The sequence below is a fragment of the Rhinolophus hipposideros genome (genome assembly GCF_964194185.1).
Source record: "Rhinolophus hipposideros genome assembly, chromosome: 4".
Taxonomy (NCBI): Eukaryota; Metazoa; Chordata; class Mammalia; order Chiroptera; family Rhinolophidae; genus Rhinolophus; species Rhinolophus hipposideros.
Window position 1 is genome coordinate 65,107,701 of NC_138050.1, and position 228,969 is coordinate 65,336,669.

The 228,969-nt window shown below is 35.5% G+C and overlaps 2 protein-coding genes and 1 long non-coding RNA gene across 4 annotated transcripts; 2 read left to right on the top strand and 1 right to left on the bottom strand.

Annotated features, from left to right (window-relative positions):
* The first annotated feature begins 1,237 nt into the window (after nt 1–1,237).
* Nucleotides 1,238–149,025, top strand: UGGT2 (UDP-glucose glycoprotein glucosyltransferase 2). The gene is made up of 39 exons (XM_081047050.1): nt 1,238–1,479; nt 10,628–10,710; nt 18,417–18,547; nt 19,028–19,140; nt 27,263–27,437; nt 32,307–32,403; nt 34,983–35,055; nt 38,805–38,905; nt 43,046–43,145; nt 45,085–45,145; nt 48,560–48,651; nt 53,074–53,224; nt 61,472–61,591; nt 62,454–62,539; nt 63,630–63,765; nt 68,976–69,107; nt 77,573–77,737; nt 78,078–78,201; nt 78,298–78,396; nt 80,362–80,456; nt 86,962–87,168; nt 90,958–91,089; nt 97,033–97,157; nt 101,258–101,353; nt 104,438–104,540; nt 107,196–107,275; nt 110,736–110,919; nt 114,334–114,492; nt 114,849–114,934; nt 121,475–121,559; nt 126,622–126,704; nt 129,064–129,159; nt 130,538–130,622; nt 133,877–134,059; nt 135,449–135,609; nt 136,266–136,380; nt 139,844–139,960; nt 144,020–144,146; nt 148,421–149,025. The coding sequence occupies exons 1-39, from the start codon at nt 1,328–1,330 to the stop codon at nt 148,441–148,443; spliced, it is 4,533 nt and encodes a 1,510-aa protein (XP_080903176.1). The 5' UTR covers nt 1,238–1,327; the 3' UTR covers nt 148,444–149,025.
* Nucleotides 149,026–151,032: 2,007 nt separating this feature from the next.
* DNAJC3 (DnaJ heat shock protein family (Hsp40) member C3) lies at nt 151,033–212,833 on the bottom strand. Of its 2 annotated transcripts, XM_081047051.1 has the most exons (12): nt 212,575–212,833; nt 194,127–194,237; nt 186,063–186,187; nt 180,649–180,723; nt 172,331–172,483; nt 170,485–170,666; nt 169,930–170,049; nt 168,185–168,290; nt 167,983–168,103; nt 157,487–157,619; nt 156,496–156,644; nt 151,033–154,859 (listed from the first exon to the last, which is right to left on the bottom strand). In XM_081047051.1, exons 1-12 carry the CDS (start codon nt 212,654–212,656, stop codon nt 154,702–154,704), a joined length of 1,515 nt encoding a protein of 504 aa, XP_080903177.1. In that variant the 5' UTR covers nt 212,657–212,833; the 3' UTR covers nt 151,033–154,701. The 2 variants fall into 2 exon arrangements, with proteins under 2 accessions (XP_080903177.1, XP_080903178.1); XM_081047052.1 differs by lacking the exon at nt 186,063–186,187 and having other exon boundaries at nt 212,575–212,800.
* LOC308497030 lies at nt 152,377–175,256 on the top strand. The gene is made up of 7 exons (XR_013993254.1): nt 152,377–152,506; nt 152,618–152,808; nt 154,731–154,888; nt 155,997–157,638; nt 158,204–158,328; nt 169,428–169,496; nt 174,835–175,256. It is a non-coding gene; the product is annotated as an uncharacterized lncRNA (long non-coding RNA).
* Nucleotides 212,834–228,969: the final 16,136 nt, after the last annotated feature.

The following is a 228,969-nucleotide window of genomic DNA, read 5'->3' on the forward strand; positions in this document are numbered from 1 at the left end:
TATTTATAATAAATTTACTTTTTTCTGAAGAGGAAAAGAATCATTCCTGAATAGGAGCCAGAATCTTGAGGCTCCACTGCTGCCCAGTTAAATAAAACTAAATATTTTGCTTGACGAGTCATATGTAGTGGAAAACCAGTTAACGCTGTGGCAAGGTTTTGTCTTTGAGCCTGATGTAGTAAACGCATGAGCTTTGAGGTCAGCCCGTCCTTGGTTGAAATCGAGACTCGAGGACACTCTGTGTGATTTTGGCTAATGATGACAGAAGCTACGATCAGTTTCCTACGCATTTCCCCTGTAATCCTCTACACCAGCTCTTCTCTAAACCAGCGCATAAAACTTGAATGCGCACAAATATCACCTACGTTTCCTGCTAAACTGGGGATTCAGATTCTGTCGGTCCGGGGTGAGACTCTGCATTTCTAAAGCTCACAGCTGATGCTGACGCTGCTGGCCTGGGGACCACTTTTGAGTACAAAGGCTGGAAGGGCGGACCCCAGCCGCCGTCAGTATCAGAAGCACTTACCTAGGCACTTGTTAGCCGTGAAATGTAAATTCTCGGACCCCACACCAAACCTACTGAATCAGAAACAAACTTTGGGATGAGGCCCAGCATCCCGTTTTAACAAGCCCTCCAGGTGACGTCACTGGTGTCCCAACTTAACTGCCACACTCGAATCACCGGAGAGGGGCGGGAACTATTAAATACTGTTGATACCCAAATCTCATCCCCAGATATTCCCCCTGCGAGGTGTGTGGTGCGGTCTGGGCATCCGGCTTTCTAAAAGCTCTACCAGGTGGCTCGAATTTGCAATAAAATTTGAGAACCCCGTGAGGTAGGTGCTTGAACTTGAACAGGCCTCATTTTCCGCCGTGTAAGTGTGTGTCATACCCACACAGGTTGCTGCCTTCGCTTCCAGACTTGGGCATCTGCCGCCGGCCTTAGTGGGCCGCAAGCCCAGTTGGGTCTCAGGGAGCCCGTCTCCCCGCTCCGAGTCCCACAGCCTCTGCCCGAGAACCGGCCGCGATCCGCCTGAGCATCAGCCACGTCTCTCTCCTTTCCGGCACCCGCCGCCCCTCGGGGGCCCGCACCCCGCGGGCGATCCCCGCACCCCGCGGGCGATCCCCGCATCCCGAGGGCGATCCCCGCACCGCGTCGCGGCTGGATGCGCATGCGCCCGGCACAAGCCCGGCCAGGCCCGAGTAACGGACTCTAGCTCCCCCCACCGGAAGTGGGCGACGGCGCGTCGGGAGGAGCCGGCTGCAGCGTGGCGGCTCCGGGCTTTGGTCTCCAGGTCCGATCAGCTCGCGTTTCCCTTCCTGCGCCATGGCAAAGGCCGCCGGAGGGATGCGGCGGCTCCTCGGCGCCGTGGTGCTGTGGCTCTGGCTGCTCTGCTCTGGCGCGGCCTCGGCGTCCAAGGCAGTGACAGCCCACTTGGCTGCGAAGTGGCCCGAGACCCCGCTGCTGCTGGAGGCCAGGTGGGTGCGAGCTGGGACCTCTGCCGATCCCGGCGCGGAGGGAGGGCCCGGAGGGGGCTGGGGGCGCTGGGACCTGAGCGGCTGCTCGGATGCCGTCCTTGCATCGCTGCTGCGAGTGCTCTCGTGCGCGGCCCGCGGAGCATCACCCACTTCCCTGCCACCCCGTGCGCAGCACTCCTGTGCAATTCCTTTTCCTCCCGCAGGTCGTGCTTTGCCTTGCCCGCGGTTTTTTAAAACTGCGGGGCCGTTGTTTAATTCGTTTGGATGTTATGTGCATTTACTATATAAAAAAGGAAGACGAATGGGTGGTGGAGTGTGGCGTGTAATGCAAGCATTTCAACTAACGTGAGCAGATCTTTTTAGGAAACCATACTTGAAGCACCTACGCTTCCTGTGGACAAGACAGCTTCCACGTTATTCTCTCCGAATCCTCCACTGGAGGTAGTTCATAAGATTCCATTTACTTTGCAGAAACCAAACTTGTAGATATTAACATTGCTCTTAGTATGCCAGTAAACAGAATTTGTAGGTTCTTTTCTTTAGCCAGCATGAAGTTTTAATGCCAGTTGATTGATTTGATCATTTCACCAAAGCAGCCCTGAAAAGAGACTTCAGCATGACACATTATGTTGCCTATATAAGACTCTAAATAAATACTTCTATTTATTTGCGATGTAATTGACATACTAGTTTCCGGCGTACATCATATTTATATATGTATATTGTGATCACCACAATAAGTCTAGTTAACAACTGTCACCACACATAGTTAAAAGTTTTTTTGTTGTGATGAGAGCTTTTTAAGATTTACTCCTAGCAACTTTCAAATATGCAGTGCAGTATTAACTATAGTCACCAGACTGTACATTACATCCCCATGAATTAATTTATAACCGAAAGTTTGTACCTTGGACCACTTTCACCCATTTCATTCCCTCCCCCATTTCTTCGCTATTTTTTTCGTTTTAGATTTCATACAGAGGTACGATCGTATGGTATTTTCTCTGTCTGATTTATTTCACTTAGCATAATACGCTAAAGGTCCAGCATAATGCCCTAAAGGATCGTCCACGTTGTCCCAAGTAGCAGAATTTCCTTCTTTATTGCTGAATAATTTTCCATTGTATTTATATATATATATATATATATATATATATATATATATATATATATATATATTATATGTATATGCCATGATTTCTTTATCCATTCAACCATCTATGGACACTAGTCTATTGTAAATAATGCTACACTGAACATAGGGGTGCATATGTCTTTTTGAGTTAGTGTTTTTCGTTTCCTTTGGATAAATATCCAGAAGTAGACATGCTGGATCTCTGGTAGTTCTGTTTTTAATTTTTTTGAGGAACCTCCATAACTCTTTTCCATAGTGGCTGCACCAGTTTACATTCGTACCTACCTTACACAAGGGTTCCCTTTTTCTCCACATCCTTGCCAACATTTGCCTTTTTGATGATAGCCTGTGTAACAGGTGTGAGGTGGTATCTCTGTGGTTTTGATTTGCATTTCCCTGATGATTAGTTATATTGAGCACCTTTTCATGAACCTTAAGGGCATCTGTATGTCTTCTTTGGAAAAACGTCTATCAGATCCTCTGCCCATTTTTCAATTGGATTTTGTTTTCACTTTTGAATTGTATGAATTATTTATATTTTTTAGATAGTAACCTCTTTTCAAATATATGATTTGCAAATATTTTCTGCCATTCGGTAAGTTGCCTTTTCATTTTGTTGATGATTTCCTTTGTTGTGTAGAAGCTTTTTAGTTTTATGTACTCCAGCTTGCTTATTTTTGCTTTTGTTGCCCTTGCTTTTTGGTATGAAATCCAAAATATCTCCAAAACCAATTTTAAGGAGCTTGCCATTCATGTTTTTATCCAGGAGATTTATGGTTTCAGGTCTTACTTTCAAGTCTTGAATGCATTTTGAGTTAATTTTTGTGTGTGGTGTAAGATAATGATTCATTTTCATTGTTTTGTATGTGTTTGTCTAGTTGTCCCAACACCATTATTGAAGAGACTGCCCTTTCCCCATTAAATATTCTTGGCTCCTTTGTCGTAAGTTAATTGACCATATATGCATGAGTTTATTTCTGGTCTGTCTATTACATTCCATTGATCTCCGTATTTGGTTTTATGCCAATATCATACTGTTTTGGTTACTATAGCTTTGTAATATAGTTTGAAATCAGGAAACATGATATCTCTAGCTTTGTTCTTCTTTCTCAAGATTGCTTTGGCTATTTGGAGTCTTTTGTGGTTCCATACAAATTTTAGAATTGTTTGTTCTATTTCTGTGAAAAGAGCCACTGGAATTTTGATAGAGATTGCATTGAATCTGTAGGTTGCATTGTGTTATGTGGACACTTTAACTATTAATTCTTCCAATCCATGCGTATGCATATGTTTCCATTTATTTGTGCTGTCTTCAGCTTTTTTCATCAATATCTTAGGTTTTAGTGCACAGGTCTTTCAGTTCCTTGGTTAAATTTATTCCTTAGGTACTTTATTCTTTTTGATGCAATTGTAAATGAGTTATTTTTTCTCTCAATTTCTCTTTCTGGTGATTTGGTATTAGTGTATAGAAACATCACAGATTTTTGTATATTGATTTTCTATCCTGCAACTTTACTCAGTTGGTTTATTAGTTTTAACGGTTTTTTGGTGGAGTCTAGGATTTTCTGTATGTAATATGTCACCTGCGAATACTGACAGTTTCACTTCTATCCAATTCAGATGCCATTTATGTATGTATGTATGTATGTATGTATGTATGTATGTATGTCTAATTGCTCTGGCTAGGACTTCCAATATTATGTTGAGTAAAAGTGGCAAGAGTGGATAGCTTTGTCTGGTTCCTGATCTTAGAGGAAAAACTTTCAGCTTTTCATCACTGAGTATGATCTTAGCTATAAGCTTGTCATGTATGGCCTTTGTTATTTTGAGGTATGTTCCCTCTGTACCCATTTTGTTGAGAGTTTTTATGACAAATAGATGTTGAATTTTGTCAGCTGATTTTTATGTATCTATTGAGATGATCATATAACTTTTATCCTTCATTTTGTTAATGTGGTGTATTGTATTGATTGATTTGTGTATGTTGAACCACAAATCCTTGCATCCCTGGAATAAATTTCATTTGATCTTGGTGTATGATCCTTTTAATGTGTTGTTGAATTCAATTTACTAATATTTTGCTAAGGATTTTTGTGGCTATTTTATCTGGGACATTGGCCTTAACTGTCCTTGTCTGGCTTTGGTAATGAGTGTTCCTTCCTCTTCTGTTTTTGGGAAGGGTTTGAGAAGGACTAATATTCTTCTTTAAATATGTGATAGAATTCAACAGTGAAGCTGTCTGGTTTGTTGGGAAGTTTTTGATGATTCAATCTCCTAACTAGACATCAGTCGGTTCAGATTTTCTATTTCTTCCTAACTCAGTCTTGGTAGGTTGTATGTTTTTAGGAATTTATCCATTTCTTCTCAGTTGCTCAATTTGTTTGCATATAATTGTTCATAGTGGTATCTTATGATCCTTTGCATTTTTGTGGTATCAGCTATAATAAAAGTTGGTATTGAATAAATTATTCCAGCTTAAAATATGTCCCCTTTTCCTGTCTTTTCCCCAGTTTCTCCCAGAGCTTGCACAGATCTGATCCCATACTCAATTTAGTTTTTTTCCCATCTTGGACTGGTAGTTTCAGTTTCCCGATTTCTACTTGCCCCAAGGGTCCTAGAGCAGGGACTCCTATAGCTCCTCAAGGTTCTTCACAGTGTAGCCTGATCTGATGTACCAACCTTACCACTTGTAGCGGGTTAAATGTCAGTTCCTAAAAATGTGTGTCCTCATCCTAATCTCTGTCTGGAACCTGTGAATTTTTCCTTAATTGGAAAAAGAATCTTTGCAAATGTGATTAAGTTAAGGATATTGAGACATGATTGTCATGGGTTATCTAGATGGGTGCTAAATCTGAGGTCCTTACAAAAGACGGAAGAGGAAAAGTTACAGACAAAGCGAAGGCCATGTGAACAGAGGCTGAGATTGGGTTGGTGCAGCCACAAGCCAAGGAACACTGGAACCCTCAAGAAGCAGACACAGGCAAGGAAAGATTCTCCCTGAGAGCCTTTGGACAGTGCGTAGCCCTGTCAATACCTTGATTTTGGACTTCTGGCCTCCAGAACTGTGAGACAAAAAGTTTCTGTTGTCACCAAGTTGGTGATAACTTTTTGCAGCAGCTGTAGGAAACAAATACAGATTTGGTACCTTGAAATGGGGTGCTGCTGTACCAGATACCTAAAAATGTAGATGTTGCTGATGAATCAGGCAGAAGCTGGAAGAGTTTTGAGAAAAGTGGTAGAAGTCTAGATTGCCTTAAAGAGACTGCAGAAACATAAACATTAAAGGTAGTTCTAGTAAGGACTTCGAAGAAAGCGAGGAACTTAGTATGAAAAGCTTCTGTCATCTTAGAACATTAAAGGAACTCTGACAAGTACTCAGAAGGAAATGAGAGACATGTTCTTGGAAATGAAGATGATCTTTGATACATAGTGGAAGAAAACTGGCTGATATGGACTCTCCTGTTGTGTGGAAAACAGAGCTTGTAAGTGATAAACTTGGGTAGTTAGCTGAGGAGATTTCCAAGCCAAGTATTAAAGCTGTCATCTGGTTTCTCTTTGCTGCTTACAGTTATAGTAAAATGCAAAAGGAAAGATAAATTGAAGGAGAAACTTAAGGAAAGGAAGCAGCACGTGATAATTTGGGAGGTTGCAAAGCATACTAAAATTAAGCTCAGTGTTGGGAATGCATGCTCCGGAAAGAAGGCCAAATGTGTGGCTGGACAGCCTTTTGCAGTATAGGTTAAGTATGTGACTCAAGGACTCACTTGACCACATCAGCAGAAGCCAGGAATAGAGATGGGTTTACCCAGGAATGTTCTGGGGGGGATCTTTATGTAATGGCATGAATCTGATGAGATACATAGGAGACCCACAAGGATTTTGACTATGTTGTATCAGCAGAAACACTGTCAGGTTGGATCAAAAGGGACACAGGATGAAATTAGAGAAGGCTGTCAGACTTTCAAAATTCTATAGGCAGGAAATTTGGCTAATAGACCTACTTAGCTGCAAATGTGCTATCCTTCAGAAAAAAGGAAGAATGAGACTGAGGGCAGAGCCGTGCAGGCAGCACAGAGGGTGGAGCAACAAGCCACGGGGAGTTATGCTCAGGGGTTGAAACCTAATGGAATTTGTTGTGCTGGATTTCTGATTTCTTTTTGACTGGTAACTGCTTTATTCTCTCTAATTTCCCCCTTTTGGAATCTGGATTGCCTGTCTCACCATTGCATTTTGGAAGCAGATAAATTGTTTCTAGTTTCACAGGTCCATATATGGAGAAGAATTTTGCTCTAGGAAGGACGGTAACCAAGGCCTCACTCCTCCCTAGTTTAGAGTTGAGACTTCTGATGATATTTACATTAGCTTTGGTCTTAGAGATGATGTTACAATAGGTTAAGATTACCTTAGGGGATATTGGGAAGGAGTGAATGTATTTCATATGTGGGACAAATGTGGATTTTGGGGACCCAGAAGGTAGACTGTATTGGCTTGAAGGGTGGCCCCCCAAAAAGATAAATCCACATGCTTACCTGCATTAACCCTGATGACACCTGGAATCCAGACTTTTGGCCTCCCAAACTGAGAGAGAATACATTTGTTTTAAACCACTAAATTTGTGATAATTTATTATGGTAGTCCTAGGGAAGTAATATTATTAACACTCTACTACATCCTTACTTGTTGATACCTTATTTATGGACATACCATATTACTGTCTTTTTGCCTGGTCCTTTGTCCTGACAAAAACTAATGTCTTTCTATTATGTTCTTATAACATTTATTCAATACTTCTGTAATAATCCTTACTGCAACATATCATATATGCTAATCTCTACTGCTAAAATGTGAGCTTAAGGGGACAAAAGTATTTCTTACTCATGTTTATTTTGCCAAAGCACAGGGATTGAAAGTAGGTGCTCAATAAATATAGCAAGTACTCAAATTAACATAGTTTCGTTATAACGTTGATGAGAGAAAAAAATGATTCCTGATTGGAGCCACTGTCTGTGTGGAGTTTGCACATTTCCCCATGTCTGCATGAGTTTTCTGTGGGAACTCCAGTTTCTTCCCACATTCCAAAGATGTGCATAGGTTAATTGGCATGTCTAAATTGTCCCAGTCTGAGTGACTGTGTGTGTGTATGTGTGTGTGTGTGTGTGTCCAGGCTGCGCACACACACATGTGAGCCCCACAATGAAAGGGTGTCCTGTCCAGGGTGGGTTCCCCTTACACCCTGGGAGAAGCTCTGGTCACCTGGAACCCTGAACTGGAATAAGCTGGATGGAAAATAATTATCTTGTTTTATTAATCTTTCTTAAATGTTGTATAGTTCTCATTTATTTCAGTGTTTAATATTAGCAGTGTTTTGGGTCTTTAGAAGTTTGGTGATTTTTTTGTGATCAGAAATATGCTGTAGAAACTTAATTCTTGTTTATATCAATTGGTTTCGTTATATGTCACCTCACTTAAAGTCGCAGTTTCCAAGAACCTATCGACATTAAGTGAGGACTCACTGTATTAGTTCATTAGATGCAACAAAAATATTTCTTATTCATACCTGTTTTCCCCAAGGCTCAGTACACTGAAGTAGGTGCTCAATGATGTTGATTCAATGGAAGGGACCATAGGTAAAATAGTGTATACTTCAAACCACCATCAGAATTACCTCTGCAGTATACCTGACCTGTGGCACCTGATCTCTGCTTAGGTAATCTAGACAGGAAGCTCAGTGTTATTTCACGTGCCTGCTTGTTCTGTTGTGAACATATATAAATTGTTAGCTGATCCTTCATTATATAAACTATGCTCTTTCCCACCATACCTTTTATCTACTAGTCCAGGCTTTATCCTTCTGAACTAAAACTCTTCTTTGTGACAGTGTAGCAGCCTAGAAGCCTGTAGTTTCTTTAATCATTGCACTTTTTAATTCTGTTTTCTAGACTTCATCATTCTGTTCATCTTCAGGTTTTTAATGTTTCTCTTAAATAAAAATTTTAGGAAAGCCAAAGAAGTGTGGCAGAGGAAGAATTGAAGAGTTTTGGATAAATCGAAGGAATTTGAGAGGTAGAAACTTAAGAAAAGCAATAGCTCAGGTTTTTTTTATTTAAACCATTATTCTTGGGAATTTCTCTTACTGCCTATACATAGATATGTATATTACATATTTTTAATTCAGTATAAATACTTCACTGCTTGTTTTGAGCATGGCCCTATGATGGGTACTGTGTCAGAAATAAAGATAAAGGAGGTATGTCCCCTGCCTAAATTAATTTATAATTCAGTACTATTTACTAGCGATGATTATAGGCTGATGAGGCTAAATTTAAAACACATATACCATAATGTATACATCTAAACTGCATTTATTCCACTGGTGTTGCTCTTGGTGAGCATATTTTTTGGAATTCCACTTATTGTCATGCTCCTTAGTACATATAAAAACACCCTCTATGGAAATAACTTTTTTTTCTGTTGTAGAATGTTTTGGAAACCATTGTTATTTGTATCTAAATATTATATAGGACAAGTGAACAAATTGGAAATGCCAGTTTTTTGGGCTTTTTCCCTTTTTAAAACTTTGGGTAAAGGTAATATCTTTTAGAAGGCGAGGAGCTTATTTAGATGGTTTCACAAGGGTATTTCCTCCTCTAAGATTAATAACGAGTTACTGGCATATTGCCCCTGAAAGTAATTTAGGAAGAGTTCCAAAATGCTTAGAGCAGTGGTACATATTGAGGGAATAAGTGTAAGTGAATATTTTCTTAAGGTGATCACTTTGAAGGATTATACTTAAATGTATAAATTCCAACATATGGAAGATGGCTTTTATTTATGGTTGTACAGCATCTGAACATGTCTGTAGTTGCTTGGTCAAGTCAGTTAGTTAGGTATGAGTATTGCTCCCTAATTTACTTGAGGTTTTGCACCACCTCTGTCCTTTACAGGTCACATCCTATTTTAGTGTTCCCATTGTTTCCTCTGCTTTTAGCTTATTCTTTTCTTTTTTTTTTAATGCCATTGAGTTGTACACCATTAATAATAAGAGTTGTTTTGAAGTTACTTGTTGCTTTAAATTCCTATGCTTCTCATGGTTATGTTGGTGAATTAATTAGTTTTTCCTCCTTTTTCCCCTTTATTGACCCTCTCAGAATCACAGGAAATAGTTACTCTGCATGATGTCCTCAATATTTTCCATTTACATTAAGCATTAGTTTAAGTTGACCAAGGCTAGAGAGAAAGATCAGCTGGGTGATAACAAAGAGTCTGTACCATCTGTTCGGTGGCCGTTTCCTTTCTAGTTTAAATACTTAAATCTGTTTGTTTCAGGTGCCTTGTGCTTTTGTTCTATACAGCACTGAATAACCGTTCACTTATTTAATTATTTCAAAAGGTTTTATATGGCGTTGGCCATTTTTTCTTGCCTATGCTCTGTAGAAAAATGGAAATTTCTTTGGGCTTCAAGGCCTGACACCCAATGAAATACACCAACTTCCTATTATTAAAATATTGTCTGTTTTAAATAATAAAAAGATTGTTTCAAATAATAAAAATAAATAAGTACTAAATAAAAATAATAGCTATTATGACTTAAAAGTGTTCATAGATCCAATTTTTGTGAAAAACAAAGTCCTTTTATTTATTTACCTTTTTTACTTTTCACCGTTAAAAAACACTCTCTTCATTACCTTTAAATTCTGCTTCTCAGTGCTATTTCACTTGAAGAAACAAAATAAATTATCAAATTTTTTTTAGTATAGCTAATAATGAGGAAAAAACAAAAATTATTTCTCATACAGTGTGTTCTGGTCATGATTATATGTTTGAAGCTGAGAATGATACCTCAGGTAAGAATCATCAATTTGTTCTCTTTCTGCATTACAGTAAATAAAAATCAGTAATTTAACATTAATTTTTAGAGATTTTTGTTTTTACCATGTTATAATTTGGTTCTAAAGTATATAGTATCTAAATATTTTTCCTTTTCATCTATTAATTACTTTTCTTTTTTAATAGTGAATTTATGGCAGAAGAAAGTAATGAAAAATTTTGGCAGTTTTTGGACACTGTAAAAGAATTAGCAATTTATAAGCAAACAGGTATGTGATGTGCATGTTTTAACTGGTAAGATTTGTATTTATATGTACACATTGGATATGTTTATTGTTTTTAATGGCAAAGGTTTAATATTTTAACCTTTTTAATTTTAAAAGTGATTAATAAATTTGAACATAAATTTGAAAAAGTGCTTTAATGGAAACTATTTTAAGTATCCATTTCCAAAAATATAACGGTTTAATACTTTATTCTAAGGAAACTCATGTAATTAGCAATGTTTGGATATTGCATTATAATCAAGAAGAATTAGAGATTGTTGAAAAATGGTTTTCTTTTTACCTAGATTTCTTTGAAATTGTATTAAATGGTGCATCTAGTAATACTGAGTTTTTTTTGCCAAAATACTCTTAAAGAGATTTTTAATACTTTCCTTCAAACGTGAGGTAACTTATGTGCTTTTATTTCACTATCTAAAAAATGGAGTTATTCATTCCAACTTTTTAAATATATATGAAAATGTATATCTATATATACATACCTATGTCTTTAGAATGAACATTTGTTTCTTAGTGAAGGTCAGTAGACTAAAGATACTGAAATAGGTTTTAGCAGCATAGGCTAAAAGGTTACTTATTACTTATTAGTTATTATAAAGAATGGTTATTTTCCTGTCTCTACAGAGAATGGAATAAATGGTATCAACATGGAATTCCTCAAGAAGGAATTGTACACAGAGCCTTGTACAGAGAAAACATATGACTACTACAGTGATTATGTAGTTTATTTCTGAGTGTAAATGTAAGATAAACAACAGTTTTAAATGTTTTAAGTGTTCATTTACCGGAGGCTGTTTGGCTCATCTGGCCTTGAAGTTCAGCAACTTTATGATTTCATGAAATAGGTTTAAAAAATAGGGCAGACGTGCCTTTAATGATATATTTAAACTGAAGTAGTTCCAAAAAACAAGTAACTTGCTCTTTCAAAAAACTTTCACTGAAAAGTTCATTATTTAGTAATCATTTGAGTCATGAGACAAGTTTCAGATACCGGGCTTATACAGATGAATAAACGTGACTGATGTTATTTGGACCTCCATAATGCAATGCAGGAGATAACAAAACAGCTAAGTGTGCTATTAGGTGATAAGAGCTTTAATAGGAAAATACGTACCATGGTAGCGTATAAACAAAGGTACCTAGTCTTTCAGAGCGAGCAGGACAGCCTTTCCAGTGGTGAAGGCTGAAGCTGAATTTGGATGATAGGATTTAGACAGGTGGTAGAGAAGGGGGAAGAGAAGAAGAGACAGGAGTGGGATGCAGAGAGGAACTTCCACCACTTAGAAGTCTATTTTCACATCATTGGGAAATTACTTGCTTTGTGTTTGTCCTGGAAATTTTCATTTTGGTAATTGAGGTAAAACGAGGCTGAATTAATATGTCAAGTTTTCATGATAGTTAAAAAAAACTCTAACCAATTTTTCTGGCTCTCTCCTAAAATCCTCAGTATATCGATCCCAAATCACTTCTCACTGCTACCTGTTTATTCAGTGCCATTTTTCATTCAAGAAACCATCTTGAAAATTACTTCTGTAAATTTTGAACTCTTATTTTAAGTTGCTTCGATACATCAGCATATTTTATAGCTAAATGAAACATCAGGCCTCGACAATCTGGTGGAAGATCATTAAAAAGTTGGAATATAAGCTCAGGAATACCTGAGTTCTGCTTCAAGTTTATATTGTAGGAGGTGTGTGTATTTCGGGGTTGAACCTAAAATAAACTGTATTAAATAAGAATTACTAACACTGATAATATAATTCTGTTGAATTTATTTATAATGGTGAGAGTCAAATGCAAATGTTACATCATTGCTGACCATGTTAGGTGTGAGAAAGAACGGTATATATGAGGAAATAAATATGTTAACAACTATCAGATTTTCCCTGATTTGTTTTCAAGATGTTATCCTAGAGGAAACATTACAAATCCTCGGTTATTTGTAATTTTTAGGTTGTTGAATCTCCATGAGACCTTCTAAACACTGGAGAATAAATCTGATGATCTACTTAAACAAATTGTAAATATTGAACATTTTAACACTTTGAATTTAGGTGCCAATTTCATGCCATTTAGTGAGAACAATTTATATTAGGTGCCAACAAATTAAGATTTTTTAATTGAGTTACCTGTTTTTAAAGCATTTTACATAGTTCTGCCACAGAGTTATGTATTTATTTATGCTCAAGCTTCAAGTGGCATGATTTACCGAAGCTATGTAGTTCTGTGTGGTGAGTAGGAAATGTTAACTGAGGTTTATCTGCCTCCAAAGTCCCTATTTATTTTTACTTCTCCATGGGCTCAGTGTGTAAGAATCTCGTTCTTAAAGTCCTTGAAGATTTTAATAGTTTCTACACAAGTAAAGTTGCTTTTATATTTTAAAGGAAAAGATTTTCAGAAAATGTTATGACATTTCTAACTCAGTTACTTGTAACTGAGAACTGGGTTTGGAAAAGGAAGATGTTTGCAGTTTGGATGTATCACATTTGAAATGGCTTGTGGAATATCCAAATGAAGACATTCAGTAAGCTGCTGTATGAGTAAGAGATTTATACTAAGCTAGCTAAAGAAATCTAGGCTAAAGGGTCGGATTTGGGAGCTAACAACAGGAAGAGGGTAATTGAAAAGGTATAAAATGAGGAAAAAAAGAGGTCCCCAGGGAAGAACCCTGAATACCACCAATGTTTAAGAAATAACTACAGGGAAGAACACAATAATATAAGAAGGAGTACCCATGGAGGTAGGTAAAAACATAGAAAGTGTGATGTATGAAAGCCAGGAGAATATTAAGTGGTAAATGATGGATGTTATCAAATAGTGTAGGCAGATCAAGTAATATGAATGTTCATCTTTTAAAAACAGAAAATTATTGGTGACTTTGGTAAGAACAGTTTCATTGGTATGATAATGAAAACTACAGCAGGTTGAGGTGTGAGTAGAGATTGAGGATGTAGAGATAAGTAATGTTAAGTCTTTCAAGATTGACTATGAAGCAGCTAAGATGACTCAGTAGCTGACTGTGGAGGCTGCTGCTGCTTTTTTATTTTTTAAGATACAAGTGATTTATGTATATTGCCAATTGGCAAAAATCAAGTGAAAGGTGAAGTTGCAGATAAAGAAAGGATATTGAAAGGGCAAAATCATTATCAACAGGTTAGTTGGTGAGCATGGATGTAGTTATTTTAAAACATCAGCTGAAATAGCCCAATGCATCCATCTCATGATTGAGATGATCTTGCAAATTAAGCCTAAATTACACATGTTTACTTTCTATAAACCCCTGAATCCTACATCCATTCCTATACTGAAGACAACAATTAACAGTGACCTTGTGGGGACAAAGCCCCAAAAAGCAGTTTCCAGGCTCTCGGCCTCACATAGAAAGGTGCTGGCTCGGGTAGTAAATGGCCATCAACTGTGATCAGATGGCCAGCAGCTGTGGCTAGTTGGCCATCAGCTGTAGCCATTAAGCCATTGGCCACTGATATAACTGCCGCGGCTAAGGAGGGGAGCCGAGGAGACTGAAGGAGGAGACTGAAGGAGAGTAAGGAGAGTGGAGGAGAGTTGGTCGGTTGGCAGCAAAGCGGACAGCAGGTCGCACGTCGTGTAAACCCAGCCTCCAGTGAGACCATAGTGGTATGACTTCTCTACCTATGGCTCCGTGGGTGTTCCTTTTTGGCCTCACCATGTCCTGCGTTCTTATGTGGGGAGCGGGAGCAGAGACCCCTCCGGACGCCCCGCGTGACAAATGGCACAGCGAGCAGGGTCCCCTGCACGACAGACCTTGACAAAATTTAATGTTTGTTGTCAGGCACTACTCACATTTGTTTCTGTTGACTTTCTTCTCTGTTTTCATGGATGACCAATCCCCTTTTGGCTGATGTAGTCTTATTTTAATTGTGTTAATTCATTAATTTTGGCTATTTGCTTGTTAGCCCTATAGCTATCGTCTTTTTAAAGATCAGCTTTTGAGATAACATCTCTTCTCTGGTCTATGTTGTGTTGTTTCTACTGTAGAAGGTGAGTGTTGCATTAGTTTTTGATTCCGAGGGGGGAAATGCACCATAACTTCAGAGAAATCATCTATGGTTTATTAAAGAAGTAAGAGTGAAGGAACCTATCTATTTTCATGAGATAACTCTTTAAAATTACTGGATTAGGAAAGTATTATTGCCTAGAATGAAGAGACTAATTCGTAAATATTAATTCCAGAAATGTATTGAATGCCTATTTTGTATGCCAGGAGTCGAAAGTTACAATTGAAAGGCTAGAAAAGTTTCCTGCCTTCATAGTTTATAGCTTAATGGGAAGGGCAGCATTAAACAAACACTTATACAAATAATTTTCAGTTACAGTTTTGAGAATTAATCTAGACATGGTTTACAGTCCTATCAAAGTCTGTAACAACATCTAGACGTGAGAGGTCAGTGAAATCTCTTTACAAAACAAATAACATTTTAGCTGAGGTTTGCTGAATAGGAGTTAACTGAACATGCACCCCCCACCCTCCTGCATTTCAGGCCAAAGAAATAACATGTGTGAAGGGCCTGAGTTGTTAGCCTCCTCTTTCTTTAAATATTGTCTGTTAGTCCCCTACAATCAGTAATGATTGCGCTAGTGATCCTTTCTTCCCCTTACCACCATCTGCTTTTGTTCACAAATATTCTTAGTATACGTAAGCGTCTATTACTTGCTTTATTGGCTTCAGTGATATTCTTTTATTCCCAGCTATTATTTATGAGGAATCACTGAGCTTACTTTACTTTCCATTTAATTTCCCCTTTGTTACACTTTTGTTAGTGGTATATTTTTCTACATTACCAGAGCATACATTTTACAGTCTCCTGTAAATCTTACCTCCTTAATTAGGCTTATTTCTGCAGTTAAGTATATTCAGAGCTCACCATCAAACTGTAGTTTCTCCAGTTGTTTCTTGGCTATATATAGTTTGCTCTCCAGTTGATTCCCTATGAATAACTCCTGGGAATAATGGCCTTGAGTTTTTCACACACATAACTGTTTATGTGTGAATTTTATACTTTAGATTTTTAACTTTGGAGTCCCATAGTTTTACTAAAAAATGTTAAATGCTAACCATTGTGAATCTCTATTTTTAGATATGTAGATTCATTACTCCTTTTAATTCTAAAGAGTTTTCTTTGATTATAGTTTTCTTCATTCTGTTCTACTCCCTTAATTTTCTACTTTGGGGTTACAATTATACATATTGCAGATCTCCTATGCCCGACTTCTGTATCTGTCATTTACTCTCAATTTTGTTTTTCATTTTCTCCTCTTTTTAAAATTTCTATTTCATTTTCTTCACATTTCCCTTGCTTGTTATCTGTTTATTTTTTTCTGTTTTTCATGACATCATTTTACTGTTACTTCTAATTTATCCTATATTTTCTAGTATTTTATTCTTCTTTCTTCAGTTCTTTCAGAACTATTTTTATAGCCCCTTGTGCTTTAGTCATCTCATTTTTGAGCTTTTTATCAAGAATTGTAAAGGGCCCAAGATTTTCACGCTACTTGCAAGCTAAAAATTTAGCTTTCCACCGTTTCAAGCATCAGTCATAAGACATGAAATGTGAGACTCCAGGATCAGAGCTGAAAGATTATAACTAACCAAAGGGAAGTCTCCGGAATGGGCCATAGATCTCTTTTTTCAGCCAGGACCCATTGCAATAGTTCTGAGACTTTATACTGTCATCTTTGAAAGGATCTAAGGTTGGCATGACAGACTGTAGAGTTGTTGAAACATAGGTGGTTGTAATTCTGCATTATGTATTTCATCGTCTCATCTTCCAGGCAAACCAAGGTTCTAATGATTTTGAATCCTTCTGGACTTAGTGGTCACAAATTTCCTTCCTTTCTCACTCAGTGTAGGTATGCATCTCTGTACCTATTGTTTGAAGAAGGTGGAACCTTCCTCTAACTGAAGACAGTCTTTGTACTTGTCACAATGGTATGGACTTGAAGTTGACAGAACAATTGGTGAAGAAGTCTACTTGCATGGAGAAGAGTTAACAACTAAGACATTTGGGCAAATGCCTTTGAATATACTGCCCAGTTCTTGGCCTGTGACTTTCTCCTTATTTTCCTTTCATTGACAGGCAACAAAATGGAGGACCATTTACTGCCTGATGACCATACAATTTTGTCAGTATGTCCACTTTTAGTTGACAAGAATTGCCCTCAAATCCTGTTAATTGTCCACGGGGTTGGGTCTTTTCTCCTCCCAAAATCTATGTATCTGTCAGCGTTCCATTTTTTTTGCAAATCTGTCAGGTAAAGGATCTGAGATTGTACCCTCCTTGCAAGCTAACAGATTAGTTTCTTGGATGCTGACTGAAGACATGAGATCCCTGGATCAAAGACAAAAGACTTTACTACTCAAAGCAAAATTAACAACCACAATATCCACAGATTTGTGCTGATTCCCCAAGCCCCAGTTCTCATATGGCCAGGTGACACCTGCACCACGAATGGATTGTAGTAAGGAAAGGAACCAAGGGTCGTGAGCCCAGCACCTTTTGAACAAGTAGTGAACATTGTAACCATCAACAAACAATCCAGTCTTTGTTGCCTCCCCCAAAGCGTCTCCTTCCAGTCAGCATCCTCTTCCTTCTCCAGAGTGTCTGGTGTTATACACCATTTTTGTCCTCCCTTTCACATCAGGGAACTCTGACCTTTGGGTAACTGTTCTGGATCTACCCCAACTCTGCTCTTTTCTATGAGAAGTTCCCATGAGTTGGTAACCCAGTGCCAAGGAATAAAGGAGAAAAATGACCAGGGAATGTCTGGGGCACATCTATGGATACCTGTAACAGCCGGCTGTAGAGCCGCTCTGTTGTTACCTTAACCACCTCTGGCTGGCAGAATAGTACTGCAGTTTTCTGACACAATGGAAATAATGCAGATTATGATTACAACCAAGGCAGTGTAGAGAAAAGGGCAAAAATAGTTTTCTCCCTGCTTATTCCCATTAGTGCCACCAGGCCCTCTTCAGCGTGAGGCTGCCGTTCTCTTCTGCCCTCTCCTATCCATATGGTCTCTGTCTCCCCAGGGGCGTCCAGTAGTTTTCAAATTAAATTCCAGGGTTTATCCTTTTGGTTCTTTGTGGTCTTTGGAGATAGGTTTCAAGGAGGGAAGCAGCATTTCAAGTTAATGTGTTCCAGACAAGAAGACTTTCTCTTATTTTTAAGATCTGGTTCAAATTCTGTCCCCTAAAGTATTCTGGACACACTAATTACACTGGCTATATGTGCTAAACCTCAGTAGAATGTAGTCATGCATGTAATATAAAATTTATTAACAGTCATATTAGTCTTTAATTTTTTGTGCTGTTCTTAGCCTCCTCTTAAATTTTAAGTAGGGCCTGTATCTTATTCTTGTATTATAACCCCGCAACCTTGGAGTTGATCTGATATGCTGGCATTTTCCAAATAGATTTTAATGGCAAAATTATTTTCACCTGGACTTGTATTGATTTCTTGTACTTCACTGGAAGAGCCATATGAAGTTAATAATAAAATAGAGATCTTGATTTTCCATTTTTCTCTAACACCATCCATAACCAAACTTAAGATATGATTATATGACATTAAGTTCACATTATAGTGAGAAAAATGTGTCAATGTGTTGTATACGAAATACTAATGTCCTTTTCTTTTGAATTCTTCTTATAGAGTCAGATTATTCTTATTACAACTTAATCTTGAAGAAAGCTGGACAGTTCTTAGACAATTTACATATCAATCTCTTAAAGTTTGCTCTCTCTATAAGGGCATACTCTCCAACTATTCAGATGTTTCAACAGGTATGTAAAAATATCCAAATTAAATATGACAAAGAAGGATGCTAGCCATGTATGTAAATGCATCTTAAGTGAATATCTTTAGTTCAAAAGGATTTATAAACTTATAATACCTGGTTCCATAGCTTCTCACTGATTATATTATCATTGTTATTGATTATAATATAATTGCATATATTATGTAATTTCGTAGTTATTTGGGATAAGGAAATTATCAGGACAGATCATTAAAATGAATTTTCATGTAATGAAAATTTTAATTTAATGAAACTTTTTCAACAACTGTGAAGCATGTATTTTCTACTATAAAGTTGATTTTGTTAAAATATTTGATTCTGTCTGCGTATAGATATTTTTTACTTTAATTAGAGCAATAACGTAATAGTAGTTGATGAGTTATTTTAATCAAAGTAACGTGTGAGTTTTTTTAATCATATTGTAATTATCAACTGCTGTAGCTAAATATAATCTTTGAAATCTTAGATTGCAGCTGATGAGTCACCACCAGATGGTTGTGATGCATTTGTGGTGATCCATAAGAAACACACCTGTAAAGTTAATGAGATTAAAAAGCTGCTGAAGAAGGCCACTTCCAGGTAAATGAAGGATAGCCTCTAGTGAAAGAAGTGGTTTATAAAGAGTTGAGGGTCAAAATAGCAGACATTTTTTATAATGCAAACTTTTAATATTTCAAGATATTGTGTATTAAAGAATGTGCTCTATTGAAAAGCTGAATATATATAAGCTGGTAGTCTGAGTCGTTTTCTAAAATATGTAAGTACTTTAAGTATTTTGTCTTGATTAGCTGTTTATTTTAGAATACAAATTATACCAAAATACCATAAAATAGATATGTTTTATGTAAATAATAAGTACTATATAGAACTATGGATTTATTTAGACTGTCGCTTTAAATATAAATTGAAATGTGTACCTTGGACATAAAAAATTAATCATAAAACAACAATATAGAATTGCATTTTTAGAATGTGTTGTTCAACTTTTTTTTTTTTTTTTTACTTCCAAGTATTTCATACAAATGAATACGGGAAGTAGCATGTGTAGCATTCTGTGGGTCCATTTCACCCCCATGGAATGTGAGGATCATAGGAAACTGATACAATCATGCTAATGCTCATGCTGCTTGTGTGCCATTACTAGTAAAGCTTTTTGTTTCTGACCTAGAAGTCTCATGTCCTCTGTCAGCATCCAAGAAAAAGTAAAAGGAAAACTTGTTAGCTTGTAAAGTAGGGTAAAATCAATTCTCTTGCCTGACAGAAGCTATCAATAGCATTAGATTAATATGTTTTTTCTCTTTGTGAACCTTAGACACATAATCCTTGTTTTATGACACTCTATCAATATTGATCCATGGTGGTTGTTTTTTCTTATTTGAGCATATAGCTTATGTATTTACATATGTTTATGGAAATATAAATATTTTAATTTTTTTTTCTCTCTGTAGCTATTTCTCATTGCTAAACTTTCTTCATTTTCTTTCAATGTTTCCAGATTAGATTTTTGTGTGTTTTTTTAAAGAAATGACTGATATAATTTATTCAAAAAAATTTTTTGGCCATTGTTCTAATCTATTACCTTTTGCATTCATATTATTTGAGTCTGTTGCCTTTGGTTGAACTAAACACGTGGTTTATTTTCCTTTTTTCCCCTCAATCATAACACATTTAAGGCATCAAAATTGCCCTTTTTTACTATGTGATATTCTCATGTCCTCCTTTTCGAAGAGAAGAGAAGAGACGAAGAATCGTTCTAGCTTTCCTTTTGACTAATATGTTGTTTTTCAGGTCCTAAGGTATTATGCTTTATGTCGTAAGGCTGACCATCAGTTATGATTCTAAGTTAAACTGTGTATAGTATTTTATAGTTAGTGGGTTTTGCTCCCCAATTATGGTTTAAGGGTTATATTAGTTTCAACTTCATTTAAGAGTTTTTGTCTTTTTCTGTGTCTTTGAAAATGTTATTTGGAGATGCTGGGAAATGTAGTGATAAGGACTAATTTCCAAATCCACTTCAAATCAGCATGCCCCTCATCTTTTGTAACTTTAAACTTTTTGTCCAAAATGGTAGGCTATATTTTTAAAATAAAAACATAAATAAATAAAATTACATGTGATCATTATAAAAGTATTTAGATACTTCAGAAAAATACAAAGTAGATAGGGAAGGTGACCCATAATTCTTTTAACAGTTTGGTATATTCTTTCTTTAATGCATACATATATTAAAATGTAAATATGTATGTCTATTTTAACCAACATGGAATTGTACTTTAAAGTATATCTTAAAACCTTCCCTCACTAAATTATACATCCTTACATGCCATACACATAAATAAATATAAATATAGGTATGCTTTGTCATTGTGCAGCAGGACCAATATATATTGTTTGTTGTATTTCCACCTGACACATAGTAGATGCTGAAAAATATTTATCAAATGAATTGTATATTAATCAACAAGAACTTTTAAGTATATGACCCTTTCTAAGATATTTTATATTTTCTTCTATTATAAATACTACGTAATTGAATGTCCTTATGCCTGTATCTTTATGTATTGTCTTAGATAATTTTGTCTTAGATAAATTTCTAAAACTAGAATCACTAGATAAACAAGTGTATGATTTAAAATTGGTACATATTTCAAAATTGTTCTTCAGACAGCTGGTTATGTTTTACACTCCATTTCTAACGTTTTCACCAGTGCTAATTTGTATTATTTTCCTTTATAATAATTCAAATGAAAATTTCTATTTTCAAATGTAACCTATTCAATTTTTAAAGACCATTTCCCACTTACCCAGTAATTCTTTATAGGTATGGGGTAATTGTTTTTTAAATCTATGATATGTCAGTTCCTGAAGTAATCATAGTAACAAATTTTGAAAGGTATGTGTATATGGGTGTAGGAAGATGCTCTCTATTACAGACTCATGAACAACTCATAGATGAGCCCTTACTTTTGCCCCTGGAAAATCTATTCCATTTCTTCTAATTTTTTTCTTTTATTCAACCTCAGGATTGATCTAGCATTGTTTCATTAGCAGCTTTTCCAATTACCAACAATAGTAAATTATTTGAAAACATTATCTTTCATACTAATATTAAAATATAAGATACCCTGTATAAGATACTGCTGTACTAAATGTACTTCTACAGCACTGATTTGATAAAAATCAATTTTTGATGGTAATCCATTTGACTTTGTGCTATTTGAGTTCCAAGGTATCAGTGAACATGAGAATGATTTCAATAATTTCACCTAGTTTAAGATTCTTTCACTTCTCTTTTTAAATGTGAAGTAGGATTTTACTATTATATTCATTTTGTATTTGTTTTAATAGGTTTTTATGAAGAATGGCAGCTAATTCCGTTTCTCTTGTTTTGCACATTTATATCTCTTCATCTGTTGTAGAAGAGATTAATAATGAAGTCAAATCTTATTTGAGGCTGATAAAATTCTATTTCAGGTTTCAAATATCTAAACATTGACAGTAATATTTTAGAAATCATACCTGTGTTAAATGTTAGTAATTGAATCAGATGAAAGTGGATGAATGTGTTAAAGGGGAAGCAGACTTTGCTGTCCCAAAATATACCTCTTGGGATATTATTTTAAGTTTGTTATTTTTAAGAAACAAAAGGCTCAGAAAGAACCTTTGCCTCCTTGGGACTGCCTAAAAGAACTTAGATTGAGGACCCACTCCAGGAAGGGAGCCATCATCATGGATAACTATAGTTTAATATGAACTAAGTGTGATAGACAGGGAGGAAGGAAACAAGGCCCATTGGATCAAAGTCCTGTCTGTGTCCCATTATTAAAGATGACTCTGCAAACATTTATTTACCAAATGTTTGCTTTTCTATCTCCATATGAATGGCCTTCCTGCTCTTTGAAATATCAACCTCCACCCCTCGTTTGCTCAAGATGGCATGTATACCTTAACTGCCCAGTCTGTTTTCGGGTGCCATATTCATATGGACTTCTGTATCTACATGTGTAATAAATTTGGACATTTTCTTCTGTTAGTTTGTCACATATTAATTTAATTATTAGTCCAGTCTGAAGAATTTAGAAAGGTAGGAAGAAAATTATTCTTCTCTCCCCCACATGTAAAATTTTATACTTCAAAAAAAAGTTTATTAAAATAAAAAAAGTGGTTGAGTGTGCATACATACTATGAGAGCCAAACTGTAAACCACTGCAAAGACACTTGATATAATTTTACAAACCTGAAATAGACATAGTGATGTTTATATCCATACTGATGTCAAGTAATATCACAAACTTTAAGCCAAATTATTAATGAGAAGTTTTCATTATTCTGTTAGTCAAGATTTAGTGAGTACTTGAGTGATTTTGATTTATAATAACTTAAGTCGATTATTAGGAACAATAGTCATTTAGCCATTTTTAAAATGTGAAAGTTATTTCAACTGGCAATCTTTATTCTATAATAATTGAACAAAATAGAAATTTGAGTTTCTCTCTAATAGAAGATATAATCTGTACATGTACAACTTTGCAGCCCTGTCAGAAAACTGAATAATTAGTTATTTTACTTACCATAGTTCATTGAAGAAAATATGTCTCTGAGTTTATCATGAATATTATAGGAATGTTTCTCTATAGAATATCAGACAGTGCTTATCATCAAAATATTTTCTCAATTTCTGTTTAGCTCAAATAAGTAATGTAATTTTTTTGATTTTTTTTCATATTTAAAATTACTTCTTGATAAAAAAAATTAGTTTCATTTAAAATTTTGATTTTGGGAATTTTCATTCTTACTGTGTACAGTAACATTATAACTACTGTGGGAGGGTTAAAAATGTAAAGAAAATATTATCTACTTTTGACTACAAAATAATTTTCTTTACATACAGAATAATATAAGCATATAAGATATGATGTGATATAAACATGCTTTAGAATTTTAGTTATATATCAATAAATGAAAAAGAATCCTATATATATCTAGCTCATGAAACCCAAGTGAGTAGATAAAAAGCAACTTAAAAGTTGCAATGTTCATCTCTTACTCTCTTTTTTTTTTTTTTTTTTTGCTAGCTCCCTCAGGAGCTAAATACATATTTCTCTTGTCTAACTCTTTGTACAATTATTGTATATATGAATTAACCTTATTTAATATTTTATTTTCTAGTTGAACTATATGATTTTGTGTTTTATTACATCATCCAATAATAGTGATAGTATAAATTGTATTGTACAAAACTTGTCTCAGGTACCATAGTATAATGGGTAAGAGCATAAGTTTTGTTTAGTTTTTATTCCCATATCCCCACCCTCCCACCTCTTTGGCAACCATCACCTTGTTCTTTATGTGAGTCTATTTCTACTTTATTTATTCATTTGTTCTGTTTTTTTTTTTTTTAGATTCTACATGTAAGTGAAATCATATGGTATTTGTCTTTCTCTATATGACTTATTTCACTTAGCCAAGTACCCTCTAGGTCCATCCGTGTTTTCACAAATGGCAAGATTTCATTCTTTTTTATTGCTGAATAATATTCCATTGTGTATATATACATACCACATCTTCCTTATCCATTTATCTGTCGATGGACATCTAGTTTGCTTCAGTGTCTTAGCTATTATTAGTACTAGGCTGCAGTGAACATAGTGGTGAATACGAGTGTACGTTTTCGAGTAAGTTTTTTGTTTTCTTCAGATAAATACCCAGAAGTGGAATTTCTGGATTGTATGGCAGCTCAATTTTCGATTTTTTGAGGATTTGCCATACTGTTTTCCATAGTGGCTGCACAAATTTACAACCCCAGAAACAGTGTACAGGCATTCCATTTTCTCTCATTCTCTCCAGCACTTATTTGTTGGTTTATTGATGATAGTAATTCTGACAGGTGTGAGGTGACATCTCATTGTGGTTTTAATTTGTATTTCCCTGATGATGGTTAGTGATGTTGAGCATCTTTTTTATGTGTCTGTTGGCCATCTGTATGTCCTTTTTGGAGAAATATCTGTTCAAGTCCTCTGAACATTTTTAGTTGGACTGTTTTGTTGGTATTACTAATTTATATCAGTTTATATATTTATGTATTTTACATATTAACCCCTTATAGGATGTATTATATATCATTAGTGCAGATGCATTTTGTTAGTTTACACTAAAAGAATATATTCCCAGTATATTAAGTTTAACCGTTAAAAATTAGAATAATGCAATACATACATGCAGCAGTTATAAAATTCTCTTTTAGTCCACACTTCTAGATCTTCTCCCAAAAGACAATCAGTGCTGTCAAGTTCTTGTATGTTCTTGTACAAATAGTCAAGATATTGTTAAAGAACAAAAATAAACCGTGTAAATTTAACGATCTAATATTTATTCAATGATTCACGAATCTGGCAGCATCCTTCTAGTAAACAGAAAGGTGCTCCAAGGAGTTGTGCAAAATGGAAGATTTTTATAGACAGAAAGAGGGTGGGACAAGGAATTTAAAAGATTAGTTTATTTCCGGCAAGGTTACCTTCCCTTCTGAGAAGGCCTGGGGTCTTATTAAACGGATTGCCTCCCTGACTACTTAGTGTTGACCAGGAAATTCCAAACTGGTTGATTTTACAGTTCCATTCCTGGGAGAGATTGAAACTCCAAATAGGTTAGGTGATAAGTCTTGGTGAGGCTTAGCAAAAGTGACTCCATTTTGGGTCCGTTGTTTCTTTGTAACACTATATATAAATCATAATTACATAGCTATATACCCCCTACTTTTATTATTAATGGTGGTATACCATCCAACACTTGGTTGCTTCCTTTTTTCCCTTGATACTATTCTTGGTTTATATTTTAGATAAGTGGGTGTTAGCAAGAGTGAGAGAAAAATTATCATTTCTTGAGCACCAAGCATGTTCTTTATGCTTTGCTAATGATTTGCAAGGCATTTTGGTAAATTCATAGGATATTCCTAGGAAGTAGCTAGAATTCCTCCTCTTGAACAGGTAAAGAAATAGGCCCCCAAGAGAAATCAAATCACTTGTGCAAGGTTAGAAAGCTAGTAGATAGTTAAGCTAGTTTGATTTATAGTTAATAGAGGTTAGAGTTATAGTTAACCTCAGCTTGATTTCAAAATCCACAGTCTTTTTCACTAGCATGCCCTCTTCCTCCTTTGCTTTGCATTGTTAATTAAAAGTAGTAAATGATTGAAAGATTGGAGAGATCTGAATTCATTAAATAAAAGGTTATTTCCTAACACCTTTGTTATATTAAATTCATTTCCTTTTGTTTTTCCTTCTATCAATATAAATTGTTAAAAGATATGGGCTTAGGAATTCCATAGACATATGAGTTGAAATTCTGGCTTTCTATTTGAACTTGTCCTGGATGTTTAATTTGTCTGAGCCTCAGAAAATTAGAAGTTTAAGTATATGATAGTAACTGTCTAAAGAAATTGTTATGAAGAGAGAATTTATTAATATGTATAAGGAATCTAGCACAGTGTCTGGCAAATAAGAAGGTATCAAAGTCTATTTATGATAGGGCCAGATTATAGGACTTCTCTGTTTCTTTGATTATAGTTGAGGATTTAATGAATTGTTATCATATTAAGTACTGATGATCATTCTATGATATAGCACCTTTGTTTTTTAAATAGTTGAAACTCCTTTTTAATTGTGCTATACTAGTGAAAAATTATATTCTTCTGATTTCTGGTTAAGATGGCGGAGTAGATATTTGCTTTGCTCGCCTCCTCCCATGACCACATGAAAATTACAACTAAATTATAGAAAACAACCTTTGAGAACAGCCTGAAAACTAGCTGAACAGAATTCCTAACTAAAGGTCTAAAGAAGAAACCACATCGAGACTGAATAGTGACTGTCAACTGTAATTGCAAAAAAATTAGAAAACAAATGGCTTTGTTTATACCTTTTATTACACTTGTATTGTCATACAACTGATCACAAATGTCACTCAACAGCAGGCTCAAGTAACCCAGAACTTGCTTCACTTTGTTAAATAAAGCCATTGCTAGGTAGTTTTTAGTTGACAAGAAAGTTAAAAATCACTCATAGGGTTTTCTATTGTAACTATTTTACATAATAATCAACAATTGGTCAAGGTTATCATATCTGAAATAAAATCTCTAATAATGGACTATTAAAAAATTCTGACTGAATAAAATACAAATTTTATTTCATTGAAAAATGTCGCCATTATATGTTGTTTAAAGATAACAAATCTTGTATTTTTAATATTCAATTTTGGGTTAACAAAATTTCTTTTCCTGTCGTTTAGTAGAAGTTACGTGCACAAAGTCACCACAGGATATCAAATTCTTTCTGTGATAATATGTGTTCGGGAGTGTGTGTGTGTGTATGCCAAAAAAAGTATACAAGTAGACGCTTTGGTCGACATTACTCAAGCAGTAGTTTTTTAATCAGAAGTATCTGCACGCTGGTGGTAACCACTTTGAGCACCTCTTATAATTGCAGAAGTCAAATGTGACTTGTATTCATCTTTTGTTATCGGTATATATCGAGTATTAAAATTTTAATAGTTTTTTCTTTCTTATAATGTGTATACATTTTTTGGCTATAAATATATACGTACATATTCCTGTAAGTTCTTTGATAAGCATAAATTATAGAGTGTCATGATATATTTCTCATATGCTCTTTACTTTGAATTCTTTTAAAAGTTTGTGTTTTCGTTTTAGGCCCAGACCTTATCTTTTTAAAGGAGATCATAAATTTCCTACAAACAAAGAGAACTTACCAGTGGTTATTCTCTATGCAGAAATGGGTACGAGAGTATTTGGTAAATTTCACACAGTATTGTCTGAAAAAGCTCACAATGGAGAAATTCTGTATGTTCTTCGTCATTATATTCAGGTACATGTTTCTTTTATTCAAGATTATTTTGGCTATGAAAAATACATTTTATGAGAATTTCCTTACTAGATTTCGCACAATTTCATCAGGACTGTTATTTAAAGATTTTTAAAAAATTAACACAACTAGCAAATGTGAATTTTATATGGAAAAACATATTGAGATTCTGTGTCTTTTCTGGGGGTATCGTGTTTACAAATTTTCCCCTTATAGCTGGAACAGATTTAAAACTTGGATAAAAAAACAAAGTCATGATTCAATAACATGTGTACAGTATGTGCTAGGATTCATAAATACTTTTTTTAATGAAAATGCATTATGATGCTGAAATCTGATTTACTTGATACAATGATACAAATGTGGTATAGGAATGGTCTTAACCCTGTTTCTTTGGACAGCTGACTACTTATTCAAGTTTCTGGTCAAATGTATTATATCCCACTCTCAACCTCTCATTGCTGTTGCACTCTATCACATTATTCTGTTTGAATGACTTTATGGCACTTTTTAACTGTATCCCAAATTTTATTTAATACCTCTAATTCTCCCCTCCACCCCCCGCACACACACACATGCGTTTAAACTCTCATAGGCACATGCTAGAATATAATGGCCATTAGAGGAAGGACTTTACTATTTTTTTTTACTGCAAAATTCCCAACATAGAAAAAGTGTTGTCATTTGCATTTCCCAGAGTATTACTAATTTACATATGATTCTGGGTGGTGAACACACAATGTGATATATAGATGATGTATTACTCAATTGTACACTTGAAATCTATGTAATTTTACTAACCATTGTCACCCCAATAAATTTTAATAAAAAATAAATAAAGTCATTACAAATATACTTGTTAATTTCCTATCTGTATCCTTTGCCTGCTTTTATGTTGGATTCTTTAGGGATTTTTTTTCCCCTCATTTACAGATTTTTAAAAATATATTCTGAATACTAATCTTTTCTTCTATACTTTTCAAACATCTTCGAGTGTATTTCTGGTTTTCTTGTATTGAAAAAATTATTTATGACATCTTTTGTTCAGCACAAGTATTAATTTGATGTAGTCAAATTTATCCAACTTTTCTTTAATGGTTTTTCTTCACGATGTCATAAAGACATTTTCCTGTATTTTCTTGTGAGAATTAAAACGCTATTCTTTATGTTTTGGTCCTTAATCCATCTGAATGTATTTGAATATGCTGTGAGTTAGAGAGATAATTCTAGTTATTTCATATGAAAATCATTGGTCCCCACATAACTAATTGAACAGTTAAGTCTTTATTCTAACCCATCTTATAGCAAGTTTTCATGTATGTGTGTTTTTAAACTTTCTGTTCAGTTCCAATAATGTGTGTATCTATTCGGCACAAATACAGCATCATTTTAATTGCAGCAGCTTTAAAATCTAAAGCAATCTTAAGAAAGAAAGACAAAGCTGGAGGCATCACACTTTCTGACTTCAAACTATATTATAAAGATGTAGTCATCAAAACAGTATGATACTGGCGTAAATACAGACACATACTGTGTTTCCCCGAAAAGAAGACCTAGCTGGAAAATCAGCTCTAATGCGTCTTTTGGAGCAAAAATTAATATAAGACTTGGTCTTATTTTACTATAACACTTGGTCTTATTTTACTATAAGACCTGGTCTTATATAACATAATACAACACTTTTTTTTATGTTACTTAAAATAGCAAAGTTGTTTGTCCATCAATGGATGAAAGGATAAAGAAAGTGTGTGTGTGCATGTGTATATAAAATGGGATATTACTTAGCCTTAAATAAGAAGGAAATCTTGCCATTTGCGACAACATAGATGGACCTTGAGAGCGTTACGCTAAGTGAAATATGTCAGACAGAAAAATACAAATACTGTATGATCTCGCTTATATGTGGAATCTAAAAAACTGAACTCACAGAAGATAATAGATTGGAGGTTGCGAGGGACCTGGGGCAGTGATGGGTGTGACGAGAGTAGTGGGGAGCGAGGAGGGCGGCGCAGGGTTAAGAAAAGACAGCAGCCATGAATAGAGTTTAAATTCCGAGGCCAAGGGACCGGCAGCCTCAAGGTCTGTGTTGTGGCACCTGGTCGGGCCTGCGCAGTAACTTTTATTAGTTAGGTGGGGAAGCAAAGAAGATAAAGCCTGTCAATCTCAAGATCTGTGAATTCTATACATTATAATAGAAAACTGAATCGAGTCAATCACCCTTGCCTGCAAACAGCTGGACCATGAGTTTCAACTTCCCCAAGGGGCAAAACCTATATGTAGATGAATAGATGGAGAGCACCTCATTGAATCACTTCCCTTGCAGGTTTTGGGAAGGAATGCAGCCACAGAGGCTGAGGCTTTCCTTAGCCTGAGGAAGGTGGGGGGCTGTGCCCACCTGTGAACCCTGTGGGTTCTCCTGTTGGTCCCCACGACTGTGTCTGACTTGAGTTGTTCCTTCCGTGAGGAATCTTACTCGTCATTGACTGTCCAGCCATCTTTCTGGGACCAAACAGGGAGGCATAAGGTGCAAACACAAAGGTTTGGCAAAGTCCCTGAAAGGATCCATCTTGCAGACTCTCCTTTCTTTGGGGGCAGGTAGAAGGAAACAAAACGGTTCAACAGCTGCATGGCGACAGATGGGTGAAGGTGGTCAAAAGGAACAAACTTCCAGTTATAAGATAAACAAGTACGGGGGATGTAATGTACAGCGTGGCAACTATAGTTAACAATACTGTATTGTATATTTGAAAGTTGCTAAGAGAGTAGATCTTAAAAGGTCTCATCACAAGAAAAAAAACTAAGGTATGGATGTTAGCTAAAGTTATTGTAGTAATCATTTCATAATGTATACATACATCAAATCATTATGTTTATATCTTACTACAACTATATTATATGTCAGTTATATCAGAGTGGGAATGGATGTTGGAGATCTAAGTATATGTTTATCTTTATCGAAAATGTCTCCCAAGTGATTCTAACATACCCTTCAGCGGGTATGCTCATCTGTTGAGAATCCTGTCCCTAATTATTCTTTGGAGAATGTGACTATTAAATATACTTCTGTGAAATGATACTAGCCAACTCTCTGGGCACTTGGTAGCGTCAAATTATAGCCTTCTATTTAATGAGTGACATATTGTACAATCAAAATAGTCATAAATCTAGCCAACATGTATTTGTAATAAAAATAGACTTATTTATGCTACTTTTTGAACAGATGCCTTTTCATGGGGAAAGAAGAAATAGGAAAATGAATAAAGATTTTTCTCACCAGTTGATTTAGACTATGAGCACTTTTGGTTTGCAAATCTAAACTTATTAAGCTACCATTCAAATTTTATATTAATACATTTCCAAATGGAGAAATTAAATATGAATTTAATCAGTATTTATCTTTATTACTGAGCAGCTAATAATATTCCAGAACTGATAATGGAAATTGGTTATGTGAAATTGCATTTCTTTTATAATTTTAACTATACGTGGGCTTGGAACTTTGGTTGACTTAGCCACTAACTGATTGCCTTTTGAGTGGATAGTCAAAATCTATTTTTAAATTGAGCTGTATGAAATTGAAAACTGTTTAAAAGAGTTTCAACTTTGTCATATTACTATAATTATAAAAAAAAAGTAGTTTTCTCACGCTATCTTTCATTATAGCATATGCCTGAAAAATTAGCAAATTAAATTTTAGTGTGGGCAGCAATGTTGAATTCCTGTCTGCATATCTGAAACTAATTCTTATATCATCTTATTTGGAAATGGAACAATCCAGGAATAGTCACTCTGGTCATATACTTATTTTTAAGGCTGAGGGAGAAGTTTAGGGAGGAAAGAAGAGAATAAAAGGAATAATACACTATTAAGGTTCTCCCCTCCTATTTCTACCTCTTCCTCTATCATGTTTAGCATGCAAAACTGCCCCTGTGCAAACCTGAATTAAGCAAAGCCATATAACATCCTCAAGGGAATTTGCTGAGCAGTACGTTAAACTGGTTTCCTAACCTGTGAAAGAAAATGCCAAATTATTATGACTGTAGCAAAACTGATTAAGAATTTCAGTCTGGAAGCTGGAAAGAACCTTCGACATCTTCAGAAGTATTATGTATAGTCATTCAGCTTGCTTACCTTTTGAAAAAGTATGGTGACTTTTCTTCCTTGATAGGGTAATCTCTAGAAGTACATTTCATGTTTGTCCTTTATAGAAAGGGTAAATGAGGTGCCAAAATTCTTATAATAAATACTTCAAACAGCCAGTTTTAGGCAATTGTTGCCCCTCATTGCAAGAATAGATGTTAATTTATGGCGTTTGGCATGTTTTAATCATTGAGAAACATGGGGAAAAAATTTAATTAATTTCATCAAGACACGGAGTTGTGTGTTTTTTTTTACCTTTACTTTCCAATATATGCTTTTGGCAATACTTTAGTTGTCCTACGTCTAGACAGCTAGCAAATGAATAGCATTTGCAGATTTAGCAAATCTTGTGTAATTCCCGAAAGTAGTACAGTTCTGCTGAAACTTGATTGTGTTGTATTCTTGGTTAATTAACTCATGGGAGAGATGTGAAAATTACCATGGTATAACAAAAAACGATCGGATATTTTTTCATTATGAAAGAGTAATTAAAACAGTAGAGTCATGGCAGAGTTTTTAGAAAGTAGAGAAGGGGTCATCAATCAAATTCTGGTTCCTTGTAGACTATCTAGAAAAAGTATAAGTATCCCCTAACTAATTTTCACAGTGATTGTAAAAATTCATTATTAGTAATTTACTCTAATATCCTAATACCCAGCTATACTGAATTGAAAAGCAGATGTTTGACTAAATAGTTTCCCTTTTTTTTTTTAAATCAATGTGTTTGAACAGAAACCAGCCTCACAGAAAATGTACTTATCTGGCTATGGTGTGGAGCTAGCAATTAAGAGTACAGAATACAAAGCACTGGATGATACCCAAGTTAAAAGTAAGTTTTCTCTCTGTAACTGAGTAGAACTAAAAATTGGAGGTTTACGTACTTTTGTTTGTCAAAACATTTCATGACTGTAATTCTACTCATGTTAATTTGAGGCAGGAGACGGGGTGGACATATTTCTCCTTAGTCTGGAAATTAATTTTAAACTGGAAATAATATATTTAATATTGTGTTCTCAAAAACTTCTTTAAAAATTGGAAATAGTGTATTATTTGACTTATACCCAATGGTTTACCAACCATTCCTAGCAACATATTTAAAAATGATAATATAAGGTCCACGGAGGCAATAGATGAAGCTCCTTATGGATCTTGGTGACTGGCCCAGGAGCTCAGCCACCCCTGACCCCTGGGGTGGGGGTGAGGAAGAGATGTCTAAGGGATCAGGGGGGATTAGGATCTCAGTAAACCGGAAACTCATTGGTAGCACTACCTTAGGAACCTTTGTTTTGAATTATTTACAGTGAAGCTAGGATGATAGGGTTTTTTCCTTTTTTGAAGTAGGATAGGAGAGGCCTATGAATTGTTTAGATGAAGTAGATTGATTATTTTTGATCAACAAACAGGTCTGCCTGTAGTTCTGTTTACTAAATGCGTGCTCTAGATAAAGGACTGTAGAGAGCAAAAAACTAAAGTTTCAGATACTTATGGAAATCGTTTACTACCTGGTTCATCAGAAATGTATTTATACCTGATTCTTGATTAAGAGTTTAACTTCATTCTTTTATGTGCTCTGAGATGTGGCTTCTGCTTCCACTTTGTTTTTCTATTCAGGAAATAGTGCTTGTCCTGGGGGCCCTGCCCTGACCACAGACTTAGCTCTGGCCACTCCTACTGAATGCGCTTCAAGTAAAGATCCATATTACTATGATTTAAATCTTGTCAGTTAAAGAGTTACTGGAAAAGTATAGTGGAAATAACAATGTCCAGATTTCATTAATTTCTACGTAGCTTATATAGGTTTACTATGCTTTATAACTTAGTATCTTATTTAATAGTCACAATAGTAACATAAGGCATTTTCTAGCTATCCTTGGGCTTGTAGAATTTTCTTTAGAAAGTCAGGTAATCACATGTACTATCTATATTATGAATCACACACTAAATGCTGTCGTCACCCTTTTACATGTTTGGCACATATCTTCTCTCCATTCTTGTTGCCACTCCTTTAGTTCTCTTTTTCCTCTGTGTACGTGGACCAGCCTTCTGACTGGCCTTCTTTCTCATCTTTGGTCTTCAGTGCGCTTGATCTGACCCCCAAAAATGCATTAACCAGTCTATTCTCCACCATGCTTTTAGATTGAATTTCTTCTGCAGAAAATCTGACTTTGTGACCCCACTGGTTAAAATCACTTCGTAGCTCCCTGGAACCTCCCTCCTCAATGTAAGCAACATAGCATAGCAAAGAAAGCTGCTCACACTCTGGCTTCTTTCTGTCTTACCACTCCCGCTCAGGCCTTTCTCATTTGTACCCTCCGGTCCTGTCACACGAAGCTGTTGGACAGAAGTACGTTCTGTTCGCAGGATACCTCCATGTTTGGCTCCATGGCAAGCCTCTGTGACCTCTGTAGGGTGCTTTGTCCCTTGGCATATGCTATTCTTTCTGCCCGAAACCCTGCTCCTTTCTCCCATCTCTTCCATTTTCATCTAAGGCCTACTCAACTTTTAAGATACATACATCAGTCAGTATCTCTCAGATGGCTGCCCATCTTCCTGCTTTGTCAAGAGGATGGTTGTCCCTTTTCTATATCCAATATATTCTGTGCTTTCTTTCAGAAGAGTTTTACACACTTTATTAAAATTGTCTTTTGTCTCCTTTTCCAGCAAGTGGAGTTTGTGTCTTTTGTGTCTCTTTCTGGTGTTTATCCCGGCTGGCATCAGGCATCATAGTAGGCTGTCAACAAATGTTTGCCTGATGAATGAATGAGAAAAAAAGAAAGGCTAGATCAAAGCGTGGAGGGTTTCTAGTTGTATTCCGAGAGATCCAGACCTTCAGAAGAGTAAGAAGGGAGAAATGTACTTGATGCGCTCTGGACACTGTGCTAGAGAGCAACCCCCGTGCTGTAAGAGGTCACAAAGTTGTATAATCCCAAGTACTCTTCACACCTACCACTTACTACACTGTGTATTCTAATTATTTGGTAAGTAAAGGAGAATGGAAGGGGAAGAGAAAATGAATATAAAATATTACATCTTTATTCTTTGAGACCATGAGTTTTGGTGTCTTTCTAAAGATTTCTTGATTATCTTTAAAGGCGTCAGAAATATACAAGAATTCCTGTATTTGTTAGCATTTGGGTCTCTTGCCTGGTTTAGGATCTACACCCAAGATTTCTTGCAGGCCCTTTGAAATAATCTGTAGAACAGTTCTTATGATTAGATATTTAATAATCAAGCCCACTAAAAAAAACTCAAAAATACAGCCATGTGTACATGCATGTATCATTAAGCTAATTTATGAAGGCAAAACAAGTGGAATTTCATTTTCAGTCCATCTAATATTTGATTACATATTTCTTTCCCAGGCTGAAAATGTTTTTGTTTTATTTTGTTTTTGTTTCCAAAATATAGCCATGACTAATAGTACTGTAGAAGATGAGACTGAAACAAATGAAGTTCAAGGATTTCTCTTCGGGAAACTAAAGTAAGTCTGAAATGAAATGTATTACTATACTCTTAAACTTGTTTTTAAAAGTATCACCATATTTTGCCATGTATAATGTACTCCTGTGTATAATGCGCAGCCACGTTTTTGGCCCAAACTTTCAGGGAAACGGAATTAGTACTACCTGCATGCACTAACTCACAAATGCACATCCTTATGTTTCCCTCACAAATTTTGGCAAAAAAGTGCATATTATGCACTGCAAAATACGATAATACAATATACTGTGTTTGCATATGTTTCACATTTTTAAAAAATGCATGTAATTGTTTTTATTTATGATAAAAGTAACACACAGGTAATGCAAAACACAAAATTGAAAAATAATCACTAATTTGACATTATGAGTATGTATAGAAAAAATAGGAATTGAAAATGATCAGTTATCTCTGGCAAAAAAAAAACAAAAAAAAAACGTTATAGAATCTTTTATAGATGTAATGGGTTACAAAAATCATGGTTAATATTGGATTTTTTGTTTTAATTAAAGTTTATTGGGGTGACAATGGTTAGTCAAGTTACATAGGTTTCAAGTGTACAATTCTGTAATACATTATCTATATATCACATTGTGTGTTCATCACCCAGAGTCAGTTCTCCTTCCATCACCATATATTTGATCCTGTTTACCCTCATCTATCACCCCCCTCCCTCCTCCTTAGCATAAAAGAAATCAAAATTTTTATTCCTCAAAAGAAGAGAAAATACTTATTTATCTAAATTTCTGTGCCACAGATTACCATCTTAAAAACCTTTTAACGTTTGGTTTTCATTTCATAGCCACATGTAAGTAATTTTCCAAAAATTAAAGTTGTGCCCCCCCCCCTTTTTTTCTTGCATCACCGATTGAAGACAAGGAATAGGATGGTGAGTGCTCTCTGAATATTCATGAATGGGGATTGTTGTAGTTTTATGTGTGCTTTCTCTTATTCACAAGAAGGGAAAGTTTGTGATTCCAATATAAAGGCAAAATTAATTAAAAGAAAAAGACTATTTTATAATGTCTTTAGTACTTGTTTAGTATTACAAGTATTTATAAAGGAAACTTAGGACACTGCTGGTGAACAGATAACTATAGAGTGAGAGGAACATTTTTGGAGACTGCTAATTCATAGAGACGACTGAGTTATATTTCTAAAGTATATTGGCCTAGAGTTTACCAGTGGCCTTAAAAGTTAATACATCTGGCAAAACAGATTTATTCTAAGTGAACTATTTATTTAGTAGATAACAGTACATTTTTATTCTCCATTTTCAGCTTTGTCTCAACATTTTGGAATCCATAGTTCTTTTTTAAACATAATGGTTTATGGGAATAAATTGTGCATCCTCCAAAAAGCCTTTGGAACCCTGGGATATTAGTTTTTTAAAAGAAGAAATACTCAAAGTTAGTTCTTACACAGCTACTCAATTGAATTGGGCAAAAGAAAACAAACAAAAAAGCCTTTGCTTTAACTTATATCATTAAGATTGTGATTAAGTATGAAAAACAATATGTTAGCTCTTATAAACTTAATATTACTCTGTATCTTAAAATTTTGAGAAATGAAGGGTTAATATAATTTGTAGTGAACTTCTCAGAAGTTTTATTGCTTTTTTCACTATAAGAACAGTCATAGTCAGTCTTGATTCATTTTCAAACTGTGGTCCCACGTTATAATCAAATTGTGAGATATTGACACTGTAGTGTATTTATTATCTATAAGATTAATGTGTTTCTGTATATGTCCTGTATATTTATTTTTCATTTCATGTTTAAAAATTTTCATTTCTTTTTACTGCTGAAAATGTGTTTTATAAGTTGTGATGATAGCTAAAGTTATTTTAAAAAGAATATTTAAATCTGAAATGTCACCATGCCTTGATTTCATGAAACACAGAAGAAAGATTACACTTTAGATCATATGTATAGTAAAATGTCATACTATATTTTTATTTGGCACTTTCTAAGGATACCTAGATGTGTTTAACGTTTGGCAAAATTATCTTAAATTTCTATGTTTCAAACATGGAACTTTTCAGAAATAGAGTAAACTCTAAGACTGCATAGGAAGCATTAATGTCTTTCCTTATAAAATTGTTTTCATTTTAAATTATAAAGGCAGTACTTGTAATTTATATAATAATAAAACAAAAAGTATATAACATAAAAACTAATAATTCTGTCCCCACCCTTGGGTCCCTTATAGGTAAGGTTAACAATTGAGAAAACATCCTTCCAGGTTTTGTTTTGCTTTATTTTATATATTGAAAAAAGTAGACATACAGGGTCTGACAATTAAGTTTGCGAACTCATCCTAGAAAAAATGCTACATACCTCATTGCTGAATATCTATGGTCACCTTCAAAGTACTCCCCTTGGGAAGCTATGCACTGATGCCAGTGCCTAGGTCACCCTTCAAAGCAATTTTGGAACTCTTTTTCTGGAATGGCCATCAGAGTCTTATTATCCCTTGATGTCCTGAATGTCATCAAAATGTCTTCCTTTCAATATTTCCTTTATCTTCAGGTAAAGAAAGAAGTCATTAAGGGGCATCAGTTGAGTAGGGAGGATATTCCAATACAGTTACTTGTTTACTGGCTAAAAACTCCCTCACAGACAGTGTCATGTGAGTTGGTGCATTGTCGTGATGCAAGAGCCATGAATTGGCGACAAGTTCAGGTCGTTTTTAACTTTTTCACACAGCCTTTTCAGCACTTCCCAATAGTAAACTTGGTTAACTGTCCAGTTGGTACAAATTCATAATGAATAATCCCTCTGATATCAAAAAAGGTTAGCAACATCGCTTTTATTCTTGATTTGGACTGACAGAACATTTTTGGTTGTGGAGAATTGGCTGACTTCCATTGCGCACTTTGACGCTTTGTTTCAGGGTCATATCAGTACACCCATGTTTCATCACCAGTGATAACATGGCCCAAAACAACATCTTGCCTTTCCAAAAGGTATTGGCAAACTTCAACTCTCCGTTGCTTTTGTTCATCATTGAGCTTCTTCGGGAGACCATTTTTGCACACACCTTTCTCATGCCAAGATTTTCAGTTAAGATTTTCCTGTTTATCTGTGTTTACTTGGTCTGCTATGCTTCTCAGAGTCAGCCAATGGTTTTGACACACAATTAAAGAATTTTTGCAATGTTTTCATCAGTTCTGCTCATTACTGGCCACCCTGACCTCTCTTCATCAGTGATGCGTTCTTTACCCTCAGTAAAACATTTAACCCTTTCGTACACTGCCGTTTTCTTCATGGCACTATCCCCATAAACTTGGACCAACATGTCCCTGATTTCACTTCCACTCTTGTCAAGTTTAACAAGAAATGTAATGTTTGTTCGTTGCTTTAATTCAAGCTCAAACATTCTCGCAACGGCACACAAAAACACGCAGCAATAATGAATGCCACTCAGCAAGACACCGCCACATGTCGATATGAACACAGCTGTGAGACACTGATATACCAAGGTTATGAAACGTTACCGAGATGTTTGTACAGTGCTGCCAATGTAAGCGCTTGGTAGCAAGTTCACAAACTTAATTGTCAGACCTCGTATATACCTCCATTATTTATTTTTAAGTTGTGCACATATAGTTGCATCATGATTTATTATCTTAATGATGAACAATTAATTTGCGTCTAATTATTTGGAGGAGATAATTTCAAAAATATTACTACTTGTATCATTTGTAGTAGGTGATGATAATTAACATTACTTAATATTCTAATGCAGAGAAAGATATTCAGACCTTAGAGATAATCTGACAGCATTCCAAAAATACCTGATTGAGAGTAACAAAGAAATGATGCCTTTAAAAGTCTGGGAACTACAAGGTATAGTATTTTGGTCTACATTAACACAGCATTTTGATAACTGAACTCTGTTTTGTTAAAGTTTATATAACATGATATAAATTATTTTTATAAACAAAAATAATTACTATGATGTGAATAATATAAATTATTGTATTACTTCTTGTGGAAATAAATATTTAATTAAAAGATTATCCATCAAGCAAAACATATTTTTATGTTTATAAACCTTAAAATTATATAAAGTGTAGTTATTTAATACTAATCACTTTTAAAGTATACACTGATTTAATAGATTCATCTGAAGTATTAAATCACATTTTAGGGAAACTATAACATTGATTAAAAATCCTAGTTAGAAGGTCAGGAGAAATCAGAACTAAATCTTAGTTTTCCTCTATGTAAAAATTTGATTTTAATAGACCATTGCGTGGTTTACCATTAGCTTAGAATAGTTTCTGTGGTGACAAATATCTGTGGAGTAGGCAGATATTTTGTGACCATAATTTAATTTAGAATTTTAAGTTCTTTTCAGTTTATAATTTTCTTTTTTATTACCTATAATTTTTAGTAGGTCATTGGTAGGACATATTTTCCTGTGTAATCCATAATAACATCACATCTCTGATCAACTTTTTCAAATATAACAGCTTATTGAGATATAAATGGCATACTATATAATTTACCCATTTAAAGTGTACCATTCAGTAGGTTTTAGTATATTTTCAGAGTTCTTTAACTGTCACCACAGTCAATTTTAGAGTATTTTCATCACCCCAGAAAGAAAGTAACATATCCATTAGTCACTCCCCATTTTCCCCCAACTCCTCCAGCTGTAGACAAGCACCAATCTACCATCTTCTCCTTCGAAATGTTCTCCAAGGGACCTATACTTTAGAAAATTGTAAGTGATAGGGTGCTTTTGAAGGCTTGTAAGCAGAGAACATGCGGAGGCAGCTCAGTTTTAATGAACCCTCCTAGTGTCTGTGTAAGATAGATTTGAGTGGACTAGAAACAGAAACTGTAATTAAGACATCATTGGAATAGTGTAATGAGAGGTTGAGCTGTGACTAGGCATAGGAAAGGAAGGCTGGATTGGGCAAATAGGAGTCAAAGATGATGGCTTTCAGATTTTCAGCTTTGAGCCTGAATAGAGAGATATAAAACACGTAAGTAGGTATTGGGGTTGAATATGGGGCCCAGAAATAATGAGACTGGTGTTAAAAAGATGAATTGAAGTGACTGTGACATATTCATATGACAAGGGCCAGTAATGGGGTCAGTATAAAGTCCTTAAGCTAAAAAGAGAGGACTTAAAGTTGAAAATCATAGCATAGAGATTTGAAAAAGGAGGGAGTGCTAACTGAAAGTGAAGAATTGCCAAATTGGTGCATGATGGGGGTGCTGTGGTGCTCATTCTCGTGGGACAGCGCAGGCCATGAAGAAGACCTGGTGGAATGATGAAAAATGGAAGAGTGCATTATAGATGCTAAAGGAAAAAGGTTTACAAGCAAGAGGAAGTGGTCAATACCTTTTCATTCTTTTTAATTGGTCTAACAAATATATATTGAATGTCTACTGGTTTTTGAATGACTACATGTAGTCATGTCCCTACATCCATGGTTTTATACTTTTATAATTTTTATAATTTTTGGCTGAGACCTACAGTAGAAAATATACTTTATATCAAGGCCCATACACAAATGTATAATGTATGAATACATAGATATGCTCAAAACTAAAAAGAGCTTCAGCGCACAGTATGTATGTCTACTACATTTTAGTAACTTTCTTTAATTCTACCCTATTTCATTAGGAGAAAAAAAAACTACTCATTAGTCTTTCACTAATGGGTTGCAACTAATATTTTGAAAAACATTTGATTCTGAAAATAAAATGACAAGTTAAAACGCACCACATTTCTTCAAAGGATCTTAGATAAATATAAATAAAGAACCAATGTAAAAACTACCATTTTAAGTGCTGCAAAGTAAAGTTACATAGATTAAATAAAGGTATATGCCAGGAAGATCTGAACTGGTGGGGTGGGGCGAGGTGGGAGAAGGGGGAACAGAAAAGGGAGGCTTCCTTTAGAAGTGGTGATTGAATTGAGATTTGAGGAGGGTTTGGAATAAATTCGAGGGTAGGTTATTTAGAGAGAACATCAAAGATCTTTGTGAGAGGCTGGATAACAGTGTGAGAGAGTCCTGGTTTGCCCAACTGGATGGACAGTAGTGGGTGGCATTTGCTGCAAAGAGAAAACAAAAGAGGACCAGACTGGGGCAAAGATGGGGCAAGAATGTCACAAATTTCTTATTAAACATGCTGCTTTTGAAATATCCAAGTGGTAGAATCAAGAAGGTAGTTAAATAGGGGGATCTAGATTTCAGGGGCAAAGGGTAGGACTTAAATAGCAATCTAGGTATGGAACAGTTTAGAAATAAAGCAAAAAATGTTAGTAGAGCCTGATAATATTTTATTCCTTTATTTATTATTTGCACTGATTTCATAAGTGAATTCTCAGAGACTTTCAAATAAATTACATGCAGAAAATGGGTCATGTAAAGTAGAGTTATATTCATGTTATAAAAAAGTTTTAAAAGACTAGTTGTGGTATCAAACCTGGGTAAAAAGATAGTTGTCCATGATTACGATAATGATGGTGACTGACGATGATAAAAATATTAGCTAGTACTGTATGTTTGGCACAGTAATACCGTGTTTCCACGAAAATAAGACCTAGCTGGACCATCAACTCTAATGCATCTCTTGGAGCAAAAATTACTATAAGACCTCGTCTTATATTACATTATTATATAATACCCAGTCTTATATAAGATCTGGTATTATAATATATAATATTATATCATATTTATTATATTATATTATATCATATCATATTATATCCGGTCTTATAGTAAAATAAGACCAGATCTTATATTAATTTTTACTCCAAAAGATGCATTAGAGCTGATTGTCCTGCCAGGTCTTATTTTCGAGGAAACAGGGTATGCTCTTTATATGCATTATTCCGTTAATTAAAAAAAAATCCACCTTATATTAAGGTAGATATCCCACTCTTCCAGATGAGAAAACTAAGGAATGGACACATACAATAATTAGTCCAAGGTCACAAAACTGAGAAAGCACAACTCAGGGATACCTAAAATGAGCAGGTTTGTCTCATTTTAGAGCCTAAATTCTTTGTTTACTGCTATGTTGTACTGTTTTTGAGTATAACATTGTACAGCCAAATGCTGTACAGACAACATGCTGTCAGACAACGTTTGATCACATACTTTCCTCAAAAGAAGTACTGTTTTGTAAGTTGATATATATACACACATATGTATCAATCAAGATAATGACGTTCTAAATATATAACACCAGTTAAAAATTACGTTGCTTATAAATGCCTTTAATAGCAATAAAATAATAAGAAACATAAAAGGATCTTATTTGTTATTTTACTGTTCGTTTACTCTTTCTTTCATCACTGGTTTGTTGAGCACCTATGTATGTATCAGGTACTATTTTTGGTGAGAATATTTAAGTTTTACTCGGCTTCTAAAATATTGGAGACTGACTAAGTCATTAAGTAAGCACACATATTTTTATTTCTGTAGAACTGTCATTTCGGGTAAAATAATGCTAAGTTTAAGATTCTTTTTTTATTGTAGTATAAAGGTAGAATAATACTGAAAGAGAAATTGAATGTTTCATATTTACTGAGTTAAACATTTTGGGTCTTTCTTAAAATTCTTTTCAGAATTGGCTCTTCAAACGTTTTTTTCCCCTTCCTCTCATTCTTTTTATCAAAGCTTTTTCTTGCCTGTTTCATTTCATATAAATATAGGAAAAATAACTTTGCATCAGCATTTCTTTTCATATCTCTTTCTGAAATTGTTCTGTAATTTGTGGAAAACAAGTACTTTCGTTTTAAATGGTAATTGTAAAAGTGTAAAGCTTACCTTAATTGGAAATAAGTAATAGCTTTCCATTTAAAACTTTGGGAAAATGCTAAATATAAGAATGTTAACATGTCTATATATGAATATACTGGTATGTCAAAAAGGTTTGAGTAAATTATTTAAATTACTTGGAAACGTCTATAAAGGTCTGGCATGCTAGATTCCTTAATGATGTTTTTTTCCCTTCCAGATCTTAGTTTTCAAGCAGCTTCTCAAATAATGTCCACTCCAATTTATGATGCCATAAAGTTAATGAAAGATATTTCACAGAACTTCCCCATAAAAGCCAGGTATAGTAAAGTTTATTTGTTTGATTATAGCCAGAACTCTTTCCATTAAATAAATTTTATGAAAATAGCTTTCATTTAACATAATGATGTCAGTTAATTCTAGTGTATATAGTGTTTATGAAATAAGGGCCTTTTTTCATTATGTATATTGGTTTTTTTACTAGAGCCGAATATTGGCTTTTGCACATATTTGTGTACACACTACAAAACAGAACTCTTGGATTAGAGGCAAATGGAAAGGAAAAAAATAGTTCATTTAAAATATATATATTTGAATATAAACAGTGGGACATAATAATCCAAGAAAAAAACTTGTTTATGCAATAAATTAAAAGGGAGTATTTTTTTGTCCCCTGTGGAGGATGATGAAAAGTATTATTCTAAATAGATCTGTGCCCAAAGGATGGCCAAATCACCTTCTTGCCCTTTCAGATTCCAAATAATTAGTAATGTCTTAATTGTATGGAATATTTTATGCAAGACTTTTTTGCCAATAGGATATCTAATTGAACTGCTTCCAGAAATACACATGTTATGTTGAACAAATCTCCCAGTTCAACAGGTATTACATTTGCATATATAAAAGTTACCAATACATACAGTACAGGTCACCATGTATTGTAAGGATTGACAAAATAAGACTTGGATGCATTTGTATTTGGGTCAGGAATGACAGAATAGAAAATTATAAGCAACCAGTAAAATGTAAAATAAGTTGGTTTATATTAAAGGCATTAACAGTAGTTTTTTTTGAGAGGAATTGGAGAGCGTCCTTGTGCTCTCAGCATTCCTTCTGAAGCAGTGGATTATTGCTAGGCCTCTGTTTGTCTCACACCCTGTTTTGTATATTTTTCCAACTTATTGAATCTTAAATCTAGATATTATTTACCTTTGTAAGATAAATAAATAGTACCTAGTTGACCACAGGATACCAAGAATCTTTCCATGGTGCCCTGAAAGTAGAGAGGTTTGTCACCTTGTTTACAGATTAAGAATGAATATATTGATAAGACTCTTTTAGCCAATTTTAAACAGTCAAGAATTTGAGAAGTCAGTATTTATATTCTAGAATACAAATATGAAATATGTGCCTATGTATGTAAATATGTTTAGCCACACTGCTGTTTATTAACAGTAGCTTTTGAAATTACTCATCAAATAAAGTAAAATAATTTTAAGTTTTAAGAAGACAGTGAGTGGGTTTGCTCTTTGACAGTAAGTCAGTACTATTCAGGGGTTCTGTTGTTAAACTCTAATTTTAACAACATTAGATTTAAAATATGGTTGATCATTAAAGAAAATTTGCAAACTATGCTAACACTGATTGATAGCTAAATTGTAGAGCTGAGCATATCTCTAAAGCCACTTGGTAGACAATCAGTAAATGTTTTTTGAAATAAAGTGTTTCCTAAATGAATGGAAAATTTGCATTATCAAATTTTCAGTTGTAATTTCTCTCAAACACTGCCAAATTTTAGGAAATAATACACACTAATTATGGGTTGTTTTAAGATACACCTTTTTCTTTGAGTTTTAGTTAAAGTAGAATTTTGCATTAGCAATCTTAATTTTTAAATCATTTTCTTCTATGCATAATTGACAGATGTAATTAAGCATTGTTAGGAATGATCAAGTCAAATAATAGACTTATTTTTAAAATTTCTGCTGTCTTTAAATTAGAAGGGCATTATAAGCTCTTCAAGAGTGAATATGTGAAGTCAGTATTATCAGTATTGCAGAACGTATGTACTCTGGTAAAGATCCCAGGTTAACCAAAATTCTTCATGTATGAATACTCTGAAAATTGTCTGTTTGCACTGACACACATGACAACATTGGTAATTTCATACAAAATTTCTCTGTATTATATTACATTGAATTATAGATTAGCCCTCAACATTTAAGGAACAGTGAGTTATGTCAGTATTTATTTTTCCAGATCTCTGACCAGAATCGCTGTAAATCAATATCTGAGGAAGGAAATACAGGAAAATCAGAAGGTTTGTTTGAATTCCTTTTTTAAAAAATGTACTACACTAGTATCACTGTTTCTGACTTTGGATCTTCAATTTTCATACAAAACATTATTAATTTGTATTATTTTGATTACTAAAACAGTTCAGGTTTTTCCAGTTTTGTATTACCTACTTTATATAGCATGCAGTCTGTGATTCTAGCCAATCTTTCCTGACATACATTCGGTTTACTTCCTCATTCACCCTATGTGCCAAACCTATTGTCCACATAGTATGATTTTTTTCACAGGATAAAGAACAAAGACTATGAGTTAATTATTCTGTTTCTCATAATTAGTTTTGCTTAAAAGTTTATGAAGACCAAATGAAGTTTAGACTGGAACATTACTAGAATCCTATAACATGTAGAACACAATTGTTTGATAATTTGCTAAGATTCTGCCAAATGGTTTCTTAAATTACCTTAAGATCCCAAATGATGCTAATTGTCTTAGTACTTGTAAAGTGCTTAGAACATGGCGTGGCTTTATTACATAGGACTAGTTTGCCTTTAAGTAATACAGTACCAGATGCACAGGGCCCCAAGCAGTAGGAGTTAATTTTTTTCACATAAAACCCACATACATGGTTTTTCTCCTTTGATGGTTGCAAAATGGCTGCCACAGCTCCATTATCTGAATGCAAAGCAGAAGGAGGTTGAAGATGGTATCAACCACATTTATCCTCACTAAAACCTTCCCGGAAAACTTCAACCAACTTTGACTTCCATCTCTTTGGCCAAAATTTTGTACTCTGGGTATTCCTAGCTGCAAGAGAGGGGAGAAAAGTTACTTTTCTAGTAATTGAGGCAAGCAGAGGAGACATGGGTTAGAGATGGTGCCAGCAGTGCCTATCACACTGAGACAGTAAGCTATTTTTAGACTCTTCTTTTTCACATCCTGAATAAAAAACCTTCTTATATTAAGATTTATATCTGATTTGACTTCAAATTTTAAATTCAGAATGTGTATAGTTTCAGCTTAGGGATCTCCAGACATGTTTATAAACCAATTTACCATTGTAAAGCTCAATCAGTCTCCTGAGATCCAGTGAATTGGAAATGTTTAGCTTCAGGTAATGGGCCAGCTCCATTGGTTGTTAAAGGGATACATTGCAATACATTGTTTTTTGAATGAAGTCATATCTCTCTATTGGGGATTTGTATTTATTTCTGCTCCAAGGCTAAGAGTATTCCCACCTTATTTCACATTAAATAAAAAGTTTGTGTATGTTTTTTGGACCTTAAAAATAGTGTGAAATCTAGCTTCAAACCCATATGAATAAAACAGAGGCAAGGAATTCTTATGGAAGATTTATTCTTCCTCCACTAAAAACCAAAAAACAAAAAAACAAAAAAAAAACCAAGGTGGAATCAATGAGTTTCTGTGCTGTTTCTGCAGGGCATTGTTTTTTCCCTAGGTCACCTTTCACTGTGAGTGTAGCACTTCTTTGTGTGCACAAGGCTCTTTCTGATCCTACTCCCTGCCCTGGGTGAGCCCAAGGCTTTGCTTCCAGGACTTTTGAGACTGACGCTTGAAAACCCAAGCTTCAGGCCACCTAAAATCGTTTACATCCTTGGACTCCTATTCCTACTACTTCTCTGCCCTTAGGTGAAGTCTTTACTTTGAAAAGCTAAACCATTCGTTTCGAGGGCATTATTAATATTTTAATCTAGCATTTTTGATATTTGCTTTTAGTGGGAAGATTTTGGGCTGTCTGGTTCATCATGTTGCTGGAAACTGAATTCTTCCCCCTTGATTTGAGAAAGGCTGCCGGAAATCATACAGTCAGGGCAATTTGCCAGGATTTGAGGCTACCTCTCGGAGAAAAAATGTGTGGTACCGTCTCCAATAGAATGGCAGTATTTCAGCTGTCAGCTTCACTGCGTTCAGTGTATTAGCCTTTTTGAGCATCTTCTCTGTTCAAGGCATTGTGCCTAGCATGAATATTCTTGAGAGAATTAGCCATTTAGTATAGCTATGTGTGCTTAATATGTGTTCTACTTAGCATCGAGATGCCTAAAACAAATGAAGCGCTGGGAGCTTGAGACAACAACCCGTGTGATGGTGCAGTGTAAGTTTTGGGAAAACAGACAATGAATTCCCGGTAGACTTTGAAGTTAGACTATAGATTTCTTAGAATAAGTTAACTATTTGATAGAAAGGTGCGTAGTGGCTAAAGACAAATCAGTATTTTACCTATGAATCTTCTCAAGTCAGGGTTTACTTTCTTGCTAGTATTTTGCATAAATCCAATGGAAATATTGTCCCTCCTGTTACAAACTTAGTTCCTCCTTCTCCCTTCTCTGTATGTAATTTGCCTGTCATGGTGAGTGATAAGCATAAGAAAAATTTACCTCCGTGAAGCCTTCTCCGAATCTCGTCAAGTTAGTTGCTTCATCTGCCTTTCCAGATTAGGTCACTTATCATGTGATGCCATTGAAGTGCACTGTTTTAAAATGGTTTTTACTCCTAAACAAATTTGCCCGTCCTGATAATAGTAGTTATAAAAGCTTCATTTATGAGTACTGTATATGTGACTAGACACAGGTATATGTTACGTTTAAACTTTATAACAAATCAGTGAGATATAAGTACTCTATTTTACAAATGAGGAAACTGAGACTAATGGAAGCTAAATAAATTTGCCCAAATCTTATCACTAGTAAGTAGCAAGACTATGACTTACAGTAGATCTGTCTCCCTCACCATGATCTTAACTACATATGCCGAACTGGCAAGAACATTGCTTTTTTCACTTTTGTTACTGCTCTAGTGTCTAGAGTTATTTCTAGCGTACAGCAGGCACTCGAGAAATAGTTAATGAATGAAAAGAAAAGACATAGAGCATTGAAACACTACTTTAATGGAAACCTTCATGAATTTAGAGTGATCTCCAAATATTTATACATACACCAAAGTTTCGAGTCCTGGGATATCAAAGAATAGGAATGTGCCAGCTATCAAATTCTAAGTGTGCGCGTGCACATAAACATAGTCATACACAATATAAAATGTAGATTAGTAATCGTTGTAGATTAGAACTTTAATATCACATATTGCAGAATAAAAATATTCAAGTATTTGTGTCTTGGACCTATCATCAGATTCCCATCACTAGATTGGGGTGGGCAAACTACTGTACTGCCCACCTGTAGGCCAAATCTGACCTGCTACCTGTTTTAATAAATAAAAGTTTTATAGGAACGTAGTCATGCCCATTTGTTTGTTATCTGTGGCTGCTTCCATGCTCCAAGGGTGGAGTTGAGTGATTGCAACAGAGATGACATTGCTAGCAAAGCCTCAAATATTTACTATCTGACTGTAGAAAGTTTGCAGATTCCTGACATAGATGGCTCCTGTTATATGACTTAGTTAACTGTTATTCTGCTGTTTCAAGGATCTTCGCAATAGGTTTGAAATTCAGCCAGGTGATGCTTGTCTATATATAAACGGACTTCGTGTTGATATGGACAATTATGATCCTTTTAGGTAAGTATTGAATTATTGATACAAACTGTGGCTTATATAAAGGTAAATACTGTCTTGAATTTAGTATTTGTCAAAATGCAAATAATCACTTTAAAGGTAAAGCAAATACATGTTTTTGATTGTATAAAACTCATATTAACATTATGGTAGAATACACTCTTAAGTGTATTAGAATGTCCGAACTGGGAGAGACCTTGGAGACATTTGTTCAGATGAGAAACCTATACCTATCCCATCATTTGAAACTCTTTCATTGAAGAGTAGGTTTATCTTTTATCAGGGAGGTTCCTTGGCACTAACTAGGCTAGGCAGCCAAAGAGCTCTACCCTCTACATGAGATGTTTCTTCAGAAGAAAGAAATTAACAGGTATTTATGTCTGTCAGAAAGGAAATTTGAAGTTATAGAATGCAGGGTGCTATCTATTTCCTTAGGTCAAACATATTCTTTAAAAAAATGCTCTAGGACAGAATTAGATTGCCTTTTTATTTATCATGGCCTCTGGCCCATAAATTAAAGTCATGGGCCAAAATCAGAGAAATCAGTTTATTTTAAAGAGAAGGATAAAGTCCTTTAAAATTTAATATTTCGAGTATAAAATGAATTTAGTAGCCATAATACTTTAGTTCAGATACTCCGTTTTAAATCAGTGGAACACATTGTATTGTTAAATGTTTATTTTCCTACCATTTTGGAAATATATAGGAAACTACAGGAAAGACTCAGAGTAGATAGTTCAAATGGGGTTCTTCTCTTTATTTAGTTGAATCCTTGGACCTAATATTGGAAAAATGATAACCTAAGATACGTAGGGTAAGTACTACACATAGAGTAGAGCAGTTGTTAGCTTTTGACTTGTAAACGTCAGAGGGACAAGAGTTACATCTGTGCTCAGGAACAGTGAAAACAGATTTAAAAGAAGCAGTGAAATGGTAGGTAGATTGTGGGAAGTTTTCTGTGGCAAGTATGGGGAAATTTTCACAGCAGGAACATTTTGATGTGTAATTTAGAAAGGCTGTAAGTTATTCAAGAAATACAGCCCCCTTGCCTGCTCCACCTGGTATGAGTGATATGCAGGATGTGGGATAGATACATTTTTCTTCCTCATTGAAGTGATCACTGGTTGTAGCTGCTATAATTCCTATAAAGGAGGAAAAGGAAATAGGTGAGGATATTTATATCTTCTGACGTTTTTAGTACCAAATAAACAGTTAAAGAGGTTCTCAGAAAAAGATCAGAACATGTCGGTAAAATCAATGTGATGAGGTTATGAATGGAAGAATCTGATACAGGAAAGAGGAGAGGAAGGAAACTGTCACGTTACTGAAGTTATATCCTAGATGTAGAGAGAGATCCTATGCAACTAGTACTTCAGAATTGTCCATTTGGGGGGAAAAAGGGGAGGAGTGAGTAATAATTTTTCGCTTCCTTCCTACCTCCTGTCTCTCATTGCATTTTTGGGTTGAGAAATGGCACCACTTCCCATGGCCTAACCCTTCTTCCTCTGATCCTGGAGATACTGGGAGAAGCCAAAGCCTCCATTGGTTAGGTCGGCGTCCCATCAATCAAGGCTGTGCCCAAGCCTAGCCTCACTCCCAGGGAGGTAAGACAGTAGGAGGCTGTGGCAGTGACCAGGGAGAAAGGCAGCTAGGACTGAGTAAAGCTGAGGAGTTCCGTAAGTGGTGTCTCGTGTATCTACTTCAGAGCCTCTCACACGTCTTCGTCTCTAAGCAGTCACCTCAGCCACATACTTAGCCAAACAAAAACTGGTACAAAGTGGATATTATTCATTTTGATAGCCAACCTGTTCATGCTTGAGCAGTGTCATACAAATAATTACCAGAAAGAAAGAAGTAACAACGCTGTCTTGATAATCCCCACTTGTGTAGATTTTTCTGTATCCTAATCAAGTTACCTGGATCAGAATTTTTGGGGGCTCTTGATAAATAAGTATTTCTAATGCAAGCAACACTAAAATTCAATATTATAAAATCAGTATTGAAATTCAATTTAGTAAGTATCTGAGTGCCTACTATGCTATAAAAAATGCTCAAAATTTGGGATATAGTGGTGAATAATGTAGAAGTAAATCTTGCCTAAGTGAAATTTACAGTCTAGTGCAATAGCTGATATTAAATAAATAATTACAATGGGATATGTTTTATAAAAGACAATGTGTAGTGCTTTGGGAGTTTATTACTCTAGGGATTTAAATCCATTCTTAATGGAACATGGGGAATGTGGATATCAGATTTCTCCAAGGAAGTGATATTTAAGCTAAGACTTAGAGGATGAATCAGGCAAATGGAGGAGTGGAGGTTCTGCAAGGATGTCATATTTGAGAAAATGAAAAGTCTAGGATGGCCATACTGTGGAGTGAGGAGGAACTGGAGGAAACTGCGGTTGCCAGGTGGGCAAGGATCAAATTGTAGAACCAAGTTTTGGATTTTGGCCTTTTATCTCAAGGGCAGGAGAAGCCAGTACAGGGTTCTAAGCAAATCTAAAGACAGTATTTAAAAGAGAAGCATGAAACATTATTTTAATTATTTACAATTCCAGAGATTTAAGGAGTTTTATTGATAAATAAAACTACTATATCTAAACAACTAGTTTGTTCTTTTTTTTTAAATTGACATACAAAATTCCTGATTTGGAAAGAGGAAGGAGGAAACTAATTCTTACGGGGAAACTGTGTGCCCAGTAGTAAAGTAATTTAATACTAATATCCTGTAAAGTGTTTATGACTGTTCTCTTTTTATAAATAGGGAAATGAAGACTCAGATCTCACACAAAGATAGCCAATAGTAGCAGGATTCAAAATCTCATGCCCTTTCCAATGTACCATGTTAATCTATTTTTTGTGTTAATGGTTTCCTTAGAACCTAGGTTACAAAATATAAAATGATAGTTACAGAAACTCTGAGGAATATTTAAATTCTACTGCATGATAAGTATTTGATCAGTAAGAATTATAAAATTTTTAAAATAGAACATTGACACTGCAGTCCAAAATTTTTATTTTGTAAGTGAGAAAATTTAGACTAAAGGGATTAAGAACTTCAAGAATCTACACATGAAACAGTGTTACAGCCCACTGTTTTTATTTTTTATTATTTATAATAATTTATTATATGTAAATGTATTATTTATAATAATAAATCTTATTAAATTGATGACTTGTGATGTACAAGCTAGTACTCGCTTTATCACAACTCAATTCCTAATAGATTTTATTTTTTGGTAAGACATTTTGTAAAGCAGTGGGCAGAGCTTTCTAGGATACAGCCATGTAGAGCTGAACTTATACAGGTCAGCTTCAACCCTTATAAAACAGCTTTCTTAAGAGTTTAGATATTAGATCTCTACTTTTTAAATGTGAATTTCTCTAGTTTTTCTCTGAAAACTGTACTCTAAAATCCATGTATTGCTTTATTCTGATTTTATTCATTTCTGAAAGGGGAAGTCATTTCCATGACTGGATTTTTTAATGTAGCACTTAAATTAATATTACAGATCTGAATTTTAACACTTCGTTTTAAAAGTAATGAAGTTCTTTTTTTTCTTACCTGGTAAATTTTTATCTTTTTAAACAGGAACACGTTTTACCACAGTCTATAAAGCCTTATCTTTACAGATGCAGGGAAACACTGCATTTCTATAGTGTTCATACCCCAGTTCTACCACTCCACTAGCTCAGACCTGGGAGGGGACTTCACCTGTCTGAGCCTCAGTGGCATCATTTGAGACTTCCTGAGGCAGTTGTGAGATGCAGAGGAGCTCCGTTTGAAAAGTACTTGGCACCTGTCAGGCACACAGTACGAGCTTGATAAATAATGAGTAAAGAATCAAATTGCCCAAACTTTTTGTCGGTAGGGTTTTTTATTGATGTGTTTTCTAGCAGTAATACTTTCTATCATGTTTAAGAGCCATCCAATTATATATGTAATTAGAAATTTTATATGTAGTCTAAACAAATGTGAACTTTCATGCTTTAATGGGGCTTTTTGTACTAAAGTTTTATATTTTAGATCATGTTTGATCTTGTTTTGTAGCAGATTTATCAAAAAAGTGACCTATATCTTTCCCTTAATTTTTAGCTTGCTCAAGCGTGAGCCAATTCTCGCTTCTTTGATAGGAATATAATAATTAATATATCTTGTTGCTTGTCATCTTATTTTTTAAATAATAGATTTTGTTAGCCACTAAAAACAAAGAACCCTCAACATAACTTTAACCTGGAAAACTAATTAGAAGAATTCTGTCTTATTTGTTAATGAGTTCAATTTAATTATATTTTTTCCTGCTATTAGTGAAAATACCAGTGGAACTTGTTTCTAACGCTTTGAGAAAGCTATAGACCTTAAAGGATTTTTTAAAATGTTGGAAGATCAAAACTAAACATTTTCTTTTCTTTAAATGTAAAGTGTTTTGGATATGCTGAAACTAGAAGGAAAAATGATGAATGGCCTTCGTAATCTTGGGATCAACAAAGAAGATATGAGCGAATTTTTAAAGTTAAATTCACGTGTTTGGGACAATACTTACGTTTTAGATATTAGGCATTCTTCAATAATGGTAAGTGCTCATGTAATTCCTTGTTTTAAAACCTTTGGTAGATTTAAGACTTAACATAAAACCAAATATTGTCAGTCTTTAGAATAAATTTAAGCATTTTGAAAGAAGTGGTCGCAGAGCTCAGTGAGAAGAAAAAGTACAGATTCATCTCCTCTCACTTTTATACCTTCTTTTCCCTTCCTCGTATCCTTGGCATTTTCTCACAAGATCACCTACTCATTCTTCCATCATCCTTTCCAGCTTTAAAGATAAAAGCAAAACAAACAAGAAGAACAAAATAACCACATGAACAACAGCAAAACGCCACATAGTTCATACTGAGGGATATAAGATAGCCACTTTCATCTAATGAAAACCTTGCATAGACCGTTTTCAGTGCCTTGTGCATATTCTGGCCTGTGTATTATGTAGCCTGAGTGAAGTTTTTCATATCTGATCACATCACTCTCCCTGGCTTAAAGCATGAAAACAGTGATTAGACTATGAAATAGTCTTTTCACACTATCCCTTATCTCATGCTTGGAAAGCAAATTTTCTCTCTCTGTCCAGTGAATTCCTTTTTTTTTTTCAGACTTCAGCTTCAAACAATACTTCCTGAGAGAAGCTTTCCTTGTTAGACAATTTTTTCCACATATACATTGTGTCAAGGAGCCCCGAAGAGCACCATCAAGTTTGGTGATTTACTAAAAGCATTCCAAAGGCCTAGAAATTGTTATAGTCATGGTTATGGTTTATTAGAGCCAAAGAATACAAAGTAATGTCAGCAGAGGGAGAAAGGGCATGAGGTGCAGTCCAGAGAAAGCAGGTGCAAGCTTCTGAGAATCGCTGCTAGTGAAGTCATGGAGGCCATGGTTAATTCAGTGTGTAACAACACATGCAAAGTGCTGCCTACTGGCTTGGGCCTGGGAGTTCGGGGCTTTGGAAAGGGGGATATTATATAGGCATATCATGGCTATGAGACTGATCTCAGTCTCTCAAGCTCCAGACCCTCAAAGGAAAAGCAGGTGTTCATCATAAGTAATGTTGTTTGTGTAAACTGTATACTGTCTGCTGCAGCAGGCGGCAGCGCCCTAAGAATGCAGAAACTGTCAGTCATAATATTCCTAGAGCTCACTTACCAAGAGTCAACATAGAGAACCTTTATCACAAAAACAGGCTCTTCTCTGGAACGTGCCAGATGTGAGCAACCCAGGCCTGCTGAATTAACTCTCTCTCTGAGCCTCTCTCTGTCCTTCTCTGTCTTTTGCGTTCTCTCTCTCTCCTCCATTCCTCCCTCTCATATATATGTATATATATATATATATATATACATATATATATCATAATTATATATTACATATATATAATATATATAATATGTTATAGAACTACGGTCTGTCAATCTCTCTATATACTTAGCACAATTACAATTTTTCATTTATCCTATGATTCTTTGATGTCTTTGTTTATTCTAGACTATATAAACTTCTTGAAGGTTGGAATTTTATCCGTTTTTTTCTCTCACCAATGGTTTTAGTACATACTCAATAAATATTTAGTACATACTCAATAAATATAAATATTCCTTGAATGAATAAGTAAATATTTATCTCCAACATAACACATAACTTTTAACAGTGCATCTGGGAGCATTCTGATTACAACATAATATAAAAATGTTATATCACCCTTGTGATTTAAAATTATAAAAAATATAACTATTAGAAATGAGAAAATTATTGTATGACATAAAAGTATGTAACAAAAACTCCCCAAGGAAAGCGATTACAATTAATGAGACTTTAGTAAAATGCGTTTGAAGTGACGTTAAGCTGATCAAAAGCTTTTTTCCAAAAACAATTTGGATGACAAAATGATTTATTCATAATAACATAAAAATTTTAATCCTTGATAGTATCTTAATAATAACTATATAAAAGAATGTCTTTTATATAGAATCTTAATAACTAATAATAAAAACTGCAAGTTAACTGAGGAGACATAAAGAAGGATAAAAGGACACATGGAAAGGGACTGTTAATTGGCATACCCTTTTAAAAAAATCACAGCTGTGGTGCCCTTATAACGTTCATATACTTTGATCTAATAATTTCATTGGAAACTATCCTAAAGAAATAGTAGGAAATGGAGAAAATCTTTATACCCAAAGATATGAATCATTACTGCATATTTCTAAAACAAAGTAGAAATACGTTATGTATATATGAAATAGAAGAAAGTAGAAATATGTTACGTATATAACAGAGAAATGTAGATTGTGTGTCTACATTGTTGAGTATTATCTAGACATTAGAATTGTGTTAATAAATATGTTTTAATAAGCAAGTACAATGGCTGTGTTCTCATGTTAAAAAGTAGTCATATGATATCATCACATGTGAAAAGATGGACACAGGATCAGACGCAAATTAATGAGTTATTAATGAGTGATGTGGTAAAATGAGTAGTTTTGTTTCTCACACTTTTCTGTAAATTCCAAGCTTTTAACAGAGGGTATGTATTACATGATCAGGGAAAAGAAAAAAAAAAAGGTTTTAAGAGAAAAAAAACTGTCAACATGTTGCTAATTCATTTAAAAGTCTAAGGAATTCGCTCTGAAATATCTGTTATTACAGTTACTTTTGTCCTACCTGGACGGCCTTTCCCCTTGCAAATTAAGTCCACCATCTAAGAATCGTGGATCGGTAGCAGCACCCTGAACATCAAAGCCCTCAAACTCATTAGTTACCATTTGTGTTTTCTAGAACAGTGTGTGACTTGTTATCAATGTTTACTGTAATTGTTTTTACTGCTTTTTGGACAATATTCTCTCAATTGAGTAGATGTTACTTTTACTTGGGTATCTGTAAGCTCAATAATAGATGTCTTTCCTAAAAATGTTTTATTAGAAAAAGGAATGACCATGTCAGTAAAATTCAGGCTTTGCCTTTTCTTTTAAGCATTTATGTTTTTTGTTGTTTGTAAAAAAGAAAGCAGTGAGTCTCACTGAGAAAATGAGGGAAGTAATTTTCAAGGCTCTTCTGGACATAAGAAATAGATCGATAAAGAAACTTTGCAGTTCCATTTATAAAATAACATCTTGGTCCCTTCAGGTTGGCAATAAAGGACAGTTAGTTCTTGTGGGGAGGCCCTGTGGGGAGGTCCCATTGCCCCTCCCTCTGCAGAGTCACATTGCCCTGGCTAAAGTTTTCTGTACTGCTAGAAAGTCTCCTACTCCCTTGCCCAATTCTTGAACACCTCTGGAGACATTCTTTTCCAGGGAAGTTCTCTGTTCTCGCTGAAAGTGTCTCAAAGTAATTTTTTTGAGGTAAAATATACAAAACATAAGATAGGCTCTTTTAACCATTTTAAGTGTGAAATTTAGTGGCATGGGGGACATTCACAGTTTTGTACAAACATCACCATTATCCATCTCCAGAACTTTTTCATCATTCCAAACAGAAACTCTACTCATTAAATAGTTACTCCCCATTCTCTTCTCCCGTAGGAACCTCTGTTGTACTTTCTGTCTCTGAATTTGCCTATCCTAAGTACTTCAGATAAGTGGAATCATACATTATTTATCCATTTATGCCTGGTTCATTTCACTGTACATAATGTTTTCAAGGATAATAGTATAATTTTTAAAATATCTTTTTATGCATACTATTAAAGGTAGTTTCATGTCTCAACTAAATTCTTTTATTTTTCCACTTGGAAAGTGCCTGCTTTGAGGAGAAAATTATTTCTGAGACTTTACCTTTAAAAAATTAACTGGCAGAAAATGCAGAGATCTGAGGTCTCAGCACTGTTTTCAGCTTGGTCTGGTATACAGGAAAATTAACTCACACATAAGCTTCATTTTTGCTTCATAACTTTTGCTACCACCCAATATGATATGTATTTATTGTTTGTTTATCATCTTCTTTCAGTGGAATGTAAGCCCCACGAAAACCAGGACTTTGTTAAAAATCCTGAATAAACATCAGGTCCTGTCACACAGGAAGAAGCACTTAGAAAACTTGTTGAATATTTCATGTCATGAACGAAAGCAGTACTTTACTTTTCATTCTTGTTTCCTTCTAGATCTATCTCCCCACGACTTTTTGTCTTCACAGAGAAAGTTGAGTCACTGAGTTACATCACTTTGTACCTCTTTGTACTTCCCCCAGAACAAACATTGCCAGTTTATTTCTTAAAAGTTGCTGATGGATAGTTGAGTAGGAACTCTAGAAGATCATCGGGTATTCTTCCATTCCTGGTTTACCATTCCAGGTTTCTCTGTCCAAAACATCAGGAGTCACAATTTAAATTTTATCTATGAGTAGTTTAGTTGTTTGTTTCCACTTATGCTACAATACTTCAGGTATCACTAGCATTTTGTTAAGAGTCAACGAAAACAACCAGAGGATTGAATGGTGGGCTCTGTTGGATTATAATTCCTTTTCAGTTCACTGTACCAGAATACCCACAGGGAAGGGGGCTTTGGGAATATTCCAACAAAACCACCCCTGCCCCAGGCTGCAGCTGTTTTCTGTTGTTATGTTAGTAATGTAGCCATATTCCTAGGGTGCTCATGATCATTTTCTTTGATTTCTTCTTCTTTAATATTCCCAAGTCATCCTAGTCATTTGTCATTATATCAAAACAATTATAATGTTTTGCTTTGTCGCCAAGATGACAGTGATATAAGTAAAAAGGAAAAAGAAAAGCACCAGTAGACACAGGCAGAGGATATGAGTTCTTTATCCAAGTTCAGGATGTAACTTACAGTGAGCCCCAGAGTCATAAAGGCAAGATTCCTTGTCTGAGTCCCATAATGATGTTGTAAATACGTTGACCGTAGACATGCGGGTTTCTGGACTGTCAGTTTGATTCTGTTAAGCTATATCATATCTTTATGTCAGCACCCGCTGTTTGATTACTGCAGCTGTGTAGTAAGTTTCAAAATTGGGACTGTGAGTCCTCCAACTTTGTTCTTCTTTTTCAAGATTGTCTTGGCAATCCTGGGATCCTTGCCTTTCATTATGGATTATAAGATCAGTTTGTCCATTTCTGCGAAAAAGGCAATTGGAGTTTTTAGTGTGGTTTTGTTGAGTCTGTAGATCAATTTAAGGAGTATTGCTATTTAAAAATATTAAGTCTTCTGACGCATGAACATGGGATACCCTTTATTTAGGTCTTTTTTCATTTTTTTCAACTAAGTTTTGTAGCTTTCAGTGTATGAGTCTTATACTTGATAAATTTCTTCCAGGTATTTTACCCTTCTTGATGCTATTGTAAATGGAGTTGTTTTCTTATGTTTATTTTAGGATTTTTTTTTCTTTTTGCCTCTTAATTTTTTGTTGAAAACTGGATATTTTGAAAATTATAATGTGTCACTTCTAGAAGTCAGATTCTCACCCCTCTGCAGGGTTTGTTGTTGCTGCTTGCTGTTGTTACACTTGGTGACTTCCCTGAACTCATTTTGAAAACTTCTGTGCTCTTATTCATGTATGGCCACGGAAGTCTTTGTTATGTTCGCCTACTCATCTATAAAATATGGCACAATGATTTACTTCAATGCCTGGAACCAAAATATTTCCCAGTCTTTCCAGAGGGGCTCTGCGAGCACTTGGAGGGAGAGGAGTAGCACATGATGATCACTCAGCCAGGCGGTTTGCATCTCTGCCTTAGCCAGAGATTCTTGCACAGAGATTGAAACTCAACCAGAGGTGTGACCTTAGGAATTTCTCAGGTCTTCCCTGAGCATGTGCATATCCCTGGGCACTTCCATGGCTTTTTATATTTCCAGGAATATGTCGGAAATTCTGAAAGCCCTATTCCCCAAAAGATCTCATTCCATAGCCTTTCCTCATTAGGTTTTTGGTGACTCTATTGTTTGTCGCAGCTGTTTTCTGTTACCTCAGGCAGGAGTAACTAAAATATTTGCATGTAAATTCCACAAATTGGGGTAGCAGTTTTAACAGTAGGCAAGTTTTGAGTTATGCAGGATAATGACAAACCTTTTCAGCAGGTTATCAGACAGTTCAAACAAAAAATTCTTTCAGTATGAGGTGTGTTCTACTCCCTCCAATATCGGTATTGGAATGTGAATTGTCATTTTCAAAGCTTGGGAGGAGGAGATGGTAAGTTAAAACACCACAAATCTCTCTTCTTACTGGGATTCAGCCATTTTTCTTAAATAAGCACTCTCAGGGTTACTGCAAGCTTTTGGTTAGTTTTCATAGTTCTTAAAATGTTGATTCTCACAGATTTTCTAGTTTTTATTGCTTTTATGTAAGTGGAGTTTTGGAATTTCTTAGCCATTTTAGCTGTGGCACTCCCTAAAGAAACCCCAAAAGATGTGAATTTTAAATCTTTTAAGTTATTTGCTTTTCTCGAAGAGTCATCCTATAACACCATAACCCATCTTGTGTTCATCTGTTGACCTATATAATTCCTTGAACATTGAGGAGATTGTCTCATAGGTTCTAATCTATAAATGACAATATCTTTTATTCAGTATCTCGGTAGCCCAATATATATAAAGGCAAGAATTAGGACCAACAGAACCAATAGAGGGAGATCATTAGAATATCAGTGCCAGTTCTACATGCAGCTTGGTGAGACCACTCTTCCAGTTATTGTTGCTGCTTCTGTATATTTGCTTGAGACTAAAGAAGTGGGCATTTCAATCTCTCTGGGCATGTTCAAAGTGATTTCCAGTGTTATTTCAGTAGTTCTCCAAAATGGATCAGGATATTATATCCATTAGTTTACCCAACAGCCCTACTATAAATTTGGCCATTGCTATAGTTTGCTAACTTTAGTTAACTATAAGGTCACCTAGGACACTTGTTTTAAGTGGAGATTTCCAGTGCCTATTCTAAGATTCTGATTTAGCAGTGTTGAAGGGCCAAGGAATGTATATTTTAAATAAACACCTCCAGCTGTGTTGATCTACATTAAAAGTGACTCTCCCTCCAGTCCTTATTCAGCTTCAGTGGGACTGATACATAAAGCATGAAGCCAATTTCTCACTTAAAATAAGAAATACAACTGACTACCACAGGGATCAGATATTCACAACTTCTGTATGGTGCTTCTCCTCCTCTGGAAGGGGATTCTCGTAAAAGAACAATTAACTAGTCTAGACGCTGCTGAGTCTAAGAGATTTCCAATTCACAGGGGATTTCTAGCATATTGTGACATCTTTAGAACTGTTTCCATTACCTTTACATCTTGGCAAGAAGAATTATCTCAGAAACATCACAAGATACACAACTACTGACTTTTCCAGGGGACCAAAGCTCCCTTCTGTCTCAGTACTACCAGGACACGTTATAGTGGAAATAAACTGATTAGTTTATAGTGGAAATAAACTAAGATCCCCATCATACTTGTTAACCACATAGAATTTGTTGCAACTGTCCACTGCTATTCCTTCTCAGATGTCTTACAGACATCTTAAGTATGTCTAAAACTGAGTTAACTTCCTCTTCAATTTCCTGTCTCCTTTCCTCGAAAAGCCTACCTATCTTAGAGCCTAATATCTCAGTGTTGATATGGTGTTCCTTCTGAAATCCATGAATTACCCTAGATTCCTCCCTTTTACTCATCCCTCTTTGTGTGTGTCTCTTAATTCTGTCTTCTCTCTAAAACCACTGCCTCTGACTTAGCCCTCCAAAACCTCATGGCTAGATTACTGCAAAAGCCTTCTGATTTCTTCAGGTATTGCTTTCTCCCATTCTTTCTCTCCTCTCAAACTTTCAGCTACATGTATGTTATATCTTTTGCCTGTGTTGCTCATCTCTCTCATATTTTGTTTTGATTTTGCATTATATTTTTCTCTGTGTACTTTACTTAGTGTATGTTCTGTAACTTTTATAAGTGTTCTATTTTTCTTATGTCTAAGCCTTTAAATTTGAGAGGGTGGGTAAAGGACCTCATTGCTTCCTATACTACTGATAATTAAGATAAATACTTACCTCATTTAAATGGTTTAAAATTGTTATACAATTTTAGTTTTTAATATGAAGAACATACAAGTAAATAGAGTCAGTGTTTGGGAGGGAAAGCTTCATGTAAAAGGCCATGGTAACGTAAAATTGTTGCATGTAATGTGTTCCTTTATTTAAAGACTATTCAACTGGCTTCCTATATTTAATCAGAAATATAGAAAATCCTGTGATGTTGTCACTTGTTTGATAGAGTAAAATTTGTGTTTAAAAATTACTTAAGTATTATGTTAATATAGCTTTAACAGATTTCTGGATTCTTTTCTAGTGGATTAATGACTTAGAAAATGATGATTTGTATGTTACGTGGCCTACAAGTTGCCAGGAACTTCTAAAGCCCGTATTACCTGGAAGTGTACCTTCCATAAGGCGTAATTTTCATAATTTGGTGAGTTGTATATTTTGAAATTTTGTATACCTCTTTTATAAAGATATCAGCGTTCTTTTTGGATTACCCTACCCTTGGTAAATGGGCATCTGAATAATATGGAAGGAGATTCAACAAGCTTGAGTGGCAGGGCTGACGAGGTGTCCATGGCAATGTCATATTATCTGCCTCTTACTATGTAGCTTTCCTGTACTTCAATAGTAACAATATTAAGTTGATGAGTTTCTTTTACATTTTCTGAAAGGAATTTATAATAGAAACTTTTCTTCTACTTTGTAAAGAACTAATGATTAAAGTTTGGTATTTCAGGGGAAAATACATAAATCCTGTTTTATCATCTTAGCATATAAATTCATTATTACAATATAAACAACCCTATAAAACTTTAAAATGTGGAGAAAACACTGAGGGCTTTATTTTTTTCAGGAAGTGAATATCTTATTTCCTACATCAACCTGGAGTGAGCAGTTATGTTAATGTTTATTTTTTTTGGTTAAAATTCAGTTACCATTTCCTTTTTTTAAAAAAAAAATTATCACAGAAAATCCAATGAACATTTAGAATAAGATATTTCATGTTGTGTAAAAAATATTTACTTTATGCTGTGCTTCAAAAAGAGGATGAGTAATCTGATATTAAATTCCATGTATTATATTTGGATGTACAGCTTTTAGAAATATTTCATAAACACATTATTATATCCATTTCTCAGAATTCTTTAGAATTACTAGAAATTTCATTTTAAAAAATTGCATGTTGAATTTCATACTTGTAGTACAGAAATCAGACTAAACTTGAATTTCATGAAAATTCTTAACTGTTAAATCTAAATAGTGATTATAGACTGTCTACTTTCTTTTAGGTTCTGTTTATTGATCCTGCTCAAGAATATACCGTGGATTTTATAGAACTTGCTGAACTTTTATATTACCATAAAATTCCTCTTAGGTAATTGTCAATTTATAACAGTGTCAACTGAAGGAAAGGCAATGATGTTCATGTAGTATTACACAGAGTATTAATGTGGAGTTCAGAACTTGGTTTATCTCTAGTTCCTGATATAATGTAGCTATGGGTTGTGAAGTGTCATACACCTTTATGATAGACTCTGTTAATCAAAGCTGCTTGGTAATCTTGTTTATCCTGTTACCTTCCTGAGAGAATGACCTGATCATTTTGGGTATTTAAGATGGATCCATTTCCCTGTGATTATGTTAAGAGTATGCTTCCCCCACACACACCACACACACACCCTTTTTTTTCCTGTGAAAACATGGTCATTTGAAAATGCCATCCCAAGAGAGTGTTTCCATTTTGGGATCCATCAGGTATGAAAATTTCATTGAATAGACATTACAAATCAAACCTTTTCAAATAATAATATTCCCTTTTTCCTCATCTACTAACAACGAGGTGTGATCACAAAATACAGTGAATGTTTAAATAAAAAAATTATCACAGTAAAAGACACATTGCCATTAATCTCCATTAAAATACTCCCCCTTGCTTCAAATACATTGATTCCATCATTATTGGCACTTTTTGAAGCAGCTCTGGAAGTCCTTTTTCATGAGTGTCTTTACTTCATCTTCCCTCATGACAAGGCTCCATTTCACACATCGCTTCTGGTACAGAAATTTCTGTCAAATAAAAATATGGTGTGTTCTCACCCACGTTATTCACTGAATCTGGCACTGTGCAAGTTCTGGCTCATCCCCAAAGTCAAAATGATTCAGGAGATCGAGGCAGCCACAACAGCGCAACTAAAGACATTCACGAAAGAGGACTTCCAGGACTATTTCAGAGAGTGGCAAGAATAATGGGATAAGTGTGTTCGAAACAAGGGGAGTATTTTGAGTAGTCTTAATAGCAATGTGTCTTTTACTGTAATAATTTTTTTTAATTTGAACATTCATATTTTTTTATCACACCTAGTATTCTCTCCAGCTACATGTTGTAGTCTAATAATGTTTACCACTTGTGCTTTTTGTGGTTCAACGCGTATTTGTGACATTACCTATTCATCTTTTTTCCCCAGAATTGGTTTTGTGTTCATTGTTAATACAGATGATGAAGTTGATGGAGCAAGTGATGCTGGAGTTGCTCTTTGGCGAGCTTTCAACTATATTTCAAAAGAACATGATGTTTCACAAGCATTTATTTCCATGGCATATGTGAGTTTATACTCTAGGCATAATTTTTTTAGAATGTATAGTGGGTTGCTTTGCATTACTATAATTATTATTATTATTTTAACATTTCAAAATTTATGAAAACTATTGTGGCGATTAATACAGATAATGAATTTAATTCTTATAACGCCCAAGCGAAATACATGATATTGTCCCTGATTTATAAATTATGCAACTGAGGCTCTCCAAAATATGTGAACTTCCTTAGGTGTACTGTCCAATAAAGGAATTTAAATTGTATAAGTTTAGAGGAAAACATATTAATAGAAAATTATTAATCAAGGAAGAATTGTTGTACTAGGTCTTGTATAAAATCATGAATAGAAAAGATTATGCAAAGTTAAATATTCTAAATGACAAAGTAAATAGACATGTCCTAGAGAATTTCAAAGGAGAAAGAGATCATCGCATGACAGTAAATTGTGAAAATGGTAAGCTTGACACTGAGTCTGACAAAGAGATCGTATAAGAAAAGTCAGACATTGTAAAGAACCTGATTAAGAAAGAATTAGAGACAGGGAGATTATTTTATTATTTTATAATCGAGGTTTTGACACTATTATAGCCCATTATGAAAAAATATAAATGTATTAAAGAATTATATTGTTATTAAGAAAATCAGGTTATAGCTTAAAAAAATAACTACTATTCATTTTTAAATTCATTGGTCTTTTGCTTGTCAATCATTATAAACTAGGAATGTTTTTTTTAAACTGAGAATGAAATTACTAAAGAATGTAAATTTTCTACCCTATTTCCGTAGCTCCCTGGAAAACCACTAAATTCCTTATTAGTCCACTATCCTGGGGTAAACTACCCACACTTCAGTGACTTAGGATATATTCTGTTCTGTAAAATAGTGCCATGGAATGCATGTCCATATTACATATCAACCTGTTAGTTTTACTTTTGGTATTAAGAGTTTATAAGGGGCTTAGTCAAATTGACGTACCTTTTACTATAGTCCAACTACCTTATTGCAAAAGGATCAATATGATATTCAAAACCAAGAAACTTGAAGACCTTCCAAAATGATAAAATTATCTTAATTATTTCTATTGAATCTCTATTCTGTGAGCATTTTGTGTCAGACATTAATTTGCATGTGATGACATTTTTCAATCACTTGGCTTTTGATTTATCGACTGTGATGTTCAGCATGATATTATAGTTTCTTAGAAAACTGAACTACACTTGAAACCATAGGATTTAACCAAAGCCACATAGAAATAAGTATTAAATATGTTCTGTAGCTTATAAAATATGCTAAACAAATAGAGGAAGAAGGAAAGGGAAAAGCAAATAAGGAAGGAATATCTAGGGAAAGCATATTAGAATCCACTGGGGTCTGAAGTGTGACAATGTTTGTGGTTATTCAAACTATGTATACAGGCGACCTCAAAGTTTGTGCATGCCATAAAAAAGTAAAATACTGTGCTAACATTTTGTTAGGAATGTATTGTGTCCTTTAGATGACTTAAATTTGCTAACTTAGAATATATTTAACAAAATCTAGTCTTTTAGGAAAACACAAGAATTATAAAGTTTCTTTAAAACTGTTTCATTACTTTCAATGAGCAATTGTTTTATCTAAATTAAATAATTTGAAAAATGCAGTATCAGGAGAGAGGGGAAATAAAATAGGAGGCCAAAATCATAATAAAATTATACAAAAATTGTTGAAATGTGATAGAGAATTTTGGTAGAGTAAGTACAGTATTTATAGTAAAATGATCTGACTTTATAGCTCAGCTCACCTGCACAGTGCTATACAAACTTACAAGTAATTTAATTTTCCTCCCTACCTTACAAATTTAACATTTTTAAAAATGTATGTTACATGCTTCATGAATATTTGATTAATGCATGTTTGAGAATGTAAAAGTACTTTAAGACTTGGCCGTGATGGAGTAACTGACAACAGATTAGCCATCTAAAAGTAAGTAATTACAAAACTGGACAAAAGGACATGAAATAAGTCTGTTTTCAGTCATTCAATGAGAGCAGTAGGAACTATGATCTTTGCAAAAAAGGTGAAATAAAGGTATTTATGGATAAAGACTGAGTAAATCCCTTGCTGCTTCAGAAGAATTGCTAAAGGAAATCATTTAGGATGAAAGGAAATGACACCAGATGGTAACTCAAATCCACAGGAAGAAATGAAATGGTAATAGTAAATAAAATGTAAATGTATAGTTAAATATAGAAGGCTTTATAAATATATTTTTCTCTTCTCTTTAAATTACAAAAGATTGAGTAAAGCATAAATTCTAACTTATGTAGATGTAATACACATCATAATAACTGTACAAAGGAATAGAGGATGAAATGAATGTATTTTGGAACTTTAACTATATATGGGGTGCCAAATAAAATGTATACACATGACTTGTATTCATCTTTTGTTATCGGTATATATTATTACAATTTTAATACAGTTTTTCCTTTCTTAAAATGTGTATACAATTTTTTGGCACCCTCTATATTTACAACATTAAGTTAGGATTAATCAAAAGAAGAAATGAAATGATGCACTAGGAAATATCAGTTAAGCACAAATGAAAGCCGCAAAGGAAGAAGCAGTGAATAAAAGACATGAGACATACAGAAAACAAATAACAAAATGGCAGAAGTTAATCCAGCCATATCAATAATATTAAGAATGAATAAATTAACCTTAAGCATACTAGAAGAATGGATATAAAAAGATGGAAAATTATACACACACTAAATATTTAATGATCTATAAGAAATGGATAAATGCTTAGAAACATACAACCTGCCAAGACTGAATCAGAAAGAAAGAAATAGAAAATTTGAACAGCTCAATTACTAGTAAGGAGATTGAATCAGTTATCAAAACCCTCATAATAAAGAAAAGTTCAGAACCAGATGGCTTCCCTGGTGAATTCTACCAAACATTTAAATAAGAATTAATAGAGTCCTTCTGAAACTTTTTCTGAAAAATAGGAGAAAACACTTCTAAACTCATTTTACGAGGCCAGCATTACCCTGATGCCAAAGCCAGACAAGGACACTACAAGAAAGGAAAATTATAGGCCAATATCCCTGATGAACATAGATGGAAAAATGCTCAGAAAAAGTATTTGCAAACTGAATTCAGTGGTACATTAAAAGGATCATACACCATAATCAAGTAGGATTTATTCCCAGGATGCAAGGAAGATTTAACATATAGGAAGTGTGGTAAAACAATAAGGTGAATGTTTGAAAAAAATTTATCAACATAAAAGACATACTGCCTTTTGTATAAGAACTCCCTTAGGTCTATGTGTGAGAAAGCTGACCAGGATTGAGCTAAGAAAGGAAAGGGAACATTTATGGGGCTCTTAGCTTATGTCAGATGTTTTACTAATCATAGGATTACATTTTATTTAATTATCAAAAGAATTCTTCCTATGTTATTACAGTTTCACAGATAACGAAAATGCAAACTGAAAACTTTACAAAGTTAGTCTCATCAGTAAGCAGCAGAGCCACCATTTGAACTCAAGTCTGTCTGATTACCCTTTTCCAAGTTATCACTCATTACTAAATGCATCACAACTGATAAAGGCGAGACATATTTCATTTTCCTACATAAATAATGGCATGGTGAGAGGAGGTAGAAGTACTGAATGCATCGCTTTTTAAAATGTCTTTCGTCTATGTAAAATACATGTGATGTGCATGTGATATTACTTTTCTTTATCACCTATCAATAAACATTAGACAGTAAAAAAAAAAAAAAAAAGACATACTGCCATTAATCCCCCTCAAAATACTGCTCCTCACTTCGAACACACTTATCCCATCATCGTTCCTGCCACTTTCTGAAGCAGCTCTGGAAGTCCTCTTTCCTGAGTGTCTTTAGTTGTGCTGTCGTGGCTGCCTCCATGTCCTGAATCGACTCAAAAAGTTTACCTTTTATGGTCATTTTGATTTGGGGGAAGAGTCAGAAGTTGCACGGTGCCAGATGTGGTGAATAAGGTGGATGAGGACACACCATAATGGTTTTATTTGACAGAAATTGCCATGTACCAGAAGCGATGTGTGACATGGAGCGTTGTCATGATGGAGGATGATTTACGGCACACTCTAAAACATACCTTCTCTCAAACATACCTCACACCCGACTGACTGCACTGAACAAGTTGAAGCTTGTCACACACTGTTACTAAGGTTTGACGTGCTGCTTCCCATATTGAAGATCCCTGCCTTTCCGTTGGATGGCACTCGGCAGCATCATTCACCATATTTTTTTGATCAGATGAGATAGCACCCAGATACTGAAAAGCTCGTAAAACTGTGTGATCTAATGACAGACCTGTGCTTCTTAAAGGACTAGATTACAAAGTTTACAGTGATAAAAGGAAAGCAAAGAAGAATGTTAATTCCTTATTATGAAGGATAACATGGGGATTCTGTCAGACATAATGTGAGGACTTTCTCTGGCAATAATGATTTAAGTGCATTGGAACTAAAAAGAATATTCTTAATTGATATATCAGATTGCTGCCTAATGGTGTTTGTGCATACTAGTTGTTCCTTCTGGTTGGAAGGTTCTTTCCCCAGAGTGTCTTAATGTTAGCTCACTGTTCATACTTAGGTCTTGGCTAACTCATCTGCTCAAAGATGCCTTCTCTCTTGACGCAAAGCTGTCCTTTCCCCCATGTCTAGAACAGTGTCTGGGTCTTAGCAGAGGATCTATAATGAAGGGAGAAATTAACCAAACAAAAAAATAATAAAGGTGTAGCAGTTTACATTATGTTGAGAACAGTTGAGACTGGGGGGATAAACAGAGGTACAGAGAAAATCTAGTCAAGGTGTTTACTAAAGAGCAATCAAATGAAAAGAAGGCATTCTGAAATAAGTTATTTGAAATATTTTATACGAAGCTTTTTAAATTATGTAAGTATTATTAAGCATCAGTGATCAAAATAGAATATGACAAAAATTTATTATGATCTTTTTGAAAGGTATAGAATTTCACAAAACCATTTTTATCAGATGATATATTATTGTATGGTTATAAATGTATGTGTGGGATGTGTGTATGTATTTGTATGTATATGGTATGCTTAGAACTTATGTTCTAAAATATACTTAATTTGTAAATCTATCTGCTTGCTCATAGAAATAAAATAATTGCTGTAAGATGAAAATTAATTATAATATCTTTATTTCTACAGATGTACCAAAAAGTGAAGAATCAAAATATACTCACTGTGGACAATGTAAAGAGTGTTCTCCAAAATGAATTTCCTCATGTTAATATTTGGGATGTTTTGGGAATTCATTCTAGATATGATAATGAAAGAAAGGTAAGTTGGAATGCAAATTTTCAAAAATAGGATCCAAGAACCTTTTATTGTAATCTCATGAATAAATTATCTCAGTATAATTAACTCATGATTTAGATTTTAATCCCTCAAAAGGAAGGGAAATAGACCTTTGAATGACACAAGTTTATACAATATTTACGTTGCCACTGTACACTTTTTGAAAAGTACAAAAAATGGTTCTCAGGATTTACAGGGTAGGAAACTTGAGTGTAGAATTTTAGAGGATGTAATTTTTGCTTTCTTAGGAAGAAAGGGAAAGCTGGTAATTTTCAGGTAATTACTAGGACAAGAATCAAACTTAGGAAAATGTAGCATCGTTGGGGTTGAATTTCTAATGCTCATACGGCTCTCAAGATTTCTAAATGGGTTTTTGCATTTTATAAGAGTTTTTTTAAAGCATATCTGAGCCTGATAATCTTATATGTAATATCCCTCAATAATAATGGTAAAGTTCAGAAACATTAGCGTTGTTAAGGTCCTGCCGAATTTGGCCATTAGGTAATTCTTTAGTCTCATTTCCTACTACTCTTTTTCCTTACTCTTTCTGTTCCAGCCACACTGACATTATTATTTCAAGCTCCTGAATGGGTCACCTCCTCTTCATGAGAGGGACTTCACATTCTTGTTTTTCTCCAAGTTTGTTGACATTTCCTCCCTCCTCGTCTAGCTTGCATTAGCTCTTTGCTTTCATATTACATTGAGGTAAAGATAAGACTTGTGGGGTAAGCTTGTGAGAAACTTTTAAACCCTCGGAATGAGATTATGTTGCTCCATTACATGCTAAAATAATACCTTATACTCCTGAGTAATGCTAATTATAATCAATTGTTCAATACCTGACTTCTGACTAGACTGTGCACTTCGTGAGAGCAGGAACCATATGTATCTTGTTGGATGTTGTAGGCCCAATGCCTACTGAGTGGAACATAATATGTAATCAATAAATATCTATCGAATGAATTAATGAGGAGGCGAGGCCATCTGAGAGTGAGGGTGTCTGTAGTCGGAATGGAACTTCAAGAGAACCATGATGTTTTAGAAATTGTGTTCTAGAAACTAGGAAAGGTAGTAGAATAAAACTATAAAAAAATTGCTATGATTCTGAAATTGCTTACCATAAATTTTCAGGGGCATCAGTCTCTGTTTTAAAGAAAATCTAAAATATTAAAGAGTATGAGTGAAAGAAGGTAACTGGATAAAATGCTCTAAGGTTAAAATTTCATAAGTTGGGTATGACATTAGCATAAGAATCCCAAAGAATAGTCCTCAGGTAAGATCTGTGGAGTGCATGCTTCATAGAAAAAGAAGCAAAGCCAGGAAGCCAAAGGACTGGTGGTCTCAATGTGAAACTAATATAAAATAATACTGAATATCAACTATAATTGAAAAATAATAACGAAATCGCAGCCCTAAATGACACATTAGAGGAATTGGACATAATTGACATATATAGAGCACGTCATCCTAAAACATCAGACTATACATTCTTTTCTAGTGTACATGGAACATTCTCAAGGATAGACCATATATTGGGACACAAAATCAGCCTCAGCAAATTTAAGAAGATTGAAATCATACCAAGCATATTCTCTGATCACAAAGCTTTGAAATTGGATATCAACTGCAAAAAGAAAGCAGGAAAAAACACAAATACATGGAGATTAAACAACATACTTTTAAAGAACGACTGGGTCAAAGAAGAAATTAGAGGAGAGCTCAAAAGATACATAGAAACAAATGACAATGAAAATACATCCTACCAAAATTTTTGGGATGCCGCGAAAGCAGTTTTAAGAGGGAAATTTATATCATTACAGGCCCATCTCAAGAAACAAGAAAAATCCCAAATAAATAACCTCATGTTACACCTTAAAAAACTAGAAAAAGAAGAACAAGCGAAACCCAAGGTCAGCAGAAGAAAGGAAATAACAAAAATCAGAGCAGAACTAAATGAAATAGAGAACAAAAAGACAATAGAAAAAATTAATGTGACAAAAAGCTGGTTCTTTGAAAAGATTAACAAAATCGACAAACCCTTGGCTAGACTCACTAAGATAAAAAGAGAGAAGACACTAATTAACAAAATCAGAAATGAAAAAGGGGAAGTTATCACGGACACCACAGAAATACAAAGGATTATCCAAGAATACTATGAAGGACTATATGCCACCAAATTTAATAACTTAGAAGAAATGGACAAGTTCTTAGAAACATATAGCCTTCCAAGGCTGAATCATGAAGAACTGGAAAATCTTAACAGGCCGATCACCAGTAACGAAATTGAATCAGTCATCAAAAACCTTCCCAAAATCAAAAGTCCTGGACCAGATGGCTTCACCAGTGAATTCTACCAAACCTTCAAAGAGGATCTAATACCAATCCTGCTCAAACTCTTCCAAAAAATTGAAGAAGAGTCAGTACTCCCTAACTCATTTTATGAGGCCAACATTACCCTGATACCAAAACCTGGTAAGGACAACACAAAAAAAGAAAACTACAGACCTATATCTCTGATGAATACAGATGCTAAAATCCTAAACAAAATTCTAGCAAATCGAATACAACAATGCATTAAAAAGATTATTCATCACGACCAAGTGGGGTTCATCCCCGGGGCACAAGGATGGTTCAACATTCGCAAATCCATCAATGTGATACATCACATAAACAAAATAAAGGACAAAAATCATATGATTCTATCAATTGATGCAGAAAAAGCATTTGATAAGATACAACATCCATTTATGATTAAAACACTTACTAAAATTGGTATAGAAGGAAAATACCTCAACATAATAAAGGCCATATACGACAAGCCCTCAGCTAACCTCATAATTAATGGTGAAAAGCTGAAGCCCTTTGCTCTACGTTCAGGAACACGACAAGGTTGTCCCCTATCACCTCTGCTTTTCAACATAGTGTTGGAAGTCCTCGCCAGAGCTATCAGGCAAGAGAAAGAAATAAAAGGCATCCAAATTGGGAATGAAGAAGTTAAATTGTCACTCTTTGCAGATGACATGATGCTATACATAGAAAACCCTAAAGACTCCACCAAAAAGCTATTAGAAACAATCAATGAATATAGTAAAGTTGCTGGCTACAAAATCAACGTACAAAAGTCCATTGCTTTCCTATATACCAACAATGAAATCTCAGAAAAAGAGATAGAAAAAACAATTCCTTTTGCAATTGCAGCAAAAAGAATAAAATACCTAGGAATAAACTTAACCAAGGATGTGAAGGACCTATATGCTGAAAACTATAAGACATTTTTGAAAGAAATTGAAGAAGACACAAAGAAATGGAAAGACATTCCGTTCTCATGGATTGGAAGAATCAACATAGTTAAAATGGCCATATTACCCAAAGCCATATACAGGTTTAATGCAATCCCCATTAAAATCCCAATGGCATTTTTTAAAGAAATAGAACAAAAAATCATCAGATTTGTTTGGAACCACAAAAGACCCCGAATAGCCAAAGCAATATTAAAAAAAAAGAACAATACTGGAGGTATCACACTCCCTGATTTTTCCTTGTACTACAGGGCTACAATAATCAAAACAGCTTGGTATTGGCGGAAAAACAGACACATAGACCAATGGAATAGAATTGAGAACCCAGAAATAAAACCACATAAATATGGACAGATAATTTTTGACAAAGAAGCTAAAAGCATACAATGGACGAAAGACAGCCTCTTCAATAAATGGTGCTGGCAGAATTGGATAGCTACGTGCAAAAGAATGAAACTGGACTGCTATCTGTCACCATGTACCAAAATTAATTCAAAATGGATCAAAGACTTAAGCATAAGACCTGACACAATAAACTGCATTGAAGAAAACATAGGTACTAAACTTATGGACCTTGGGTTCAAAGAGCATTTTATGAATTTGACTCCAAAGGCAATGGAAGTAAAAACTAAAATAAACAAATGGGATTATATGAAACTGAAAAGCTTCTGCACAGCAAAAGAAACTATTGACAAAATAATGAGGCAACCAACTGAATGGGAGAAGATTTTCGCAAACAGTTCCTCTGATAAGGGGCTAATATCCAAAATATACAAGGAACTCATGAAACTCAACAACAAAAAAACAAACAACCCAATTGAAAAATGGACAGAGGACCTGAAGAGACATTTCTCCAAAGAGGATGTACAAATGGCAAATAGACATATGAAAAAATGCTCAACATCGCTAATCATCAGAGAAATGCAAATGAAAACCACAATGAGATATCACCTCACCCCAGTCAGAATGGCTTTCATCAACAAAACAAATAGTAACAAGTGTTGGAGAGGCTGTGGAGAAAAAGGAACTCTCATACACTGTTGGTGGGAATGCAGACTGGTGCAGCCGCTATGGAAGGCAGTGTGGAGGTTCCTCAAGAAATTACGAATAGAATTACCATATGACCCAGCAATCGCTCTCCTGGGTATCTACCCCAAAAATATAAAAGCATTTCTCTATAGAGACACGTGTACTCCAATGTTCATTGCAGCTTTGTTTACGGTGGCCAAGACATGGAAACAACCAAAATGTCCTTCGATAGATGAATGGATAAAGAAGTTGTGGTACATATACACAATGGAATACTATTCGGCGTTAAGGAAAGATGATATAGGAACATTTGTGACAACATGGATGGATCTCGAGAGAATAATGCTAAGTGAAACAAGTCAGACAGAAAAAGCAGAGAACCCTATGATTTCACTGATATGTGGTATATAAACCAAAAAGAACAAGACAAACAAATGAGAAACAAAAACTCATAGACACAGACAATAATTTAGTGGTTACCAGAGGGTAAGGGGGTGGGGGGTGGGTGATGAGGGTAAAGGGGATCAAATATATGGTGATGGAAGGAGAACTGACTCTGGGTGGTGAACACACAATGGGATTTATAGACGATGTAATACAGAATTGTACACCTGAAATCTATGTAAATTTACTAACAATTGTCACCCCAATAAAATTAATTAAAAAAAAAAAAAAAAAAAGAAAAATAAAAAACCAATGTGATAGGAATTACATATTTTTTTAACTTTTATAAGAATGATTTTCCAAATAGTTATTTCTGAAATGAGAAAGTATTTCATTGATTTTTCCCCATTTATATTTTCATATAATTAAAAAACAAACTTAAAAGGCAACTAACGTGAGTTTTCTTTTAGGGCCAAGTTTCATAGAGGCTTCTCTTTTAATGAAGTTATTCATGGCACTAAAGAAAATGAAAAAAGAAAGTTATTTTTTAATAAGTACTCCTGTGTAGAGAGGGAAATTTTATGAGGTGTAATAAAAAAGTACAGTGAATGTTTATAAATAATAAATTTATTACAGTAAAAGACACGTTGCCATTAATCCCCCTCAAAATACTCCCCTTTGCTTGAAACACACTTATCCCATCATTCTTGCCACTTTCTGAAACAGTTCTAGAAGTGCTCTTTCATGAATGTCTTTAGTTGCGATGTCGTAATTGCTTCAATGTCCTGAATCATTTTAACTTTGGGGAAGAGCCAGAAGTTGCACGGTTGCCAGATCTGGTGAATAATGTGGATGAGGACGCGCCATAATGTTTTTATTTGACAGAGACTGCCATATACCAGAAGCAATGTGTGACACAGAGCATTATCATGATGGAGGAGGACTTATGGCATACTTTAAAACACATCTTCTCTCAACTGTAGCTCACACCCAACTGACTACACTGAACAAGTTGAAACTTGTCACACACTGTTATTAAGGTTCCAAGTGACTCTTCCCTTATTGAAGATTCCTTTCCATTGGATGGCACTTGGCAGCAGTATTTGCTGTATTTTGTGATCACAGTGGAAAGGCTCTATGTCATATATCATTTCTGGTACAGCAATTTCTGTCAAATAAAAACATTACAGTGTGTCCTCATCCACCTTATTCATTGGATCTGGCACCATGCAACTTCTGGCTCTTCCCCAAAGTCAAAATGACCATGAAAGGTAAACGTTTTGAATAGATTCCGGGCATCGAGGCAGCCACAACAGCACAACTAAAGACACTCACGAAAGAGAACTTCCATAACAGCTTCAGAAAGTGGTAAGAACAATGGAATAAGTGTGTTCAAAGTGAGGGAGAGTATTTTGAGGGGGATTAATGGCAACGTGTCTTTTACTGTAATAATTTTTTTTTTTTAATTTAAACATTCACTGTCTTGTTTGATCATACTTCATATATAGTACTGGTAGGGATCTGTTTGCACAGATTGAAAGCAGAAGATTGCTTTGACAGCCTATTTGGTTAATTATAGGAGTCGTGTAAGTTTTCCGTACTTACACATTGTTTTTTTGTTTCCTTTTTTTCAATAGATATGGTCTCTTTATGGCCTGCTAGTAAGTGATGGAATACAATTTGTATTCAGACTTATCTTTCCTAGGAAGTAGCACTTGTGCAAATATCATATCTTAAGCATAACTGATAGGTGCATAATGGTGATACTAAGAATCACTTCTCATTCAAGAGTAAAAATTTTTTTCTGCTTGGTTTGCCCTTTTTTATTAATCTGAAACCACTCATTTGATTTTTCACTAAATTGTTGTATATGCTTTATTTCTTAAGAAACCTCTTCTGTTTCAAGTCAATTGTATCATTTAAAGCCTTTTGTAACACCTACATCCCTGAGGATATTAAGTGTATTGAAATAAAATGCATTCCTAAGAAAGGCTAGATAGGAAATATTCAAAGTACTTATTTAATTTCTTTCAATATATTTAAAGTTTCAAAATATTGTTTATAACTTAACTTGGATACAGAAAGAAATGGATTTATTCATGTCTGTTCTAGGTAAATACAATGGCAATATATGGTGTGATACAAATGCATTTAAGCTGAGATAATATTAGATAGCCAAAATGTACCACTTATCAGTTGCCATAACAATATCTGAGTAGCACCATGTTATCCTTAAATATTGATATTCACAACCCGATATTACTATTAACTACCATTTTATACATACTATATGTGGATGTAAAGTCCCTTTCCAACTGGACTTTTAAGTACTTCAAGAAAAGGAATCTTGCCTTATTCTTTTGTATTTCTCAAGTTGTGTACCATGTGTCTTAAGTTTTAGATATTATTTGCTGAGTTTCTGTTATAATAATTGAGGATTGAAATCATTTCTACCTCCCTGCCTTTACTTGGTCTCCTCCAGTCCTGTGGTATTACTTAAAATATTTAAAAACTCTTGTGGCTTCAAGAGCCATCAATCAGAAAGAATCAACCAGAACAGAGTCTTGTATTTTATTGATAGTTGGAATGGATAATTATTTTTCTGTCATATTTTGAATGCTTTCTTTTACTGTCTCCTGGTCTAATAGATTACTGAGACCGGTGATACCATTCTGATTTTGATTTCTTTGTCTTACTGCTTGATTTATTTATTTATTTTTCCTGTTTGAAAGCTTTTAGGATCTTTTTATCCCTGGTGTTTGGAAATTTTATAATGGTATGTCTTTGTCTTGATCATCTTTCTCTGTTTCATTATCTGTAAAATGGATGTAATAGTAGTACTTACCTTAGCATAGAGTCATTGTGAGAATGTTGGCTATACTAGTTATAATATACCTAGTATTGAATAGCAAATCTATCGTTTACTGATACTGTATTTACTCATAAGACAAAATGCAGGTGTTGAACCTTCATGATCTGGCCTCTATCTCCTCTGACCCCCGTATCTGACAGCTCTACAGGCATATACCTCCCCACTGTAAACACCACAAATGGCTTGCCATTCCCTAAATGTGCCATATTCTCCTTCCCCTCCATTAATTGGTGTGCTGTCTCTCTTCACTTTGAATGTCTTTCTCCACCTTATCTCCCTAGCAAATTTTCACTCATCCTGTAAGACTTTTGGTGTCACTCCCTAACAGAGTGTACTCTGTTCCCTTCCTCTGTGTATTCTGGCTTGGTTGGATGCTTCTTTTCTGAGCTACCATAGAACCTTGTACATGCCTCTGTTTTGTTTGTATAAATAGATGAACCCCTTGAAGACAGACTTTCAGCTCTGTATTCACAGGGTCTAGCCTAATGCGGGTGGCATGAATTCAGTAACTGCTTATTAAACAAATATGGGGATCAGTGAATCTCTGATGCTGGTAACTGATATTTTTTAAAAAGTAAATGTCATAGCCTGTATCAAGTGTCAGCAAACTACAGGCCCTAGGCCAAATCCAGCCCTCGCATGAAAATATGCCTATTTTCATAAATACAGTTTTGTGGGGGATATGGCCAAGTAGATAAATTACTTTCCTGTAAGTAATGTTTGAAAAGGATGGATAAAATTAGCAAAATTAACATTTTTTCTATGTCATATAAAAATGTGGCAGTGTCCCTTTTTCTTCTTATGTATTTCTGTTTCAGACATCCATATTCTGTTTAACTCTCTGATATTGTTGAACTAAATAGGCAGGAGCAAATTTTTATAAGATGAGTGGCCTGGGTCCTTTGCCTCAAGCTCTTTATAATGGTGAATCCTTTAACCTTGAAGATGTGAATATTAAAGAACTAGAAATGGCTGTTCTTCAAAAAATGATGGATACAACTGTATATTTACAAGAGGAAGTTTTTATGGTAGGTAAGCATTTATGAGAAAATATGAATGATATTTATAAATGATTTTTTGTATTAAGCATATTTTAATAGCAAAAGTTAATTTTGTAAAAATTGCCATCCTGATCATTTAGTAGTGATTTTTAAAGTAATAATTAAATTTATCTGTGCATAATTACATTGAAAAATTATTTAATTGGGATGAAAATTCAAAGTTTTATGTGAAAATTTATGAGAATCCTAAGTTTCATATTATTGATTGATTTAATTTAAATAGTCAATAAATGTATTCTTTGCATACCTTTAAAACATATGCATATAAATTGCCTATATTTCCTAAATAATGTTTTTATTATTTTAGGGAACATTAAATGATCGAACAAATGCAGTTGATTTCCTTATGGATAAAAATAATGTTATACCCCGTATAAATCCTTTGATTTTGCACACTAAATGGCAGTACCTTAATTTAATATCTACATCAGGTAAAATAAGATTTCCATATACTTTTCTACAAATGTTTATTGAATTGAGAATGTTTTCTTAATTCATTATTTAATATTTAATATGAAATTTTTCAGTAACTGCCGATGTTGAAGATTTCTCTACTTTCTTTTTCTTGGATTCACAAGACAAGAGTGCTGTGATTGCAGACAACATGTATTATTTAACCCAAGAAGGTAATAAGCATGTTTTATCTTCCTGAATCTATTCCAAAGTAGCACAAACTTGTAATTTAATGTGGTGTTTGCATAATACATTTTTATATGTTGATATTTGACTAAAGGCCTGGTTTTCAATTTGACAATTTATAATTGGTTAGGATATAAGGATTGTGCTGAGAAAATGTTGCCTCCTGTCCTAGCTAATGATCTGTGCAGAGGGATTCATCTTGGATATTTTTGCCTTTTTTTAAAAAGCAAACTATACCATTTTCATCTTTTTAAGAAAGCAATAAAACCCTTTCAAGATTATGTAAAGTGATAATAATGCATGAATAAAAGTGTAATGCCCAGAATAGATGAGAGTAGTTCCAAACTCTCATTAAACAACATGTGGATGTTCTGCTTAAGTTGGGGTTTAAACCAAAGGAGGGGAGACCAAGGCAGGAACGTATTTGGAAATGAGGTTTTCGCCCAGACAGGGAAGTCTGCAGTGGGGCCTCAGATTTGTTCGGCAAAAATGAACTATTCAGGTAGATGAGAATAATTAGACTTTGGTTGTTTTTTTGTTTGGCTTTGTTTCACTTGACCTGCTTTGCTCTTGGGAGAAAAATGAGAGCCAATACATAAAAGAAGGCTGATTTATATCTCAGTATACAAAGCAGTAACTCTCTAGCCAATGAGAGTGATATAAAGATGGAATAAACTATGTAGTAAGGGGCAAATTTTTATATCTGAGAGATTTAAGCAGAGGCCACACAACCAATTTTTGAGAATCCAAGTTTGGACCAGATATCCCTGGAATTACTTTCTAACGGATCCTTAATTTTATGTTGATAAAGACCTGTCTACACAAAGTCCAGCAAATAATAAAGTGTAATACAGTTCCATTTTCTGGCAGGCTGCGATCTTGACTATGTAAAGTAAAAAGAAAAGGAGACAGAGAAATAAGGAATAAAAAATAGGAGAAACACTTAGCAGGTTCTGGGCTGTATTTCGAAAATTACTTCTGGGCACCAGAAGACGTTAGGCTGTAATTAATGCCTTTGGGTAAATCTCTTGCAATTTAAAAGGATATTTTCTAAACTTAAGAAACACCTAATTTCCTCTTATTTGTCTTTATGTAAATATGTAAAGAAATAAAGAATTGTGAGAAATTTACTTAGCGCTTTTGAAATATTTCTCAATTTACTAGCTGTGATGGTAAAAGTGCTGACAGTAAAGAGGGATCTTTTCTTCTTTGAAAATAATGTGCCATTTGGTATAGCAAATTTTTTACAATTATTTTAAGTAGGTCATGTGATCTAAAAGACTCCTTTTTCTCTAGATTTTAACGATGGCTAGAAAAGTATAGTTTCAGATGTTTTATGCTAAGGCTGGCTGAAATAAATGCATGTAACTGTGTCTTCAGAATTAAAATTTCTTTCTGTGTCATCCAAATTTTCCAATTTTTCTGAAAAAAGAACTGTATTGTTGTTGTTGGCATAAGATGATGTGAATTATTCCAAGTTAATAATAGCCAGACAAAACAAAGGAATCATAAGCTAATAAAATATTGCTGTTTTTAGTATCTACTAATAAGCTTTATTGTACCCAGTTTTACATATATATTGGGTATAAATATCAATTTTATTTTTTTTTACAAATGTAGCTAGAAGGCAGATTTGCTTGCCAACACTAGACCTGTGATAAGCATAACATGATTTTCTTTACTGGTAGAAGTATTCCATAAATGTATCTCTTAGGGACTATTCTTTCTGTTTTGTATCTGAGTCTATATAGAGCGTATATCATGAATTACTCTTCTAGCATTTTTGTAAGTATGTTAAATGGGTGTATAATTTTTAGCAATATTTACTTTTTTCAGAAAGATTAATTTTAATATTTGTATTTTTTTTTTGTATTTTGTTAACTGGGTATGTCCCCTTCTTTTAGTTTGATTTTAAAAAGAATTAGTTTGACTAAACTATTTGAAATTTTCAGATGACAGTATAATTTCTTCAGTTACTGTCTGGATTATTGCTGATTTTGACAAACCATCTGGGAGAAAACTGCTTTTGAATGCATTAAAGCACATGGTGAGTAAGTCTGCTTAGATAAAAGTACCTAAGAAAACATAAACCGAAATATTTTATGAAATTGTTTTGTATTAGCTATACAACAAATTACCTCACAACTTAGTGGTTTAGAACAGAAACAATTTATTGTCTCACAGTTTCTGGGGTTTAAGAATTCAGGCGTGATTTAGCTGAGTGGTTGTGGCTTGGGTTTCTCATGAGGATGCAGTCAGGAATTTGGCTGCTGTCCTCTGAAGGCTTGATTATGTATCTGTGATGTTCTTGCTCAGATTTGTTTTTTCCCCTTGTTTTTTTCTTTTATCTTGGTTTCCTAGGGACTGCCTCTGGGTCAGCACAAGCCACTTTTTGGTCATAGGTTGTGCTAAAGTCCCCATAGCCAGTTACATTTTCACGCTTTATTGTTGGATCTGTTCTGACTCAGAGACTACTTTCACAATTCAGAGATTTTACAATTTTGCTTCACATTCTCCCACGGAATAGTATCTTGGCATTTTCCCTTTCTACTTATTCCTGAGGTGATCAAACCTTTGGCGTGCACACAGTCCTCCAGACTGCCCAGGATGACTTTGATTATTTTAGTAATCATCTGTCACCATGAAATTTGTTTTTATACCTGACTTTCTAGGAGTCGTCCTGGGTCAGAGTAGCTTTTTATTCAGCCGTGTTTATTCAGGAAATGCTTTAAAGTCTTCCCCAGGCCCTGCTGTGAGTGTCCTGAGTGAGAACAGCGTGGTGTGCGTGCACTTTTACAGACCCTCAGGGATGGGGTGATCCCAGGACAGTTCTTCTTGTCTGTCTCTTTCTCTAATTCTCTAATTTTCTCTCTTACAATTCTGGCTGCTCTGCCATTTCACGTACCATTCTTGCCTAGAGGACTATATAAAAACACCCCAGGCGGGATTTTGCCCACAGGCTGTACTTTGTTGACTCCTGATCTAGCACATTCAATGAATTTTCTGTGATATCAGTTCTTATTTTTATTCTTTTGGGTATTATATTTTCAGTCTCTTTTATTTTCACTTCATTTCATCCTGATTGTTTTTAATTGCTGCCTTTATCTCACTCGAACCTCTCCTTATGGCTCCCTGGGTCTGTTTCTCGGAGGCCATGTTTTCTTTTCATTGCCACACGATATTCAGAAATGTAATGAGCACTTCTACACCTATTGCCTAGATGCTGTCATTGTTAACATCTCGCCATGTTTGTGTAACCATCTGTTTGGGAGTGGGGGCAGGACAGGAATGGTCCAGATCATTTTAAAATAAGTTGTAGAAATCAGCACATACCATCTCTTAGTACTTTAGCATTCATTTCTCAAGAGTGAAGGTATTCTACATAACTGCAATTCCACTATCATATTATTAGTACTAATTCAATAATTATCAGTACTAACTCAGTACTGTATTCAGTTTTTCTTAGTTGTTCCCACAAAGATGTCTTTTCTTTTTACAAACCACGATCCAAAAAAAGTTCTCCACGGTGCATTTCATTGTTACGTTTCGTTAGTTTCTTTTATTGTAAAACAATCCCATCCACATTTTTTCCATTCACTTTTTAAAGAGACCAAGCTCTTTGCTTTGTAGAGAAATCCCACATTCTGAATTTCACGGATTGTTCACCTATAGTATTTTTAACTTGTTCTTTTAGCCCATATGTTTTCTCTATACTAGAAATTACATCTAAAGCTTAGGTGTAGTTTAAACATGTCTGGCAAGACTGCTGTATTGATATAGATATAGGTATAGATATAGGTATAGGTATAGATATAGGTATAAATACAGATATGGCATCTTGTTGTATGTATTGAGCTTTTCCTTATGTTCTTGTTGTTGAAGCACATAAATGTCAGATTGTCTCACAGTACATTTAAAGCATAAAGTTGTGGTAGCTAAATCTCTATTTTGTAAATACTTATTTTTGTAAATATGTCTTATTTTTTCAAATTGGAATTAAACTACCAGGAATATTCTTTATATTTATTCTTTATATTCTTTATATTTAGTTACTAATTTTCAAAGGAGAGATACTGTAGAAGTCCCCTCTATTGATGGCAAATACGCATTGTTTTTCTCTTTTATTTTCAAGTATTATTTGGCTCATGGACTTTTTATTTTATTTTATTTTATTTTAGTGTCTTCCGTCCCTTACATGGCTTATTTTCTAGATGCTTATGGTGTCCCGTTTTGGCTAGTGAACCCCTTCAGGTTAACTTCTGTGTCCTTTTTCTGAGCACTTTCTTGCATTCTGACAAACAGGATGTCCCTTTCTCACCTTTATTCTTTGTCTCAAATCTATAATCTGCCATTTGTCCAAAGACTTCTAACTCCTTTTAGTGGGAAGTAGCCGTTAGAAAAACAGATGTGGGCACTAAGGGTGCTCGTTGTTATTAGGGCATTGCCTCCAGGGCGGTAGTGGAGAGTAATCTGTGTTTTCTATAATATTTTTCTTATAGAAAAGCATTTTCAGCATAATAATTCACCTCAGAGGATAGGCTCAAAGTATATAAAGCAAAACATGACAAAATCTCAATGAGAAACAGACAAATCCATGAATCATATTAAGAAATGATAACACACCTCTTTTAGTAACAAGTAGAACAAGCACACGGGATCAATAGGGATGTTTAGAAGATTTGAATAACAAGATCATCAAACTTGACCTAATGGGCATGATAGAAAAGTGAAAAATGTATAGTATATATTCTTGCAAAACACAAATGTAACATTAAAAAAAATCTTTGTGGATGCTGGGCTATAAAGCAAGTCTCATAAAGTTTTCAAGGATCAAGATCATACAAAGTGTATTCTTTGACTACATTGTAATTAAGTTAGAAACCAATAACCAATGAAAAGTGTAGAGCATCTCTGTATGTTTGAAAACGAAGAAGTGTTTCTTTGTGACCTGTTGGTACAAACTGCATATTTGAAAGTATTTTTAAAATGAGTGAAAATTTTAATGACGTTAAAACTTAACAGTTATAGCTAAATCTGTGTTATACGAGGTGTGATCAAAAAATATGGTAAATGCTGCTGCTGAGTGCCATCCAACGGAAAGGCAGGAATTTTCAATATGGGAAGCGGCACACTGAACCTTAGTAACAGTTTGTGACAAGTTTCAACTTGTTCAGGGCAGTCAGTCGGGTGTGAGCTACGATTGAGAGAAGGTGTGTTTTAAAGTGTGCCGTAAATCACCCTCCATCATCACAGTGCTCCATGTCACACATCGCTTCTGTATATGGCAATTTCTGTGAAATGAAAATATTACAGTGTAGCCTCATCCACCTTATACACTGCATCTGGCACCATACAATTTCTGGTTCTTCCCCAAAGTCAAATTTGATTCAGTCACATCCAGGCAGCCACATCAGCAGAACTAAAGACACTCAGAAAGAGGACTTACAGAAGTGCTTCAGAAAGTGGCAAGAACAACGGAATAAGTGTGTTTGAAGTGAGGGGCAGTATTTTGAGAGGGATTTATGGCAATGTGTCTTTCAATGTAATAAATTTTTTATTTAAACATTCCCCATTTTGTTTATCACATTGTATATGTCTGAAAAAAGAAAGGTTGTAAAATCAATCATCTAAGCACAGATGTTAAAATTTAAAGACAGCAACTTAAACTTCTATCAAAGAAAGTAAAAGATAAGATAAAGATAAGAACAAAAAGTAACGAAATAGAAGACATTTAGTAAAGGTCCACAAAGCCAAAAGCTGGTTCTTTGAAAAGATCAATAGAATGGAAAAAATACCAGGTAAAACTGGTCAAGAAAAATGGAGAGGCAGACCCAGTCAGTACCATGACTGAACGAGGGGATGTTACTCAAGATCCTGTGGACATAACAGAGGTAGGAAGAAGATATTTTTAATTATCAAAGGAATTAAATCTGTAACTGAAAAAATGCTCAAAATAGAAAACTCCAGACCCATAAGATCATACTAGTGAACTGTACCAATCTAACACCAATATTTTTCCAGAGAATAGAAAAATAAGCAATACATCCCAACTCATTTTATAAGACCAGCGTAACTTTAAAACTAAATGCCTAAAAGGGCATTATAAATCATTGAAAACTGTAGGCCAGTCTTACTTATGAACATAGATACAGAAATCCTAAACAAGTAAAGAATAAACTAAACAAACAGTATTAAAACCAAAAAGGAAAATTTTAAATTGTCATTTTTCCAAATTGTTTATACAGAAAAATACATATAAATATACACATAAATTATTAGAAGTAATTTTTTTAGTTTGACCAGGTTGCTGAATCAACAAGTCAGTATACAAGAATTAATTCTGAGCGTTGCAACAAACAAAAAAAGCATTTTAAATAATCACTTATAATAGTATCAAAAATATCAAGTACTAGGAATAAGTGTAACAAAGTATGCTTAAGACTTTTACACAATAAAATATTGAGAGAAAAATCAGAAGGACTATGTGAATGGAGAGATAGACCATAATCATGAATGGAAAGACTCCATATTGTAAAGATGTTAGTTCTTCCAACATTGATGTATAGCTTCGGTGCAATTTCAGTATGAATCTCAGCATTTTTTATGGAAATTGTCAAGTTTATTCTCAAATTTATGTAGAGATTCAAAGGACCAGGAATAAACTACTCTTAAAGAAGAGGAAAGTTGGATAATTGCTCTGCTGGATATGAATCTTTTATAAAGCTATATAATTGAAGACAATTTCATAGTAGCACAAGGATAGAAAAAGAGAGCAATGGAAAAAAATGGAGAACCCAGAAACAGACTCATGCATATATTACACTTTATGACTTTGGAGTAGGGAAAGATTTCTAAAACAGAACATAAAACCCAGTAGCCATGAATTAAAATACCAATAAACTTAACTGCATTAAAATTAAGGACGATTTTTTGTTAGAAGACACCATCAAGAGACTGAAAGGGCAAGCCAGAATGGCAGAAGTTATCTGCATACATATAGCCAACGAAACACTGAAGTCTTAGCACTCAAACCTTTATAAGTCAGTAAGAAAAAGATAATTATCTCAAAGGAAAAAATGCTTGCAAAGCTTGGATAGGCAAATTAGTAAAGAGGCCAATGAACATGTTAAATGATGTCTAATGTTAGTGATGAGAAAGTGAATTAAACCCTGATGAGATGTCTTTACATATCCACCAGAATGATTTAAATTAAAAAGTCAGTGTGATAATGAAACTCATATGTTGCTGATGGGAGTGAAAACTAGTCCCAACTGTTTTAGCATCTTGTAAAGTTGGAGATATGCATATTCTGTTTGTAGAGCACCAAACAAAAGCAATGCAAATGTCCAACCAATATCAGTAAAATGGATACCATGGACTTCTGTACATCATTTAAAAAAAAAAAAGTAACTGCAGCTACACAAAACAATGTTGATGAATTTCAGCCATTATGTGGAGTGGAAAGAGAGTACAAAAGAATACAAGGTGTGATCAAACAATATGGTGAATGTTTAAATAAAAAAATTATTACAGTAAAAGACACATTACCATTAATCCCCCTCAAAATACTCCCCTTTGTTTTGAATGCACTTATCCCATCATTCTTGCCACTTTCTGAAGCACTTCTGGAAGTCTGCTTTCATGAGTGTCTTTACTTCATCCTCCATCATGACAATGCTCGTGTCACACATCGTTTCCATCAATTTTTGTCAAATGAAAACGTTACCAGGTGTCCTCATCCACCTTATTCACCAGATCTGGCACCATGTGACTTCTGGCTCTTCCCCAAAGTCAAAATGACCGTGAACAGTAAACATTTTGAATCGATTCCAGACATCGAGGCAGCCACTACAACACAAAGACACTCACGGAAGAGGACTTCCAAAACTGCTTCAGAGACGGGCAAGAACAATAGGAGAAGTGTGTTTGAAGCCAGTGAGAGTATTTTGAGGGGGATTAATGGCAACATGTCTTTTACTGTAATAGATTTTTTAATTTAAATATTCACTGTATTGTTTGATCACACCTCATACATACTATATGATCACATTTATATGAAGTTGAAAATGGATGAGATGTTTAGCAACACAAGCTTAGATGATAAACTATAAAGAAAGCAAGAATGTTATTACTCTAAGTGGCAGGATTGTGGTTGTCTTTAGAAAAGTGGGAGGATGTAGGACTTGGCAGGGGAAATGAGAGAGGTCTCTAACAGTGCTCTATTTCTTGACCTACGTGGTAGTTTTATGGATTAATTTGCTGAGCTCTACCTTTTTGTTTTGTATTTTTTGTGCGTGTTACTTCACATACATAAGTACACAAGAAGAAGCATTAGAAAACAATTGTTATGCAAAGAGGTGAAGCAATTACAGTTACTAAAATGATTATTTTCAGGCTATTTCAGTTATAAGCCACATTCAATACAGTCAACATAGACTTTGACAGTGAAAGATGCTACATAGTAAAGTAAACTTGATTGGAAAGAAAAAAAGTTCAACTGTAAAAAGGTATGTAAGCTACAGATCTTTATCACCTATAAATGTGTTTTGCAGAAAACAAGTTTTCATAGTCGGTTGGGGGTTATTTTTAATCCTACATCAAAAATAAATGAAGAGAACACAGCTATTTCTAGAGGAATTTTGGCAGCTTTTCTTACACAGAAAAACAGCTCTTTACGAAACTTTCTCGGGAAACTGGCAAAGGAAGAAACTGCTACGGCTATTTACTCTGGAGAGAAAATTAAAACATTCCTTACTAAGGTCAGTAGTTGTTTGTTTGAAATAATAAGTATGTGTTTCATACATGTATTTCAAAAGTGTAATAAGTTAATGTGCTTGGAGATATGTTATTGAAAAACATCAGTTAATAAGCATAATCATTTGGGAATAAATATCCCTTTGAATGGGAAAAGATAGATGTTAAATGATAGGATTTTGAGGGCCGGCCCAGTGGCTCAGGCGGTTAGAGCTCCATGCTCCTAACTCCGAAGGCTGCCGGTTCGATTCCCACATGGGCCAGTGGGCTCTCAATCACAAGGTTGCCAGTTCAATTCCTCAAGTCCTGCAAGGGATGGTGGGCTGCGCCCCCTGCAACTAGCAACAGCAACTGGACATGGAGCTGAGCTGCACCCTCCACAACTAAGACTGAAAGGACAACAACGTGAAGCTGAACGGCACCCTCCACAACTAGGATTGAAAGGACAACAACTTGACTTGGAAAAAAAAAAGTCCTGGAAGTACACACTGTTCCCCAGTAAAGTCCTGTTCCCCTTCCCCAATAAAATCTTTTAAAAAAAAGATAGGATTTTGCATAGAGGCATTTAACAAATCAAATTTCATATATTTCGACTACTACTTACTTCATGGTTCTTGAAGTTGATAACTTTCTAGTTAGGATATGTTCTTAAGTGAAGAATTAGGTGTTAAAATCCTCAGGTATTTCACTGAAGGAGTCCAATGCAAGCAAAATTTCAAAGATAGAAGATGATCTTCTGAAAGAAGCATTCACTAATTCATTCAAAAAATATTTATTGTCTCCCAGACAATGGAAGATACACATACTTGTGAACAAGGCAGATAGAGTCCCTGCTCTTGTGGAGCTTACATGGTAGTGGGAAAGACAAAGTAAGTGGTATTGGAAGAATAAAGAAACATGAGAGAGCAGGTAGTCTAAGGAATGCTTTTTTAGCTGGAGTGGTCATGGAAGGTATTTCTGAAGAGCTTATGCCTGAGCAGAGCGCTGAAGGAAATGAGAAAGTCTGTGAGAAGAATGTATCAGGTTCAGGAACAGAGCAAATCTGAAGGCCTGACACAGAGACAGTCTTGACAGGTTTGAGGTGTAGGCAGAAGATCATTATGACCACAATAAAGAGAGAGATGTGGAGTATGAAGATGTGAGGTCAGAAACAACCCCAGAGATTTCAAACACTCGTAGGCCATAGTAAGGAACTGAAATTTTTTCTGAATATAATGGAAAGAGGCGAACAATCTTTAAAAACATGACTCTGGATGCCATGTGAAGATTTGATAGTAGGTACGTAGGAGTGGAAATAGGATAAGTGGAATTCTATTAAAATAATATAGGCAAGAAATAATGGTGTCTTAGACTAGATAGCAGTGGTGGAGATGGTAAAAGGATTGATACATAATATTTGTTGTAACTATGGTCAACAGGATTAGCTGATCAGTTGTATATGACATGTGAAGATCATATTACAGGATTTTGGCTTGAACAGCTAGTGGTGTCTTTTTTAAGATGAGAAGATTTTGGACACATAGGTCTAAGTTGTACGTGTTAAGTTGGAGATGCCTGTTGGACTTTCAAGTGGGGATATTGGGTTGACAATTGAGTAAATGGGTGTAGAAATCAATGGGGGGCTTTTTTTTTTTGAAAGTCAAATTGAGGGTCATCAACATTATAGAATTTCCAGCTATGAAACTGGATGAGATATCTCAGAAGTAAGAGTGAGGTGGAGAACAGAGGGACAGAAAGTTGAGCCAAGGAACTTTCCAAAATGTAGAGAAACACAAAAGGATGATCCAGTAAAGGAGACAGATGGAACAGCCAGTGAGTTGGGAAGATAACCAGGCGAGTATGGTGTTCTGGAAGCCAATGGAGAAAGTATTCCAAGGAGGGGAATGATCACCTATGCCAGATGATCCTGAAATCCGGCTTCATAATTGATCATTTTATTTGTTAAGGTGATCATTGGTGGCTTTGATAATAACAGTTTCAGTGGAGTGATAAGCATAAAAGTAATTAAATTGAAGAGAAAAATGGGAAATCAGGAAATAGAGGCAGCACATATAGTTTTTTTAAAGAATTTTCTTATGTGGGGAACAGAGTAATGTTCTGTAGCCAGAATAGGACTTGAGGTCAAGGAAGGATTTCTAAATTTGGGAGATGTCACTTTTTTGTGTGTTAATAGAAACAATTCATCCCAACAACCAAAAAGGATGGTATAGATGGAGGGAAGCAAAGTAGGACCAAAGTTCTTGAGTAGATAAGAGGTGTTGGATTCAGTGTTGGTCTTAAGAAATTGTTCATCCATTTTAACCAGAAGAAAGGCAGAATATATGGGTACAGATGCAGAAGGGTAGACTTATTTTGTGGTAGCAAGATACTTAACTTCTGATTGCTTTCATTTTGAAAAGAAAGGTCATTAGCTATGTTAGAGTGGGAGTGAGTGTTACTAGAGGTTTGAGGAAAGAGGAGAAAATATCAAATATTTTTCTATTCTGAGAGTGAGAAAGTGAATTCAATACATTAGTGTGGGAAGATTTCTGAGGGCCCACTTGAGGTTAATGACCATAAGTTGAAAGTTAGATCAGCTTTGGTTGCATGTTTTTCTCCAGCTTTATTAACACTGCTTGGGTCCAGTTTCAGAGAAAGCAGAATTGTGTTTAACCAGAATTGAGGTTTTGCCAGGTGAATATAACTGAGGGGAATCATTCAAGGGAGCTGAGCCTAGAAGGTTGATATTATAGTAAAGGACTCAGGTATAACTTGTTGGGGAGGAAAATTATAATATGGGGAAGTATGATAGACCAAAAATAAGTGGAATTGTCAGCGGACTGAGAGTGTTGAGTAATGGCTGGTTTGACGAGACTGGAATGAATGAGCTGGAAGGTCAGGACTTGTGGTCAGAGAGGGGCCGAGTGAGATGGAGATTTTAGAAGTAAGGAAGATCTAGGGCTACACTGTCCAATACTGTAGTCACTGGCTACATGTGGCTATTTTAAACTTTCAATTAAATTTGAAATTCACTTCCTCAGTCATGCCTGCCACATGTCAAGTGCTCAGTAACCATTTGTGGCTGTGGCTACCTATTGGCCAGCACAGGGGGAACAGTTCTAGCATCACAGGAGCACCCGCAAGCTTGTTAGAAGTTCAGAATTTAAGTCCCCACTCTGATCTGCTGAAGGAAAAACTACATTTTAACAAGACACCAAGGTGATTTGTATGCACATTAAAGTTTGACAAATACTGATACGGAGAAGTTTGTCTTAGTACGAAGGTGTAAGGAACTTATTCATGGTTTATTTTTCTGTGAGTATCCATATATTTTTCGACTCTGACCATGGGTTGCTTTTGTATTTCAGAAATTAAATGCACTATTACTAAATTGTTTTGTAGGGTTGGTATAACGGGGTGAAATAAGTTATTCTGTTTTAAACACTATTTTTATTGAGTGCACCAAAATGGAGGTACTGAGTTCAGAATTTAATAAACATTTTATGTCATTTCTTGAATGTTTTATTTAAATTGGTGTTCCCTAGCATTTTACTAATCAGTAATCTACCTGAAATTCTCAAAGAACGAATAGCAAACTTTATATACTTATAGCAAGAAGTACAAATAATATAATTGACTTGGCAAACAAAGATTCTTTTTTAAAAAAATGTGGTTTCAGAAGAAAATAGTACTTCTTCAAATCGTAATTTAGTATAATTTAAATTTTACACTAATATATTAAAGTAGCCTTTATTAAGAAAATAATATAGTATTGACTGTTTTCTTATTTTTTTTTCATTATTCGCATACTTTAGGGGATGGATAAGAATGCTTTTGAGAAGAAATATAATACCATTGGAGTGAATATTTTTCGAACTCACCAGCTGTTCTGTCAAGATGTACTTAAATTGCGTCCTGGAGAAATCGGTATTGTCAGCAATGGGAAAGTAAGTAAGAAAAGCAATTGCTCATTTTTTTCAATGATACTGTGATACAGGGGTCTCAAAGCTTTTTCTGTCACAACACACCTGATAAAACACATGCATGCTCACACACTAGACACAGCAGACAGGTCTCACCTTAAGTAAAATGGGCGCTGAGAGTTTTGGTTTATGGCACAGTACCTGTCACTTCATCCCTTCCCCCACTGATGAGAACATTGAATGCGGGTAAGGAAGAATATTCTTGTGGGAATAACTTATTTTATTCAAATATGGGTTTAGAATAAACAAGTTAGGAGTGGCCAGATGGCTCAGTTGGTTAGAGCAGGAGCTCTGAACAACAGGGTTGCCAGTTCGATTCCCACATGGGCCAGTGAGCTGCGCCCTCCACAACTAGATTGAACAATGAGCTGCCGCTGAACTTCCAGAGGGGCAGCCAGATGGCTCAGTTGGTTAGAGCGGGAGCTCTCGACAACAAGGTTGCCGATTCAATTCCCACGTGGGATGGTGGGCTGTGCTCCCTGCAACTAAAGATTAAAAACGGAGACTGGACTTGGAGCTGAGCTGCGCCCTCCACAAGAATGAAGGACAACGACTTGGAGCTGAGGGGCCCTGGAGAAACACATTGTTCCCCAATAAAATTAAAAAAACAAACAAACAAATAAAAATTAATACACATTACAACATTGTGATTGAGAACCCCTGTTACACTTAATGAAGAAAGTACATTGTGGCATTTTAATCTCGTAGCTTTCTCTGCAATTGATTGTTTAATAACAGCATGATATTTTTGTATTGAAGTATAAAGCAGTATTTATTAATATAACCTTTAAAAATCTATAAGAAAACATCACTCCCACCATCCTAATAAAATTTATTAATAGTTTGTTTTACCTTATAACTCTTTTTTCTACACTACAAAACTATTTTTTAATAATAGTAATTATATATTATTTTATATTTTTATATCACTTTTTTTTCTTAGTGCATCACACTTTTCTGATTAGAGAGTCTTTATAGACACAAAAAATTGGTGGATAATGCCCATTTATTAATGTTTTTTAATATGATAGTCTGGTTTTATTTCTCAGGAATGATTTAAGTTTTAAAAAATTGAATCTGATGCTTAGATTTATTAAGAAATCAACTAATGCATTGTGTTTTACATATCTCTGCTTCAACTGTCAAATTACATCTACCTAAATCATCTTCAAAGCTCTGATACACTCTTAATGTTTTCTTTATTTTCTGCGTTTTTATGAGCTCTGTTTACCTGCATGTTTTATTCCCATGTCATCATTCCATTAAAATTAAGCTTATTTACTTTTTCTTATCTGAATCTATAAATAATAGGAATTGGAGAATAATGAGAAACCAACTTCCTGAAGCTTTCACAGGTCAAATAGATCTGCTTCAGTGTTAACAGTTTTTGAGCTGACTAATTGCATTATCTCCTAAAGGTAGTTAGACTCAGGCTCATCTATGTACAGTACTATTTTACAAATTGGTGACAATGGTTGCCTTTATTATTACAGTAATATAAAGTATTTTGATAGCTATGTGAAAGCCCAGAAGTGGCATTGCTCTTTCTCTCTAACAATTGCTTTGGGAGGAAATACAGCTTTTTAGAACAGTTTTAAAGTAGATGGCTACCTTTGGCTCTGTCAGACATTTTAAGAAATAAGAGAAAAAAAATTATACCAGCTATTTCTAGTACTTCATCTTTTGATTATACATTATGGAAAAGCTACCCTGTGTTTTCTTTGTCATTGTTTAATATAATTCATATGTTTTTTATCAATATTAGTGGTAACAAGTATTAGAGTTATGTTCAACTTATTTCTCCTAGAACTATTCTCATTTTTCTTGAAAGTGACAAAATATTCAGATATTAATTTCTCACCTGCTGTGAACCAAACATTCTCCTAGATTCGGAGAGTACAGTGGTAAACAAATATGTTTTCAACAAATTTGGAGTTTACATTTTAGTGGGTAAATAGCATCCTTACAGATAAGATGTCATTTGGACCGAGAACCAATGGCGGTGAGGGAGTAAGCCATGTCGAATATCTGGAAGAGGAATGTTGTGGGTAGAGGGAACAGTGATTATAAAGGTTCTGATATGAGATCATGTGTGTGTGCTCTAGGAATAGCCTGCACGAGACTATTCAGGAGAGAAGGTCAGAAGTCTCTGGGGGGCAAGTCAGTGGGGTTTTATAGGCAGTTTACGGATTCCTGCCGTACTCTGAATGAGGTTTGAAGCTCATACTGTGTTTCCCCAAAAATAAGACCTAACCTAAGCCCTAGCATGATTTTTCACAATGACATCCCCTGAACATAAGCCCTAATGCGTCTTTTGGAGAAAAAATTAATATAAGACCCGGTCTTATATTCGGGGAAACACGGTAGTTCTGGACAGGGGACTGACGTGATCTGGCCTATGTTTCTTTTGGATCTCTAGTGGCGATTACATTGAGAATAGACTGTAGGGGGTCAGGAAACCGGTAGGGATAGTGCAGGAGTCCGAGTGAGAGATGATGATGGCTTGGACCAGAATGGCTATAGGGCAAGTAGTGAAAAGTAGATGTGGGATATATTTTGGAGGAAGAATGAACAGGAATTTCTGACAGACCTGATGTGGGATGTGGAACTAGCAGAATGGAGTTGTTGTGTATTCAGATGAGGAAGATTGCAGAAGTGGAAAGGGTAAGACAGTTCAGTTCTGGACATATTCAAGAATTCTTTGTTCAGTTACGGACCTCCAAGTAGGCTTGTTGAGTCGGCAGTTAAACATATGACTTGAATTCTGGGGAGAGATTGGGGCCGGAGGTAGTATTATGTTAAATTATGTTGATGTTTTGTGTTGTTTAATAGAAAATTGTAATTTTGATTATCCTTTTATTTGTACAACTGTGGTTTGAATACAAAAATATAATATATCCAAAAATCAGTACCATGGTTTGTGAGCTATAATGTAATACTCAGCTTTTACGCAGAGTAGTGCGGTAAAGCACATCAATCCCAGCAATCCTAGCAGGTACTTATCATTCTGAATCAAGTAGTTTAACGCTTGAAATAATTCTGACATTTTAGAATCAATCTTCATTCTGAACCTGTCCAGATGTTTACATTTGAATTGGAAGATAATCAAAGTTAAAATTGTTTATGCATGATCAAAACTGGGGAACAATGATACTTTTTTTAATTTTAATTTTTTTATTCTTCTATTACAGTTGACATTCAGTATTAGTTTCAGCATGGTTAGGGATTTCTGTAATTTCTGAAGTGCTCTCCCCAATAAATCGAGTACCTACCCAACACCATATATAGTTATTACAATATTATTCACTCTGTTCTCTAAGCTGTACTTTACATCCTTGTGACTATTCTGTAAGTGCCAATTTGTACTTCTTAATCCCTTCACCTTTTTCACCCAGCCCCGCAACCACCCTTCCATCTGCCAATCAACAATAATGCTTTTTTATTGCATGCCAAAGAATGAAGCTTACATATTTTAATATCAAATAAAACCCTAAATAATGCCATTGCTATAATTATAATAAATTTATTTTTATCATACTACATATTTACAAATTGCTGAAAGACATGAAGTAGAAGAGTAGGGAAACAAGCAAGACCTTTTTGGGTTTTTTTTAGGCCAGACAAATCTGTATTCAAATTCCAGTTGTACCATTAATTACATGACCTCTATTAAACTTGGTTTCTTCGTTTGTACAATCGGAATGGTAATAATCTAGTTTACAGAGTTGTCAGATTAAATATACTTTTATACGTAAAGCACATAGAACAGCCACAGACACAGAGTAAATTTTAGTAAATATTAACTCCTGATTTTAAATATTTGAAGGCTGTCATGGGAAACAGTGGGTACATTTGTAGACTTGATTTGTGTTATACTCCATAAGTCAGAATAGAATCAAAGCCAGCTGATCAAACTTCATGGGTGGAGAGAGATTTTTACCTCAATATGTGGATGAGCATTGTAACAAGAGTTTTCTAAAATTTTAATGAGCTGTTAGGAGGTAATGCATTTCTCTTATAGCAGTTATTCTGTATAACTGGAAAATCACATTTCCAAAATGCTGTAAAAAAGATTTAGCATGAGATAGTTTAATTGTACCATTGCATGATTTTTAAGTTCCATGTTCCTTTTCCCAACTTGGACATAATGTGATTTTTTACTATTTAAGTTACTTTGTTCTACAGATACTATATTCCACTTGAAATAGAAGAACTAAGACACAGAAGAATCATTTTTCTCCTAGCTATTTGATGCTGGACTTACATAGGTGAAGAAAAGTCTGTTCTCTAGTGAATTTAATCAGCGAAAGTAACCATCTTGTTAATTTTTAAAGAAAATAATTTATTTCCTTATAGTGATCTATTAACAAAATTGCTCAAGTCACTAGAGGTGATACAGATAAAATTCAACTATTTTCCAGGCCACTCCTAGTCATGATCCAAAAAGTATAACTTTGAAAGAGCTTTCAAAGTTACCTTAAAAATAATATCAAATCTTAAGGCAATAAATGTGTACTTTTAGTTTTATAGTGCCCTTTTTTCTGTTTTTTTTTTTAAAGTTTATTGGGGTGACAATTGTTAATAAAGTTACATAGATTTCAGGTGTACAATTCTGTATTACATCATCTATAAATCCCATTGTGTGTTCACCACCCAGAGTCAGTTCTCCTTCCATCACCATATATTTGATCCCCGTTACCCTCATCTCCCTCCCCCCACTCCCCTTACCCTCTGGTAACCACTAAACTATTGTCTGTGTCTATGAGTTTTTGTTTCTCATTTGTCTGTCTTGTTCTTTTGTTGTTTTGCGTTTATATACCACATATCAGTGAAATCATAGGGTTCTCTGCTTTTTCTGTCTGACTTACTTCGCTTAGCATTATACTCTCAAGATCCATCCATGTTGTCACAAATGTTCCTATATCATCTTTCCTTAACGCCGAATAGTATTCCATTGTGTATATATACCACAATTTCTTTATCCATTCATCTATCGAAGGACATTTTGGTTGTTTCCATGTCTTGGCCACCGTAAACAAAGCTGCAATGAACATTGGAGCACACGTGTCTTTATGGATAAATGTTTTCAGATTTTTTGGGTAGATACCCAGGAGAGGGATTGCTGGGTCATATGCTAATTCTATTATTTTTTTGAGGAACCTCCACACTGCCTTCCATAGCGGCTGCACCAGTCTGCATTCCCACCAACAGTGTATGAGAGTTCCTTTTTCTCCACAGCCTCTCCAACACTTGTTGCTATTTGTCTTGTTGATGATAGGCTTTTTTTTTCATTTATAAGAGCCATGTTTTATGTTTAAGGTAAAACATGATTTTTGTTTAGCTACAATGCCAATATTCCAGCTAATATCACCTGTGATATGAGCAAACAAGATTCAAGAACTACATTTCATTAATTTTTAGAAATTATTAGTTGTAGAAGCAGATGAAGAGGATGTGAGAAAATCTGCACCCATTTCATTCTGGTCTCTTTAAGTGGAATTATTTAATGCATAAGACTATCTCAAGCCCACCTTCTTCTATATCAGGGCTTGTGTTCATAATATTATGATGATTACATGTATTAGTTTCCTCAGCAAATGTTAGTGGCAGTAGAGTGGGTGGTGGTTGTGATAAAATAGCCATCCTGAGAAGTTACGCACTGTGTACCCCGAAAATAAGACTGGGTCTTATATTAAGGTTTGCTCCAAAAGGTTCATTAGGGCTTATTGTCAGGGGATGTCATCCTGAAAAATCATGCTAGGGCTTATTTTCCGGTTAGGTCTCATTTTCGGGGAAACACGGTATGTTTAGTCTCTAGTCAGTTTTAGCTTAAAGAAATATTTCATTAGAAAATTCTTGTTCCCATGGGTATCTTCTAGAAGATACAGTAATTGCTTTTATTTCAAGTTCTTAGGACCCTTAGATGAAAATTTCTATGCAGAAGATTTCTACTTGTTGGAAAAGATAACATTTACTGATTTAGTAGAAGAAATTAAAGACATTGTTGAAAATATGGCAATGAACTCAAAAGAGTAAGTATTTAAAATCATAAGACCAGTTCATTTTGGAGTTTGGTGTTTTCCATCTAATTTCTTTTTAAGATTAGAAAATGTTTCAAATATATGCACAAGTTAAGATATAATAAAAAATATATAGGGAGTATAAAGAAATAATAAAAGACATCCGTTTACTCTCTACCACCAAGTATATTTCAATCTGTGGCTTGGCTATTTACTTTGTTATTGTAAAATTTTATCACATACAAAAATATTATCAGGGTTTTTCCCTTTAGTTTGTCTTTGATCTGTGTGAGGGAGTGTGTGTGTGTGTGTGTGTGTGTGTGTGTGTGTGTGTAGAATGTATAAGAATTTTCCTTAATCTGAGTTATAAAGGTACTCTATTTTCTTCTAAAAGTTTTACAATTTTGGTTTTCTGTGTGTGTTTATATTTTTAATTCTTCTTGGATCGTTATACTGTTCCAGTGGTCTATTGCCTCATGACAATCCCACACTCCAGCTATCACAACTTTATAATAAATTTTTATATCAGATAGGGAAAAGTCCCCCTTTTGCCTCTTCTTCAAAATTGTCTTGACTGTTTTTTGCTATTTGATTTTCAGTGTAAATATGATTAGGACCACTATAACAATTTCTACCAAAAACCCTCCTGGAAGTTTTGTGGGAATTTCTTTGAATTTATAGGTTAGTTTAAGGAATTATCATCCATTAAATATATACATATATTATTTACATGTAGCTATATAAATGTACATGTATAATACATATTTACAATATAATATATAACTGATATATGGGGTATAATTTAAATATATGTATATATATGTGAATAGGTAGGTTGGTAGATAAACAATCACACTTAGTGTTCCTTTTAGGTCCTTCATTGAAGCTTCTTTGTTTTTTTCCATGTAGCTGTACACGTATTTTTTTTGTATTTTTTCCCTAATACTTTATACTTTTAGCTTATTTTGTAAATGGTATATTTTACATTACATTTTTAATTTTTTTCTGCTAAATTACAGGAACAGTATTAAGCTTCTATATTAATCTTCCTTGCTGGACTCTGCTTATTTTTTGTAACATTTTGTCTAATACTAGAACTCATGTTATTTGTGAATTATAAGAGCTTTATTCCTTAACTTTCAGTTTTTAAATATGTCATTTATATTTGCCTTCCTCTTATTTCAGTTTGCTCAGTTTAGTGAGGGATATATCTGTTTTACTGGTCTTCTCATATATGTAGATTTAGGACCTGGCAGACTCTCAATTATTTTTTAATCAGTTTTAGTTCTTTATTATTTCTTTTTAATCTGTCCTTTTATAAACTTCTCACGTTGGATTCCTGGCTTATTAATATCATGTTTTTCCTTACATGTCCTTAAATTACAGGCTTGAAATTTCTCTCTAAACAGTTAGCTATATAACATAAGTTTTGATATATAAATATTTCATTATGATTCAGTCCTAATATTTTCAAATCTCTATTGTGACTTTTTAAATGTTTTTTTAAATACTTTGAAATAAAATATTGGATTCATGAAGGCAAATTATTTGTCTGTTTAATTGTTTTTTTTATCTCCTGTGCATAGCATTGTGCCTAGATCTTATTTGGTGCCTAGTAAATATTTATGGAATTAATAAATGAATAAAGTGTGTTTTAAATTGTTTTAAATGGCCCAATTGATTTCCAGTTTGTTTTGAACTGTGATCAGAAAACATGGTTTAGGGACACCAGTTATTTGGTTTTTATTTCTCCTAATTTTATAAGACAAGGTTAATTTTTGTATTGTTTCATGCTCTATTTTTAAAAATTCTCTAATTGTGTGGAAGATTTTATATATGTCTATTAGGTTGAACATATTGTTTTTTTCGGATCATCAAAATACTGAATTTTTTTCTGTCAGTTACTGAAAGAAGTTTGTTAAACACTACCACTAAGATTGTGGATTTATTATTTAATTCTTATACTCTTGTCAATTTTTGTTTTAAATATTTTTAGCTATATATTGTCATGTATACCCTCATTCAGAATTATTATATTTCTAATGAATTATTCCTTTCATCATTATACAAATTTCTGCTTTCTTAATAATGATTTTGTCTTAAAGTCAGATGTGGTCTGATAGTTAAACCACATCAACCTTCGTTTTGGTTAATATTTTTCTATTTTATCTTTGTCCACTCTTTGCTTTCATTGTATCAATGTATCTTAAAGCATATGGCTAGGTATTGGAGGTGGTTATCTTTCCCGAACTGAAGTTCTGATTCTTACTCTTGAATACAAAATCCTGATCCAGATGAAACTGATGTCCTTACTTTATCATTTCGGCAATGATATTTTTTTTAATTCATCATTTAGGAAATAATGTCAGAAGAAATTTATGTTTGTAAAGTAGTAAAGTAATGGCTTTTCTTCAGTGAAGAGATAATATCCGTAGTTATTTTCAAGTGTAATAAAAGAAAACTTTAAAAATATATAATTTTATAATTAAATAATTTAGGACTAGTATATGTTGAAAAGCATATAATTCAGTAATTGTTGAAATAGATAAATATAATGTTAACATTTCAGAGCTAATTTTTTTAACCTTGTTTGGTAAAACATATAATTATAGTTTTATGTGGGCTCAGGAAGCTATTTTAACCACATTAAAGCTGCATTTCAAACCAAAATAATCACCAAAAATCAATACCATTAAACTATAAAGCATCCCCTCTAATTGTCGTAAGTTGTCACATGCACAGAAGTAATGCTAAATAAGTTGTGTTGTCATTAGAATAAATTCATATTCAGTTAAATCTGAACATATGTTAATGGTATGCATCATTATTATCATCCTTTCCAAGAGTTGTATAACTAGGAAGGTAGAACTCTGAATGCCAAAAACAGAATCTTTGGAACCATTATCCCAAGGGGCATGTAAAATTTTTTTCTCTAATTATGACTTATTCTGTTCTTAGAGATGTCTGCAGTCCTCAAGCAGTAGGTGCTGAGTATCTAGGCCCTTTCACTTCTTCAGTTCAAAATACTTTTCAAAAAGAGAGAAAAATTGCCTGGGTAGCTGAAAATTCAGCAAAAAAATTTAAGAAAAGATTGTTTGGGACCTCAAAGGTTTTCCTTTTCTCATTTTCCGCTTAGCTCATCTCAGTACATAAGTACGACTTAAGCAGTCAGCCCAGTTTAAGAAGCATGGAGAACATGTTTGACCATAGATATTTCTTACATTGTGCCTACAGTTTTATATATTAGTGATTATGTGGCTGATAAATAAATACCTTTGCGAGAGAATAGGAATAGATATTATGATTTTGATTAATTCATTGAATACACGTATATGTTCATTAAATGACCATTAAATGCAATGATCTGTGAAAGATACGGTAGGTATTATTATTTCTTTTTAATCTGTTATATTTTTAATACAAAGTCCTACATTTCAGCACCTGTACTCCAGTAAAACATGATCTAGAGAGATATATTGACAAGATTCTCAACACTCTGAATCTAAATTTCTTTATTTGTAAAATGAAAGTGCCTATCTTTTCTCTTTTTTCTTTTTTTTTAAGGAAGCCTTCCATAAAGTTCAGCCAATACTTTCCCAGCATATTATTGAACATATAATACATTTTCTCTATCATGGATTTTCAAATTTGGTTATATTTAATCTAGGTATTTATTTTGTGAAATCTCAATTACTTTTCAAACTAATTTAAAACCATAAAAATCTGGGCTTCTTAACTATATTAAAAATTATTTGAAAGTAAATATCCTGTTATTTACTTTTTGTGTGTTGTGCCTTTCTTTCTTTGCTATGCTTCGACTCATCAAATATTGAATTGAATGATTCACCATATTCTTACAGACTGTTGAGAACACTACTTACAGATGTTTAAAGATTATATCAATGATAAGAAAAATTAGTATGATTTTAAAAGCAAGTCATCTTTAGATTGACAAATTCTACTTACTGGCAAGTTTGGAAGAAAAATCATTTATATAAAGTTTATTGGGTATTTTAAATTAAATTCCCCTTTGTCAGGGCATTAATTGTAGTATGAAATATGAACCTTTCTCTTCCTGAAAAACTCATACATTGTTTATCTTGTTTATCTAGCATGAGTGACCTTGTTATGAAAGTTGATGCCCTTGTTTCCTCTTTGCCTAAAGGTGAAACTCGGTATGATGTCACATTTCTTAAAGAGAATCATAGGTAAGAATGTAATAGTATTGTGTTTTTCTGTCACTGCATCTTGTACTCAATTATGGTTTCCATTTGTATTCATAATACAGCAAAATTAAAGGAGAAATAAAAGTTCTATCTTAGACAATAAATGTATTTTACAAGATTAGGAAAAGAAATTCCAGTTGATTGTATATTCTAGTAAGTAAAGGATGGTATATATGGGATATGAAGTTTCAAATGAGTTATACCAAGTATGATTTGTATTAACCTTCTTTCATGCTCATGATCATTTGAAATTTTGCAGTATCTTGGTAAAATCATGAATAATTATATCTTCATATTCTCAATGCATACTAATACTAAATTCTCAATGCATATAGAATACTAAAGAATTCTGATTAATAAAATGTAGACATGTCCCAAAATGTGTTCTATGAAACACTATTCGGAGATGTTGACATATATATTCTGAGGGAAAAACTGTTCTCTGGTCACGTAAGTAAAGAACACTACATCCTTGGCGGGGGAGAAGTGGGAGCAGATTTTCAGTGTTCATCAACATATTAACAGTTATGAGATACGTAGTTAAGAAGAGAAGTTCATTTTTGGCTAATTAAGCAGTTGGATAAGTTTTTTATCCATGGAACATTTTTTTTGTTAAAAATTTATTATTTCATTAAAATTAGGTTTCTAAAGACAGCTATCAGAGAAATACTATTAGAATAGTAAACTTGTTTATACTTTCCTTTTGAAATTTGAAATAAAATTCATCAAGTTCAATCTACATACAATTATCTGTGTCCCCAGAAGGGAACGTTGCTTGTTGTTTTTAATTAAAGACCATTTAGAATTGGAGGAAAAAATCAATTAGACATTATGTAACTATAGACATGTTTTATTATATGATCTTTTTTAATCACTACTATAAAACTAAATTGAGACAAATTACTTTAACATAAACTTAAAATGGCTGACACTTTTAAGTTTTCTGAATTTATGGTAGATGCAATCTTATGTTGCTTGTTTGTACTATTAGAAGATAAGACATTCTTTAACTCTAGAAAGTATCTTTTGAGGTGTCTTCACACATGTATAATGTTATTTTCAGGGAAAACTTTCTAAAGAGAAATTATCTAGCACTGTTGGGAGTGAAGTTTTCTCTCTCTTTTTTAAGATAACTGAGGTTCTGTACTTTGATGTATTTTAAGCACATCCAATGGAATTCTTTCTACAGACTTTTTTGATTTCTTAAATACCGTGTGCTGAAATAATTTAACACAGATTATTAAAAACTATCGTTATAAATGTTAGTTACTGTACTGTTTCTTTAAGTTATATAATACTTAGGACATTTGATATATTTGGGACTATTTACTCCCTCATTAAATGTCTGAAACATTTGATCTTTTATAGTCTATTGTTATTTTAGTCTCTGCTTTCTTTATCTAGCTTTCACAACTATCAATGTGTCCTGCTGCTTTTAAGCCTACGCTTTATTTTATAAGAGAGAAGGATATGGTGTGACTTTGTGACAGTGATTTGCAATTCTCCATTTTTTTTCTGTTTATTTATGGGTATTGGAATTCTGATTCCTACAAACTCACAGAATTGTCAGTAGTCTAAGGGAAAAAACTTAAAGTAGCAGATTTTATAAAGCATACAAAGTGACCAGTTTTGGGTGGTGCTATAGTATGACAGTAATTTGTAAAATTTTCACCAAGATAACTGAAGGAATTAACCATTGTGGATGGTCTCTTTAATTTAAAACATTGATTTCTAGCCCTTATTTCTAGCAATAATTATCCAACAGGTTCTGTTTCCTGACTCTGCCATTCCTGTTTTAACATTAGTAAATCATACCAACTGCATATAAAATAAAATGTCTTTCATTGCTCTATGTTTGGAGGACCCATATTTGAAGTGAATTTTACATTAGCTTTTATTGAATTAATTGCTAAGAAATTGTTTTACTGCAAAAAATCGAAATGTTTATAGTCTTTCTTTGCTAAAGAAGATATACATTCCTATAATTTTACAGCTGTACATTTTGATTTGGTAATCTTTTTGTAAGCATTGAAAATATTTGCTTTATACATCTCAAAAAAAACTGATTTCCTACATTATTACAGTGTTAAGACTAATTCAACTGGAATATTCTGTACTTTTTGTTAAATATATACTTTTAACTTTTAATTATATTAAATATAGAATTGAGTATCTCCCACTAACCTTTTCTGTGCTTTTAATTATTTCCTCACATTTTCTTTTAAAGATTAGTCCATCTTTTAGATCAATGAAAGAAAAAATGGCAATGACAGAAAGGAGGGGGTGTGGAGAGTATGACTGGGGTGAAAATGAAGGATGATAAATCTAGGGTTTTTTTCTCCCTGAACTTACTTATCTGTTATAATATGTTGGGAGGGGTTTAATACCAAATTTAATAAAAGTACTGAATAGTTAATTTTATAATTCTCAAATTTGAGAAAATACATTTAACACAAAAGCATCTTGGTTTTATTTTTTACATATATGATGCATGAGAATTTGAGGGGCTTAAAATGATCAGTTTTCACTATAATAGTATTGTTCTTTTCTTTTTAATGAAATTTATTGAGGTAACAATGGTTAGTAAAATTACGTACGTTTCAAGTGTACAATTCTGTAGTACATCATTTATATATCACATTGTGTGTTCACCACCCAGAGTCAGTTCTCTTTCCATCACATGTATTTGACCCCCTTTACCCTGTTCTACTATTTCCTCTCCCCTTTGAAGATTTTTTTTAAATCTTCATTTTAAAAAAAAAAAAAAATGAAGATTTCAGTTTTTTGAAATCTTTCATTTTCTCTAATTCTTGAGTTTTCTAATTTATTGAACATAGACATCAGAGTTTTAAATTTGCATTTTCTTCTGTAAACAACCAGGATATTTTAAATCCAGTGAGTCAGAAAGCAATTTATAGCAATTTATATAGCTACGATTAATTAGATTATTGAATGAACTTAATTGATAATTTTTCACTTTACATATTTTCTGCTTTATCTAGCATTATAAATTTATCTAGCATTAATTGATAATTTTTCACTTTACATATTTTCTGCTTTATCTAGCATTATAAAGATAAATCCTCAAGAAAATGATATGTTCTTTGATGTTATTGCTATTGTTGATCCATTGACAAGAGAAGCACAGAAGATGGCACAGTTATTGATTGTAAGATAATAGTTTTGTTATACATTTTATATATAGTTATCATAGTCCTTATTTGAAATTTATAATTAATGTTTTTGAGTCTGTTTTCAAATATAATTAAATAAATGTGATCTTGATTCTGTATTCCATACAACATTTGAAATAGATTGTCATATTTCAATGTATAAAATGAAATGATAAAGCTGTGCACAGGTTGTTGTGGCAATTCCAAGGTTAGGTGTTGCTAAACTTAATTATTGCCCCCACCCAAAATTTATATGTTAGATCCCTAATGCCCAATATGACTGTGTTTTGAAATAGGGCCGTTAGGAGGTAATTACGGTTAAATGAGGTCTTACATGTTGGGCCCTAACCTAATAGTACTGATAACCTCATAACGAGAGGAAGCAAGAAAGAGGGACCTCTTTCTCTTCTCACGTGCACCAAAAGGAGGTCGTGTGAGCATACCGCAATATGGCTGCCGCCTACAGGCCAGGAAGAGAGCCCTCACCATAAACCAAACTGGCTAGCACTTTGATATAAAATAAATAAATGTCTGTTGTTTAAGCCACCCAACCTGTGGTATTTTGTTATGGCAGCCTGAGCTCACTAATACAGAGGTCTTCCCGTCTTCATCCTGTCTTCACGTATGAAGAATGGCTTCTGGAGAAGCTGATGCCTAAGCTTAATTAATTGAAGTTTAAAGTATAATAAGTAACATTAGCCAAACAGGTGAAGCCAAGGGAAGAGGGAATATGAAGGTTGTATTTAATAGTTTTGGTCACTGTAACAAAGGCCAAAGTAACAGTACCCTCAAAACTGAATTCTATTTCTCTCATCTCACAGTCCAAGTATAAGCTGCCTGGAGCTGCTAAGGCGGTTCCATAGTGATGAGGGACTCAGCCACCTCCTGGCTGGTTGTTCAGCCATCCTCATGAAGCACCTTGTCTCTTATGGTCTAAGATCATTTGTCAAGCTCCCAACATCATCTCTGTTACTGCCAGCAGGAAGGGGGAGAACAAGGGCACAGCCCTGAAGCCGGACATATTCCATCCAGTCACATCTTACCAGAATGTAGCCAGTCGTCTGACTACACCTAGTCACAAGGGAGGGTGGAGGCTCTGCAAAAACCTGAAAATTCTTTCACTAAGAAAGTAAGGGATAATGAATATTAGGAGACAGCTAGCAGATTCTGAAAGAACCTTATGTGGCTTATCATTTGAAAAATTTAAAGGTTCAAGTTGTAATTCAGCTTTCAGTAGTTAAATTTGAACAAGCTAATTATTGGAAGGCTATATAGTTTTTCTAGGGATGTTCAAAATTTTGGTGTACTCCTGTTTGAAAAAATTACTCAATTTTTTTTTTTTAAAGACACATTGAAAAAATTCTCAGAACTGGAAACTATTTGTCCTTTGACAGTTGACTTCACTTTTGGAAACAGGCAAAAGTAATTAGATATCAAGTCTGATGAAAGATGTAAGTGATCAAGCTGGGTCATACTGGTGTGTAGTCTATTGAAATTTCAAAATGCTATTTCTCTCAGAAATTAGTTTGCCCTACCAAATCATATTGGAGAGGGGATTATAGATATCTATTATAAGTGTATTAATGTGGACAAATAATTTTGGAAAGCCTTTGCCATTCTACCTATTTATTGTATAACTACCTCTTCATTGTAAAACAAACTTTTTTTTAAGTGTACAAATTCCTTATTCCTAAGGAGAGTCTACTCAGAAAAAAGCATTGCTTACTTCTGAAGCTTTTATGTAAAGGTAGAATTTAAAAATAAGAAATAGGGATTATACAGAATTATAAATTAGGGAATTGCATTACAGTTTCCATCATTGGTAAAGATAGCATACTTCATTTCTGAGCAACTCAGTACTTCACATAACTTGTTATTTCTTCCTATAAAGAAAACGTATACTTATAAAGCGTAGGAAGAAATAGTCTCATTTAACACTTGAGAGAAACCATGTCTCAGCGCCCTCCAATGTAGCAAATATGAGGAGTGATAGAAACGGGAATTGAAACTCAAAGCTCTTAAATCTAATTCCTCCTCAAGCCTGCGTCCTTTCTGTTCCATATATGTTTTTTTCTTCTCCCTTTATCTCATCCTTTGTTTTCTATTTCAAATCCTCACTGGCTTGTTTTGCCTATAGAGGTGGGGACTATCAAAATTAATAATTCTCCTACTTCTTGTGCTGCAGGGAAATGAAGAGAAAATAGAGTACTTCATCAGTATGTAGCCAAGAACTTCCGATACCTTTTAGAATGTAGGTGAAATTCCAAAGGCTCAGGGCACCCTTGCGATTGTAATGAGGTTACCATTTTGCATTTTCAGGTCAAGGTTCTAATAATTATTTTACTTGTTCTTTAATACTAAGGAAATTTATACTATGAAAGAAAGTCACCTTAGGCAAAAGGAAGGCAGCATAACCCTTTGGCAGTGAAATCAACTGTTTGGATTCAAATGTTAACCTCTCCTGTGAATTACTGTGTAGTCTTAGGCCAATTACTATTATACATCTCTCTGTCTCAACTGTAAAAGTAGCTATCTAAGAAGGATATTGTGAGGATCAGATAATATAAATTCAGTGCCTGGTCCATAGTAAATGCTCAATAAATGTTACCTATTAATATTTAATATCAAATATGGGAATTTTTTTCTCACAGGTACTTGGAAAGATTATCAACATGAAGATAAAGTTGTTCATGAACTGTAGGGGTAAACTTTCAGAAGCCCCTTTAAAGAGGTGAGTGAACATAATTTCATTTTGAAATACTTGCAAATACTAAACTGAAAAAAGGACCAAAATTACTAGACCTGTTTTTTTGTTGTTTCTTTTTTTGTCCTTCATAAGATCGTTAACTGATGTACATCAGAAGATTAGGCATAATTTATTAACTTTAATTGATATAAAGTTGAAATAACCTAACCAGGAAAATTGATTCAATCTAATTGCAGAATTTATGTTTATCCATGGGTATTATAGAAACTGTGATTTAGGAATACCTATTTGGAAATATGTAAGTAGAAAATAGGTTGAATTACACCATTTTTGGTTTACCTGTACTTTCAATATTTCAGAGCTAAATTATCAAAATGATCATTATTTTATCACTTATTCAGAGGTCTTGAGATGTAATTAGTTTAGAATAATCTTTCAATGATACAGAAAATGTGTATTGTTATATGCAAATATTCCTCATTAATACTCTTCTGTTGAGTAAAAGTTCTGTACTCGTGGAGCTAACAGAGTTCTCGGTTAGTGGCTAAAATAAGATGAAAGCTTTTGTTCATATTTAGAAAGAAATACAGAAGATAAATGAAAAGTATGAAAATTGAATGAGCTCACCCACTCAAGTACGAATCATCTCCATAGGATCTCTGTAAAGGTTTTGGACATGTAATAAAGAATGGGAATATTGACTATAACTAAGCATAATCCATTAGGAGGGAAACAACTTGACTTCTCATTGTACCAGGTAGATGCTTTGAGGGGTGAATAATACCGCACAGGACAAAAACTATTAAACTGTTCTTAAACTAAGAGTTAAACAGTCTCATTTACTCAGTAACATATTGAGCAAACTAGTGACACATTCATTCCCAGTCCTTTCCTTTTAGAATAAGTTCTGTCTCATCCTTCTCAGAGATGATGGAGGTTATGGGCAGGAATTCCCTCAGCTGCCTCTTATCTCCTGTGCCTCCCAACCTTCCCATGAGGCAGGGGAAGAATGTGTGTAAAGTTCCCTCTCTGTTTTGATCCCATGGTTTCCCATTTGTTCTGGATCCTTGCTTTATCACATAGTCCCTTTATTCCATATCTTTAATTTTTCTATTAGCCTTTTTCTTTCAGCCCGAAGAGTTCTTCAATTTAAAAAAAAAAAAAGAAATGAACTGCTCCCTTAACTTCCATCCTCTAAAGGCCTGACTTTTCCTCTTCTCGTCTTTCTCACCTCAGCTTTTTTGAGGAGTGGTTATACCCCCTTTTCATCATGTCTCATTCACTGTACCCCCCACTGCATTTGGCTTAAACTTCCTCTTTGCTGCTGAATTGTTTTTACTTAATCACAGAGAGATTGCTTTTTGCATCATCCACGGAATACTTTTTGCTTGATGACATTTCCGCTGCCTCTGACAGTCCTGAGGACTTGTTTTGTGCCTGTACTTCATGACTGTCCTCTCCTGCAAGATATTACCCTTCTTTTTTGGCTCTGCCTTCCTGCTGGAGGCAGCGTCGGACATGGCAGCCAGAATCCCTGCCTGCTGGGATTCCCACTCTGTGTAAATTCCCCTTTCACATGGACTGCACCTAGTGATTTGCTTCTAATGAACAGAGTCTGACCGAAGTGCTGGGATGTCTCCTCTGCAATGAGGTTATAAAAGGCTGTGACTTGTGTCTTGCTGGCATTCTCTCTCTTGCCCTGTGGGCTTCTATGCTGGCAAGAAACAGGGTGGTCTCCAGCCAGCCGCTAATCAGGAACAGCAGCCCTCATTCCAGTGGCCCTTGAGGAACCGTATGAGCCTGGAAGTGGCTCCTTCCCGTCCAGCCTGTGATAACTACAGCATTGCTGACACTTAGTTGCACTCAAAATAGTGAAAATCACTATTAATAATAGAATACTTGTTATATGTGATATTGGGAGATAAGGCTCAAATATATAAATACTACAGGTCTCTTAATAAGCAGTTGATTTCAAATCAGTCCTGTTTTTTTTTTTTTTTATACATGTTTTATTATGGTACGAATTTGAATTTACAATGCATTTAGAAGCCATCTGCCTTTCAGAACGCATAATAACAAAAGATAGGTCCCCAAATTATCCATCAACGTGGACAGCTACAAATTCCTTTATAGTATTTGCAAAGTGTGTCTGTCTTTCTTCATTCAAGTCCTGTTTGTCTATTGTTGGGAACAAATGTGACTTTTACTTGAAAGCCACATTTTAGATTGTTTACAATATGTTTTGTTAAGTGAACTAAATTAAATTTCACGTTCGCAATTATATTTCTCATCTGATGACCATTCACAAGAATCTTCAAGTGGGAAGTGTTTTTAAACATTCCAAACCACTCAGATTTCTTAAGATACTACAAACTTTATATTAGATATTTCACTAAGCGGACTGGAACTTTCGTTTCTGAGTATTTGGATAATGTAACTATTTCCTGAATTACTTAATTTAAAAGAATGACTTCAAGTATATGAGAACTGAGAAGAGAAAAATAAATGGCTTTTATTTCTAAAAGCATCCACACTGGTTAAAATATATGTGCTCAAGTTTTTCATAAAGACGCAGCAAGAAGAAAATGGGAGCACTTAAAATCGTGGGCTCTGTTTAGACCCTGTTTGTTTTTAATTGAACTTTTATAATTGATACCAGAAGTTCAGCTTGAATTTTACTTTCTGGTTGTTTCTCTTCATATCATTAGTGATGCCAAGAGATACAAAATGGCTGAAAAATACACCATAGTCAAATATGAAGAAGGATCAGGGAGTGAATATAGATCATAAACTTCTAGAACCTACATAAGTCAGTATGTTAAAGGGATTCTAATCATGTTCATTAAGAAATAATTAACAAGGAGATATATATGCGTGTGTGTGTATATGTATATATATGTATATATATATGTATATATGTATATATATATACACACACACATATATATACATACATATATATATACATATATATATACATATATACATATATATATACATATATGTACATTTCCAAAACAGAAGGGTAAAAGAAGAATTCTGGCTGTCATGTCCGATGCTGCCTCCGGCAGGAAGGCAGAGCCAAAAAAGAAGGGTAAGATCTCGCAGGAGAGGACAATCATGAAGTACAGGCACAAAACAAGTCCTCAGGACTGTCAGAGGCAACGGAAATGTATATATACATACATATATATATATACACACACACACGTGTATATACACACACACATGCACACTTATAGATAGATATATAGATGCACATATATACATAGAGTCTTACACTATGTAATGGTAGAAAAAATAATTGTCTACTATTTATTTACAAGCAGTAACTGTTGTGCAGTATAGTGTGCTTTTTTTAGTCTTTTTAATTAAAGACTTTCTGGTCATATTGTCAGTTTTAAAATATGTAAGACAAAAAATTTCAATGTGATTACAGTATGTTTTTTCTTTTGTTTGTTTGTTTTTTATGCTCTATCAATAGCTTTTACCGTTTTGTTCTGGAACCAGAACTGAAGTTCATGGCTAGCAATGTCATTAGACCAGCGGCAGAATTCTCGGATATCCCCGAATCACCCCTCCTAACCCTCAATATGATTACTCCTGAAGGCTGGATGGTGGAAACAGTGCACAGCAGCTGTGACCTTGATAATATTCACTTAAAGGATGTAAGTAATCATGTAAAGTCATATAAAGAAAGAAGAAAAGGATAAATTCTTATAAAATACTGTAACTATAACAAGCGAGTGGTCATACTGTGGCTGCTCACCAAAATTTTCTTCTTTATGATCCAGCCTTTTCTTTGATTTTTGAGTTTCCCTAACTTCCAAATTCAGCTTCTTTAGTTTTCTGGGTTCCTAGATAGCCTCACCTCTTTCTGTCGCTTCAGACCCCTGGTTCACAAATGCTATTCTAAGATGAACACTGAAGAAAATATGGAGATGGGTGCATGGCAACTTAGGACAACACCACTACGTACCTGTTTTGCCCTGCAGGTTTTACTTTTAACTCAGAAAGGAACAGTTTCATCTAAAACCCTTTTTTTGCCCCACAGCTCAGTCAGAGAAAGCAGTCCTAACGAGATTAGAGTAAAAAGCAGGGAAGAGAGTTTGCTCAAATACGGCTGCATGGGTTCATTGCTTCTCATCACCTCCAGTGTGACCCTTGTCCAGTAAGTGACCAGACTTCTCATCCCGCCTGCTGTCCTTCAGCCCTCAGCACAAAAAAGGAGAGGAGACTCTTTGAAAGTACACTGAGTCTTCCAAACATTCCATTCAAAATAGGAAAGGGATTCAAAAACCACAAAAAACAGAAGCATTTTAGGAGAGTTGGCCTAGAGAACAGGTATTCAGAAACGGGAGGAAACATGTCCCTCTCATTGTCGTCCCTGTTGCCGGATTGGCACTGCCTCTGACCTATTTCCAGCTCTGTGTTTGACAGCTCCTTCCAAATGTAGCCATTGCCCTGACCTAGGCATAAACATTTTACCTTAATAACTTGGTTAGCATTGTTCACCATATTTATTTTTCAAGCATCTCATGTTACCTTTTGCCTAAAGTTTCACTTCTAGGCAAGTTTCTTCTGATCCACTCATGAGTCGAAGTCACTTCCCTGGAACACACCATTAACCCCACTTTACCCACCTAGAGAAGAACCTAAAACTGTCACAGTGACCATCTGAAATCAATCTTTCATATACAGGGAAAGTCTAGAAAGGCAGAAAATAATAAATTCGTGAGGGGAAATTGAGAAATAAAGTTGGCAGTAAGTAAAAAATAAATAAAAAAAAATCCTGTTTTCTCCATTGAGTTGGGTCTCTTAAAGGAGTCTGTTGGGTTCTTCATTAAGAGAGTTCAGTAATGCACATCAGTAAGATAACTGGAAAGATTCTAACCAAAAGGGCAAAGGGTTTGTGGTGGGAGAATTAATGCAGCCTAGAAAAGGCTTTGAGACCAGTCTGCCAGTAAAAAATTTCAGCAGCTATTAAACAATTGATGGAGATTAAGTAAACTTTATTTGTTGTGAATAGCAAATATAACCGTGTCTTTATAGAAGCTATTTAAATAAAGAGTAAGACTAAAATAAAGAGAAATAATTTCTTCTCTCTACAGATTATGTGAATAAACAGGGAAATTATAAATTCTCGCAGCTGTGAAAGTTAACAAACTGCCTCTGAGGCTCTTCTCTCCCACTGTGTGCTCAGAATATTACCTGCAACTGTCCTGGAAGAATACGAAATAATAAAGACATTTGCTAAAGTAGAAAGAAGGAGTAATAAGTAAAGGAAAAAAGTACATTCTGGCAAAAATAAGACTAGTAGTGAGAGAGAGTTGTCACTACACATTAGCTTGCACAAGTACCCCCTGCAACATCTAATTCCCAGACATTACATAAATACCTGAAAAACGCTTGATCTAGAAAAATTCTTCCTTACCAGGACTTTGGTCAACAGTTAATATTTAGAACAGATAAATAAAAATATAAAGGAGATATAAAACATCAAAAAGATCATTAGCTTTCATATTCTTCATAATAGGAACTAATTTAACTTAAATCAGTTTTATGAAATTATTAAAAAATTTAAAATATTCACTAGAAAAAACTTTGAAAAACCAATTTGGCTGTTTTGGGTGTTGTGGTTTGAATAAGTCAACAGAATTGATGTCTGTTATACGAATATATAAGGACAAGAGAAATTTTCACATTAATATATTATAAAATAAAGAAACTATTAGTCACAAGCTGAGTGAATATATTTGGACTTTGCCACAATATCTAATTCATAATGAAAAAGAGTTAAGGTTACTTGATAATCACTTTGGGATACAGTTTTCTTGTCTTTAAAATGAAATAGTTGAACCAGCTGATGTCTACGATTTCTGATTTTTAATATTCTCATATTCTGAGACTAGTCGATGAAAATCTGTTCATCCAGGCAAAGTACTATTTTATTATAAGGACTGTGGGCACAGGTTAATAAGCTGTATGAAGGGCATCACTCAAAATAGTAGTAATTCAACAGTTAGTTCAGAAGCCAACTAAAGTTATTGAAACAAATGCTGTTTTCAGAGAAGTCACTTATTTCTTGTTTTTAAAAACAGTAAAATTATAAGAGCTGGATTCCGAAAAGAAACATTGTGCATAAATACTATAATTACGTTCTGTCGTAATTACAGTCAAAAATAGAGAGTATTTTCAAATACTCTGTGTCAAAAATCTCAAATCATGAAATAAAATTAGATATAGATATGTCACTGTCTTATCTGCTCAACAAAATTGCCAAACTATGTAAAAATCACTTAACATTTGATTTATCTTCATGTTCAGTAATGTTTTTCATATGAAATAGAAAAAAAGCTTTATTCCTAAAAGTATTTATTATATCATTTGCAATAGAGGAAAAGCTGGAAACATTTGAATGACCAGCCACTTAACAGATGTTTATAGAGACGGGGACATGTTCATAGAAAACTATATTTAATGCAAAAAAAAAGCAGGTTATATTTTCTTAGGAAAAAATGTGTGGAAAAATAAATAGAAATAGAAATCAATGCACTGATGTGTTTATGAATTTTTCTTCTGTAGGTGATGTCTATTCTCTTTTCTACTTTCTTGTATTTGCTAAATTTTCTTTCATGAGCATGTTATTTTGAATGCAAAACAATTATTAACATTAATGTTTTAAAATTATAGGAAAGGTGGTAGATGATGATAAGTTGGCTTTCTTGCCAGGTATGAAGTGGGAGCTCTAGGGCAATAGCTGAAGCAGAGCCTTTAAGGTGTTTTCCATCAAAATCTGCCTTGAAGAGATCTTTGCTGCAACTTTATGACATCTTTTCTGCTGGTGATATTGGTACATATATCATGAGGTTGTATTAGTGCTGGTGTCATGAGAAGGGAAGAAAATTCATCATGAGCCTTGGTCTTCAAGAAATTGATTCAACTATTAGGTTCACTCATGTGAAAGACTTGAAGTTGCCCACCCCCACCCCCCGAATACATTGGCTAATATGAAACTAATCACATTTAGTTATTACAATATTTGTATTATGAGAATTACTAATGACGTATTTCCTCCACAGATTGAAAGAGCTGTTACAGCAGAGTATGAACTAGAGTATCTACTACTTGAAGGACATTGCTTTGACATAATGACAGAACAACCTCCTCGGGGTCTGCAATTTACTCTCGGCACAAAAAATCAACCTGTTGCAGTTGATACAATAGTGATGGCCAATCTTGTAAGTATTATAAATACTTAATTGAATGGTACTAAAATTAGATGTTTTGGTGAAATCCTCTTATGTTTTCCTAATAATAACACAAAACATTATCCTGCTATTGCTGAACAACTCCAGAAAAACCAAAATTGAAACCTTGAATAAGGTAATTAAATAAAACAGAAATACGAAAGGAATCATATTTTCAGAATATGCCTTTACAGATTATTGCAAAACTTCCTTTGTTGGAATTCATTTCTAGAATTCATTCATTCCACAGTTAAACACTTTCTTGGATGATTCACGTATATTCTTTCTTGAAAATTAAATCTATTTTTAGTCATATAGTTCTGATCATATTTTTCTCATCTTTAAAGGGATATTTTCAATTAAAAGCAAACCCAGGTGCTTGGATACTGAAATTACGCCAAGGAAAATCTGAAGATATTTATCAAATAGTTGGGTGAGTTGTATAAACCACTTTTAAACTTTCATGTGTAAATAAGTTTGTAGTGTGATACAACCAAGATCATCAAAACAACTAAAATGTTCACAAGTCCCATAGCTGCAAAGCAAAAACTACTTATAAAATGAAAACGACTTATAAAAATTTAAAAGAAGACATTTTTTAAATTTTTGTTTTATTTCAAAAATATAAAAGATACGCCTAATGTACACATCTTGTTCATTATTCTATCTCCTTTATTATTTTCTATGCACTTTTCCATACGTGAGCTTAATTATTTATTATTTAGTGAGAATAGAGTATGTGTTACATCTTACATAAGAAAGCCATTATCCATGGGTGATGTTCAATTTTTCCTTTTTATAAATAAGAATTGGTTCCTTTCACAGTAATTTTCCTGCTTATCAGTGAGCACAGTATAAAGCGAGATCATCACACTTTTTCTGTAGGACCAAATAGAAAATACTTAATGTTTGAGGGCACATGTGATCTTTATCAGTATTCCTTTTTCTTAACAAACATTTTAAAATGTAAAAACCATTTTTAGCTCAACGCCATAGAAAAATAAGTCACCAACCTGATTTCACTTTCCAGCCATAGTTTACCAACCCCTTATAAAGTCTTTATATTCCCTAATAAATATCTGCACTTTTCATTTATTTCAGTAAATATTTTTTGAGTACCTGTTACACCATGCACTGTGTTCAGCAAAGATAATATAGGGCTAGGGGTTATTGTACCTTTTTTCAAAGCTTTCCCCCCTTTTCCTGTACTGTGCATAGCACATAGTGTAATTCAACAAATATGCTTAATAATTTATGCACACAAAGCCTAGAATGCTTAATTCTGTTCTAGGAGGGTTGGGCTAAGTCAGTATTAGGACATTAGGAAGGAGATAGTACCTCAAGAGAGTTTGGAAGACTTGTAGTAACTTACTACTCGTCGTACCACAGACAAAACATTCCAGGAACAGGAACATGGTGCAAATCTGTCATCCAGAATTCGTAGGGCTGTGTGTGTTTCAGAATTTAGAATTTTTACAGATTTTAGAAAGTTAATACAGTACACATGTATGTTATGACATATCAAGCAGGATCTGTAAAAGCACTTCATTAAACAATCATCATTTCTGTTGCAAAACGTGTGAATATTCACATTAAAGGGATACATCATGACTATAAAAGAAAAACACAAGCCACAGACTGGGAGAAAATCTTTGCAAAACATACATCCAACAAAGAATTCATATATAGGATACATAAAGAACTACCAAACTCAACAATAAGAAAACAACCTTATTTAAAAAATATATACAAGAGACTTTATAGACATTTCGCCTAAGCAGATGTATCAATGGCAAATAAGCACATGAAAAAGATGCTCAACATCGTTAGTTATTAAGAAAATGCACATTACACCCACTATGAGATATTGCCACTCATTGATTAGGATGACTAACATTAAAAAGACCGACACTACCAAGTTTTGGTGAGGATATGGAGCAACAGGAACTGTCACACACTATCGGTGGCAAGGTAGAATAGTACAACCACTTTGTCAGGTCCTTAGAAATTTAAGTACACCCTTACCATATGCTCCACGCATTTCACTCATTGATATTTACCCACAATAAAAGGAAAGAAATGTTCATACAAAGACTTGTACATTAATGTTCATAGCAGTTTTGTTTGTAATTGCAAGACACTGGAAACAACCCAAATGTTAACAAATGAATGAATAATCCAAATGTGGCATATCCATACAATGGATGCTGCCCAGCAGTTTGAAGGACGATTTGTTCACACACACAGTGACATAGATGACCCTCGGAATAATTATGCTGAGGGAAAGAAGCGAGGCGGGGAAAAAAGAGTATGTACTATATGTTGCCTTTTATAATTTAGGAAACACTAGGTAATACAAACTATAGTGACAGAACTCAGACCACTGTTTGCTTGGGGTTGGGGAGGCGGCAGGTGGGCAGGTGAACGCAGGGAGGCATATGGGAGTAAATAGATGAACAAAACACAGATCCTTCCTTTCCACAACTTATCCAAACAAGAAAAACAGTTAAGAAAATGAATGACTATTAATATATTATAAATACTGTTTTTAAAAAGTGCTATAGTGGTACAGAAAATAAGCAAAATACACTATGACATTCAGATTGAGCCTTATGAAAATGGTAGTTTCAAGGTATAATTTCAAGAGCCACTCATGCTTTGCTCCAGTCTCTTTGATCTCATGCCAACTGTACTGCCAGGAACTAAGATGTTTCCAGATCTACCACTACGGTCTCACTGGTGCTTTTTGCAGAGTGAAAGCACTTTTGAATTAGATAAGCTGTGATTCATATCCCTTCTCTACCGTCAGCTACCTGTATAATCTTGGATAAGTTTTGGTTTGTTTGTTTGTTTGTTTGTTTGTTTGTTTGTTGCCACCTGGTATCTTTATTTCCTCATGACAAGAGGGGATAATCCTACCTACCTTGTGGGGTCTTGGTAAGGACTAAATGAGATAATCATAGAATGCAGTGTCTCACATATTGAGGAAATGCCTGTTTCCTCCCCACTTATTCCTTCTTCTTGACACATTACAATTACATATTGCATATTATGTATATGTATAGTATGTGATATATGTACAATCATATATAATGTGTATAATATATTATGTAAAACTGTACCTTATAGTAGGTTCTATTTTGTCATCCTTATGATTGTTTGCTATTGTACACAATCTATAAATGGATAGTTTAGGGAGAAAATAGCCCCTGATGTTATATTTTAAGTACTACTAAAGTATTAGTGGCAAACTAATTTTTCTCATTCACAGTTGGACACCTTTTAGTAATACAAATAATTTCAAATTTGTATTAAAACCATAAACTCTGTCATAATGTACTTAACTCTAAATGTGATTGATATGTCATTAAATCCAGAATGGAAAAAGCATAAATGGTACTACTTTGTAGTAAAATTTGTTTATCCCAATTTATGATTTAATTCTAATTGCTAATACATTTAGGAAAACTGTTTTTGAAATATGCTGAAAAGCTAAGCCAAACTTCAGTAAATTGACATGAGTTTCCAAGTCCAGATTTTAAAACCATGGCTAAATCATTTGATCGTTTAAATTTGATGTTTTGTTTATTAGGCATAATCCTCACATGTGTACTTTTTATGTCTGTCCATCTACCCACCAATGTTGACTGCTGCTTACCTTGAGTACAGAAATACTCAAAATTATTCTCTTCTAGAAAAGAAAATCATCAAAGTTCTATTAAAATTGGACAGGTGCTTCTCAGATTTTCCTAATTAAATTATAGAAAATATCAGATACTTGACACATATATATATATATATGCTTTCAATACACTAAATTATTATGATAGACTTTCCCTTGAAATCTTCAGAGAAACAGACTGCCAAGTTAGTATTTGTACATAATTTTAGTTTGGTACCTTTGAGACTGAACTGCTTCTCCTGTTTTATACAGGAGGCAGGAGAGATTTCGAGCAATTTCTGTTCTTTCTTCACATTTCTTTGAGCTGGTCCCTTTGAGAGCTAGCTTTGCCCTCTCTGATCCTGGCAGTAGTTATAGCTCACTGTTTGTGGAGCACTTCTGTGGGCTCATAGAAGGTCTCTGTTGCTGCACCCCACTCTTCTTGGATTTCCTGATCCCTGTCGGCTTCTCTAACATCTTGCCCAGTCTCAGGCATTGCACGTGACACCCACAGCCTATTTTTGCTAAGGTCTCCTCCTATCTCCAGGTTGCCATATTGGCAGGATGCATGACTGCATCATGGTAATAACAGAACAGTCTCTCTCCTGCTTGGCTATGTCTGATCCATGGGCAGTACTTACACATCACCTGCCCAGCAAACTGCCTTCGGGCCAGTCTCAAAGGCAGCAGCACTCTCTGTAAGAAAGCAATAAGAGCTCAGTTCTCAAATATCAGATCCTAGTCTATAGTCCACTTTAGTTTTCCCAGACATGAGCAAGACACAGTCCTCTGTGTCTCCCAGCTTCAGAAAATGCCTTGCAAAGTGCTTTCCTTTTAAAGCAGTTACCTTACTGAGTTTAAGATTAGAAGGTAGTATTCCCCCCAGGGTGTAGGTGGAGACTCACAGCCTGGCAACACCTCTCAGAGAGGGATTTAACTCAGGGAAATGGATTCTTGACTGTCGTAGGAAAGATTGGAGAAGCCAGCTTTCCAGGATGACTAGCTTCCAGGAATGGATAACAGAACACAGCCACGGAGCTGGCCAATCAGAAAGAGCTGCTACCTCTCCCATGATTAGAGAAGTGAGAAAGCACCTAATTGCTGCTAACTAGCATATCAACTGCCTCTCAGTCCCCAGAAAGCGAAGAGATTGCACTCTGAAACACTCATGTAGAAAACCTCTCTGTCTCCATGACTTGCTTGCGGAAAGAAACTAGCCAAGCATCACCTCACGTCTAAATTCCAAATCACATGCACTTGTAATCTATCTGTTTAGTAGAATCCAATCCAGACTGATAGCAACAAAAGAATCTAGGAACAATAACAACAAAAACATTTTTAACTTTCTAACTTATACAGTGTATGCTAAAAGTGGAATGGATGTTGCCTGCCACATTCTAATATGCACTACATTTCTACAAAATGTGTTTCCCAGAAATATTAGTGATATACTCTTGATCCTAAGGCCCAAAACATTTTTTGCTTTTCATAAATATTAATAATAGCATTTTAATTTTCCTTGGAATACTTGAAACAAGTCTTCATCTTTACCTCTACAAAAATTCAAATGATACTTCTATTTAGAATTCCAGGGAAAGTATATGTATATTTTTAAATGCTTCCTGACATGTAGTGAATCCTTTCATTTTAAAGTTAATTGGCCTTTACTGAGATACAATATTCTCATTTATATTCAGTGATGATATAAATTATTTGAATGCTCCCCTCTTTTCCTGCATTGATTCCGTATCAATGAAGTCTGACTCCGTAGGTTGTTCCCTTCATTTAAGCTGCTCACATACCCAGTGATTTTCAGTTGTCTGGCATTGCTTATGACGGTCTAATAGTGCAGTGGTGAGAGCCAAACTGCCCTAGTTGTTTGGATCTATGATAAAAACTGCACTCCTCAAATGATGGTTGTGCATATTAAACAAGTTAACATCTATGAAAAGCTTGAAAAACTGCCTGAAGCAGTGCAGGAGTCTTCATCACCACTACCTCTGCCACTTGGTTGCATTGAGGGAGGTAGCTTTAGATCAGGGGTGTCCAAACTGCGGCCTGCAATCCATCGTTAATTGGCCCGCAGCAAATTCCAAAAATATATTTAGTTTACTTAAATAAACCAGGTGAGGCAACACGTACTTCATCTGGAGTGAGTAGCCCAGCTGTTTGTGTATTTTACCGCATATGGCCCTTGGTGAAAACGTTGAAAAAAGTTTGGACACCCCTGATTTAGATCTTGTATAGGTCTCGCCGCCATGTTGTGCTTCCTGGCTCTACCCTGGTCTCCGTGGGTGGTGGGGTCCGTGGAGAAAAGTTGCTGATGCCCTGGAACAATATTTGGGACTAGAAGCTCTTGAAAGTTTTTAAGAGGTTTGGCATTTCTGCTACATAAGGTGGAACACTTTCTATTTTCTAGTGGTAATTGTTGGGCGGGGCTGTGCCTTCTCCTTTGGTTTCGCCACCTCCGCTGGGGAATTGGGAGTAAGACGGAGTGAAAGGCATGTGTTAGTCAACATAGAGCTAGAATCCCCAGGTTTTTCTTTTAGAAAAATGTTCAAGAGTAATAAATCTGATTGAACTTAAAGTATCTACTGATTTGACATCGGATTGCTATCCATCTTTGACAAAATTCAATTTTACTGTAAGTGTTTTTTACAGTAACATTTTTCAGTACATAGTAATATCAAAAAAGAATGCATTACTGAGCAAACTGTCATATTTGACTATGCAGTTTTGAAAACTAGACAATGAAATGTACTACATGTAATATAAAATAGAAACATTCGAGTGATTAGAGGGACATCACAGACACATTTTTAGTCATAGGAGTTTAATAATACACTTCAAATTTTACTATTTGTAAATGGCTGGTAGATACCGAAGAGTTGTTGGACAGTGTAGAATTCCTTTGATTATGATATATAAGCAACTTAAAGTGTAGAAAATGTTTCATATTTTAATTATCATTGCAAATATCACAGAGATGAAAGATTTTATTTTTGTGATGATCTTGGTATACAACAGCAAAGGTAAGCAATAATTTGAGATTTCCGAGTGATTAGGCAATACCAAATTTACTGAATTACTTTTGTATAATTGTAATTTAAGTTAAAATTTATTGGACAATTATGACAATTATAGTATACTATATAGCATATCTTAATTGACTACAGAAATAGCACATACGACATATACACAAGGAATCGTATACTTACACTTATTGCAAAATGAATTTATTATGTGTGCCAACATAATTGTCTGTCTTTTCTTGACCTGATTATAGATCTTTACTCGTTTTTCTCCTTTTAGGCATGAAGGAACTGACTCTGAGCCAGAACTTGGAAATGTCATTGTTGTGTTAAACAGCTTCAAAAGCAAAATACTGGAAGTGCAAGTACGTGAGGCAGAAGCTATTTGTTGTCTTTATTCTTAATATTTAGAATTACTTTTTAAATTAATTTTTATTTTACAACTAATTTTATAATTTTACTACCTGCAATGTCATATTGGAGCTCTGGCAATAAAAGGGGGGTTAGGTTCATGGAGGGAAAGCAGAAAGCTTGAAAAAAGAAAAAAGAATTTTTTTTGTCTTTTCAGTTAGGATGTGTCTACTCTATCTTCTGTATCTATAGCCAGATAATGTTACAAGGTCGACTCTGGAGATGATATCAGGAACACAGGTTGAAAAGCTAGCCCTGAAAAGAAAAAGTGGTTCTTTAAAAAAAAGAGAGAAGGAGTTTTTAATGATGTCAGGTTTGGTTCTTTTGGACCAACCCATCTACTTAAAACTAGTTAGTGTTGGGTAAAAATTTTTTTTTTAATTTTAAAAGCAATGAGGAGCTGACATTAATGAAATAATAAGGAGAATAAGGAAATGCAATCCAAAATTAAAGGGAAAATCAGAACCTTAGTGAAGTAAGCAAGCACAGAAGCATCTCTTGCCCTGGCAAAGCTGCTGTTGCCCTGAGAACATTTGCACATCCTGGTACACTTGAACTGTCATTTTGATTTAACTTTCAGGGTGCTAGGGACCGAAAGTAAAAACTCTGGAATACCCTCTCTACAATAAGCTGGCTCTAGCTTCAGGATAAGGATGAACCATAGTAAATTTTCCCACACAGTCTTTTAGCACAAATTTCTATCATCTAAGGAGTCCAGGGAACCCTGAGCCTTGAATTTGCACTAAAATAGTTCCAGAATGATCAGGTTTTACAGGCGTCTGGCAGAAACATCCATATATCTCTGGACTAAGATTACTCATATATCAAATACACAATGTAAACCAGTAGAGACAACAATAGAAACACAAACACTCCATATGTTAGAATTATTGACATAGACTGTGAAACAACTATGCTTACAGTGTTTAAAGAAATAAAAGACAAGCTTGAAAACAATTCCAGGGAACAGGAAACTATAAAAAGCCCATATCCTTTTTTTTTTTAAAGTAGATTCTAAAACTGAGCAATACAGTAACCAAAATTTAGAATTCAGTGGATGACTTTAACATGCCTGAAGAGAGCATTAAGTATCCCAGATGCAAAAGAGACATTTAAAAAGAGAAAAATACAACAGAGAGTATAAAAGCCATAGAGAATGGAGTGAGAAATCTGAGAAACCAGTATTGCGTTTAAACCTGGCTCTATTACTCACTAGCTGTGTGACCTTGGATAGATTGCTTAATCTCTTTCTGTCTCATTTTCCTCATCCATGAAATGTGATTAATAATAGAACCTACTTTATATGTCTGCTACACAAGAATAAGATAGTTTAGCTTTGCAAACTGCATTATCAGTGTTGAATAAATAAAATCAGTTTAAATGGAGTTTTAGAAGAATAAGAAAGAATGAGGTACAGGTAATATTTGAAGCCATGATAGCTGAGAATTTTCATGAATTGAGGAAAGATACTAATTTGCATATTCAAGAAGTCCAGTGGTTCCAAAGCAAGATAATTAAAAGGAAATCCACACCTAGACTCTTAATGATAAAACTGCATAAAACCAGACAGGGTCTTGAGATCTTGAGAGTAACCAGAAGAAAAAAGAAAAATTACTTTCAAACAGCTATACTTTGACAGTTGAATTCTCAGCAGTAACGATGAAAGCAAGAAGATACTGGAATTATATTTAAAAGCACTGAATGGAAAAAGGAGTGCCAACCTAGAATAATTCACCCTGAAAAGGTATCTTTCAAGAGGAAACATAAAACAAGGCATTTTCAGACAAATTAAAAACTGAGTTTGCCACGAGTACACTCATACTAAAAGAAATTCTAAAAGGTGTCCTTCGGGCAGGAAAAAAAAATAGTCATAGATAGATCTGAGTTTGAAAAAAAATGAAGAGAAAAGAAAATAATAAATATGTGGGTGAATTTCTGAACAATAAATATATAAAACAATAGTAATGTCTTATAAGGATTTTTTAAATCTTTAGAATTAAAAAGACATAATAATATTTAAGCTATACTAGAGTTGTATGCAATAACATATAAAGTGCTTGTATTGACCAGAGTAAGGGTAATGATTACTTGTAGACTTTAAGGCAAATACGATTATTTTGATATCTTAAGATAACCACTAAAAGAGTAGAAACAAGGCACAATGTCATAGTAAGAGGAAAAATAGAATAAAGCAAATCGATATAAATGGACTAAGAAATAAATGGAGAAGAAATAAAGCAGAACATAGAGGACATAGAAGCATGAAATATAGAATTTAACTCAATAATATTAAACATAAATGGACTAAATGTAACAAGACAAAGATTGTCAAACTGCATTTTATAAAATCCCAACTATATGTTGTTTGCAGAAAGTACGCGTAATACATAAGAATACAGCTTCTAGGTGAGGATGAAAATAAAATATATTTGTGGCAAAAGTATACTAGGCCAATACTAACCTAAACAAAGCTTGTATAGTTATACTAATATCATAGATACTAGACATTAAGATAAATAACATAACTAATAATAAAAAGGTCATTTTATATATAAGGCAGAAATAGAATTACAAAGAGAAACTGACAATTCTGTATCATATTGAGATATTAACACATCTCTTAGTACTTAATACAACAAGCACACCGAAAAATCAAGAGAGATATAGATTTGAACATTGTGATTATGAATCTTAAACTAACAAACGTACATAGAACATAACACCCAGTAATACCAAAATGAAGTCTTTGAAACATAGAAAACATTGATAAAAATTAGCTTTCCATTTAGTTGAAAAGCAAGTTTCAACAAATTTCAGAATGAAGTCATACAGACTATGTCCTCTATTTACAATGAAGTAGAGTAGAAATTAATAGGAAATATCCATATGGTTGAGATCTCTAAGATTCAGGAACAGTAGGCTACAAAAGCTCTTACCTCATATATTGCCTAGATCCTAACTGTATCACCAAACTTATCTTGCACCCCACATCAAAACCTATTCCTATTCACCTCTGGTCTTTATCCAGTGATCAGTTATACGTGTTGCTCACACTCATCTTTGATACTGTTTCTCCTATGACCTGAACTTCCTTTCTCAGTAAGAACTTACACTCTCTCCTTGAATACATTTCCTTCTGGCCATACCAGATGGCAAACCCCAGAAGACCCAGACCAGCTGCTTAAGATATTAAGTGAGCTCAAGCCCTTTAGGACCAGCATCTCAGCTAGTTTTATCCTAGACCTGCAAACAGAAGAGTAATACCATTTGGGGGTGATTCCATCTTTCAGTCATTATGACCATTGAAAATTGCTTTGATTAAATTTTGTTTTTCTTGAGCTGAATTTTTGCACTCTGTGTTCTGACTTCATTCTAAGTTGACCTGTTGATCCATCGTATAGAGCAGATTTCTTTCGCTATGACCATCAAATCTTTGAGGGTCTACCATTCTACAGGCCAGCCACCTAGGTCCTTCAGTTGTTTTTGGTAACCCAGTTTTACCTCCTCAACACTCATCTTTCAGAATTACACAAAAAGACAGAAAAAAGGAAGGTTAAAAAAAAAAGCAGCATAGAGGATTAGCCCATGACCTTCAGTAGCCCACTAATAGAAATTCTAGAAAGAAGAAACAAAGAAAATGGAGGAGGGAAAGCATACCACAGTTAGAGATACAAATGTTCGTGTCAGAGGGTACACAAAGTAGAATGAGTAAAAAACGGCCCAAATAAGATTCTAACTATTCAGAAGAAAAGTCAGATCTCTGCAACAGAATGATATTAACACTAGCATCAGATACTTCATTTTCAAAATGGATGTTACAAGTCAGCAAAACAAAGCTTTAAATGTTTTGAGGAAAATTATTTTGAACCTAGGATTCTTTGGCCAAATTTTTAATCAAATATGAAGGCAAAATAAAGTTATTTTCTGAAATGTGAAGATTTAGAAAAATTATTTTTCACACCTCTTCTTGAAGGTATTTGTCAACACAATGAAGATAAAGACCAAGAAAGAGGAAAATAGGTATTTCAAGAAATGGTGACATTAATGTGGCCTAGAAATAAACAGGCAGTTAATTGTTAAGCTTCAAGAAAAATGTTTTCAAGAAGACAGGAACTTCAGACAATTAAGTAACATGAATTAGAAACTAGAAAATTTAGGTATGTGGTAAAGAGGATCTATATCTCACCACAAGAAAAAATAAATATTAGAAAAAATACTTACCTACTGGTGGAATATAAGAAAGCAGAATCCATTTGAACTAGCAAGAATCTTTAAATGGCATAATGGTCATGTTATTGTAACTGTAGAGACGAAATACAATTGTAGTAACCTTTCAGACTCTTTAATGAATAGTATTTTTATTGTCACAATAAGCACCATTTACTGATTTTCAAGTTGTAGAATAAACATAGCAAAGTGCAAAAGATATAATTATGTTTACCAAACTAAGTGTAAATATTACCTATATTTACAACGCTAAAGTAAAGGTTTAGCTATTATAAGTTGAGTGGTAGAGGGAAAAGATAGAGATATTCGTATCCTTATAAAGAGGGTATACAAGAAAAACTGTTGAAGTTGTTGGAATAGAAAATAGAGATTTTAATATCATTTAAAGTTACAAAAATACTTGGTAGAAGAACTAATGATAAAGGTATTACTAAAACTTCCAGACAAAAAGAGGGAGGAAGGGGTGATATAGGTGAGCTACTCATCTGTCATCATAAAGAATGAATAATGTCTAAACCCTATGAATCCAGATGCACTGGTCGATATGTCTAAAGTTGATAAATCAGTACATACAAGAATAAGCACAAGGTAACCACCAAAAGAACTGAAAACAAGGGGTGGGAACCACATTGTGTCTATAATGTTGTACTAAGATATTGCCTGCCTGCATTTACTGCAACTGTCTTAGATTTGCAAGGGTCACCTTGCCCAATACGTTTCACTTTCTAAACCTCAGTATAATATTTAAAGACGCAAAATTCTAAATTTTTTTTTTACCATGCTATCTAGGTACAGAAAAGGCCAGACAAAATTAAAGAAGATAGCCTTAACGACAAAGGTGGAAACAAAGGACTGTGGGATTCCATTAAAAGGTAATTACTAATGAATATTCTGACACATAACTATAGACCCATCTGGAGTCTAGCACGTGGAAGCCCTGCAAATGGCAAATGTTTAAGTAAAGCATGGATCTTCTTCTCTAAGAGAGATGAGAGATACAAAAATGTTAAGATACAAGATAGGAAACTGTAGCTGTAAGACAACTGAAAATAAAGTGCTTAAACAAACCAAGGAAGAAAAAGGCTATATTCAGTTAGGAGAAACCTGAGAAAAGACTCCTTGGAGAAGTGTGTGGCTAAGATGTGTTCTAAAAGATGGACAGGATTTCAGAATTTGCTGATGGAATGAAGGTACCTGGTTACATGAAGTCAAAAAGATTGGGTATGTTCCTTGAGGAACAGAAAATAGCCCAAGTTAGCTGGGACATTGAATATCATTAGGAATCTGTAAGTTAGATTGGAACCTGTATTAATCAGGAAAGGAATATATTGGCTCACATATCAATGGAGTGCAGGAGTAGAGCTGGCTTTGGGCCTTCAGCTCTGGAAACTCCATCTGTGCCTCCTTCATTTTCACATAAATTTTTACAAGGAAAAGTGTGCCATCTGCAGTAGGAAGAGATTGCCTCTTTCTAAGAAGTACCAGCAAAAGATGCAAGGCTGACGCACTGGTCCAGCTATAGGCACATATCCCAAACTGCACTGCTCACTGTGACTGACCACGCTTGGGTCATACTCCTATCTCTAGAACCAATGAGAAGGCCTGTCCCACTTAAACCTCATAGAATGAAATTGGAGGAGGAATGCCTCCCCCATGAAAATACCATGTGATTGTTATTGAAGTGTAAAGGCTGTTAGGCAGACAAAAACAAAAGCTGTCTGCTGTACAACCGTATTGTACAGAACTTTGAGAGTCCATTTTAGAACTTCGAACTTAATTTGATTGTGGTGGAGAACCAATGATCATTTTGATCAGGACTAAGAAATAGAAATTTGGGGTCAAATAGATACAACAGCCTAAGCAGATTTTGTTATACCAGTCAGAAACACTCCAATCATTTTGCATTTTGCCCAGTGTAGGCCTATTTTTTTGATAGTTGACTCCTTGTTTGATAAAAAGAATCATCTTACTGTCCCAGCATGTTCATTGAACTAGTTGCTGATAGAGAGGGGCTCAGATCCACTCATTTGGAGATAATTTGAATAATAGTCAGGGGATAATAAAACAGAATCTAAGCATTTTAAAGAGGATCTGTTCATAAGCTTTCATTAAAACCAGAAGGTAGTGATAAGAATGAATAAATATAAGCATTAAGCTAAGGCACAGCCACTTGCTGTACTTTGAGAGATGGTAACTCCTCCAGATACATAAGTATTGTGTATATTATAATGCTTTCACATTTTATCTTAGTTTTATCTTAAGTTGGAGTGATTTTTTTTTCCTACTGAGTCAACTTGTGTTTTTCTTATTTGGGAGATTACAATAAGAAAAGATTTGAAAAATGCTTCCATCGTAACAATTCCTTTTGGCAAAATATATATTCCATGATGATTGAAAATTGTTATTTTCCACATTATAGTCATTCTAAATATCTGCAATATAAAAAAAGATATTTTTAATTAAATCAAAATTTTAAACAGGAAAAGGAAGAAATTATACATTATGAATACCCCAAATAAAAGATTCAGTCACTTTTGTATACGAGATGGGGCATATAAAATGCTGGTTTGGGTCCAAAAAGTGATGAAAATGATAACTGGGCCCACATGCAGCTACTGTGATGTAAATCAGTGAGTAGACATAGCTCTCTAGTGCTCCCTTGTTCCTTGGGGAGGCGTACCCCAAATACAGAATCTCTGTAGCCTGCATGGAGTGGAGACAAAACTGGCCAGAGGAGCTTTACATTGTAGGCACCATTTATAATATTTATCCTTGGGAGGCCATGTCACCAGCACTCAAGGATCAACCCTATTACCACATAGGAATACTCTTGCTGTGCTAGAGTTACACGCTTGTACATTCTGTTTCTTCCCTCATTACCAGCCTGTTTAAAGTCACAATACATTAGATTATATGGCCGTGGCATGCCATAACTCATTTTTCTTCTCAAAACAACATTTGTAACTCACAAAGATTCAAAGATATTACCTCATTAACTTAGAGACAATAGAATTGCATTCTATGTTACAAATTTTCTTAAACCATAAAATTTATATTGTCATGCTTTAATATTAATAATTCCTAATTGTTAGAAGAGCTTGTTTACAGTGTAATTTCATTTTGAAAGGCATTCCTGTTTTTATTGCTTATCAAATTTAGCATTTTATTTTGGTATATAAAGTTTGCAGATGTATATTTAGAAATTGTCAGTCACTATTTTTTTATTCCTAGTTTCACAAGAAGTTTGCATAAAGAAAAAGACAAGGAAACAGACATTCTGAACATTTTTTCAGTTGCTTCTGGCCATTTATATGAACGTTTTTTAAGGTATGAATATTTTTCATCTAATGTTTTGAAAGTAATACATTTACATGGTTGAAAAAGAATTTTTAAAGTTCAAAAAAGTAAAAGAATATGCAATGAAAAGAAAAAATCTTCCACCTCTAGTTTTCTTGATACCCAGTTCCCTTTCCCATAGGAAACCAATATTATTTTCATATCCTGCCAAAAATATGTATAGACAAACAAATACATATTTTTGTTTTTTAACTTCTTTTTACCCAATTAGTTACAAAAAGTATATATACTATTCTGCATCTTGCTTTTTTTTAAACCTAAAATAATGAGGGAAGTACATTTTTTAAATAGAGTGAAATTTCATGAGTTTGATTGATTTGGAATATTGATGTTCTTTTGGGCTAGAAAATAGCCATATTTTGTAACAACATGATATGTAAGAAGAAGTATATATTATAAATTTTATTTTCCCAATGAACAAATGTCTTGTTTAATAAAAAAGGAGGAGGGAGCAATGAGAGAACAAAAGCATATTTACAAACTACAAAAAGCTATTTTTTAACTGTTTACTTAGAAGGATCACAGAGAATGCCTCAAAAATGTTTGAATATGTGTTGACATTTTAAAATGGAACTTTAGATACATCTGTATCTTCTCCAATCAGAAGTCTAGAATAGCAAATCAAGTGACCTGTCCAGTGAATTTATCAATATATACAGACCATTCAACTCTTCAAGTTTTTCACACCTGCTCTTAATGACACAGTACACAAGCCAATATTAGATTGTAGTTCAACTCATCAAGACGATTTCAGACTAGCGTCTTTCTTTGTCAGCTGTAAAAAAACAAAAAGCAATCAATTTAGTCTATATCAGGTATATAAATACAGATGCTCCTTGACTTATGATGGGCTTACGTCTCAATAAACTCATCGTAAGCTGAAAATACTGTAAGTCAAAAATGCATTTAAAACACCTAACCTACTGAATAGCATAGCTTATCCCAGCCTATGTTAAATGTACTGAGAACACTGACATTATCCTATAGTTGGGCCAAATCATGTTGCACCATTGTCCGGCATCCCAACAAAGTATCAAACCACTCATCACTAGCCCAAGAGAAGATCAAAATTCAAAGTATGGTTTCTACTGAATACACATTGCTTTCACACCATTGTAAAGTCAGAAATTCATAAGTCAAACCATCATATGTTGAGGACTGTCTGTAAATATATATTCTTAAACATTACATACTTGGTGAGCAACCATAATATTTGAAGGTCCTTTAATGTATTTCTCCATAATTCATAGTGAAAAACTTCTAACACCTATAAATATAAAAGCTTTATGAAAAGTAGGATGAACTCCTATTAATGTTAACTTTCTGAATTTAATATTCTTTTATACAGAATCATGATGCTCTCTGTTTTACGTAACACTAAAACACCAGTGAAATTCTGGTTCCTAAAAAATTATCTCTCGCCAACATTTAAAGTAAGTACATTAATCTTTTTATTATAGAATTGTTAATGTTTGAATAGTGAGTTCTTTATATCATTGTCAGTTCATACAGCTTTTTTCCAAATGAGTCTTGAAATGTATATTTATTCAAATTACTATTTTTAATTCGTTTTAAAACTATATTTAATCAGTTTTACTAATTTTAATCTATTTTGGTATTCAGTATTTTTTATCTAGCTCAGGTAAAACTATATGCAGTTTTTATTTAAAGAAGTGTTAAAAAAGGACCGCAGGAGATGGTTTATTTTTAAGTAAACGCAAAATTAAAAGGATTAGTGGTTTTTCATGGTAGTTAATAATTAAATATAAATTTGACAATGAAAAATATGTCCAAAGAATTAGATTATTAGATTGTCCAAAGAATTAGATTATTTTTACAAGGATAGGCAGGAATGATAGTATCAAGAAAATATAAATACTGTACCATAGAAAACATTTTGATAAGGAACAAGAACAATAAGCTTGTATCTCTGTGCAGTGCAGCGATTACTGTGGTGGTATGAGCACTATAGTTAGACGGCTGAGACATATTTAGAAGCTTTCAGATGGCCAGCATCTGTTACCCTTTACTCACTCCCACTCTCCTGCTGTAAAGTATGCCCGTTTCTTCCAATTCTCACTACAAATTAATCAGATCCCATGAAAACTAGGGTTTCATTTAACAGCACTTCAAAGGAGTCCTCTTTTTCTAGACCAAAGCCAGTGGTAAAAGCAGAAATAAAAATAGCCAGCCATGCTTTTATTCCTTAATATTGTCAGGCACATTGCTAACTACTTACATTATTCAGTTGTGTTTCATAAAGACCTATTGCCAGAAAACCAAGACTCAGAAATTACATAACTGGCCATACAGATAGGGGGTATTCAAGACCAAGCTTATGTCCAATAATTCATTAGATGAACTCACAGAATTCAGAAAAGCAATTATACTCACAGCTACAGTTTATTACAGCAAAAGGATACAAATTAAAATCAGCAAAGCAAAGCAATGCATACAGCAGCGTCTGTGAGAGACCAGACTCAGAGCTTCCACTTTTCCTCTCCCAATGGAGTCATGTGAAGAGAGCTATTTCTCAGCAAAGACGTATGACAGTACACATGGAGTATTCCCGATAAGGAAGGTCACTCAGACCTTGGTGTCCAGTGTTCTTACTGGGGTTGGCCATGTGGTCCCACCCAACGGCCACCACGGCCGACCTTAGTCTCAGTCCCTCTAGAGGTTGAGCTGATACTTGTGGCCCAAGGTCCCCACCATAAATCACACTGTTTACATAGACCGACATGGCCCAAGGCCCCCAGGTAAATAAAGATATTCTTTTTAGACAGAACCTTCCAAAGGCAGAAGTTACCTCCCAAGGGCCAGCGGCACAGGACACAACCTGTCTTTAAGCAAGATCTGTCCTTTAGAATAGAGACCTAAGAGCAAACAGCTAATTAGGAACACAGCGTTCGGGCCCAGTGCTCGGCCCTTGTGGTAGCTCTTCTGCCTGCCTGCCACGGCCAAGAGCACTGCCTCCTGTGCTCGTTTGGCCTGAGACAGAAAACTGAAGAAGAACCCATAAATGTAAACAAGAAGTCATACTGGCATGGTAATAAATATTTAACGTTATTCTACTAGACAGTCCCTGTAAAGGGGGGTTGAACACAATGTAAACTGAGGTAATAAAATCTAAAGTCTCTTAGCACGAAACATCATTCAGTAGAAATACAGTGCTACATCTGGATAAAAGTTTTGCTTCATTCATTCCATGGCCAGAAGTAATACCATATCTGAAGTAATATTTTCCCTCTTTTTGTAATTTTGTTCCTTTCCCTCAACATTTTTATCTTTTACAAGTTCTCAGGGAAATATCATGTGTATATAAATCATGTGTGCTTCTTTGGTGAACTTTTACAAACTCGAAACACCTATGTCTGTATTTGTGCATTCAGCAGCCAGATCCAGAAACAGAAATTACTAATGCCTCGATCCTTTCCGTCCAATTTTTAAAAACGTACCTCCTCTCTTCCTTTAAATCTTTGCTAATTATATCTACTTAGGGAGTAATTCTTTCCTGACCACACTATGTAAAATTACAATCCCTTCTAATATGTCACTCTACTTCCCTTTCCCTTGTATTTTTCTCCATCTTACTATCTTCTATAGGTAAATTACTAATTTCGTTTATTTTCTTCCTACCATCTCTAAAATGTAAGCTCCTGAGGGCCATTATTTGTATCTGTTTTGTTTATTATTGTATCCCTATGGGCTAGAATAGTGCCTGACACATAGTGCGTGTTCATTGAATACTTTTTAATATATATTTGCTGAATAAAAAAAGTTTTTCTAATTTTTTTAAAATTTTGAAATTAAAGCAGTGATTCCCAGAAACTGGTCTAAACATAATTTCAACATTTCAATTCACAGATAAACCTGGTGCTCACAGCAAAGAACATAATTTAAATCTATACTGTTCTTACAGAAGGAGGGAGAAAATTAAACTAAGTGTACCCAGCAACTAGCTACAGATGAGAATTGAAATAAATGCAAATTGTATATTTGCTAACCCAGCTTTCCCCCCGACACACACTCTTTTATCCTCAATTTGGGGGCTCTTAAGCCAAACTTAACCAACAGTGTATTTCATTAACTGCTGTAGTTTAAATAGAATAAGATACTCTAACCTTATAAGACATTAAATTAAATGAAATATTCAGACCACTATAACTACGTTGTATTTTTAATCCTTGAATTAAATAGTCATAAATCTCAAACATGAAACTCATGTGCAGAATCTATCCATTTAAAGCTCATTTTGTGTTTTTTGTACGTCCTCATCATTATATCTCTCTGACAAACCAACCTGTTGCTATAAACTGTTTGATGCACTGGTGTTCCGAGATGCAGAGGCGTTTCCTTCTGTAGTCGGTGTTCTCAAGTCAAATGTTAGTAGTAAAAACAGGGGAACATGTATCTTAGTTAATGAGCTTGCTAGTTAATGTAGTGTACCTATGTATTATGTCATTTAATTATATAATTTTATGTGTACTTGTATTTTTATATGCACCAGCTTTTTCGTAAATAGGTACAGGCTGTAGAAATAGTATTTAGACCTTTACCAATTCGTTTGTAATCGTATGTAGTAAACTCTACCTTTTAAAATGGTAATACTTTCTCTAAAACCAAAACTGCTTTCTCTCCTTAGACACATTCATAGATTTGTGTGTGTGTGTGTGTGTGTTTTCAGGAGGTGATTCCCCACATGGCTAAGGAATATGGATTCCAATATGAACTAGTCCAGTACAGGTGGCCCCGCTGGCTTCATCAACAGACTGAGAAACAAAGGATTATTTGGGGTTACAAAATTCTTTTCCTTGACGTCCTTTTTCCTCTAGCAGTAGACAAAATCATTTTTGTTGATGCTGATCAGGTAATGAGAGTAACTGTTGTTTTCAGTAGTACTTAAACTTTGTTTACATTTCTCTCTGACTGTAGGGACTCTATGTTGCTTATGTTGCTCCTGTTTATTATTATCTGTGATGCCATGCTACATGGACATACGGCCTGATTGTGACATATAAGCAAAGTAGCTTTTTAGAAGACATTTAGAATTCCAGGGGAAAGTCAAAGATACTATAAGAAATGCCGTTTTTTATTTAGGACATGACAGTTTTCTCTCTGAAGTGGTCGTGTTTTTTAATTTTGGTCATTAAACATAAAACAAATACATTAGTCATAATAAAATTAGTCATGTGACTTCCTATGAATAATAACTGATACTTGTTTAAAATGCGCTATTTCTTCTTGCTGGACAAGTTAGCAATTACATACAACTCTCTTCTCATTCTTCCACCTTCAACGGCATTCTTTGGCGTTTAGCCAAGAACTGAATCCTCATCATTCTACCACTGAAGGGGAAAAATGTCCCAGATTTGGCCCAAGAAACCATCACAGTTCTCAGCTTTCAAAATATGTACTATATCTAAAAACTGTTATGACTTTTCCCCTTACCTCCTTGTATGCATTTGTAATCATTAATGGCAAAAAATATTTTTAAAATACACAGAATCTCTAAGAACAATAATGTAAATATTACAGTTATATAAATTAAATGCACAAATTAGTATTTATATTTAGGACAAAAAGTATATTTTCAAATCCTATATTAAATTTTACTCATAAACTTTGTGTATTGTTTTTCCAAATTGATAAATATGAATCATTACAATTAAAAACTAAGAAAACAGGCAAATGTAGGTGATGAAATAAGCATTTCTAAACATACTGTTTAATACAAATTTTATTACTTTTACCTTCCCCCAACATATACAGTAAGTAATATTTTCCCAGCAGACTAGATATATTAAAAAATGAAACATACTAACATTATTTTGTTAAAGATATTGAGGATAACCAGATTTTTCTTTATGATTAAAACTAATACTCACCAAAATACAATAATGGAGATCTGTCATAAAAATGATTTTAAATTATTAATCCATACCCTGAGAAACTTAGAGCTGTGCACTTGTGTAATATTTAATTCCTTCCCAAAAAACATTTTGTTTAAAATAAACGATTCTTATTAATGTGTAAGACCTCTCTCATATAGACTAGGTATATAAATTTTAAGTTTCTTTCAATCTGTAAGGACAAGAGAAAAAATAGAAACTTAGTAAACTCATGTTACATGGAAGAACTATGAGGAGAATGCTGTGCTATATATTTCTACAGTAAGGTAATGATGATTTGAGATTCACATACAAAGGGTTTCTGTTGTTTTATAGTCTTCATCAGAGAAACTATTTTAATTATTTAGGTTGTGAGACATGACCTGAAAGAACTTCGAGATTTCGATCTGGATGGAGCTCCTTATGGGTATACTCCGTTCTGTGATAGTCGCACTGAAATGGATGGCTACCGCTTCTGGAAAACAGGATATTGGGCATCGCATCTTTTAAAAAGGAAATACCATATCAGGTAAGAAAATTCATACTCTTACCTTTTAATAAATAAGTAACTTTTAATAAATAAGTAACTTATAAGTAAATCACGATACTCAGTTCTCTTAGAAATTATACAATAATGGCAACCAATTACATATGCTGTTACACTCTTATAAGATTTTACATGTAGTAACTCATAAAGTCTCTAATAACTTTTTGAGATGATGTTATTATCCCAGTTTACAGTTGTGGAAACTGAGGCATACAGTATTTACAAAACATGACCAGGCTTACGCTGTTAGTACATAGCTGAGCCAGGAATTAAACCCAAGTGATACTGCTCAAGTAATATACTCAAGTAAAAACTACAGAAGGTTTAAATTTGGTTTGTCAAATAACAAAATGAAGATACTGTCTTCAAAACTGTTATTGTTTTGTAGGGCTATTTAGTTTCATGAGATGTTGGAAAAATTGAAGGTGACCCTAAGAGGATCTGGATCCTAACAGTAAATTAACAAACTTCAAACTCCTTGGAAACAGTATTAAACATTGGGAGTAAATTTATGAAAGGATTCATTATTATTAAATCCAAGGATATCTAAAGTTCATACCATTACTGTAAACAATCGCTGGGAGAAAACAAAACTATATAAATGCCATAGGCTATGAAGGAGTGTTCATTTTTTGCAGTGCCTTATACGTAGTGGATCTCAGGAAGTTCAGGAGAATTGCAGCAGGTGACAGGCTCCGGGGCCAGTACCAAACTCTCAGTCAAGATCCAAACAGTCTTTCAAACCTAGACCAGGTAAGTCCAGTGGTCAGGGAAAAATTGTCATATATAGTTATAGACTGCTCCAACTCCCTCCTTGTAAATTTCAAAATTTCATGTTTTCAGTCTCTTGTCTTTACAGAACTTTTTATTGGATATCTCGACTTACATACAATTTGTTCACTTTCAGCTCAACATTTTTCTAAACTAACAGTATTTTATCTTCACTTTTCCATCCTAAACCTGTTCTTCCCACTATATGCCCTGTGTCACTTACTTACCCTTCTTGTTCTTGCTCACTTCCATCATCATTTAGACACGTCTCTGTGATCTGTAAAACCAACTCCCCTTCCTCCTGTGCCCTATCTGGCTACTGCCTTACATTTAGTTTTACCTAACAGATACTTTTTTTCCTTCATACACCACTAATTAAAACTACAATGAGTAATTCTACACACCCATTAAATTAAAGGGGTGACAAGGATGTCCAGTGGCTAGAACTCGCATACATTGCTGATGAGAATACAAAATGGTAGGGCCATTTTAGAAAACAGTTTTGCGATTTCTTATAAATTTAAATTTGCACTTGCTATATGACCCGTCTTTCCACTTCGAGGTATTTACCCAAGAGAAATGAAAACATTATGTCTACACAAAGACTTGTGCATGAATAGACATGTGTATAATTGTCAGACAGCATTAAGATCCCCTTAAGATTCATGTGAGCACAATTTTGCCAAGTGAGACAAGGGTAAGACAATTGAAAGGATAGTCAAGGGCTGAACTGTAATGATTAACCATGGAAATTAAGCTATGTGTGGAAGGGCGTGAAGACATCAAAGGCTGAGGGACAATGAAATAGAGGTAGGATCAGTTGATAGGACTCCCAGTGGGGGTCAGAGGTTATTAATATCTATGTACTTGATGGAGTAAGTTGAAAATTAAGAGGTTGTCAGAGAGTGGGAGCATGAAATTGAAATTACAGAGTACCTGGCTAGGACATGACCATGAGAGAAAGTGGCTGAGATAAGAAGGCAAACCAGGTTGTTTAAGTAATGGATTCCAAGGAAAAGGATTTTGGAAGTAACAGGGAAGCTTTCTTTTTTTTAATTAATAGACTCTTTTTTTAATTAAAATTTATTGGGGTGACAATGGTTAGTAAAATTACATAGGTTTCAAGTGTACAATTCTGTAATACGTCATCTATATATCACATGTGTGTTCACCATGCTAGTTCTCCTTCTATCACCATATATTTGACCATCTTTACCCTCTTCTATGGTAAGGCCTCTTACCGTAGCCCTTACCCTCTGGTAACCACTAAACTGTTGTCTGTGTCTATGAGTTTTTGTTTCTTTCTTTATTTGTCTTGTTCCTTTGTTGCTTTCAGTATTATATCCCACACATGAGTGAAGTCATATGGTTCTTGACTTTTTCTGACTTATTTCACTTAGCATAATCTCAAGATCCATCCATGTTGTCTCAAATGGCACTATTTCATCTTTTCTTATGGCAGAGTAGTATCCCATTGTGTATATATACCACGACTTCTTTATCCAATCTTCTATCAAAGCACACTTTGGTTTCCATGTCTTGGCCACCGTAAATAAAGTTGCAATGAACATCAAAGCACATACACATTTACAGATAAATGTTTTCAGATTTTTTGGCTATATACCCAGGTGAGGGATTGCTGGGTCATATGGTAATTTTATTCTTAATTTTTTGAGGAACCTCCATACTGCCTTCCATAGTAAGTAGACTTTTTTTAGAGCATTGTTAGATTTATAGGAAAAAAATTGTGTGGAAAGTACAAAGAATTCCCATATTTCTGGGCTCCATTCTATTCCATTTTCTATTCTTTTGCCTATACCACATTTTCTTAATTACTATAGAGGGTGCCAATAAAATGTATACACATTTTAAGAAAGGAAAACTGTATTAATTGTAATACTCAATATATACCGATAGCAAGAGATGAACACAAGCCACGTTTGACTTCTGCAATTACAAGAGGTGCTCAAAGTGGTTACCATCAGCATCCAGACACTTCTGATTGCTGCAAACTACTGCTTGAGCAACGTTGGCCAAAGTGTCCACTTGTATACATGTTTTTGGCACCCCTGGTATAGGTTTTTATAGTAAGACTACAAGTTCAGTAGCGTAAGTCCTCTAACTTTTTTGTTGTTCTTCAATATTGTCTTGGCTCTTTTGGATTTTTTAGCCTTTTCATACAAACTTCAGAATCAGTTGGTCAATATCCACAGAATAATTTGCTGGGAGTTTGATTGGGGCTGCATTGACTCTTTAGATCAAGTTGGAAGGAATTGACATCTTAGCAATATTGAGTCTTCCTATTCATGAACATGGATTATCACTCCATTTATTGAGATCTTTCTAGATCTCTTTCATCAGAATTTTGTAGTTTTCCTCATGTAGAGGAACATATTTTGTTAGATTTTTACCTAGGTTTATTTTCGGGGCGGTGGGGGAATTCGTACTAATGTAATGATGTTGTGTTTTTAATTTCAAATTCCTATTGCTCATTGCTGGTATATAGCAATTGACTTATTAACCTTGTATCCTAAAACCTTGCTGTAATTGCTTATTAGTTCCATTACTTTTGTTTTGTTTTTTATTGATTTTTGGGACTTTCTTTATAAACAATTCGTCATCTGTGAACAAAGACAATTTTATTGCCTCCTTTCCAATTTGTCTACCTTTTATTTTCTTTTCCTATTGCATTAGCTAGGACTTCCAGTATTGATATTTAATAGGAGTGTTGAGAGGAGAACCCTAGAATTATGAATCTTGGCTCTTAGATAGGAAAGTTTACACAAGTACCCCTTGTGCCCTCTGGGAGAGAGGAAGTGTGCCCTTTGCTCTGGAATGTAAACCTCATTCTCGGGAGAGAAAGGGAAGGGATCTACAACCCCTGGCATATAAACAAATATCTCTGGGAAAGGTGTCTCTAAATCTCTCCAGAGGTTTCTATCTTTAATTTACTGGGCTTGATTGCTATTTAAACCTAGATGCCAGCAATCTTTGCTTAGAAAGCCCTGAGCATGCAGAAATGTGAAAATGTTCATGGAGCATTGTTTTCCAACAGGGAAATGAAAGATCACCTCAGAATCTGCAGAATGTGGTGGTAACTTACATAAACTGTAATAATAAGCACAGTGGGAGTTGTTAATCCTGGTGTTTCAGGGCAGATAGAGGTAGTCGGTTTGGGGGGATCTGGATGATGGGTTTCAGGGCCTCCTTCTTCATCCCTGATGCCAGGGGTCGAGTCCAGGGCAGGTGTGGGCTGAGCTGCGGTGCATGGGTTCATTCATGACGCAAGACAATTGGGTCAAATTAAGTATTTAAAGCTTAAAAATAGAGATCTCAGATTGACGTGTGTTTTTTTTAGGATCTGTTTATAATCTTAAATGACATCTTCAACTTCTTTTGCTCTGATTCTAATTTCTATCCCCCTTTGTTTAATTTTTTTCTGAAGGATCTTCCCAATAATATGATTCACCAAGTTGCCATTAAGTCTCTTCCTCAAGATTGGCTGTGGTGTGAAACCTGGTGTGATGATGAATCCAAACAAAGAGCCAAAACAATCGACCTGGTGAGTGTCGTGTTATTTTTCTTTCGTGTGTAAGCAGATATTAAAATGTTCAAATAGAAATATTTTCTGTGTTACAAATGGAATGGCACATGTATGGCACACTGCTGTATCAGGGGGCCCCCAAGACCACCCCCAAGTTTGAAGATTCACTTAGAGGACTCATAGGACTAAATATAGTCATGCTCGTGGCTATGATTTATTCCAGTGAAAGAGTACAAAGCACAGTCAGCAAGGAGAAGAGGCACATGGGGTGAAGTCCAGAGAAAACCAGATGTGGGCTTCCAAGGTCCCTCTCCCTGTGAAGTTACATGGGACGAGCTTAAGTCCTTCAGCTGTGAAAATTTCTACAACACATGTGAAATGTTGTCTACCAGAAAAGCTAATTAGAAATCCAATGTCCAGGATTCTTACTGGGGCTGGTCACACAAGCATCCCCTCTGCCTGGCACACCCCAGAATTCCTAACATTCAGAAGGAAAGCAGGTATTCAGCATGTACCACATTGTTTGCACAGTTTAGCCACAGTGAGCCATTCTTATCGGGAAATGGTGGGAGCACTCCTGAAATCTAAGTTCCCAGATGCCAGCCAAGGGCCAACCTCGCAAGCTGGCCTTTCTAAGAATAGCAATCTCAGTTTGCTATGTTAAATCTTTTTTGCTTCAGTGCTTTTGAAAGAAAGGCTGTGAGCTGGCTGAAATGTTCATGAATTAGATATCATCTTAAAATATCGTCAGTTTAATTCTCTTGCCAATATTTTTCCCAAACAAAGATAACCAAAATAATTCTGCCTACTTAAATTATTCTATACATGTCTGTTTTTCTTATTATTGAGAAGTTGTTTCTTACATTTTCATTTTAAGCAATTTAATTATGCTATACAGTTTAATTCTCCTAGACATAAAATATTTCAAAATTATTTATTGTCTATCGGTCTAGAACTTACATTCCAATACTATATTGTCTTTGTTACAAGGTATCATTCTTTTTCTTACCATATTGTTTTCATGTGCTAATTTGAGTATAAAATAATTCAAGAGCTTCATTGAAGAATGTCAGAATACTAGAATTCATACAGTTTTGAACAAAATAAGACAGGACAATAAAATATAGGGACATTTTACCAGATGTGTAGAAATGCACAGAAAAAAATATATGTAGCATGCCAACATGTTAGAATGCAATTGTAGATGATAGTATGTAGCAGAAACAAGTGAGATAGTATTAAGAAGAAAGCAAGGGAATTTTCTAAATGGAAGTCAGGAACATTACTGAACGTAACAAGATTTTGTTTAAGGTTGTGTCGTGACATATAAGGTTGTGACACACGTTGGTGACGTAAAAGCTCCTTGGGGTCTTTGGGAATACTTAGGTTAACTTGAGCTACTGTAACAAATCCAGAAATGTCAGTGGTTTCACACTCACCCAAGTTCAGATCTCAGTGGGTGTCTTATCAGTGAGCAGGTTCCCTGCATATCATGACCCAGGGCCCCGTCTCCATCCGACTTGTAAAGAGACAACATCTGCCTTTTTTATTTGAAAATGTAAATGAATGGAATTGTTTTGGAATAATTGTATCCATCTATCCATCTGTCCATCGGTATCCATCTGTCCAGTAAGGCAGTCATTTGTCATGTGTAGCCATTGAGCACTTAAAATGGTGCTAATCTGAACTAAAATGTGCTGTAAGGGGTAAAGTACACACCAGATTTGGAAGACTCAGTACAATAAAAGGAATGTCAAGATATCTCATTACTAATTTTTATATTGATTACATATTGACTGATAACATTCTGGATATATTGGGTTAACTAAAATACAGCATTAAAATTTATTTTACCTGTTACTTTTAGATTTTTATATGTGGTTACTAGACAATTTTAAATTACATATGTGATGCCCATCATATTTCTGTTGGATGGTATGGTATAGAGTGAAAGGGAAAAGTGCATGGAGCATGCATTCTGACTCCTACAGGCCTTGGCCCCTTCCTTAGCGGGAACTGGTCATATTTCCACCTCTAGATGTAAGAGGAGCTGAGAAATGTTATTCCTGTATAGGCAGCTACTTACTAGCAATAGGTCTACATATAAAAAGGGCAGGTGGTATAAATTTTGATGGACTGCCTAGCCATCTCTTCCACAGAAACACTTAAAATAAAAATGTGAATATACTATTTTGGGCCAGTTTCTTGGGGAAAAAGTTAGTTAAGGGAATGCAGAAAAATCCCAAGGAGATGGCCTAAGGGAAAGGAAAAAGCATGAATGATGGTATTGAAGGTGAGACTCTATTTCAGTCAGGATTTCTCAATTTGGGCATAATTGACATTATGGACCACATAACTGTGTTGAGCCAGCTGTCCTGCTCATTGTAGGATGTTTGGCGGCATCTCTGGCCTCTGCCCACTAGATGGCAGTAGCACCCCACCACCTCCCAGTCAGGACAACCCCCCCCCCAAAAAAAAAAAAACATCTCCAGACCTTGCCAAAGCTCCCCGAGGGGCATGATAGCCTCATTAAGCTCTGCGGATATAAGTTGTAGGAAAGAAAAAAAATTGTAGCACAAAAGACTAAGGAAAACATAGTATTTTTATTTTAATAGTTTCTGACACAGAAAGAGAAAATAGTTTCATTATCTTCCCTTTATAGAACATATTGCCTGTAAAGTTAATTTCTGCAAAGAAAATCTTGTTTTCCACTTACTTCAGGAATATATTTCTGTAGAAAAAAAATATCCACAATGGAACGAACTGAAAACATTTGGTGAGAAACGATATTACAACAGGCTCATGGATCTTAACTAATAGCTTTTCCGTAAGGCATTGGGGGAAGGCAAGTGGCAGCCGCCACAAGAAGATGTCCTGTAGAAGGGAGCTTCTGGAGGCACTTTCTGTTAGTGCTTTGCAGTGAGGAAATGGATGCCTGTGTAACTTTGGGAAGTTTATGCTCCTCCCATGGTGTTCCTGTCTCAGTCAGTGGCATCTTCATTCTTTACTTTGCTCAAGCCAAGGACACTGGGGTCATCTTTGATGTCTTTTCTCACAACTCACATTCTCCCCATCAGCAATTCTTGCCAGATGTACCTTCAAATACATCAGAATCAGATCCTTCTCAACCTTCTATACTTTTTAACCTTTCAGTCTTTTTAACCCTTTAATCTCTCCCAAGAAACTCCATAGTAGGACCAATTACTAAGTAGTTTAAATTGATCGTATATTAGGGGAACCTTGGAGATGATGCTGTTTGAATTTCCTCCTTTGTAGATGAAGAAACTAAGATTTCACACACACACACACACACACACACACACACACACACACACACACAAAGTTAAGCGACATGTGCAGGCCTCACTCTACTAGCAAGTGTGGAATTAGAACCATGAGGACTCAGGATCCACATCCATTTCCTTCCCACTATGCCTAGTAAGCAGAATAGTTAAATATTTTTAAGGCCTGAGATTTATGGACTACTCTGAATTCACAGCTATCAGCTTTGACAAATAAGTTCCAGTTAACTGATTTTTAATATAATCACAATTGCTTTAGAACAGTCACATTAAGGGGAATGAATGCTCCTGTTAAAGATGCTCAAGACATTTCTCAAGACTGAGAAGTGGTTTTGTCTGTGGAAAATATAAAGTATTAGTCTGAAGAAATATTAGTCTGAAGAAAATATTAACATAGTCTGCTATGTTCTTTGTCAAAATAGTCATGTATTTAGATCTCTTGTTGAAGACCTATATTTGTAAAATATATTTATTTATTTGTAAAATAACGTTTTACAAAATTATTTGACAAACTTCTTATGAGCTATCAGAATGTCCTTAAAGAATCTTTGTTTAAATTTTTGATCAAGGGATTTGCATTGAATACTTATTGCTTACATAAACTATGATTCATCATTTCACTTGATCCTGTCTTTAATAAATTTTAGTAGTTCAAGTACTTAGTACCTGGGACTCTGCATTTTGTTTGCTCTAGTGACAACAGTATTACCTTTTTGTTTCTGTAGTATGTTTTCCTTTTTTTTTTTAATTAACAAAACTTGATTTAAACTTTTAGTGCAATAATCCTAAAACAAAAGAACCCAAACTGAAAGCTGCTGCCAGGATTGTCCCAGAATGGGTGGAATATGACACTGAGATACGACAACTGTTACAGCACCTTGAAAACAAGAAGAAAAATGCACGTAAGTCATCTATCTGCAGTGGTGTGTGAGCTGTGTATTGCATTAAATGAGATTGGATAAATTACAAACTTATTTCTTAGAAGCTGTCAAATTATTGGGTCATAATTTCTTTACGAAAGTCTGTGACATGATTAAGAACATAATTTTTAGGTGGAGTAAGCTCGCAAATTTAAGACATGGATAGAGAACCTCTTCCCCATTGCTATGGCTTCAATCATACACCATAGATGAGTGTTACAGAAGTAGCCTCCCGACGCAAGATAGAGGGAAAAACTAAAAGTAAAAAAATATATATATTATATATTAATATATATATTATATTAATATATATTAATATAAATATAATATATATAATATAATATATAATATATATTATATAATTATATATATAATATAATTATATAATATAAATATAATATAATATATTAATATAAATATTAATGTAAATATATTAATATAAATACACACCCATGTATTTTTAATAGTCTAATATAAATATGCCACTTCAATTCAGAAGAAAGATTATTCCATAAGTGGTGTGACTGTTTGCAAAGGAAGAGAAAAATAAAGAAGACAGAGGAAAGAGAAAAAGAAGGAAAGAGGGCAAAAAGGGAAAGAAGGAAAATTTACAGAATTTCCTCACAAAAAATTTTCAATGCGCAAAACATTCACATGAAATGTTTCTCTTATCAAATTGGAAAGAGTTAAAGGATTAACAGTACCACAGTGTTAATGAGAGGGCTGACGAGTGAGCACTCTATGCACATACATATATATAGTAGCCATATAAATTAAGGAAAAATTTTAATGTATGTGAAAACCTAAAGTATATATGCCCTTTGACCCAGCAATTCACTTCGACACTTATATTTAAAAAAGAATAATGATATATGTATACACATTTGTTACAGCATTGTTTTTAATAATGAAATAGACATAATCTATCCATCCATAAAGGATTGATTACATAAACACTGATATGTAATCTTCCAAGAGAATTGAGACCACTATATTTGTGCTGACATCATACTTTTAAGTTTAAAAAATATGTTACAAAATAATATTTATAATCAGATCGACCCCATCTTAATTAAAGAAAAATTACTTGTCTGTGTGTATGTGATTGTGTATGGTTATGTGTACAAATACGAGAAGCTGTACAAAAGAGATTGTTGGTTTCTTTACTTCATTTTTAATTGCAAATGTAAGGCATGTTCATTATAAGCATTGAAACAATACAGAAGATACAGAATAATATTGGAACTCCTCTTTTACTTAAACCCAAGAGGCAACTATTTTTAAGGCCATGGCATATCTTCTTTTACAACTTGCATTTCTCTTAATAATAAGTTATATTATTATATGTTACATAATACCAGCAATAACTTTGCTGGTATTGCTGTAACACAGTAGGAGGCTTAAACAAAAGAAATTTTTTTTGTCCTCCACTTCTGGAAGCTGGAAGTCCAAGATCAAAGTGTCATCAGGGTTGGTTCCTTCTAAGGCCTGTGAGGGAAGGATCTCCTCCAGGCCTCTCTCCTGGACTGTGAAATTGCTGTCTTCTTTCTACGTCTCTTTACATTACCTTTTCTCTGTACATGTCCGTGTCCAAATTTCCTCATCTTATAAAGACACCAATCATGTTGGGTTAGGGCCCACCCTAATGACCTCATTTGAACTTGATTACCTCTATAAAGACCCTATAACCAAATAACATCACATTCTGAAGTACTAGAGGTTAGGATTCCAGCATATGAATTTGGGGGGATACAATTCAACCCATGACGTGAATGGAGTTGAGAATTGGGTCATTTGTATTTCTTCTGTTTTTCAACCATTGAAAACTTGTCCTTTGCCCATCTTTTCTAGAGGATTGTTGCCCATTTCCTTTTCTCCACATTCTAACACTTGTTAATTCTTGTCTGTTTTATAATAGCCATTCTAACAAGTACGAAGTGATACCTCATTGTGGTTTTGGTTTGCATTTCCCTGATGATTAGTGATGTTGAGCACCTTTTCATGTACCTGTTGGCTGTCTGTATGTCTTTGGAGAAATGTCTTTTCAGGTCCTTTGACCATTTTTTTTTATTAGATTGTTTTTCTGCTGTTGCGTTGTATCAGTTCTTTATATATTTTGGATCTTAATCCCTTATCACACATATGATTTGCAAATATTTTCTCCCATTCCGTAGGTTGCCTTTCGGTTTGCTGATTGTTTCCTTTGCTGTACTGAAGCTTTTTAGTTTGATACAGTCCCACTAGTTTATTTTTCCTTTTGTTGCCTTTGCTTTTGGCGTCAACAAATCATCAAGACCAATGTCAAGGAACTTACCTAAGCCTATGTTTTCTTGTAGTTTTATGATTTTGGGTTTTATGCTCGAGTTTAAATCCATTTTGAGTTCATTTTTGTATGGTGTGAGATAGGGGTGAAGTTTCATTCTTTTGCATATGGCTGTCCAGTTGTTCCAGCAACATTTATTGAAGAGACTGTCTTTCCCCACTATATATCTTGGGTCCTTTGTCATAAATTAATTGACCATATATATGTGGGGTTATTTCTGGGCTGTCTGTCCTGTTCCATTGGTCTGTGTGTCTGTTTTTATGCCAGTATCATGCTGTTTTGATTACTGTAGCTTTATGATATAGTTTGAAATAAGGAAGCTTGATACCTCCAGCTTTGTTTTTCTTTCTTAAGATTGTTTTGGCTTTTTAGGGTATTTTTGGTTCCATATAAATTTTAGGATCCTTGGCTCTTTATATATATTTAAGAATGAAAGATTAGATTAATATAGATAGGTTTCCTCTGCCATGATGTAATGTGTCTGTCTCTCCAATAGGCTTCTTGTCTGAATGAGAGGGTTAACTGATAGCTCTAGATACATTAGCGTGGGGTAGAACTGGCAGGCTTCCCTCTAGCTGTACGGGCATGGAATACATCAGGGCTTATCAGAGCTGACCGTACATACCACCCTACCCAGAAGCTAAGATGAGGGCACTTTACTTGAGAGCATCAACACCCATGCAATAATACGTCTATCGCTTCTTCTCCCCTCTTTCTCCCTTTCCTCTCCCAATAGATTGTTCAATTTGTTTTCAAGAATTGCAGTCTTCTACATTTTTTCTTGGAATAAACAGGTTGTCAGACTCTCTCTGGGATGAAGTAGGAAGAATGAGAGTGGGAAGCTGACAGGCACATATTTTCCAAAGCCCTTCAGTGAATTGCTTCACTGTCTGACTCCCTCCTCACCGGTGTTTTCTGTTGGGAGGCTCTCCCAGCCTCCTCAGTGAGGAGTACCAGCTCATCGTCTCAGCTGTGTGTTTATGTATTCAACAGTATATTTCGTTTTCCATTTTTAGAAATTTATTTATAACTCTGCTTCCAGTGGTGTCTTGTAACCACTTCCCCCATTATCATTATTGTTATTCCCTTTTATATTTATTATCTTTCAAGTGGAATTTAATGAACAGAGAAACATAGTCTGCCATCTTGAAATATAGAACAGGAAGCATTTAAGTTGTATTTTAATCAATTTCTACCTGAAAAATATAATTTGAATTCTTGGTGTTCTTAAATCAGTTAGTATGTGACAGCTCAATGGTGCAAAAGAAAAAGAAACCACTTTTGTATCTAAGCGTCCTCACTAGTACTTCTCACTTGTGTGGGACCTGTCTATGCTCGAATGCTCTCTCCTCCCATCATAGAAGAGGACCCATGTATGTCTTTTGCTCTTTGTTGTGCCATTACTTTAATGATGGGATACTTTGTGCATGGCGAGTATTCTATTAGTATTTTGCAAGGCCTCCATTGCCAAGCAGAGTGCTAGGTCCTAGAGATAACAGAGATAAACAAGGTGTGGTCCTTGGCCTCCGACTCCTGGGAGCTCACTTCTAGGTGGATAGAAAGGCAAATAGTTAATGGTACAATATGATAGATGCCATCATGTACAAAGAGCTATTCTCATGTCATAGAATGAAGCAAACAAGTATTAAACAAACAAAAGGACTCTCAGCCACCTGTGCTTTTTTTGTGTCTCATACGTTAGTGGGATTTAAGTTCATTTGATATTTAAGATTTCAAGAACTAAAGAAACTTGAAAAATTGGGTTGAAGTTCTGGGGCTGTTGTGAGATCAGGTAAGACCAATTTTTCTGATCAAACAGTAGGATGCAAAATTCCTTCTGCCCTCTCTGGCGACTTATTACATATTTAATAAATGATACTTAAAAGGCAAAAAAAAGAAAAGAAAGAACTAAAGAAACTTTCCTCCCCTACAGTTTTGACGCATGATGAACTCTAGCACTGGCCTTTATTAAGAAGATAAAAATGACAAGAAATCTGCCACTTGCTGGGGAAGTGTGGAACTACTGCTAAGACTTTTGGAAGTTTCATTAAAGATCAGTGGAATATTCTTCAATTTTAAAAATATTATTTAAAAATACATGTACTTAATGTATTGAATAAGTTTAAGTTATATAAGAAATGACCATTGAGTATTTAAAACTAGATTTTTCCTTTTTCCTGATAGCTTAAAACACTGGGTTTTTACTAGTTAAAGTGGTATTTTGCCAGGTAACCCAGTAGAAGAACATATCTCTGTGTATTCCAGCTCTATGTTCGTCCACATATTCTTATTCACAAAATGCATTTAAAATTAGAGAAACATACTTTGCTTTTTCTTATGAGAAAGAAAAAGGACTCATGGTTATCTCTGAATAAAAAAAATTAAGCCCATTTATACCTTAACTGTTGTTATAAAATTGAAGTAGTGTTGCACTATAATCATTATTTTATCTTAAATCAAATGTTTTAATCATATGCTGTATTTGTATTTTTTTAATATTTCTAATTTTTATTTCATAAAATGATATTTATAGACTTATGAGGTATGCATGTATCCTCTTTCTAGAATCAAACTACTTTTATAGAAACTTAAGTTACAAATGTAAACTTTGTTTTCCTGCTGCATATTAATAATAGATGAATAGGAATAGTAAATGTTCGAAAACTATCCAACCATTCTAGGATTCTATCACAGGCTCTTGGGACTATCTCAATGTCATTAAGACGCCATCCCCTGAAGAAACTGATTCAATAAGGTTGAGGTGAGCTTGGGAAATCATGATTGTTTAAAAAGCTTTCCAGATGATTGTTAATAAATGAGGTTTGGGGAATATTTAATAGAGTTTAGTCCCCAAGCCCCTTACAAGGTCAAGTGGAGCCTCAGGCTATCTTGGAACCCTCCAGGGCAACAGAGAACTGTCTGCCTCTAGAGAAAGGTTGGTACATCTCTGGACAGCTCCATAGTTAGGTCCTCAGAGGACCAGAAGCTATCTGCTGGCAGTCTCTACTCTGGCTCCTTTGTGCTCCTCTGGACAAGTTTCATCCTTCTCCATTTGACAGCACAGCCCATAAAGTATTTGCAAGTAAGTACTCTGTTCCCAGCAGCTTCATTTTTTCCTAATGAGAGCCAGTCACCCTCCCTTTGTTACTTGTTCATGTTTATGATAAAATGGAGTGCTCCAGGTGTGACCTGTCCTGATGGAACCAGATCATTTCTGTGGTTTCCAGGAATGCTAAGGGATGCCGTCCAAGGTAACTTGGCCTGGAGTGACCGACTGCAGCGTGCTCTCGGGCTCACCTTGGAGTAAGGTGTATCGTCTGGGCTTGGTGAGAGGTAAGAGACTCCGGAAGCTCCTGCCTTAGGCCACACGCTCCAACCCCCTCACCTGAGGTCTGCTGTCATGCTTTGGGCAGAAGCCCCAACTGTCTCTAAGGTGGTACTTCGCTTTCCTTTATTGTCAACCTCTTTTCACTTCTATAAGAATCTTGTGGGAAGAATCAGCTGGGCAGACACCTGATTCCCATGCTTATTACTGTCACGTCCAGTATGCCAGATTCTATATTCATAGAGCAGAAGCTAAAATTGCAGAATAATGTAAATGGCCTTGATGGTTCCTCTGCCAGTTTGGTGATTTGAAAGGCTAAACTTACATGTAATTTCCACATGACTGTATCTGTATGAAAACCCAGATTCATAAATGACATTCCTTGACAGGGAACTTCCTCTCTGTTTTCCTGGCAGTCCTTAGGCCTGTTGCAGGTATTGTCATTGCCTTCAGACTCTTCTCTTCAGGCCAATTGCTCATATATTGCAAAGATACCATTATTGTTAAGAATTTGAGACCTGTGAGCTTTCTGGGAAAGTTGTATATAAGCAATCTAGCTGTTCTTTAGTTGTAGGATATGCAGAATATATAACTGAGGAGAAAACTACCTTTGTTTGTCTTTAGAAATTTGCAATAGGCAGCAACGTCATCCCCTTCCCCGACCCCTTTGAAGGCTTTTATGGTATAAAAGGGAAAGTCTTCAAACAAAGCCAATTTAAATACAGTGGTACCTTGGTTTTCTAATGTACTCCGTTCCGGAAGACCATTCGAGTTCTGAAACGTTCGAAAACCAAGGCGTGGTTTCCCCATAGAAAGTAATGCAAAATGGATTAATCCGTTCCAGACCTTTAAAATCAACCCCTAAAACTGCAAGTGTAGCATGAATTTTACTATCTAATGATACCATAGATCCATAAAATTTATGGCATTGGTAAACCGAAATGTTCGTCAACAGAGACGTTCGAAAACCGAGGAACCACTGTATTAGATTGTAATGGTATTAAAAGTGAAGAACTATCCTATTGAACCCTCGCTGTCTTAGTTGGGGAGCTGGTTAAGGGATTTTAGCCATTTCTGCTTTTTGTGCTCTGACCTTCCTTCAACTCACATACAGGAGAAGCCCCTTTTGTCACCTCTGTTACTGATGATTACGTGTAAAGCAAAGCTGGAAAGTAGACTTCTCCAAAAGACTAAAAATGAATCGAAAGCAAAAAATGTACTGATTTTGACCATAAATATTTTTATTAAATGTGAAAATACACGGGCATAAAAATAGTACCCATATTTGTAGACATGTCTGAGACCATTTCAACTAATTTTCGATTTTTTTTATTAAAATACTAAATTGAGATGGATTAGGGTATTTAGTCTTGTCTCATTCAAGGCCAACTGTAGCCTTACAGTAAGAGTAATATTTTTCACTTCTCAAACATCTCCAGTTTTTACCTTCTCTGCACTCTGCTTTCCACAACAGGTAAGAGGTTCAACCACGGCATGGATGAGTGCAACAAAATCTGTTACTATACACAAAGCCACGCAGTGGCTAATTTTACTCTCAAATCATTCAGCAAATGAGATCATCTGTTAAAAAAAATTATCCCCACCTATTAACAATATTTGCAATTACAGAGTAAACTCTACTAAAAGGAATGATCTGATTTAGAATAAGGATATTATTTGTTGACAAATTAGCATTTGCCTTCTTATTTAATAAATATGGAAAAGTAAAGTACATTCAACAAAGTTGCATGAATTTCTCTAGGAGATACCACTGATGTGTGTACTCAGTGAAAACTTTGCAAGGCCTGTCACCAGTGCCCTGTGCCTTTAAGTCAGCTGGCCTAACGCAGACCTGACTGAGGAACCATTTTTAACCTAAGCGTCTTATGCATTTTTTTCATGGTATATTTCACATACAACTTCTGACCAATTTCATACCTTTAAAGGTGAAATCTTAAATTTTCCACCATGAATAGAAAACGGTGCCAATTTCAAATTGTGGTTCTATTAACTTTTTTTTTTCCTACTAGGTTATTAGGAGTATTTTTCTCTTAAAAAGTTTGTGGGTAGTTTTTACATTCCATTATCAGAGTCCCCAAAAGTTCTGTTTCCATACTGATACTTAAAACTTTTAATACTGAGTAGATACTTTAAAATTAGTATTGTTATATCCAAGTCACATCAGTAAATTACTGGTTTTCATTTATCCATGGTAAGAAAGCACAAACTTTCAGAAGTGAGCAATAAATTAATTTATTCTCTTTTTAGAACCTTTTCACATTTATAGGCTGATGTGTTTAATACTTGCTGCTGCGGAAAATATCCGCAATGTACAGACCAGCGACACTTCACTTCCAGAGCTCACCAAGAAGGAAGGAGTTTACGAAGGAATATAATACAGGTAAGGCGAGTGCACCCCTGATTTCACTTTTCCAGAAAGAGCCGTAAGTTACTGGGCGCCTGCAGTCTGCAAAAAGAGACCAGAGGGCGGTAAGTGAAAGTACACTAAACACAAGCCCAGCGCTTTCTCTGTCATCTGAGTCCCATGGCATCACGATCTCCATCAGGCCGGCAAGAGGAACGACTATCCCTTGACACACGTTTTTCTTCCTGTTAAAGAAACATGGAGTGACCACCGTCTTCCCGTTCAGGTGGATGCCAGAGACTGATGCCCATCAAGGCTGGAACTGAAAGGTCGGTGTTTCCTTCATTAGTCAGCAAAGCAACAAATGCCAGAAAATTACTTTCTCTCAGTGGCGTTGGCACTTGGCATGATAGCTTCTACTCTTTCTTCTCTGAAAACAGGCAAAGAACTCTGCACGTTACGATGACTTACTTAAATCCACAGTAAGACTTTACAAAGAGAAAGGTGTGCAAACAGCAGGTTGCAGGCAGCGAGGGTGTGCGGGGTGCAGAGCCCACGCAGCCGTCCCAACCCTCCTGACTCCCTCTGGCTCCGTGTTGTGGGCAACTTCTCATCCTCTCTGAAGGGAAAGGCAAGTGACTTGATATTTCCTTTGTTCTGACTGTGTGTGAAAATTCTTCATTTTGAAAGTAGATAGAGGCCAGTGTTAGATTTCAAAGAGGTCACAGTGACAGTACATACAAAAGAACCAGCTTGGAAAAAAAAGTATTTCTTACGTAAGTAATGAGATTACTGAGATTAAATAAACAAAAATGAATCTTCCTTAGAAATTACTGTCGCAATGGCTTGAATTTGGAGACTTTAAAACAAAATGAAAGCTGCAAGCTGTTCACTAGTTTTCAAAATGCATTAAGTTTATTGGTAAGAAATATAGATTTCTAAATAGACGCAAAAAGCACTTACGTGTTTTCCCCAACTAAACTATTTGACTTTTGTCTCTCAGTTTAAAAAAATTTTTTCCACATTTCAGGATGACTAGAAGAAAATGATTTGTGCTTGGCTGTTGTGGATATTACTGGTCAGGATGCCACCCACAACTAAAATTAAAATGCTTGATTTCATAAAAACCATATATTAGACCCATACGGCTTAAAATGCTTCAAAATGCTCTGAGGCAAACACAAAAACCTTTCTAGAATAAAGGTAATAATTCTTATCTAAAGTAATTTTCTTAGATTTTAAATGCAGCATCAATAGTTCCATAAATATTTAATGTTCTTGATTAAACACTCATTTTTTTAAGGAAAAAAATTATCGAATATACAAAGATTGAATAGTTCATTTCTTAAAGGGTAAGAAGGTATCCAAAGAAAAGTTGCCATGGTGATAGTGGAAATATAGCCAGAGCTGACTAGATTTGTAAACCTGTGTTTTTTTCTAGGCAGGAGAACATCTAGAGGCATCAAGGTCTGGTAAAGGGACAGATCTGCTATTTAGCGCCCATCTTAAACAGGTCCCACATGCAGGTCACTACAGCCCCAAAGGGTCAGCCGGGAGCTAAGAGAAGCTGTGCCACTGTATTTATTAAAAGTGGGAAATGGTATGCTATTTATGTTGACTAAGCAACTTTACATTTCTAAGCCAATCCTGTTACAGGAAATTCTGTTTAACTCACAACTTCAGTTGTTAAAAGTATTTCACTCTGCAGTTCAGCAATATTATTTTAAATACCACTGCTGTATTAGCTGAACTGATTTTATACATAACTTATCTTTTAAGTTAATGTGTTAGTTTCATATTAAACAAAAGGACCCAGAGGTTTTACAATTAATTCTATTTCAGTGGTTTTCAGTATTCTATTGCAGGTACTAAACAAAAAAATAATACAAAGTATATGCTTATCATCAATCCAAGTTTAAACCTGGCTATACCAACTACCATTTCGTAGCAGGTTCTCTAAAAGATGGGTTCTGCCCTCCTTCAGTGACAGCCATGTTCATGCTATAGGGAGATGGAAGTGCGTGTGGCTCTGTAATTTAACAAATATTTGCAAGTCACTGGACTGACCAAAATCTAAGCAAAGTTGTCCCTAAGAACATATAGCTCAAAATGTCAATCTTCTCGTTAAGAATACTGAATACAACCCATGCTCAGGAAGTTGGCAGCTCCTTCTTATCCACATAGGCACTGACATACTATGCCAGGCAATTTTTACGGGCCGCAGTGTAGAAAAATAGAAACTATGTGAGCACTCCCACAGGTGAGCCTGCCTCAGACCACTGCTTCCAGACAGTCACAACATATACACAGGCTATTTGGTCAGAAATAGAACATCCCTCGCTTCCCTGCCCTCAAAAACCCATCAACCTCAAGTGTAAAATGGTAAGAACAAATTTTTCCTAGAAAACAACTCTTTGGTCATGGACAAACTAAAAGATTTGAAATTTTCATTAGGATCCTGGAACAAGGTTTCTTTGTTTTTAATCTTTAAAAAATTAAGGAAGAACAACAAATAACAGCTGGTTTAATTGAAGTGGAATTTAAATCGAAAAGGTCCGCCTGAGCTGAAAGGATTGAAGCCTTGCCATGAGTTCCAGCTCCTGTGGAAAGGGCTGCCGCCGCCACCTTGTTGGCTCTCCGCATCGAGGGGATCTTCTCCGTCATCAAACTTCTTCCTCATTTCTGGAAGAGGAAGCAGCAAAGTGAGACAGGTATTGACTCAGGTGTGGGGATGGGACTGCGGACGTTACTTTTCAGTACTCTAAACAGTTGTGCCCGATACTCAAATCTGGGTTCTCCCAGGTCCACCCAGATAGCACACTAGAGAAACACCAGTCACAGAGAAGAGGGTGAGGGCCACGGTGGAAAATGGTGGTCACTGAAATTCAGGCCCCTAAATCTTCTCTCCTCACAAGAAGCTCCCCAAGGAAATGCTTCTCTGGAAAAAATGAGTAAGTGCAGAGAAGGAGACCTCCAAAAGTCCTACCCTTCTGACTGGCCCGTGTTACCAACCTACCCCGACAATGACGTCAGCCCCCACAACCTCCTCAACCCACCGGGCTTCCTAGTGTTCACCATTAAAATGGAATAGAGCTAAGGTTCTTAAGACCTGAGGGCAGCAATACCACCGCCACTGCCGGGGAACTCCCTGATGAGAGCGAGACCAATGCAGGCAAATGGGAGAAAATACAGATGGCAGAAGAGCAAGCTAGTATCCTCAGAGATGAGAAAAGGCTATTTCATCCTTAAAATAAGAACAGAGGCTAAGAAAAAGTAACAGAGAACAAGAGCGAGCTCTTAGTGATTAGAAATGCAGTTCTGTTCTCAGTGCCTGCCTTTGTGACTGTCGGCTTCAACTCCCCTGGTTAGCTTCCTGCTGCCCTTAGAGCTCAGCTCTAGACTCCGTCCCCAGGAAGATTCCCAGCTCCCTAGCTAAGGCAGCTGCCCCTCCTGCACTGCACTAGCTAAGAGGACAGAACCATTCAGGGGATGTTGGGGACAAACAGTACATATCCTACTCATTAAGTACACTTGTGTCTCCCTTACTGGATTATAAATTACTTGAGAACAAAGGACTTTTTAACTTCAATTCCATAGTGTAGTAGATTGTTCAAGAAATATTAGTCAAATGGGCATAAAATATGACTTCCTCCTTATTTTTGTTGCAGTTGTCTAACTCAAGTCGTAGCTTCTGCACCCAGTGACATGGAAAGCCACAAAAAGCAGTAGAAATTAGCTAAACATCAAATTCCCCCTGGAAATGTCACTGTATTGTTCAATATTACCTAAATTCTTAGCTGTCTCACTCTTATTTTCCAGGCCATGTTAGCAGATGACAAATCTAACGGACACCAATTTAGGGCAAGGTTCCTGGGGAACACACACATGGGCTCAGACATGCTCTCCGCCCACTACCGCACATTCCAGCCTGGTAACTGGTCTCCTGATCAAGTCCCTGTTCGTCTGGTACATAGAATTCATCACTGATCTGCGGAGTAGGAAGGAATCTAAGAGACTGCCTAAAAAGTTTTAGTAACTTTTGTCAAGTAGAGATGAGAGGCCAACTAAGGCCTATCGATTCCACATTTGTTGGTGTTTTCACTATGCTGTGAATATGAGGGTCCCTGGCCCTGACAGGGTACACCTAAAACTGGACTTCGGAAACTGCAAGGCCAGGACCAGTCACCAGCCTCCGAAGAGAGCCCCAGAGCTGCCTGCCGTCCGCTCTGACACTGCTTCTGAGACGGGCAAAGGAAGTCTCCGAGCGGTCACCCATTCAGCCATTTTAAAAGGAGAAAACGTTCAAGTCAAGCAATACCTGGATCAGAGAGTACTTCTTTAGCAGCTGCTATGTCAATGAATTTTTTCTCAGCTTTCTTCTTTTCTTCCTCATTCTGGAAGTTATCTGGGTGCCACTGCAGTGCTAATTTTCGATATGCTTTAATGATTTCTTGCTTTTTGGCATTTCTGATGGGCATTAAAATTGATTAATAATTAGTTAAGAAGTACCCAACACACTGCCAGAAAAAAATAGACAGTTAAGATCCCACTGGCAACCTAGCAGCCTTGTTTTCCCATAGTGCCAATGGTGCCCCAGGCTGAATGTCTGATATACAGCCCTGGGTGATCATTACCGCGGTCCAGGCTGCCTTATATACTCGTTCACTAAGGTGAGGATCTCACTGGGAATCAATTAAAGTACTCCTGATCTTTACAATTTTCCCTTTAAAAAAAATCACAAACTTTCTGAATTTCCAAGCTGCCATGATTTAATTCTCAGTATTGAGAGAGAGATTTGGACTCTTTGAACCACACTTTTTGTTTCTGGATTAGCTTACTTTATAAGAGTAATTAAAAGGTCGGTGATTGTTCAGAGAAGGTGGGTCTTATATTAAAACACGTATATCTCTCAGTACCTGTAAGTTGATTCTAACAGTGCCACTTTATTTTAGGCGTAGAGGATGTTCTTTTCCCCATCCCCTCCCCACCTCCTAGCCCCACCAAAAGAAAGCTCACTCCTACCTCTTTACCCTTAATAAATTCAGGCCTAGAACCGATTCATGCTACAGTGTCATATCTTTGTCACCAACTATTAATTCTCCATTGTTGCATTTCTAGTCTCTATCAAAATTGTAATATATGCAAAATAAGATAAAACTGTTAGTTTAATCTATGAGTGAAATTAGTTTAATCTATGAGTGAAATTACATAAGGAAAGGAAATGAACCCGAGAGAAAAATGAGGAGCAATGATTAGCTTTAAAACAGTTGATTAAAAGTAACAATGTAAATTTTAAATTAATAATTCACCTTTTTACTCCCAAGATTTTATAATAATCTCGTTTCTGCGACTGTTTCAATAGTCTTTGTGCTTTCTCTAGACCTTCCCGAATCTGCTGATCATTTTCATTGTGTTCCTGAGCAGTTTCATAATCCTGAATAGCTGTCAAAATATGTTTAAGGTAATGCGGTTAAAAGGAATTACAACTTGTAACCTTTACTTATCCTGCAACATTGGTACTGAAGACACCACCCGCAGCCCCTTCACTCGTTTGCCACGACTGCTCTGGGCCTAAGTGAGACCACCTCTGTAATTTTGTACACAAACTTACAAAAGCCGTACACAAGGAGGAATTCAGTAGCTTATTACTCCCAGTCAGTACAATTCACTGCTGTTTATTTGCCCACCCTCCCACATTATCGTCACACCTTTCAGGTGTTTGAGCATCAGCACTTCATACAAAGCAATCTTACCATCAGTAAGATTAAAATGACAGTTACCCAGGAAAATAATGGCAAAGAAAATCTGCATGGTCAGCTACAGGGTCCACAGCACAGAATTAGAGGCTTAGAAAGGGAGCGAGAGGAACCACCAGCAGTCAGAATCACTGAGTCACCCACAGATTCCAACACAGACTATTACAACCTGATTTTTAAGTATCACTCAAAACAGAAAACCATACATACAGTCCTAGTATGGGAAGTCTGATACCAATCCATATTGTATCTCTTTTTTAAAATATTTAGAAAATACAAGTCATCTGGATCTCTAATATCATGCAGGAAAGAGTGAACACAGCAGGCCTGAGACTGTTACCTTTAGAAAACTCTGCTGGCAAGCTGGATTTCAGGAGTGTTCCCAACATTCCCTGGTAAGAATGCTGAAACTGTACAAACAACGTAGTTTATACTAAATGTCTTCTTTCCTTCTAGAAGTCTGGAACTTTGGTATGAAATAGGCAGGAGGTCACCAGCGCCCAATAAAAACACTGGGCATGAGTTTCTAACAAGCTTCCCTGGTAGACAGCACTTCACACGTGTTGAAGAATTAGCTTGTGCTATATGGTTTCACAGAAAGAGATGCTTGGAATCTTCCACCTGTTTTCCTCTCAACTTTGCCCCATGAGCCTTCTCCCTCTGTTGATCTGACTTTATATCTTTTCTGGAATAAATCTTAGCCCCGAGTACAACTATATGCTAAGTCCCATCCACCAACAAAAATTTTTCTCAATGTCCTCCCTGGATAGACATCTCAAATAATGGATTGTTGGGTTCAAATTCTAGTTTTTACGAAAATGCATTTCATTATGGGAAAAGACATTCTATGGATAACATCTCTGAATGTTCAGAGACGTTAATGTTCAGGGTGTTATCCAGAGCTGTCTTTTCCCATAGCAAAATTGGCAATTGCTAATCCTGAAGAAGGTTTAGGAAGGCACCTTGGGCAGATTAAAATGAGAAAGGTATTGGGATAAGATCAACACACGTAGTAGTTAGCCGATACCATATAGAAAACCGAACCAATACTACCATTGGTCCATGGGGGTAGGAGAGGGCCTAAGCTTTTATCCTAATTCCTGCCTCAATGCATTAATATTAAATATTAATGTCACCCAACCCATAGTGACAACGTAAAATACCTTTGCAATTTAGTACACAAACCCATAATAAATAGTAGTGAGGTTTAACTTTGAATACCCATAGCACTTGATATCAGCCTAGTAAGGAAAAATTCTGAAGGAATTTAATCCAAGGGGAAAATGTTTCAATGCATGTAATTTTGCTACTTATGCAAACTCTACATTCAAAACATGTTTTAAATCTTCAGAGTATCTCCCACAAAGCTGGCTTCTATATTCCTATATTAAAACTTAAGGTAGATACATTTTTTTCCATTTAGAAAAAATATAAAATTATAGGTTTCCTAAATTCACAGGTAACTAATTAGAAACTTAATATGGATGATATAAGACTTCCCATGGACATAAACTACATAGATAATTTTTAACTATTTCAGATTCCATTCTCCAAGGGGTGTCTTCAAAATAAAAAATGATACCCAGTTATGTTTATCTCATACCACACTGAGCAGCTGTGAAAAGTAGGCTAAGCCAGAAACATTAAGGCCCTGAACAAACAGTACAGCACATATTAGCTAATTCACTTTATAAACTCTGAATCTAAAACATTTTCTCCTCCCCAAAGTTTTTCTTCCGTATTCCCCTCACTCAGTTCTTAAGGAGCAAACAACCAGATCAAGATGGCAGCGTGGATAAACAGGAGTTTGCCAGCCCTCCACCCCACTATCCCACGCAAATGATAAAAACATAACCACAGCAGCACTGAACACAGAAGACAAGAATTATGATAAGTTTCTGGAACAGAGACTGCAAATGGGATGTTAATAATGAATAAGCCTAAGTAGAAAGGGCCACAATCCACATATAAATTGAAAGAGGCCCTTGCAGATTTGGAAGCCATTCGTGTCGGCCAAGGATCCTCAGCTTAGCACGCCAGAGGAGCTTTAAGGCACCATCAGGATAGTCTGTGGGTGACTGCAGAATGGCCGGGCAGCGCTCTCCTCACATGTGGAGCAGCTACAGCATCCACCTCACCGGGCACCCAGAACCAGGAGAATGAAAGCTGTGCTTCCAGCAGGCCCCTGATACAGCTTCCGGGACCGGGAGGAGGTGCAGAACTGGGCCCACAGGCACTCAAGACCTCTACAACACACCCGGAACAAACAAAGGAAGGGCAGTTCCATCCAGAATTTAAACACACCAAAGGGCTCCACCTGAGAAGTAAGAGTAAAATGAGTAAAGCCCTGCTCATTTTGGCAACTGGGCAAGATGGCAAGTGCCGTAGGGGAAGTCTTCCAGTGAACAGGTCCTACCCACGTGAAGTCTGCAGTGAGCTCGCCAATACAGAGAAGCGTTTAAATGACAGATATGCACAGTTGCAAATGACTGCCCTTTCTCTCTTACACCACCAATCCATTATCAAATCCCAAATCAGCTTCCCTTCAACAGAATTTAACTACTTCTCACCATTTCCACAATTACCTGTGATTCAGTCCATAATTCATGCACCTGAATAGCTGTAATAGTTTTTCAACAGCTCTCCCCAGCTTCCGCCCTATTCCCCTAAAAGTCTATCCTCGTACAATACAAGGACCTTAGACAGGCTTTTAAATAGTACATTAAACTTTCAAGATAAATATGCCCATGGAACACCAATTTTCTCATCCTGGATATCATACAAAACAAAGCAAGGTAAAAGGGGGCAAGGGAGCTCCATTTTCAGCAAAACAAAGAAACTGTACAAGGGCTGCTACAATTAGCTAATATCAGCCATGAATCCAAAATGGGGGGGGGAGCAAATAGTGAAAAAAGCCCAATGGCAAGAGATAACAGAAAATGTCGGCAAAATACATTTTCCATGAGTATGGACTCCTGTATCTTTTGCATATTCCAAGAACCATGACATCTAGAGCAAACATGGTGGAGAGAAAGCATAGACCTTAGTAGAGAAGACAGGAAAAGAAGAGACTACAATAAGTGAGAAGAACAGCCCTGAGAATAACAGGGCAGCACATCGCAGGAAGCTCAGCAACTATGTGCTCTCTGAAGGTGAGGGCAAAAGATACACCCCTTTGGTGTAGCAAAGGAAGTGGGCAGGGGGCAGCAGGGCTGGCAGCAGACGACCTCCTGGACACAGTTAAGTTCAGAGAAGCAGAGGACAGGGCTATACAGAAAGGCCATTTTAGCAGGAAGCAGAATGTCTATGGAAACAGTGAAGCAGAGAGTACATTGCAAGTGTGAAGTACAGAAGGTGACCTGTCCCCAGCGCCCTTTTCATACCCCCAAAGGACTTTCCCACAGGTGACTAGGAAAGGGTAATTCAAGTCATTCTGTGATGAGTAACACTTTTTAATGGCATCAATTCAAAGATACTTAATTTTAAATTAAAACAGGAAAAAAAGTGCACCAAAATTTACCAGATGGACTTGCATCAGGAGAACAATAGCCAAACAATATGTGACAATTCTGAGCAAACATCATGGCATGAATCATTAAAGCTTAATTCAGTCACCTCTATTAAGAGTAATCTAAAGGAATAAGAACTCAGCAAAGAGATAGTAAGATGAGGAGATAAAAATGTGAGTAGTCAAAACTCAAGAAAAATAAGGACAAAAACTATCACCGAAGTGAAGATGAAATGAAGGAGGGCAAAAGAGAAGAATTATATGGGGGAAAAATAAGGACCCAACAAAATGGAATGAAAATAGAGTGTTTAAAAAAGACTAGGAAAAAAATTGTAGCTATAGATGACAAGCAAAGAGAATACAACTTATAATTAGACCTTTGAAGCAGAAAACCAAACCAACAGAACAAAACAGATTAAATTTAAGAAAACTTTCCTAAAATAAAAGATAAATCTATTCAAAGGGCATACATGTGCATGATCAACTTTAACATATATCCTAGTAATTAACACACTTGAAAGATAAGGGCTGTTTGGATGGCCAGGAAAAACAAACAAACAAACAAAAAAAAACCTGGCCCCAGATTTTCCATTCAGTGCCCAAAAAGAATGGAACAGTAACTTCAAGATATACAGAAAATTTATGAACAAAGGATTTTATTATCTAGCTAAACCATCCTTCCAGTATAAAAGGTACAAACAGCTTTGAAGATAGAAGAAAAACAGCTCTCTCCTCTCAGTAACTGATGGGAAAACTAACAGAATATGCATTATTTTCAAGTACACATAGGATATTCAGCAAGACAGATACCATCCTGAACTACAAAACCAGTCCACATAAATTTAAAAGAAAACAAATCTAAATAAATTTAAAAGAAAGAAAATCACAGAGTATGTTCTCTGACTACAATGGAATTAAATTAGAAATCAATAATCAAGTAACCAAGAAACCACCAAATATTTGAAAATTAAAATACATCTAAATCCATGCATCAAAGAAAAAGAAGAGAAACTAGAATACATTTCAGTATGTTGATAACGAAAATAAAACAAAATGTGACTAGTGCAGCTTTAAATGCTTATATTAAAAATAAAAAAGGCCTAAAATCAATGAGCGTTCAACCTTAAGAAGCAAGAAATGCACCAAGTACACCCAAAGTAGGTCAGAGGAAAGAAGAGATCAATAAAATAATAGAGAAAAATCATAGAAAACATTATCAAATCCATAAGCAGGTTCTTTAACACCAACAATTTTGACCGAACTCTAGCTGCATTGATCAAGAGGAAAAATAGAAGATACAAATTATCACTATCAGAAATGAAAAGAGAAATAATCACTTCAGATCTTAGAAAGAGAATAATATGATAATATTACAAATTTCATGCCAACAGATTCAACAGTGTAGATGAAATGAACAAATTCTTCGAGAGACACAAGTTACATAAACTAACACAAGATGAAACAGAAAATATGAATAGCCCTGTAATTGATAAAAGAAATTGAGTTCATCATCAAAAACCTTCCTATTAAGAAAACTCCAGGACCAAGGTGATTTTACTGGTGAATTCTCTCAAACTTGAAAGAGGAAAAACACTACTAATCTTAACACAACTCTCTCAGAAAATAGAGAAGGGAACAATTTCTGACTGTTGAGTCTAGCACAACCTTAACACCAAAATCTGACAAAGATAATGTAAAAGAAGAAGTTACAGAGCAATATCCTTCATGAACAAATATTAGCAAATCAAATCCAGCAAAATCTGAAAAGGATAATACATTATGTCCAAGAAGGGTTTATATCCCAATAATTCAAGCTTGATTTAACCTTAGAAATGTCAGTGTAATTTACATCAACAGAATAAAGGAGAAAAATACAAATATATACATAACTCCTATAACTCAATAACAAAAAGAAATAACACATTTTGTTAAGTAGGTAAATATCTGAACATGTCACAAAAGAAGATATTTGAATATACCAGCAGAATATGAAAAAGTATTCAACAACCTTAGTCATCAAAAACACGTATCAAAGCCATGAGATGCCACACATCAAACTATAAAATTAAAAAGAATGACAACACCAAATGTTTGCAAGGATATAAAGCAACTGGCACTCTCACAGACTTTATTGATGGGAGTATAAAATATAAATTGCTTTTTAGAAAAGGGCCTAGTAGTTTCTTTAAAAACTAAACATGCACCTTACCCTGTGCCTCAGCAATTCCACTTCTAGATACTGACACAAACTAAATGAAAGCCTTTCTAAAAAGGCCCTGCAGAATGATGTTCATAGCAGCTTTTTTTTATAACCAGCCCAGGTGTCCATTACCAAGAGAATGGACAAAGTACTATGGTCACAAAAAGGAATGCTGTTCAGGGATAGGATTACAGTGAAACACTGAATGCCTTTCCCTCTTTCATAGTGGACAAGAAATAACAGTGCTTCCAGCCCACTAGCCGTTTTTAAAGTTTTATTAGAGCACATCATGTCCGTTTGTACTGCCTAAAGCTGCTCTTGCACAGCAGTGGCAGAGCTGAGTAGCAGCAATACAGACTGTGGTGCATAGAGCCTGTAGGTTTTACTCTGAGCCCTTTACAGAAAAAGTTTGCCAACTTTTGCTCTTCAGCAATAAAAAGGAATGAATTACCGATGTATGTAATAACATGAATAAATCTCAAAACCATGCTGAATAAAAGATGCCTTATACAAAAGAGGACATACTAATAGCTGACCCTTGAACAACACAGGGGTCAGGGGCACCGACCCCTCCCCCCTGCCCCGCAGAGTCCAAAATCCATGTATAACTTTTGACTCCCCAATAACCTAACTATAAATAGCCTATTAGGTTGATTGGAAGCCTTAATCATAAACAGTAGACTGACATTTGGTACGTTATATGTACCACAAATATAACAACAAAGTAAGCTAGAGAAAAACTTTGTTGTTATATTTGTGGTACATATAACAAAAATCATAACAGAAAATACATTTACAATATTTACTGAAAAAAAATCCGCATATAAGTGGACCCACAGTTCATACCCGTGTTGTTCGAGGGTCAGCTGTTGATAGGAAAATCTAGAATTGGCAAAACTAAGCTATGATGGAGAAAATCAAAACTGGCTGCCTCTGGGCGGCGAGATGGATACTGATTAGTAAGAGACAAGAGGGTAATGTAATACTTATATTTCCTAGGAGTTTGGGTTTGACAAAGACTCACTCTTTTGATCAAAACTTTGGTCAGGTTCCCCTCAGTTCTGACTAAGAAGCAATCTCAGGCTTTTTTCTCTATCCTTGTAGAATCCAGTTTGAGGAACAATCCTGCCAATCCATTCAGCTAAAACCCCCAACCCTGGTATTTGACCAAATTTGAATTTGATATCTGATCAAATTCCTCATCCCCTGTACAGGGATGCCTTCAGCAAGAGTTCAGTTGAGTCCCTCTAGCAAGAATCCCCCTTTTCCCTGATGTTTCCTTAGTCATTTTCCATCTTCTCACCCCACGCTGCTCCTTGGTTATAATTCCCCACTTGTCCTCGTTGGAGTCAGAGTTGAGCCCAATCTCTCGCTACAAGACCCCGCTGCCACATTCCCTGTATCTATCATGATACTCCTCCCACCTCCCTTGAATAAAGTCTTCCATAAGGTCTTTTACAAATGCCATGAATGTTGTTTTCTCTTTAACAGATTGCACAAGTATTAGAACCCAAATTGGTATGCCTAAAATTTGTGCATTTCATTGTATCTAAAAATACCCCTTCCCCAAAAAAGGAAAACAGTAAACAAATTCTAGTTAATAATATACAAGTTGAAGTATTTGGGGAAAAGTAAATTAAAGTTGACAACTTTTTTTTGAAACGTATCTGAAAAAGATGAACTGATGGATGGATCAAGGGATAAACAGATAAGTGTGATAAAACATAATTTTAGTATCTAGAGGGTGAGGACATGAGTGTTCACTAAAATTCTCTCTATATGTGAAATTTCTCAATAAAATGTTGAAGGAAATGTTTACCTCCTGTGAAACTGTCATAATATATAGATAATGAAAATCAAGTCTTCTACTCCTGTTTTATACATATTCATCCTTAGACAACAAAGGGAAAGTTTTATCCAGCAACATTTAGAGCCTAATTACCATCACAGAAGTAAAGAAAACTGTAAGCTCTGTCTGACATTAAAGAGGGCTGAACAATTTAAAATCAAACTTCCATCAGTGCTTCTTACAGTAGACCACATTCTAACATTGAACTCTGAGGGCAAGCCTCGCCATTATATTTTAAGCTGATTTGAATAGTGATGAGACAAACTGTGTTTAATTCTGTACACAGGGACATGATGTGTGGCCTGCACTCTAAATGAATCTGACATATCAGTGTTCTCTATAAATGTGTTTATTGAAATTTTTAGTGGAAAACAGATAATAGTGCTAAACAAAGAATTTCAGTTCCTATCGGATTATGAAATTTTACATCTCGTGCTATAATTTCTCTTTCAATAGTTAAGAAATATCACCAACTGTGTTCAAAGCACTGGAATAGACAAACACAAATATAGGCCTTGTTCTGTGTGCTTAGTCTGTTTCTACCTAAGATGGTTAAGAAATTTGTAGGGTTTTCTTTCTTTCTCTTTTAAAGAAGCCACTTTACTATTTGAGGTCACACTTGTTTGTCTTGGGTAATCACAGTCTTGTTAACTGGCAAATAAAATGCCCACACAAAAACCTGTCTATGGTCTACTTCCATCTGTCCACACTCACCCTCTGTCCTGCTCCAGGGTGCCTGTCACCTCAAGGAAGGCAAAGGACCCTTTCATCCTCGCCTCTGGGCTTCTGTACCAGCTTTAGCTTGTCCCACACCTGGAACGTCCTTCCCTATTTTTTTTTCCTTAATACTTTTCTCAACACTTTACGCTTTTGATCATTTGGAAATTAAAAAAAAAAAAAAAACAGACTTTAAAGACCAAGCTATACATTAGTATTATGATTTTCTTTCAGAACTAAGCTGTCAAGTTTCCCTTAAAAAAAAGTTCCAAGTTACAAAGGCATTTTTCAAATTATATTTAACAAGCTACACGATTTAACTTTTTTTTTAATAACTAAGCTTTTTATACTCTGTGAAGTTACAGAAGCTGCAATTAGAACTGAAGGTTTATATACAGATGACGAAAGTACTTTTGATGAAGAGTTCCCAAAACTAACTGGAATACGAAACCTAGAGTAGAGCCATCTCACTGACTAGACACAAAAGCTCAAAAGTGAAAAAAACAAGTATGCTAATGGGCTCTTCCATGGAGATAACCTGCCTTATTGAAACATTCTTATGAATATTAAAACTTAGATTGATTGCATACATTTCAAGCCTCAATCAGACCTCAAGGACTATACTATAAAGATGTCACACAAATAGTAGTAATCAGAGCTGTCATCGTTCCCAGGAAACCACTTAGGAGCAAGATTCTAGTCAAATTGTGGAAAGCAGAAAAAGTGAATCATCAGTTTGCCTTAAAAAAGAGTACTACAAACTAATTGTAAGTGTAGTTATCTCATTCTTAGGACAGGTTTTATCATTGCTACAGGTGCATTCTTATTGTATTTAAAATTTTTCCATGATTACTAACTTATAATATGACTTTTTCATGACATTAATATTTAATACATATTATTTTGATAGCCACACACTCTTTTATTAAATAAATATTCAGCACCAAACTGAGGAACAAAAAGGATACCACAAAACAAGTTTCACTGTTTTCAATTAAAAATGACTTACCTGATTTGAAATAAAAACTTTGCAATAAAAGATATAAGGCTCACTTCTTTTAGAAACCATCTCATTTAAATGTTCGTAGTATATTGTCACATGAAGAAAGTCTTGTTTTCAAAAAATATATATTACTGCATATGCCTTGGTTTTCTTCCAAAAACAGGGCACTGCCTTTATTCAAGGTCCTTACAAGATCTAAGAGGAACCTCTGTTATTTCAACTTAAACAAATTAGGGTAAGCAGCTATCATACTGTTATTAAATAGCTTAGGGGGTCACAGAAGATCATTTTATAGTTAGGATTATAAGACATACATCTGTAGGCTGGATGTATAATATTTATACTGTGTATATGCATGGAATATGTATATATTCATATACATGCATAGAATATATACTAATATATATGAATAGAAAAAAGTCTGACAGATATAAATCCAAAATTAACAGTGATTATCTCTGGATGATATGAAAGCTATAATTTAAATTTTCTATTTTGTTATTTATCTTTTCTATCTTGTCTACAACAAAGAAAGTCTAAAATTTTTATTTATATATCCTACTGAACTGGTTTCAATAGAACTTTTTCCTTTCATGGTATTTTATCAAGTTCTAAGGAAGAATAATTTTAAAGTTCTCAGCCAGTTTTCTAAAATTTTCAAAATTTTCTTGTACTCTGGTAAATTTGTTCTAAACAACAGGATGTTAAACATGAGCTAATTTTCATATACATAAATTTTAGATATTGCAAATCAAATTCCTTATAGATTTACCTTCATCATACATTTCTTCTATTAAATAAGCCTCTGCTCGATCTTTCAGGGCATTCACATTGTCAGGTTCCATATTTAAAACTTCAGAACACACTCGAATAGCTTCAACAGGTTTTTCATCCTAAAAGGAAGTGAAAAAAGATTTATGGTTGCTATTCCATATGTTAGGTTTTTACATTTCTGGGAGCAAGTCAACTGTTACCTTAGAAAAGCAGTGGCAAATCCTTTCTTTTGAACGAATTGTATATTCGGAAACACTTGGCTCTGTTTTCATGACAGATTCATATTTGCTGGTCGCATCTGTGTATCTATTAAGTGAGCAAATCATGATGAGTAACAGTGAAATTCTATTTCGAGTCACAGAAAGGACCCACTTCTCTTCACTGTATGTTGCTTAATCAGTTCACCTGAACGAGCACATGCCTTCAAACACTGCTTTTATCTTATTAATCTACAGTATCAAGGAAGGTATTATCTGCAAACTAAGAGGGGATAAAACATCACCACAGAAAATGTATATCGACAAAGCATAGTTGTGAGTACCAATTAAACCAAGTGATGAATGTCTTTACAGAAAACCGCTCATGTATTGGAACTCAGTAAAACACTTTGCTAATGTTTCACTTACATGGAGCACTTTCCGCAAAATAGAAATAAGGTTTTATTTCTTGGTCACTATATACTTTCATGAAATAATGGAGCCCATTATATACATGCTATTTTATATCATGAATGTTAATAGTCACAATTAAGTACAATGTACTTTCTTGCAGAAGGAACCTGCTTAAATTCCTAACTTTACTAGATTTCTAAGAACAATAAAAACTATTTCAGCATCTTTTGAAAACTGGTGGAAAGTACTAGTCATGTTATACATTAAGTTACTTTCCTCAGTAATGGCAAACTGAGATATATTTATATATTTATATGCCACTATGGCACATTATTCCCAGTGTGCTGCAATCCTCCCTTTTAAATGCTGGTGTATTAAAACACAGCTCTAAATATAACATTTTAAAGAGAACCTAGCTATCAATGCCAAAATCCTAGTTGGGATATTGTTCTAAAGTTTTCCATGATGGAAAAACAACTGGAGAAAACTCCAGAGTATGTGAGACCTTGCTTTACTTCTTATAACTACGTGTGAAACTACATGTGAAATTAGCTTGAAATAAAAGTTCAATAAGAAAATACTGCACTTAAAAAACAGGCTAGCTATGAGAAGGTGGAAATGTACTTTCCCCAATTTGTCCAGTTAGGTACAATTAAATACCCCAGACATTACATATGTGTGTGTGTGTATATGTGTGTGTGTATATATATATGTATATACATGTGTGTATATATATTTACATATATATAATATATTGTATATGTGTGTGTGTGTGTGTGTGTATATATATATATATATATATATATTTTTTTTTTTTTTTTTAATATGAAAGACTCAGAAAGGGGGAGAGAAGAAGGTAGACCAGCTAGGAACCTCTGGACCTGAGGGAAAACACAGTGTGGTAAGTTCCCTGCATTTCTTTTTTGCTTCATATATCCCAGACTTGGAGCTATATACTCTGTATACATCTCTATCTAATTTTAATAATCAATGTATACGTCTGTCTCCCACACTAAACTATAAGCTTCTTAAGACTAAAAACTATAGTCATATGTATTTCATCACCCCTAGTACATAGTCAGTGCTTGATACAGGAGATATTCAATAAATATTTGGTGAAATATAAATAAACCTGCTGATAACAATACTATTATTTATATTCTGCCTTCAAAAAAAATGCACAGTTGTGGTAGTTTTGCTAAGGCCCAGTGCTACCTAGGATACTCCATCCTCAATAGCTAAATAGTTAAAAGAACAAGCAGTTCAACTGTTCTCCTGTGCCGACAAAAGACACATGAGGAAGTGCTAGATAGTCTAGACAAGCATATTCTTACCTGCCATCTCGGATGAGCTCTTCAGCTGACTCAATCAGCTTATTAAGTTTCTTTACTTGTTTATAGTGTGCAAAACACCTTTTATGATCCTGGTCAAGTTTAAGACATTCACGAACTTCACTGCTCATGTATTTAAAAAGAAGAAAATACTCCAAGTCAAAATAATCAATGCTTTCCATACTAAATACAAAAATCACAATAAAAGGTATTTTTTGTTTGTAACAATTAAACAAAACATACTGGCTTAATAATATACTTTTATATATGATGTACCATGCACACATTAATTCAAATGAAAATGGCTTAAGTTATACATTATTTTCCATTTTCCTCCTACAAATAGTACATATCTCCTATTTATTTTAATAAGCATACTTCATAAAAATAAACTATGTGGAAATAGAATAACTTAGGGATAACACAAAATATATAAATGGATATGGACTATGAAAACCTCAAGCATAATTTTATTAATATAAAATTTAAAAGAATGGGATGACTATCTTACAGCCAACAATAAAATGACGATGAGATGTGTATGTCACTAGAACTGACCTGAGGGACAGTTCATGGTCTCCTAGTTGGTAGTACAGTGTGCTGATCTTATAAAAAGCCTCAGTGTTGTCATTCTTCAATTTTGATGCAGCTTTTAAGTCACTTATCGCTTTCCTAGGTTCCCCTTCTTTTATAAAACATTCAGCTCGAAGTTCCCTTAGTTCTGCATCCCAAACACAAACCTTGAGAAACGAAAGAACTAGACTTTAAAAAACAGTAAGTTATGCATATTTATACTTACATTCCACATATTTTGTGTACATATTTATCAACATAAAACATCTTCAATTAATGTGATTTCTATATGGTAAATAGTATTTAAAAGTCTGATACAATTTGGATATGACAAAAATAATTAGATATGACAAAATAATTTCTTCAAGAAAATGTTAAATAAATTCTAACAGGGGAAAGATATATATACTAACAAGGCTGACCTCCTCCAATTATATAATTGTAAAATGTTGAAAATAAGAACATATGGAAGGTTGTTCCCAGTAAAGCGTATTTGATTTTGAAGAGAATATTCTGTAATAAGATTTTTGTATTTAATCAACAATTCTAATTTCTAGCATCAAAAAATAAAATCTGGGGTGGCCAGTTAGCCCAGTTGGTCAGAGCGTGGAGCTAATAATATCAAGGTTGCCGTTTCAATCCCCGCATGGGCCACAGTGAGCTGTGCCCATCTTAAAATTAAAAAAATAATAAAAATAAAATAAAATCTGGTTCTAAATTTGTAAAATTTGTAAAATATTTTTGTTCTGCTAATAACTAAAGGAAATTCTCTTTTCTAAAATGTCATCTCCTTGAAATTAAATTATCATATCATAAAAAGAAAAGAGAAAAACTATTTGAGAAGGTTGAGGCTTCATCATTTCTATTTTATTGAAAAACTGAAAATGTTTAGTAAATGCACTAGTATACTTCAAAATGTAAACCCAGAAACTCACCAATAAGGCCTGTGGAAATGTCTTTATATATATTTTAGAGCTGTTCTAAAGTCATGTCTATTTTTCACATATATTAAGATATCAAAATCAACATATATATACATAAATATCCTGAACAATAACCTAGTTCAGAATAGATAGTCTAATTACTGGAAGGTAAAAATTGTAACTTTGTCTTTCTTTAATAAAGAATTTGCAAAATAATTCAGTAAAATGTGAATTCCACTGGACTACATCACACGATTTCCTCTATAAAATTATCAAAGAAGTGCCCATTATGCATATATCACAAGTTTACTGCCAAAATTAAATGAAACTACATCAAAGTGCTATTAAAGTGGTAAATATGAATTACAATTGCTTTCATTTGAAAACTTTAGTAGACTTCTTTCTGAAAGCATTTTCATTAAGTCCTTCAGAGGCAAGGAAATTGTAGACTTAAATTTCCCAATCTAGAACCATCTGGATCCTATCAACTCTCATGTGCCTTCTTACCTAGAAAATTCTCACTTTAAATACTCCGATTTCCTCCCAAACATTATTTTTCCTTTTTCTTAACCAACTCTTTCATCTTTTACCCCCTTATTTAACCTCTAAGTCTTCTCCCCGCACCAAAAAATAAAAAAATAAAGTCAAACAACAATAGCAAAACAATGTATAAAAATATGTAACTCCCACTCCACAGCACATTCAATACGCTTAACTGAAAAGTTCAGTTCCAAATTTTGTTCTATATAAATACCACCTTTCACTTAAGAGCTGAAAGCCCAAGGACCAATCTGATTTTTATCCTTTCCAGGTTTTTTTGTGGTATATAACATGTCAAAGTGTATAAACAAGCCTTACAGTAAAAAAGCAGTGTTAGGATTGTCAGCTGTAGTATTTTAGACACTTACCTCTAAAATCTTATCAAGGAAGGTTATAGCAGCAGTATAATCCGAGCTTTCAAAAGCATCAAGTGCTTGTGAACGCAAACGCTGCATTTCATCACATTTTGTAAGTTGGGACTGGGCTTCCTTTTCTTCATTTTCACTTGGATTAGACTTGAGCTATAAGAATAAAAAGAAATTAAACAGGTTTTTAATCTCTTAAGTCTAATATCCACAGTATACACAAAGGTCTGACCATTCCAAATACTATGTTCATTGAGGGAGACGGGTAGAGACACTGGCAAAACTGGCTTGTCCAATGACTTGCTTCTGCTGCTGCCCCCATGGGAAGCAAAAGCAAAAGCATCTTCCACCGATACAGTACACAGAGCGAGCAGCGGAACTAGAGTCTACAGCCCTGGCTCCCCCAAATGTACCAGGAAGCAAATATATTCAGGGATGTGAAAAGGTAGAGAAGAATGAAGTAATAAGGAAAGCCTTTCTCACGTTCTGAAGTATAGCTCTAGTGCAAATAACTAGTTTTATGTATTTTTGCCTTCTAGTTATACTTCCCATTTTTTTTAAATAATGAAAAACAGGGAAACTGAGGGAGAGAGCGTTTTGTTTTTTAGAGGTTATAGGATAGAAAAAGATTTGATACTAGAGGGACTAAGATGTAATAAGAAAGGAAGAATTTACAGGGTAAAATAAGAGTAATACCTTATTAAAAGGCCTATGTGGTTTTAAGAGGTTTACAATATCTGTTTTAAAGTTATCGAGGTATAATTCATATACCATAAAATTCACTCATTTTGAATGCAATTCTATGACTTTTAATAAATTTACCACATTTGCAAACCTTCACCACAGTTTTAGACCGTTTCTGTCACCTCAAAAGATCCCTTGTGTCTGCTTACAGTTCGTCCCCACTCCCAGCCCAGTCTCGTGCACAGTGACTCTGAATTTCTTCCTCCAGATAGGAAATGTTAAGCTTAATGGCTGAGAAAAATTGGGTACTTACATTAAGAAGCTACTGACTTTTGGAGGGACTTTTTTAAGATTAGAGTTTATATGGAATAATTCCTGAAATCTAATATCCTAAGATGGGAAATTGTAGTTGATGGGTTCCAATTTTAGGTGAGGTGCAGATAACAGATTTTTCTAGAAATGTTTCTCCTTCAATGGACCAATCATACTACTTCCCCTTTTAGTAGATTTGATTTTTTAAAAACACCTCCACAGCTGCCTCACAGGAGACAATACTCCAAACAAGAAACCTTAAGACTATTATCATTTGGTAGAGGCTCTACATTTCACCGACTGTTTAGGATACTTTAGTTATTCTACTTTGTCTGTATAACCCGTTGACTTTTGAAGGACTCCAAGCATTCGTGGGTAACTAGGAATTTGATAACCTCAGTGCATTATGGGGGAGGACTGTCCCTACATGACTGAATTATCCAATTAAAGGGGTTGCTTTAGGGTCATGGCATGCTTGTCTAGGACTTAACCTTGGGGTGGTCTTGAATACTTCTGATAGACCACATTGGAAGGGGTATAAATTTGTGTGCGTTGTCACTTTGATCTCAGTAAAAGTAGTTTATGGGTAAGTTGCACTGCTGATCCTTTTTAGAGAGAATGTATAAGACAGCCACTTCTGGGTGGAATTTGCATCTTTTCTCTCCTAAACTTTAGAGTCTAATATATTCCACACAACTTTTCATGTTGGAAGGTGAGGGAGAGGAAAGTCCTAAATCTCAAGGTTGAGGATGGAGACCTCAGCCTCACTCCATGCTCAGACAATGGGAACAGGAAAGAGGGAATGAGCTTAGGTCATCTGGGCCTCCTGGGGGCTGGGAGGGAGGGAGGAAGAAGAGGAGGGGATTTTTCCAAGGAGGGAAGAAAAGAGTTTGAGAAAAACACTAAGGACTTATAATCCTAGACAGTTTCAGAGGGTTAAATGAGAGGAAGATTTTTCTCTCTTTCCACAAGGTTGCTGCCTCCTCCCAACTGCCCTCTCATGTTCTAAGATATTAATTTACATGTAGAAATACTGGACCCTGCTAGTATTTCCCTCCCTCCTTTTTTCATTTCTTGATATTCCTTCTCTTCTTTAGTGTCTTACATTTCTGACCCTTTCAGCCAAACCTCTCCCTATGACAATATTTTATTTCTTACCATTTACTGTGGTCACTGAGCTTTTGGATAAAAACCAGTAATAGTTACCGCATAGCGGTTGTGGAAAGAAGTAAGCTGCTCTATTTAATAGAAATCCCTATTTCTGAGACCTCAAATGAAAACAATGGATTGGTGGCCCCAAATGACCCCCACCTTCTGGAACTGAAGTCTTTGTGTGAACCCCTCCCATAGAGTATGGGATGGAGCTGTAACTTTTTAACGAACAGATATGACAAAGGTGATAGGATGTCACTTCTCTAATAAGGTACAAAACATTGTGACTTCCATCTTGCTAGTAATGTCTTTCTCTTGCTGTCAATCTCTTGCCTTCTCACTTGCTCACTCCAATGAAGCAAGCTGCCATGCTGTGAGATGTTTTATGAAGAAGCACACATAAGAAAGAACCAAAAGAACCTCTGGCCAACAGCTCAGAAAAAACTGAGGCCTTAGTCTAACAGCTCGAGAGGAACTAAATTCTGCCAACAACCAAGTGAGTTTGGGAGCCATTCCTCACCAGCCAAGCGTCCAGATGACACTGCAGCCTTATCTGACATCTTGACTACAAGAGAGCCTGGAGCAGAGCATCCAGCTACGCCTGCCCAGATTTCTGACCCTGGGACGGTAAAATCACAAATGCGCTGCTTCAAGCTGCTAACTGGGCAATTTGTTAAGCAGCAATACATAACTAATGAGGTACCATTTCTCAATGGCCAGGTTGTGAATATTTCCAAACAGATTTGTATTATTAATGTTTTAAAATAAAGACTGAATGGAGAAAAAAACAACTAAACAGAAATCCTGACTTTATTAATTATTATGTTCATTTTCTTCACCAATCAAAGGCGGGATAATAGTGATTACTACTGAACAGTAGTGACTGAGAAATTAAGATACTTTATATAACACAGGAAGTACTGCAAAAACACGATAATAAAAATTTCAAACTCCTTTTTTGAACTTTCTATAATATATAAACTCATTTATTCCCTGTAGCAGTGATTGTCAGAACTAACAAATGACCACATGCACTAGTTACAGCAGGAGTCACTGAGAGCTGGAAGAGAAACTAAACGACCTACGATCCTGTTTAGGACGAGGACAGCGGCTATGGACCTGAAGGGATGCTTATTTACACGAGACTCCGGCAGCAGAGTAATCTGTATACATAAAATAGGATAGTGTCACTGGAGCCAGAAAGAGATTAAGCATATTCAAACTTCTGCTCCATTATGTAAAATGTAGCTGAATATATCTATCTCGTTGTATATAGTTCTTTATTAGTAAGATGAAATCTTGAGTATGTTTAATAGGCTGGTAAATGCTCTTAAATACCATAAAAAGCTCGTTTAAGAGCATATAAAGCAAACAAGTTATTATGTATCATCTGTATTCATAAATCTTTAAAAATTAAAGTATAAGAATTATTTAATTGGTAGAGATAAAATATAGTCATAATTTTTTTCAAACCAGACCCAGAAATCATCCATTTTATGGTACCAAACAATAAAGACAGAATTGTCAACTATTCAATTTCTACGCTTCACAATGAGACAGATGAGGTCCCTGGAAGATAAGAACTTTACACGGCCACTTTATACTTTTCTGCTAAGAGGTAACCAGTATTATCGGTTTCTTCATATCTTCCCAGAGGGTTTTGTCTGTGCACAAGTGAGTACATGTTTTCTCGCTCTTTTTTTAAGCAAAGAGCAGCAAGTGTTCTGCGCTATGTGAAACACACACACATGCCCGAGTCCTGTGCCCATATTCTACAGGAATAGCCTTCAAAGGACGCATGCAGACAGTCGCTAATTATAGTAGAGGCAAAACCGTACAATGCTTAAGAGTGCAGGTTCTGGAATCTCAAAATCTACTTGCTTACACTAATGGTGTAACCTTGGGCAAGTTACTGAACTTCTCTAAACCTCAACTTCCTCCAATGTAAAATCCCCCCTTATCCGAGAGGGATAGGTTCCAAGACCCCAATGGATGCCTGAAACCACACATAGTACATAACCCTATCTATACTGGTTTTTCCTTTATATACACACCTATGATAACATGTACTGCTTGTCTTCGGCATATCCTAATCGCCAGCATCAGTACTCCTGAGCTTTCGGGACATTATTAAGTAAAACAGGGTTACTGCATTACAATACCTTGGCAGTTGATCTGATAACCAAGATGGCTACTAAGTGACTAGCAGGTGGAAGCGTATATAGACAATGTGGATACACTGACAGGGCTGATGCACATCCCAGGTGGAATGAAGCAGGAAAGCTTATGATTTCATCATGCTACTCAGAACGTCACGCAATTTAAAACTTAGGAATTGCTTACTTCTGCAATTTTCCATCTACTATTTTTGGACCATAGTGGACTAGGTAAAAATTACAGAAAGCAAAACTGCAGATAAGGGGGGACTACTGTACCAATATAGCACACCCCAGAGGTGGAACAATGTTAAGTAAAATAATCCATGCAAATCACTTAGCAATATGCCCCACAGATTCTGAATGCTGTGTAAACCATGGCTAAATTACAAACATCTAAAACCCAAGGTTCCTGCCTCTTGTTCCAAAACTTTTCTTTTTTCTTCGAAATCTGTTGTATACAATTTCACAAAAATGAAATGAGCTATAAGTTTTAAATAAATGCCACTTATACCAATCTAGTACACCTAATAGTTTTCTATACTTATAAACATTTAACACAATTTTTATTTTGCCTTTTAATTGACTTTACTCTGTATACATCTTGATCTATAAATCAACACCATATGTAAATAATCCTTGTTAATAAATATTATTCTTTCATATTGATACAACATTCTCTCACTTTCCAGAAACAATGGAGAACCAATAAGTATCTTTGAACAAAATGGGTTTTTTCCCATCAATACTTCTATTTTATAAGTAGAAACACTAAGACATTTCATGAAAAATGACATCCATAAAATGTTTTTCTTTCAAATATTCACTACCAGATTTTTCTGCAAAAGCTGTTTATATTTGCAATGTAACAGTATTATATGACAGGAAATATTTCCTTCAAGTCCCATCAATATTAGGCCCTATATTATTGATTTATTTTTGCTAAATGAAACAGACAGTGGTCCCTGTGAACAATTCCAATGTTTATCTCTTCACTTTAAAAGACTGAACACAGTAGATACTAGTTCTTTATTTGTATCTCTTGTATTGTCCACCTAATATTCTTTTATCATTTGTCCAACAGACTCTATGTTCTAAATGCTTAAAATGTAATCAATTTTATATATGTTAACTGATAAGTTCTTCTCAATATTCCCACTTCATGATCCTCTCCTCCCTTTGCTATCCATACCCTTGGGACACTGTACTTACTGTTCAGACAAATGATATGTGAGATTTTCTAATTATTAATTTAAATTTTAAATCCAAGTATTCTAGATAACCTAAATTTACTTCAAATAAAATACTTCTGAAATATATGAATTCTGCACTTGTATTTTTCTCTAAACCAAATCTAATCTAATAATTATTTTTACACACAACAAAATCATTAGTACATAAATTTTTTAAATGGCTTCTGCAGTGTTACAATTTAACTTGGTTTCCCATCTGTAATGCCCATTAAGATTTCTCTCATAGAATTAAATACAAGGTGACTACATTCCTGATGAAATCATCATAAAAAGATTTTTCAATATGAAAAATTGAAATTAAAAACACAATACCATTTAAAATCACTCCAGATTTTAGGTATACATTTAATAAAACACACAAGGGATCTGTACACTGTAAGTTACAGAATGCTAATGAAAGAAATCAAAGACCTAAACAAATGAGGAGGCCTACTGTGTTCGTGGATTTTTTTTTTAGAAAACTGAATATAATATGTCAATTCTCTTCGAACTGACCTATATATTTATTTTAATCCCTACCAAAATGTCAGCAAGGCTTTTTGTAGACATAAACAAGTTTATTCGAAATTTATACGGAAAGGCATTCGCTGGAGAACAGCTAAAACAATCCTGACGAGAAGAATCAGTGGGGAGAATCACTCTGCCCTCTACAAAGGATTCTATAGAGCTATGGTAATCACGAGAGCACAGGAATGGCAGAAATACATCAGTGGAACAGAACAGAGAACTCAGAAACATACACGAGTACAAGCAAAAGATTATTCTTAAAGGTGCAAAAGCAATTCAATGAAGGAAGGAAAGCCTTTTCAAAATACAGCTAGAACAATGAGACATCCAGAGGCAAAAGAAATGAACCTCAACCTCAGCCTCATACATTGTACAAAAATTAACTCAAAATAGATCATAGACTTAAATGTAAAACATAACAATATAATTTTTTAGACATAGGAGAAAATCTTTGAAACCTAGGTCTTGGTGAATACTTCTTAGACATGACACCAAAAACCTGATTTACAGAGGAAAAAATAAAATCAATAAATTGTACCTCCTCAAAATTAAAATCTTTTGCTCTCTGAAAGGCCCTGTAGAAAGATGACAAGAAAAGCTGCAGACTGGGAGAAAATACTTGCAAACCACATAGGTGATAAAGTGTCTAAAAATAAATAAAGAACTTCCAAAACACAATAGTCAAAGAGCAAACAATCCAATTAGAACATGGGCAAAAAACATAACATTACACCAAAAAGGATTTACAGATGACAAATACGCACATTAAAGAAATGTAAATTAAAACAACCATGATCTATCACTACACACCTCTCAGCATAGCTAAAATAAAAAATAGTGACAGTAACAAATACTATAATAGCAAGGATGCAGAGGAACCTAAAATGGCTCCAGCACTCTGGGAAGCAATTCGATAGTTTCTTATAAAACCTAAACACACAATTACCATACAACCCAGAAATTGCACTCCTGGGCATTTATCCCAGGAAAATGAAAAATTATGTTCACACTAAAACTTGTATGAGAATATTCATTAGCAGTTTTATTTGTAATAGCCAAAAAATGGAAACAACCCAAATATCCATCAATGGATGAATGGATAAATAAAATGTGTCATACACCTACTATTGAATACTTAGCAGTTAAAACAAGCTAAGTGATATAAGCAACAATCTGGATGAATCTCCAGGGAATGTGCTGAGAAAAGTCATTTCCAAAAGGTTACATACATTTGAGGCCATACATACAACATTTTAGAAATATCAAAATTTAAGAAATGAATAACAAATTAGTGGTTGCTAGGAGTTATGGATAAGGGGCCGAAGGACTATGAAAGGAATGGTGTAGTTATAAAAGGGCAACAGAAGGGATAGCCTTGTAGCGATAAACTGTTCAGTATCTTGACTATGATGATACAAGAAAAAGTGTATGGAATTAAGTACACACAAAGAAATGAATGCTAGGAAATTTGAATACACTGGTAGATTGCAGCAATGTCAATATCCTGGTTGCAATATTGTACTAGTTTTACAAGACATTATCATTGCGGGGAACTGGGTATTAGGTAAAGGGTACAGAGGATCTCTCTGTATTATGAATTACAATTTCATGGGAATCTACAATTATGTCAATTAAAAATAAAATACCATTGAATATAGATGTACATTCTCATAGGAGAATCCCAAGTAGTAAGAAAGATTAGATAAACATAAAATGGCATGCAATGTTATTGAGACCGTGATACAGCTTCCAATGCAATACAATTAAGTCTAATGTTTTTTGGACTTGTCTGAATATTTGAATATTGTGACAAAGCCTGTAACATTCCCCCAACAAATCCAAAACATTTCACACTTTGTAAAGTAGCCATATGGATAATCGCAAAATTTCCTTTTAAGAATCTGTTTCATTACTCCTTTCAAATCAGATAAAGGATTTCCCAAGCCACTTAGAGGACTTTTAGAATAGCTCAGGTGACATCTCTAGATTCTCATAAAAGACCAAACAGAGCATGTGAGCTATATAAACTGAGTTCGGATTATATATTTATTTGATACACAACATTCCATCTGTTAAAGTGATTCTTTGATGTCAGCCACTACATACTAATTCAGGAATTATGACTCTTACATACACAAATCAAGTGATTTTCCCTTTTTGCTATAAAACTATTATAAAATATCTTTCAATAAAATATAAATCTAGTATGTTCACTCAAAATAATATGTTCATAGAGTCAAATGCAAACTGAACTTACCACTTTTTTAAAGTCATCTTCTGCTTCATCGAGCTTTCCTTGTTTGAGTAATAAGTGACCTCTCTGTAATCTTGCCTAGAAAAAAAAAACAAAAGGGTGCTCTGAGTACTACTATGCATTTCTAAATTTTCTTTAAACACAAAGAATAAAACTAAATAAGCTAATGAAGTATTAATGAAATATTTATTTTTCCAATGCCCATTTGACTTGGCTTTCTAAGAATGATTTCTGGCACCAATGAATGTGTATAGTTTTTGTTCAAGCATGCTTCCTTAAAAATACTTTCTACCATACCCCCAAAAATTGAAAATATGTGTCCACACAAAATGTGATACATGAATGTTCATAGCAATAGCCAAAAAGTGGAAACAACCCAAATTCATATCAACTAATAAACCAGTATGATATATTGATAAATGTGATATATCCATACAATGGAACATTATTCAGCCATAAGATGAAGTACTGATACATACTACAACATGGTTGAACCTTGAAAATACTATGTTCAATCTAAGAAGTCAGACACAAAAGGCTACATATTGTATTCCATTTATGTGTAATATCAAAAATAGGAAAATCTGTACAGACAGAAAAATAAAAGCTTGCCAAGGATTGGGGCAGAAATGGGGATGACTGCTAATGGGTACCGAGTTTCCTTTTGGAGTGCTAAAAATATTCTGGAACTAGACAGTGCTTATGCTTGCACAACCTGGTGAATATACAGATGATCCCCAACTTAAAATGGCTCAAATTACCATTCTTCAACTTTATAATGGTGTGAAAGTGATACCCATGAGTGGAAACCGTACTTTGAATTTTGAATTTTGAACTTTAACCAGGCTAGCAATATGCGGTACAATATTTTTATGATGCTGACAGCAGCAGTGAGCCACAGCTCCCAGTCAGCCACACAATCAACAGAGTAAACCACCAGTACTCTACACTGGACTATACTGCCAGTGTTTTCTGGATATTGTGCTTTGTGTTTTCACATCCCATCATGTCCACAAACACTCATCTGTGTGCCACTGTGCTTTCATGCTAAGTACCCATACGACCATTGTTTTTCACTTTCAACATTCAATAAAATATATTGAGACATTCAACACTTTATTATATAGAACAGACTTTGTGTTAGATGATTTTGCATAAACTGTAGGCTAATGAAGTGTTCTGAACACATTTAAGGTAGTCTAGGCTAAGCTATATATTCAGTAGGTTGGTGTATTAAACACATTTTTGACTTATGATATTTTCAACTATTATGAGTTTATCAAGACATAACCCCCACCATAAATCAAGGAGCATCTGACTAAAAACCACTGAATTATACACTTTAAAATAAAAATGGTGAATTTGATGGTATATAAATTATATCTCAATTTAAAAAGTACTTTTTGCCATCATAGTAACTTTTTGCCACTATAATAAAAGTTGTGTAATTTAGGACTTTATTAATCAAAGCTCTGGAAATAGTTTTGTTTGTTTTTATTTACTCTCAATGTAAATATTTACTACACTATAACCAGAATATCAATGCCTTTTCCCTTCTACATGCATCATTTTCTCCCTCTCCATCTGATATTCCTCTTCTAATGTATAATCCCATCTCTTCCAAGAATCCAACTCTCTGATGGCCAATGTCTACCATAAGACAGACCACAAGACTTCCAGTCAAGATGGCAGAGTAGGTAAAATGAACTCACCTTCTCCCATGATCACACCAAAATGACAACTAAACTACAGAATAACCATCACCAAGAACCACCTGACAAGCTGAACAGAGTCCTATAACTAAGGATATAAAGAAGAAGGCAAGTCAAGACTGGTAGCAGGGGAGGAAACATGGAATAGGCATGATCACAAAAAGCTATAAACTTTCTTTAAGATCAGGAACAAGACAAGGATGTCTACTTTTACCACTTTTATTCAACATAGTATTAGAAGTCCTAGCCACAGCAATCAGACAAGAAAAAGAAATAAAAGGCACCCAAATTGCAAAGCAAGAAGTACAACTGTCATTATTTGCAGATGACATACTATATGAAGAGAATGCTAAAGGTTCTACCAAAAAACTATTAGAACTGATAAATAAATTGAGTAAAATAGCAGGTCATAAAATTAATATTCAGAAATCAGTTCCATTTTTATACACCAATAATGAACTATCCGAAAGAGAAATTAAGAAAACAATACCATTTACAATTGCATCAAAAAGAATAAAATATCTAGGAATAAATTCAACCAAGGAAGTAAAAGACCTCTACATGGAAAACTGTAAGATACTGAAGAGAGAAACTGAAGAAGACACAAATAAATGGAAGGATATACTATGCTCTTAGATAGGAAGAATTAATGTCATTAAAATGTCCATACTACTCAAAGCAATCTACAGACTCAGTGCAATCCCTATCAATATCAGTGGCATTTTTTTCATAGAAGGGGAACAAATAAGCCTATAATTTATATGGAAACACAAAAGACCCCAAATAGCCAAAGCAATCTTGAGAAAGATCAAAATTAGAGGTATTACACTACCTGATGTCAAACTATACTATAGGAATCAAAACAGCATGGCACTGGCATAAAAAAAAGACACAAAGATCAATGGAACAGAATAGAGAGCCCAGAAATAAACCTACACCTCTATAGTCAACTAATTTATGACAAAGAAGACAAGAATATACACTGGGGTAACAACAGTCTCTTCAATAAATGGTTTTGGGAGAATTAGAAAGATACATGCAAAATATGAAATTAGTCCACGGTCTTAAACCATATACAAAAATAAACTCAAAATAGGTTAAAGACTGAATAGGTAAGAGCTAACACCATAAAACTCCTAGAAGAAAACACAGTAAACTCTTTGACTCTCAGCGATATTTTTTTGGATATGTCTCTTCAGACAAGGGAAACAAAAGAAAAATAAACAAAATGGAGTACATAAAACTTAAGAAGTTTTTGTAAAGTGAAGGAAGCCATCAACAAAACAAAAAAAGAACCTACTGAATGGGAGAAGATATTCACTAGTGACACATCCGATAAGGAGTTAATATCCAAAATATGTAAGGAACTCAAACAACACCAAAAAAACAAGTAATCCTATTAAAAATATGGGCAGCGGATCTGAATAGACAGATCTCCAAAGAGGACAAACAGATGGCCAACAGACATATGAAGAGATGCTCAATATCACTAATCATCAGGGAAATGCAAATTAAAACCATACCTATCAGAATGGCCACCATCAAAAATCAACAAGGATATGCACTATTAGTGGGATGGTAAAGTGGTGCAGCCACTATGGAAAACAGTATGGCGGTTCCTCAAAAAATTAAAAATAGGGGCCCGCCCGGTGGCTCAGGCCGTTAGAGCTCCATGCTCCTAACTCCGAAGGCTGCTGGTTCGTTTCCCACATGGGCCAATGGGCTCTCAACCACAAGGTTGCCAGTTCAACTCCTCGAGTCCCGCAAGGGATGGTGGGCAGTGCCCCCTGCAACTAAGATTGAACATGGCACCTTGAGCTCAGCTGCCGCTGATCTTCCGAATGGCTCGGTGGGTTGGAGCGCGTCCTCTCAACCACAAGTTTGCCAGTTCGACTCCCGCAAGGGATGGTGGGCTGTGCCCTCTGCAACTAGTAACGGCAACTGGATGGAACTGGAGCTGAGCTGCACCCTCCACAACTAAGACTGGAAAAGACAACAACTTGAAGCTGAATGGCACCCTCCACAACTAAGACTGAAAGGACAACAACTTGACTTGGAAAAAAGTCCTGAAGTACACACTGTTCCCCAATAAAGTCCTGTTCCCCTTCCCCAATAAAATCTTTAAAAAAAAATTAAAAATAGAACTACCATTTGACCCAGCAATTCTACTTCTGGTATTTATCCAGAGAAATCCAAAACACTATTTCGAAAACCTATTATCAACCCTTATGTTCAATGCAGCATTATTTACAGTAGCCAAGATATGGAAACAACCTAAGTGTCCATAGATGGAATAAAGAATATTTGTGCTTATATATACATTGTATTATTACTTAGCCATAAAAAAAGAATAAAATCTTGACATCTGTGACAACACGGTCAGACCTAGAGTGTATTATGCTAAGTGAAATAAGTTAGAAAAAGACAAACACTATATGATTTTACTTATATGTGGAATCTAAAACACAAAATAAATGAACAAACAAAAGAGAAACAAACTCATAAATACAGAGAACAAATTAATGGTTGTTAGATGGGAAGGTGGTTGCGGGGAAGGTTGAAAAATGTGAAAGGTTGAAAAATGTGATTACGAAGTACAAATTGCTAGTTATAAAAATAGTCATAAGGAAGAAAAGTACAGCACGGGGAATAGTCAGTAATATTGTAATAATTATGTATTGTCTCAGATGGGTACTAGATTTATCAGGGTGATTGCTTCGTAAACTATATAAATGTCTAATCACTGTTACACACCTGACATGAATATGATATTGTATGTAAACTGTAACTGGAAAAAAAAAATTTTTAATTTTAAAAGACAGAAACCACATCGATATTCTACTAAAACTTACATATTACTTTTATGATACATAAAATTTCCCTAATCCTCTGTTAAATGAATCAATACACATAAAAAGCAATATTAAAGGTACTTCAACAGCTAATAGTTACTATAATACCAGGAAAATGAGCTACTTAACCTTTGTGCTTAGCTGGGTAAAGTAACAGACTAAAGAAAAATTTGATACTTGGGAATTCCATCTTAAAAGACAGTAATATTATAAATCAAACGTTAATCTATATCTAACTACTTATATCAAATTCTTTTTGGAATATGGCAGGATATAAACAACAAATGAGTTACCAAATCAATTTTGAAGCCATCTAATTGGTTCTATTATTTTAAGCCATTACACTGACCTGACAATCATCAGGATATCCCATAAGACTAAATTTCTCCACTTCTTAAGCTTGTGTGTTAGTTCCAGGGAAGAATTCTAATTCAGCATTGTATCTGCACCACAAACCACTACTTAGATGAACTACTATGTCCTCTTCTTTATTCTCCCTGTCACAACCTAATTGAAACTGTCGTCAGTCACCTGACAGCCTCTTAATACAACAACTTCTTAGTCAGCTCATTTCTCAGCCTCACATCTTGCCCTACAATCCATCCTCCACACAGAGGTCTTTCTAAACAACAAAGGGAACATCACTGCCACGCTTCTAATAATCATCTAATGGGCCCACTGTTGCTCCCTCACACAGATCATAGATTCCAGGGACTTTGGATGTCTCTTGTTGTCCAGTCTACTACATCTCCACGGCTTTCTATATCCTCCAGCTAGTCCTCACCTTAAGAAACAAATTATCTCCTCCAAGTTCCCTTAAATTCTCCTTTAAAGAAAGTTTAAGTGCACTTACTGCAGTGAAATCCATCTTCAATTCAATCACTTTAGTTAAATCAGGAAGTGCTGCCTTTGATTTGCCCATAGCTAAAAAGACAGTAGCTCTCCGATAGTAAGCAACATAGTTATCTGGGTCACCATCTGAAAATTAAAATAATAAATATTAGCTCTCAGTAATTTATTTAAAAAAAAAAACACCTGAACAATATCAAGGTTTTCAATTCTATTATGAAAGACATCAAGAAAAGAATTTCTTCATCAATATTGCCTAGCAAAATCACTGCAAATCAATCCAGAACAGGGATTAGCAAACTGTAGCCTCTGCGCCAAATCTAACCCACACACTTCAAGTTAAGAATGTTTTTTACATTTTTAAAATTTAAAAAAAAATACAAAAATATGAAACAGAGCCTGAAATATTTATTATACTGGCCCTTTAAGAAAAAGTTCGCCAACCTCTGGTCTGAAATGCTAACTATATTCAACTCATAACTGTGTTTACTGAAATTTTCTTAAGTAAAAATAGTGACGGATAATGTGGATTTATTCACAGGATTTTAGAAAACTACAGACTTCCAATTAAACTGATATATTGAAGGTGCAACATCTGATCCCTCAAATTCTAACTAAACAGGCAGTGAAGAATAAAAGTACAGACCTTAGGACAAAGAATGAGAACGGAAATGTGAGTGAGACTAGAAAGTAAGACTAGTGAAGTTATATTTGAAAAAAGGAAAGCAGATGGATGAATTAGATTTCTGAGCTAATTCCATGCTACTCAGCACCTACAAAGTGGGGGAAGGAGTGAATTCAATTAGAAGCAAACCTCATGCTGAACAATCCTTCCAGAAAACAACTTTGAGGTGTGTGTGTGTGTGTGTGTGTGTGTGTGTGTGTGTGTGTGTTAAAAATGATCTTGACCAAATCTAGTCATCTACCTTTAAAAAATAAGTATCTATTCACACACATTCCTCATTACACGCTTTACTACTAAAATTTCTACCCCTGAAAGTCCTATCATTTGAAAAACATTACAATGCTTTTTTCTACATGGCATGATGGTATATAATTATTCAAAATTACAGTTTTGAGCAGTAGTTAATGGTAGTGAAAACTACCTTAAGTACTGCTGGGGGAATGCTGGGCAGGAGGGAGAGAAAACCATATATGAAAGAAGATATACATCTATAAATCCCATTGTGTGTTCACCACCCAGAGTCAGTTCTCTTTCCATCACCATATATTTGATCCCTCTTACCCTCATCTCCCTTCCCCTACTCCCCTAACCCTCTGGTAACCACTAAACTATTGTCTGTGTCTATGAGTTTTTGTTTCTCATTTGTCTTGTTCTTTTGTTGTTTTTGGTTTATATACCACATATCAGTGAAATCATAGGGTTCTCTGCTTTTTCTGTCTGACTTATTTCGCTTAGCATCATACTCTCAAGATCCATCCATGTTGTCCCAAATGTTCAGAATTGTACACCTGAGATCTATGTAATTTCACTAACAATTGTCACCCCAATAAATTAAAAAGAAAGAAGATATACAAACGGCCAATAAGCACATGAAAAGAGGCTTAACATCACTAATCATTAGGGAAGTACAAATGAAAACCACATTGAGATACCACTTCGCACCCACGAGGATAAAGGAAGGAAGGAAAGGAGGGAGGGAAAAGTACTAGTGAGGATGTGGAGAAACTGGAGCCCTTCTGCACTGATGGAAGGAATATAAAATGGTGCAGCTGCTATGAAAAGGTCCCTCAAAAATTAAACATAGAATTGCCATATGAACCACCAATACCACTTCTGGGTATATAAACCCAAAAGAATTGAAAGCAAAGTTTAAACAGATATTTATACACCCATGTTTGTAGCAGCATTATTCACAACAGCCCAAAGATGGAAACAATCCAAATGTCTACAGGTGGATGAATTAATAAACAAATGTGGTATATACATACAATGGAATGTTATTTAGCCTTAAAAAGGAATGAAATTCTGATACATGCTTCAACACAGATGAAACTTGAAGACATTCTCTTAAGAGAAATAATAAGCCAGGCACAAAGGGCAATATTTGTACTTCTACAAGGTACCTAGAGTAATCAATTTTACAGAGACAGAAATCAGAATGGTGGTCATCAGAGGCTGGGGGACCAGAAATGAATAACAACTATTTAATGGGACCAGAGTTTCAGTTTGTGATGATGAAAAAGTTCTGGATATGGATGGTGGTAATGAGTGCACAACAATGTGAACGTACTTAATGCCACTGAACTATATGTTTAAAAATGGTTAAAATGGTAAATTTTGTATATATATTAAATTGTACTAAATATTTTATTGAAATATCTTTGAAAAAATAAAATTAGGCATTTTAACAATTAAAAGAAAATCTTGATTTTCTTAAACCTAAAACAAAAACAAACAAAATCCATAAATGCTCCCAGCTAAGCATCACTGAAATTTCTTTCCTGATCAACTTTCCTTGGAAGGCAAGGAAAGAAGAGCAAAGTCAGTAGCCTTTGTATAGGTTGTTTCCTACAAAATAGTATAATTATCTTGAAGAAAGAATAATAAAGAAATTATGTTTAGAGCATACTTGATATAGAACATTTTTAGGTTCAGTTTATATTCAATTTAGAACGTGAATACATAGAAAATATATGGATCTGGTCAGCATAACTGGTCATAAGAATGATTTGATACCTAAGCATTACTGAAACTTAAGTGACCGCCTCTGAAAGTAAAAGGAAATTCACTATCTGAGCAGAGATGGATTTTCTTCTTTATACTGTTCATATACTCCAAAATGTTTCACAATGATAATGGACTACTTTTATATTCATTAATTTAAAAAAAAAATTTAAGTTCTCCATGACTTACTTACACTAAGCAAAGAATAGGAAATACTAGAAATAACATGATTTAAGGCCTGGTGTTTTTAACCACACACCATCACCTTATATGTCCAAATCCTACTTGATCTTTGAGGCACAGCTCAAATGACTTATTGATTACACATGTGAAAAGAAACTTCCCATTTCCTCAATTTCTGTAACATTCTATTATATATCTTCTTGCACCTAACACTTATCAAATCCCTCCAATATCAGTTATTTATATACACACTTCAGTCTAGAGAAAATACATTCCTTGAGTGAATTTTTGTGTCTCCACAGCACTTGGCCAAAGGTACTGAAATGAAAGGAAATGGAAAAAAAATTCGTGGTCACTGCAACAAAGGACACTCCCACCTCAGCGTCAACACTGACTTCTGGCTGGGACAAGCAAGGGACCCAAACAAGTCAGCACAAACATGGCTCTTAAACAGACGTGCCTCACCAGGGTATTCAGATTATTCTGCCACATGAAATTAGCAATGGCTTTTTCGAAAACAGATGTTGCTCATTTTGAAGTTCGTTCAAGAAAAGAAGAATGCTTATTGCTAGCTTTGGGCATTTTATTTTATCAAGAAAGTACCTTAAGCAAAAATTGCACTCAATTTCTATTTGGAAAAAACCTGACCATTTCAGTCCATGCAGAAAAATCTCCAAAAAGAATTACGTATGACATAGCTTTTGCATACGTAAGTATCTGATTATACATTAAGTATCTGATTATACATTAAGTATCTGATTATACACATATTTTAAATGTCTCTATAAAATATTTCTGGGGCATCTACTTTCACTTGTTTTACTAGTCAGTTTTCAGGTATTTTTAAGATATGAGATGAAACTGGAACTCCAATTTCAATTTATAACACTGAACCTACAAAAATAAGGAATCAAATGGCAATGGCGCAATCATGAATCAAGGACCAATTTGCTTAGTGGTATAGGGTCACTTGAATGGCAAAACAGAAAAGCCTTCCCTAACTCTTCATCTTAAAACACCAACAGTTCCTAAAACTAGTGTCCCTTCTTACATCATTGTACACAAAACAGCAACTAAGCAAGGCCTGGTTTAAGAAATTCATGCTTCATTTCTCATAAGATTTGATAACCTTGAAAACGACCACTTTTCCTATTATCCATTCAATATACAATACAGTTCATCATTTAAATTACTTGCAAACCTACATATACTCTATTTCATTTGAAAACAGGTCATTCAAATTGTTATATTAGAAATTTAACATGAAAAAGGGATTTAAAGGCTAATCCTAAAACTGTCAAACAATTCAAATATGAGAAAATTAGCCCTAATAAAAAAATACAACTACTGCCTGGAAAAAACACATCAGAAAGCCAATTATAATGCAAATGATGTTGTAAACAGTGGTAGCAAGAAGCAGAAAGACCACCCTTGCCAATATACCAAAAATTTTTTATTCTTGCTCTCAGCTAACCCAACTCTACACCACCAATCATTCAAATTTCCACTGGGCATCTACCAGAGATTAAAATAATACAAAAAGGCAGTATCTATCCTTAAGAAGTTGACAACCTTTTGAACTGGAATGTGACCTTTGGAAAATCACTAGAGCACTCTGTCTCCTTCTGTCTAAATGTGAATAGTAATGTCCATCCCCATTTCACAAGTGAGGTTTAAATGTCACAAGAAAGCACCATATGTTTAAGTGACAAATAAATGTAGACATGGATTTTGTTTTTTCATTTAGCAAAACTATGTGTGATACTGATTTTCTTATGAAGCAAACAGATGACCCTATCATTTCAGACATGCCCACCATTCAATCCACCACTTTAGACATTCATTTATGCTAGATATACCTGAGACATTCTATAACGTCTATCGAAGAAATGATTTCAGACTCCAAGATTCATTTCAGACCCATGAACCGTAAGACCATTCTATGGGAATGAGAAGTATGGCCATCTTCACACCTGCATTGCAGTTTTCTCTAACAATAAATCTCTAAACAAAACTTGCGTCTGACTACTTCATAACATTAAAATAGATGCAACTGTTTCAGAAGACTATTTGAAAAGTGATAATAAACACTATTCCTAAAATTGCACTGTTTTCAACAGATCAAGACTATTTCCCAATCAGTTCTAAATCTTAAAACCCCTGCCAAAAAAAATTTATACACCAGCTACAAAAAAAATCTGCAAACCAAATCACTGATAAATCTATACCACAAAGTAGAAATAATTACTGTGTGCTACACAGTTTTAATATACAAATCTTTCATTGTGTAAAAATATAACTATAAAACAAACCATGCCCAAGTAATTTTCAAAATGTACCAAGTAATTTTTCAAAAATGAAAATGGAAGAAAGGGCATCACAACCATAAATAATGTCAGCTGTCACGTTGTAATAAAAATGATTCGTTGATACTCCGATGATGCTAGCCGAATTCTATTACAAACTGTAACATCGATTTCTAATCAAGGGAGAAGTTAAAGAAACAAATTACATTACAAAATTTAGAAGCTGGGAGGTATAAACATTTTTATGAATAAATAAACATTTAATGAACTTTTTATGTAGTCAGTTTAAAGCAATGTGTTACAACATGGCTGACATTTTACCACGAAAGATCAGCATACATTCTGCAGCAACACAGCTCTATGACCTACAGCAGTAAGTAACCAACTTGTTAGTCTAGAAGTCAGGAGAACTGGACTAACACAGTGTAGTTAGAGCCTCTCACCGACTCACTGGGTTACCTGTCTCAAACCACACAGGTCTTCCTCAGAAACTATGCTATGTGTACCATTTGCGAATCATTGCTACTCACCAAATTATGAACAAAGTGACATAGCTATTCGAACTCTGAATGCACCAACAGTATTTCACTTTCTCCCTTTACTGAATTTCACAAATAAATTACTTTACTTAAGCTTTATTAATTTACACTTTCAGTAAAGACAGTAATATTTTATTGGGTGTTTTGGAGAAGAGCCAACTCAAGAATTCTTGTATGGCATTGAAGCTAAAGAAAAACAGGCAGTCGTTTTAAACTACTTTAACAGTGTGCTATAACCCTTAATGTTTCTGCTAAATGTGGGATTAAAGAATGCAAATAATGAAATATTAATATAGGTAGAAAGTATACGTTTCTGCAAATATTCTCATGGTAACAGGGAAAAATCAATATTTTTTTAAGACATGCTTTATCTATGACAATAACTGAAAAAAATTTAATTACCACACTGCAACACTGAAGACAGCTCAAATCACCAGAAAAAGTATGAACTTTGTAACAACATGGTCATACAGTATACGGTCTCTAATGAAAAGCAACTTTTGCACATTGTTGTGCCAATTAACTACCACTACCAAGGTTAAGTTAATCATTAAAAAGAAAAAAACCTTCCACATAATTAAGAAAAACCTTTCAACATATCAAATCTGTTTTCAGAAGTCTTAATATTCAAAATTAGGTTTATTTATATATCTTACATGTGATCGTACCCTATTTTCAAAGAAATCTTTATATACATTATTCTCACCTAACCTCCACAAAATTCCTTTTTGGATGGCACAGTAAAAACTAGAAATCTACAGGTAACTTCTTTAAGCCTCCATTTTCTTGCATAACTTGACCAATGTCACAGTATTACCAAGTGGCAAAGCCAAGATTTAAATCTAGGTTTCTTATTAGTATTCCAGAGAGCTAATAACATCAGTAATAAAAATGAGTTTCAGAAAAAGCATGAAAAAACAAATTTTCAAACCAAAATCTAACTTAGTTTATATAGTAAATTACAACAAAAGGATGATAATTCTTCTGGTGAGCACAACTGTATCTTATTAAAAACATACCACGTCATTACCCTGCAGGTTGACTCATCACTCTTAACCATCCCAAATAAGGGTGAAAATGTATAAATAAATTTTAAAAGGACTCGGAAAAGTCAATGTCAAAAAGTCCTAGCACAAAAGTGTATGCAGTAACTCATAAGAAAACCCTTTAAGACCTCACTTAGAACCTATTTGTTTAAAGATGTGCTACATACACATACACACACTATACACACACACACACACACATATACATATACGTGAAATACACACACACACACACACACACACACACACACTCTTTCTCTCTCTCTACGGAATGGAATATTCCTCAGCCATAAAAAATGAAAACTGGCCATTTGTGACTCATGGATAGACGTAGAAGGTATTGTAATGCTAAGCAAAATAAGTCCAACAGAGGAAGATAAATACCGCATGATCTCACTTATATGTGGAATCCAAAAATCACAGCAAATGAACAAACAAAACAGAAACAGACTGACAAATACAGAGAATAAACTGGTGGTTGCCAGAGGGGAGAAGAGTGGTATGACAGGTAAAATCAGGAAAGGAGATTAAGAGGTACAAACTTCCAGTTATACTCGTAAGTAGTCATGGGATGTAACATACTCATACATCATAGGGAATATAATCAATACTGTAATAACTTTGTATGGTGACGAGACTTGTGGTGGTGATTGTTCTGTAATCAGAATGTGTAACGTGTGAAAAACGTGAATCACTATGTTGTACGCCTGAAACTAACAGAATATTGTATGTCAACTATAATTCAATTAGAAAATTTTTAGTTTTAAAAAAAGGAATCTATTTATTGTGGTCATCTCGTTTCTCACAGTCCCAGGAGACTGAAAGCTGCAGACAGGTGAAGCTACAGACACAAGCGAGGAGCAGTAAGAAGTAACCGCCTAAAGAGTAGTGGGAGCTGGACCAACACTGAATAGGCAATGAACTCCAGGAACCCCGAAGGGCCTCGAAGTAAAGTAACTACTAAACTGATGATCTCAAGTCATCGAGAAAATTAAATTATACGCAGCGAAATCTTTTAAGAGGGCAGAAAAATTACCTTGAGAAAAGTTTTCTGTCAAAATTATCTTAAATTATTCTTGGTACTTACAGTAGTAAGTCTGTTACCTGAAAAATTCTATCATGATAGATACTATGCATTCAAGTGTTAGGCATTTATTTTATTAATCTATTTCACTCAGAATCCTGCAAATATTTTTAAATGTTTTAAACACTGAATAATGTTTATTTTAAATGTTAACCAAAGAAAAGTTATTAACTGGAATTCACTAAGATGGCCACTGAGTGTTTTGGTTCCAAGATACAAACCCACTGCAGCATGAAACTGTGATAAAGCATCCGCCAGCTGTCCAGCTGCAAGTAATTTCTTGCCCAATTCAAGATGTTTCTCAACATCTGCGTTTACTCCACATTCAGCACCTAAAAAAAAAATGTTTAAACGTAGTAAGTTAACTTTTCATGAACCAAGATTTAATTCTAAAGAATAAAGTGTTAAAAGTGTAATCATCTGCCTCAGACATCTATCAGATGTGAAAAATCCCAGAAGCTGAAAAGTGATCTAGAGAAAGCAAAAATGAAGTACGAACAGTTCTTAATTTTGTAGAGTATAAGCAACCAAAAATATATGCATATTAACCCAGTCAATGAAAAGATATAACCAGTCTATAAAATATAAAGGAAGCTGAATAACACAGTAGTAGTAAAAATATGTTAGACAACAAAATTAGAATTGCTTTGTTCAACTAGAATCTCACCACAATGAATATTATCAAGTCCGTTATAACATTCAGGTACTTACTGAGTATCTACAATGTAGGTGGCACTGTTCTAAGTATTTGGGATAAGTGCATAAAACAGACAAAAACCTCCACCATTCGTGGCACCTGACTTTATGGTGGAGGAAACAGACATAAGAAATACGGGAATTACATAGTATGTCATGTGAAAAGTACTTTAGAAAGTAAAACCATAGGAGGGGAGTGCTGTGGCTTTCAATATTAAATAAGGTGGTGAAGGGTGGGCTTCACTGAGAAGCTGACATTTGAGCAAAGACTTAATTGAAGGAAGTGAGGAAGTCAACATGCAGATTTCCAGGAAAAGGCTTTCCTAGAAAAGGTGCCAGGGCCCTAAGTAAAGCATATGCCAGGTATGTTCCAGAAACAGCAAGGAGGCCGTGACAGGTACCAGAGTCCCCAGGGGAGAGAGCAGTATAAGATGAGGTCAAAGAAGGAGAGGGCCTGACGATGTATGGCTCGGGTTTCACTCTGAGTAAGATGTGGAGCTATGAAATAACATGATGTGGTTGACCAGGCCAACCATCAGTGTGCTGCCTCTGCTTGGAATTCGCCCTTCACTACTTGGCTGTAAAACATGGACTGGAGTTCTTAACCATTTCTTCTTTACACAGCACATCACGCTCTGTCAGAAGAAGGCACTGAAGGGGCATTGCAGGAAGGACAACTCCTGGTTTCCGTTGCTGCCTCTACTTTTTCCTGGCTCCTGCTGCATGGGGCACCTGAGGAGACATTCAGGGGTCCCCAGCCCTAGCCACATGCCCAGGGGGCCAGTCCTTCAACAACCTGGCAGCCCTGACCAGGCACTGCCTGCCAATGAGGACACCATATATTCCAGACTTCATACCCACAACAGCACCCCAACTCCTCCTGCACACAGCTAATCAGCTTGAGGTCACCTATACCTGACAGGGTTGTTTCCTGCTTGCCCAGCGACTGTAGACCAGCTCTTGTCCCAGCAACTCAGCAAACTTTTCTACCAGCAAACTTAGGCTGCCAGCTATGCCTTCTCTAATGAGGTGTGAACCCCAGCCAAGTGTAGGGGGTCCCTCCTCCAAGCTGGCGCTTCCTGAGGGACTCTCAGCCTTAGAATATCCTTTAGAGTTCCCTTTACATTTTTATAGCTACTCCCCCATCATAACTTAACAATTCTTTATATTAAATGCTCTTTTTAAATTACAATGTGGTTTCTGTATCTGAATGGACCCAGACTTATACCCAACTGGTACTGGAAGTGGTTGTAGGAGACAGACCCACAAAGACGGGATTTGAGAATTGGATTGGACATGCCCTTGAGCCTGAGTGCAGCGCTGAGCTCCTTGACAATGAGAAACAAAATGTTAGCAATCCATAGCAGATATTGGAGTCACAATCAAGCTATCATTTGTGGTTAAGAGTTATCAAGTGCTAACTGAGGCACAAGCCTTGGAAACTCAAGTGGCTGCTGCTCTTCACCAGGAAGGAGCAGAATATGGGTGGGTTCTTTTCAGTGCACTAGAGTACTTCCACAAAGGAAACAATCTCAGGTCTAACTCTCCACTCAAATCTCCGTCTGAGAGCTCCCATGGCAGCACGAAAACAATCTGAGTTTCATAGCCACAGAGCTAATTTAACTGAAAATAAAACAGAAAATTTAATTTTGAGCGTTGGGGAATTAAAATAGGTGAATTCACAGTCTCACCAAGTTTCTCCTCTTAAATTTAGGGCATGCATTAGTACAGAATGGGATCCTAAAACAAAATGGAGACATTTCGTTGGACCCAAATGAAACTAACCAACTTACACCCCCAAATCCTTCTGAACCTCCCTTACCAGTGGAAGCAGCTTGCCTTCCCATACAGGAGGAGACTAGACTTCCACTGTTTAAAATTCCTAGGATGACCTTACCTAGCGGGGATGCCATGAAAGGGGAAGCTCATTCTCAGTCAGACCTACCCTAGCCACTCCGGATGTCACTAGACAGGTATATACTATGGCCAAAGAAAACAGCTTACACACAAAAGGATTGCAAGACTGATGGTAAACTACTAGAAACCGGAACATGTGTGAGAATGGATTCTAAAGGTGTCAGACCAAGGAAGGTGAAATATAACACTACACGTGGTCTAACTCATTGTATGTGCCCACTTATAAAATAGCAGAGGTTGGCAAACTGTAAATAAAATTTACTATAACACAGCCATGCCCATTTATCACATAATGTCTATGTCTGTTTTCATGCTACAATGGCAAAGTTGAGTAATTTTGACAAAAACTACATGGCCTGCAAAACCTACAATATTTACTACCTGACCCTTTACAGACAAGATTTGCCGACTCCTGGACTAGAGATCCCAGATTTACTGTGTTAGCTCACGCAGCTGGAGGTGGCTCTAACAACTTACTTGGTTGACTGACTGAAATTTGGACTCAACAAAGGCCTACATTTAATAAAGCTGCGATTCCAGAGTTTCCCTAGCAAATAAGGGGGAATTCAAGGGCTTAGATAGGAAAGTTGGACTGAATTTTTCATTTGTGACCTACACACCAACCTCCCCACCTATGTTTCATGCGAGGGCCCAGCAGACACTCCAGTTACTCAGGCACCGAGAAATTTATTAGTGGACCACCTGCAACCTGCCCAAAGCTCTGTGGTCATGCCCCTTTGTGAGACAGGTATGACTATGGGGAATGCCACCATCGAGATGGTTTTCCTGATTTCAATAGGAATAACAGGATCCTGGAGCAGCTGAAGCTTAAGCAGCAGCACCGAACCATCACAGACTAGATGGGCACATCAACTACAAAGGGCATCCACTACAGAGGAGAATCTTAATAATCTGGTATAAAATGACATGCTTTATGGTATCAGTCAACTTCCGTCCCCCTCACACCAGTGCTTGTGCAATGGACCCATGAACAAAGTGGCAGTGACAGCAGGGCTGGAGGCTGTGAACTGACTACTTCTTACCAAAGGTGATCTGACTAAAAGCTACTGCTGAGTACTTAATCCACCAACACTAGAGAACAAGCTTGAGTTCCCAATATGGCACCACGGGGAGGCGAGGAGTGGGTGGGGGACAAGCCTGCCACCTGGTGGCAGATGGAGTACACAGGTTCTCTTCCCTAAAGGGTCACCTTCACAAATGAAGCATATAGATTTGCCTGTAGCACTCCCACCAGCACCACCATTGTAAGATTCACAGATGGCATTATTTGCCATCATGGCATTCCACACAGCTTGCATCTCATCAAGAAACTCATTGGGGTAGCTGGTTAGCTCAGGGGTTAGAGCATGGTACTGATAACACCCAAGGCTGCCTGTTCCATCCCCACATGGGCCCTCCTTAGGGAAAAAAAAAAAAAAACTTTGTTTCTAAATAAAAGATAAAATTGCTCTAAAAAAAAAAAAAAGAAAAGAAAAGAAACTCATTTACTCATTTCACAACAAAGAAAGTGCAGCAATTCGCTCATGCCGTGGAACTAACTGGTCTTACCACATTCTCCTTCACCCGGAAGCGCATACCCACTGGAAAAGTGGAATGGCAGCACCAGTTAGAAGACAAAAACCTGAAAAACTATTTTGTGGGCTACTGGTTCTACTTTCAACGACAGACCATCATATGGTGCTATCTCCCCCACAGCCAGAATATACGGGGCCCAGAATCAAAAAGTAGAAGTGGAAGTGACTCCTCTCATTATTCCACCTAATAATCCACTTGCAAAATGTTTGCTTCCACTCCTGGCAACTTGAGCTCTGATGCGTTGGAGTTCTTAGTCCTCAAATGGAAATGCTTCCACAAGGGGACATAACAATGGTTCCAATGAATAGGCAAATGAGACTGCCACCTAACCACTTTGTACTCATTATGTCACTAAAACCAACAGGCAAAACAAAATTGGAAAACTTGATCCACATTACCAAGGAGAAATAGGGCTGCTGCTGTACAGTGGTGGCGGCATCAGGAACCCAGGGATCCTCTACGGGCTTGGTACTGCCATGCTCAATACTAAAGGTTCAGGAAAACTATAGCAACCCAAAACCAGAATAATTAAGCACTCAGAACCTGCAGGAAAAAAGGTTTGGGTCACACCATCAGCCAGAGTAACTGAGGGTCTAGCGGAGGGGAGCAGTAAGGAACAGGGAGCTGGGGAAGGAAACCGTAGGTACCAACTACGACCTCGTGACCAGACACAAGGACTGTAGTGGCTGCATATTTTCTCCTGGCTTTTATACACAAGTTTATTTGTATACAGTCAATCCTCACAATTCACAGATACGGTATTTGTGACTTTGCCCACTCTCAAAAGTTCATTTGTAACCCCCTAAAATTCATTTATGATCCCCAAATTATACTCAGAGCCTTGGCAGGCATTTGCAGACATTGCAGAATGGTGAAAACCTTGAGTCACTCAAAGTGCAAATTCCCAGATGAAGGCAAACACAGCGATACTTCTTTCGGCTCTCATAAACATGGTATACGTAGGGACATATTTTTGTGCTTTTTGTTGGTGATTTCACTGCTTAAAGTGGCTCCCCAGTGTAGTGCTGTCTAATGTTCCTAAGTACAAGGGCTGTGATGCACCTTTCACAGAAAACGTGTCAGATAAGCTTCATTCAGGCATGAATGATAATGTTGTTCGCTATGAGTTCAGTATTAATAAATCAATAGTACAAACTGAGTAAGATATTTTTAAACTGAAACACACACAACACAAGGTTACATTTTGATCTGCTGACAAAATGTAGTGTGACCTGAGGCTTACAGGATCCTAACCTTGTATTTCTTCGTAGGAGCAATGGCTCAGTATTAACTAATTCAGTGTTTGCTATGACTTTCTGGAACATAACTACCACAAATAACTGTAGCGAACCGACTATATTGACCATATTTTCTCTAATTTCTGTTTTTATTTTATGTACGAGTTGTTGGGTTAACTTTACAATTTAGTCTTTATATAACGCCAGGAATGGACACCATGATTTAGAACTGTGTCTTCTCAATTGGGGTCTAGGTGAGAAAATTTCTTCACTTGTAACAAGGACAGCTGTATCTTATTAGGTAGAAAACAGAGTCATTTTGTTGTACTGGCGTTCAAATATGTGCAGAAAGGTATATGGAAAGTCAGCAGCCAAATCATTTATTTCTCTTTCACAGTGAACACGATGTAAAGTACTCAGGGTGCTAAAGGGACACTGTAAGGGGAAAAATCAGAACAGTGGCCACTCGGGAAAGTTGGAGAAAGGATAGACTGAGAAGGGGCAGGAGACAACTGTCGGCAGGTGGTGATAATGTTCTAATCTTGATAAAGGTATGGCTTACAAAGGTCGATGCAGTTATCTACACTCAGTAAATATATACTGAAAATATGGACATTTTATTGTATATAAATTTTACTCCCAAAACAGCTGATGATGATATGCACATCAAAGCACTTAGAGGTATGTGTACTGATGTTATTTTGAAATCTATTTTTAAAAAAGAATGAATGGATGTGTAGAGAAATGCCCAGATAGGTATGTGCGAAAGCCAGGTATAGTAATTACATTAGTGGTAGAGTCTAAGTGATGGATATGAATGTGCACTATAAAATTCTTTCATCTTTACAAAATGTTCAGAAACAAAATGTTGGGAAAATACAATAAAGTAAGTGTTATGACGGTGGAAACACACACACAGAGAGCTGTGAGAGCACAAGTTAAGGTACCTAACACCTACAGTTAAAATTAAATAAATTTTAAAACTCAACTTCTCAGTCACAGTTGAAGCGCTGGATAGCTAGTGACTAGTATATGGGGCAGTGCAGATGATAACAGAACATTTCCCATCATCACAGAAAGTTCTATAGGACAGTGCGGGGGAGGGGGAGGAGTTACCCTGAGAGTTCCCCCAAAACCTGAAGAAAAAATGGAAAGAATATTACCCCTGTGAAAAGGCTGAAGAGGGAAACCTACATTCCAAACACAAAGAACACATCTAAATGCCCAGTAGTTAGAAAATTAATGAGGTTTTCAGAGAAATTAAAGGCCAGTATTTCAGTGAGCTGCGCTCTCCATCGTGATTTAATTATTCTGGAGTGGGTCACTTTAAGTGCGAGGTGATTACAGTAAATGGCCAGAAGGGGAGAGGGAAACCAATACCGTATCTGTGACAATAATCCAGCCAACATTATGATGACTTGACTGTGGAGTAGCAGCCATGCAGAGAAAACAGACTGCTTAGAGAATGTGAGAGAGAAAACTACACGTGGATGTGTCCTGGTCTGGACACAATGGTCAAGTGGAGAAACAGCAGGAGTCCAGGAAGATACTCAGCAACTATTGGAGCAACTGAATGCCTATTTCATCTAGTAATACAAGCAAGCATGCTGAATAAAATTCAGTTTATCTCGCTATTTACCCTACTAAACAAAGTAAGTTTTTTGGCTTTTGGTATTCCTAGTCTGCAGTTTCTGTATAGTGTCTTTTTACCTTCGCTGCCTGTTGGAACCATCCATACAAAAAAGGAAGGGAAAAAAATGAGGGAGAGAAGGAGGACATCTTAACTTGATAGCCTCAAAAACTTAGGGTCCTGCAGAGCCCTATTTGTTTTAGGCAACAATGTAAGGATGGCTAACCTATTTAAGAGTGTGTGGGTAACATCTGGAGAAATTAGTTGGGGGTTTTCAATGGGCTGGGAAAGCATTCTTTTTAGCATTTAAAATGAGGACACAGGCTCCTGCTCTGTGAAAATTCACTGTGCAATACAGATTGAGAAACTGGTCATATTTATATAGTGAGGGTCACCTGTAGTTCCATCTAACCCCATACCACATCCAGAAGCATAATCCACTTTTCATAACAAAGATTATGGAAACTAATGTGTTTCATTTAACAAATGTTAACGAATATATATTATATGTAAAACTGGCGAAGTCAGAGGGGTAGTAGATGGGGGGAAGGGGGTTATCACTGTGTGAGGGATATATATAATAAATGTGTAACTCATTAAAAAAAATCCCTTCAATGAAGAGAAAACTGGCTGATAAAAATAACCTCTTACACTAAAAAAAAAAAAAAAAAAAGTTTTGAAGAAAGTGGACCACAGGGACTCAATCAGGACAGCCAACCGAGTACAGGAGCTGACCTTCCCACGTGCTTACATTCTAGACATAGTGGAAGTTATTTAAAAAAGACAAATGCATATAACCTTGCCAGAAAAAAAAAAAACTTGAGGGCCTTCAGAAAAACAGAAATTTTAGAAAAACACTCAAAACACAAAAAGGACAGGATTGAACTGGTGGGCAAAATGACATCCAAGCACCCTCCCAGGAGAAGCATGCCATAGAGGTGGCTGCAATTCTCTGTGTGCTCCAAACTCTGATACAGGGGACAGGGAGGGGCCCGCGGGAGGTTCCAACCTCCAGCCTGGCAATCAGCCCTCTCTCACAATCAGCATTCAAAGACTGGCATTGGGCAATTCTGAAATACAAAGATGATCACAAAATCAATCTTAAAACTGACACCAAATAAGAGAATTACAGGGGGAAAGTTAGTGGTGCAAATAGAAAAAAAATTGTAAAAATGAATATAATTGACATTCTTACAAATTTAAAACGATGCAACGTCCACCAAAAAAAAAAAAAAAAAAAAGATGTATCTATGCACTGGCTGCTCTAGCAATGGGCAAAAAGATAAACAAGATCATTTCTAAGTGCCATGCAAACTGTCTTGTGCTATATAGACAAAGGGGTCATTATCCCTGAGAAGATAATGTTTGAGTTAAAACATAGGGGTATGGGGGGATTCTGAATGACCAGAAGCCTCCAGCATACCAAAATATGACCAAGCAAGGAGTACAAAACAAGTGCAAAGGGCTTAGGCAGAACCAAGCTCAACTTCAAGGAATTGAAAGGAGGCTCCACTCGGCATGTTAAGAAGGACAGAGGATGCAGACAAGATGGATCACATTGGGCTTCCAGGCCATGGTAAGAAATTGTGATTTTATTTCTAAGTGCAAAAGGAAATCATTAGAATGGGTTTTTGCAAGAAATTGACTACATGATTTACATTTTAGAAACATCTTTTAAGCTGCAGTGTGGAAAAGAGATTAGAGGCAGGTAAGAATGAAAAGAACTAAGGATATCAAGTTGCATTACAGTATCTACTGATTTCATTTATGTTTTAAAAAGAAGACATATGTATTGCTGAATTGTCTAACTTTTTCCAGTAAGAATGTATTCATGTACTACTGATGTTATAAAAATTTAACAGACTGAGGAACGTGTTTTGTTAAAAGATGTTGCTGATCAAATAATCACTTGCAATCTAAAACTCTTGAAGAATATTTGCAAACACTATAGATATATATTTTACAATTAAGCAGCCAATTAAGTCAGGAAAGAAAAGCAAAATAAACCTGCCTCAAACGTTTGTGTTAAACTTTAGTTCAGAGGTATAGCATTATAATCAGGTAGATACTGCTGAAAATATAGGTGATAAGTGATATAGATTCTAAAATTTTAAAGTCCTTATTTTTTATAGGTATTAAAATATTTATGAATAAAATGATAGCAACTATGTTTCAAAATAATCCACAGGTATAGATGAAATAAGATCAGTCATGAATTGGTAATTGTTGAAACTGGGAGAATGGTACATGGGGGTTCTTTAAACCACTGCCCACTTTTGTAAATGTGTGAAAATTTTCCATAATAAAGTTTCTTATTAAGTCACTTTAAGGAATTAAGGATGGGGAAATTAAAACAGTTAAAGAGAATTCATTTTCATTTTTAAAGGTAATTTGTAATATAAACTATATATATCCATAAACATTTAGTTTCTAATGAAAAAAAAAAAGATTGTGCATCACTCATGTAGAGAGAAACGTGTACAGAAACCATGGTAAAGTTATAACTACAGAATGAAAAGGGGACCAAATAAGAAAGGTGAATGTACTGAGTGTGGGCTGTGGCATGATCCAGCCTGTTACAGTAGACAATTAATTTCAGGGTCATGTGTGTTCTCAACGTGGAGTGCGGGGGAGTCTTCAAAATAGCATGAAGATTGCAAACATTTCCCTATTACATTTTCTCAAAGACATCAGATCAATGTACTGAATAGAGAGTTCCAGATTGCTTGAGGAGGGTAGAAATATGGGTGTTGGATAAATCCTTAGTCAAAATGCTTTCCTTATCCAACCATGAAAATATACATGAAAGATGTAACAAAGAAGGAATTAAGAACCTACTGTGTGCTGGATACTTTCAGCGTCTTTCACTTATTTTTCACAACCCTAGAAGGTAAACATTTCTCATACTTTTATAACTGAGAAAACTGTGGCTCAAGGAGGCTACCCATTCTGCCTGAAGACTCACAGTAACTGTCAAGACAAGATTCAATTCCAAAGCCCAGCTTTTCAGCGCAGGACATGATCCTTTTCCCCATATCAACCAGGCTAAGCTTTCCTCAGTTACCAAACCGTGCATGATTCACTCACTCAAGCCATCATTTCACGTAACCTTTCAGCCACAATCATTTCCAACCTCACAAGTTGAACCTGAAGTCGAGTGGGAGGCAAAAATGCATAAGCAAAGTTCTTTGAACTGCTATGTCAAGTTATGTTGGGCCAGACATTCTTCAACAAGAGTCGTGCACTTTCCTGCTTGGACAGTGCTTGGAAGGAACCAGAACTCGTTGCCCTCCCCCCGCCCTGGTGCCCTCAGAGGACCCGTCCTAAAGCGCTGGCAAAGATGACCGCCTACCCCACAGGTGCGCCAGAACTACCAGCAGGACTCAGAGGCCGCCATCAACCCCACATCAACTTGGAGCTGCATGCCTCCTATATCTACCTGTCCGTGTCTTACAACGTTCACCCTGATAGTTAAGTGAGGACCAATGACAAAGCAAGTTTGAATAAAAATACACTGAACTGGAAAGCCAAAGTATCTCTTTTCAATCATCCCGACCTAAAAAGTGGTTTAGTCTACACAGCCAAACTGAAAAGAAATGGCTGAGTAGTTACGTACAATCTGGACAATGATACCTGAACAATGCACTAAAATCTTCCTAAAAAAACTAGGAAAATAAAATCTACTGTAACCAGATTTGCTCAATTTCAATAGATATTATCTGTCTTTGCTTCAACTAACTGTGAAGGCACAAGGAATTTCAACTTGGAAAACAAGTTTAGAAGAGTATGCAAAAAACAGCTCAAATAGTCAACTTTGCTCATCATTTAAAAAAATGTTTATTGCACATCCACTTCATTTCAACATGTTTTAGTTGCAGAGACAAGAGCTCTTTCCATACACCTTATATTGTAGAGTGGACAGACAAGAAAAATAAATGAGATCACTCAGACAGTATTAAGTTTTATGAAGAAAATACAAGAAGCTAAAAGGAGAGTGTTAACTGAAGGGGAGAGTGCTTTTTACATAGTGTGTCAAGGCAGGCTTCTCTGAAACGTAAATGCTCATTTGAAGATCTCAGAAGAGCTTCCCGGACTGTGGGAACAGAAAGAATAAAGACCCTTAGAAATGAGCTTGGCATGTTGTGAAAGCACAGTGATGGACGGGAAGATTAAGATGAAAAGACATGTAAGTAAATAGGAGTCATATATGCAAGGCTTTGCTGTATTAGTGGAGTAATGTGTTGAGGAGAGAACAAAAGATAGAAATAGAGACTACCAACAACTCTCTAAAGTTCTGCTGTCCAGAGAAGCAAAGATACAGTTCAGTAGCTAAAGAGACACGTGACATCAAAGAACAGTTTAAGATGGAAACACTACAGCACGTTGCAATGCTCATGTCAACTGTCCAGTAGTGAGGAAGAAAGTGATGACACAGGATGGAAACGGTAATTGTGGGAGCAATATTTTCAAAAGATGAGAGGAAATGAAATCCAGGGATTAAGTGTAGGAATTGGATTTTGCCAGGAACAGAGGAGATGCTTTATCCATTTAAATAGAAGAAAACTAGCAGAGTCATGCTGCGGACTTTCCTAAAATCTCTCAAGGTTCACAAAACCCAGACAAGCGGTATCTGGCTTTGGCATGTCTTGTACCTCTGGCTGAGCAGCCCTCAGCCCAACACTAGTGACAGGCTGTCTTAGACACAGCTTAGCCTCTCAAGACACTTCCAAGGCCAGCACGGGCAGTGGCTATTTGTGGACTGCTTTGTGGATCATGCAGTGGCCCCAGGCAGGGCACAGGCTGCAGCCAAACTAGTCATGCAGCAGGTCCCTTCCCTGTGGCCAGCTTCAGACAGAGACGAAGCATCACCCCACCAAGGACAACACACTCAAAGGGTGGACTGGGCAGGCACCAGAGCTCCGCTAAAGCAGATCCCGCTCTGTCGGACCAGCCTCTGCACCACAGCTCCTCCCCCGTAGTCACAGCAGGTCCTCACAACCAATCAGCCCAAGGGCCCATCCCTCCTACTGATGTGCCAACAGCAACCAAGGCTCAACTACAACAGGAGGGCGCACACAGCCACACAAGGACACACCTGGAGCACCCAGCTCTGGTGACCAGGGAGACTGCGCCACTGAGTCCCACAGCACACCTACTACATAAGGCCACTCTACTAAGACTGGGAAGCACAGCAGCCCTATCTAATACATAGAAACAATCACAGGGAGGCAGCCAAAATGGGGAAACAGAAACATGTCCCAAATAAAGGAACAGAACAAAGCTCCAAAAAAAAAATTTAAAAAATGGAGACAAACAATCTACCAGATGCAGTTTCAAACACTGGTTATAAGAACACTCAGTGATCTCAGGGAGAACTTCAACAAAGAGATAGGAAACATAGAAATGAAGATAGAAAATATGAAAAAGAACCAGTCAGAAATAAAGACTACAATAATATAAATGAAGAATGCATTACAGGGAATCAATAGATTAGATGCTGCAGAGGATCAAATCAGAGATTTAGAAGATAAGGTAGCAGAAAACACCAAATCAGAACAGCAAAAAGAAAAAATGAGGAGAGTTTAAGGGGCCTCTGGGACATTAATCATATCAACGTTCATATCATAGGTATAACAGAAGGAGAAGAGAGAGAGCAAGAAATTGAGAACCTGTTTGAAGAATTAATTACCGAAAACTTCCCTAACCTGGCAAACGAAATAGACATAACAAGTCCAGGAAGCAAAAAGAGTCCAAAACAAGGTGAACTCAAAGACACACATCAAGACACATCATAATTACAACAGCAAAGGTTAAAGACAAAGAGAATCCTAAAAGCAGCAAGAGAAAGGCAACTAGTTACTTACAAGGGCAATCCCGTAAGATGGTCTGCTGATGTCTCAACAGAAACTTTGAAGGCCAGAAGGGATTGGCAAGAAATATTCAATGTGATGAAAAGCAAAGGCCTACAACCAAATTTACTCTACCCAGCAAGGCTACCATTTAAAATTGAAGGACAGAAAAAAAGCTTCCCAGACAAGAAAAAGCTAAAGATGTTCATCACCACCAAACCAGTATTACAAGAAATCTTAAAGGGACTTCTTTAAGATAGAGAAAAAGAGACAAAAAATTATGAGTAATAAAATGGCAATAACTACATATCTATCAACAATTACATTCAATGTAAATGGATTAAATGTTCCAATCAAAAGATAGGGTGAATGAATGGATAAAAAAAGCAAGACCCTTACATAGGCTGCCTATAAGGGACTCACTTCAGATCAAAAGACACACACAGACTGAAAGTAAAGAGATGGGAAAAAGATGTTTCATGAAAATGGAAACGAAAAAAACCAAAAAGCTGAGGTAGCAATCCTTACACAAGACAAAATAGACTTTAAAACAAAAGCTATAACAAGAGGCAAAGAAGGACTCACTTCTGGGTATTTATCCGAAGAAAACCCAAAATGCTGCTTCGAGGGGATGTGCTCATCGATATGTTCTTGCAGCATTGTTTACAATGGCCAAGATGGGGAAGCAGCCTGGGTGTCCATCGGTGGAAGAATGGATAAAGAGGAGGTGGTACATATATACATGAAATATTGAAATGAAATATTGCTCGGCCATGGAAGGGAATGGGTTCTGGCCATGTGCGATGGCATGGATGGACCTGGAGGATATTGTGCTTAGTGTAGTATGTCAGACAAATGCAGTGTGATTTCGCTTATATGTGGATGGAATCTAAAGAACTAAAGAAACTAAACAGAAACAAACTCAGTGATACAGAGACTATTTTGATGGTTGGCAGATGGGAGGAGTTTGGCAATGGGTTAAAAAAGGGAGAGATCAAGAAGTACAAATTGATTGTTACACAGTAGTTATCAGGACGTAGGGTAGAGCATGAGGAATATAGTCAATAATATTGTTATAACTATGTATGATGTCAGATGGGTACTAGATTTATCGGGGTGATAAATGTCAGGGGAGTTGTTGAGCAGGGTGAAAAAGGTGACTGGATTAAGAAATACAAATTGGTAGTTACAAAATAGTCATGGGGATGTGAACTACAGCATATAGCCAATAATATGGTAATAATATAGTTCTAGGTGAATACTAACCTAGTCAAGGGGATCACTTATATAAATGTCTAACCATTATACTATACACCTGAAATTAATATAAAATAATACTGAATGTCAACTGTAATTGAAAAGTTTAAAGGGGGAGGAAAAAAGTGAAAGGGAATAGAGGTTCAAATCTCCAGGTATAAAACAAGTAAGTCATGGGGATGGAATGTACAGCATAGGGTCAATAAAACTGTGATAACGTGGTGCGGTGTCAGACGGTTGCTAGACTTATCATGGTGATCACTTCTTTAGATATATAAATGTTGAATAAGTATGGTACACACCTGAAGTTAATATAATATTGTATGTTAGCTATATTCTAATAAAAATCTTTTTTAAAAAAGTAGCAGAGTAGGTACACATACAGGTAAGCTAGTGAATTTAATGGTAGAAAGAAAACTGCCCTGTGATGTCTTTCATTTTCTCAATAAAGACAAGGTCTAAAAGCATGAGGTAAAGAAAGGAAGAAAAAGGGGACTTAAGGAATAGGAGATTTAACATAAGAAAAAACGCTTTGAGATACAGGTTTTCAAAAATAGACACACTAGGGAATTGTAGTAATGTTGGCAGTATTAAGTGTGCATTTGAAATTGAGATTATATATTTAAAATGCGATCAGTCAGCAAGGTTATCTCCATTTTTCTCCATCCATGTTCAGCTCTAAGATACAACAAATAAATTGGCCAATTTGGATTAAATGGTGTTGAATTTTGCCAAGTGAGTAAAACAAAAAAATACAGAGGCAAAGAAATTAAAGGATGTTTGTAATGGAGTGACTACAAGATGGACCACTAAATCTAAACTGAGAAAGAAGGGAAAAGGACATGGATACTTCACAAAGCATGTCTTATACCCCGCAGTGGTCTGTAAACTCAAGGACAAAAACCGTGAGTTCCATACTATGTGCACCTCACCAAAGAGAGCTACAGTGAAGTTCTTTGCTGACTGACTAAGTGGGTATCCCTCACTTTTTCCAGAACTCCAAATGACACAAACTCATCAGAATTTTTTTTAAGCAGTTTTCTGAAGATCTTGAAAGAAAAATAAATCTATGGTTGAAATGTTTTAGTTCTCTAAAGAGCAGCTGACTGGGTTCCCATGATATTTCCAGATAAACAAAGATTAACTGCTGGACATTAATCAGTGGAAAACTATGGCACTAGAAAGTGAACTTAACCACAATTAATTCACTTCATATTTTAAAATAAAGCCTAATTACTACAGGGCATCCCGTCTTAGAACAACTCCCTCTACCCACAGAATTAAAACGACTGCATTTCCAGGCACTTGCTCAGCAATGCTAACTAGTCAAGTGAACTGGAACTCTGACACTACCGCTAACTACAGCCTATCTCATTACAAGAATTTAATATAATTCTAGAAGTCATCTATCTGCTAGAACACTTAGTTTATATAAATTATTGAAAGTCATTCATTTTCCCTGCTTTATTCTTCCATATTTAAATAATGTCAAGAAAATCCTAGAAAAGGCAAAATATACTTTTAGTACTTTAGGTTCAGATAAAAATTATCACTATCTTTTATATTTTTAGATGTTCAACTATTCTTTTCCCTATAGCCAGGTTTAGTCAGGTCAGTTCAGTGAAATAAAGAAAAAAACTGAGTCCAGGTAGCATGTTTAGGAAGAAAAAGATAAAAAAAAGGTTTGGTTCCCATGTTGTGTTCCTACTCAGGCCACCAAATAGAACAAACCATTAGCAAAGAATTAAAATAGCTTCATTATCTGTAACATGAGAATATTAAAGTAGATACTACCAAAGTTTTCTTTCTGCTCCAAAAATTCTATTCTTAATCTAGTGCTTTGGACTTCCCTCTTTCAAAGGCCTTTTTGAAAGGGGGTGCTAAAAGATTTAACCTTTCAAGCCGTAAACCTATTACATATTTTTTTTCTCTGTGTTACAATTAATAGAAAAACATAGAAAAAAAAAACAAAGATGAGTATTTTTCAATCAGAAAAAAACTAGGCGAAATAAGCTAATTATTGGTGACACTCTCCATAGTATGCAACACTTTGTTTCACATTCACTCTTCTTACACCCATTCTGCTTTATTTCTTCTTTCTCTAAGCCTCAGGCCTCGTGGTGGAATCCTGCAGACCTGAATGCCTCCAGGAGGACTTGGAGGTTACTATTCCCAGACTTGGAACTTGTGTGGGAAAACAGGAGCTAACTGCTTACTAATGAACTTCAAAGGTTCTGTCTTTATCTTTCTTTAGCATCCCATCATCAGAATTAATGTCTAGTACATAACAGACACCTAACTTAACTTCTCTATATAACTTATGTGATTCTCATCAGCTATTTCTTTTTGAAATGCATACTTTCAGGTCCCACCTAGACCTACTGAATCAGAAACTCTAGCAGTCGGGCCCTGCAACCTATTTTTAAAAGCCCTCCAGTAGGGTGAGACCCTGATGCACACTCAAGTTTCAGAACCACTGTATCAAACAATGCCAGGAAATCACCTTTCTGTTCATTACTGCTGGTAGCCAACAAGCAAAAAAATGCTGATTCTCAGCTGCCACCACATACAAATGATTGGGTCCACATGATGCTATCAACCACTTCTGTCTCCAGCCTGCACACAAGATGAACTTTACAGTCAAATAAAGTTCAACAGAAGACTCTTAGAGTGAACAGCTATGTGACCTTATACAAATTAATTAAACTCTGGGAGTCTCAGTTCCCTCATCTGTAAAGTAAGAATAAAATCACATACCTCCATGAATAAGAAAGAGATCGCTTGAGAAAGGTGCCCGGCACACAGCAATCTTCAATAAATTTAAGATCTTTTTCCTTTCTTCCCTACCACTTGTACCACGTCCCTGCTACATTAGTCAATGCTCCTAAAGAAGACAGCAAGCGCTCTGGCACTCCTGAGAAATGTCACCAATGCCTCCTATCCACAAATGCTCTCTAGTGAGGGTTTTCTTATGGAAAATACTGCAGGACAGAAATGAAGTGTTACGGGCCTACAGAATCATATACAGAACATTAAGTCTAAAAAAAGGTAGTCCAAAAGCTAGGAGTAAAAGCAAATCACACAAAAGTATGCACCTTTGTAACTTACAAAAATAAAATGGCTTTAAACAGAACATAGGCAACTTTCTCTTAAGCGGCCAAAATAAATGATTAGATAGGTCCAGTAAGACATAAATGCTACATTTGGGGAGAAAGGGATTTGGCCGTTGGAAAATGCAAGAGAACTGAAATACTATTAATGTAGTCCACGCATTCAAATTCAAATTTCCTAGATTTTCTGGGGCAGCCTCACTGTCAAATTCTCTGTCCCAATGTTGCCACCATACATGTTCTGATTTTCGGTTCAAGAAAAATATGGTCACTAGGGGAAGCAAAAAAAAACCACCACCAACAACAAAGAGAAAAAGAAAACCCACAACCATGAATGAGGCCTAAAAACTGTCGAGTATTACCTTTTTTAAGTTTAGAATTCTACCAGAAACAATTTCCACTTCAGCTCCTCACGCCATTATTCTCATATTGAAATGTTTAATTTTACTTTCTTGACAACTAGCCCTTTTCAGGGGGATGAAAATAGATCAGTGCACGTGATATGTTATCATACACTATTACTCCACACAGTAACCGAGCTAGGAGCGTTAGTTCAACAGGCACTTTCAGCTTTAACACGTACCCCTCCCTCCGACGTCTCAGATGGGACTGTCCCCTACTTAGGCTCTGATGTTCCAGTAGCCAACAGTCCAATCTGTGGGACTTCAGTGAAATGGAAACGTTCCTACCTCCTTAAGGGGACCTTTATTCGGGGAAACTCGGAAAAGAAAAGCCAACCCTAAAAGGAATGGCATTGGGCTGAGAGTTGTAAAACTACAAACGCATCCTTGCCCTCTGGGAGCTTGAATTCATGCACCAACCTAACAACTTCTACACAAGACGCAGGGCATAATAATGCGATGGTTACTCACTTGTACCAGTCACCTCAATCCCCTACTTCTCGCGGCCAGACACACTTTCTCCGCCCCCCCCCACGCTTCCCGAACTCCGAAGCGCAAAAAGCCTCGCCTCTGGCCACCTTTACCGCCTCCCCCCAGCACCACCGACCAACAGCGTCCCCAGCCGCCCAGAAAGGGTCCCAAGCGAGGCGGACCCCACGGCTGCCCGGCTCCGCGCCCAGGCCACTCCAGAAGTCGCGGCCCGGTGCCCCGTCCCCTCGCCTCCCTCGGAGCCCCCCGCCCCGGCTCCCGGGCCCCGTGCCCGCCGGTCCCCGCACTTCTTCCGGAAACAAACCCGGAACCGGGTGCCGGCCCCCCGCCCAGGGGCGAGCTCAGGTCCAGGCCCGGCCGCGGAGTCCCCAGCTCCCGCCCCAGCGCCCGGGCTGCCCCAAGACACGCGCCCGGGCGCTGGCGGGGAAGCGCCGGGGGGCCTTACGCCGGAGCCGGCTCCTCCCGCCGGGGCAGAGCAGGACTCACCTTCGTACTGCAGGTCGACCAGTACCAACAAGAAGGGGAACACCGAGCCCAGTCGGCTGGTCACAGAGCTGGCGGTCACCATGTCCGAGGGCACGCCGGTGAGAAACAAGGGTGCGGGACCCAGCAGCCCCGGCTGGCACTCACGTTGCAGCGCGCCCGCCCGTCGTCGGCCTCCTTTCAGGCCTAAGCAGCAGCTGGCGCCCAGCAGGGGAAGGCAGCGGTGGGCGGGGCCCGGACGACGCTACGCCCCAACTTCTGCTGCCGTCCAATCGCATTTTACCTGGCCGCTAGCCCACTGGGCTCGCCGGGGTCGTGGTTTGCGCTGATAGGCTGCGGAGGCCACCGCCCCGCCCCGTCTCTGATAGGATAACGTGGAAGCACGAGACGAAACTGCGTCCGCCTGTCTTGAAGCTGTCAGGGTTCTCCAAACTGCCGCGGCGGGCCAGAGGGAGGCGGCCCGGGAGGGGGGGAGGGAGGCGGCCCGGGAGGGGGGGAGGGAGGCGGCCCGGGAGGGGGGGAGGGAGGCGGCCCGGGAGGGGGGGAGGGAGGCGGCCCGGGAGGGGCGGGCGAGTCCGCATGCGCAGGCCCAGACAGCCTTTTTGGGTCGGTCCTGGAGCGGAAGGTTAGCGAGACGGAGGTTGCCCGCAATCCGAGGTTTTGCGGTGTGCTGTTTGCAGAGCAAGGTGAAGTGGCTGCGTCCGGAATGAGAAGGCGAAACCTCGTGCCAGGAAGCCTGAGTGTAGCTTGAAAGCGCCTAGAATTGAGGTCTCAGAATGGACGGGGAAACACGACGAATTAAGAGCCTGCTACCTCCCGCTGAGCTGATGGGAACAAATACGGACCGAACGGAAGACGCTCGAGAAGCAGGAGAAGCTGGGGCTCACTAAGGTAGGGTGCGCTGATGGAGGCCGAAGGACTTCGGGGACGACCACAGAGAAGTACATTAGTGACCTAAGGCACTAAATGAGAGTGGCTTGGAAGCCTGGGAACTCCTCCCCACCCCACCCCACCCCACCCCGACTGTCCAGCAGACCAGCGTGCCCGGAAAAGGGCAGAATCCAAAAAGATTCTGTAACGAAGAAACCAGGCAGACGCAGCAGCGGAGAGCAAGTGGCTCTTGAAAATGCAGCCAACGTCAACTGTAAGAGAGAACAAAAAAACCTGTTAGAACTAATCTTGCATCTTGTCCTCATCAGAGGAAACTCAACAAAAGAGATAAGAACTTGAACAAGATAAAGTTCAAGTTACTCGATTTGGCATTATGTTTGTTCACAGCCACTTCCTCTGGTGTCCCCAACACAACCCATCACGCACACTATACACCAGTGATGTTTTTCAGGGGGTAAAACACGTATGTTTTTCTGTGTTAAGCATTGTCAAGTGCAGACTTAGTCCCAATAAGTATGTATTTGCTACCTTGATGTTACTTCACACTTTAGAAGAACTCGTAAATTATAAATAGTATAGTGAATTAGTGATTTCCTGAAGATCTACTAAGCTAATAAAAGCAGAAAGGCTACTAATTCCAAAGAGAACTAATGCAAAGGACTGGTTTCAAGAAGAAAAAAAAAAAAACCTGAATCACTCATGAGTTGTGTAAAGCAGTATAATATAATGTGAAGTGCAGAGGATTCAGATACAAGAAATGTAATCCCATTCCATGGCTATTAATCTAAATTATCTTCATCTGTAAAGTGGATATGATCCTGACTGCCTCAAAGGTTTGTTTTGAGGTCTCGTGAAGTGTGTAAAGAGTCTTGCAAATTAAAATGTTGTACAGATGTTGCTTATACTTCTAACAATAACAGAATAATGAAGAAAGTCACCTGGAAATTCCTTGGGGTTTTTTTTGTTTGTTTTTTTTAATTTACCTTTTCCCTGTTGACATCACAGATAGTGTTAGTGGAAAAATGGCAGGAAAAATGACAAGTAGTGAAGGCATCATCCAAATGATGTACTGTGATCAAGGCATTCATCAAAATGCTGAGCCTAGTGAAGAAAGAGTTTTGTAAACAAGTAATACTAGAGACCGTGAATCATCACCCAGATGCTGCCTGTGATTCTGGTCTTAAGAAAAAAAAAAGCAGAACTAAAGTTCTAAGAATGGAAATTAAAAATGATTAAGAAATGATAGATTTTGTGTTACAGGAAATAAAAATAACAAGGGTTTTCAATGTTGAGTGGTTTTAATTCATTAATCCAATTACATAACCATGAATCCTGAAATCTTAAAAGGAAGCTTCACAAAGTTTCCCTTGAAAGATATAATTTTACAACAAAGAGGGAACATGAGACAGCAGTTAAGATATAATGCTAAAATTATCTTTATAAAATACTTGGGAATGTTTCCTTCAATGTTCATCTGGGCGTGCTTTTCACCTAATCACCCTTAACCAATAAAACCAAAGTAACCCAGTGACTAGGAAAAGTTATGAATATTGTTTATGATTGTCAGCATGTATTTCTGCAATCCTTTTTAAAATTAAAAGTAAACACTCAACTGTAATTGATACTACCTATTATAATAGCAAAAGACTTAAAACTATGGTAGAATATTTAAATAAATTGTAATATATCCAACCTAGAAATATTATATAATTTATAATATATAAAAATAGTATATACTGATCAGTGTTTATTGACCAGGAAAAATAATGTTGGCAGAGAGTAGTAGACAGAACTAGTAAACAGTAGTAGACAGTAGTAGTAGACTCTAATAAAACACATTTAAGAGACAATGGAGATAAGATTTTCTGATGGATTAGCTACGGGGAAAAATGTTCAGAAGCAAGAATGATATTTATAAATACCTATTTGCACCAAATTAAAAATAAAATAGCATTATAATTAATATAACGAATGCTGCAATATACATCCTTCTACACTTCTTTAAGAACTTGTGCTTTTATTTTTTAAATTAATTTCTAAAAATGGGATTACTTCATGAAAGAATGCACACATTTAAAATTTTAAGATATATTGTCAGATTTTCCCTAAAAGAGTATTTTATAGTTCAACAGCTACTTATGTCCCCACATACTCACCATCACTAGGTATAATTGATTTTCATAGTTTTTGCCAATCTGATGAGTAAAAAAATTACTCTCCTATGTCAAGTTTACTACTTGTTTCCAGGGATCTGAGGATTTTGATCAAACTTCGTGTCCTCACGTAAAATTTGGTTTTAAAATCGTGTCTTTTATGTTGTTTTGTTGGTTTCTGGCCACAACATTCCAGCCTCTGCTTCATCATATCACTTTTTCTCACTTTTGACAATCTTGCTTCCCTCTTATAAGGATCTCTGTAATTAATTATTAAGGGCCCATCTGGATAATCCAGGATATTCATTCCCTCAAAATCCTCAGTTTAATCACACCTGTAAAATCCCTTTTGACATAAAAGATAACATTGGCAGGGGATCAGAATGTAGATACCTTCAGGTGACTACTATTCAACTTAACACGATATACCACCCCTGTCAGGATGTAGAACTTAATTTCCCTCCCTGATTGTGGCCTGCAGTTAATGACTCAAAGAATAGAGTGTGGAGAGAGGGAAGAGGAGTAACTTTCCAGTGGAGAAACCTGCAAACACTACCTTGACCAGGTGGTCAAGATTAATATTACCAATGCTAAGTCAGGTTGATCCCGTGTATGCCCTGATATGATGTGATGAGAAGGGCACTTCTCCTTTTTGGTATTCTTTCCAAAAACCTATAGCCCAGTCTAAACATGAAAACTATCACATAATCCAAAACTGAGGGACATTCTATAAAATACCTGATCAGTACTCCTCAAAACTGTCAAAATCATGAAAAACAAGGAAAGGCTAAGAAACAACAGATCAGAGGAAATTAAGGAGATGATGACAATGAAATGTGCTGTCTTAACCTGGATCCTGGAATTGAAAATGGATATTACTGGGGATACAATTAAAATCTTAGTAGAGTCTCAAGTTTAGTTAATAGTAATGTACCACTGTTATAGTGGTAATTTTGACAACTGTACCCTGGTTATATGAGATTTTTAACAGTAGAAGAAAATAAATGAAGTTCATTCAGGACTTCTCTGTACTATCCTTGCAACTTAAAATAATTGGGAAGGGCTTGAGTATTTTTAAATTAACTGCAATGGCTGTCTTTTGTGTGTTTGTGTCAAAATTAGTTTTTCTGCATCTAAACTTTCTTACCTCCTTGCAAAAGGAAGAGAATTAGCACTTTTCAGAGATAATTTCTTAGTTGTCTAAAACCAGCTCCTCTCTTCCTTTTTTAATTTTTTTCTGATTTCCCTCTTTTATCCCTGCTTAGGAAATTGTAGATTACTTGATTTAAAAAAAAAAATCTGTTATGTATGCGCTCAGAATATTCTAGTCCAGATAATCTCTCAAAATGTCTACAGGAAAGAAAAAGTTGATAAACCACTTTTTTTTAATGTCAACAAGTGCATGAAAATAATAGCCTGTTATAATAATATGAGATAGAAATTTTGAAGCATGACTTAAAGATTATTTAATATTTGGTTCTGAAATACAAGATTTAAAATGGCATTTTAAAAGGTTTATGTAGTATTTCTGATAAATTGAATCTTTGGATGAGGTTAATAATGAGTTAATAATATTGATTTGAAGATAGCTCTGTGTCCACTCCATGCTCATTGCAGCATTATTTACAATAGCCAAGATATGAAAACAACATGATTGTCCATTGGTTGATGAATAGATTAAGAAACTGTGATATATACAGAGGGTGCCAAAAAAATGTATACACATTTTAAGAAAGGAAAAAACTATTAAAATTGCAATACTCAATATATACAAATAGCAGAAAATGAATACAAGTCACGTTTGACTTCGGCAATTACAAGAGGTGCTCAAACATCAGTGTCCAGACAATTTTGATTATGGCAAACTATTGCTTGAGCAACATTGACCAAAGTGTCTACTTGTATACATCTTTTGGGCATCCCTGGTATATATAAGGTGTGATCAAACAATAAAGTGAATGTTTAAAATATATATATATATTACAGTAAAAGACACATTGCCATTAATCCCCCTCAAAATACTCTCCCTCACTTTCAACACACTCATCCCATTGTTCTTGCCACTTTTTGAAGCAGTTCTGGAAGTCCTGTTTGGTGAGTGTCTTTAGTTGTGCTGTCACGGCAGCCTTTATGTCCTGAATTGATTCAAAATGTTCACGGTCATTTTGACTTTGGGGATGAGCCAGAAGTCACACAGTGCCAGATCCGGTGAATAAGGTAGACGAGGATATACCGTAATGTATTTATTTGACAGAAATTGCCATACTAGAAGCGATGTGTGACATGGAGCGTTGTCATGATGGAGGATGAAACCATTTGCCCATCTCTCAAGTCGGCACACTTTAAAACACACCTTATCTCAACTGTAGTGCACACTCGACTGACTGCACCAAACAAGTTGAAACTTGTCACACACTGTTACTAAGTTTGACATGCCACTTCCTGTATTGAAGATCCCTGCCTTTCCATTGGATAGCAGCAGCATTCACCCTATTTTTGTGATCACAATGGAAAGACTCCTTGTCACACATCGCTTCTGTTACAGTAATTTCTACCAAAAACATTAAGTGTGTCCTCATCCACCTTATTCACCAGATCTGGTACCATGCAACTTCTGGCTCTTCCCCAAAGTCAAAATGACCATGAAAGGTAAATGTTTTCAATTGATTCAGGATATCAAGGCAGCCATGACAGTGCAACCAAAGACACTCACGAAGGAGGACTTCCAGAACTGCTTCAGAAAGTGGCAAGAACGATAGAACAAGTGTGTCCAAAGCAAGGGGGTGTATTTTGAGAGCATTAATGGCAATGTGTCTTTTACTGTTATAACTTTTTTTTATTTAAACATTCACCATATTGCTTGATCACACCTTGTGTGTGTGTGTGTATATATATATATATGATGAATTATAACGGAATATCATTCAGCCATCAAAAAAAATGATATCTTGCCATTTACACCAACATAGATGGACCCTGAGGTATTATGCTAACTGAAATAAGCCAGACACAGAAAGACAAATACTGTATGATCTCTCTTGTGTGTGGAATCTAAAAAACTGATCTCATAGATACAGAGAAAAAATTGGTGGTTGCCAGAAGCAGGGGCTTGGGGGAGGGGGATGGATGAAGTGAGTAAAAATGTACAAACTTCCAGTTATAAGATAAATAAGTCCTGGGTGTGTACTATACAGCATGACTATAATTAACAATATTGTGTTGTATACAGTTGATCCTTGAACAGCAGGGGTTTGAACTGCATGGGTACACTTACACACAGATTGTTTTTAATAAATACTTACAGTACTGTAAATGTATTTTTCTTATGATTAATGTTTTATTCTCTCTAGCTTAAGAGAGTAGATCTTAAAAGTTCTTATCACAAGAAAATAAGTTGTAGTGGTGATCATTTCACAGTATATACATATATCAAATCATTATCTGTATACCTAAAACTAATACAATGTTATATGTCAATAACATCTCAATAAAAAAGAGACAGCTCCATGTTCTGTTTTTATTATATAACATTAATGATAATACAATCTTGTATTTTGCATACAATGGGTAAATTCTTCAAAACTTAAACTTTCTAAATTTCTAAATTAGCAAAGTGAAATTATAATAGTGTCTTTTAAAAGGTTTCTTATGAATTTCCTATAATAACACAAATCATAAGGGCTTAATTATTATTTTCCAGATTTTAACATCTAAATCCAAATATATGAAATAATTGCATTAAATGTAAATTTTATAAGCACAATAATTAGAAGATAGTGTCAAAGTGGATAATAAAAAAACATGAATCAACTATAAGCTGTCTAGAAGGTAGGATGAACCTGACGTTATGGTTAATTGATTTCAACAAGGATACCAAGACAATTCATTTAGGGAAAGGTAGTCACTTAAACAAATGGTGCTGGAACAACCAGACATCCACATGCAAAACAATGAAGTTGGACCATTTCTTTAGACCATACACAAAAATAACTCAAATTGGATCATAGATCTAAATGTCAAATCTAAAACTATAAAACTCCTAGAAGAAAACAGGAGTAGACCTTTATAATCTTGGGTTAATCAAAACCATCTAAGAAACAATACCAAAAGCACAAGCACAGAGAAAAAACTAGATACAGTGTATTTCATAAAAATATTAGAATTTTTGTGTTTCAAAGGACACCATCAAAAAAATTAAAAGACAATAAACAAAATGGGAGAAAAAAATTACAAACCATATATTTAATAAGGGGCTTGTATCCAGAGTATATAAAGAACTCTTACAACTCGAGACTAAAAAGACCACATAACTGAAAAAAATGGGCAAAGAATGTGAATAGGTATTTTTCCGAAGAAGGCACAAATGATCGATAAGTGCCTGAAAAGATGCTCCACATCATTAGCCATTAGGGAAATGCAAGTCAAAACCACAACGAGATACCACTTCATACCCACTAGGATGGCTATAAGCAAGAGGAGCAATAGCAAGAGTAGGTGAGACTATGGAGTAATGGAAACTCTCACACATTACTATTGGAAATGTAAAATAATGCAGCCACTTTAGAAACAGTTAATTATCAAAACATTAAACATAGAGTTAATCATATGACACAGCAATTCCACTCCTAGGTATATAGGTAAGAGCATTAAGAACATGTTGAAACAAAAACCTGTACACAAATGTTCCTAGCTATTACATGGTCATAATAGTCAAAGAGTGGAAACAGTCCTGGTGTCTGTCAACAAGAGACTGGGTAAACTGTGCTAGATCCATATGATGGAATAGTATTTAGCTATTTAAAAAAGAATGAAGTATTCCACCTCAGGGATACTGTGGATACCTGATCATGGCATTGTACATCAGAAGCTAAACATTAATGAATGCCAACTATAATTTCATATATATAATGTGATGGTTCAGTGTGAGGTCGGAGGGATAGTGGATGGGGGGAGGGGGGTTCACAGTATGAGGGATATAAATGATGAACGTCTAAGTATTACCTTGTCTTGTACACCTGAAACTAATAAATAAATTAATTAATTAAGAGACAAAAAAAAAATAAAAAAAAAAATAAAAAAAAAAGAATGAAGTACTGATACGTGCTACAACATGGATAAACCATGAAAAAAATTATGCTAATGAAAGAAGCTGGTCACAAAAGGCCACAGCTTGTATACTTCCTTTATGTGAAATGACGAGCATAGGTAAATCCACACAAGTAGAAAGATTAGTGGTAGCCTGGGGCTGGGAGTAAGGAGAAATAGTAACTACTAATGGGTATAGGGTTTCTTTTTGGGGTAATGCAAATATTTTAAAATTAGGTAATGATTATGATTGCACATACCTGTGAATACACTAAAAATCATTGAATCATACTTTAATTGGGTGAATTATATCTTATATGAAATATAACACAATAAAGTTGTTTTATACAAAAAAATAAAGGGATGGAAAACTATCATGCAGACACGAATCAACAGAAAACTGGAGTAGGTATTTAAAGTAGTCGAACCTATAAATACAGAAAGCAGAATGGTGGTTGCCAGGTTACTTGGGGGAAGAGATATAGGGAATTGTTGTTCAATGGGTATAGAGTTTCAGTTTTACATGATGAAAAAGTTTTAGAGATTTGTTGCACAACAATGTGAATATACTTAACACTACTGAACTGTACAGGTAAAAATGGTTAAGATGGTAAATTTTGTTATGCATTTTTTAACCACAATTTAAAAAATATCTCAGCACAGCTGCCTAAAATCACATCAAAGGAAGGAAGGAAAGAAGGAAGGAAAGCAAGGAGGGAGCAAGGGAGGTGGAAGGAAGCTGGAGTGACAGATTAGTATCAGACAAAGTAGAATTCAAATAAAAGAAAATTAGCAGTGATAAAGACAGACATTACATAATGATAAAAGATCAATTCTCCAAGACCTAACAATCCTAAATAAGGTGAACCTAACAACAGAGCTTCAAAATACATGAAGCAAAGCTGCCAGAACTGAAAAGATAAAGAGACAAATTCATAATTTTAGTTGGAGTTTTCAACACTCCTCTCTCAGTAATTCATAGAAAGAATAGACAGAAAATCAGCAGGGAAAATCAGAAGAACTGATCATCAACCAACTGAATCTAATTGACATTTATAGAATTGCCCCCAAAACACATTCTTTTTAAGTACAAATAAAACTTCACTAAGATAGAACATATCCTAGATTATAAAACAAACCTTAACCAATTAAAAAGAATTGAAATTATAAAATAATTTAAATTACATAAAGTGTGTTAACTGACCATGAAACAATTAACCTAGAAATCAATAACAGAAAGATAATAGGAAAATCTCCATACATTTGAAAAGAACACACTTCTAAATAATCCATGGGTCAAAAAGGAAGTCTTGAGGAAAATTAGAAAATATTTTGAACTGAACAAAAATGAAAATACAACTGTCATGTGGGTTATCATGTGGGGTCTCAGCTCCCGCACTCGCACAAGAACGCAGGACATGGTGAGGCCAAAAAGGAACACCCACGGAGCCATAGAGGGGAGTCATACCGCTATATTCTCCCTGGTGGCTGGGTTGAGACACAGGAAGCAGGAGCCACACGATCTGTAACCTGCCGTCCACTTCTCTGCCAACCAACCCCTTACTAACTGCAATCCCCTCTGCTAGCTCAGCCACGGCAGTTATATCAGTGACTAACAGCTAACTGATAACAGCTGATGGCCAACTAGTCACAGCTGATGGCCATCAACTACCCGAGCCAGCACCTTTCCACGTGAGGCCGAGAGCCTGGAAACGGCTCTCTGGGACTCTGTCCCCACAGCAACATACCAAAACTTCTGAGATACAGTTGAAGCACTCAAAGTCCAACATAGCTCCCATGAAACTCTCTGCATGGCAACTCCTGTATCGCTCCCTGCAAGTAGTGAATAATATATTTGGGTCTTGTGGTTGCCCAGGTATGGAAAGAAAAATAGAGCTCAAATCTACTAGTAATACATGTCATTTACATTTCCACTGACTATAACTAGTGACATGACTCCACATAACTTTGAAGGGACTGGCAAGTTTGCTGGGGCACTCTGATAGTCCATGAGCCTAATATACCTGTTACCGTGAGCAAGAGTGCGAACAGAGTTACCAGTTAGGAGGTTAGTATGGACCAAGGTGGTCATGGTCAAGAAGGAAAGAAGTGGTACGATTTTGAATGTGTTACATTTTGGAGGCAGAGCCAAAAGGACTGCTGAGAGATGAGGGGTGGAGGAGGGGTGGGGAGGGTAATTGAGGCCTGATTTATGAAAGAAGCCAATCACCTTATGAGCCTTACAGAGGAAACAGCAAGTACAAAGGCTTTGAAATGGAAACAATCTCAGTGTGTTTTAGGAACAGTCTGTTGAAAGTAATAAACTTGGGGGACAGTAGTATAACGTGACGTTGTGAGATAGACAGGAACTGGATCATACAGTGCCATGTAGAATATTAAAAGAGAGTTTTAAACTTATTCTTTTGAAAACTGGACGTCATCAGTGGGTTTTAAGCAGAAGTCTGGCATTATTTGATTTGGATTTAAAAGAGATCACTCTGGCTGCTGTATGAAAAAATCAATTGTAGAGGGACCGGCAGCATGCCCAGTTAGGAGGTGACAGCAGTAGGCCAGCTGAAAGATGATGTGCCTTGACCTATGGTGGTTAACTACAGAGGTCGCATGTATTTTGGTGTCAATAAATGGGATAGACAGGAGTAGGACCAGGTAAGTCATCAGGTTACCTTCATTTCAGTTCCTGTCTCTTTCATTGAAATACAAAAGTATAGCCTGAAACATTTGTGATAGCTATTTCAGCTCTGGAAAGACCAACTGGCAAGAGAACAAAATACAAAAGGTTCACTTGTTGAACCTCTATTACAAATACAGAGCAATATATGGAAACTGAAATGAGAAAACAAATAAGCAAACAAAAGGACCTAGCTGGAACCTAAGCCAAGATAAATATTTCCATGGACTAGAAATAGGAAAAACAAGCAAACAAAAAAACACCAGAAAGTCACACGTAAGCAGAAGCCACAGGAATACTAACCTATGTTTCAGATCCAGAAAGGGACCAAAAGTAATGCCGAGACAGTCTCCTATTCTTGCTACTTGAAACCCCCACCAGTGGCAGCTCTCCTATGGCTGTTTGTTTATATGGAATTGTAGAAACCTCGGAATTTGGAATCAAGCTGCTCCTGGCTGGCTCTGCAGTATCAGCCTGGAACTGCCTTATGAGACAGGAGAGAGTAAGCATAGAGAGAAATATAAGTGGAAAAACAAGAAAGCTGATAAACAAAGCCTTACCTTTACCTTTCACCTCAAAATGGAACTGCAAAACACAATTTCAAAACATACCAAGAACTCTAATGCCTATAAGAAAGACCAGCAACAAATCAACAACTGAACCTGAACTCACTTAAGAGAAAATTAACTTTATAGACTAAGCACGCCTAGAGACATAGATAAAGAAATCACATCCATAAATACAAGAAAGACAGAATGGAACAAAACTGGCATAAATGAAATGAGAACAGGTGGATATAAAAAATAATTGTATTGGTTTCCTAGGGCTGCCATAAAAAATTACCTCAAACCGGGTGGTTTGAAACAACAGAAATGTATTTTCTCATAGTTCTAGGAAGTAAAAATTCAAAATCAAGGTGTTAACAGGGCCATATTCTCTCTGAAGGCTCTAGAAAAGAATCCTTCCTGGCTTTCTCCTCATTTCTGGTGGTTCCCAGATATCCTCTGCATTCCTCGGCCTGTGGTTGCATCATTCTAATCTTTGCTTGCATTTTTCCATGGCATTCTTCCGTGTGTCCTCTCTTTTTCTTCTTAACTGATTACATCTGCAAATAGAGTCACATTTTGAGACTCGGAGCAGACATGAATTTTGGGGTAAGGAGCACTGTTTAACCCACCATAATAATTGATCAATAATTTTGCAAATTTAAAAAAACTAGTCCCTGAAATTAAAAATTGCATAAACACCCTAATACACACACACACACACACACACACACACACACACACACACACACACACACACACATCTATTAGAATAAGCTCCAGAACACAAAGTAAAAGAATTAGTATTAGAAGCTACTTTAACACAGATATTTTAACACAGAAACTCTTACACCAAGCACACACAAAAATCTTAGTAAGGAAACCCTCACAAAATCTTAGAATTTGTGAGCAAAATTTTAACAAGTTTTGTCTAACACTTTATCTAACAGCTCTATCTGTAGAGAGAGAGAGAAATGATGATCTTCCTAGCAAATAGGAAATTTTTTTCAAATACATGGAACATTTACAAAATCTACCAAACACTAGTTCACAGAGGAAGTTGTACAAATCCCTAAGAATTGCTAAAATACATTTCATGTCCTCTGACCATAATGCAATAAAATTGAAAGACAACAATAAACAGATTTTTCCAAATCGTATGCTTGGAAACAAAAACAATTGTTTCTAAGTTAGTCACAGTAAAGGCAAAGTTATCACATAAATTTCAAATTATGCAAAACTAGATGATAATGAAAATGCTACATTATCATATTTGTGGAATGTAGCTAACGCAAATATTTGGAGGGAAATTTAGAGCTTTAAATACTTTCAGTTAAAAAAAAGAAAGGAAAATGAAGATGCATTCAGCTCAGGGTGCTCGAAGCACTATAGAGGAAGAATGAAACACAGAAGGGAAAAAATAATCTTTAAAATGAGCAAAAATTATTGTATTGAGTGCTGCAAAGAAACATGAGGCATCTGAACCAAAAAGCTAGTTATTGATAAAAGCTATAAAACAGACAAAAATAAAGCAAGCTTTAAAAGTGGAGAAGGCATATATTAGAATTTAAAAGAGAGTACACAACTACAAATATGGTAGAGATGTTTTAATTTATAAAATTAAACATTGAATGTCTTTATGCCGATAACTTGGAAAGTAGGCATGAAAAAAATAGAATGCCTAAATAAGTCAAGAGCTATTAAAGGAAATAAATTAGTAATTATGTTTCATCTTAAATAAAACCACCTGGCCCCACAGATCTGTAATCCATATCTTATACAAAGTATTTCAGAATATTTTTAAAAAGAGGAAAATCTCTCCAACTCATTTTTAGAGATTTGATGTTAAAACTAGAAAGAAAAGGAAACCATCACCAAATTATGAGGATAGATAAAGCAATCTTAAGTGGAATATTTCCAAATCAAATTCAGTCAGTTAAAAATAAAAAAAATAACCAGGAAGATATTATTCAGGGACACAGGATAGGTCAACATCAAAGCATCATTTAATGAGCTATATCAGATTAACAGGGAGATGAAAAATCATTTCAACGGAGTCACTGTTTAGGTAAAGTACAGCACTCATTCATGTTTAAAAGAAAAAAAGTCTCAGCAAAAGAAAAATGAAAGCAAACTGCTTTAATTCAGTAATTGGTATTTATCAATACTTCTATTTTGAGGATAGTAGTGTCAAATAAGTATCTCCTTCCTTCCCTCTTGGAAATCACCCAAAGCCACAACAACCAATAAGAAAGAGAAAAACAAATCACAGCCTCAGGAAAGTGTAGAAGACCATTGAAACTCCAATCCCCCAAATAAGTAGGAGGGATACCAAACAGTAGAGAAATCAGAGAGGGGATGCCAGCTAATGCACAGCTCAGAAACAGGCAGCAAGATACTTCTCCCGGGTTAAAGACATATCCTATACCGAAAATCCTAAACACTGTGTTCTCAACAAGAAGAATGACATGCATTGGTTGGTGACAGAAGCTGCTTAAGACACTTTGGTTCCAAGAAGCAAAAGACATGGGCTTGAAAGAAGATTCACTTATTTATTAAGTATCATCTCCAGGAAGCAATTTATCCCCATATCAGAAGAAGAGAAACTTTATATGCTTAATAACCTTATTGGCTACCTTTCTTCCTTTGCACAGGAGAAATAAAAGCTAGACTAATTCATACAAAAACTTGGATCAGAAGAAAAATTATGGCTAGAGTGGAACACACCCCAATCTCTTCCTCTATACAAACTTTCTACAAAAGCAGTTTTAGGAAAAATTCACCCCATTCAAAGATAAGTAATCAAAAAGGACAGAATCGAATGGCCAATAGCATAGAAAAAGTGTTCAACCTGATTTGTTACCAGGGAAATGCAAATTAAAACAATAATAAGATACCACTACAATGGCCTACAATGAAACACGATTGACAATATCAAGCGTTGCAAGCATTTGGAACAAGCGGAACTCTCCTATATTGCCATGGGGAGTACGATATAGTACAACCACTTTGAAAAACTGGTAATGTGTTTAAAAGTTAAAACTATATCTATCTACTCGATGACCTTGCAATTCTCTTCCTAGGTATTGATCTTAGAGAAATGAAAACATATGTCCACAAAGGGCTTAGTACCACAGTGTTCATACGTAGCAGCTTTCTTTCTAATCATCACAAATTGAAAATGCTTCATTCTCCACAAACAGGAGAATGGATTTTTTAAAAACTGTGATAAATTTACTCATGTAATGATTTTTAAAATGCAAAGACAAAACACTATGTACTGTAACAACAGTATGAATATACTTAACAACATTGAACTGTACACTTAAAAATGACAATTTTTTGTTATATATATTTTACCATAATTAAAAATAGTAAGAAATACTACACACTGTGTAATTCCATTCATATGAAGAATTTTAAGAAGAAGCAACACTAATCTACAGTGACAGAAGTCAGAGTAGAAATGACTTCTGGTTAAGGAAAGCCTTTACACTGGAAATTTTCTATATTTTGATTTGGCAATGGATCACAGATCATTATATATTTAGGTGTTATATGCACTGTGTAATATATATAGTGTATGCCTAATATTTAGCACTTTCCAGTATACGTAATATATCAAAAGAACAAGCAGAGATAAACAGACTAGGAAAGAAATGGAGAAATAAAAATGAGATGAATTGAAAGCTGACAGAACTCAGGAAAGATGTTGAAGAAAAAAAGAAGCCATCAAAACAACGAAGGTCAAGTTGGAAAGGAAAATCACGCTGAAACCTAGTAAGAGACATAGGGTATAGGAAAGAGAAAAGTAAGCAAAATAAAATTAAGTAAAATGTTGAAAAGAATTAAAATGTAAAAAAAAAAAGAATTAAAATATGAGTGGTAGCTACCTGAGTGTGTTAACTTTGTGAGAATTTAGTTGAGCTATGCATTTATTATTTGTGTGGTTTTCTGTATGTTTAATATACTTTCAATAAAAATGTTTATTAAAATGAGGATTGACAGAAAAAGAACTGATGTGGAAGACAGGCAAACAATATGCAATTACACACACATTTCAGAATTTCCAAAGAAAATGGAAATAAGAGAACAAGTGTAGCAATACATAAGAAAAATGTCCAAGAGTAAAGGAGGAATTGAATCTGTGCATTAAAAGAACATTCTTTTTACCAGGAAATACCCTCGACAGAGTCAGTCTTGAGACATATCCAGATAAAATTAATTTTTTATGAATTCTAAAGAGAAAAAAATAATACTATGGACAGCCAGACAAAAAGTTCGTCATTTATAAGAGGAAATAAATTTAGGATGTGTCAATCATTTCTAAACATTCAATGCTATAAGACAATTCAGCAAAACATATTTAAGAATAAAGGCCACAGATCAGCAGATTTGGAAATGCAAGAACACCAGAATATTGTTTATGACTCATTTCTGAAAATTCTTCTGCATTCATATATCATCATATTTGCCTCCAAGAAAAAGTCTCAGGGGATTTCACTTATGATTAGATCTTTTTCCATTCCCTTTATCACAATCTTTTTTTTTTTTTTCCTTTATCACAATCTTAAATCTCTAGTCCTCCACCAGACCACCAGATTGGGTTGGATTTATTACTGTCAGGGCTCCAATTATGATAGCTAGCTGATATAATTTTCAAAATTTCATGTAAAAAGAAATTTTTTTGCACATATCACTTGTTTTACCTAACTTTTAATTTCGACATAGTTTGACACTTAAATGTTAACAAGATATTCTCCTCTTCCTCCATGCAGTGGCCTGGATTGAGGATGATTTGTGGGGACTGCAGCACTCCAAGGAGCCAGGACACATCCAAGGTTGTTCCAGAGCCAGAAGAAGCATGGGTTCCTAATGAATTCTTGGAGCTGCCATACAGACCTTCACGGCCTCCTTCTGGCCTTCCTTTAAATAAGACAAGAAATTAATCCTATGTATTTTTTAAAGTTACAAAGCTAGTACAAAATATCTTCATGCACCCTTCATCCAGAATCCCCAATTTCCTATACTGCTA

What these genes read in the sequence shown, in the direction of transcription:
- UGGT2 (XM_081047050.1), top strand. Translation starts at nt 1,328, where the DNA reads ATGGCAAAGGCCGCCGGAGGGATGCGGCGGCTCCTCGGCGCCGTGGTG. An exon ending in CCGCTGCTGCTGGAGGCCAG is followed by an intron (nt 1,480 to 10,627) that starts GTGGGTGCGAGC and finishes CTTTTTTAATAG; the next exon opens with TGAATTTATGGCAGAAGAAA. An exon ending in TTTCTTAAAGAGAATCATAG is followed by an intron (nt 101,354 to 104,437) that starts GTAAGAATGTAA and finishes TGCTTTATCTAG; the next exon opens with CATTATAAAGATAAATCCTC.
- DNAJC3 (XM_081047051.1), bottom strand. Translation starts at nt 212,656, where the DNA reads ATGGTGACCGCCAGCTCTGTGACCAGCCGACTGGGCTCGGTGTTCCCC. An exon ending in ACAGTTTCATGCTGCAGTGG is followed by an intron (nt 186,188 to 194,126) that starts GTTTGTATCTTG and finishes TTTAATTTTCAG; the next exon opens with ATGGTGACCCAGATAACTAT. An exon ending in TCCTTGATAAGATTTTAGAG is followed by an intron (nt 170,667 to 172,330) that starts GTAAGTGTCTAA and finishes TCGTTTCTCAAG; the next exon opens with GTTTGTGTTTGGGATGCAGA.